This window comes from Leptosomus discolor, chromosome 2 (genome assembly GCF_034619465.1).
Source record: "Leptosomus discolor isolate bLepDis1 chromosome 2, bLepDis1.hap2, whole genome shotgun sequence".
Taxonomy (NCBI): Eukaryota; Metazoa; Chordata; class Aves; order Leptosomiformes; family Leptosomidae; genus Leptosomus; species Leptosomus discolor.
In genome coordinates this window covers 9,026,667-9,315,024 of record NC_141392.1, presented here as the reverse complement: position 1 = coordinate 9,315,024, position 288,358 = coordinate 9,026,667, and the positions used below count along the sequence as shown (strand labels likewise).

The window sequence follows — 288,358 nt, the reverse complement described above, 5'->3', positions numbered from 1 at the left end:
TAGGAGGTAGTTAAATTTTTGATCAAACACACATTAGGGCATGGAGAATTCCCAGCCAAATGCCTTACACTGCTAAAAATAGGAGAAGTACTGCCGTATCCATACAGTGCTGTCTGGAATAATGTGTGGAGAGAGAGGGTGTCTGCAGAAAGTGAAAGAGCATCTGCGTTTTCCACCAGTGAAAGACTTCAGATTTTGGTTCCCATACAGCAAGGATCAAGAAATGGTTGGACTTGGCTCATACTTGCAGTTTGACCCTAGTTGCATTCTTTGGCTCATTAGCCATGGGGACGAATGTAGGATGTGATGACTGCAATGTTTTACAATTATCTGGGTATCAGGTAGATAATGTTATAAGTCCTTATCAGAGGGTCTGCCTATATGGAGATTACTGCTATGCCATCTTTACTTAACACAGCTCATGTGGATTTGGCAGTGTTGTTTACAGTTAGCTAGCTCCAGTGTATGCTGTAGTCCAGCCACGTAGAATGGAACCTTGCATAGGATAGTTAGATGCCTTGAAAGTTAGTTATTTTAGGCAATTATCCTATGAAGAGCACTCTATATTGCTGCAAGTAGACTGCTAGTGCTACCACAGTTAGCTATTTTAAGTTGAAATCAGGCCTATGTGTCCTAAAAGAGTATATTTATGCCATAATAAATTTTGGAAGGAGAAAGTATGAAGCAGCAAGGGAAGATATAAGAAGCTGGGCTGAAGGGAAGAGGCTCAGCAATGGGAAAAAGAAGTAAGTGGAAGGATACTAGATATGCTGCTAAAAAGGAACATGTGTAAAGACTCTTGGCCCAAGGTAGGAAAGGTCCAACTAGCAGAAGGGGAAAAATGTGAGGTTCCTTGAGTTGGGGAAGAAGCAAGTGGAGGATGATCACCCAAGTGTAGAGAGTCTCGCTTAAGCGGCGGGAAGGACTAGTGGAGGTGGTGGCCCCCTGCTTAACACAGAAGAACTAAAGGCAAGATCCTGTTGCAGTCGAGGGTACAAGGTCTGATGAAAGATTTACAGAGATACTGCGAGAAGTGTGTGTCTGCCCACAGCAGGTGTCAAGGAAGCTTCTGATATTTACCTTTCAAGGAACCTGTGTTCTGATTAGTGTGTGGATCAATGTGTTCTTGCGACTCTTTTCCTGAGCTAGTTACTCATCAGAAAACTTGTATCACTACCTAAGCCAATGCTAGGAAGTCAGCATATTTCTGCTTTTTTTTTTTTTTTTTTTTTTAAAGAAACATAAGAAATACGGAATGACTGTTATTTGACTTGTAATCCCAAATTCCAGATACAGTAGGAAGTCTTTACTTATCTGGAAGTTTTAATGGTCTTCGTCATAACAGATTGCAATGGATGACTTGCTGATCTTCAAAAATCATAACTCTGACTTGCTACCTTCTAAATCATAGAATTAAAATGAAGAAACAATATAGTTTTTCTTAAAAGGCTGTTTTCTCAGCCTTTGTGATCATTATTGTGGCCTTTCAGTACTTAAAGGGGAACCTATAAGAAAGATGGAGGCAATCTTTTTAGCAGGGCCTGATGCAATAGGACAAGGAGTAATGGTTTTAAACTAAGAGGGTAGATTCAGGCTAGATATAAGGAAGAATTTTTTTACAATGGGGGTGGTGAAACACTGGAACAGGTTGCCCAGAGAGGTGGTAGATGCCCCATCCCTGGAAACAGTCAAGGTCAGGTTGGACGAGGCTCAGAGCAACCTGATCTAGTTAAAGAGGTCCCTGCTTACTGCAGGGGGGTTGGACCAGGTGACCCTTAAGGTCCCTTCCAACCCAAACTATTCTATGATTCTATGATCATGCTTTTATGAAGATATGAGCACTAGAATTTCTCTTGCTCTGAAATAAAATCTGAGAATTTTGGATATATTGGACCTTTACAGATTGCACTAGCTATTGTAAGACTCATGATAGTCATGGAAGTTTAAGGCACAAAAGTTAGATTCCACAACTCAAAAGGCTTAAGAACCTAAAAAATTTTTCTGGCAGTGCCTTAGTCGACCTGGCTTAAAGTCAACTTGATTCTCCAGCGGTGCAAATTCCTTGTATATATGTCTCTACATGCTGGTCTGAAAGGAAACTGGTTTGAGTACTGTTTTATGTGCACTGCTACATGTTTGTGAGTCCACAAGCTGGGAAGTGCTGACCAGAGATCTACTTAGTTTGGGGGCTAAAGTGAGACTGTGATTATGCTGAGTCCAGCTACCCAGAATACCAGAAATAAGCCATGATTTTGTCTCCAGAGATTCAGAAGCTTTAGTATCTGTTCTCTTTTTCCACTGTAAAATATTACACTACAATTTTTAGTATCAAATGCAACAGTTTGCCTCAACAGTATGGCTAGGTATCACTAACTACTCTGTAAAGTGTCCTCCCAGCAGTCCTGTGTAAGTGAGACAAAAATCCTAAGAAAAACATGAATGACCATTAGAATTGCATCTCAGCCATTTTTCTAACGTGCCCTAACGAGCATAAGCCTGATGCTTTCTTACTGGTTCACTGGGCATCAAGTGCAGAGGTTTTAAATACAGATTTATTTACAAGTAGAAAATCTGATTTACTTATGAAGTCTGTTCTAACTTTTAGATAAAGTACCCGCTGTCATTGAAGCAACTCTAGAAAACAAACTCTTCTGAAGATACAGAGATGCAAGCTTCAGACACAGGCATTTTGAATACCTGAAGCCATCGACACAGTAAGTTTGCACCAGCACAGAAAGATTTCTATGCTCAATGCAGAGCCGGCTGTAAGGATAAGGCCAGGATAACTCCATGACTCTGCAAAATGTCCCGTCAGGCTCATCAAGGAGCCATGCGCTTTGGGGAGTGGGAAAGCCTATTCAGGCTGGTCATCCTTTTCCTGTTCCAGGTGCTGTTTCAGAGGAATTTATTTTCTAGGTTAAGCTATGTTTGCTCCAGGGCAGTTCTTCAGAGACATTGCTTTCCATGTGGATTTTCTTTTCTTTTTCTTCTCTTAGTTTTTGAAATTGTGGATGGAAGGGAAATTGAATGGATTGTGACCCTTCCTTAGTCTTTTGCAGCTGTATATATAACATGCTGACAGGAAATTACTTTGTAAAGTTCAGAAAAAGAACATTTGCCTTAAATGCAAGACATTGTGATCCCCCAAGAATATGTGTTATTACTGTTAGTAGCTGTTAGGGGACACTGAGCAAACCTTTACCACAGTCTGAAAGGAATAAGGCAGGACTTAAGGTAAACAAATGCCATTTAAGAGGAAGAAATACTTCAGTAATTGAAAGACTCAGTCTTAAGCAATGTGTCATATTGCTGATAAACTGGAAAGGCACCACGGGAAGGACAGGAAAAGTCCTGAAAAAATAGGACGAAGGCAAAAGATCAGTTTTACCATCTTCCTTGCTCTTTCTGAAAATAGGGTGGAGAAGAAAAAGAGTTTTCTAAGTATGTAAGAGAAAAGCAGCATATGGACTTACTGACTGCAAAGGGGAGAAACATTGCTTTGTAAAGGGTACCAGTGCTAAAAGTTCCCAGCCTGAGGTTGGGGATGAGGAGCCCCAATCCTGTGGGGTTTCACGCCACACTGCAGCCCGTGGAGCGGGGACCTGCAGAGGTCATGTAGAAGGACTTCAGATAAATATATTGGCTGTCAGGAAGGAGTCTCTCTACTTCCCTTAAAGCTTTTTTGAGTGCATTGATGGGTATGTGAACTAACTAAATAAGACTGAGCTTCCCCAGGTGCTTTTCCATTTTCCAAAAGATGTCTGATTTTGGTCATAGCTTGCACATTTGATTGATAAATTAGAAGCACCAGATCACTGTCAAATACTCATAAATCATTTGATTTGGTGCTGTGCAATGCATGACAGGTACAGTTTCAGTGATGTTTTGCTGCAAAAGAAAGTGTTTGAAACCAGAAGAGATCACTTATCCAGCACATGCATTTTTTGGGTGAAGAGCAAAATGTAAATAGTTCCAGTGAGAACCTGAAGCTGAAAGAGACCTATACCCGCAGAGTATAGAATCGCCTTATTTTTCATATTTAATTACCCATGAGCACCTACAGCAGGCTTTGAATTTTTGATTACATTCTATAGCTCACTTACAAAACCCTATTGCTAATCATTTTTCGTTCTTTTCTATGCAACTTATGACAATAAAAGGATGAAAAGGGTAGATTTTTTTACTTACTGTTATTTGCCTAGAACAAAAGCATGAATCTTTCCTAAAAATGGTTTCTGTTGTAAAAGGTACATTAACTGCTGAAAACTTAGATTATTTTTTTTTTCTTTACATTTCTGTTATCTGCAGGAATTGTTACCTTCCACGACAGTAAATCTGAACAGTGATAATTTTGTAAAATAGTCAGAGGATAATTCTTTAGTCTATAGTGTTAAAGAATTTGTTTAGCTAAGAGGAGGAAAAATGCTGAAGGGAGTACTTGCTGCATTAAATGTATGTGGTGCACTTAATAGAAATTTCTGCCTTTGATGACACACTTCTTGATCTAAGAGTCCCCTGATATATTTCAAAAATTTAATAAATGTCCATACTAGCTACTGCTAGGTATGAATACACTGAACAATTTCCTCCAATCATGTAAAAATCTAAGGATTAAGCAAGTCAGAGGGGGGAAATAAATTTCATATTACAACCTAATAAAATACCTTTTTGTGAAACCTGTTTAGCCCAGTTGCTTTCAATTCAGCAATGAGCACTAGGTAATAAGCCTAATTTCTGTTTTGGAGTTACCCAAATCATAAGAATCACTCGAACAAAACAGCAAATTTTTATTTTTATCATCCACAGCTGACTTTAATATTCCGATAGTGGTTGAAAAAGGAGTTTCTGCACATAATTCCTTGGAGTTTGACATCAGGAACACTAACTGAGTAACAGAATAGGCAGAGTAGGCAGCAGAAAAGCATGTAACAGGGAGGCGTTAAAGAGGTCTCTAGTCACGTTGCCTGGACAATTTAGTCTGGATTTTACCTATTTCCTGAAACACTTTTACGCGGGATTTCTCTTCTGCAGACTAGATTTCACCTGTGGTGAAGAGTTTTTAAGATTAGTAACGTACTGTTAATCAAAACCATGGTTCTGACTACCTGGGAATATTGGAATTTGTGTTTGTGAAGACCTGCTTCTTAGGCTCATAACTATAATTTCTAGTGTTTTATTACTGGTGGAAGGGAGAAAACTTCTCTAAAATATAACCTACAGAGACACTTAAAAAACCTTTCTATATATAAGCAGATATTTGTGTAATGGAGCCTACCTGGAAGGTCTCCTTAAGAGAAAGACCTAGTTTTCAGAGTGCTGACTCATGTCAGGTGCTTCTCAAAGTCTCCACGGAAGGTCTGCTCCCCTTCATGGTTATCCTGCAGAACAGCACAGGACAACCTAGAAGTTCTCCTGATGGAATAGACCAAGCTTGGTTAAATAAGAGGAGACATTGGAGGCTGCAAGAAAACAATTTTTAAGAAATTGGTGGCTTCCTACAAGTGGCAATTGATTGTAATAGGTATCTTTAAAAGTCCTCTTTTCATAGAAATCAAACAAGTTACTTGTCTGGTGCCAATTTACTACTGAGTGGGAAGAGCAAGCCTCGCAATGAACATTTTATTGAATACCAAAAAATTAGAGTACCCTGATGATCCACAGTCGTTGTAACATCTGTCTAGATAAAGTATTATTTTCTTCTGTTTGCACTAGTTCAGTCTCTCTAGAGAGTGACCAGATGTCACTGTGCAATTGCAGAAAACCTTTGCCTCCATAAAAGTACTGCAGAGGCTATTTAAGTTTTCCTGGTTTTGGAGGGAAGATATATAATGCTCCTATAGTTTAACTTAAACCTTTCTCCTGGTTGTTGGAAATCCAGCAGTGAATAATTGGATACAATCTTACTGAGCTGCAAGACAGAGCTGTCAACATACAGTGAGATTATAAAATATTAATCTTCTTCAGAGAGGGAAAGGACATGTGACTGTGCATGAGGTTACCTGCCAACCTGGCAGATCCCTCTGGCAGGGAAAGAGAAAGGAGGAATATTAGGGTGAGAACAATCCTCTTTCCACGGCTGTTTGGTCATTGTTTCTTGAAAAAGGTGCTGGCTGCTCAACCGAACAGAGACAAGTTGACAAAAAAGGAAATGAAGAAAGGATGATTTGGGGTCTTTCAGTTGAGGTTGTATTAGAAATTGTATGCTCATCCACCAAGTTGACCAGTTCCTCTGCTGCCATTCTTATGAGTCTGTGTTCCTCTCCCAAGTGTCCGAGTCTGCAGGGTGATTTTGGGCGACAGCCTTTCTGAAACACAAATGTTTCCTCTGGCCCTAACTGCGTAGGAGTTATGTCTGCTGGACAACAAACTAAACGGTAACATGCCAAAACTCTTTCCCATTAGGAAGTGTTTGAAGATAACCAAGCCCAAAGGATGATAGAGGAAAGAGGGGAGTAAAGCAAAGAGAGAGGACAACAGAAATTGCAAAGGGAAGAACAGTCTGAAGAGCTGAAATCTAGGAGGCCCAAAGAATCACCTCTAAAGACAGCTAGTTTCACTCAGTCTTAAGCAGTAAAATTGAGGTGGAAAAATAAGAAGAAATTCAGGAAAGGGAGGAGGGGATATGCATGGAAAATTAAAAGCAGCTACATGGCAACTTAAACAAAATTTGCAGGGAATAAACTAGTAAGGAAAACAGACTAGAAATAAGAAAGAGGATAGAGCATATGGGAGCTGGGTAGGCAGAGAGCTGGGAAGGGACAAGTGGCAGATGGGTGGTTTTGCTGAGAAAACATGTGCACATTCACACTAGTCTGCCTCCTTGGAAGTGAATTGAAGGTCTTCATCAGAATTCTCTGAGATTTGCAAATCATGGGTCTTGCTGAAGCTGGCAGATGTCTCTCAGAGATATTATTGATGTACTAGGTCTTTTGAAGTTCTGCTTCCCTGGAGTTTGGTCCAAAAAAGAGCCATTTGACTTTTTTTGTGATCACCTTAGTGTCCTTATCTCTGGCTTCACATAAAAATGTTATAATTTTAAGTATCTGATGACAGATCAGTATAGATTATTATACAAAGATTTTATTGTTGTGGGTTAGGAATATTCACATTATTCATAAGTAGCAAGGACATAACTGTGTTGGGCAAAGAATTTTAAATAAGAGTTGATAAAGTGATATATCCTCATGAATTTTGCTATACCATATTTCAGAGACATTTGTACAACCTTGGGGAGTTCTAGTTCTACCAGTAATGTGACAAGTAATTGCTCTTCTCTATCTAAACAATATATTTTTTCATTTTTTAGTCTTAGGATTTCCTTAAGAGAATTTAAAATGTGTTTGGACAATCTTTTCTGAACTTGAGGTCAAATAATTAAACCATCATGTATCTCTGGACACTCATATTCTGAAGACATCAGACAGATATTTTTGACCCAGGAAAATGCAGGATGACTTCATACTGAAGCTGTAACTATGTTTTTATTAGTTTGTCTTCTTTAAAACAGACTTTAAAAAAAAAAAATTAATCTTGGCAAAAGGAAGTAATCTGTAAGTGTGATAGTTTCTACTACTTAAAAAAAAAAAAACCCACAAACAAAAAACAAACACAAAAACCCTGCCAAGATACATCTAATTGTTCTACATGTGCAGTATTTTTTCCTACAATAGCTTTGTAAAGCATGCTTAACACATTAATGCTGGCTCTGATTTTGATCTCAGCATGGAAATTGGCCAATTCTACAAGAAGCGTCTTTCTAAATAATTAGATTCTTTCTTTAGGATATTTTTCATACTTCATATGCATCCTATCTATGGTAGAAATTAATTCATTGTCCCTTGGTTTTCAGTGGTGAATGATTAGAAAATCAGCTCTTATTTAAATCATGGATAGTAGAAACTGGTCTCTAGCATGGGAAGGACTAATTCTTTCAGCCAGCATAGCGTTAACTTCAGCATCACTATGTGACAGTTCAACTGGCCAGGATCCAGCCCTAGATGATAGCTCACATTTTATAGGATTAGAATATTTACCTTGTATTCATTTCCTAATGAAGGCAGGAAATGGGATTTCTTAAATAAGTGATGTTTTAAGATGAAATGTTCTAAACGTACTCAACACGTACACAACTGAATATAGCACTTTTGAGATCAGTCAACTACTTGTTAGGTTACAAGTCTCAACTAAGCCACGGTATTCAATAATTTGAAATGTGAATAAGATAGCTTAGATACAGTTTAAATTCATAACACAAAATATGACCTAGATCTCTAAAATATAAGAATGTGGGATTAATAAAATAGTCACAATTTAAAAAGCTGTAGGAATATTCTGTGAATTTTCCCTTAGGTGCATAAAGCTTTGGTATGTACCCCAAGCTCTAGGTTCAAATTCAGAAGAACACAACAACAGAAACTGGACATTAGACCAAATTTTTGTGTGCTTTTACAATTGAACACTATTAACTAAAAAATGTTTTAATGTTTTTAGTGTCATAGCGAAAATATTGTGAATGATTCATTATGTGACGCTTTATAAAGGGTTAAAATCTTGGCTTTAAACCCTGTATTGTGATTCAGAGGCTTAGTCAGTCACCTTTTTTCTCCAAGATAAGAGCTGTGATCAGCAAATAACTACTTCCACTATACTTATTAAAGTACCCACACATTTCAGACTGCGTTATTCCTCTTATCAAAGTGGACATGTCCCTGAGGAGGTAAGAATGAGATAACAGACGTCTGCATCCTTCAGTGTAGAATATCACTTCAGGCTTCATCTTGTTTTGTGCAAAGGCAAAGGATGCAATATCTTCATTTCTGGGAAAGAGAAAATATTGCTGTTGTGTACTGAGAAGCTTAGAGAGCAAAGGTATCACTCAAGTGCCATGGTGTTTACTGGGATTCATGGCCTCTTAAAATGAGATAATATGATGAAATATTTTGCAAGTCATTAAATGTGTTCCCAAGGATGTGAAGCTGCTTCCCGTTATTCTCAATGTTAGTCATCTGCAGTAAATATTTTACTGATGACTATCTAAACCAAGCATGAGAACCAGTCTCTGAGAGAGGAGAATCGTTACTGGCACAGCATCGGGCAGTGCTATTGACTTTCCCCTGTGCAGGTCAATGCAGGAAGGTAAGTTTTGGTGGGAACTGCTCTGCCACAACACAGGAGTGTTTGGCCAGGTGTAGGGGTCTGGATGGCAGTGATGAAGTGGCTGCCCTGGCATGTAGCTTCTCTTCACCCTATGCAGGTTGGCAGACAGACGTGAGGAGGGCTGCCCGATTTTCGCCTGAGCTATGCACATGATTAACTTATTGCTTTCACAAAGACTCAATTACAGCAGAGATTGCTTTCAAATAATTACCACCAAATTTCCTCCTTGTAATAACAGAAATTTAATTTAAGCAAGAGCCAGAAGCCTCTCTCCTGAAAGTCACTGCTGGGCTCAGATAAGATGCTTTTCTCCTCAAATGCTTACTGAAACTGGAAGTTCTGCTGCTGTGCTCCATGAGCAATGCTGAACATTGTCTCCTCCATGGAGGCTTTTGTCTCACCAAACTCAAGATGAAGATTGCAGGTTTTCTATCTTGTTGTCAGCCCCTATATAAAGCTCATTGAAGTAATCCCTGAGTGTGTGGTGGTTTCTTTCAGTCCACTTGCTTGAAGGTCACTGGATTTTGAATAGTATAAGTGGGTACTGACCTCTGCTCCGCTTTCAAATCTCGTGAGGTTGCAGTTCAAACGCACAGGCTTTCAGGTACAAAGATGGATCTTGACTGACATTTGGAGGATGTTCTGACTGGACCAACTTGCAACTTGCACCGGTATTTTTTCCTCTATTTGCTGTACATTGCACTGCAGGTTTTCAACTTTTCACATTTGAAAAATGAGTTACCTGATCTTATGGGAGTAGAGACAAAAAAGTGGAGGGTAAGATAAGTCCCTCATGAACACAACAGGCAGTGATGTCTGCCTGTATCTGCAGACGGCACAGAGCACTAGATATACTAGCACGGGCTAATGCTTAGGATGGGCTAGGAGTCAGAACACCAAAATGCCTTCTGTTAGCAAAGGGGAGACTGAAACTGCCCCTCTCTGTTTCCTGAGAGGACCTGCAGAGATCAGCTCCTCAGCTTGTCCTTGATGACTACATTGTGGTGTCAAAGAAGCCCCACAGGAGGACAGACTGAACATACCTTGGAGGTGACTCTGAAGCCTAGCAGGGCTGAACTAAGTAACAGCCACTTGTATTTTCCATCTGTTCTTTCTTTACACTCACAATAAGGATTTTTCCTGAATACATCTGTATAAAGTTTGGAAATTGCCTTTAAAAACTAGAAAACACTCCTTCTTTCCTTGTGTATTGGCAAAAGGAGGAAGGAGAAAATGGATTTCCTTGGCCTGAACTCTTTTATTCCACATCCTTTTTTTTTTTTTTCTGTTTTGTCATTAATGTGTGTTTACACTATCTCAAGATTAAAATTGCTTCAACTCAGCTTTTCCAACTAGCTTTAATTATGGTCTTAATCAGTGTTTGCAACACATACAGCCATCAAACTCTTATTTATATGCAAAGAAACCATCCTGATTCATTACTAAGGCAAACTTGACGTAATCATCTATTGTAGTCAAACTTTTGACACATGCTATTATTTTACTAAACAACTATTAAACAAAAGAATAGTATGATAACATGACAAATAAAGTCCCTAGAAAATTACTTTTTTCCACTTAACACAATATTAAACAAGCAAATAACTTTTAAGCAAATCTTTCATCCCAAAATCCTAAATTCAGCCCCTCATCGACAGAGACAGTCATACCACCTGTGGCATTGATACCACCATTTACACCATGTCTTACACATGATGTCTCTTGTTCGGGTAAGCAAGGATTAAAGACTATCGGACCCTGAGTACCACAATGGCCAATCAGATGTGAAGGTAAATCACGCCTGAACATACTTTATTATCACTACTGCCGAGTACAGGGTTCAGAAGTAGGATCAATAGGCAGCTAAACAGGGATTCTTATGAGTATGAGTCAGTATGTATCCTGCTACAACTATTTCCTTCTGACAGTAAGCTTTTAGATTGCTTTTACTGTGAAAATGAAAAGCTAAGAAAGGCTGGTTTTAAACAGTTGCAGTAAAGAGATCAGGTTTAAGGGAATTTTCTTGTTGGATTTTTTTTAAAGAAGCTGGTATCATCAAGCAATTTTTTTTTCTTTTAGTTTTGTTTTGAGAAGAAATACCATTAGACAGATGGATGTTTCCATGGTTTATGGCAATCTACTAAATTACTTTTAATATCTTGAACACAAACTGCAATAACATATGCTTAAAAGTGCCTCAAGGTTAACAAATGCTTAAGAGCTTGTGCCAGTTCAGACGGTTTTGTATTGGGCCTTCAGAGCAGTAAGTGATTTCTAAGAGCATGTGTCAGCTACCGAGAAATGCAAAAAAGACAATTATTTGGTCTGCCAGTATTCTTTGACAGAAACCCTGCAGCTTAGCAGTGCAAATAATTCCATGAAAAGAAAACTGTACAACAAAAGAAAATTAACTCAGTCACAAGGAAAAGTATTTAGTGTTCAGTTCAAACAAAAACTTCTGCTGCTTGTCTAAGTCTGGAATGGAGCTGATACTGTTATCATAATATATGTAAAGAAGCAATGTAACATATTCAGCGATTTCCCAGTCCTCCAGGCTCCACTAGAGCTTAAAATGGTGAAGTGTTATGATCGGTAATCTGATATAGATTTTCTGGGTTTAGCTTCTCCCGTGATAAGTAGAGTTACACTACTGAAAAAAAGTTTAAACAAACAAACAAAAGTGTCAAACTCCATATATCCTTCCATCAAGACAGAGGAGACAGATACAAACAGCTAACACCCTTTTGGTACACTACAAATTCAATGTCATGTTACAATGTACTGGGCCAAAGAAGTCTATTTAAACCATTTCAATAAAGCTGTCTTATCAGAGTAATCCCTTCATGCCACCACTCATTAAATTCAAGGTCAAGTGAAGTCCTATGGGGTAGTCTTTCATCTATTTTATGTGCTTTGGGAGAAAACCATAACACATAAAGAGCATCATAGCTTCTAACAGAGCTAAGATGTGACTGAGAGATTTTAAAATACAGTCAATAACAGATAGAAATATGTAAACAAGAAAATAAAAATTGTACAATGGCCTGGAAATATGTATCATAGCTGATGACTGCCAGCACTGCATGCTACTGTGTTGCACAAAGCACTCTGTAAGGAATGCAATGATCTATCATCTGAACTATAAAATCAGTTTATAGTTTCACTTAAGTTAATTTATAGCTGCAATCAATCCTGTTAATTGGTCAGCGTGGAATATAAAGAATAGCAACACCCCTGCACTTGAGAGTTACAATATTACAAAAGATTTAATACTAGTGTGACAGTAAGTATAAAATTATTCACTGACCATGAAGATAAACTTATAAAAATATAGGGTTCCTTATTCAAATAGATCTCCAAAGTGTGTTACCAATTTATCGTTTTGATTGTACAGACAATGAAGCATGCAGCACACTCATATAAACACAGCATAAAATTAGATTTGTCATTGTTCAAATCATGGTGTTTTTTTCAGACATAATGTTACAGTCATTTACCTAAGCACGTAATTTTGTAACCTGATGGTACTTCCATCTGTTTACGTAGAATCAATGTGTTTGAATTAAAGGGGTTGAATTACTGTAATTCAATGTAACACAAATTCTGCTGACATTTTATTTGAAATCACCTGAGGTACACAAATTATTTAGGACCCTTAACTTTAAGATATACTTGCAGAATCAGATGATCCAGAATGGATATAATGACTCTTCCAACTTATCATTTGCCTGTTACTGACAGAAATTTTATAATCCACAGATGGCTACAAGAGCAGCCCAGTTTCACACAGCCATGAGAGGGCTAAGGAAGTGTTAGCCTTCTGCTGGTGTCCTAAAATGGGCCTTTCCTCGATGATGAGGGCAGAGGAGATCTTCTGGTCCTCTGAGGCCTTTTCAGCAAGCCTCAGAGAAGTCTGGGAGACTGCCACCCTGGCAGCATATTGCTGTGGTACGGCAGGTATGAGGTGCACAGAAGTTTAGTTTTACAATTTTATTGCCACAGAGGAGCACATACAGAAAAGCTGGACTGTAGAATGCAATTTTAATAAATAAAGTTTCACACTATTTGAAGGTCAGGTACACATTCCTAATGAGAAATATAAAGCTCATGTACTGTTTCTTCTAAACTGAAAGGCAAGTTAAAGTCATACTACAGTACACCCTCCCCCCAAAACCAAAACAAAACAAAACACAAAACCAAACCTCCCACAAATTCTGGAGGTTTGGCTTTGTATCTGAATGATACTGACAGTTCTGATTCTGCACGCTGAGCACTTAACGTCAGTTTTCAGTTGACAAGAAAAGGATTATATTAAGAAAGCAGAGAATTAAAACCAAGCTGCATTAACAGTTGATTACTTTCACCATGTAAATCAGCTTGGCTTTATTCAGTAACATTTTTTACAGTCTTTCACCACTGCCATTGCATTAAAATTTTAGACATTGTTACTTTGTAGAAAGTAATTGCCTATATATACAAACAGATAAAAAATCAAAACTACTAAGAATAAATTTAGGCATCTGATGGAACAAAATTCTTAAATACTATTTTTGTATAAGAGTTTCTAGATGTTGAAGCATTCATTTATAAGTAAATAATCTGTAAATTTTTGACAGGTTTTGTGAAAAGATATTTAAGCCACAAACTGTAATTTTGAGTAGAGTGTAATTATCCCAAAGGCTGCTGTCTCTATTGTGCTTCCACAGCTATAGGTGTATACAGCTGTAGAGATATTCAGAATAAAAATCTTAATCAAGATCCACAAGCAGAAAGCAAGCTCCTTTTGCTAGAGGAGAGTAGATGGGTGAGAATGAATGGTGTGGGCTGTGGAGAGCTGCAGCTGACTCCTGTTCTGCCTCCGTTTATCCATATACCAATTCATAAATTTTGGCTTCAGGTCAGGATATCAAAAGAATATTCCAATGTCTCTAAGTTACATGCATATTTCCCAGCATTGTTGTATGTAGTTTGTGCTCTAAGACATATACACAGAAGAACAGATCGTGCCTTCTCAGATGTCCTGCCAATATGAAGTGTTTGCACATTATGAGGTGACCACTGTGCCTTCCCCACTGGAGGAAAGAAAGTGGATGGAGATGACTTCTTGTGGTACTGTGGCACAGTAAAGCATCAAACTCATTTCAGTGCTGGCAGAAAAACATATCTTTTAACTATTCATGCAGTATAATGCTAGGGTATGATGAGCAAATGCTCTTATGTTGTGGGAGACCCTTGTGGATGAGTGTATAACCAGCACAGCAACTCACTTTCTGGAAGGATGGAAGGGTGCAGGGAGGTTTTTTTACCAGTATTGCAGAGTACAAGATACATGATTACAGTAGGATGCAGAAGGGCACGGGTGGAGAGATAGCAGAATAGCAAAAAAGCCCAGGGAATGATAAAGAGTTTGACCATTGATTGCATAGTCCTTAATCACGAAGAGGAGAAACATTTCTGTTGTAGCCTGTGGATGTCTTTATGATGATAGGCTGGGGTTTCTGTCAGGTCACTCTATTCCTTGTCCATTACAGGGGCCCGAGGTTTGGCCACATGGAGAAATATAACAGACTTTCCCCTCAGGTAGTTTATAATAAGAAAAAATATTCCAAAATTTATAAAAGCATCCCTACCATGCTGCTTTGTCTCTCACAATCATCTTTAGGGTCATCATAAAAACTGTCTAAAATAAGCAGGAAAGACCTTCAAGCCCTTACTGTGGAACCAGCACTATGTACCACACACATATAAGTAAAATTCCCCTTTTCCCTTCAATTTCCTCTCTTTTTTAGAGAAAGACTCAGAAAAACCACAAATACAGCAGGTGGAGGACATCATCTTCACCACCAGCTTCTCACCTGTTTTGCTCGTCCCTTGAATAAAACCCCAAATTACAAATAGGAGTGACCTGGCCAGGAAAGTGGGAATGTAGTGGTTTTGGAAGGGGTGTCCTACCTCCTGCTGACCAGCCCTTGTTTAAATCAGCTACTGGATGTCAGCAAAAAGTGAGTAACCCTATACAGCAATACAACACCAGTACAAAACTGGGCATGGCAAGTAATGGGCTCCAGGGGTTGTTCCTGAACAGTGATTGATTGCTGGATGAGGGCTAAAAAGACTTTTTGTTAGTCTTCGTCTATGTTGTCTTTTCTGGAAACAGACGTTTTCGCTGCACCCAAAGTAGATTTCAAAGTAGGAAATTAGGTAAAAGGCAGTTGTGCATTACTATTACTTCACAACTCATAATGTGTTGTTATAAATAATGCAGTGTGGGTGTATAGAAACACAAACAGAATTATGAATAATGTTGTGGAAATTACTGAGGAAAAGAGAAGATTCAAGCTAATTTTCAAAAAAACCTGACAGGCTGTGGTTCAGGACTTCTAGGCTTTGGCCTGCCAAACTGAAGGGGTATTTTAATGGATTTTTCCAGAGAGTTCATGAACCAATAAGATATCCTTGTTCTTTCTATGTACTCTACAGGAGGAGATGTTCAGTTACTTTGGCTTACTCTCTGACACTGTTACCTTTTTACATAAATTGTTTTACAAGGAGTGGTGATGTGGGCTTGTTCTGCCTGTGCTGGTGTTTTAGCATGCTCTGCCCGATCATGGAATAAGTCTGTCTCACATGGGGGTGAATATATTCTCACCTCTGCTTAACAAAGAAGAACCTTCTGGTTAAAGTAAAAAAAAATCCATCCTGAAAGAGAACAGGACAGAGAATTCCTGTGGGCAAATGTTGCTGTTTTTGTGAGAAGTTTTAAGATGTTTACTGCAAATACTGGCAATAGTACAATTTTACAAATATTGCACTCCAATACAAGTATCTTGGACCTATCTTGCATCCATAAATTAATTCTTGAAACATACAAATGTTAGACACAATATTAGAGCAAATAGAAATAAAACTGAAACAGGTTTTAAAAACTAGAGTGCTAAATGTTACATTGATACATTGTTACTCTGAGGGAACCATTCTCTGTCTCACAATTAACATAGGAATTAATTCTACAAACAACTGTTTTAAAGAGATTTCCTAGGATATTCTTTCAGCATTCTGGAAGGACACTTTAACCTTGAAGGGTAGTTGTTCCTGATGCCTGGGGCTACACCTCCAGTAGCACTCAGCATTTACTATTTCCTCAATGTCACTGTCCCCTTTTTAAATGTTATGGTTTAAAAATAGTCAAAGACTTAAATACGTCCTAAAATTACTACAGGATTACACTTAATACTGGACACCTGCACTTCACAGACTCATAGGACAGTTTGGGTTGGAAGGGACTTCTAAAGGTCATCTAGTCCAACCCCCTGCAGTGAGCAGGGACCTCTTTAGCTAGACCAGGTTGCTCAGAGCCCCATCCAAGCTGACCTTGAATGTTTCCAGGGAGGGGGGATCCATCACCTCTCTGGGCAACCTGTTCCAGTGTTTCACCACCCTTATTGGAAAAAATATCTTCCTTATACCTAGTCTAAATCTACCCTCTTTTAGTTTAAAACAATTACTCCTTGTCCTATTGCAGTAGGCCCTGCTAAAAAGAGTGCCCCCATCTTTCCTGTAGGCCTCCTTTAAGTACTGGAAGGCCACAATGAGGTGTCCTCAGACCCTTCTCTTTTCCGGGCTCAACAACTCCAAGCTTCTCAGCCTTTCTTCGTTGGAGAGGTGCTCCAGCCCTCTGATCATTTTTATGGCCCTCCTCTGGACTTTTTGCAGCCATTTTGACTGTCAACAAGGTGTAGCAGCGAGTACTTGGTTTTTACTTCCAAGACCATGGTTCATTTCTCTGTTACTCTGTGAATATTAATGGTGATTTTGGGCATTAAAAACTGAAAAACACAGTGAGGGTTTTGCTCCTAGGCTTGCACACTATTGGTTGTAGAATGGCTTCTGCTCAAAGGTTGACTGCGAAATGTCTGTGCTTTTGTATCTCTGTGATGTTGACCATGATAAGAGGAAAATACTGCCTTCTGCCTTTTGCACTTGTAGACCATGTTTGCACACTGTTTGAAGTGGGATGGAGAGAAGGACACAGACTTTGGCTAGGTGTAAACACAGGGCAGCCACTTGTCAGATCTTGGGGTCTGAATTTCCACACCACTTTCATTGCAAGTGTGTTTGGATGCATCGTCAGATCGGTTTTATTTACATTTAGATTACATTAGGTCATGATTAAAATAATACACTTCACAAATTCAATTTTGGGCCTCTACTTTCAACTATGAAGATGATTTTCATGGCAAATATATTGTAGGAGCTTGTAATTTGTCTAAGAAATACAAACTGGTTTTGTTTCCATTAGGTATAGGCAGAACATGACCCTCCATGTCTGTCTCACAGGTTTTCAAATTTAATCCCTACTGAAAGGGGCAAAAAAAAAAATTTAAATTAGCTTTCAATTAGTTTGAAATTTTGAAATAAAAAAAATAAATAAAAGTTGTCTTTTAAAAAAAGCCCTTTGGTCATGGTAACTTTTGGACCACTTCAGATGATAACTAATGAAAACAATCCATTCACACCAGTGTTAAACTTGATCCTTTGTTTGAAAAATCTCACTATTTTCAAAGAGGTCTCTTGGCTATGTGGATTCAACCTCTTTTCAAAAGAATAAATGCTAAGCATGCAGCATCTCAACCATAGCAAGTTACTATGTGTGTAACTTCAAAGAAAATGAAATATTTTGAGATCCTGTTCTGCTGAAGGTGTTCAAAAATTTAAAACTGAGTTCCATTCAAAAATTTGAATAGACTTCTGAAAAAAGAAATACAGTTTATTATCACCAGGCCCACACATAGTTGATCAGTATCTCCATAAGCAATTGTTCTTCAATACCATTTGATTTTTACTTAGAAATAACAATAAATTACCTCACTTGCTACCTATTAAAGTCATAACCAAACATATAATAAATAGATGCTTGTTTTAAATACTTACTTCCTTGGAAAAATTTGTAATAGAAATCATCAAGAAATGCAGTGACTAATTATCACATAACTTACTATTTCTAGAAACTATAATACAGCTGTCATTTAGAAGAGATACCTCAGGATAACTGACTTTTGACTACATGGTACAGTAATTCTTATAGCCATCTTGTTATGTCACATCAAAGTGTCATATGGGTACTTGTGACCTTGAAGGCAGGAGAGTCTGGTGACCACAACATCCTTCCCAGCTCTTGGGTATTGCTCTACAGACCTGAATATATCATTTCCTTAAAGCATTCTGAATTTTTGCCAATCTTGAGAATACTGCTTTCACTTCTATAATCTTCATTAGTTCTTTTATTAAAAGTTGCAAATAATTTGTGGCATGGCAAGTTTATATAGTGTACCCATTTTGACTGTTTTCCCTGGTTTTTAAATTAAGTATTTAAACCACTAACTTTGATCACTAGATCAAAGTCTGCTGAGATCTAAAATCACACATTTGTATTGGGTGGCCAGATACATAATCAATTTAAACCCACTTACATCTTTCGCGGTAATGTAACAGAGGTCAAAGTATCTGTCATGTGTATTTAGGTGTTTTCCTAACTAACTGGTTATTTTAAAAACTTTCAACAGAGGCACTTACAATGTTTCTGAATTGCTTTTTACTGGTAGTTTTTATAGTCCTGGAAAGTAGCTACATATTTGAATATTGCTAAAATATTGTGTTAATGCAGGATTTCTGTGTACTATCCCAAGGATGTTGTCTTCCTTTTGCTGTGTGAGTTTTACACAGGGATCTAAAATTCAACATTAAAACTGCCAGTTCTAAGGCCACTGGTCATTTCTATTGTATGTGTTACATTGTACTGTGTTGCGTGTCAATATTTAGTTTACTTTAATAATTTGGTTAATAATGTCAGTGACAAAATATCTGATCTACAGCACTCTTCCTTATAAAACTTATAATTCTGTTAACCAAAAGAAGCACTTGGTTTGTACAGGAGCAAAGGAGAAATCAAAGCTTTCTTGTATCTTCTAGTCTGTTTATTAGACTGGTAACAACTCAGGGACAGTCTAATGTAATGTAAAACAAGCAGTCTTAGACTCAAGAATACAAAGATACAAATGGATTAATTTACAGATTGCTCCTCTTTCTGATGTGCAAAAACTGTACTTCTCATGCTCTTATGAAAGTAAAGCTTTAAGTGATGGTGAAATTATCCGTGAACTTCAGGTATTTTTCCTTAAGCCAGGTGACACCTCTAAGTTTTAGTCCTTGTGAGGTATCATCCATCACCATATATAATCCTGTGCCTGCCAGCCTCTGTGGCAGATACGTTTCTGTCCCTGCTACAAGCACTCAACATTCAGGGGGAGATGCCAAGTGCAAGTTGGTGTGGCAGTTGCTGCAGGAGGCATAAGGGTGTGCTGTTAGAAGTTCCTGCTTGCATGTGCATACAGCATAAATCTTGTAGTCTCCTGCTTAAATTATAATTCTCAGTTGCTCTGTAGAGAAAAGTACAACTGTGATAACATCACCATATTCAAGTGATAGGGTTATGCATGATGAGGACTTGTGAAGCAATTTGCTCTGCTTTTGCACTTTTTTTTTGAGCTTCAAAGATGAATGTCTGCCACTGAATTGACAGTATCTTCTTTCTTTGGTATGCAGATATTACTTGTTTTCTAACAGTGCATACACACTGCATCACAAATCAGGGTGTGATGTTAGAGATCTAATCAGCGTACAAACCGGGCTGCTTTGGGTCCTAAGTGTTAGAATCAAGTTGGACAGAGGAAGATTTAAGACCCTAATTTTACAGAAGGAAGACCAAGTTATGCTCATCTAAATCCACTTCTCAAAAAGAAACCAGACCTGCAGGTCCCAGATTTTGAACAGTATTTGCGTTTCTAGTGAAAACTCTACCCTTTAGATGACTTTGTCATCCTCTAACACTGGCTGTTGAACTCTACAAACGCCTGAATTCCCTGCGCACAGCACTCCTGTAAAAACTGACATTGCCTGAAGCAGGGACTTCAGTCACCCTGAAGTCCCTGCAGCACTGAAGTGGACTCAAAATAGAGATTTCCTCACTTGCCTTGCTGTCAGTGCATCTGCCTCTACGACTGTGTTTGTACGCGTGTCTCTCTTTAGGAACCCCTGTTAGGTAGTCCTATTAGGACTGTTTCACTTTAGTCCCCTTACTGTTGTGTTAGTACAGCTGGGCACTCCGTGGCAGGGGAGCTGAGTTGTCTGGGGATGGGGCTCCTCATGGGCCACGGCTGTCGCATCCTGTCCTGATCACTGAGCAGCATCCAAATCCGAATGACTGTGTGCATTACAGTACCTGGTGCCCTGGATAAGATGCAAACTCATTTTTTTTCATAGATGGGTTTTAGATATCTAACTCCAAAAGATGACTGCCAGGGTAAGATCTCAAGCTGAGGGAGACATCTGCCTGAATGGAGAGAAAGGTTTATCATTGAAGCATTACCCTGAAACATTGAATTTCCTCTTCAGCCCACTCTAGCCTTATTTGTGTCTATGAAAATTATTATTATACCACTGAAATATCACCTGGTAAGGGTAATGAATGTTACTGAGAATAGATATGTATGCCTTGCGTGTGCTGTGTCAAACTTAGCCCATCTGATCATTCAGGTTGCTTTTTATGAATGTGGTAGCCGGGCTTGCAACAGTTCAGGTGGGTGGGTGGTGTGTGGATTTATCCACAAAATGTGAATAGATTCATAAACGTGAGATCACTCAAAAGGAAAGAATCCAAAGTGACAGGTGAAGATGCTTTTATATATTCTTCGGGTCAGTGCTTGGGACTCATTTTCTCTTACTGTGACAGTCTTTCTTCCACTAAATAAGGATGTGGGTGTTTTAAAAGAGTCATTGGCTCTCCTAGCCACTTTTGTATAAAAAACAAGCAATTAGAACAAAGACCTTGAGATAGTGAGTGACTTCTAGAGCTACTATTGGAAGAGCTTAGGGTGAAATGAACTTCTGGAGATTATCTAGTCCAGTCTACTCCTCAAAGCAGGATCAATATCAAAGTTGGATCATAGGTTTACATTATATACCATTAATTAACCATTTCAAATGTTTACTATATGTGCTTGTGATATATATTATATGGCAACATATATACACCTTAATTTTATATAGCTTATTAATGACTTTCAAGTATATGGCTATGACAATAAAAGCATCCCATACTTCAGTCCATTCAAAATCCATTTTGACTCCTCTGCTGCTAGCCTTTCTTCTCTCTCTTTCAGAAAAGAGAGCCCAACCTCTGCACAGCAGCTGGAGGAGGGGTGAAAGTTTCCTGTCAATAGTGCTGCAGTCTGAGCAGTCACCTGGAGATGGGCAGTCAAGTCCCCTTCCCTTCTCCACCAGAGTCGAGGCAGTTTTGGTATCCCTCTAAATTGTTTACAGCACAGTTGCTCATCAGAGTATGAGGGAACATAAACTTGCAGTCTCGCACAAACAGTGGTTGTACTTGCAAGTCCCCCTGACCACTCAAAGGACTGGCACATTTTATTTTTTTAAAGAGTTATGGTATAAAAATATTAAGAACTGTCCTGACAGATGCTCTAAGGGAGCAGGATACAGACTGATGATTTCTGACGCATGCCTCTTCTTGGGTCATTGACTCCAGGTGTCCCCTGGAGACCATCATCACTTTGTCACAAGACTGGTTGCGTGCCTCCTCTGAGCATCTCACAGGGGCAGACTAGCTAGCCGAGGACTTGAGAGCAAGCTGTTAATGGATGTGCAGCATGTGTGCTGCCCTTTGACTGCTCCTGGTCTGCAGGAAAGGCACCAGAAACAGCCCCCTTCATTTTAGAAAGGAAATTCCCTTCTGCACAGGGAAGGTTTTCTAACTTCTAGCACCTTTTTTTTAAACGTGGATATTGCTGTGTTTTGTGACTACTTTGTAGGTGGTTGCTGTTCTCTGTGAACACTGCCTGTACTGAACGCTGTTTAACCCTTCATGACTCAGCAGAAGAGACCCAGGTTGAAAGGAGGCTCTTTTGAAACCTCTTTTGAATTTTTTTTTTTTTTCATTAACTGCAAGTCCTAGACTGCTACTCTTCAGTGAACAGTCACAGCTTCTGCGTGATGACAGGGAGGACTGGAAACTAGCAGAATGGATTTGGAGAGCTTCACTGTGGAAAGAAAGGCAGCACTGCACACTTCAGTAGCTGCAATGCCATCAGCACTGCTCCTCCAAATGGGCCATATAACTAAGCAGCCTCCTGAATACTCAGTTGTGCAAAATGATCTGGACACTGAAAAAAAGGGGGTTTCAAGAAGGTTTGCCTCCCCTGGAGACTGACCATTTTCTCTAGCCAGTGAGCAAACAATACGTGTTACTGCAGAAAAGCCCTTCTGGCCACCCTTACAGAGTTCCTCAGTTACCAACTGGGAGTTGGTCCTTGGGCTCTGCCAGCTGAGGTAGTGATTCTTGTGATGTTTAACTACAACTGTGTAGGCTCACTCCACAGTGTCATCAGTAACAGAGGGGTGCTCTTGGTTCAATTCCACTCATATTTGTTTTCTCACGAAGGAAAAGGAAAGCATGATTTATGCCTGACAGTAAAGTCAGTTTTCTAAGGAAATTGCTTCACCTTGGTTCTTTCATGACAGACACTACCATTTTTTGAAGGATGAGATCACTTCCTTCACAGCTGCATCTCAGCTTTGTTACATGTACTTATAATACTTGAATTAAGCAGATAACTCCATCAATCCTAACCTTATTTAGTAGTGCCCAAACATTACAATGCTTGTAAAAAGGAACAGCAACAATGAATTGTTGGTTTGGTTTTATTCTAGATGCTGTACATACCCAACAGGATGTGGAATTACCACTTAATTTTTTTGATGAAGACAAAACCTAATTTTGGTAAATACTCGCCACGAACTATAATGTATTTGCAGAGTGATAAGAGTACATTAGTGTCTGCTAAATCAGCCTCACCAGACACTTTGGCTGGTTACTCAGCTGGCACAAATTACTGTATTGGAGCCAGGCAAGTTGTGTCAGCAGCAGTGATGGTGTAGCTCAGTATATGTAAATATATCTACAAATGCTTCATTTGAAGGGACTGGGGGAAAGGTGCACCAATTATTCTTGCTTGCTCATCGTGCTAGCAAGGTATGAGCAATATTGTGCTCCTGTGTTTCTCATCCAGGGTACGAATCTGATGATCGTAGTAGTGTAAACTGTAAATTACTATTTCTACATGAAGATCCCATTTAGTCTTTACTCTGAGTATATGAAGTGACTGCACAGATGCCAGGCCATAAAGAAACATCTGACGTTTTTTCATGGTTGTCTGTGGAGTGCCTAATGTGCTGTTAGTTACACAAATAATACGGAAAAATAAAGACCAGAAGGTAAGTGAACCTGAGGCTGAACTGCAAGCACTGCAGATAACTCATCCAAAAGGCAGTGAAACTGGATCGTAGAGGGATAAATAGGGCTTCAAGATGCAATTCAAATAACTTTTTTTCTGAGAGTCACAGGAAAGACACTAACTTCTAAAGGATTTTATGGTCACTATAGATCAGAAAATGATGATCTCTTTATAGTGACAACAGGCTGGAAAAATGGCTTTTAGTACAGGCATGCATCTTTTGGGTTATCTGCTGGTAAGCAGAAGTTGTAGTGAGATTGCAAATATTATAAAACATAAAGGTAATGAATGCTTCATAAAAACCCCAACCAACCAAAAAAAACCAACCCGAAACTCTGCTGCCCATTATGAAACTAGAGAACAGAGCTCATTTTAAACTCCCTCTGTATTGCCTGGCCTTCCAGGGAGCTGGTGGTTTAATGTAACAGTTTTACTGCACGCCTTTTGTTAGGAGAGGAGGAACACACCCCAGTATATGTTTAGAGGAATGTTTTTCACATCTCAGCATAACTGTTTCTCTTAAGTTATCTTTCTGTAGGAATGGGGAGGATTGCAGTAGTGGCGGTGTCTGAAGGTGCAAACGGGAACATCAGGATCAGGTCAGAGCAAAGTTTCACCTAGATAAATGTCCCCTCTTTGGGCCTCTCCCTCTTGCTCCTTTAGCCTGCCACACTGTGCAGCCTCTCAGACAGGCTCTCCTGTGTCCTGGGGAAGGTGCACCCTCTTCCAGCACAGCCCACCTGGCCACACTGCACTGCTTAAATTCTTTTTAGCGCAATAAAGACTAAAGAACATGCGTGGTATGAAGGTATATTGCAAAACGGAAAATAATAGAAGAGTGTCTGGAAAGTCATAATTCTTGTGGGACCCCACAAATTGCCTTTCTCCACCAATAAAGCTAACAGAAAATTAGTACCTCAGGTTGCGTAACTTTTAGTCAGTTATTTAGTCAAGTGATGACCTTCTGCTTCTCCCAGCTTCATTTTCTGAGCCTGTGAATGAGGGACCAATGCCTTTTGAAAAATAAGATGAGATCACAACAACTTAATCTCCTTTGTCTACATATCTACTGACATCTTCAGAAACCTCAGAGGTGTATGTCATGACTTTTCATTCAAAAAGCTATGTTGACTGTTCTTCAATATACCATTTTTCATATGTCCACAAACTCTGTTCTTACACTTCAAACCACTTAACACAGTACAAAGGACCAGAGTGTGTTGTTGGTTAGCTTTTTGGTTTTTAATTCCATCCCACTTACCATCTGATTTTGTACCTGGGCATTTTTAAGTAAGGAATCATACACCACACTTGCTACTTAAGCTATTTCATACTTCAGTTCCTTCTGAGCTCTTGAGTAAACATCCTCTGGTCCTGATGAACCTGTTTTATAGCCTCTTCTGAACTTCAGTTGAATGCAGAACCATTGGGGTATCACCCATTAAAACAAACAAAAAAAAAAAGAGTGTGTTTGTGTGGCAGTAGGAAGCCCACTTCTGCTGAGAGATTTTTTTTTAAATTCTTCTGCATTCACTATGTATAAAAATTCATTTAATTTATCTGCTCTGGCCTTATCTTCTATGAATGCTTCTTTTGTGCCTTGACCATTTATTGTTGTAGTCTTTCTAGCAGGCTTTTGACAGTTTTGTAAAAGCATTTATTATTACTTTTTTATGCTTTTTGTAAGTCATTCCTTAAACTCTTTGGCCTGCCTTGTTGCGTTTTTACATTTAACCTGCCAGAGTTCATTCTTCTCTATCTTCCTCATTTGAACATGATGTCAGCTTTTTAAAGGTCACCCTCTCCCTTCTGAAACCTCATCTAAAACACATGTTACTGATCAAAGCAATGATGCAGCAAGTTAAAAGTGAGTCCACTGACGGTCAGTGACGGTTGTGGTATTAATGAGAGATCCAGCCAGGAGGGGAGAGCTGTGGGGTGGTCAGTTATGGAGCCTCAGCAGAACCTAGAAAACAGTCCAAAAACTCTTATTTGCTTCTGTGTCAGCTTCTGCCTGGAAATGTGAACAAGCTGTTGTTGCTTGTTGCTGCCCTGAACACAGAGGGGTAAAAAATTTCTAAAATTTCTAAATTTATAAATGAGCAGAATTGCATCAAAGAGTCACCTTTTCTTCAGTTTTTCCTCCTAAAGGACCCAAGGCCCTTAAAACTCAACTATCCATTTGGATCAAAAAGGCAAATATTAAAACTGTTGAGTGACATTAGTACCATGTTTAGAGAGATGCCATACACTGCAACTGTAACGCAATAGAGTGAAGGAATGCTGATTTTGCAATACAATAATATTGTATTAAGGACAAAATCTGAATAAAACAGTGCCATGCTGTATTATTAATCATGTTAAGACTATTGTTGCTCAGCATGCTGAAAAGTTTTAAAGCAAAACATGCACATTAAAAAAAGTAGCACAAATAAGTTCAGCTCCAATTGAAGAGAAAAATTCCATTTTTTTAAATTCAAAAATCTAGCTAGAAGATTTAAAATAAAGTAAGGTTTATTTCATGGAACAAAGCTTGGCTCATCTGCATAAAAGAAATTGTTTTCTCTCTGGACAAAACACTTGATGTGAAATGTCACCTGTACCTACAACATCTATACAGACTTGACTTCACTTAGGAACACGTAGATTAACATCAAGACTTTAATTTCAAGTATTTTGAAAACTTGGAAACACATACTTGGACATACTTAGTGCAGGTGGGACATTGCATCATTAAAAAAAACAATCAGAGTAACCGGTAATACCTCTCTACAAGCAGGGCTTGGTCTGTTACAGCCAAGTAATTCAGCAAGTTGTTTTCTCTGTGAACACCAGTTGGCACAGAATGTTCCATAGCTGTGCTCCATACAGGAGATTTATTTCCCACTTTTAATTCCCTTCTCTGTTGCAACTTCAGTCTGGCCTATAAAATTTGCTTCTGTGTATTGTTAGGTGTGATGGGATTTATACAGATTTGAAAATCTCCTTTCAATAGCGCTTGGGTGGTAATTAAGTTAGGCGACTTTTTCTCCAATTGCCTTCATTTACTGTTTGAGAACTAGCACAGGTTTTTATGGATCACAACTGAAAGCAGATAAAACTTTCTGGAATTGCAGCAGTGGCATAAAGTGGTAGCTCACTGTCATATAAAATGTTGTGCAGTTACGTTAATTGTGCTGTCTTCCACTACTGTGAAGCCATTCCTTTTACAGCACTGCTCCTCACAGTTCCTTGTAGCATCATAGACATGGTACTCTGAGTTATGTTGTTTTTAACACTTTAGAAAAGAATTCGCTGTTCATTGGTTTGGATGTGAGAGGAACAAAACCATGAAAAGTGCCATTTGGCAGCTGGTGATGTAAAATTATTCTCCTCTTCTTGGTATAGATATTGTCAGGACCTAGTTCTCTAAATATGTGGTGCCAACTCCCCCATGCACAGAGGAGAAGGTGTATCAGTCATTAAGGAGCTGCAGATGCTTATAGTGTGGGATGGTACCTCTGCTCTGCAAACCCCATGGTGTATACCAATGTTGTGGTTGATATTGTAAGGAATTAGCACAACAAGATTCGGTGTGAGACACAATGGAAGGAGAATGTGATGATTACTTTAAACAAAAACTAATATCACTCCTTTGCACTCACAGGTTTCATTCATTGCCAAGACATATACCATGTGGTCTGGCCAGGACAAGGGTGTCCTTATCTCTTGTTTCTTTTGTGATTTTGAATATATGCTTTATGCCTCCTAGGTGTGGATGGTGTTTGGATTTCTTTCATCTCATTATTTTGCTTCAGCCCGTGTAAGTCTTGGGCAAAATTTTTGCTTCATGGTTCTTCTTTACCTACCTATTCTTCATCATCATAGAATGGTTTGTGTTGGAAGGGACCTTAAAGATCATCTCGTTCCAACCCCCTGCCATGGGCAGCGACACCTTCCACTAGACCAGGTTGCTCCAAGCCCCGTCCAACCTGGCCTTGAACACTGCCAGGGAGGGGGCACCCACAGCTTCTCTGGGCATCCTCTTCCAGTGCCTCACCACCCTCATAGAAAGGAACTTGTTCCTAAAATCTAACCTAAATCTCCCCTCTTTCAGTTTGAAACCATTACCCCTCATCCTATCACCACACTCCCTGATCAAGAGTCCCTCCCCACCTTTCCTGTAGGCCTCCTTCTGGTACTGGAAGGTCGCTGTAAGGTCTCCCTGGAGCCTTCTCTTCTCCAGGCTGAACAACCCCAACTCTCGCAGCCTGTCCTCATCGGGGAGGGGCTCCAGACCCCTGATCATCTTCACGGCCCTGCTCTGGACACACTTGAGCAGATCCATCTCTTTTTTGTGCTGGGGACCCCAGAGCTGGATGTACTACTTCAGGTGGGGTCTCACTAGAGTGGAGCAGAGGGGCAGAATCCCCTCCCTCAACCTGCTGGCCATGCTTATTTTGATGCAGCCCAGGAAGCAGTTGGCTTCCTGGGCTGTGAGTGCACATTGCTGGCTCATATTCAAGCTTTTCATCCACCATCACACCTTTTAAATCAGCTTGTCCCCTAATCACCAAATTGGCTTATTATTCCTGTCTGGTCATTTGCTCTGTAGCAATTAATGCATATCACTGTCTTTCACACTCACATTTCCATTCATGCTTTTTTCATACTCTTGGCTTTTCTGTCACAAATCCCTACGATCTAGTGTTAGGCATCAGCTATTTCTCAGAAAATAGGCAGAAGTGAAGAAATATGGGACTGCTCCAGCGTTTCCCAGGAAGGGATACAGAAGAACTAGGGGTTAAAAAAAAAAAGAATCTAAGTCAATTGAGGATTTCTACACACTTAAGCAGGAATTACTTGGAGGGTTACCGCTCTGAACTTGTCTTCTCTATGTCAGTACTAATGGTTTAGCTTTTCTATCAGAAACATGTTCATGTTTCTACATGCTTCTTTTTCTCTTTTTCCATTTACAGCCATTCAGATCAGGGCTGGGATCATTTCCCTGTCACACCGATACCTTAGCTCCACATCTCCCCCACAACTTCACTGTCTCTCCAGCCTGTTGTAAAAATACTGCCTCTTCCAAAACACTGCTGTTCGATTACATTCCTTTGAACTCTGGACATCCTGTCTCTTAAAACGTCTCTCCTGCCTAGACCCTTGTCTCTCCTAATACAATTTGTAAAGTAACATCTTGTAGAAGCACAAGGAAATAATGTTTTTTAAATACAATTAAATGGCACTTTTAAATATATTTTAAACCACATAGAACCAAAATCTCCACTCGGACTAAACTTCAGAGCTTACGGGCTCCAGTTCAATTTACTTCTATTTCATAGCCCTTACTAGAGAATTTCAGAAGCTTCGGCTTGAAGCCCCAGTTTGACCTCTTTGCTGAACTTGCTGGCTGGGTTCCCCTAAGAGCAATGGGTAAAGAATTAATCAAAAATTTGCAGAGGAAAAAAACTCAAGCAATCCAGAATGAAAATGAGTAAACCATTGTACAAAAAATTCCCTATGTAGTCCCTGAGGAATAGAATCTGAATAGAAGCATTCAGATCCCATCATGAGGTATTTAATCTCCAAATGAGGTTTAAATATTTTAAAAAATCAAATAATACTTCTATCATGCATTCTTCCTTAGCTAAACAATTCTTGTTTTGAGAAAGTAATTGCAAGACACTAAAGTCTGTTTATCATATATTCCCAAGGCAGAGAACTAAAATCATAGCAGTTATACAGGGCAATATTTCCTAAGATCCAATGTAAGAAATAGTTTGATTTTTTAAATTTTTTTAAAAGGATAAATTCATGACATCAGCATGTGTGTGACCACAGGCATGGTTTTGGTATGTCCTGACCAGAAAACAGCCCTGCAAATAGAAGCTTGGACCTGGGAATCTTAACCTGGAACTTTCTGTCTCTTAACTTGAGGTTTTTACAATATTTTTTTTTGCTCCCAACCTGTGACAAGAGAACACACTTGGAACAGAAGGTATCTGCAATTTCATTTACTTTATTATACATTAGGTTTATTTGAAAGAATGATTTATACTTCTATCACTCTTCTTTAAACCTGAAACACAATTGACTTCACGCTTACTCTGCATGCAATTCTTTAAATAGCATTTTACACTCTATTGCCAAACAGTCACGGAAGGTATGAATTACGTCGATAAATGCATAGTATATAGATACTGTCATTTGTAGTTACATAGCTCAGCTGAGGCACTAACATATGTAGCTTTACATCGTCAGCCACATCTTCTCCGTAGTTTCGTAAGGTAGGAAAACTGCTGACTGTAGAGTTAGTAAAGCTTAACAAAAGTACTCCTTTCAGGACAAGAGTAATCCACTGTCTCCATAATAAACACACTGCCTCCTGCACTGGTTGTTGGCCATGTGCACAGTCATACTGTTTCTTAGCACAGTTACCATGTGGTGATTTGACCCCAGGAAATGTTTCAGCTCTCATCTGTGTCAGACTTAGGCACGGCTGCATAAGAGATCTTTTGAAACCACGTGGGCCCGATGCTCTAGGCTTCTCCAAGCAAAGCATCCTAAACATTTCTACTACTAGGGCGTCAAAACTTTCTGAAAATCACCCGTCAAGCCTGCAGGGGAGTGCAGGCAGAATTGCCGAATTCCTGTACTCCAAAAGCTGCTGGGTTATGTTGTTCTGGGTTTACAAAACTGCATAAGTCTGACAGAAGTTCATACAGCAACCCATGAGGGGACTCTGCTCATGTCCCTCTTTATACATCACCAGAAGACACTTGCCCACCAAGTTTCTTGTGCAGCAGAAATCATGTTACAGTCAGATGGTTCTTTTCCCAAACCCAAATAAAAACTAAGGCCACAAAAGCCATGTTTCAGCCGGTTCAGCTACCTGAGCAGCTGAGTAGATAGTGTATAAAAGCTACCCTAGCATGAAGAAGAGCAGGGATGGGCACTTGTGGGTTGCATAGGCTGAGGTATGGGGAGTCAGCTCGTTCACTAGGAAAACAAGCTTATTTTGGACAAGAGGATCGTAGCCTTAGGAGTGGTGGTGTTAATGTCCCAGTGTGGCAGCGCTGTTCCAGTATTCTTTGCTCTTCTGTGTATTCTTTCTGAATAACTTGAAAACCAAACATATGTATAATTGTTGATGTGCATTCAGAAGGTATGGTAATGTTTCAGTTAGTTCTACTGGCCATCTGTAAGTGAGCACTTAGGACTTCGGCATAAAAACACAGGCAGACATCTGCAGTTTTTCAGTTGGCAGGATTTTGCTTGGTGCCCTTCATGTCTTTGTTCCTTGGGTCCCTATGAGCAAAGCAGACATGCTGTAGAGAGTGTCAGCTGCAGGTCAGGAGGAATTTGTACATCACGACCCATGAAACAAAAGGAAAACAACTAATTGGTGTCAACAGTTTGTTAATGCTCCGAGCAGTAAGGAGGTGAAACTTGCCAAGTTGCTACAGGCTTAGCTGTGATGCCTTCAGTCAGGAACTAGCAACTAGGAAACCAAATATATGGTGGAGAGCCTCAGGAAACTCCAGCTGAGAAAAGCACTTAAACATGTTGAAATCTCAAACAGGGAAGAGAGCTGCTTTGTGATCAAGACAATAGTAGTCTTGTCTCTTATTCTATGCTATTCCTCCATGCATGACATATCTCCATATTTGGTCCTTGATTGTCTTCCCACACAAGGCAGTAAACAAAATAATAAGGGGAAAACAAACCCTCTCAGACCTGTGACACAACCCGTCAAGTAATAACACATCCTCTGCAACACAGCAATGATGGCAGGAAAAAATAGTAAGAACTGTAAAAAAAATTTGATAGCAGAACTGTATCTAAATTGTGTTTAATATATTTAAATGGCCAATACATGCAAAGGAGATTATACAACAATGTAAACTTAAGCCTTAGTTTATTAGTAGAATTGCTGAATCTTAACGCTTCTTGGTTATGAGGAACCTGGGAACCTTGGGGTTAAATCTGATTTAAAGCCACTTTTCTGAAGGAGTTCAGCAAGAAGATTTTCTGCTTCCAAAATACTTGACATTCTCAGGATAATTTGGAGTCAGAAGATCATATTTCTCCTCAACTATAAAGAAATATCCAAACTCTTCTTAGTAAACTGCTTTTTAAAAACAAGAATCCAAATTCTTTTAAAATCTGGAAACCTAAGACGCTTAGTTTCTTAGTATTAACAGACTTTCTCATCACTGAATATTTTTGGGTTATTCTGTAAGATGAGAAACAATAGTTTGAAAGAGTTCTGACTGATTCTGCTTCCCATTTGCAACCCAGTAGTCTCCAAATGGGAGAGGCTGATCTGTGAGCCCTGAGATTGCTTTTTCTCTCAGCCTTGTCCCTAGCATTCTGTTCCCCAGGGAAGTTATTAGTTAATCATCCTGAGGTCTCCTTTTTTATGAGCGAAGAATCCTTTGGGTGGAAACCTGTACTTGGTTATTCGCTTGAATGCTGGAGGAGGGAGAACCCATTCACCTGTTAGTTTTTCTGTATCCTAGACGAATCTTCCTCGTGTGATGTGTTCTCTCTGACAGATGTGACCATCGAAAAGGTTGATTTGACTAAGCTGACTTGTCTTCATCCCAGAGTTTTCAATCCACAACTAAAGCTCCAACTTGGCTCATCCAAGGCTGTAATACTGAATACTTTTATCTATTGCCCTAGAAATTTTATTAGTCTTCATTAAAGAATATTCCTTCCCTTATCCTTGCTGGTGTTACTGCCTGTAACTTTGAAAAATCTATTCTGCTAGCAAAACTACAGCCAGTTAACTCCTGGTACACATAAGGGATCCAAGCAGTATATAGCAAATACAGATATTTTTAAAAATACTGTGATGGAGCACACTTAAATATATTAGTCCCGACAGTCTATAACTCAGTGACTGAATGCTGCGGCAATATTTCACTGTGGGTCTCAAAAGTTCTCATGAAAACCTATCTAACGTTCTCCTATCAAATTAACTTGGCTCCTGCAGAACGGTGGCTGCATGGCCTGCTTCCCCCAGGAGGCTCTTGGAAGCACTTGCCAGATGAGATGGCAAGCCTCAGCTCTGACCTACTCTGGCAGTTTTCTGAAAGAATGGCTTTTACAATGCTGGATTGTCTTATTTTTTACTTCTAGTGCAAATTCAGGGGTTTTTTTTGCTCTGTTTAAAATGCTGATGTTCAAAATAAAAGTTGAGGCAGCATAGATGAAGATGGGAGACTGCAGTGCTGGAATGCTGTATTTATACTTGAAGATATCCACCACTGGTGCCCCACGCATTAGCGAGCTTTGAAATGCAACACTGAGATGGGAGCTGTTTTCATGCTTGGAGAGCCAAGGGGCACAAACGCCTCTGGTGGAAAATGTTGCCATGTTCAATCTCGTCTAAGAAGCACTTTTGTAGATACTGTTTTGCCGTTCTTGTCACTTTCTGTCCCCGCTTCTGGGAGGGGTGAAGTAAAAGCTGTCTTGTTCTAGATGATTTCTCTGCTCTGTGGGGAGGGAAGAAATTTCCTTGATTTATTTAAAGAAAACCACCCGGCATGCCCATGTGCTTGAGTTTCCGTCTCACTGTGGAGGCAAATTACCAGTCATCAATCCGGGTGACTGATGGAAGTGAGTTTTCTGCTTATGCTTGCATGCTATGCTCTCTTTCCCAGTCCCAAAGCAGTTTAACTGCCCAGTAGAGACATGGGTTGATTTAGGGGCACTCCTCCAAAAGTAAGAGGGAATTAGGTTTCCACAGAGAGGCTCTAAACTGCGATGTTATAGTGCTGAAAACATCCTCCTTAACAAATGCCAGTGAAATAGCTCGAGCTCCTCTGCGTAGGGGAGGAAAATAACTTATAGCCAACAACTAACAACTGTGATTCCTTTGCTTCTCAGAACTTCGATTATCCAAATTTACTTGCCAAATAACTGCTGTGAGTAATGCTTGGTCTGTAGATTTTCCAATAATTTCCAGTAATAGAAACACTCAAATTTTGAACACTTATTAAATACAGAAGTTGCACAGCATTCACATTCTCCAGTTACACATAACTTTTGGAAATAGGCTGCCAGTTCAAGGGTTTCTGATTACAAAATTTATCTTGCCCAGCTCTTCTACTTTAAAGTAAATGTGTAACATTTGCTCCCTCTCTAGTTTGTAGTTAGGAATGTTCCCTTTGTGGGACATTTCAGATAAACTACCGTTGTGGGCTTTCTAAGGAGTATCAACATTGCTGAGCAAAAAGCTTTAAACATTCTGAAAGATTATTCTTAAAATGTCTTTAGCTACATTTGATCATCTCACTTCCAATGAAAGATGCTATCAGTAGATGTAAGCTGGTAGATAATTAAGCAGGAGGAAAAGGATGCTGAAGCGGTGATTAGGTATTTCTCCTGGAGTTGAAAATCAAAATCTATGTTAAGCAAAATTAGAGACTTTCTGATTCATGCTGATCAAGCACATTGATGCAAACACCCTTTCTTTGGCCCTTTGACTGTCCTCAAATATTTCCAAGTTCTCCTACATAACTGCAGCTACTGCTAAAGTGGGAGCTAAAGGCAGGGCTGCTCTGCCTTGCAGCTGCACCTGAATGGCTGCTGCTCTGCAGCTGCAGGGGCTGCAGCCTCTGTCCAGCCAGAAACACAGGTCTGCCTGAGCACCTCTGGGGTGCCTCTTCTCCCAGCACCTGCCTTTCCTTAGAGTCTTTAAGCAAAAGGCCTCCTCCTCATGCAAAGGTGCATAATATTGAAGTAATTTAAATTACTTTAGGCCTCTTGAGGGTCAAAACCCCCTAAATGTTAAAGAAGTATTTCAAGCACAAAAATGTAAGTCAATATAAAACCTCAGTTACATGTCAAACAGAGAACACATATTGGCTGAAGTCTGTAGCTTTAAAATAAAATTAAAACAGGTCTATTTCTACATGGATGAACTGTGCGATAAGATAGCGAGGTTTTTTTCAGTGTACAGCAAAATCTCCAGTCTGTGTACACTAGCGATTAAAATATCTACAGTATGATGAGATGTGATCTCATATCCTATTTAAGTGGCCAAGTTAAATTAGAGGCAATTAGTCCTAATTTGGCTTCTCCTGGCATCATAAATGTGCAGATGAAAGCTCTGATTAGGGAGCAGAGAGTGTAGCTTCATTTGATTTTTGGCTTTGAATGGCTAATGTGCTCTTACCTTTGAAGAGCTGAATTACTAAAATGACAGCAAAATAATAAAAACATCAAAGTTAAATTGATTTTAAAGATTAAATGGATGAATTAAAGTGAAGAGGTACAGCAACTTGCAAGAACTATCAATATTTCAAAACGCCTGAGTAACAAACATTTTGTAATTATGGTCTGTGGCATAAAATACATGAAACAGAAGGTGGTGCCTAAATTTTCAGGTCTTGCTTTTGTAACCTGAGGAAACAAACTAACTTTCCATTTCTAACAGGGATCCCTATAAACCAAAGGGAAATTCCTTCTAATCCTGTGCCCCTGAGGTGAATCGTATTTTATCTCAAAGAGCGTTTTCTGTCTCGTTTTTTCACCTTGAGACTTTCAAGCATTTGTTCAACAAACCAAATAATGACATAACCTTCAGTCTCATTTTAGATAAAATTTTACACTTCGGGATGGCCTATTAAAATCATTGTTGCTCTTCTAAGGAAAATTATTCACACATTCCCAAATATACGGTATATGTGTGTGTATGCATATGTATGCGACTGTGCTTGAGCTCTGTAACCAGAACACAATGAGAACTCGTACATGTCTAACTGGAGACCAGAAAAAAAATGTGATATTTATAAATAATTCTGGCTCTTCAGTGTGGAAAAAGCTTGTCACAGAGAAAAAAACCAAACCAAAACAAAAAAACCAAAAAAAAACAACCCAGAACCAAAAAACCCACTTCAAATCATGTCATAGTGCAATATCTGAGTTAAAAGGCAACCTTCACCTTTCTGCCAATTGAGGGGGTTTGTTGCATAAGGTGAAGGCATTTTTCTATAGTCTTTTTTTAAGAGCATATTTACTAAAATGGGCCAACCCTTAGGTCTCCAGGCACTCAGACGAGTTGCTGAATTTTCTCAAATAGGTTTGACTTGTGTCTTGCTAATTTTAAACCTGTCACCTCTGTCCAAGTGAACTGATGAAGAGACAGAATAAAAAAATGGGTAGATGGCATCTAGGTAAAGAATGTGTCTTTGTCTAGAGAAACTAAGAAGTAAATATAATTTATTTTTGAAAAGAAAAATTGTTTAATAGCCCAAGCATTGATTTAACAGACAGGTCATTAGGAGGCCATATCAGTGCACTGCATGGAGTGGTGCCACGTCTTTAGGCAGTTTGGTCTGTATGTTCCCTTATTATTAGGACAGGGCTGAAGGTGGTCAGACTGGTGCCAGTACTTCTAGAGACATTCTTATTCATTGCTTGGAGAGCTATCTCAGTCTAAGTAGGCTCAAACCACTTATTAAACTTTTAATTTGTGTATTATTATCTTGTCTGGGTTGAGAACAGTCTCCACTTTATGCTGTTGAAATCAGGTCATTGTGAAGAAAAGAATGCAAGGTTAGGACTGAAAGATGGGTATCTAAATCAGTTATTTTACTTCTAGGCAAATCCTAAAATTTGATGTTAAACACAACTGGCCTAGGTCCTGCTTTAGAAGGCAATCTAGGGTCATAATCCCAGTCCTCCTAGCTTTGGGAAAACTCCTATCTTCTGAAAACACAGGTTATGTCTTCATATGTTTTTATCATCTTAGTTTGATCAGCCTTTCATGGTGCTTTATCTGAGCTGGTTCAGAGAGTTTCTGTACATGAAGAGTCTAGATCTGTTGTTTCAAGGGTGTGTTTTTATTTAAGAGTAAAATTCGTGTTAACTGTAATTCAGACACACAGAGCCAGTGGGTTGTGCTTCTATATTGTTATTGATTGCTACTAGACTGTACCTTGATCAGGAGATTCCCCAAAGTATTCAGACTTCAGTTGTAACATTTTCTGGAATGTTATTACCGACTGATTGGACAGCTAGGAACACCAAAACCTGTATTACTGGCTGCTATTTTGGCAAGTTGCTTTTCTCAGTTGCAACATATTTATGTGAGAAATAATTCACGTGCAGAAAAAGACAAATGCAGTAACCAAATGTAAATATTTATTTTCCACCCTAATCTTTCTCAAGATCCAGTATCTCTCATCTACTGGGCCAGTAACATCTGCCCTGCAGCACTTGTTCAGGCTAGTTTAAAAAGCAGTAATGAGGAAGGGAATAAAAACCACCACTGAACAGATATGGAGGAAGAGACGAGTGGAATGTGTGCATTACAGACGGAGCAGAAAAAAGGTGCCTTTGAGAGGCTTGAGGAATTTTTCCTTTGAGGTGCAATTTAATGTGTCATGTTACCTGCATAATAATGAGTCTTCCTAAGGGTTAAACACAGGGTCAAGAGAACACATAAGAAAAAATTCTCTCGATGTCTGTACAAGACTTAGATTAATTTATCCCTGAATTGGATAGTAAGTAGAAATAAGGGAACATTAGAGCTCAGTTAATTCCCTTTTTTGACCTCGAACTTATCCATTTGACACCAAAAGCATATAAGGCATGAGTCATTCTTTTTCTTAAAAATGGACCCCAGATGGTCTGACTGTCTTATCTTTGCAGTGCCTTTGACAAGCTCATACAGAACCCGGGGGTTACTTAAGATGCTTGTTGGCTTCATTTAGTTCTGGAGAGAGACCTAAAGCAAAAGTAATGTGAACGTTCCCACTGGTTTGTCACCTGTTGTCTTCTGGAGAAGTAAGAAGCTGTGTGCTTGTACATACAGCAGACATGTAGCCTACTAGTTTTGAACTGTGTGTGTGAATTGCAAATATGTCTTCTGAGAGTGAGGGAACTTGGAAAGAATGAGGTCATTGTGCATAATAAATCCCCCATATGCTTCCCTTCTACCCTACAGCCCACAAGAGAAACATTTCAGAGAGGGTTACTTTATAATTTACATTCCTATTGTCAAAGCCGGGAAATGAAGCACAGATATGGTATGAGGAATGGCTTGTTCATTTCAAGTGGAAGAAAAAAAAATTGAGATATAACTGCCTGGGAAAAAAAATTGAGGTTCACTGTATTTAAGGGGGGTGAGACCAGAGGTAAGGATAAAAGAAAACTTACATACAGGTTTTTTTTTTTACTGTCATACATAGCATCTGTGCGATATCACAGGTGTTAAATTAGCCACAGGAGGGCTCTCCTGTTCTTCACTTGAAGAAATATATTAGTAGAAACTGTGAAAACTTCAGGAGAAAAAAACAAATTTATATTCCTGTAACTAGAATATTGGGCATACTGCCATGGTTCACAGGGCATACTCTGCTTGAAAGTAAATACCATTTAAAACGTGGCATTAGCACAGTAACTGCATGCTTCGTTTCTTCATACGAAGATAGTCATTAAAATACTGTCACAAGATCAACTAGTTCTTGATCAAGCAGGAAGGGGGGAGGACTTCAAGCTGTAAAGAATTTCTCGTATAGCTGGGCATTGAGCATGGGCTGATGTTTAGTCATGAGAGAATGGTAATTACATATGGACATTTGTACCTCTGGCCCCTTGCCCACACAAGAACTAACCACATGTTGACATCTGGAGTTATATAGCCTCCCAGGGCTGTGTTGTGGCTAAGCAACAGCCTGTTATAGGAAGTCTGAGGAAGAGCTCTGTGTGTTGGCAGCTCCTGCAGGATTTCTACTTACGAGAGGCAGAAGATCCCCAGGGGTGCCGATAGCAACTTACTGAAGTATCTGATTGCCTCACAGTCCTGCAGTTAGTCTCACAACAGCCTTAAGAAGAAATAATAACCTCACTTAACCAGTGGACAACTGAGCAGCCAGATTCAAACAGAGGTTAATGCACCCAAGTCCAGAGTTGTGATCCAAATCTTTTGCCTCTTCCCTCCCAGCAGTATCCTGGTCCTTACACAACCTGAATTCACTGGAGGTCTCCACCTTCTGTCTGCGATTCCAGAAATGCTGTAGGCTGTGCAAACATCCCTAGTGGCCTCCGCCTGAAAAGCTAGGCTCCATAAGCTAAACAGAGTGGCATCCCTGACTTCCCGAAGGGATTTTTCAGATCCAGGATCATTCATCCTGCTCAACTGTTAGCATTTTCCCTGTCTCGGTTTTGGCCTCTGATAGTCTGCTGCTTCTCAAAGAAGACACAGAAAGGGTATGGGGGATAACATGTGTCAGAAACTTTTCTAATAAGCATCCTGGAGGCTCCTAGTTTTGCACTGGAGAGAATTTAGTGAATACAAACCAAGTTGTGCACTTCACCTTAGGGCAAGACAAAGGTTTCGGAGCTTATCTGTTTAGATGTATAGGAATAGATATTTGGATCCTCACAAAGAGCAATTGCATGTTTTCTGCTCAAGGTTTGTACTGGAGCAGTTGTTGACTTCAATTTTAATATTTCATGGTAGCCCAGTGGCTACTAAGAACAATTCCCTGGGCAAATGGGAGAATTGAGTTCACTTCCATCAGTCTCTCAGCTTTCTCTTCCTACAGAAATCCCCTAACACCAGGGTAAGTTTTTTCTTTCTTGATATAGCATTTATTCTTGAAACTGTCACCATGTGGGCAAGAACCCAAAATTCAAGACTTAAAGATAAGCAAGATGCAATTTGTTTCTGTAGGCAGAGGTTATTGCTGTCCTTTGGGGTTTGGCTTAACAAAGCAGAGACAAACGGGACTTTAAAGGCTGTAAAAAAAAAAAAAAAAAAAAAAAAAAAAAAATTAATTGTATTTCTGCCTCAGCTGAGTTTGAATAGGAATGATGATCACTTTTCCTAAAGAGTTCTCCTAAGGTTTCCCTCGTTAGAAGCCTTGCTCTTCACTAGGGAAAGGAGTGTTTGGTTGGGTATGAAACCTCTGGAGAGTGGAGAAGCTCATATGCAGTCCTGTGTTTCATTATGTTGGCTGTTGGTTAGCTTCAGAGAGTTTCCTGCTCAGTGGCTTTCTTGTATCCCTGTCTTTTGGAGAGTTCTGGTTTCTCTTGTCTTATACAGGAATTCTAGGTTCACAGCTAGGGATTTAGATTTCACTTTGAGGCTCTACTCAACGCAGTTGAGCTTTGAAGCTTTTAGGTCTTTTACTGGTTCAAATCCTTAACATATGGGTATAGCATTGATATAGTAAGGCATTGCATATGGTTTCTAACCATTTACCTAAGCCCTGGCTTGTCCTTCCCACCCTTGGTATTCTCCTTCTTCCATGTCTTTGCTCTGTTAACCAGAATGAGAATTCTCCTTCCTGTAAGTCCCTTATGTTACGGTACACTTCAACAATTTAATTCCCTAAAGATCAGAAACTGCAACATTGTCATCTCTTTTAAATGCCTTTTCCCAGAACAGGAACTAATTTATTCTTAAGAGGCTAGTGTGTTAAATGCAGATCACTTCGATGGTTTCCAGATATTGCTAAAGGACTTTTCTCCTGGTAATCCTGCCATCAAAAAATATCTGGATCAAAAAGATGTGGACTCTAGATCTCTTCATTCACTCTCCTTGTCAGGTAGCATAATTTTCACTTGTCAGTCGAAGTTAGTTTAGTGATTCTTTCCCTCTTTCCTTGTCAGTGCTTATATGCTTGATGTGTCAGCACTTTGAAGACTTTGCTTTCCATAACTGTTTTCTTTGTATTCACCAAAGCTTTAAACCTAGTTGTTCAGTTGAGGTTCACCTGCTTTAGCATTAGTATTAATTTTCCAAAGTAATCAGGCTTGGGAAATGTCAGATTAAAGGAAGGGGACGCAGGGAATAGAAATGCTCCCTGTCTTATAGGAAAGGAGTAGGAATATATGTTTCCTTTGCTACTGCTATTCTAACTTCATGACCTAAGAATATCCTTTGCTCCTAAGTATACCTCTGGTGCGGTTTCAGGCTGCTGCATCAAAATGCTCATTGCCACTGGCATACTCTTGTCTGTCAATTTACACATTTAGAGTTTCTGGCCATAGTCTTCTCTAGAATGGCGTGACTAAATGTTTTAATAATGTGAGGAGGTTTGTGGATCTCAGTGACGAGAAATGGTTGTTTTCTAACATTCCATTCACTGGAGCCTAATTTTAACGTTTAAGCTAGTGTGTGAATTATGATTTTTTAGAGAACTGCAATAAAAGTACCTGAAATTCTTGCTTAGTTTAACATAGTCTGCTCTTTTTGTTTGTAGTGCTATGTGATGTTCTAGTCACCAGGATAAACCCAAGTGCCATGAACTGCAAGCCATTTGGTGCTTGGATCACCTGCTGTTTGTGGTATGCCACACAAGCATTTATTTCCTTCTGCATCAGCCGCTTACGCACAAAACTGTAGGAAAATAAAGCTGAAAAAAATCTTGGCAAGTAATTGAATCTATTCCTCTCCCACAACATTCCTGACTGTCTCTTAAAGATTCCCTGTGATGGAGATCCTGATCCTGTCAAAGCCATTTATTCCAGTTCTTTAGGATTCTTAGCTTTAAAAGTCTTTCGGAAGATCAATTAGCTCTTTTTTCACCTCAGGTCAATAATTTCTTGTCCTCACTGCTACAAATATGGAGAATAGGCTGCTCCATTCCCTTTTGAAGGCTGTTAGCATAGTCCTCCTCAGTCTTTTCTTTAGAAGCAATGATCCCACTTCTTTTTTAGGCCATGCTTTCTCATTGTCCTTGGGATATTTATCCCATGCACACACTCTACCCTTGACTGCAAAAGGCATTAGTGTTCCTGAAACGGGACACAGCAGTCAGACGGTTCTCTTAGGTTAATACTCTCAGGCTTTTTCCTTGAAAATTTGACCATGTTGACCTGAATGTGGACTCATGTTCAGCTTGTGATCCAGTGTCATCTGCAGGAGACCTTGCCTGGCTAGCTGTTTTGCAACAAATTAAATCCATTTAAGTGCAAAAGCCTGAATTCATCCCAGCTTTTCACGGTTTTTTTGAATTACGATTTTGTCTTTTGCCATCCTCCTAGTCCTTCCTGGCTTTGTCATCTACAGATTTGTTATCCATGTTGTATCAATTTCTTCCTTTTGACTATATGGGGAACCCAGCTCAGCAGTAGCTGTCCAAATTGGAGATTCTTAAAATAAGGTAAAGTAATTCTCATTTAAAAGATGGACAGTTCAATTTAACCCATATCAGAAGTATCTGAGAGTATAGCTATTACTGAACAAGTCAATGTAATAAATACATGCCTAACCATCCCTTCCAAAAAAATAATCAGGAAAAAAAGCAACATATCAAAGTTGATTGATTTTCTGTATTCTGTCAAGTGAAGGCAAACACTTGGATAGATCTGAGGAGATATGCTTTCTCTCTTTACATAAAAGCCAGCAGCCTTGCAAAGGCCTGGGACGAGGGGGAAGGACTGAGAAGACATTACAAACCATTATGCAGACAGCGCCGATTGCCAAGGGGAGACTACCGGGTCCCGCAGCAATGGCAGTGCCACAAGCACTACTCCTGGGTTCTTGTAGGTGCACTGGTAGTACCGCATCAGATACTTCAGCCTGCACTGCTTCGGTGAAAAAGTAACCTCTCCTCCCTGTGTTTAATTTTTCCAAACATGACATGAAGTTTCAGATTTCCAGCATAAATATTATATGGACCTCAGAAATTATTTATAACTAGTGCATTTGAATTCAGAACCAGCTGTGGAAATAAATGTCCAGTACTTCAGAGGCAGTTTTACTTGTAGTAAATACAGATTAAATATGCATTTTACCAGTTTATCACCTCTCAAAAAACGTAAGGGGAAAAAGTGATAAATGCAATTAAGATCCAAGCATGATATCAAAGTGTCTGAAGTTTGATTACTTATAACTGTGTATAAGTAATCAAAAGGATGGGTACCAAAATAAAGACTCTCACTACGCCTCCATTTATAAATAGTGATTTTATTTAATCTTATCTTGATATGGGAATTTGTAAAGATGATACGTTGAGTAATTTGGAAGGAAATAAGTAACCTGCAAACTTCCCATCCTCAAGCTAAGCCTGACATTCTTTTGACTATACCAGTCCCTTGAAAGGGGTGAGAATTAAGCTTAAGAAAAATACTTAAATATATTTGTCTGTCTATTTAAATTCACTACATTTTTGCCAAGATCAACAAGTATGTGTCAGACTGGGAACAAGCAAGCCATGGTGCTCCAGAAACTTTACATTGTCCTAAAATCATCAAGGGCATGAAGATAGGTGCTGGGGAAAACTCCTTGCATAAGAGAACGTATTTTATCTTTTCTTCTTTCTTTCTTTCAGACTGTGGCAAAGTGGAAATGTTAGTGAGGAGAGCACGGGGAGAAAGAAACAATAGGGACTGTGAGGTATTATTTCGGGCTTTGAGGCTGTATAGGGCTATAAGAAGCAGACTGCTCAAATAGTTTTAGACAGTGCCTGGAAAATACTGTATATGTTCTGTTTTTTTCCTTGGGAGGGTGACAGAGCCCTGGAACAGGCTGCCCAGAGAGGCTGTGGAGTCTCCTTCTCTGGAGACATTCAAAACCTCCTGGACACGTTCCTGTGTGACCTACTCCAGGTGGTCCTGCTCTGGCAGGGGGTTGGACTAGATGATCTTTCGAGGTCCCTTCCAACCCCTAACGTTCTGTGATTCTGTGGTTACTATTGTTCAAATGTAGCTTTATGTTTTTTCTGAGTCTTCAGAGAAAAAGATTCAGGAACAAAATTGACAGTTTGGCTCTTTGGTTCACATAAACAACTGCAAGGCACTGTTTGCTCCATATTTTCTTAAAAAGGACTTATTGCAGGACATTTTTTAATTCTATGGGGATATGGTTGTTTACAAAAATTAAAAATAAAAAATACTGCTGTCAAAGCACTATCCATTATTTAAAGCTGCAAAGCCATTTCTGTTCTGTTCAGGAGTCAGATTCGTAGTTCATTCATCTTTGGGCATAACATTAACGGTTGGTACCAACCTGAATATTTCTAGGGAAAAATGGTGTATTTGAAATTACCCTGGAAAAGAGCAGAAATACTCTAAATGAGAAAAATGATCTCACTGTTCAGAGAAAGAGATACATGAAAAGATGAGTTTCAGGGTAGCTCTAGTCTTTAACTATAAAGCCTTGCATGGCTGAGGAAGTATATGTGCACTTTTAGTAGCTTCAAACTGTTTGCTTACAGAATATACATTCCAAAATATCGTGCTGTTCTATGCTGTGTGTTGACTTTTAAGCAGCCATCTCAAATGAAGGTTCAGCACTTACGTAGCAACTGAGAATCTCTGTTCTGCCACCTGGTGATATGTCTGTCCTCAGTCTGGAAAAGCAATCTCATCACATCAACCCAGAGGTTCAGTGCCTGTCAGGAGATGTGGGAGAAACCCAGGGACAGTCCAGAGGGGAGAAATAACAATAGCCAGGTTTGTGGAAAACACAGCTTCTGAAGGGAGGCTGAATACATTGCTATTATTTAATCTAGATAAAAGTAAAAGCAGATTAATTGTAAGAATCTTCTGTAAAGAGAGAGAGAATTAGAGTCACAGAATAATTCAGGTTAGGAGGGCCTTCAGGAGATCTCTAGTCCAACCTCTCCCTCAAAGCAAGGTCAATGCTGAATTCAGTCCAGGTTGCTCAGGATTTTGAACAGTCAGGTCTTGAAAAACTCCAAGGAGGGGAAGTCTGAAACCTCTTCCAGTCTGTAATAATCCTCACAGTGAACCTTTTATCCTGATGTCCAGCCAGAACCTCCCCTGTTCCAATTTATGACCACTGTCTCTCTTTGATTTATGACCACTGCCTCCTGCCATGCACCTCAGTAAAGAGCCCGGCTCCATCTTCTCCGTAATTTCCCCACAGATATTCAAAGGCTGCAATTAAATTCCTTTTAAGAGTCAACTAGCTATTCTCCCCATCCAAGATACAGAAGAAGGGGGGGGGGGGGGGGGGAGGGGGAAGGAAAAAAACTGTTACCAGTGGAAGGCTTAGGTTCAACAGAAGAAGTCCCGGTAGCGAGCACAGGAAGCCTGAGAATGGGGATGACAGCAACCTCCCCTGCCATTGGAGGTTGTTAAGAATAAATTATCCATCCTTGGGGTGGAAATGCCAGGGGGTGCTTGATGAGTCCTTAAGGTGCCTTCCAGCCCTGTTTTCCGCTGCTTTGATTCTGTGCTAGAAGAGCATGTGAATACAAGCTCTAGTGCGAGCTTAGGGCCACAGAGCTACATATATTGCAACACTGAGCCTTAGGTGCATAATAAATCTCAGCACTTATTAATATTTCAGGAAATTATGAATGCCTGAAAATCGCCAGGGAAGGATACTTATAGTGGAAATGTTGTAGCCTGAATTATTGCAGTGTTAGCAGATGTCCATTCTGCTTATGTCTAGTCATCTGAGATAAAGTGAGTATGGTGCCTTTTTTTTTTTTTTAAAGGTCAAGGAACAGATCTACCAATTACAGATGTTTAAAAAAAAAAATAAAACATCTGTCACCTCTACTACCAGTCAATGCTAACTCTTTGTATTTAATAATTTTAATTTAAAATTATTTGTCCATATGTCTAAAGACCTGTGTGGAAGAGATTGCTGATGATATTACTACTATAGATACAGTGTTACTATAGATACTATAGGCGTGGAAACCAGGACTTAGAAAGGTTGTCAAACATGATGTTATTAAAAGAAGAAAGAGAAGTTAGATTTGTTTGATGTCATGCTCTTCCAAAGTATGCAGAGATGCAAAGTCTCCCTCGGAAACCAGTGAACCAAATTGCTCGGACCTCTCTCTTTACCAGTTAGGTTTTCCAGGTGTATGCACAAAAGCCCTTGAAGGACTCTGAATTAGTGGCCACTCCTGGAAATTTTACCTTTCAGTTACTCTGCAGGAGGATACTTGACAAGACAGAGAAGGATTAAGGGCTAAATTGACAAAGACAGACAAGGATTAAGAGCTAAGACAGCCCTGAGCAGTCTAACACATCACCTATCCCACTCCACACTGGGTAACCTGCATGTATGTCTGAAGCAGTATGAAAGAATTGTGCAGCAAAAAATAAACTAGGCATAGCTTTGTGTGTCTTTCTGACCTATTCTGTATGAAACATTGTTCTTGTACTCTATTTTTTAAATCCTTCATCATTCTTTTCACCATCTCCATTGTATTTTTACAAAGAAATGTGTTTCGTTCAACAAGGTTTTGATACCCAGCGAAGGAACACCCACCTATTCTCTGTGTTCATTTCTGCTTTGCTGCCACAACCTGCTGATTGCAGAGGGAGCATTTCATTGCCACTATAGTTTAAATAAAATGACAGGCTGGCTACATTGGGAATCCATTAGCCCTAAGCAGTTTACTCACTGTTAATTACAGTTTTTAGGCTTTGGAAAGCTGGGTCAATATTCTCATTTTTTTTTCACTGGAAAGCTATGTCATTTAAACGCTATCTTCTGTGCACCATTCATTCACAATTCTGCTGCTCAAAACTCAGCAGCGACTCTTCTGTGGTAAGTGATTATCTTCTTTTTCAGTCTGTGCCTAGAACAGAAACTAAAGCAAAAACCTTGTTAAACAGAGTTAACTCTGCAGGTAAGTCATTTGTTTAGCAGTTTGCTGGTGTGAAGTGGAAAACACCTTGTAAAGTTGAAGCTTGTATTGTATCTAAGAGATGGAGTTATGAAGGAGAAAGCGAGGTGGCAAAGGCAGTTTGAAAATTTATTTCAACGTTTGAAGGTTTCGTCAGAGCAAACTTGAGTTGGGGGGGGGAGCCTGTAAGGGATGTTTATTGAAAATGTAAGCCTTTCAAATGAAAATGGAAATTTTATGTAAAACTGTTTAGTCAACTGTCATTTTGTGTTAAGCTTAAAAAGAAATAATCACAGACATAATGTTTTGCTTTTTTTTAGTCACTTCTACCACGCAGTTCAAGTAAATAATATGTAAAAACCTCAATACTGCAGGTTTACCTTTTCATGACCTTTTTTAAACATGCCAGCTAAGGCCCCAGTGCTCCCATTTGCACACAGGGGGTTCTAACCCCCCAGAAGAGGGAGGGAGTCACAGAGTTCATGGACTCTCCCACCCATCCTTCTAGAGCTGCTTTGACCGGGGCCTGTGTTTGTAGAAAGGACGTATCCTGTCGGCTCGATGGGTTTGGGCAGTGAAAGTCCTTCTGACTGCTGCCCCGGTCAGAGCAGCTCCCAGGGCAGCCTTGGTGGGGGCAGCTTGGGAAGCTCTGTCAGGAACCAGTGCTGTCAGGAGGCTCCTGCTTCCCAAGGGACAATAATGCAGTGCAGACAGGGGCACATGTGGACTGCTGACTGCCTCTTATCCTGGTTCCTTCGGGAGTACGAGGCAATTGCAAGGGGAGAACAAGATTACGAAGCACAGGGCAAATACAACCCTGTTTTCTCCTTTGGAAACCTAAAGGGAGAATTGCTAGGACAATCTGGAAGCTTGGGGTTTTTTTCCATTTTGCTGGTAATTCCCACATAGCAGTATCCTAAGTGACAAATGATTCAACGTGGCAAAATAAGAGAAGTTGTCCTTTCATGACAGTGTATTAAAGTGTTTTAGCTGATAGGAGTAAAAAGTAGAAAGATTTGCTGAATGGCATGAAGAGTTCAAATTAAATCCAGAGTACTGAAGCCATGAGAATTTTGGTGGGCTGATTCTGTGTGAAACACAGACTGCAGAGCTGTGCCAGAGGAGAAGAGTCACTGTCATGGCACCTTGTCACCTGTTTCTGACTTATTTAATTTTCTCCCTTTATACTGAACCAATAATTTTGTTATATAATAAAATGAAAATTCCTTCACTCAGGAGACAGTTAAGTGACTACGTTAAGGTATTTGGGTCCGAAATCTGCAACATTGTCTAAACACAGGTTGTTATCTCCACGTTATAGTTGGTTTCCCATTAAATTCCTCTTAGACTGTTACTTGATCATCAAAATTCAAAATAGCGGTAAAGGAGAATTTCAGCAAAGTAGGAGCTCAAAACTTGTTCAGCTTGACTAAAGAGCCATTGCACAAGTGTTTAATATCTGAAATCTTATAAGCTGCTAATTCTATTGGAGGATTTTAATGATCTGTCTTTGCAGATATTTTAGTACTATTTTTGTTGATGCATTTCTAAAATGTCTTAAAAATGGTAGGATCTCCATCAGAGTTTAGTAAGAAAAAAAAAATAAAATTAGAGTGTGATGTGGTCATACTGTGTCCATATATGACCTAGTCCTCTCATACTTAAGTTCCTAAACTTTCTGGCAAATAAAGTGTTCAGGTTCTTGCACAGTGAGTGTTTAGCTGTGAGCATATTCTGTTCAAATTTATGAAATAACTGATGTGCTTAAATGTTGCAGTAGATTTGTACCTCTACCTTTACCAGTTTTTCTTTGATAGTACCATATAAATAGCAGAAGAATGAAAAAGGATGGGTTTACATGTGTCAGTGCAGAGATAAATATAACATTATTCAGGTGACTTCTCTTTATGACTCATCTTTAGAGTGACAATTATTTGAAAGTAATTTAACATCATTTCATGAAAGGTTAATGGTATTTCTACTTTAAGGGAGTTGAATACAATACAGATTTTGCTAGAAATACAAATCTAACCTTCATTTTCTTTAATTGTTCTTCTAGAGCAATTTCCTGTGAATCTATTAAGCCATAAGCAAGCTTTTACTGAACAGAGAAGTCTACATTAAGGTAAGCCTAACAATTCAATTTAAAAGGTTATGTACTATCTAATGTGTCAATGTCCTTAAAAAAAAAAAAAAAAAAGTGGTTGTTCATTTGTTCATTTAATTATTACTACTAAAGTTCAAAATGAGCGTTAACTCACAATTTAGAAACGCAAAAGATTATTTTCCTTGATCTGTATGGTCATGCATCAAATCCTAATTACGGAGGTACTTCCCTCTAGTGGACAAGACGATATTTCGATTGCAGTATTTTTCAGTCCCAAATTTGATTAGGATTTAGGGAAGAGCATGCCTTTAAAAAGGCAGGGAGCAGGAGTGGGGATGAGTGGTCACTTTTCATGGGGCAGAGCAGGATGAGGAGGGAGATGCCTGAGAGATGGCTCAGGACTGGTGCTGCCGGGCGTAGCCAGCACATGGGCTTCAAAAGCAGGAGATCGCAGGGTGCCACCACTTGCAATTGCTACAGGAATAGTCAGGATAGTCAAAACAAAGCTGCCTGAGAAACTGCAGCAGACTCTCCTGATGCTATGAAACTGAATGATAAAAAAATAGGTAGGTTTCAATGTTGATAAAGAAGTGTACCTTAGTTAAAATAAATGGATGTAGTACTAGCTCCTACTGGTCAGGGGAAGATGCTGGAGTCACTGGGATTTTGGTGTTTCCTCTCCAAAAATATCAGTGGTAGAAAAGGTAAACTAAATCTTAGAAACAATTAGAAAAAGAATGGAGTTAAAAAGAAATATCATTCCCATGTATGCAACACTTTTGACGTTATAGTCTCCCTGTTTTAAAGATTTAGAAGAAAGATAGAAATATGGAACAGCTTCTGCACAAGAAGAGACTAAATCAGAGAGTCAAAACCAGAAATAGAAATGCAGGAGAACCCTCCAGCCTGAAAAAGAGGCAGCTAGAAGAAGGTATACTGGAAGTATATCATATCATGAAAGGTAGGAAGAAGGTGAATAGGGATTATTATTCCCATTTCTCATATCAAAAGGAGTAAGAGATGTTCTAATACCCTCATTATCACAAAAGGTTGAAAGTATAAATAGCCTCCAAAAAGAATTAAATGGAATTGACGGAATACAGTTCTGTTGACAGCTACTAAATTCAAAGCCTCCTTGAAGCCTCTGTCTCAGAAAGCCCCTGAGCTGCTGACTTTCAGATGCCAGTTGGGTTGGCCATGGAGAAAAGCACTGTATGCCTGCTCTGGTTCCATATACTCCTTTTATAAATATCCAACACTGTCTGGGGTGGGAGACAGGCTGGAAATTTAAATCTGTAAGTGAAACATGGACAACTTCAGTCATCCTTAGTGTACTGCATATACCCATAGGGATTTTTATATCCTATTCAAACATTTATACATCATTTATATTTTGAATGGATACATTTGCCATGTTACCAATTCTTGAGACTTTTTCACAAGTCTTTGTTGCATTAGTTGGTTGAGGTTTTTCTGATAGTTCTAACCAAAGATGATCTTCCAGTTGAAAGTATATTTAAAAAAAAACAAAATTAGAGATTAAAAAAAAAAAATCTAATGGCAGTTTGTGTAGAAGAGTTTCATTATGTGTATCCATATCTTTGAAAAAGAAGTAAACAATAAGGGGAAAGCAGCATCGGTCGATTCCATTTTAAAAAATGTCAATAATTTTATAAACCTTCCCTATTAATGTATGGATTTACCAGCATACCTTTATATAAAAGGAATGGTAGTGAAATGTATTAACCATATGCTGTGTAAATCAGCATTAAACTCTCAGGGCCTTGTATGTCTTCCACAAATATGGTCTAAATTAGGTCTAGAAAGATAATTGGTTTCTAGGCAGTTTCTCTTAAGTATAATGTGCATGTTTAAAACTCATTGGAGTAATATAGTTCTTTCTATACCATGAGAATCTTATAATAGTGGTAATAAATTCAACATTAGCATTTACCTTTCTCTCTTGCTGGCTTAATCACCGAGGCCCAGGAGCTGCTTAATGTCCCCTTGATGAATCTTTAGAAGAAATGAGGAGTCAGTAGGCATAAGAGCAGTGTACGTACATATGTATTGCATGTCACTCAGACAACTTGTACGCAAGAAAATGTTACAACACATTAGAAGAAAAAAAGGAAGCATGGCTGGAGAGCAGGGCTGTTTGTGGCTGCCAAAGCACGGTAGTAAAAAGACTGAGGGTAGCTGGATGTAAGAAAGAGTCCATGCAAAAATATAATCAGAAATAGAAGCAAAAAGCCGAACAAACTGCAGAATCATTCACAGATCATTTATTTCTCCCTTTTGGGGGTTTCACCAAATTTTATGTTTGAATACTTTAGGCTGAAATTTTAAGGTTCCACTGTAAATAATAATGATTAGTCAAACACGTTCTTTTCCAATATTTTCTCTGTTCAAAATACCAAGCAGGACATTTAACTGACAAGCTATTTCAAGGTTCAACCAGTGTTTTTTAAAGCTGTGTTTATTTTGTCAGCTCAGCCTCTCCTGTAATGAAAGCAGAAGGAAATTCATTATAAGATCTTTTCCTCTCTGTCTGTTCTTTCCTCTGCCAACCATTCCCATCCTGGAGGAAAAGGGGGAAATACTTGTGATATTCAATCTGCAGATACGGTGATAAATTAAAAAAAATGTTTAAACTCCCATACATAAGGAGTAGGTAACCCTATGTTGCTCAGATTAGGACTAGGAAAGTTTCAATGTTTGTTCTTTTATCCTTCCCTACACTAGAGATTTTAACTTATAGAAAAAGCCCCCTTACGTTTGCTGGCAAAAGTAGCTAAAGACATTGACCATCACATAGCCATGTTATGGATGTTCTTGAAGCCTTCCTAAAATCAAGATGAGTTCCATGGGATTTTCAGAGACATACTGACATTTTTTACAATCTGCCATAGTAGCAAGCAGATCCACTTTTTTCAAAAGTGGGAAAAGTTATAAAGAGTGTTTGACAACTCTGAATCCCCACACCTGAACTTTCCACTGAGTCATACCTTCTTTGTTATAGCTTGTACACATTGCCAAATGAGGATGTCAAAACATATTATCTTTTACATGGAAAAACCTAAACCATATAATATTTCATTAAAATAATCCTCTGCTGTCATCAGGTAATGGCCCATAAAAGAATCAGCTCCCCAGTAAGAACAGTGTTGCGGGATCCTTAGGGCTTTTATATATTCCCCACTTTTTGCTGCATGCCAGAAAGCTTTCCTGGCTAATGCTGTTCACTGGAAGACAGTTTGCCTCTTAGACTTGGTCCTCAGATCAGCTGCAAAGTGTTTTATTTCATGGTGAAATGTACAGGAGGACCTAGAGCCCTGATCAGATTTCTCCATGCCCAGGCATATTGAATGCTGCTGTTAACCAGCTCCCTCAGAATCGTTCTTCATTCAAGCCAAGTTAAGACATAAGTAAAAATACTTATTTCTAAAACAACCAACACAGATACAGAATGTTATGAAGACACAGGAGGCAGAAATTAAAGATCTGTTTTCAATCTATTTGTGTGGAAATCAAATCTGAGCTACCTCCCTGTGTTACTGGCAATCTGTCCCTGACCCACATTGTTGTGACTCAGTTCTTGCATAGTCTGCACACTCAGTAAATGTGCTGTCAAAACACAGGGTCTTTTATCTTAAACCCCTTACTTGGAGTTCCATTCACTTCAGCTCTTCTTCTTCTCAAAGACTAATAATCTTTAATGTCTCTGGAAGCAATTTCCCCCCTCCGCCTTCCACCTTCTGAAAATGCTCATATGCCTTCAGGAGAATAGTTGTGATATCTTGTACATGACTTAATTATTAAGAAATTGTTAAATTATGAATGAGAAAATGTGAAAATCTCATTGAGATTTTTTTCCGTATGAAGCTTATATTTTGTATTCATATGTAAACCACCAACTGCTCTGATAAAAAAATGTAAACACAGTTGATTCATGTAGCTCGTTACTGGCTCTGGCTCTCATTCAAAAGCGGAAACCTGGGTGACTCACTATTTTGAGGTGAGAGTGAGCTTGGGGCAACTGAATTCAAACAATGAATTATTTGCTTTTTTCCTTAACAAAAATTGTTATCTCTGTGTCTGATGCATAGAGCCCACGCCATCTTGGAATCAGCAAATACACCAGAAATTAAAGAAGTGTTGCATAACGTACCATCAGCATAAGGAACAGTATGCGTGTTGGATGTAAAAATCACAATTAAAAATATTTCAAGAAATAACACAATTTGTGCTCTGGAAATGTCAGCATAACCATCAGAGCTAGGAGCAATAAAAGCACAGCAGGATGATTTCTGCTGTCTGGATTAGTTAACTAATGAAGGAAGAACTAAGACTTTGCTCTTTAGTATCAGTAAAGGGGAGGAGGACTTTAATATGTCAGCACAATGGACCTCAAAAGGAAGACAGGCCAGGGCGCTTTTTCCATTGTTGTGCTTAAATCCAAGCAATAAAATCTGCTAAGGCACAAAATGTCCTTTGCTTGGAACATCATCATGTTCTATGACAAGTCTAAGACAAGTTGGAAGAGAGAAGTTGAAGATGAGGTGTCAGTATGTTACTAATACTGTTCAGATCTATGAATCATTACCAACAGATGTAGAGTAAGTGAAAAGTTTTCTGTAAACTACAACAGTGAAATTCAAGAGCCACTCTAGTGGTTTTACTTTGGATTTCTATTCACGTAGCTGATAGAGAAGCATGGCGCAAAGATGCTAAGCTTTTAAAAAGCAATGCTTCCAAAAGAAAAATAAATAAATGAAAACCAATAGTGATGTAAACTTAACTAAAGCTAACTCAATCACTTGGAGGTGGTGGAGTCACCATCCCTGGAGGTATTCGAAAGACGTATAATGTACTGCTTAGGGACGTGGTTTAGTGGTGGGCTTGGTTGTGTTAGATTAATGGTTGGACTCAATGATCTTAAAGGTCTTTTCCAGCCTAAATAATTCTATGATTCTATGTTCTCAGAGAAAACATAAGTTTAGTTTTGGTAGGGATTTACTGGTTAATCTTTGTTGAAGACACTTGTAGGGCTCAAAACACCTATCAGTACTTGTGATCTAAACCAGTTCAAAGCAACAATAATCAGCAGCGTTGTGCCAAACAGTTTGCCTTAACAGAAACCAGTGATGCACAGGAAGCAAAGAGTAAAGCACAAAGGGAAAGCATGAGAATTGCCTGCTTATCTTAGTCTACTGTATTGAAAATGCCTGAAATGCATTTGAAACAAGAATTCAAAATGCATGGTTTTCTTGACCATTATAGTTTTCTTCCACATAATTTATTACATACACGTTACTTTTTTACTACTGCATAGTGGTGTGTGCTTCCCAGAATATATCTGAAATGAAACTGCATGAATAGGCCTTATACTGGAGAGAACTTCTCTTGAAGAACTGAGTTGCATATGACTGGTGGCATTGTTGTTGGGCTGGCAGAAAACATGCCCTCCACCTTCTCAGACGAACACACAGCAGTGCCCTTTTAGGAATATATTGAAAACAAACTATTTGAAGTCTGTTTAAAAAAAAAAAAAAAGTAAAAAATGCACCTTTTAAAAACTCTGCACTATATTTCATCCGTTTAATGTGAAGACTCTGTAAAGTACAAAGGAGTCATCCCCCCATGGGTGTTGGAACTGATTCTTTTTCCTTATTTTTTTATCTGCCACTTTTCTGGATCATCTGAACTTTCTAGTTCCTGTGAAGCTACAGGGCAAATTCTTCCCCTTCCAGTAAATGGAAGCCTTTGATAATTCAATCATTAACCTCTTTCTTTGAGTGCTCTATTCTTCCTCCAAGTTCTGCTGTGTAATACCACCTTTGCCGTAAAGCCTTTCCCATTGAAATTTCTGGGTGAGATGAAGGAAAAAAACCCGTCAAGTAAGAGCAGAAAGTAGGTTCCCGGACAAGTCCTCTCAAGTGACCTGACAGTTTAAGGAAACATTGCCACTGTAAGATCTGAGATGTGAAGAGGCATAGCACAAATATATATCTAAGCTAGATAGGGACTTCCTAGCTGGGATATGGGTGACAGTCTAGTTCCAGCAGTTCAGCTGGATCTCTTGCCATGACTTCAGGCAGCTTCACAGTTCTGTAAGCTACCTGAGCTTTTTAAAATATACCCTCTGTGTGCATCCTTACACGTGTGCCTTTTCCGTAATTGCTGTATTTCTAGGTACAAAGAAGTAGTCAAATTCAGCAAAATACAAGGAATAAATCCTGGTTGGTCACTAAAGCCAGCAGCATTCCCAGCTCTGGAGCTAACGGGTTGAATTACTGACAGAGATGTCTAGCCTAGGCTCCATTGCATTTGGTACTGTGTATAGTGATGGGCGAAGTGCCAGGGTATCGGCATAGGTGGTAGTACCTTCAGGCTTCAGGTGGCTGCTTTTCCTCGACTGGAGCTAACAACCATGGGGTCTGGCCTGACCAGTGGGTCCTTTGCTTTCAGCCATCAGAAAGTTCCAAAGTCTGAGAATACAAAGAATTTTCCACCTGGGAAACACAAAGCAGAAAAAGCAAAGTGTAGTCATTGCTCCAAGACCTCATCTGAAAGAATGGTTCTGAGTCAGCCCTTTGTATGGATTTTTAACAGAGCTTGCGATGTTGGTGAACTTTCAGGGCAAAAAAAAAAAAAAAATTATTTTGATCTTTCTTCTCTTCTGGAAGTATTTTCTTGCCTGTTTTGAGTTCTTAGCCATTTTATAGACTTCCTGAGAAAATAGTGTTTAATCTAAATGTTGTACATGTTTTTCTATATGTATGTTTTTGGAGATTTGATTTTCTTGCCTTGAATCTTTAAATTTGACACGGTTTTATGTTACTGCTTTTTTAACTTTTATTGTTAATTAGACTCAGATGTTAAGCTCTACCATTGTATTTGAAAATGGCAATTCTACTTACTATCCTTTCTAAATATTAGTTTGGATAAATTTAGGAAAAGGGAGGGAAATTCTTTAATGTACTTCATAAAAACATCCAAAAGTAGCAAAGAGACTTAAAAGTACAAGCCCCTTGTCTTGAAGTAGATTTTTCTGCAGCTTTCTTCCTCTGGGGTGTGGCTTGGTGGTTTGTTTTTTTTTTTTTAAATCTTCTGCTATGTGTTTGTTTAATACATATTAAACAAAAATGGTTGGAAAACAGCATTAGACACTTTAATGAGGACTTTAATAATTTACATGCCTGTGATGTTGAAAAGATACTAGATACCTATCTGGGTACCTTTGTTAATTCATTCTGCATTAAAATGCTGAAACTCACTTTGAGTCTTACTTGGCTGTTTGGTGGTTTTCTTCTTTTACAAGTTCTACTCATTTCAAGTTTTAATAGGTTTTCCAATTTAGATTAAATAAGAACAAAGCCAAGGACTAAATAGAGACAGCATTCTGGGTAGAATTTTCAAAGCCCATAACCGTAGTTCTACATGCAGTTGCTCAAATAACTACAGTGTATGATGCTAGTATCTAGGCTACCTATATAATCATTCACATACAATGTTGCTTCGGCAATGCAGAAATAAATAACAATTAAAAAAAATTAAAAAGAGTTACAGTGGATAGGGACCTATCCATATAAGACAGGATCTGTTAAAACTTGTCCCAGTCTGTCCTGAGCTGGTAGTACATCAAGAACAAACTTGCCCTAGCAGTCAAATGTTTTAATTGCACAAAAACGGGGGCTGCAGCCACTTAACCTAGCCAGAAGTTAATATACTTGGGCAAATAGCACTGATTTCCTTGGGCTTTGAATTGGATTCATATTATAATTGTTTCCCCAGGAAGGAAGGAAGGCATTAAGATTAAATGTTAATGCTTGGAGCAAAACACCAGATCTGTTAGAGTTTTTCCCCTAATGTGCAGGATTCATAATTCCCTTGTACGCATGCAGATGCATTCTTCATATACCTCATCAATTTCCTATGAATAAGTTTCAGAACCACTGCCAGCCCCAAAACTGTCCTATTAGCTATGGAACGTGCTTAAATACCATGGTGATACCACAGAATAAGAAACCTTGTTAGGTTTTCTCTCATATTCCCAACATGCTCTCCTCAAACTATCAGAGCGCTGTTATCCACAAAACTAACTTATATATCTTTGTGCAAGTGTTTTAGCATCTTTCAGCAAGGGAAAGTCTGTCCTACATATTGCTCTTTATACAATAGGTTTATTGAATATTCTACACTTGTGCCTTTGAAGGCAAGAACGAAACAAAGCTCGAGTCCATGAAAGAAATGTGCACAAGGTCAGAGACATAAATTCGTTTTGCAATATATTGCCCTCAGCCCAATGCACAACTGGCAATTACTATCAATGCATATTGCGCTCAGAAATCTGAATTTATTTCTTTCTGCATTTTACATTCTGCTTGATTTCCCCTCCTCCCTCCTCCACTGAAAACTGCTACCTTTCCCTTTGAATTCTAGTATTCTTTGAATTCCCTGGTATTCTTTTAGCTAGAACAAATCCTTCTGTGATGACTGCTGCCTTGTAAACTTCAGGAGATAAAAAAAGGTTGTTTCTCTGGCTACCTCAGAGCTGGATCCTAGGAAATAGTTGTGCCCTCCATGATCTGCAGTAAGAAAGGACAGTGCAGCATACAATGGAGCATCAACATGCAGAGACATCCTCCCAGCCTTAATCTCATCTTGGTGCAATCTCATGACACAGTGCGGCAGCATGCGCTGAAACTGAGGTCATGCTGGAAGCAGAAAGACTAGATAAGCATGGTATTACAGCCGCTGCTAGAGAAACCTTTGTCTACGTTATTCCCAGTGTCCTCAGTGATGAATCAACTCTGAGTTGTGTTTCTGCCCCGATCCCCATTGTGCATTGTTGACTTGCCACTAAAATAATGTTCTCAATAGTACAGTGCCTATTCTTCTAAAGACGGCTATGTCTGTATTAGCAAGTAGTACAGTGCAATAGGAGCAGATCTACAGAACAAAACAGTTGGTGCTGCGGATGCAGCACCCACACTACATGTATTCGTGGAGGTGGGGGCGGGGGGTGGGAAGGGCAGCTCAGACCAGCTCTTGCCTGGTGCTGTGGGCTGGCTGCTTCTAAGCAGTTGAATCACAGTAGACGTGCTCCTTGGGCACGTCATCGAGCTGAGCACAGATCTGGAAGGAGACAGGTTTGTGAGCTCTGAGACAGCTTCACAAGGTGAGCAACAGCACAAGAAATGAGCATGAATCGGAGATTTACTGCAAAAGCACTCTGCTGGTATGATCCAAATATTAATATATGTGCACCTGCTGTCAGCTCCCACTTCAGCACCAACATAGGAGGTAGATTTTCAAAAAAACCTTGACATATGGAATGCTAAAATCATCTGAAGGTATGATCAGTAGCTTACTAGTGCCAGCAGATGAGTGTTGTTAGAAATCTGGGTCTCACCTGGTAGCTTAGATGGTCAGGAAAACTTAACCCTAATTGCAGCATTGGCCATCTGAATACTGAAATCTTAAGAATCTGGTCTGCAAATGTTCTGGTTCAGCTGCTTATTTGTGAAATGGGGTGATGTGATTTACTGATGCCGGATCTTAGACTTTCATGGCAAATCTTGTGGTTTCAGCATCTTCCATAAACTCCAGGTCCAAGAGTCACAGGACAAGCGGAACATCTTCCTCACTTACAAATCAACTTTCAAAGCATACAGTTTTAAGGATGCTTGTAAGTGAATCCCATGAATTGAAAGATATGAATTGTAATTTTGAACACTTTATCAATAGTCTTGAGTATTCTTCTACCTATCATTTGTCTTTTTTGCTCTTTTGTGCAATGGCTTACTCTCAATCTGATAAAGAGCTTATTAAAGAGGGCTAAAATAAGAATACTCTTAGTAAAGGGTTGAATAACGTTGCATTTCTGCACCGTTAAACAAGAAACATTCATTTTGTTCTTTTTAGGAGGCGAACCTGATGAAAGCAGAGCTCTCTTTGATAAAATCATATTTTTTTGAAAAGAATGTACAAGGTTTTGTTTCCCTGTATGCAGCTGAATAGGTCAGCAGCAGATCTGTTTCTTTGACCACTGCTTGCAGCCTGTCTGATTGTGTACTGGGTCCATAAGCTCTCTATAAATTCATCTTGAATCTTTCAGAGTGCTCGTCTGGTTTGCCTCTGTAGTTTTCTGTCTTCAATGTGAAATTTTCAACAGTAAGTAGAGAATGCCAACATCTATCCACACATCTACGTACCTACACTACTAGTACACAATGCCATCCAAATTCCTGAGTGGCCTGGCACGTGTGTTTATATTTAATTGCTACTGAATTTGGATGTAAAAGGTTGAGTTGTTTCACGAAGGATCTTATCTCTTTCTGTTCTTTTAAATATATATATTAAAAAAAAAAAAACTGTTGTGCTCACTTGCTTCGATGTATTTTTCCCAGTTCACAGTAAACAAAGAGAAACTCAAAACTGGAAGGTGTCTCTTCAGGTGTCTGAAAGGTAACCACCTTGTTTTGAAGGAGGTTTGTAATATGAAACAAATTTAAACAACAAGTACCAAGGCTGTAAAAATATCAAAATGAAGTAGTTTTGGCAGAAAGTGAAAGTTGAACAGCTTTCATTTAGCACAAAAAGTCCCTAACCAATACTTTTAAATGGTTTGCTAGATAGCACGTCTGCTTTACTCAGCAGAGAAGACAGATTTTTCTTGAATAACACAACCCCTCAAATATATATATTTTTTTTTTACATGCTTAAGCTTTCTCCATGCTGTGTTCCAACAAAAGCAGGGTGTCCGACGTCTTTTACTTTTTTATCTGTAACTTGCAAAAATGACATAGCAGCTCAGACTACAAGGGAAACAATAGATGGTACATGAATTCTGTAAACTTCTACCTATCAAAAGCCCAGCCTAGTATATTGTAATATGTACACACCTTGCAAGTGCATGTCTAGTTTTCTGTGCCAGAGGAACACTTTAATTATTTCATTTGCTAAAATGCTGTTACCCTGCTTAGCAAATTAGCATCCTGACTCTAGGCTTGACCTACAAAATTATTTATCTTTTTACATACATGTTAATATCTTTCATAATACATCAGTTCAGCTGTCTTCTCTGCACAGCCACCTTCCTCCTCGTCGAGTTTGTGCCAAAACACAAACCTAATTTTAAAAACTGAAACCTTCATTTTAAAATGCAATGTCAGAAATCTCCTGAGAATTCGTGTATCAAGTAAGAAGAGCATTTAAAACAAGGGTCTAAAGTGTGGCAGGCTGAGGATGTGCCCTTTAGCACAGTGTTTGCAATTTGTAATTAAAAATGGTTCAATATAAAACAAGCAGCTCTTATACTATGCCGCAGATTGCACAGTACAAGGGACGGTGCATGTGAAGTCAAACGACTTGATGTCTGAGGAGGATTTGAGGATAGAGATGGATGTGGAATGTAATAATTTACAGGACAATGTCCTACTTATAGAAAGGTTTGGTAAATTTATATTTCTCAAACCCTTCTGCGGATTATCCAAAATGGAGGTTAAATCACATCTAATGTTGTATGGCAAGTGATCCAGAAAAGGAGAGTCAGATTCCATAGCAGGGAAAGCTAAATCCAAATGGAGAGATTAGTAGATGAGTTCCTCTGCTTGCGTTGCAACCTGCCAGTCATAAGCATTGAGGTGTAACACATCTGTGCCATTTACAAACTGGAAATACCAAGTAAAATTATGTCAGCTCAAAGCAAGGGCTCAAGGTCTGGGGTTTTCTGCACTCATCCTTGAAGACACACCCTTTAATTTTGGTAGAAACCAGTAATGAGCCTGGTGGCAGCTCTCAGGCAAATTATATCCTCATTAAAAATTCTGTCTTCTACATTATTTATTGCTAAGACATTTAATGACCTTCCAACCTTTAGAAGCTTGTAGCTGCTTAGGTGGAGCAAAGGGTACAAGTCGTTTCTGTCCTGACTTCATAGTTGTTGGATGAAGGCGTGGCAGCACTACAGTTAATGCTGAATTTTGCCCCCCTAGGGAGGGGATGGCTGAGAAGAGGTCAGGGACAGCTGAAGCCTGGAAAGTCATTTATGTTTTTACCATTTGCCACTCTAGCAGTAGCCATCACCTCGCACGACCAACCATCTCTTTGCACAGCAGCAGCAGCCAGCCTGGCTTTCCAGGTGCTAGCAAAGGCAGCATGGCCGTGCCACTCTCTAGGGAATGCCATTGCATTTTTTGTGGATGGCAACAAAAGAAGTGCAAATTCTGTTTGTATACATCATATTTTGCTTTCAGTAGAATAAAAGGACTGCCCTTAAAAATCCGTAATAGCCATCTGAGACTCTAATGCCAAAAGTCTTGTTATCCACTGGTAAAGAAATACAAGTGGCATTCATCCAGTTCCTGGATACTACCTTCAATGGCGTGACTGTGGATGATGAGTGACTTGTCTTTTATCCTAAGAGCTTTAAGCACTACATATCATTAATACCCCTGTATGTACAGTTAATCTTTCTCTATTACTCTTCAATCCTCTTCTTAGGTTGTGACACTAAATATTTTTGATCTGATAGAGAGAAAAGTAATCTGTTTGGTTTTTTAAATTAGGTGACAAATGTTCAAAATTAAGCCCTATAAATCTTGAAAGATAAACTCTTATGTAACAGTTTTCAGTAAGGTACAAAGACTGTGTAAAGCTACTTCGGAATGCTCATGACTGATGGTATGGACCAACCACACCTCCACTGCGGTACAGGCGAGTACCATGGGATGGAAACACATGGGGCACACTGAGGTTGCATTGTAAGCATTATTGATGCAAAATTCTTAGTAGTAGAACAGTGAGGATGAAATCCTGGTTGCGAGCAACACCATGCAATGGTGTTTTCACTAAATTGATCTTTCCTCTGTCCTTCCCTCAGTGAATTTTCTCATATCCCACTTTTCTGAAGGGCTACGGTGATGGGCTAAAGATTTTGTTCACTAGCAGGGCTGTGCATCTCTTTATGCCTAATATTCCAAGTCCTAACGGGGTTTGCAGCTCCAGGTTTGACCCTGAAGCTCCCATGCACACAGACCAGCTCCGAGTGGAGCTCGCCATCAGCCTCTGCCTAGGAAAAGCTTTCATGTGCCTCCTGCCACTTGCACAGAGACGCTCAGGTGCTGACGCCAAATCCTTAGCGAAACATCCTTGCTCATCAAGGTTCATGCCCAAAAATCTCCTTGTCAGGATGCAGAGGGGACCAGCAGCTCCCTGGGACCAGGAGTCCAGTAGCACTAGGGGGTCCCCAGGGTGGCAGGGCAGGGCCTGGCAGCCAGGGCCTCTCCTGTGTCCCACCACCCCAGCCAAGAGCAGGGCAGCCGAGGGCACTGAGGCAGCCCTGGTTGTTGGACACCTCCCTGGGGATGTGGACAGGCCAAGGCTGGGCTGGGTCATGGTCCAACATGTCGGGGCCCGTGGCCAAGCAGGGCAGGGCTGCGGGGAGCTGGAGACTGCAGCGTCGCTGGGGCAGGGATTGGCATGGGGTCCTGGGCCATGGGATAATTGTCACAGGAGATGACAAAGCCAAAATAAGGGCAGGACAGAAGGGACTCTTAACAGCTTCCATTGACTGTGCTGCTGGTGCAGCAATGGCTGGGCCAGAGAAGGAAGAGGATTGAGAGGGAGGCATGGACTGCCGGCAGCTGTGGAGCATGTAAAGAGCAGGGACCAGCGGGGAGAAGGGGCAGCAAGGCTGAGTTTGTCTCACACTCCTTGATGTGTCTCTCCTACAAGCTTGTGATCAAGCTCGCAAGTCAGGCAACTGTTCTTACACAGAGATTTCAAGTCAAAAACCATTGCCAAGAGAACGCTTTCGAAGTGCCGTGGGATTTAACTTCCTTAATCACATGGGCACTTTTGAAAAATGGAACCCTAAAGATCTTTTTGTATATAATGGAGTCCAATCAAAATTTTAAAGTATACATTTTTCCATTGACTTCAAAGAGCTATGAATCACACAGAAAAATTTTTGTTGAAATGTTTCTGTCAATAAATCAAGAACCTTAAAATGGTCATATGTTTCCAGTTATTCTTTCAGAGGTGATTTTCCCCCTTCTTCAGATAATTTTTCTGTGGCTCTGTTAGGTTTGCAATGACTTAGGAAATCACTAACGATCAAAATCAACAGAAAGTGAAGTTCTATTCTGTGTTACAATTGCCCATTTAAAAACTCATAAAAGTAAAAGGTTATCTAGCTGTGTATTCTTTTCATTAAATATTTCATGACCACATCAGTGGCTGAAGATTATAGTAAATGAACATTTGATCTTTTAAAGTTGTTAGACAAATCCTGCTAAAATTACAAGGAATTCTTTCTTTTTCTTCATCCCAGGTGGCTTGATCAAGGCAATCCACTGAGCACTTTATTCTGCACAAAGTCATATTCAAAACACAGCTATTTTTAGACTGTATTTGCCTGAAACAACAACACGACAATCTAACCACTGAATTGAAAGAGCAAAGTAGTACAATGTTGGTTTTGTTTTTACTAGAGAGGTTCCCAGGACCCAACTGAGAAGATGAGGAAAATTAACCCTGGTAGCTGATGAGAGACACCCTCAGGCAAATTTAAATTTAGTGAGTAGTATGTGCTATGCAGAGACTGAGCAGACGTCATTCAGGTTTCTTTGCTTCCTAGGCTACAGACCAGCCCCAGTACTTGCAGGGGTTAAAGTAAGGGCTTATCCAGTGTGCATAACAGAGACTGCAGAGATTCCCAAGCTAGTTCCAGATGGCTGTGTCTGTGCAATACACCGTTGGATAGATAATTCGGGGTTTAAAGTGGCTTTGCTATGTCTGCCTGTGCCAGAGTTCATACACCTCCCCCTAGTCTTTGCTAGCTCAGTTGCTTTGCCCCACACTCCAGTGCACAGCCTATCTGTGCCTTTTGCAAAATACAGAAAGGAGGGGAAGAGGTGCAGGTTTTGTTGCTTTTGCTCTGATTTGACTTGATAAGGCATGGTCTCTTTTCCTCAAAAGATGCTGAGAGATGTTGTCCTTCTGTTAGGAGCTGTGCCACAACCTGGGCAGGTATGAAAGCAATGAGATCCTTGTTGCTGTACCTTACGTAGCAGTATGGACTCTCATCCACTCCAGCAGTATCTCATGCTGCCTCTAATTCTTGTCCTGTCCTGAAGTCTGCATCAGTGTTCTGTAGGGTGATGCATACCGTATATTATGTGGTATAGGCTTCTTGCATAAATGATGTTCACTGAAATGTGGTATATACACCTGTTCTATGGCTTTTGGCACAAATATTTGTTGGCCTGTGCAAACTACGTCACTGTGATCTGCTGACGACCATCCTGAATATATAAGCCGTATGTATTGTTGTTGCAAATGTGTGGTTTAAACCGCTGAAAAGACCACTGTCAAAGGGATCAGCAAAAATGGTTTTAATATGATGTTGCAAAAGCGCGACTTAACAAAGTTCAATGCCAAGGTTCACTCTATTACTGTACGGCGCAATCGTTTGAACAATGATTCAAAACTACCAGGGCACAAATCAAAGTTACCATGCTACAAGGTTACGTGCAATATTGGTTGCTTACCAAAGATCTGTCATCTTTGGTTTCTCTGCCTTGAGGAGCAAACTTGAGAGGTGTCCCAGCTCAAGGGGAGATCACTGCCATGCAGCCACGCAGCCTAGCGGGAAGAGGTCAAAGAAGGCTCACTTAGGCTGTCGTATTTATGGAATAAAGTTGTTGGCTTGTGGTCAAATTGCATACAATGGGAAAGGTATGCATGAGACTCCTTGTACCCACAACTGACTTTGTTCCTTGATAAATGAGTCTTGGAAAAGCCACCCACTTTTCATGCATTACTTGCATCATCACTGTTCCAATCTTATATGCATCGATGCTCACTGAGTCACTCTGCTCCTTTGTGGGTTTTCTAGGGCAACTCTTAGCCTGGCTACAGCTCAGGCCTTTACCTCCTTTGGAGCCTGTACCAAACTACCACTAGTCTGGTTAAAGGGTCGAGTGCATCTGTCACTCTCCATCCCATGACTATAGTCAATCCATTTTATCAACTCATAGAGTAGTAGTACATTTAGCTATTGCCTCTGTGTCATAAAAATGTGGCATATTGCAGATCAGTGGTAACAGGCCAATTATTTGATGAGCTGTTTAGTTTAAGTGCCAAAGTTAATGTTAATTATATGCTATGTTGGCATGCTTGCAGATCCATGGTAAGCAAACAGCTTTTAGCATAAAACGTTACTATTCTTATGTAAGAGGTACGTGTTTCCTCCAGTTTCTTCCAATGTAAGATTCATTCCAATGGAGGTAGGTAGTAAATCTTGATATGATGTATGGTTAGATTGCAGCAACTGGTGGGTTGTGCCAGGAGCCAAAAAAAGTCACATGGCATCATTTGGTCAAATTACAAATACAGATATTTGAGTGATCACTGGTGTTATCTATAAATATAGAATTACAAAGGGTTCTCATACAAATACATCCATCTCCAACAAATACAAGTATAGTCTCAGGGGTTTTATCAGGATGTATTTCAATATGACAAACGTTTTGTTCCGTGTCAAGACAGATGTTTTGGGCCTTAATGGTATTACTTTCACAAATAAATCCTTGCTGTTTGTGTACAACATATGCATCAACATCAATAGTTTGTCATTTGTTCCCGTTTTGTTGGGCCCATACTCTGTGTTCTAACGGATAAAGGACAGTTTCATGGTGATTTAATCCTAGCGCAATGGCTGGGTACATGGTGTATACCAATGCATCGCCTATCACCAAAATAAGAGCTGAGGCTTTACCGTCGGTGGGGTTATAAGTGAAATTAACTGGGTATCACCAAGATTGGAAATCATTTTTGAATTGAGACACATTATCCCAAATTATCTTTCGAATCGCAGTGGGCAAGGTGCCCTACTTTGCCTTCCCTTAGAATTACTGTTACAACAGATTGAACCCACAACGGAGAAACACGTGTGCTATAGTTACTGTCTTGATAAAAAAAAGAAGTGAGGGTTTCCACCCTGTGGGTTGAGCTTGTTGACGCACAAACCGAATTTGGTTCATGAATCATGATGATTCCTCCTGCAAGAAGGATAAGCAATCCTTTGATGGTTAACACAGTCTCCAGGGGAGATGTGCTGGTGTCATTCCTGGAAAGGGAAAACAATACAAGTCTCAGCGGGGTTTTTCTGGTCAGGTTACCAGTTAGCAGCTCAACTTGTTTAACTGCTCGGACTACAGACAAAAGTCCTTTTTCCCACTTGCAGTATCTCTGTTCTGTCTCTTTAAAGGCAGTCAAGTTAAACATTAAAGACCTCTTTTTCCTACTCTGCCTGGACTGGAATAGATTGCAGTACCGTGTTCTGCAAAACCCCATTCTGCTGTAATAAGGTGGCAGGGGTGTACTGGCCCCAGTGACTGATATGTCTTTAATTCCTGTATTAGAGTTTTGATTGCCTCTTCATGTTCTGACTTCCATTTCCATGGTTGTCCCTTTTGTAAAAGTGAGTACGGTGGGTGAGCAACGATAGAAAATCCAGGTACATGTTTTCTCCAGTATGCTAAAGCACCCATAAGCTGTTGTAATTGTTTCGTAGATTGGGGCATACACAATTGTTCTATTTTATTTAGGGTGTCTGGTGGAATTGCTGCATGACCTGCAGTCCACCAACTACCCAAAAATTTTACTTCTCTGCTTGGTCCCTGACATTTTTCAGGTGCAACTTCAACTTCTGTTTTATATAGTGCCTGCCACACTGCTGCTGCCACTTGTCCTGCATTTTCAGGGGAGTTCCCTCCAATTAGAATATTATCTACATATGGTATAGTTTCACATCTTGAGGGAGTGAGACTGTAAAACTTCAGCAAGCACAGCATGAGCAATTGTGGGTGAATGTTTACACCCCTGTGAGAGTTTGTTAAAGGTACATCATATACCTTCCCAATTAAAACAAATTTCTCTTCATCTTCCTTCTGCAAGGTGACCATAAAGAATGTACCTCTGACATCTAGCACTGCCATCCATGGATGTGCGGCTGCTTGTAGTGTGGCTGTTAAAGTTGCAATATTGGGTACTGCAGCTGTTAGCGGGGCTGTGTTGGAATTTAGGTGCCAATAATCCACTGTCAGGTGCTGTCCCCCATCTGACTTTCAGACTGGCCAGACAGGTGAATTGTATGAGGAGTGGATTCTGGAAATAATGTGCCATTTTTCCAAGTCTGCTATTACATCAGAAATTCCATTTTGTTCAACAGCAGGAATTGGATAGTGCAGTACATTTTTGAATCAGGGAGCGCAGGGGCTGCATGGAGTACACACACTGTAGCCTACCAATTTCTGCCGGGGTTGGGGTTGGTACTTGTAATGAAGAACCACACTCTGCCACCTGGCAAGTGCCAGTTTTGTCTGGTCAAGACATCAAAACCCAAAATATTTTCATTGTGCTTTTAATTGCAAAGGGATCAGATGACATGCGCTTCTTACCCTGGGGCCATAAATTAACTTTTGCGGTTTGGCAAAAAACACTTGCTCCATTTACTCCGTTGACTTTAACTCTCCGCCATCCGGGTTGCACACTCGGGTTCTTGGGATCCTGTTGTGTTGGTATTGAACTCTGTGCTCCCTCATCTATGAGAAATTTCACCAGTTGTCATTGAGGGCCAACTGGAATCAGAATGTATTTTGCTTTAACGATGCGTTTAGTCTTATATTCAGAGGAGTCCGAAAGGGGCAGGGTGCTAACATTTCCCTCTTCACACTCATCAGAATCACCCCAAATATCAGCTTCCCAATCCTCTGGGGACACTGTTAGTTTCCTAATTTGCACGGGGTTAGGGGGATGTGGGGTCTGCATAAGTATCATCTCAATCTTTTCTTCCAACTTTCATTTTTTTTCTCCTTTTCTTCCTTTAACTGCTTCTGTAGGTGTTCAATTTGCAGGCACATTAGTAACTCTGCTGCCTTCCTGTCTTCTATCTCCTCTCTTAGATCTTGTCTCTCTCTCTCTGTTATGGTTTTTCCTATCCTGACAGGCAGCTTCTAGGCAGGTGCCTCACATCTTTTAAATAATTCCTTTTCCTTTACCATCTTTAATTTTTCCTCTTGCTAGTTTTAATTGGTCTTCAATAACAGCCCGGTCATGCCAGTGGTCATGAGCCCATTATTCTGAGAGTTTGGGACTCGGCCATATTCCATGTTTCCATAAGTAATCAGTGATACTACCTGCCATCCTTCTGACTATGCCAATTTGGCTCATATACATCGATGCTCACTGGGTCACTCTGCCCCTCTGTGGGTTTTCTAGGGCAGCTCTTAGCCCAGCTAGAGCTCGGGCCTTTGCCTCCTTTAGAGACTGTACCAAACGACTGCTAGTTTAGTTAGAGGGTTGAGTGCATCCATCACAATTATTAACATGGATCTAAAGATTTAATGCAAACACAGTTAAACGTGTCAATGTTTTCACCTTGACAGGAATTGCCCTTTTCTTCTGAAAGCTTCGGAGACAGGTCCTATGTATGACTTTCACCGAGACAAACAAGCAGCATACATTTAGACTTTGATAGATGCTTTGCTCAAAAGGTGAAGAAGCAAAAAAAGCAAGAGATCAAAGCAGCACACCAAATCTTATAAGTTTTAATTAAGCATAAGCAGCTGCATCCTGTCTTCTCAGAGAAGTCCCATCATTTGTGCTATGTAACATTAATGCTTGCTGAATTGCAAAGCTCGAGGGAACTCCAGGCACAATTTGGAAGAGACAAACATTTGTTTCTCAGAAACAGATTCATTATTGTTTGAAGTACTGGTTTAATCTAACCAGGGATCTTGTGGGAATATCTTTGAAGAGTTCTGTCTCTGAAAATCAATTTAATTTGTAAGAAAAGGAAATAAAATGACCAAAAAGGACCAGATTAATATTGCAAAGAGAACATCAATAATATTTCTTCAAGGAAACCATGACATTTTACCCTTCAGAAAATCATCAGGAAAAAAAAAAATACCCTAAAAAGAATTTTAAAAAATTGATTATTTTCTACCTCACAGAGTGCTGAAAAACATGACAATGGAGATGGTTTTGGCTACAGTCTCCCAGAAGGGAATTTGAACTTCTGCCTTTTCAACAAAACAATCTCAAAATGGCTCAGAGCAGTGCTAATAGCAGTAAGATATTTCTCTAGAGATTCTGGCAACTGAAGAAGCACAGCCTCGGTACAGCTTTAGTAATTCAAGCGTGGCTTTGGAGTACGTGCTCACAACCAGTCTATGCTTGCTCTCGCAAGAGCTTTTTTGATGGAGTCTGTGGCACCAGATATGTTGTAAAGAGATTTTCTTTACACAAAATTAATCATATAGTCTGAATGAGCCAAACGTTTATCAGACTGCTTGGGTCTGATTTATTTCTGAATTGTACTGGGTACCAGAAATAAAACTGTTTAAGAAGATGCCTTCATATAAAATACTTGTACCACTGGAAAGCCTCACCAGGGCTGAAACTTTCTAGAAATACAAAGTAAAGCCAGCTCACTGGCTTCAGTCAGTAAGCACTAGCAAAAAACCTATAATCAAGGGTAGATTTATTGCCAAATATAGCTGTTCCTGTAGCACTTTCGTTTTTCATTTTTATTGTATTCATTTAATCGTTTTCAGTTTATTCAAAGGATATTGCAAGATATTCATGTTTGTTAGCACCTGCCTACACAGCATCAACACTTCAGGAGAGCAATGTGGCCAGGCAGCAGCCGAGGGTAGCAAACACATCTTGCTAGCTGAGTCAGTCAGTTATTGCTTGTATTTGAAATGTCATATGATGTTATTATTGATTGTTAATTCTTGTTAATATTTTTGGATGAGAAAAGGAAGATGGGGAGTATAGCACCTCAAAGAGGATACAGCCTGACCTATCTGGAACTGTTCAGTGTGTTACTCAGAGGTTTGTATTAATACATGCTGACTGGTTAGCACTCAGCCAAATCCCTATTAGACTTCTCAGCTGACAGTGGTTATTGGAGAGTACCAAACAAATTCAGTTCCTATGACCAGCAATTAAACTGTCTATACTGTTCCCGGAAGTTGTTAGCTTGTGCCCAAAGATACTTCTCACACCACAGTACAATAGCTCGAAGAACTTTCATTTCTTCCTAAAATTGTTCTAATGATCCCTGTAAACAAGAAGAGTAAGATGTTTCTTCTAATCTAATGAAAATATTAGTGTGACTGGTGAACAAACCTTTGACCTGATATTATCCCTTTTTCAATGTCAATTTAACTGACAAAGCTGTGAGTATGTCCACAGCTAATTGACAAACTAATTGCTGTCACTAGGCAGAATTGGCTGAAGGCAAAAATCCACCCACCTGTATAGGCACAGAAAGGCAGAAAGAGCAGCTGAAATTGGCTGTCAAACCTTGAGGAGACCTTCTTTGTGAATTGTCTTTGAATGAGGAATTCAAAGTGTGCGGCATTTCTGTAAATATGACTTTGAAATGGCAAACAAATGCAAAAGATGAAGGAATAAGAAAATCCTTGAATGGATGGACCATGAATATGGGGATTTTTAATGTTATAAAAAGATAATGGTTTGGAAAAGGTGTTGGAGTTTGGGGTTTTTTTTAAAACTTTAACAATTGCTCTCCCTAAGAGAATTATAAGAATACCTAAGGAGGTCAAACATTTTCTGCAAAAATCTTCATTTGGACTAATAGTTAGTTTTTTAGCTAGAAGAAAAGATGTAAAATTTTTCAACCATAACAGCTGATTTTCTCTGCAGACCTCTAAGCAAAAAGAAATTCTTCTGCAAGAAAATGCAGAAAAACCTGTTTGAAATAAACCTAAAACTCAAACTATGGAATGCGTGTGGGTCAGCTGCAGACCTGGCTGCTTGTTTGTTTCTAATTTTATATAAAAATTAAATTTGTGATTTTTCTTTGGGTTTTGTTTGTTTTCTCACTTGAAAAGATAAAGATCTATTATTTCTCTTTGATCTATTCATCTAACATGTGTTCTTTCCTTTTTCATAACAAAACATTTTAATAGTTTTTTTTTATAAGGGAAGATAGTTCAGTGAGCACAAATTATTGTCTCAGCCCTCAAAAGGAAAACTAGGTTTACTTAACTTGCAAACACAGGTGTGTTGCATCCCAGGTTATCTTCCAGACTGCTCTGAACAGCACTGACAATCCTCATATCCAAAACCAAACTGCAAAGGCCAGATTTTCACAGCTTGTCTGATGGGGAAGAAAATCAGTCTCTAAAACAGCTTTCAACTTAAGTCAACAGTTTTTGTTTCCTAATATTCAGGCTTCTGTCTAATTGTTATTTTTGTAATATTTCTGAATGTTCAGCTTTTATCATTATATTGATGAAATTAAGGATCTGACAGGAATGAAGTCCAGGTATGCCAAAAATTTTTCAAATACAGAGCAACCAGAAATTCTGATTCTTCCAAAGAGTGAATACTTGAAAGGGGAAGGATAGAAAATCATACATAAGGTGTAGGTAAAGCAATCAGTGGGACTGCAGCCATGGAAAGATTGTTCTTCTGATGAGCATTTCTCTTTTCCCTTGGAAAAGGAGGATTTCACTGGCTTTCAGGGGTATTTTCTGAGTTCTTAGGGTAAGACACTGAGGATTTTCTATCAGAGATGAAGAAGGGTGGAAGGGCAGGTACAGTAATACTGGCATGAGGGGATTATACCAGAAGGAGCCAGACAGCAAGGCAATAAATGCCCAATCAGCAGGTGGTGGAGAGTATCAGCTGGGTGTTGCCCTCATTAGTTGTGTGGGGATTGTTGCTGCTGTTGCTTCTCTCCTTGCTCCTGTGTGAAATTTTGCCTGGTTTGTTTCCCTGATGTAGTTGCTCCTTGGCCCAGGAATGGCAGTGCTAGAGGAGCTTGACTGCTCCTAGAGGTAAGTGAAGACCTTCTGAGTTGAGTTTGGTAGTTTCTATGGTGTGATGGTGGTGACCAGCTATACCTCAGAGCCTGAAAGCACAAGAAAAGGCCCTCTTATGGACATGACTGCAAGGTGGTGTCACAGGGCCTGGACCTGCCAGTGCTCACTCATGAAGGAGAGTTTAAAACTACATGTAATCCTGTTAAGGCCTGATATGGCCTGATAAGGGCATGATATGTCTGTAGGATCAGATCAAATCAATTCTGAAAGTGTCACAGCAGAGGATATGATGTTTGTTAGTTACCTAAAACTAGACTTGGAGAACTGAGAAGCTGTATTTTGTCTGGAGACTGAGCATAGGGAGGCACATTTGGATGAGCCAAAGTGAGTTTTTTATCTCTGTGAATAAAGGTATTAAAATTGCATTAGATTTAAGATATTCCTGCTGTGTGACGTAGTGCTGCTAGAAAAAGAAGTTAATCACTGACAGTTGCTCAGTGTGTGAATTAACTAAAATTACAGTAAATTGGGGTGCTTCTTGAATTTAGTATATATTTTCATTAGAAGCAAAAGGCTGTTGAGCTCATTCTGAAAGAAAGTGTTATGGTGTATTTTAATATTGCTTATATAATACCAAAAAGCTCATGAAAACTCTGGATGCTTAATTTCAATAGGGCAGGAGTCTGGTAATCATGTGCTCTTCAAGTGTATGGTATTTTCTTTAATAAAACACATGGTGATGTAGGGCTTCCGTTACCGTAATTGTCAGTCACTGCAATTAAGGTTAGTGTAATTGTCTCTTGAGTAACATTTATACCTTTGGATAGAGAGATTGTTAAGGTACATCAGGTTTCTCCCCAGCAGAAGAGAATTCACTTTCTTTAACATCTCTATATAATTTATGGAAAGGAAGCAAGGGAGGAAGGAATGGAAATACTTTTGCTCATATCTCCTTGATGTTACACAAGATTTTCCCCTTCATCTAGCTTCTAGATTTAAATTTTCTGTAATAGACTCTGCTTAGTTGTTGATTTATTTTGTTGCATATATCAAGGGCAAGAATAAAACTCAATATTCTACTAAGAAAATATTTTGGGGTACCTCAAAATTACCCCATAATACGTGATCTGAATTTCCTGGCTTAGAGGAGAAAGAGTGGACACTGCTAAATAGTTCTTGGATCATCTTCATGAAGTAATGATTCCTGCAGTGTGAGGCTTTGGCAGGGTGGGGTGGGCTGTTTTCTTGCTTGTTCTTTGTTGTTTTCTTATTGTGGTGGTGATGGGTTTTATTGTTATTATTATTATGTTGGTTATCTAGAACATGAAGGCTTTTCCTTCAGTGCTGCAAACTTACAGAAACATCCATATCAAGACTTCTCTTTCCAAGCTGTAATTGATCTTGTCTCAGTGCCTCATTGAATAATTACTCATCTCTTCTGGCATTTCATGAAGCTATTTAATCTCTTTTTCCTTCAAACAGTAAAAGTTCTATAGTTGGCAGGTATCATTTTTAGCTTCTTTCATAGTGCAGAGATAACATTCACTTTGGGGCATGGTAATACCACCCTGCTCACTCATTAGCTTCCCACTTACATTCTTGCACACTCTTTCAAAGTCTTCATCTGCTTGTTTGTACTGAAGAAATTAATCTACCAAAAAAAAAAAAAAGTATTTAATACTTATTTCAGATATTTCTATGCAGCTTTTAGGCTGTAGCTGTGGTTCACACCATGATCTCAGCTGTCAGCTATTTCTTTGGCAGTAGTGTCCTAAGGCTGCAACAGAGACCGTTGTCCTGCACCCTTATACCTGCACATTGGGTGAGACAGACCTTCTTCTGAAGAACATGGGTGGGATCTACTGAGGTGGAGGGAGGTGATTCTTGCCCTCTTATGAGCTCCTCTTGGACAAGTGAAAGCTTTGAATTATGTGATGCAGCAGAAGCCACAAGCTTGCAGGATCCCCTTCATTGCCCCACACGTACTGTTGTTCATACTCAGCCTAATAAGCAGTTCAGAAACATGTAAGTCTGTGACCTTCTGTCTCTCTCTAGAAGTGGCCCTGAGGAAGCATTTGAGTACAAGCAATTGCTATTCCTATGTGCCATTTTCTCATAGATGTAAAAATGGTGGCACCTCTGCATTAGCCACAGCTTTTTCTGTTTGACTGGATACAGAATTAAGCTATTATTTATAACTAGTTTCTAAGTGGCAAATAATCCAAGTGTTATTCTTTGTGCCATCAAAGAAGTTTAAAAGCAGTTACCAGTGTTGTTTCACTGGTGTGGAAGCAAGCAAGAAAAATGATCCGTGCATACTCTGCTGGGGCTGTGAAAACAAGATCTGGCTTAATCTGAACAACTAGGGGGAAGACAAGGAAGGGAAGGAGCTGTTGTCCTCGACTTCTTTTTTCCCTTTAAACAGACACAGGAGTGTATGTGTGTCCACAATTCAAACCCAATAATTATGGTAACTCATCATTAAAAAAAAAAAGGAAAGATGACAGCACAATCTCTTCCCTTCCACTCTATTATATACCACAGTAAGTAGTTGAGTGTTCATCTAGAAGATGAGGAAAAGCAAACCAGAGAGCGAGAACATGATGCACATTTTGGTAGTGAGAGCGCTCACCTGGGAGAAGGTAGACCTTGGTCTTGGCTCCTGCTGTGTAGTCTGTGCAAAGTGAAAGTGCACTGAGAAATCGAAAGCAAGCCACCAAGTAGCCCGAGGCAGATTAATTAAAGCATTTCTCTGGAACATTAGAGAATGGGGTGAGTAGGCAGGGAAGATTTGAACCTGAATTGCTGTATTGTGAGTGTAGCCCTTGATGAATGTGTGGGTACATACTCCTATAGAGGACTTGGTATTGCCATGGCAAAACAAAGACTCTGTGCAAAGGCAGAAGAAGGATCCAAGGAAGAAGTAAACTGGACAGAACTGAGCGGGGGAAGATTGGAATTAGAGTCATAGAAAATTGTAAGTTGGAAGGGACTTCTGAAGATCACACAGTCTAGCTACGTTCTCCAAGTAGGGGTCACTTCAATGTCAGATGAGGTTGCTTGATGTAAATGTCCCATCTGGTATCATCAGGACTCCCTCTAATCTTCTCTCATTTACAAAACAAAAGAAAAAATCTTAGGAAGTGTTGGAAAATGCATGTTCTGCATTCACATTACATTGGTCTAATTCAATAAAGCATCTCATGCCAGTTGTAAATGTGACGCTGAGGGAAGGCGTTGCAAGCTGTGCCAAGGAGTAATCAAGAACTATAAAACTAATCTGGGAATTGAGGAAACAAGTGACGCGTAATGAAGCAACAGAGGAAGGTTAATAGAGGGAGTGTAACTAAAAGAAAACATAAAATAGAGCGGAAAAGCTCAGCTGCTTAATTTTGCAAAGTGACTTAGGAACTGCTAACATGAAACAGGAGGCAGAGAACGGCTTTGCAAACCCCCCCCTTTTTCTTTTTTTTTTTTTTTTGATTAAAGATCAGGAGATTATGGTGTTAGACAGAGAGGGATTAGGATATCCACAGATTGCTCCTGAAGTGGTTAGTGTGAAGATGAAAGCTATAACAGATTATATGGTTCAGAGTGTAGGAGTTAGAAAACTTTAGTATGAAAACTGGAAGAATCATTTTAAGGCGGTTAAAATAATAGTATTTCACTGCAAACATGAACAAGTGTTCAATTTGAAGTCTACAAAGATTGAACGAAATGGTATTTAAAATTGTCAGCTTGGAGAAACCTGAGTGTTACATTGTCTGTTCTCAGTGTTATTTAGCTTTCAGAAAGGAAAATTATACCTTCATAAAGGGGTTTTGGTGCCTTTGAGAATGGACAAAGAGTGTTTTCCTGCTGCTTGCTCTTGTCATCTTCTGCAAAGTTGAGATTAAATTATTTCAGCCTGAAAGGGCTGTTTGATTTCCTTTTGCAGGCGGCCAGATGCTCTAGTCCAGGGGGTAGCTGGGCAAGGAACACAGCAGGAACCCATGCTCTGTTTCGTGGGGTGACTTTCTGAGAAATCTGCAGATGATAGGGCTGTGCTGAACAATAGATCTGGATAAAAAATTCAGATCTTAAACTAGGTAGGATGGTGAGAAAAATGCTTGGTGAGGTAAGGTGAAGCCACAATTTGGTGTTAACTGAAAGAATCACTGGGGTAGCTGTGCAGCTCATGCTGCATTTCATCACCGCATTTGGATTTTTGTACATCAAACATATGGGAAAAAAATGGAAATGCCACAAGGGAAAGATGAGTCTGAAAACAAGGTAGTTGCTGGGCATGACAGGTCTGGCTATGCCCATGTGCCTCTGCTCATGTAGGGCTCTGGTGCAGAAACACAAGTGGAGGGGCCAGGAGGGGAGTCGCAAACTGTTCATGAAGGGGGTGCAGAAGGTGTGTCAAAGCAGAAAGAAAAGTAGGCTAAGTAAGAGCAAGCTGCCGATCTCAGATATACGTGTTGCTTATGTTTTGGGGTAGAGTTTCTTTAATTTCACAATTACAACTCATTTTCATCACATAGTGAAGAGGTTTACTACACTGGGTTTCTCTGTCTCTCTTCAGATTTCAAACCATATATCATATTTCATATTGGAATATTTTTGGACTTTGGTGTTTTTTTGTCATTTTAATATTCTTCTCTTAAGAAAAGGTGTATTTTCTTCCTTTGTCTTTAGTTCTTGTATTAATCATGTAGTGCTCATGTTTCTTAAATGCAGACTCAGATAGAAAATTGTCATTTTCCAGCTGGAAAAATAAGGATGAAAAAGTAGTCAAAAACTTAAATTAGACTGGAAATGTTTGTACAATCCTCTCTGCAGTTGTTCTTACATAGTGGTACAGAATACTTTTATGAACAGGACTCTGCTTTACAAACAGGTGTGAACATAAGTGTGCCTATGTTACTGATATTAAAGACTAGACATACGGGGGTTGAGTTGTTTAGCTGAAGATGTCTGTGTCGTTAGTCAGCAAGAACCCAGTACTGTGAAACTGGAATAACGACACTAGGGAAGAAAATTAATGAGCAGTAATGTAATCAGATGAGGAAGGATTTAGAGCATGCTAGTACCTGGCCTGATTACAGATGGAAAGAGGGCTGTTCAATTTGCAGATTAATTTAGAATAATGAGTCTTAGAGTGTGGACTACAGTGAAAGAATAGCTGCTAATTGGAAAGTTGCTGCTGCATGCTGAATAGGAGGACAACTGGCAAGCTAATTTAGAAATATCCCCAGAAGATTTCTGCTTAAGACTCAATGACAGGAAGGAAGGGACAGGAGGATGAGACCAGTGCTGAGGGTGAGCCAGAACCTTCTTTTTCAGATGCCTTGCAAACAGAGGATTAGGCTGAATTGCACTGAGGCCACCTCCTTGTCCTGGCCATAGGAACTCCCCTGGTCCCAATGGACAGCCATCCTCCATTTGCAGGGGAATTTATAATCCTGGGTTTTGTGTTTAGGGATTGACAGTGAACAACAGCCTGTGGGCTCTGTGAATTTGAAACTCTGAGAGAAAAGCTGCAAAACCAAAGGCATCTCTGCTCAGTGAATACTTTTGCTACCTCACGAAGGCAAAATGCAAGTGTTAAATGTCAGGAGTGGAGAGGAAGGCTCGGTGGTGAGAAATGCTATGGTTCGGGCTGATAAGATTCAGAACGTCTCTATATGCAAACAAATACCATCGGTACCATTTGGTGAGATTGTATGGGCAGGGAGGGATCTGGCAGTACGATGATGTGGTATTTCAGCTACTTGATTTATGCCAACAAGTGGGAGTTTGTGTGAATTTACCAGCCTGGCCATAAACCAGTCTGCCAGCTATTATCCTACCTTGTCACTGGAACAGGACCATGTCCAGGGGGTGGGATGGTGAGACTGAAACTCATCGTGCACTCGCTGATAACCTCAAGGCAAAACAGTTCCCAAATAATCCGAGTCGAGCTTAACTCCTCTGCCTGCCTGACCTGAGACTTGGAGGCACCCTTATTTCCTCAAGGTACTGTTCAGAGTTTCGGGAGGAAGCCATGGTGCTTCTTTTTGAAGGCTGACCGACAGCAGGGCGAGCGCCACACGGCCTTTGCAGTCTCAGTTCCCATTCCTTCCACATTCACCGAAAAAGAGAAATACTCGGTAGGATTTGCAATGCTGTGATTAGACGGAATGAACTGGGAACTGTGTATATCCATAACTGGATTCAGGAGAAGGTCAGATTGCAGGCTTGCCTTCTCCTTCATGGTGAGTGTTCCCTTGAAAATAGTCCAGGCTCTATTTAGTAGCAGTTGTCTTGCATATTAAAGAGGAGTGCTAACTGCACGGCTTCTGAACCTTGGCATCCTTGCTGTTAGGGAGCCTCCCTTGTCCTGACTTGTTTTGTTACTTTTTGTTTAGAAAGTGACTCTGTGCTTCCTGTTGAGATGCAAGTTAGCAGCCCTGTGGTGGGGGACAGGACATCTAATCGGCACCACGGTTGGGAGCAATGCTGCACAAGTAGAGCTGTGGCACTCAATGGCTTGAAAGGAGAAATTTCGGCCATCCTGTGTGTCTGAATTTGCAGCTTGAACAGACAAGGCCTCCTTGCTTCATCCCTTGCTGTGTGCAGCAGCCATATCTGCCAGGAGAGGGCAAGTCTTGCAGGGCAGGAAAGGTAATTTCTCAGCAAAACTAGTTCGTCACAAACCTGAGCCCCTGTAAATTGATTCAGAAGTACTTTGCATAAGAGCAGAAACAGGCTAATAAGGAGGGTGAAGAACAAAACAAGACGAAGCAGAAGTTTCATCTAGGAGGAGGGACATGGCTTGTAGCTGACCCAGCAAAATGTAGAGTACAACGATGCTGAAGGTCTTCTCTTACCCTAATTTACTCGTGGAGCAGATGGGTGCAGTTCTCAGCTGTGTTTCCAGGGACTGGAGGATTTTATTCTACAGCAATGCTTTTACTTAATACAGTTCATGAACTTCTAAAAACTTCCTAGTTGATATGTGGGTCCCTTGTAGCAAATACCAACCCAACAATCATTCTGAGAGAGAATAAATCTGAGGCACCACTGTGCTGGGGGAAAAACGCCTCGCTGCTGGGAGTTGAGAACCTGGTGATTGAAACTAAAACTTAGGCAATCTGCCTGCCTTCCACCTGCAACTACACAAAGCCAGTTTCAGCAGACAGCCAACTTTAATTGCTTAGACCTTTGTTTTCGCAGGCTTTGTTTCTACCTTAGCAGGAAAACCCTAGTGTGTACGGCTCTTCTTTTCTACACTTTCCTCAGAAAAGGCTTTAACATAAACCTGAAAGCACTCTGGGACACTATATGGGGCTGACTTTTTTTTTTTTAAGGCAATGTGCAACAGTCTTTGCAGATTCTAATCATATACACAACTAATGTAATGATTCTTAATGAGACAACATATTATGATTTAAACACCAGCTGGTGAATGAGAGCAATAAAAGTATTAGAGGTTTTTATCTTCTGAGGATTGTGAGTTCATAGCTCACTAATAACCTTGGGACTTAAGTTGCTAATAATAATGCTTCATGTTGCTAGGGAATGGTGCTGCATGATACATAGTACACGCTGTGTGGGGAGGATATGCCTAAGGCATGATGGCAACTCGCTAATTCTTTTTATTATTTTATTGAGCACAAATACTGTTTGATGACCCATAAAGTTGGACGCGGTTTACAGTGTTTGTTAATGTCGCTTGTCCTGATTAAATGATTAGTTAAATAGCATTTTATTGCAGCATGGGCATTTTCAATATTGGTTGAGGATGATGGTACTCTAGATGTAATACCATACAGTGAGTAGGGTTCTCCAATGCTCTGGCTGTTGTCTGCCACTAAACTGCTACATGCCTCAGTGAATGTACCTCCTTGTGCCTTTGTCTACAAAGATTAGGCTCACCAGAAAGTATTTTATGTCAAAGCCCATTTCTTGCTCACTTCTTATACTCCTTAGTATCTGGGATTCCCATGTTTACCTGGGGCAAATACTAATTTTTATGCTTGTGTGATTTTTCTTCCAGATAAGACATTTTAATCAGAAATGCACATTTACACTGCAGTATAGAATTGCAGATTGACTACAGTGCCTCGTTTTTAAAAAAATGTAGACCTCTAGTACTACTGTGCCTGGCAGAAGACACAGTTGAGTTACAGTACTCTGACAGATGAGGATAGTGATGCCATACCTCTGACATAATGCAGTTGGAGCACCCCGGAGAGGACAGTCAGGCTCACAAACCAACTCATCTGCCTTGTTCGGGTCCTGTGGGCCATCACAAGTTATACTAGCTAGCACTCTCGTTCCTCCAGCTTATTAATGTCTTGATGCGCTGCCGTGTCTCCTCTTTGCTTTGGCCAAAGGGCTCATTTGCATCTCTGTCTTGCAAAATCAAGGATAAGGTTTATTTCAACACAGTGAGTCAATTATGCAATATGTGGTGTAGTCTACTGTCCGTCTATCAGCCCTCCACCGATAATGATTTAAAACTGTTTGTTGATCTCCTTCAAATTAAAAGAAATTAAATCCCTGGAAACTTCTTAAAATCGATGCCTTTACACAGTAAAAAGCTGAGAGATTTGTGCTCCCAGAATTCAACTGCTGCTTGTGATTTGTTGGAGATAACTTGCCAGCTCTACTCTTGTTTGTCAGACTGTCAGTAGCTCCAGATTATCTGTATGGTGTCTATTACCTGATTAAAATATTAAAGGAGACCTAGGATAAGTATTACCGGGAAGGGAGCAAGTTTGAGCGACAAAGCATGGCTACGGTAGAAGAGCAGGCGTTAATAGTTCTGCTGCAGACAGAGCAGCTTGTCTTTAGTCTTACCTGCATCCCTCCATGCTGCCCTGTGAATGTGGCGTGCCCTTTCATCTTTCGCTGTTAATACGCTCTCTTAGTTAATAGAGATTTATTCAAACTTGTTTTTTTCGGGGTTGTTCTTCTGTTAAAACCAAATCCATGTGACATATTTGAATGGATGGATTTGGTTTTAACAGAAGAACAACCCTGAAAAAACGAAACACTGGGCACAGTGAGGTCATAAGGCAGATAGGCACTATCCGTACAACTGTGCTGAAACAAACCAGTTCTTACAGTTTGAAGATCAAAGCCTTGTTGTTCACAAGACTGTCTCCCACAGATGGCCCCTAACTCTTGTATTCTGCCTGTGCAAAACAGGTACTGAGCGTATTTCCCAGCCCGCCCTCCCGCCATGTTTTACAAACAAGATAAATTCCCAAGGCCATTCTTGGGCAAAGTAATCATAATGGCCACCATGCTGTAATCCTGTCAAGTGCTGAGTGCTCACTGTTCCCTTTGCAAAGCTGAAGTGCAAGTGTTCAATAATCTAACAGAGACCATAGTCCTTCACTGGGACAAAAAACTAAGAGTTGGTTAGAGACATTGGTGGGGTCACGGTAAAAATAAAATCTTGCAGATTTTCTGCAAAGCTCCTATTACAACAATGAGAATGTTTGAATGGAAGAAAGCCAAGGATAATATTTCATCTCACCAGTCTTTTGTGTTTCCCTTTCATACAGCTCTGTATAAAACAGACTTTTATTATTGTTTGTTCTTAATGCCTCCTGTCCCCTTTTGGTGCTCAGACATGTTTTTCTGAAGCCATGTGTTCCTTTCAAAGTGGTGGTCAGTCTTGGCATAATCTTATGTTACATTAATATTGGGTATTTATGCAATTCAAATGAAAATATTCTGAAGATATTATTATCTTAAGTTTTTCATATTTTTGGAATGGAGAAGGACAGGTCATCAACAACGAGAAGAAAAATACATTTACATGAAACATTGCAACATTGAAATTCAATAGCTAGGGTAAAACCCAGAGGTCAATGAATCAGAAATTATTTTCAGATCATTCTAGCTAGAGGCAGCAGTATAGTCACTTTAATTAATAATTGAGTCTTAAGCACCAAACAGAAAACACTGCTTTATGTTGTGTTATTGAACTCTTGAGTGTTCTGCGTCATCAAAGTTCCACTAAACAGTAGAAATCAAATCATTTTAAAGTGTTCATCCACAGGCCTCTTCATCTTGAGGTCTATGGTCTCAGCACATGTTCGTCTGAGAAACACTTATAAGCAAATAACCCTCTTCACCAAGATGTCTGAATACCCTTGTTGCCTTCTGAGAGAAATAACCTCCTGCTCACCCAGAACTCTTAATGGGCTGTAATGGAAGGTCTGCCTTCTGGCATCCACTTGTAGCCCAATGTCTCCATTGTAAATGTAATTATTTGTATTAGCTGTAATAGAACACTGAGAAGTAAAACTGTCTGGATGATGACTTTGCGTAACGGTCTGGACATTCTAGGGAACCATTGCAGCGAAATTCAGTGCCATCATTTATATAACTTCTGTTCTTTGGATGATGCTTTCAGTTTTGCCTTTATGAAGCAGAGTCTAGGTTTCAGCTCATGTATACTAGTCTAGTTTTATTAAAATCTATAATAGTTCAGTGTAAAACCTCGCTCATTTTTTTTTCCTCCATACTTTCTTTCTTCCTGTCTTCATTATGCTGAAGCCTTAAAATTAGTCTCTGTCCTGATTGCCTATTTTCTTCTGATTCATACACTCTATTCTAGTGCGGGTACTCTCATAATGTAGCCCTGTGAAGGGTAAATGCACTTGTTAGAACACCATCAAGCCATTTACACTAGGGCCAGATGTTTTATTCTGTGTTCTTAAAAACTTTCTGTTAAGGGAGTCAGATTCTGTGGAAGTTAAATGTTATTCAAGCTTGGCTTAAATTCGTTGAATAGTTTTGTCTGTACAAGGAGGAAAAAACAGTACAAAACAGTGTATGTGTTTGTGTGATGGTTTTATTCCAGAAATTCTAGTGTCTTGAGATTGGCTTTGTTTTTTTTTTTTTTTTTTTGCCATTTAAAACTTCAGAAATAGTATGTACTTTCTTTTATTTTAAAGTTAACTTCTGAAAGTTAGAATACCTGAGATCAGTACATTTTTTTTCAAATTGAATGGACTGCTCCAAAATCAAGTTGATATAGAAATGCCCCAGAATTTTTCTTACCCCAAGCTAGACATTGAGTTAAAATGTCATTACCCTAAGTTTACTTTGAACAGATATAATAATTGCAGCAGATAAAATAAGTGAGAACCAGGCCTCTTCCCCCCCCCGGCCCCCAAAATTCCTCTTGTGCAAACCATAAAAGAAATTTCAAGCCTTTTATTACTGTATTGAAATGAATATTCTGCATAGTTCACTCCTAACAAAATGCTGTTAATGAAGGATTAATAGAGTCAATCACATTGGATTTGTAACCAAAATGATACAAATGGCTAGAAACAGAGGGTCATTTTGCACTTGGCTCTTCTAAAAATGGAGCTACTGAAGCTTGTCTTAAATTCCACAACAATAACATTATAGAATTTATAGTGACAAGATGATGCTGCACGGCCACTCGGGCTGCCAGATCTGATGGTCTCTTCTGGCTCACAGAATCCAACTGCTCACCACAAACACAACTGTTGCCTATAATTGTTAGTGCCACAGCTATTTCAAAATGTTGCTGTATCTTAAAATGGATAACTGACTTTGTATGAGATAAAGGTGGTTTCAGAGTAAACCTAAGAAAGTTAATACACTGCAGATTTATTCCAGTGTATCCGAGCACATTCTTAGTTGCAAAACTTACAACAAATGTGCAGTTGCTTCTGTGTCAGATTCTGCAACTCTTTCATATATCACTCATGTGAAACTCCAGCCAAAATTCACGTGGACTGTAATATTTGGCTTCAGTGACACAGTTGGGTGTATTGTAATGAGCACTATCAGTAAATCAAAAGGACTTTCATAAAAATCAAAAAATGTAAATGGTATTATATACAAAATGTAATGCAAAGCTTCAAGGAGCTTTGTATCTATAGACATACATTATTAAATAACTGTGAGGAACTTTCAGTCATAATTGTATGAGACTAGCTCTTGCTTCTTCTGCATATTTAAGCAATGATCGATTTTTTTTCATACCACTCTTGCACTATTTTTATTCCAGCAGGGAAAATCAAGTCTGAAAAATAAAACAAATGAGAGCAAAGTGGTAGCACCAAGATCAATCAAAGCATGTTTGTCCTTGTAGGGGGAGTGAAATCGGCATCCTAGTGCTCAGTGAAAAAACCTGTAACTTTATTTATATATTAGAAAAAAAAGAGATACTTTTGGTAATTGCTTAGGGACGTGGTTTAGCGCTGGATTTGACAGTATTAGGTTTACAGTTGGACTCGATGATCTTAAAGGTCTTTTCTGACCTGAATGAACGGTTCTGTGATGCTGTATGCAAACAGTGCTTTTATTAAATGCTCTGTTTTCACCACAGCAAACAAGGGGGAGATCTAAAACCCAGCCATATTACCCATCTTGCAGCCTCTAGGTTATATTGTCCCTGCAGACAGGACAATCAGAACTGCATTTGTTTCACCAGGCAGGCATGACAACACAGATTTATGTGGGATACCTCAGGTTGGCAAAAGGACCATTTTAGTATAATTGATCTATACTCTGTGTCCCGTTAACTTTATAGTCCCAGAAGAGCATCAAACTGGGTCACACATACCATCACAAATTCACAGTTAGCACTTCCATTGACATCAGCAGGAGTCCTGTGTCTGGGGCTGCAGAGACGAGGCCTATTACAAACTGCTTCGTAAGAACGAAATTGCTTTCTGCTGCTTGATCTTTCTGATCAGGAGAGATGAAACACGAAAAGAATCCTGACAGGGGGAAAATCTGTAGGGAATTTCTGTCGTAATCTGTAAAAATAGACAGAAACTCTGCCAGACCTTTTGGTGGTTTTTTGTTTGTTTTTATTTTCCTAACGCTCTTCACCCTAGCTTTGAATGTTTGTGTAACAGATCATTGTAACAGAAACATAAAGGACTTTCTTCCTTCACATGTACCACTTCCACTTTGGCCTGGATTTTGCCAGTAGGAATTAAGCCTGGGGAGGCTGCTATGCATCTGGCACACAGTCACAAGTGGTGTTCCTAGTAGACCTGCTGGCCCTTGATGGTGCTCGTTACAGATGATCTCTTCAGGTAGTCCTGATGGCTTTGCTTCCAGAGACAGCAAGTATCACTTTCCCTTTTCTCCCTGTACCTAAGTGGCAGCTGGGCCTGCTGTTAACCAGCCAGAGGATTCACAAAGATCCTCCCTTTTTTAGGCCAGGCAGGCAAGGCACTACGGTTTCGGAGAAAACTGCAGAGTCTAGCTGTTTGGTTGCACCCACAAGGAAAGGGAAGGGCGTCAAGGAAACAAGTTGGTGACTCTATGGCCACCCAATCTCCCTTGTTCTAGAAGCAAGAAAAATCATGCTGTGAATAGGTGCGTGATTGCTTGTTGCTTCCCGCTCCCAGGGGAAGTGGCAGGAAAAGCACAGGCACTGACATCTGCTCCTGCGCAGGAGGGGCAGCAAACCAGGGAGAAGGGATGACTAGTTAATACTGCTATTGACGGATTTTTTTTATTTTTACTCTGGCAGTTTATCCCATACAACTTAAATAAAGAACATGGGATTTGAGTCTGTAATCCAGGAAATCTGTATTACGTAGGCTTTTCACGCAGCGTGTTGGTCAGTGGAAGCAAAAAATACGCCACACAGAGATGAGAAATTTCTTGAAGGGTATTTGCCTCCCTGAATTATTCAAACATTTTAATATTGTCACACTTGAGATTGTATCATGATCACAATTTCTACATATTGCAGTACAGAGGGATCAAATACACAGATTCTCTGCAGGCAGACCTGATGGGCGTTATCCGTCAGGCTTTGCATAGCTCGGAACAAGTTTAAAGAAAAGTGCAGACCTTTGCCTAGCAAGCCATTCTTCAGTGGCCATGGAAAGCTGTTACAGAGCTTTAGAAAGGCCTCCAGGTGAACTTCTGGGGAAACAGCAAAGTCTCCAAGATTGCCAGAAATAATTTTTTGAGTCTGTTTTCAAAATACGCTTTTCTGAAGAGAGAGTGTAAGAAGGGCACAGTGCTAGAAGTGGTTCGGTTTCTCCACGTCTTGGTGAACCTATGCAGACTCCAGCCTGCTTTATTGCAGCATACGGTTTTGCTGCTGCTGCTTTTATGAGAGCCCGATGTCTCGACTCCTGTTAATTCTGCAGGGTCACTGCTAACAATCAGTCTGCTGAAGTGTGTGTTTTGTTTTGCATATGAGTAGAGCTGCTTAATCAGTTCCAATTAGAAGACTAATACATTTTCCTCAGGCTTATGCAAGAATGAGCTTTAACAAGTAGAACTTGCTCTTTGTGCCAGAAAAGCTGCATTTCATTAGTTTTGCTCTTTTGCCTACATGTCAGGATCAAGTTGGTGGAATTGACAGCTATGATGTCTCTGCTCCTCCAAACATGTTCTCTCTGCCTCCTTCCGAATTGCTGTTGCAGTTTTAGTTTAAGGGAAGATGCAATGTGCACTCCTGCACTACTGTAGGTTAGACAATGCTCAGTCTTCTCTTGCAAGTAGATGACTAAAAATTACACAGACGATCTTCCTTACGTGTAAGGAGAACTGTGTGAAATGCTAAGGATGGTTTTGCGTGGCTGGAAGAACACTTGCTTTATGGTGTCAGGCTGTACTGAACACTGCTATGGATGCTGTTAGCTGTCTCTGCTCTATGCCTCAAGTGAAAGTTCCGTAATGGACATGCATTGTAATTAATGCCTACATTTCTAATTTTGGGTGCTCAAAATTAGGGCTCAGTAATGAAATCAGAAAGGGAATCCAAGATGTCTGAGGTACCAGCACACCACAAACAGACAGACAATTCATAGCAAGATCAGTGTGTGTGACTGAATTGCAAGGAAGATACAAAAATGGGCACAATAGACATCTGAGGGAACGTGGCTCAAAGTGTAAGAATGTGGCGGGGAGAAGTATTTCCTTGAAATATAGTTTGGTGCTTGGAAGCAGCAAGTCATTTGATGGCCCTACATTTGTATCCCTGTAGAACAGCTTCTTCAAAGACTTGCCACTGTAGCAGGGGGTTCACCTCTGTACCTGGAGCAGGTGGGAGTTGCTGGGTTGACAGGATCATGTACTTCACAAAGACGATTTCCAGGGCTTGTTCCAGCTTGCAGAGAAAAAAATACATGTGAGAATGTATGCCTTCTGATATGAGTATTTCAGAAGTTCTCTTGAAGCACTTAGAAACCATTTAATTCCTTTCGTGGCACAGACTATTTTAAAAATGCCGTGAAAAATGAAGTAAACTAGAAAACTTTTCATTGTCTTTAAGAATAAAAATGTGGGAGTGAGGAAGGGAGAAAGGTGATGGCGGCATGCAGCTGATGTGAAGCGAGGCAAAGTACTTCGCCCCCCCTCCCACCCCCCCTAGTTTTGCAGCACTGGATCCACTGGGCAGAGTCATTTAGAAAAATGTTTTAGCATGGAGTTATCATCTCTCTTTGGGGGCAGAGGATGATGAATGCCTTCTTGTAGGCCAGACACAGGCTGCCTGCAACAGACTGGGGGGCGGAAGAAGACCCTTGAATTTAACTTTCTTGTATTTTGAGATAATTAATGTACAAATAAAATGGTTCCCTCTGTCTACTGCCATACCTGAAAGCAGTCTGGGATCACATAAGAAGCACCAGGCGATACGCTCTGGTACTAGTGAGATGCCACACTGACACCTGACAGCGTATTTCCTGATCCACGGGCACGCTGGCACTCCCTTTCACAGCAAAGACGCTTCTACTTCTTAGCAATCTGTGCACCACTTGCACTGCAGCTCACTGGAATTAATTCAAATTAATAATCTTTAATAAACTAAGATGCAATTAGTACTGAATATGCAAAATACTTAAAGGTTGTTTCTCATGCCTATTGCTAAAATTAATACTTAGATTACAGGCAAGCTCTTCCCACTTTTCATTTTAAAACAGAGATCAAACTTTGGCTTCCTGTGAAACTTTTCACTGAGGTTAAGGGCTGGAGAAGGAAAAAAGTTGGTATGCTACATCATAAACTGCAGGTAGCTTGTATCTGGTTTTAGAACAGTTTTTACAGATAACTTATCCAATACATGTACTTTTTGTGTAAAAGATTTGGATTTTTTTAAATGTTAAGATCTGCAGGGGTAATGGTTTGTGACAGGAGTGGAAAAAACTGATCTGTCACTCTTCAGAAGCCTCTTGGAAAGGCTTGAACTTGGAGGAAGGAGGGTAAAGAGAGAGAAAGTACTGTGTATAAATGTGAGGAAACATCTCTTCAGCACTCTCTTCAGCCTTTTGATGTCTGTAAGATTAGATTCCCATTTTCCTAGTTTCCCTTGCTTTTATTCTTTACAGTGCCTTTCAATTAGACAAGCTTTACTTTAAGGCAAGATCAATCAATTAATGTCTTAGTATTGAAATAATCAGTCTATTGAGAATTTAAAACATGAAGGCAAAAGCCTGTTGAGACAGTATGGTCATACTGAAATACTGTGGAGGAATCCTCTCCTCAACACGCTTTTATTTTTACAGCAGCTGAAAGACACACGTGCATACTATCAACATCTTCTCAAGGGCATTTGCTCTACTACTTCCACATAAAAAGTAGGGAGCAAGATCTGATTTAAAAACCATTACAAAGATGTAACTATTGAATTCAAGTTGCCAGCGGGATCATCTCTCAACAATAAGATAATGCCACGGGGGATGGATCATTATCCATGAGATAATTTTGTTCCCGAGTATTGCAAGTCTCGGCTCCTTTCCCTCCCAAAGCCAGCACCTTGGGGTATGAGACCTTCTTATAATTTATTCTGTACTGTACATTCAAGCCAAAACACTAGAGCACAAGCTATCACTTAAATGCATCTTATTTTCTCAGTTCTCTGTACTAGTAGGATGCATAATTTCTAAAAAAAAAAAAAAAAAAAATCCCTAAACTGAGAGGGTCTTTAAAAAAAAAAAGGGGGGGGGGGCAGAACACAACACACATACAGTGAAGCTGTAGTACCCAAATCAGATTCTTACTTTTGGGGACAACTCAAAACACTGAAGTAGCCTTCTTGATGCTGCAATTCATTCCTGGTTCTCCTTACCCAAGACACTATCTAACATCAGGCCAGTGACAGACTACTCCTGCTACCTTACTGAAGGGTAAGGGTGTTCTCTAGGTCTATCACAAACAGTAATTCAAAACCTTCTTGAATCCTCACAAAAGTCCACCATCAGGAGTATTTAAAATGCATATTTAGCAGAGCTGCTTTTCCAGGAAGAAAAAGGCTTTACCGTGTTGTGATCTCCTTACGATGATCTCAAAACTAACTGAGAAAAGGACTAAGATTTTGCTGCCGCAGCCTAATCTTCTGGTTACAGCTTGCAAGCTTTCCTCTTCTTCAGAGCACTCTGCTGTGGGAATACAGACATGCGGTCTCTTCTTTTTCTCACGACTGGAGCCCTGCCCAACGGCTCCAGACAAGCAATACCTCTTTGTGCTTTAACCTCCAACTGAACCAGGGCTGCGAATCTCACAGGCTGAACCAGCGCTCTCATCCTGTTTCAACTGGGTCAGCTTTTTTGAGGAGGGCAAAGTGAAAACAGTTTTTCAAAATCCAAACACTGGGGTGTACACATACCCTCAAAAAAAAAATGGATTATCTAGTATCTCTTTTCCCAAAATTTGATGTTTTCTTTTCACTTTAGCACACATGTTTTTAGCTGCTGACAAAGAGCTGGGAAAAGCTAGTCCTAGGGCAATAGGAAGATAATCATGGTATCCATAGCTCCAACCATGACCTCTATCACAATACATGAACTCAGTCTCCTAGTTGGATTCCTCTTAAGAAAGCTGGACCTGAGCAACAAGTCTCTGTTGTCATTCTTTCCACAAGTATTTCCGCTGGTTATTGAGCTATGGGATAACAGTTTAATTACTCTATCCACACCTGCCTTAGCAAAAAGCAGAAAGCTGTTATCCTCTATGTGAACTCTAAAAATAGTCGTTTTTCAAAACAAGAAACAAATAAAAAACCTCAAAAAACTAAAAGCACATAAATTCTCTGAGCAAAATTCACCCTCATGAAAATCTACCTGTTGAGTTCATGTGCGAAGTATCCTTTATGAAAATATTCTTGTAGGCAGTGCTTATTTAACAGCCTCCAGCACAAGGTTCTTAGTGCTGTGGAAGCACGGGCTATAGAGCATAAAATATTTTATCAGCAGAGGCAACACAGCTGTCAGTTCCTGGAGAACTTAATTATTCTCTGCTATTCTTTGAGACTCGCTGTCCTTACAAATTTCTTCTTTCAGTGACTTAATTTCTCCCATCTTGAAATACTGCAACCTGAAATCCCAGTACAAGCAGGTATTTTCTTTCCTACAGAACAGTAATAAGGCTTTGATAGAACTTGACTGGAAAAAAATCAGAATGCTTTTAGTAAAAGAATGAAGAAACGGGAATTTTAGGTTCCTTTATCAACTGTTTTCCTTATTTACATGGAAGGCGGTTTCTGCACAGTTCTGGGAGAGATTACAGAGGACAGGGAATCCCTGCTCATCCAGAGCCTGGGTGACCCAAGTGTGAATACTCGATGTTCACAGACAGAGGAGGATCTATCAAATTAGAGGATGCTTTTTGTAGACTTGCGTGAAACTTGCAGTTCAAGGTTATGATATTACAAGGGAAAGAGAATGAATAAAGGGGTTTATTGGCTCTTCTCTCTTCCACACACATAGTGAAGGAAATGTGTGTGTACATAAATACTTATGTGGGTGCACTGAAAATAATATGCAGCTGAGCCATGACAGCGACCTGTTTCACCAAAGATTATACTTAAACACCCAATGAGTTCTGACAGAGGGTTTTAAGGGGATTACAGATCTCAAAAAAGATTACAGTAAGGTAGCTGAATCAATAGTCTGTTTTGAGATCTACAAGTTGAACTTAAAGTGTACTAGTATGTTTATTTTGCTAGCAGGCCAGCTGAAGTGGTCTGAAACTTTCAAGACTTGCCTGTTTTATTGTTCATGTAGTTATCTTTATTGCACAGTAAGATAGCTTGACAAGTGGAAGTCCAAAATCTGGTATAACTGATGGTACAATACTGGTGCGCTTTGCTGCATACAGTGATGCTAACACTGTGGAATAAATCCACTCTAAATGCTCCAAGGAGACGAGCCCTTTATCCTACCACCAGAGGTACAAATATTTAATAATATACCAGCATTTGGAAAAGTTCTGCTGCCACCTGCTTATGTAACATGAGCTGTGTATGACAGAAACAGGTTCCCAGTATGTTATAATAATTAAGTTATTTGCTTTTACTGTTTTGGAAACCAGCAGCATCCTCCCACTAAGGAATGTGGAGCATAGCCCACAATGTATTTGTCCTATCCTATCTCTAACATTGTTTAAATTGGGGGAGGGAAGGAAGGAAAAGCTTAGCTTTCTCCAACTGTTCGTACACTCCTGCAAGACAACAAATGCAAAGCTACAGCCATATGTTAAAATAATGTCTTCAAGTCTGTTTATATTGATTTCTGGAACACATAAGGCAACCAAGTTAAAAACACTTTCTCCAAGAAATTTGATCTCAATAATGAACCCTATATGATCACAGGATTAAAGCCAGTGCAAAGAGACACATGCAGTAGGTCCTTCAGAGAAGTGCCACGAGTCCCATGAGCTGCGGTTCATTTTTGGTTTCTTGGTTGTGAGGCCATGTACAGTGCTACTAGACAGTAGATAGTCCCGCCTATTGTCAGAGCCATAGTGGTCCGGTAGAGCAGCTTGTCTGGAACTCCTCGTTTCAGATGCACTGGCAGTCCATCTGCTTTCTGTGGGAAGAGTTTAAAAAGAAAACAACAACAACAAAAATGAACACCCATACCAAGGCCAGAAGGAACAAGCTACCTCATGTAAATTAGGAGACTTCCGTGAGAGAAACATCCTGGCAAATAGGCTATCTACAATCAAGTGTATGGCGTGTTTTTCATGTAGCAAGACAAATGCAAAGGCAAGTTAATTTTATTAGCCAAAGCTGTTAAGTGCAGGCAAAAATAATGTAATTAATAATTGAAATTTTTCTAAAGAGGACCTGGATGGGAAAAGTGTCACTAACAAAAGAATGTGGAGAGATGTATAAAAATTTATTCACCAAGTCAGACTGACACATTCCAAATGCAAGTGGCATGTAAGAGAGAAAAGGGAACATTATATAAAGCACATCCTTAACGTTTTTTAAAACAGTGCTTAACTGATTTGTTTTATGAAAAGTCCTAGTATGCTTAGAAACTGCATAGCTATCAAACTGACTTTGAAAACTTTACTGTGTTTTCCTGAGACTGCATTATAAACAGCTTCAGTAACATTCAAATTATTATACACAAAACATTAATGATCTGCTTTGCTGATCCTGATCTGCTCTAAGGCATATGCTTGGATTCCCAGACAGAAAGTGCTTCCAATAGTCAAATAATACAATAAGCATCTTTTGAAGCCAGCAAAAACACAGACAATGTGTTTCCACAGACTTTCCACTTTCTGTATTAATCTCCTATACAAGACATATATACCTTGTAGTATAGTACAAATATAAAGGTTATACTGTACTTGACACTTTCTTAACTAGACTTTACATAATTTTGGTATTGTAGAATGACAAAAGTAGTTAACCACATTAAAATAAGGAAATATGTGTCCCACACTCCAGTTTTCTTTAAGTTACTCTCAAAGTTGTTGTTACCTGAAAAAGTTTCTGTAGGTCTGGCACCTTGTTTTTACCCAAGAAAGAATCAGTTGCTGGTAAATCTGAAGCAAGTTTAGTTGTTGTCCCAAAAATCAGAGCTGGGGATTCAGTGGAAACTATTGGTTTGAGTCCCTGCATAAATAAAGATTAAAATATCAAGGTATATAACACTTGCAAATGTACCAATTGTCACGCTAGGCAGCACACTGCCCGCCATTACAAGGATACATTACAAAGAATATTTATCTGGTACCTGTGACAAGGAGCTAAAGACACACTGTTGGCCCACATACTTCTCAGCTACAACTCTGGGTTGGGGCTTAGCAAGGAGAATAGAAGCCTCCTTTCTGATGTCTTCATAACAAATTTATAGCTATCCTAAGTTTTTCTGTGCTGGTACTTAGTCCAAATTGCTGCTTTTTTTTTTTTTTTTGCACACATAGTCAGACTATCTAGGGCTCCACCCTAGTAGAAGCAGGGAATCCCTGACGCTTGGCTCAAACAGGGTGAGGAGACTTCTACGAACTCTTCTTCCTGAATGATGCAAGCAGTAGCCATAAATAACTGGGCCTTCAATAATTTTCATGTATAATTTGAGAAAGGAAAAAAAAAAAAAGGGGTGGGAGAGGGGTTAGGACCATTAGTTTCATACAATAGTAGTAAATGGTGCTCAAGGACACTCCAGAAGCCGTGACATGGTGGATATTTTATGCAGGTTTAACTACACCCTGTAATTCACACGCTGCTGCAACCTTCCACACCTCAACGTACTCCCCATAGCAGCATAACTTAAATTCCTTTCAGTTCAGATGGCTGTGCTCTACTTTTGCCATAATTTTAAAAGCTACTCAATCCAGTTCTATGGACAAGGTTAAGTGCACGAAGTCACAGCCAGCATGAGGTGGCCTCCTTGCCTTTATTATTATAGTTCAATTCAACAGTTACGCCTGGACACATGGCAGTGATGTTTTACATTATGGCTCCACTCCTGAAACAGCTGTATTTTTTTTTTCTAACTTGCCCCAGAAATGAAAAGCATTGTACACGTAGGTTAATGCAACAGGCTTTCATTACAAACAGAAACAGCAATTGAGCTCCATGGGTCAAGTTAAGGTTGCACTGCAATTCTAGTTTCTGTTGAAAGGACTAGTTGATGCATTTTATATTTAAGAGAATTGCCTGAAGATGATTTGGAGCTGAAAGCACACTGACACTCTTTCTCTTATGCCTGTCGTAGAACAGACGTGTTTTTTCCATATGTAAATGCTCTGCTACAACAGGCATCTTTGACAGAAAGACCAGATTTCTCAACATCCTAAAATAGCCTATGGAAGACATCCTGAAGATATGGGTCCAGCTTTCCACTTTTCCAGTGCCTGAATAAATACTAGAATCCCTTTGTGACCTTCTTGGTTATGTTTTGAAAGCAGCCAGAAACGGATTCTCTGACACATTTGGTACCTGGTGCCTTCCTATTGAACAGGCTTGTGCAAAGGCAAGTACTAAATTATTTAAGACTACACAGTTCTGCTCACACCAGTAAGAAAGAAGCATCTAAGAAACTACTAGTAGCCAGGGCAAGTTCCTGGCTATATATTGAAGGCTAAGTACCAGCTATATGAAAATACTTGAAGAAAGCAATTTTGGGCCAGTATTTTTGTCTACAAGAACGTGAAGTACTTTATTAATTTGTCTTTAAAAGGTTGGTGATAGAAAGAACTACAGAACAGATCTTTACATCAAATGTGCAGGTGACTTTTTCTCCAAAGCCTTTCTGGCCTTCTTGATTGTTAGTATCGCAGTAATACACATCTTTCATCTTTATTTAAGTTTCCACTTCTGAATCTCTCTCTTGTGTTGCTGAGGACCCAACTTTTTCAGGAGCAGTCTTTGATATCACTTCAACAGTTACTAAATCATTGCAATTCCTGCTTGTTGTGATCATGTCTCTTATTTTGTGTGCTACCTGTAGAGTTAAAAACTGTAAGTACTGAGAATTAGAGTAAGCCTGCAAACTACTTCAAACAGTTCCATGATAAGATACTTCTTTCATCATTCCTAAACTCACAGACAGGGGGCTTAAAAATGTGATTAGCAACCTCTACAATTTGTTATTAGGGCTAAACCTCCTGCCTCTACAGGATACCACCTGGATGCAAGACACTCTATGGATTACTAAGAGAATGGCTAAATCAGTTGTATTAAAAACTGTTAAGTTATTGCATACTTTTTCAGGATTTAGAAATATATTCCTGTTCTGATAGTTTTAAGATCCCCTTTTGTTGGAGCAACAGACTCAAACCTGACTCATGTGACTAACTTCATCATGAAGCCATTTCAGAAACCTCATACAATCATCAGTGTACTGTTGTAAATGACTTCCAAAGCAGCACAGCACCAGTTAAGAACATCACATAGCATTTTAAATAAAAATTGTTGATACGGTTCACTGGCTTCAAGGAACAAAACACATGCTGCAGAAGACAGATAGCTCAGTTTGCCTAACACAGACACTGCATTTATCAGGGTCTCTCACCCCAACATAAAATTCCACTTGAATTCTATCCATGAATTGTGAAAGTCGTGGTCAGCTCCAACCAAGCTCAGCTAAATTAGTCTAGCGGCGTGGCTAGTCTAACTGGTGCTTGTAGGTACTTAGGAGAGAAAGCGGCAAGTGCTTTACCTCACACCCAGCTGCCTGCCAAGCTTAGCATGGCTGAAAAGAAATCCTCAGTATTACACATGAGAATTTCAGTACTGATCATTTTTTAAAGCAAGTCACTAAGACACCTTAATGACAGTTAACTGTCGCTTGTACTTAACATGACGAAAACTGCAGGATTATTTAACAACATCAGTGTCTCACTACACTCAAGATAGTACTGAGGAATGAATGCCTCTACACATTTGACCTATGCTTCATAAGAAAACGTTTCACATTGGTAATTCCTCTTCTGATATTAAGGTGTTAATCTTTTATTTCTAATCACATTAACAGGAATTTGTTCCAATTCTTGGACAAAGTAAAGCAGATGTACTTGTGCAGAAGAGTCAACAGCAGCTGATTTCATCAGCATGCTACAGCAATGACTTTGTCAAATGCTGAAGTCCTTAATGAAAGGTCAGGACATGTAGCTAATCCAAAATAGCAAACAAAATTCTCTGCCTACCCCTCTGTAAAGCGTGTTTGTTCTCCTGTCAAAGGTCTGATGGTCTTAGGACCCAACCTATCTATCGGTTGGACAACATGCTCAAAGTTAAATCAAACTTATGCCTCCCTAGCATGAATTCCCAAGCTAGATTTACATTTTTGTGACAGCACAAAACAGTTAAGGATTTGGCGTGCAATTTAATGGAGATAGCACCACAAGTTTTTAAATATTAGCGGAATTGCTCAAACAGATGACAGAATAAGAAAGTAGAGAAAACTGAGGTAAGGACTCAAATGAAAAGGGGAAACAGGAAAAAAAATTAAGCTGAGAATTATTATTTCAGAACATGCACTGAAGTAACTTTCATGAACTTGCTAAACCTAGACACTTCTAAGCCAAATAGCAGGTAACAGCTGAAATCAAGAGGTCTGTGGTTTGTGGAGGTTTTAAACAGCTACCAGCAAAATAAGTTGTATCAGGTAAAGGCATGGTAGTATGACTAAACTTCTGCTAGGATTGTGGTCAGCCTTGAAGAACTGGGGAAAAGTTCATATAGTTGTCCTCACCTGACAGCAATTGAAACTGGTCCCACTATTTGTATTTTAAACATAAGCCAACTCCTTGAACGAACAGTTTTTACTGTATTTGTAATGGTTATGGCAGTCGCTATCACCCTAAATACGAGTGGTAGTTTTTAACCTATTAGACTCCTCACCGGCACTAGCTGAGAAAGTTCCCATTTAGTCAGACAGACTTCAGTCATCCTACTTCACATAACTTTGTTAAATGCAAAATTAAGTGTTCTAAGAACGCTGAGATGGAAAGAACAACACAGTTTTCAAACTAAGAGATTTTTTTTTTTGTTAGTATAAGCTGTTAGTTATGTTACTATCAGCAAAAGAATTTCTGCAATCCATTTTGACCGATATTTTGCAAGCCCACAATAAGCTTAAACCTGCACCAGAACAATACTCCATTGGGAAGCATCAGAGTGTAACAGTACAGAATAGAGTGAATTTTTATACTGCATATTTGAGCAAGCAGAATTCGAACAGCAGGATGGCTTCATTTTTCCAGAAACATCAAGATAAATAGAAGCACAAAAAGCAAACCATTTTACATGCTGAGCTATGGTTTTATTAAATACAGCAATGAAATCAATAGGAAAAAAATTACCTCATTTTAGACTTAACATCTACTTACTCATATGATTCCTTTCATGTTTTAATCTGTATTTATTGCAAAAAATTTTATCAGACTGATGTGTCTGTATGTGTCACCTGGTAGTAGAGTCAAACTAAAAAAAAAAAAAAAACAACAAAAACAAACAAACAAAAAAAACCCCAAAATCTCTACCAAAAAGCTGGCCTAAGAACATTGTAAAAAGGGACTAAAGGTAACCTTTTTAAATGTAGCTATTCTACTGCATAGCACGTTTGTGTGCCACAGCTGAGGACTAAGCCATGAGAGTGGGGAGCCAGATACAAAAGACGGTGTTTCTTTCATTAATAGGAAAAAAAACCACATTCATAAAGCAAGACGATATTCATAAGACTTATGTGAAATGCTCCTGTTTGGATGCAGTCTCATCTTCTCAACTATATTCTCTCAAAAATTAAGTTTCCACATTTCAGTGATTACACTGAAATGAAATACAATGCCTGATGATGACCTAAAAAGAAATCACTACAACTCTAAAAGAGTAGTATTTCTATTCCTTGGACATTCTCTTTCCTGCCTTGCAGAGCACAGAAGGGAGATCTGTCTAGACTTTTTTCTCCTATTTGCAATGATACCTATATGTGAAGTTAGTTTTGCATAGACCCTTTATGATCCAATTTTGATAAATGATGCTATAGCACTTTAGAAGATGTCAAGAATTCAGAATTTACTGTGTCTTTCTGTGTCTAGTGCAATGATATTCATACATGCCTAAAATTCCTTAACAGAATGAGAGATAATAGAGAATTCTGTATTCCTCTCTCGCCTTGCTTCTGCCGTTTTAATCCCTAAAAAATGAAGACTTGTTTAAAGTGGGATGATTGTTACAATGTAATGGAGCCTGCTGGACGGAAAGGAAAGCAACAGTCCACAACCTGGGCTCCAGAAGCCAAGAGTGTTGTCTTTAGGACAACTTTACTCCAGGTGGTTATTGGAGCTTTCTGTATTTCTGTGTTGGGGCTTTTCTCTTGGGAACCTAAAAAGGATGCATTATTTGCAAAAAAACAGTCACAATGACCTAGAGGCATTGTGTATTAGTGTTCTAAACCAGACTCTTCTAGAAAGGAGGACCTTTACTGCTTGGGCTTGAAGCCCTTTCCCCACCCCCCAACGGTAACCCTAGCCTTTGATTTCCTCTACACAAATAAAGTGTCAATTAAGGTTTATTCTTTGAATATAACTTTGTCTAGAAGAGGTAAGAAGTCCAAACACTGCAGTAGTAGCAAGGGTGTTTTCTAGCACGGATGCCTGTTGGACATACTCTTAATGAACAGACATATTATTTATTCTGCTGTCTTACCTGTGCCCTGCCCCCCTGCACCCCAGGAAGCCTTCCAAAGAGTGATGGGGAAAGAGGAGGGCAAAAATCTTCTGGGGATAGAAACTGCCATAACAGAAAGTCACTGGTACCTCAATGTTTACTTAAGATCACAGGTTAATTCAGGATGGAAGGGCTCTCTAGTGCTCTTTAGCCCAAACTGAGGTGAGACCAGGTTGCTGTGGGCTTTGTCTGGTCTGGCCTTGAAAGCCTCTAAGGATGGAGGCTGCACAACCGCCCTGGGCACCCGCTTTGCTGCCTGACTGTTCTCAGCATGAAAATGTCTGTCCTTATATCCAGGCTGAACGTCTCTTGCAGCAGCTTAAGCCTGTTGTCTCTTGCCTTCCCACCATGCACCACTGTGCAGAGCCTGGCTCCACCGTTTTGATAACCTCCCTGTAGGTGCTGGCTGGTCTTAGGTCTGCACCTGCCCCCTCCCCCCTACACCTTCTCTTCACCAGGTAGAACAAGCCCCACTTCCTCATAGTCCCCTCACAGGGCAAGCGCTCTGCCCCCCAACCATCTTGGTGACTTCTGCTGAACTTCCTCCAGTTGATCACAAACCCTCCCGTACCGGGGCCCCACAACTGGATGCGGTACCTAGATGTGATCCAGTGAGTGCTGAGTAGAGGGAGATCATCACTTTTCTTAATCCACTGGCTCTGCATACGGTGATACATCCCAGGGTGCTGTTGGCCTCTTTCAGGGCTAGGGCACACTGCCGGCTCACACCCAGCTTGCCGTCTGCCAGCACCTCCGGGTCTCTACCACAGAACTGCTCCCACCAGCCTGTTAGTTCCCAGCTTGTAGCCCTGCCAGTGGCTCTTCACAACTTCGCCTTTTTTCCTCATGGAAATTCAGGGTGTTCCTGTCAGCTCATCCCTGCACTCTAGGTAGGTCCCTCTGAACTGCAGCTCTACTCCAAACACTTTGGAGCCACTGCCTTGATGTCTTCTGCAAACTTTACCAGAGGGCACTCTGTTGCCTGCGGCAGGTAACTGACAGAGTCCTGCAGTAACCTGCAGGGTTCCACTTGCTGTGAGCACCCTGGCAGAGTATGACCCACTGACCACTACGCTAAGCCTGATCATCCAGTTTTCTTAACCTTTCTAATCGTCTATCCATCTAACCTGTAACATCTTAACTTCAAAAACAATTACAAAATTAAAAGCTTTGTAGTTGGTCTGGTCCCCCTGAAACAATTTGAGATTTTTACAGAAGTTTAACACAATACTATTGCTCGCAGGAGATGACTGGATTTTGCAAGTAAAACTTGCATAGTCAAGGATATCCAGAAAGCAGAACTATAAAGTAGTTGCTAACAGAATTAGGCCAAGAAAGAACAAAATACAAAGAGTTACTTGTGCATCACAACAATACACACTAGTCTAGAAGAATGTAGTGTCTTTCTGTTACCTTTAATTAATGAGCCTATCAGGAAAGGGACAAACCATAACTTTGATTTCAGTTCTGTGTGTACACACGTAGCTACTTTTTTTTTTCCCCTCCCTCTTAAAAACCTCAAGTCATATCTAATACATTTGCTCTCTAGAGGCAGTTCCTCAGGTTGACTTCTAAAAATCATTCTTCCAGTCCTTAACCTCAAGCTTGTTTGTTTGGTTGGTTTTTTAATCACTAAACTGTGAGAACTTATGTCTTTTAACATTTACGCAGAAACTTGGACATGGTATAGCAACCATGCTACATTTGTCCTGTGAGAAGTCATATTACAAATCTCCCTAGTATTATTTGGGAATCTATGTTGATGTACACAAAAGCAATGTGATTTCTCTTCGCTAATATGCAACACTAATGTCTTGAAGTGGCTGATGTAACCAGGATCCCTTCTCCCCTCCCGCAGAATTAACCATGTACTTTAACTATGAAGTATGGAAAGTATAAGCCTATTTAATGCAACCTTTAACCTGTATACGCTTAGTAAGTATGTCAGCATTGTACACAGGAAAGGCTGTTTTCCACTTTGCCTTAAAAAATCTTCTGTAGACATATGTCCTCTCTAATAACGGTTTTGATATTTTCAGTTATTAGTTCTTCTGCACGCGCAGACAAGGGGAGGGGGCGGGCTAGCTGCCCGCATTTGCCAGCTGCTATTTTAAACCACCACCAGCCACTGTGGAGGAGCAGTGTGTTAGCGAAGTGCCTTAATTTCTTGCTGCAACACCCCATCCCTCCCCAAACCGCCCCAGGAGGCGCAGGGCAGAACGAAGCGCCCCGTCTCGCCCAAGGTCACACAACAGGGCCCCTTCCCCGGGAGCACCGCGGATGCGCCCGGCGGGCGCGGCAGATCCCTCCCCGGCGAAACAAACGCCGCCAGGTCCCGAAGGCCCTGCCGGGGCGGGCGGCTTGGGCCGGCAGGCGAGGCAGGCGCCAGGGCTGCAGCCCGGCGCCCTCCGCCCGGGAGCGCGCACTCGCCCGGCCCGTCAACTCCAGCGACCCCCGCTCCGCCCGCCGCCACCGCGCGGGGCTCGGCCCGAGCCCTGCCGCCTCCACGGGCTGAGGCGCCCCGGGGACCAGAGCCGCTCAGCGCGGAGCGGGCGGGTGGCTCGGCTCCTCCGGGGAGCGAGCGGCGCCGCGCAAGGAAGAGGACGGCGAAGGTCACCGCCGCGAGGGCGCCCAGGGTGGCGGGGGCGCCGTTACCTGGGGGTTGTAGGCGGCGGAGGCCGCTGCCCCGACCAGCCTCTGCGTGAAGCCGTTGAACTTGTAATACATGGTGGGGCACACCGGGACGCGGGCTCCCACCGGCTGCGACGCCTCCCGCGGAAGGACCCCGGGCCGCTCTTTGCGGCGCCTTAACGTGCAAGGGCCCGCCGGCTCGCGGACGCCCGCCACGAACGCCTGCGAGCGCTGAGCCCGGGCGGCCGCCAGAGGAGCGGGATAAAATAAAAATCCGTCGAAATACGGTATTTATTACTAAAGCAGTGGGAGCGCCTCGAACGCCTGCCGCTCTCAAAGGGAGGCTGGCGGCACTTTTCAGTCAGGCAACAGGCTGGTCCCCTAGGCGGCCGCGCTGCACTGCGCGTGCGCACCACTGCCCGCCGAAGGACAACGGTAGGGGGATTCAGGCTGAGAGCTGCCAGGGGGGCGGGGTTGCCGCCAGCCAGTCAGCGCAAGCAGGAGGCGAGGCCCCGCCCCTCCCGCCGCCGGGAGGGGCGGAGCCGGGGCTGCGGGCGGGGCGAGGCGGGTGCTGGTCCCTCAGGGTTCCGCGGCGGCTGCGGCGGCTCCGCAGGGCGGGGGGCGCGCTCGGGGCTGGAGAGTGGGGCCGTGGTCGTGGCCGTGGTGGTCGCCCCGCGGCGGCCCCGCCAGCCCTTCCCCTCCTGAGGGCCTCAGGCCGTGGGGGGGGTCCCGGCGTGCGCCCCGCGTGCGCCCCGTCCGCTCCTTGGCTCGGGGTGCTGAGGGTTAGAGCCGGCGCCGGCGGCTCGTTGTGAAGCGTTTGTTTTCTGATAGAAATGTGGTTTTGTTCCCTGGAACTTAATCTCTGCGTCCCCACTCCTGCCGAGCGATCCCCTTCCCTCCCGCCGCCTTCCGAAAGCGACTGAAATCTGTCTTTTGTATCACAAAGGCGGGATTTCGTTAGTGAAATCCGCACCACGGACTAGGGGAACGTGATAGCGAAGCCGCTTCTGTCGTGAATTGAGTTTTCCTGAGGAGCCCAGGAGCCCTAAGGCGCGCCACGGCAGGGCTGTGCCACGCTCGGGGCGCGAGGCCCTGTTGAGCGGTCACCGGCCCTGTTGAGCGGTCACCGGGCTTCGGGCTGGGGCGTTGGCGGCTGCCAGCTGCAGCCTTGTTCGTGACCCAGAGCATCCTGCTGTGGCAGAGTCTGACAGCGCAAAGTCACCATCTGAATTCACCCCGTGAATCGCCTGCTGTCGGTTAAGATTAAACACGCTGAGGCCTTGTTAGAAAAGGATCGTTTGTGGTAATGTTTAATTATTAGGGGCCGGCACCAGAGTGTGGTGTGTTGGGAGTCCCACATACAGTTTTGCAGATATGCTTGCTATAAAAATACCTGAGGTCATGCACTGAGTGAAAAATACTAAAATATACTTTGCTTATAACCTGGGGGAAGATCTGTTCAGCGGAGATGTTTTGGAAAGTAAAATACCCATATGAAAATATGTATGATATGATTTCTTTACCCACCTGTGTAACACCTTCTACGTAGTTTTAAGAATTTGAGTTTAATAGCAGCAAGATGGAGCCTTGAGTCTTCCTGGATTTATCCCCTTCTGAACAGATGTGCCCTATAGAGGACAGCACTGCTCAGCAGCGAGGAAAGCCCCTATGAGCCCTGTGCGTCCGTTTACTCGTGAGAGCAGGGCTGTGGACCAGCAGCGCAGGTCCTTGATGCACCAGTTCTTATCTGTGCCCGTTGCCCTGGAGGCAGGTTGTCTTCTTGTTGAGGCTTCAATTCCACAGACCCTGTCTCTGCTGTCCTCTCATCGAGAGAACCAGCTGGATGCTCCATACGTGGTACCCTGAGTTGATGTTCTGACTGTGTTAGGAACATTAACAGGAGAGGATATGTTATTTGCTCAGTAAGTAGGAAATTTATGGAAATATTTTGTAAATGTTACAGAAAGAATTGTGAAATCCCTGTAGCTTTCGAGACTAGGCAGCATTAATGAACTGGAACATGTGCTGCATAATTTATGATAGAAAAGAATTTGCTGATCAGGATTCTATTTGTTTCTGAGAAAACTAAACTAGAAGTTGTATTTGATTACAAATCTGCCTGTAATGGAGCAGAAGACCCTGAAGATACGTATTCTTTTAGGGTGAAATGCTGTGAATCATGGCTAGGTTTGTGTGGTAACGGTCCTGCCCTATGGAAATCCGTGGGATCTGGCTCGTCTTGCAGCTACTCTGGAACCTTCCCTGGCCATACCTGTCTGCGGATGCACTATAGCTCCTCCTGTCCAGCTATTTCATCATTTGCCAGAGGAAATAGGTGTGCCTGGCACGCTCACTTACTCAGGCTCATTTATATCTTGCTCTTTTATCTTTTTTCCCAGTATTAATATATGCTATAATCCCAGAGGAGCACGGGTTTTGTGGCAGGTCATGCGTGGATGTAACACCGTTGTATAACTAGTTCTTGCTCCATTGATGCTTTTGAATCAAGTTCATGAGAAGTCATTCAGTATTGACTGAAAGCAGCAGTAAGGAAAGGTTCGTGCCCTAAAGCTCCAAGCAGGCTGTGAAAACCGTACAAATTTATCCCCTTTTCCAGTTAATCAATTCAAGTGATGATGCTTAAAAGTAAGCTGTGAAACTTTGTTGCTGCAAGCTGTTGAAACAAAACCCAGGTGCTGTCTCTCTCTTGTTTTAGCTCACAAAATTGAAGATGGGGAGTTGTTTACCTTGCAACAGAGATGCATGGGAGGATGACATGAATAAAATTACAGTTAAAAATGAAGCTTCTGTTGTTCTTGTAACACAGGAGCATGGGGACGTTCTGCGAAAAGGAAAGTAAAATCAGACTAGCATAAAGTCTTTCCTTTAAAGGAAGAAACTTGTTTTTGCGTTAGGCTTCTGGTCCTTCTTTTGCTTTAGTCTCTAGACTTCTGCCAAGACTGCTTTGCTTATCAGACTTTTTGACGTAATGGGTAATTAGACTGTAAAACTTACTGCCGTAGGACGTAACTGGGGCCAAATGAGGCCACTCACCCCAGCAGGGTTTAAAGAAAGACTAGGCATCTTTGTGGGCCATAAAACTATGTACAGTTCATGTAAACAAAGTGTCCCGGAAGGAGAAGACTTCCTGCATTGGACGTTAAGCTGAGCTCTGACTTCTAGACACCGAGATGAATAATTCATGGGGACTGGCAGTTCTACATCTGGTCTGTTAGGGGGTTTGTGTCTTCATCTGCGACGTGATATTGTCTGCAGCTAAAGGCAATACTATCCTACAGGCTGCACTGTAGTTTCATCTATTCCTTTTTTTCCAGATTTTTAAGGTAACTGATTTCATACATGTTAGTTGATCATGGCTGCTTCTGGAATAGCACTAAGAATATCCATCAGTTTGAGTAGATTCCTGGGAGTCAATGAAAGAAGCAGAGTACCTTGAGCTTATTCTGCTTTTCTGTTGTTGTTGTGATTTTTGTGTGTTTATTTTCTTTTTAAGGATACAATCAATAAAAACCCAAGACCTTATTCTGTTGCTTAATGAACAAAACCTTCGTATGCTGATCATTATTTCAGCACAGATGTCTGTAACTCAAATTCTGTGAATCTGCCCATGCAGCTCTGTTCTTGAATTGCTGAGAACAACTGTGTGGGTGGATTTAGAACATGAAATTGCCGTGTGCTCTTATGTTTTGTTTATGCAGTACTCGTTTTTAAGAGTACTAGATTGGATTTGCTTAATATTTGCTTTGTGTGACTCTGTGCGTGTGTATACGTAACATATACAAACCCCCAAACTAGAAGATGATCACCAAGCATAAGCTCTATTAATGTAAGAGACTGTGACACTGTAAACATCTTCCACTTGAATCACGCTATCGGCTGAAAGAAACAATACGTCTATGCACAGAATGAGGCAGTAGTTACTTCTAAAGTCTGTACCTGAATTTATGGGTGCTCTGTTGCCCACATGTACTGAATACAGCACAGATCACTCTTGGAAATCGACTTCTATTTTCAACTAAGAGATTTCTCTTTGATAGACTTAACAGTATTGAAAATTAATAAAAATAGTGTTTCATTTAAAAACTGTTCATGCAGTTACAATATTAATGTGAATTTTTTAAAAATTTTTTACTAAGTATCTTTCTCATAGCAAGATTCTTGCTTTTTTTCTGAGGGAGGTGGCATTAGAGAGACAGATGTTTATATCTTCTCTATGAATTTAGAAATAATTCCATATTTCACTTCTGTTTCATGGGCATTTCTTTGTCTTGACATAAGGCTTCTACATGTGAAATCCTTTATAGCAATAGTTACTTAATAGCAATAGCAATTCTGGCCTGGCAATAAGGGCACTGTGTCATCTGTAGTATGATTGGCATCAGGAATCTTTTTAAACGTGTTGAATTTTATTTGGGGGTATCTACCTCTTGTTACACATGTATAGCTTTCTTTCCAGGTTCTCAGACAGAATTTGTCTGAGAAAGTAAATCAAGGAATTGAAAACTTGATGATGTAATTGTTGTAAAGCCTAATGATCGAGTCATGCTTCTGGGGTGGTAAGTTATACTTTTTATAGACTCTGTCTCTGCAATCTCATGTTACCTGTATAAAAGCAGAATGGAAATTGTGAAAGCAATGGTTTATTCCAGGTTAGCAGTGAAGTATTCTCCAATCTCCAGATGCGAAAAGCATTATAGGAACCTACAGTAAATATTGCTTTCACTACCTTTCAGCTTTGTTGTCTTTGCTTTTTTCCCCCTTTATTTTCAGAATTGCAGAAACAAAGGTAAATTTTTCATCTGACTGAGACATCGATGTTGGCTGCCAGTAAAATAATAACGACCTAAAAGCGCTATTTATTCTGCTTGTGAGAAAGTAATCTTGAAATCCCCAGGCCCCATCTTTATGGGTTATACCACTTCCCAGTTTTGAAATGCTGCACTGGCAGGCTGGATGCTTTGCCTCTTGCCTTTGACTTTGACAGGGACAGCCACAGCTTGAAGTTCCTGTCTGCGCGCTTCCCGCTGTGCCTTATTTTTCCCTCTACAGCCAGAAGGGAAGTCTCACGATGGCAGTGCCTTATTCTTCCTGAACTTCTCCTGTAAACATCACACAGGTAGTGAAATAGGTTCCCAAATAAAGTGAGAAGTATCTCTGGACATCGAGAGGTAAAATGTATCTGCAAGGGTTTCTCTTTTCACACTGCTGCCAAAGTCTTCTTTGACCTCTTCCTTCTGCCTCCCTAGGTCAAACGGTCAACAGTCCACAGCAAAAGTTTATTTTTCTCAGATATGTTGTAGCTACTGGGAGGATGATGCATTGTCCTTGTACTTCATTTCTCCTTGTCAGCCTTTTCATACGCAAATCCACAGACTGGAGTCCAGAGACAAGCACATCCTTAGTGCAGTGTTGCAACAAACTGCCCTGAATAAGGCAAGATTTATAAACAAACCCCCCTTGTCTGTACGTGGGTTAGTGGAAATGTTCTGTATGTTGTATAGTGTGAAGCCGGTAGTAGGGTGTTGTGATGGGCTGAGGAAACATCCCGTGCACCGTTTCTCAGTATGAACAACTAAAATACAATTGTCTTAGAAATGCTCAGGGCAATTTATGCCAGGTGGCTTGACTTGAATCCCTAAGTCTTTCGCTTTCTTGGTCCAGCAGCCATTTGTTAGTCACTCATACTTAATTTTAGTTGTTACCAGTCACATTTCAGAACATTCTATACAGTTGTGTTTGGGCTTAATTTACCCTTTCCCAAAGGTGACACTGCCATGTATCTACTCTTAACAGTCTCTTGGAGAAGGCAATAATCAATGAACATGCAGGATTGCCAACATCAGCTGTTCAAAAATCATGATCTTGGCTTTAAAAATTCGTCAGTTTATTCACGTTTTGGCACGCGATCCTGTTTTACCACTTCTCTCTCACACCTCAGGATATAAGGAACATGAAGAGATGAAAGCCTCATTTCACATGATGAGTTTTTGTAACAGCAATCATAGGTAATAAATTTCAAAAGTTGGCAACTTTCTGGGTTGTAATTTCCTGAAGAAGATATATGCTGTTCATTAGAGCTCCACCCTCAACAGTGCAAAGTGACCTATAGGTACGTGCTGAGGCAATCCTGTTTGATAGAGTGCCTTGAATCCATGCTGTTCAGGACAAAGAAACAAGAATAACAGCAATTCTTCCACCAGAGGATCAGTGTTTGCTAATAATTCTTAAAGTGGCGCCGTCAAGTAGCAGTACTTTACACCTAAGCACCCTTGTGAGAGCACTAGACGTGTTGTAAAATCTTTTGGTTGTGTTTTAGCTAAGGGTATGTCTAGGATGCAGAGCCAAAGAGTCATCTTCCAGTTTGCTTCTGGACACAGATTTCCATGGGCAGGAAACTACTGCAGCCTTTGGCTGAGTCTCTAGCCCGAGTGAATAGGAAACCAGGACCATGCAGCGCGCCATGGCCTCTCATCCAGGATGTGGTCTAAGAAAAGCCTGGACCTGCAACTCCAATGAAATGTCCGCGGTTCTGTGGATCCACAAAGGTTGAAAACAAAAGATCTCCAGTATGTTACAGAGGAGAAACTGAAATATAAGGAGCAAAAAGAGAACTTTCCTCTAGATGTACTCAACTGGGAAGCTTTTCATCAGAAATATGCTTTTGAAGCAAACCTCCAAGTCATACCTCTGCTTGGGTTTGTATCACTGAGCAGGCTTGGAGCTCACAGATTGGGCCATCTTTTTGGATGAATCTGGGCTTCCTGGTTGACTGTGAGGTGCACTTAAGGAACACACCTAGTGTGCTCCAGTTGCTAAAGAGCGTTCAGAAGATAGGACCAGACTAGAACTAGTCTGAAGTAACCCCCCCTCAAACGTGTATGGTGTGGGTTTCAAGTCCTCAGCTGTTGCATTCTGCACATCGCTCCTCTTGTCTCCATTGCATCCCACATTAGGCACAACCTGGTAAATTGTGGAAGATGAGATGCGAGGATGGATTTTCTAGATCCTAATGCCTGCCTAGGATACCATTCACAACTATTATCTCTAAGCCTTTCTTCCAAGTGCTGCCATGGGATAAAGCCATTCAGAGCTGGCTGAACTATCGCCATACTCAGGCAGAAGGTCCAGCTTTGCCCAGATTACTTGTCAGCAGGCTGTACTCTAAGGGGTTTCTATTTGCCTACTTTTTTTTTTTTTAAAAAAAAAGAAGGCATACTTAAATTTAGCCATACTAATGTCAACTGGTTATTAGAGAAATCTTTCTCATAAAAATATTCTTGTTTTATGAATCATTTCATATCAGAAGTAACATAATAAAAATAGATTGCTGCCATGAGATCAGTGTCTCCTGTACTGAAAATAATGCATAGTTTTGACTACATTTATTTTTGAGGATTATATTCTTCCAGCAGCAGGAGCCATTACCCTGTGATACCTTTACAACTGACAGTCTCCTAATTATCTTTCCTGTAGCATCCTATAGTCTCACTGACATTCTATAAGCACATAAGTATTATGGGTTTTTTTGTCTTCATATGGTAGTGTGACTCAGATCTGTTTCAGGAAGTCTTGCAGGTTTTTTGATGCATTTCCCCTTTGTCTTGCCACATTATAAATGACTTTTTTTCCTTTTAAAATATTCTGTCAGCTGTTGTATACCGTATCTGCTTTCTTACTGCCATCAGAATAGAGACACTGTAAAACCAGGAGTACAAGCAGATGAAAGAACTATCTACCTCCTTATCACAGCTTTTCCCTGCGTAGGAGAAAGTTTAGAAGATCAGTAACAGTGTGGGAGAACACTGATAAAGTCCAGAGTGAGGGGAAGAGGGAAGCTCAGTAGCAGAAAAGAGGACTGAAGTGTGCTGGAGTGAGTGGAGTAACAGCAGGGGAAGCTGAAAGGAACTGTTCCTGAGCCAAGCCCTTGCACACATTAAAGGGTTGGATAGTTGCAGAAATAGGGAGCCCTCCAAGTAAATGCTGCCTGCAACATCTGCCACTGCATTGTGCAGGAACTTTGCTTTGGCAGAGCCTACACAGCCTTACAAATCCTGCAGTTGGATTGGGGTCCTTCGTACTGCGCTTTGCATCGCTATCTATAGTTTCCTCCCAAGCAGGAGATGACCCATGTGAGTGGAGGTATGGGGATGTGGATGGACGCAGTGCGATTCACTTGCTGACCACACTTAACACCCAAGTAAAAAATTCTGTTGAAAACACGTCTTTTGACAACACCCTCCATCCTAGAGATTTTTCACAGTAAAATTTGCTGAACTGTATCTGGCTCCCTTGTCTCGCGTGGGTTCTGTGATGCCTAACGGAGAGTTTCATTTGGCTCAATATCTAGGAGCCTGGGCTTTTTTAATGGGAAAATCTGAGTTCTGTTTTCCCAGGGAGTATGAGAGCTTGCAGTACTGTTGGTGGTGCAGGCATGTTCATTTAAGAGTGTTACATCCTATTCTGCAGCCTAAGGGAACTGAAAAGGAGTGGTGAGGAGGTGTGGAAATGGAGATTTGGCACCATGATTTTACTTGCTTTTTACTTTGTGTACGCTTGATAGTTTCCCCTCCCCAATATAGTTCTCTTTTTAGATTTTGCAGTGTGGAGCTGGTGTGATTATGGTTTCCTGAAGGATTCCCCATCTCCTGTAGGCTACAGTATTGGTTGCTCACTGCTCAAAGGCAGAATGGAAACTTGCTTCTATGCATCCTCAGCATTGCTGGAGGCAATTGACCCAATTGCTTGTCCCAGATCCAGTTGCCACCAAACAGACGGTATCAGATGGATGTAATTTGAACCTACGAACTCCAGCTTCTTAACGCTCGCTAAACACTTGCCTTATTGAGTAGAGAATACACTAAAATAACGGGAACTAAATTAGTCCCAAGTTCGTTCTTTGCTTTCACTATGTTATTGAATAATAGCATCTTCTTTGTAGTGCTTCAGGGAGAAATGAATTAGAGGTGAGATCTAGACGCTTGCCTTACAGGAAAGTTTTATGGGTAGAGACAAGGGAAACATTTCCCAAATGCTATTAAAAAGATTTTACGTACGGTCCCATATATTTTCAACCTAATCTAAGAGCTGACTTTGATTCACACATAAACCAATTTGAACTTTGGAACAATTCCTCTGCGTGTTCCCTTTTGTTCCTTTTTGGGTGATTGCAGCCTTAAAGCTTAAAAAACTTTCTTAAATCTGGTTACAGTAAAAGAAAAGGAATCATAAAATATGATTTGCATATTTGATAGATATGGAGGAAATAAAAGATGTAGAGAGTTTATGGATTATTTATGACTACTGGTAAATAACTGCAGGTTTCTACAATGGACTTACCCAATTTTCCCTCTGAACTGTACATTCAAACTGAACATCTCTTGCTTGAGGAGATCTGTATCTCTCCTTTGAGCAGTGAAAAGGCTTCACCAAGTACTGTAGTGCTTATCTTCTTGCTCTAGTCTCCCAACACAATTTATGGTGCTTTAGCTGAGCTTTTGTTTCATACTCTTTTTAAAAGCAAAGTAGTAAGTATTGTTTGTAGTATATCCTGCTTTAAAATAGTAGGAAAAAATGGATAAAGATGTGGATTTGGAGGCTGAGTTACAGACCTGAACGCAGCAGCATTTGCTGCATATGTTATTGTTAGCCTTAGAGCACAGGGAGCTGGCTGACATGGTGTTGACCACAACTTTGGCCTATGCAAGCAGCAAAAGGTTGTGTTTAGTGTACCAGCTATCATGACTGAAGGCTCGGTAAGGGACCCTCCATGCTGAGATGGCACATTTTTGTGGACGTTTCCAGTGGTCATCTCTGAAAGGAAAGGATGTGACTTGTGGGGAGGTTTTCAGTCAAAGCCTTCTGTTTGCTTTTGTGCATGTTTCGAGTTGTAGCCTGCAGTCCCTGGATCCCCTGACTGTGGATGCCTTATGCTTTTTGGTAGTCATTAGCACACGGCGGGAAGGGAAGCGACTGCTGAATGGGATCAGACGGTGCCAGATTCCGTGTTATTCTCCTGATCAGAGACACTGCGTCTGGAAGCAGACGTGTTCAGAAAACATTTAGAGGGAAATAGTAAATCACAAATGTTGGCAATACAAGTTATTGTCGCAGTGTGTAACCCAAAGAAATGAGTGAAAGAAAGCTTTTCTTTTTCTTTTTAGCAAAGCAGGCAGGTATCAATTGGGTTACACTTACAGGGGGGAGTGGACTGGGGAACTGCTCTGTAGCACCGTCCCTCAAGCGGCAGAACGCTCGGTTTATTTAAGCATGTACCTATAGAAATGACAAGTAGGACAGAAATGAATGGGCAGGACTGGATGGCAGACAGGGGGCTGGCACTGCAATTTCAGAAATATTTTGTGCCAGCGCAGAACCCTGCCAGTGTGGCTAGCAGCAGAAAGAAAATGGGGCAGCTAGGAAAAGGGTGAAAACCAAAGAGGAAAGGAGTTGGATGGAAAAAGTCTGTCAAAGGAAGAAAGCAGAGATGTGTTTTCAGGGAGGGTATAGCAGGAGAGCAGCAGTGATGGGGAAGAGGGCTAAAGAGCACAGCATCCTATTGTGTTTAGTGTCTGAGAGTTATCTGCATTGCACGTTCTTAGTTTTTGGTGAGTCACTTAGAAAGGACTTCATTACTATCTCAGAGCCTTTTGCATTGTTGGACTTAGTATTTTTAACCTCTCCCTATCCCTCTACCTCATTTCCTTTTTTCATTAATTAGTCTTCCACCTGCTCTCTGCAATGTTCTTTCAGGTTGCATGACAATCCTGGACTCTAAGTAGGGATAAATCCCAGAAGCAGGAAACATTAAAGTAGTAATAGCTCTTATGGATGTTAAACTGGGGTCTTTAATACTACAGTGAAACCTACCAGTTCCTGAGGCTGTTAGTTGCTGCTAGCATGACTCTATTATATGCTGGTGGAAGTGGACCAGCACGTGGAAATGTACTGTCCAAGCTTGGCCAGACTGCTTCACAGTTTGTTGGTAGAAACAGCAATTTAGAGTAATCAACCAAACAAGTAAAGAAGTACAAAACTGTAACTCCAACATCCCATTGGCAATTCAGCTGTCAGGTCCACTCACGTCGGCAGGAGTAGGTGGCCAAAGGCAGATAGGTGATCTTTATTGTGGAGCTGTGAGTGGATTTGAACAGGCTGCGGGATGTGAGGTGCCAAGATAAGACTGTAGGTGAAGGGTGGGATGTGGATGATTTAGGCTATTTTGTATTGCTTTGTAAAAGCTTTGCTTTGCATGACTGTTTCTTCCCATTATATATGACATATATTGTGGGGGAGGAGAGAGCTTCTTATCCTACACTGAGACAGAGAAATGTATGGATATTTATTCTTGGCTACTTAATCTGGATTTGAACTGCATTTCAAATGTCAATGGGACCGTCTGTATGAAGAGAAGGCAAAGGTAACAGCAGCCTCAGTCCATGGATGTTAGTGTTTAACCTTGATGCTCCTTGAGTGAGGATCAGGTGAAAGGAGAATGGTCTAAGAAAACAAGATAGAGATGCTGGAGTCTGCTATAAAGAGAGAAGCAGATGAGCTTTGCAGTTGCTGGTCTTGTGTTGAGGGTAACCTGGCATTTACATCCAAGACTTTGTCTTCCATAACCCAGATGACAAACAGATTTTCTAAAACAAAGCAAAATTCATCTTAGCTAGCTTTTATGAACTGCTGGTTGCCTGATTCCCTCAAAGAAGATTTTTCTCTTCAGACAGACCTATTTTTTAAGCCTCTTGAGTCAATAGAGACCAAAAAGCTGCTGTAACCTATAGGCTTAGTTTGTATCAAAGGACCGAACAGGTACAGTCTGAAGACACTGCACCCAAAGGCAGGGATACTCAAGGAATTTAATCTGATGGCTATAAGCAAGAATCTCCGGCAAGAATCCACACTTTTAGATTTGTATTTATTTTTTCTTGAAGTAATTTTGATACTGATGCTTTTCTTTTCAGTGGGCCTCTGCATGACTATGCTTACTGAATACACTGTTGGGATTGATTTTCTCTTTTATATGGCATTAACGATTCAAGATGCTATTCTAATAAATGGCCCCAATTTTACTCATTCATAGTATACCATCAAATGACATCATGTTCAAATATTAAACCCTAACAACAAAAGTCATGGTTAGAGGCTGTGCAGTCTTGGCACAGCCAGCACAGCTCACAAGGCCTTTAGCAATGTAGAAAAGATTGTCTCGTAAGTGCTGCGTTCTCTGGGAGCCTCTCTAAATTGAAGAGGAAAAAAAAATGTATTTGAACACTTAGTACTTAAAAGTATATCGGAATCAATAGATAAGCTACACTCATGCTACAGAGAAATGCCATGTTGTTTGCTTGCACTGTTGTCTGCATACAGCTTTTGATTTGTGTTTGAGTCCTGGATTATATGGGTTTTGGGAGCAGCATTGTAATTTTGATCCGTGGTTGTACAGCACTTAGCACAACAGAAGCCTGGTCCTCACTGTAGTTCCTAGTTGCTGCTTCAATAAAAGAGCAGTGGAAAAGAAATATAAAAACTGAAATGGAGGGTTTCTGGGGTACAAGGGAAAGAATTCCAAATTTGAACTTCTAGATTTCATAGATTTTAATGAACCCCTTTACGATTTTCTTTTTTAAATTCTTATGGCAAACAAACGTATAAAATGCTCCCCAAGACAGCAAGAATCAATCTGATTTTGGGGACTTCTATGTATTTACAGTTGCATCTCAGATTGCTAGGAGGTGCAAGTGCTGAGCAATCTGTAAAATAGTAACAGTGTTAAAACATTAAAAAGCCCTCTGCTTCCAAAATATCTTAGAAGTTCTTTTACAAAAACACTTCTAAAATATATGACTATGTGGACACCTGCTTCATTTCTTCACTGACATTTTATGTAAAACTTTTAAAACTAATAAATAAAATATGAGAAGTAAAAATGCTCGTGATTTCTAAACGAAAAGACTGTTCATTTTCATAATAATACAGTGGGCTGGTGCCAGAATAGTTCATAATTCAGTGATCTCTTAACATATTCAAACTTATTTTAAAAGAAAATTAGTTGTGCTTATTTTTGGAAGTGCTTTTGAAATGGCTGCATTTAAAGAATCACCACAGTGTCTCAGATCCGTTCACAATAATGCAAGCATTGCACTGGTGAAACTTGTGGTTGTTCTGGAATTCCAGAATGAACGCCATGTTGATGGGTTGGGTTTTTTTTTTAATACAAATACATTTCAGTGAACTTGAAAGCAAATTCAATCATTTTTTCCAGATTTGTTCTTATAAATAATGCCTGAGGAATAATGTATGTGTTACACGGCTGCTGTTTTATTTTGTTTTGACAGTTCTGTTGTCCATAATTATAATATTCAGTTGCTGAAAAATAACCCTACGTCAGTTTAACTTTATTTTTTGGCTCAGACTAACTTCTGGAAAAAATATTCAAATTTTCTATTGAGTAAAACTCCTTGGTTCTAAAAGGCAGACTTCTCAGTAGCCAAAAATTGTTAAAGGAAAAAAGTTTTTGCCAAGGTACAATACCAATATGAATAGCCACAAAATTCATTTGTTAAAAAGAACACGTTTTATAAACAATTTTGACCAGTTGTCCATGAAATATAGCAACAAGACCAGCAAATTTTATTACGTGATTTTATCCATCTAATTCTGTATTCACATCAAAAAAACACATTACCTTTTCAAATTATAGTATACATTTTTCTTTACAGATAAGCAAACAATATATAAAATTAATGTTCTATAAAATTATAAACCTCTGCATTTGTAAAGAATAAAGGAGTCTAAAATGTGTAGTTGCAAACATTCACGTTTTATTAATTTGACCAAAGATTTATATTCTTCTGTGGCTCTCAAAATTTCTTGTCAAGCAGATTGTCAGTCTTGGTTGCTCACTGTGCAGCCTTCTTGATGCTTAACCTACCCTGTCATCTGCAACAGATACTCCCCACTTCGTGTTGCACTTCACAGGCCATACATCGTATTAATTTTTCCCTATGAAACCAACGTTGTGTTGTTCCTTCCATATGGGCTGGGGCAGCTCCTCAGCTACTGTAAACTGTTACAGCTATAGCAAAGCTGGAAGACTTTTCTCACTAAGTCTACTTATTTTAAATGGGGATCTGTTTTATATAGCAAGTTTAACTAGCATCATGTATACTGACCGGCATATTTCCTTTTAGAAACAAATAACAGAAAATGAGAGTCAAATTCCTTTTTTAAAATCCTAGTGAAACTTTTTTTTTATAAAGCGATATCATCTCTTTTGCTATGCATAGCTTATTTAATTTTCCAGCAAATGTCTCCTTAGAAGCTCATTTGAAAGGATAATTCTAAAATTTTCAAGGTACTTCAAATGATCAAACTTTAATCATTAGTTTTACCCTGAACCTGTCGGGTGGGCGAAAATTCAGAGCACGGCAGACCTTGTTCGTTGTGCTGCTTCCCAGGAAACTGGCTGGTTTGGCAGCTGAATTTAGCTGGCTGGTGTGTGCATATGACCACTTCCTGGCAGACGTTCAGATCTGGTAAGATTTTTGTAGTCGTTACCCAGAGGGGAAGAGACAAGTGTTTTGAACCCATAAGGACTTCAGTTTTATTTTGGAAACATGAAGGTTGAATGCTACAAAAGCTGAAGACCGATTCCTTTACGGGCCCAAACTGTATACACGATATTGAAAACCCAGGTTTTTTTCCTTTAAATACATGGGTATCAAAATATGACTCCCACATTAACAGAATTTTTATCTTCCTCAAACTTGCTCCTGTGTACACCAGGATAAGCCATTGTACAGTAAGAATGAATATCACATATTTAAATGGCTGATCCCTCTGCTGATAAAACGGTTTAAAATCATCAATCGAATCTTTTTTCTTTTTTTTTTTTGGTGGGTATTCATCAAGACAGTATTGTTTCCAAGTCTTACATCAAGGGAAATGATAATCCTCCATTCTTTGTGATTTTTGGGATGGTGCTTCATGTAGAAATGTAGAAGGAAAATGTACCCTAGACAGCTTTCCATTCCAGTGATTTTATTCATGATCGAATGCTTTTAAGAGGCACGCAGTACCTTGAAGGATTGCAGCCGATAGTTCCCAATAGGTCAGTCCTAAGGATTGAACCTAGCATAGGATGTATGATTAACTTTTGTTGGCATCAAAACATACGACGGCAGTTCAAAACTCATTGGCGTTGGTTTTAGGTTTGGATGAACACAAAGGCTGGATCACAATTATATAAGCTACATTTATCCCCGGTTTTATTATATTTGTATTTTATCTAATTTGTTCCAACTGTGAATGTTTCAGGCATTGAAAGAGGCACCAGCCATAAGTTATTTTATTCTATAGGGTTCAAACTGGCAATGATTAGAAATGAGCCAGCTTGTCTTCACTTGGCTTTGAAATGATGTATTTCGAAACAGAGCACTGCACCCCATGTCTGCATAAAATATGGTCTCAAGTAAACTTTTTGTAAAACAGTTTCATCTGTTTAAAAGTATGCTTATTTTTGACTACACATATAATTCAGGGTTTTTAAAGCTCACTAAAAATACACTGGTCCTTGAAAAATAAGATGACATATATTACTAGAAGTCAGGATTTTACTTACTATTTACTTACTATAAAATTCTGGTTTAAGGCTACTGTTGAGATCACGTTACTTCAACTTGGTTTCTAAGGAAACAAAAGTCTACAGACTGATAACCATACCACAATAAAAAAGCAAAATAAAAAAAAACCCACCCCAGTATCTCTCCTTAGTGGGCTTATACAGAGCAGTTTCAAAATATTTTATTATAACTCAAATTAAAAAACACATCAGGTCATCCTGTTCACATTTTGCCATATAAAAAGCGAACGTAAGCTGTTAAAAAAAAAAAAAAAGTATGACTTAAGATAATCTCCACAGGCTTACTCCTTTGCACAACTATTTTCATTAGATAATCATTTTACACCAGGAAAGGATTCTTCAGCTGGAAAACACTTTATAAAGGATCAAACATTTTGTTTGTATACCACATATAGCCTGGATCTTTGAAAATTTCCTCTCCTTGATTGCTTTTATGAAATGATTCATGGTGCAAATTGGTATTCACAAGTTATTATGTGCATTAATTTATATTTTTTCCTTCGTACAGGCACCTAAAGATTAGATTTATAGGTAGTGCTGAAATGCATTTTATTTTGTCTTGAAATCAAGCCTGCAACATACTTTAAAGTATATTCACATTCTGTATGGATTTCAAACTATTGTCATCGTGATGATGGTTTGGGCGTTTTGTGGGAGAAGGGTTGTATCTCAGAGTACTGGTTTGGTTAAATACAAAACATGGACAAAAGACTAAGTTTTAAGGAGTTTTATGAAAAACAGTATTTTTCCCAAGCGTTAAAAACAGCATATGAAAATCTGGAGGCCTATGTTCTTATGTGGGTTTTTTTACCTATTTTTAATGGAAAAAAAAAAAAAAAAAAAAAAGATTGGAGCAGAATACAAAAAAAATAGCGATTTTCTCCTTGAAAATGGTTTTGATACTGTCAAAATAAACTTTTCATTAGAAGATGAAAATGTCATTTTCTTCAACAGCTGTGTTTGGATTATAGTCTGAAATTTCGATTTTGTCAAGGAGGAAATCTTTTGTGTGAAGAAAAAAAAAAAACATTTCGACTGACTATAATATATAATATATGCAGGATATATATAGGTAGACATGCAGGAATACAGAGCCAGCATCTCTGCTGGTGTAAAACATCTAAGTGTCTCTGAAGTCACAACTTGCCTAACTAACATCAGGTGTGAATGTCACCTAAGAAAGAAATTTTTGCTTATTTGATATTCAACTCTCTGTGGAATGCTGGAGCCGGTTTCTGAACAATGTGATTCTGATATAAAAGGCATAAATATAGTAGTACAGGGAACTACAGAGCTAACCTTCTGAACACCAGAACACGTCAGTGGCAAGAAGCAGGTATGGCTGTAACCTTACTTAATAATGTCATCTTGAAAGAGTAGTGAAGGAAAAGTCAAGCTTGTCTGTAAGAAGGCTACTAAAATTCTTTTCAGGTCTTCAGAAAAATTGTGGTTGCAATGCAATTCTTTAAGACTACTTACAACTAAGACCACTTAAAAAGATAATGAATTTTTCAGATCTCAGGGTAGAGCCTTCAATCTACTGCTTACTGACCAATGTGGTACTTTTACTGAGCAATTCCAGAGATGTGTTTTCTAGGTGGTACTCATTTTACTTCTAAAGCTTTTAACAGATACGTATATGAAAGATGCTTCTACAGCACAGTAATAGTAAATGCGGTATTTTCAGGCAAGCACACCAAATTCAACTATGCTGATGACTCTGAACTTCCACGTTAGTAAGAAAAGCTCCCTGTTGGTGTTTATCGGTACCCAAATTTGTAAAGCTGTACCTTAATGTGTTTTAGTACCTAACTCCACACTTCTATGTAGCAGCCTTTCAGCATTATACTGAACGATGCTATTAAGCAGTACTACAGAAGAAATGTAGCGAACAGTATCTCAGAACCTAACTTGATTCATTTTCATTTTCTAGTTACATTGGAGAATATACCATTTTGCCAAGCGCAACTCACAGTCTATATTTTACTTTCTTTGGTATCCTCTGGGCTTTTTACAGCTGTTTTTAAAACCTCCATTAAAGTAAAGCATGTCCTTCAGTAAGGATTGCAGATTTAAAGATGATGAAGTGCCTCATCTGATGAGGAGCAGCTACTCTTGTTTTCCAGTGCTTTCTCCAGACTGTTTCAAGTGATGGAGTCTTAGAATTTGTCTTGGAGAACTTTCACTACGATATATATGTTTAATTAAATGGGGGGAAAAAAATCTATGCTTGTGAGTATGTAACTTCAGGTGGATGGAGTTGAACTAATCGTACATAAAATTTGGACAGATCCCCCACTAAGCTACCAGAAAATATATTTATCAATGCTTGATTTTTTTATGCTGATTGCTATAAAGTACAACACTTGCTTCTACTAACGATTTGGTTCCAGAGAAGAAATTAATTGTGGCTAAGGCAGTCCTTGCTACAACATTCAGAGGTGCGCTTCTTGCACTTCTTTGAATTATCAAATTCAGAGCAATGCCACTGACTTCACTGGTTTTACAGAAGATTTGTGTGCTTCATCAAAGATCAGAATCAGGCCTTAAGATTTTTGACCTACAGACCTATATTCTTCATCTTTCCTGAGTTACAGAACAGCTCTACTCTGTTGCAAAGCTCAAAAGTAGCAGTGATTCTCCTTCAGTATCTAATTCGATTATCTGAGCTCAAAGTGCAGATACTTCAGGCAAGAAGTTATCAGTGCCTCTATGGAGCACTCATATACTGAAATCTTTGAAAAACTTCTGCTACACATTGCTTGGAATGGTAGAGGATGTAATTACGGGAATGACAGATCTCAGTGTTAAGCCCATTTTTTGTTCTGCTTTTGTGTGGGAAGGCAAACTGAAGACCAAACTGGTCTGGTTGAGGACTTCTGAATCCGCTTTTGTTAATTTTGTTCTCTCAAATTTGAAACATCACTCCCTCTCCCTGCAAGGTGCTCAAGGCAGATGGCCGTCCTTCCTGTCTGAATGGTGACGGGCTTTCTCCAGGCTGGTGAGAATGTTGTTCCATAGGACCATCCAGTCAAGGAGGACACGCAAAGGGACCTTCCACCATTCTCTTCTAAGACAAAGCTTAGCAAGTAACTACAACAGAATGCAAGTTTGGTCAATTTAAGAATTCAGCAGAGAGGCTTCTACTGTACCTAGCAGATCGGAACTTGAGCTCATGGTAACATTGCACAAAGCTGTGATAAATGAATGTGATTGGCAAGGCTAATAAAACGATACCACTAACCACACAAATTCCTCCAAGAATCCTTCCTGGTACAGTGATGGGACACATGTCACCATAACCAACCGTGGTCATTGAGATGATCACCCACCAACAAGCAGCAGGAATGCTGGCATAATCCTTATTCTTTGTTCCCAAGTCCAGCCCATTTTCAAGAAGCTGGGAAAGTGCACTGAAAATTGCCATAGCAACACAGATAAAGACAAGTAGCATCACCATCTCTCTGTAACAACGCTTCAGAGTCAGACCAAGTGTTTGAAGGCCAATGAAATGACGAGCCAGTTTAATCACCCAAAAAATCCTCATCATTCTTAAGACCCTCAAGGTGACTCCAGCCCTCTGAAGCTGCGAATTTTCCCCTGTGAAAACTGTCATTAGAACAGAGATGTAGTAAGGAGTAATTGCCAGTAAATCAATGATGTTGAGAGGTCTTCTGACAAACTCACACTTGTTTTTGGAGACGATGAACCTCACAATGCACTCTGCAGTGAACCAGCCTATGCAGATAGCTTCAATTATCCTGTCAAAAGAAACAAAGTACAGTATTTATGTCCTGTGCAAAAGCTTTAGTGGATGTTTGGTTTGTTCACAGGTATTACCAAACTGACACTCAGACCTTCACAAACGACAAACAGAAAGCCATGCTATCCTTATCCTATGCATGTAGCACCAGATTTCAGCAATTAACCTGAGAATCTAGTGAGAAGTTTAAACTGATCATTGCCAAGAACTCAATCACTGATCATGTTCTTTGAATTATAGATTGCTACTGGTCCTATTACTGGGCAAATATGCCTACAAAAACTGGAACCCTACAGGAAATGCTATGCCACCGATGCCAGCGTGTAACATTATCTAGAACCCCTGGGTTGTTCTGGGTTTTTTCGGTTGGTTGGGTTTTGGGGGATTTTGTTAACTTTTTGTTTGTTTTAAATCCATTTGGGAATGCCAAGGACTGTGGGTCATACTGGCTGGTTATGAACAGGAATGTATGGAACTGGACTGCTAAACTAAAACAGAAGCGAAAATGCAGTAGGCAGAAATCAGCTTTTGCACTGGATAATTCATGATAATTGGCTCTTGGGGAACCAACCTAAACCAGTCTGTCTGATTTGCGTCCCAAACAGGGGCTTACCTAGAACTATATTCTGAACTTTATAGGTATTGCCACTAAATACAGATAGTATTTTATTTTTCATCATTGGGTACACAAAGCAATAAGCTTGTCTTCTCCCATTTACCACTAAGCTCTGCACTACTTAGGTTTTTTCTTTTGTTTTAAATGTAGCTCCACCTAAACTGCGTTGCAGCAAAAATGTCAAAATAACCAAAGCAAAACAGGCAAGATCACCTTCTTGCCAAATACAAATAATGGCGTTAAGAAAAGAAATCCTGGAAGGTGATTTCAGTATGTTCTTAATTAGTTTCAAGTCCCATTGCAGTGAACGAGACTTGGGAATGTCTCAACTTGAAATCAGTGAAGGTAGAGACAGAAGATTATTTAATAACTGTTGTGCACGTAGCCTCAAATCTCCCATCTGAAAATAATCCTTTTCTTAAGAATTCAGACTGTGCTTACTTGTTTAATACAGGAGGGAATGGGAGCTAATCTTTCCCTCTTTCCTTTGTTTATCTTTTTTCACCAACAGTTTGAGGAAAAAAAAAAAAGCCCATCACCAAAGCCTTCTCATACCAACAGTCTGAAACCAAACCAAGGTGAAATCGAGGATTTGAAAATACTACATGCAACTAGAGGATTTTTGCTACTGCAGAGATCCTGTCAAGGTAGTGTCTGTAGAAACATAATGATTTGCAACTAATAACCCAACTGTAATTTCAAACCTAGAATTTTGCTTCCCTAACATATCTGCATAATTTTTTACCAGTTCTGAAATCTATTGTTATCATTAAGACAGTGGCCTGTTAGAAAGACAATATTCTTCTGTAACTGCTGTAATTATACTAATAAACTATAGAAACTAACTTTCATAAAAGTTTCATACACTGAAGTTTTATTTATTTTTTATTAATTTCATTTAATTCACTCATTCACTTTAGTTTTATGCTAAAAAATGGAGGAAACAGTAATGGTCAGTTGATGTGAAGTTGGAAAGTACACTGTAATTCCAGCCAAGGCAAATTTAAATGCACATAAATTAATTACATAAAGAAATAGATATTCACATAAAATCAGACCTTGTTTTTCTTGTTTCATGAATAACGATGAAAGATCTGTAAGCAGGTGGCCTTTCTTCATAAAGGGCTTATAAAACACTTGTTCATGTTAGCACCTTTTGATGGAAAGACTCGTGAATTTCAAAAATAGCTTGCTTTTAAGAATTATGTGTTCTCTTAAAAATTAAGCTTTTGAAAATACTAGGGTTTCTTTTAATGATGACAGTGAGGGATAACTATCTTGGATGCAGATTTAATTTCTTTTTAAAAATGCTCAGATCACGTGTTCTAAACAAAAGTAATGTACAGAATATATGAAAGTTATATATATATATATATGAAAGTTACTGTATGAATGTGGATTATTGTTCCTTTATGTTGAAAAAATCAAGAAAAAAATGTTAACGGGTAAGTTCTCTTAAATCCTTTTTACACACGATGAGGAAATACCTAAGACTTTTCCTTGTAAAATCCAGTCAAACAGCAAGATGATGGTAATGGACTCACTGATGAAGTCTAAATGTACTTATATGTTGGCTAGTTGAGATGTAACGATTAAAAGAAAAATCGTATCTGGGTAGAAAGTTGCAGCCAGGAATATTCAACAATTCCAACAGACACTACTTCATTACATTTTATGAGATTTCTCTGGTAGTGCTGCCTGTAACATGGAGAATTTGAAGGAAAAAAGGCAATTAATAATTATACAATTTAAAGCTTTTTCACTTGGTATGTCCTTCTGATGCCCTGATAATGTTGGAAGTGTGATTCCTCCATTTTGTCACAAATTAGGCAGGTTATTTCTGAGTTGAGCTTTAAGCAACTTAGGTCCTAATCGTGATTCAGTAGAAGTCTTCTTTATGAAACAACATTGATTCAGTGGTCTAGATAGTTGTGCAAGTAAAAATCCGTGAAATCTGATCAATCCATTATTTCATTCTGGCTGTTCCTAGCACAAGAGATACTGTAAATCAGTTACACTTCAGTAGGAAGGACTGAAGAAGCCTTTTATTGTACAATGGACTTGAAGAGAGCTAAGGAACATGACATTGATGCAAAAATAACAAAGCAAGATGAAGACAGTGGGAGATGCATTACTGCCACTCCATTATATATTGCACTTCCATTTCTCCGTTCTATGTGTATCTTTCTTTCTCATCAATTATATGCACCCTGGCTAGGGAGAAGATAATGAAGAAGGGTGTCCTTTATTTTTTTCTGTCCTCTGCTTACTTCTTAGACACCAGTGAAACATTTTCCATTCTTCCTCTCTTGTCAACCCTTTTCGCCTGTGTTGATGGTTTTTGGAAGTCCTGGTAAATCCCATAAAAGTGCTTTGGTGAGAACAACTAGAAACCTTTGGCCTGTTGGGAAATCTGGAGTGCTACGTACCACATTTCCACTTTCAGATCAAGTCTCCCTCTCCTTGTAGTGACTTATCTTTATAGCTAACCTTGTTAATGGATAAATAACATCTAATAAGGAAAGCAAATTTAACAGTTAGTCCTCAAGAGAACTTAACTGAGTATGAAGTTAAAGCCAAATAAAATGCATGCACTTGGAAGACTAAAGTTATTGTATCTTCTGTAATCAATTCTTAAAATATTTGCTGCAAATTCAGGACAGACTGCCTTTTATTGCCTATTCCTGGAACAATGCTGTATTAAAATCTAAAACTATATAATTAAATCATGAGCTTTAATTGGTAAAATGTAGTACCTATTTTTATAAACTTCCATCACAGTTTTTGGTTGGTTTTTGTTTCCCCGTCAGTTCGGTTTTAAAATAATTAGTATTCAAAAAGGAGAGGGGAAATTAAAAACAAACTCATGAAGTGTCTCCTTGAAGATTCCCCACAAAATTTAGAAATAATCAGAGAAAATACTAAGTCCTAATGTTTATTGTTACACGTTATTTCTGCTCAAACTTACTGTTCATTGTCCCAAACCTAAGTACATGAAAGAGGGGTTTTCTCCTCTTGGTACTTAACAGTCTTCCAAGATTGCTCTAACGAGTCTTTTGTCCATAAATGGAAAATCAAGCCTTTGTGAGCCTCGTTTCTGCTGTAATCCCATCACTGTTCAATTTTCTGTACCGTCTGATAACTTCCTTTCAGAATAAGCTATTTTATGTACAATGAGTTAAACCACTTCAGAAATTATTTTTTCAATCACTAACAAGACTATTTTGTTACTACTAAAAAAACCCCACATTGTGAGTGTCTCAGAATATTTCAGTTGAGCATTATTCTTTGCCCCAGCATGCCAGTTTGTATACTTTCAATATCCCCCGGTGAGTTGGTTGAAATCTAGCCAAAATATTCATTAGTGGCACTATTATCTATTAAGCTTGTAAATAAAACATACACATCAACGGGACACACAAGGAAAACAGATGATATGATTGAAGACAGTATATGACAGGATTAAAGATTAAAGTCTGTCAGCACTGATTTGTTAAATTGCTGCTAAAGCCCATTTCCATGTAAAGCACATTAAACCTGAAAAACATCCAAGCAGTAGCCAGAATGATCAAATTCCTGCTTAGGAAGACTCCTAGTCATTTCAGCAAATACCTTTTTTTTTTTTTTTTTATCCTTTTGAAATCAACAGGGTTTCTGTCTCACTACAAACTGTAGAGCAAGGGCCACAGAACAGCTGGTTTCCCTGCACCGAGAACCTCGCTGGCTTTTTTTCCATTCCATCCCTGCTTTGGTAGCAATAATACGTCTTGATGCCTTAAAGTCTGGTGCCTTATGTGGGAGGCTGTAATGACCCAGCACTCCCCAGGGAAGGGGCAAATGCCTTTCTCAGCTCCCAGGGGATACCTGGATATGAACATCTCGAGCCCTAGGGTCCTCAGCATCTTTTCCATATACTTTGAATACGAGTGGCACCTAGCCATGGTGAGTTCCTTAAGGTTCTCCTGTGGCCAGGCAGTGATACGTGCTTGTTCTTTGTCTTATCTCTATTTTTCAAAAAGACTGTAAATCCATTAGAAGAATATGCATCTGTGTTTTTAACTTAAGTCTGTGGTTCCATTCTTCACCTTCAGCCTACTGTTTTAACTGAGAAAAAAAGTGGTGTTCAGGTTGGATCTTACCCAGGAAAGAAGTTTTTGGGTTTTTTTTTTTTAACAGCTGTTGGACGTGAGCATTCGAGTGTTCTGAAACTCCACCGCCATAAAGGAATAATGATTTTTGTGTGTCTAAAATTCAAATGCAACTTTTTAAGCTGATGTTTTGCAGAGATGAAAAAAAGTCCACTGGCATCTGTTGAGAGATGCTGTTTGGAGAAGTTACTGTGTTTATTTGCTTTTGCTTAAGAACACCGCAATCATACAGGCTGGATTACAGAGTGATTCTTTCAATACAAATTTAACCATGATTAGTAACTGGAAAAGGGACAACAGTCTCTCCCTTGTGCTAACAAGCTACTCCTATGTAGCGTTAGAAAAATACTTTAAAGGCAGGTAGATAGAACTGTGCTGGCAGTAAGTCGAGCAGCTTCAGAAGACTTCCTATTACAGGCTTGAGAAGCTCTCCCCAAAAGATTACAGTCAGTGTATGGACGGGTCCCTGATCAGAGACTTGCACAGTATGCATCTGTTGGCAGAGTTCAGAGGAGAGCAAAGATGACTTGAAATTGCCAGAAGCAACAGAAGGGGAAACAGGTGTCCCTGCTGTCTGCTCCTAAACTGTGCAAATCTGATGCAAATCTTCAGCTCTGATAAGTGAAACGTGACAAGGCAGGGAAGACAGCAAAAATCTTACAATGCAAGACATTTAATAATTCATCCCTCATCCTGAGAATGAACCTGGAGAAGGCAATCCCTCTGCAAGTTAGGGAATTATATTGTCAGTGTCTCTAAGATCTGTGAAATTCAGAGGTCAGATTCCCCATCTCTCTCCTTAAACAGGCTTACTCGTGGAGTTCTCTGTTGCTTTCTAAAGGGTGTTACTGCAAAGGATCAGAAATAGCCGTAGGCTGTTCACCCTTGGGGAGTGTAGTCGCCATGAAAAGTCATAACAACGTAATGGTTCCTGAGAAAAGTTTGGTGGACTCAATTCCTCTTCTGGTGAAGAGGTGTTCACACAAGAAAAGTAAACACAGCTGGTATTAGCTGGCAGCTGCAGTAACCCTCACCGCAAACCTCATTGAAGAGGCTGATTTTGTAAATTACATAGCGACCCCCTCCCTTCTACAGATGGTGGCCAGGTAAGCTGGAGACACGCTGCTAGAGCTGTTTTCCCTACAGCTGCCCAAAGCCGTTCTGGAGACAGTTACCACAGTTCAGCCACAGAAATTTCTTATGTGGCACCTTTCTGAACTGTCACATAACATCAAGAGAAGGACAAGAGGACAAGGGGCTTGTTAGTAAGCATGTGAGAGACTAAAAATATCAAATTTGCTGAATTTCATGAGGTAGTTCTCTCCTAAGCAGTGGTTTATGCTGATCTGAATAGTCTGTTACAGCCAAAATCTACAGCCTAAGGACTTCTAGGTAAGACCATTCAATTTTCATACCTAAAACTTTTCAACATATGTTTTCAGAATAATGTAAAGCCTTCATACTAGTAATTACAGTGCCATGTGAGTTAATGCATACAGCATTAATGTCACAATTTCCCTTGACAAAAAAAAATAAATTAGTGTATTATGTTAGACAGAATTTCTTTATTTTGATGAAGAACCTTGGTTACTAACCAAGACAGAATTTGGCTTCCAACTTTTAAATGTATCAGAAACTAGCGGCCAGATTTTTAAAAGCCTTCTTCCCTAAGACGGACAGCATTGCCAGAGTACGCAATCCCAGACACTCCTGTGTGGTTTCTGTGGTGAGACTCTCAAATAAGGCACTTAGCTACGTAGGTTTGAAAACTTAGCTTATTTTACATGAAGTAACTACAAACAAAAGAAAAGAAAATACAAACAAATAAAGGGAAATCAAGTCAGATGACAACTGGGCATATTAAGTCAAATCCTATGGCATGTGTAAGTAGTTTGAACTGAACTGGATCACTCACTTAAAAGCAACTGTAGCTCATACCTTTTTTCCCACATGTAACAGGCTTTTTGGTCGTGATGCAGCCTGTGCAATAAAGGAGTGGCTGTCATAAGAGAACAAGGCCACCTCAGCAGGTGTGGACAGAAAGGAACACATTTGTATCTGTTTTCCATGTGTTTGCCATTGAATCACTATTAGTTCCTGTGCGGTGAAAGCACATGGGTTGTCACACGGGAAATGAACCAGCTTGTATTGGTGTTTATACACGACAGACTTTTGCAAGAAGATGGCTAGAAACTGTTCAGCTGCAACTTTTACAGTTACCTTTCTTTTCTTATTGCAGTTCCACAGAGTCCTACAACCAGTACTGAAGAAACTCACCCTACCATTGATAGCAGTCCTTCTGGTTTTAAAAGCAGCCTTCACTGCCCTGGGAAGCGCTTGGCTACACCATACCTTACAAGTATTTAAGACCTTATCCTTCAAACACTCGGTATACAATATGCAATTGTTCAGAAGAGTAAAATGATGTGTGTGTACAATAGACACATGTTCTTTAAGACAAAGGCACTATGAAAGAAAATTTACACATCATACGCCTTGTTCCTCTGTAAGCTGAACTCTTTCAGTAAGAGAAAAATTGTTGATGACTCCTACATCATCAGGATGCGAACAAAGATATGACCAATGTCGTTAATGCTATGGTAGTGTTGCATCTATTTTCCCCTGTCCATCAGGGGTATCTAAGCAATTTGCTGCCTTACAAAAAGATCACCCAGAGCATCCACCCTTTGAAATAACTTTGCAAAGCTTAAGTAAGGCTTTTTAACTGGAAGAACCTCTAAGAGCAACCTTTGACATATCTGAATCTAAGCAGGAATCAGCAGCTTCTCAATCTGTACCTGCTTTCTTTTTGTTCATACAATTAATTCTTTGGCTCAGCTACAATGAGAAACACAGGTGCAGTTTTCCATTAAGCTAATGGAAACTACGAAAATACTTTCCAAGGAATTAATTTGGCTACCAAGATATAATATATCACATTCCAATTAACTCTATGGTAAAAGACGATTTCATGATGACAAGGCTGCGATTTCACTGTGGGGCCCCTTTAGCAGAGCAGAAGCTGAAAACTTTTTGTTGAATATCCTGTTTTGAAAGAAGGGAGAAGCTAGCAAATACAAGAAACGTTTACTTCTTTCTTTATAAGTCAGTCTTATTTGCGGGAGAAATCCTACTAGAGTGGTTTTGATTCTGTCCTCTAGGGAATGGGGGGGGGGGGGGGGAAGAGAAAGAGAAAGAGGGAGAGAGAGCAATGATACTGAAGTCAGCAGAGTTGCATCAAAGTCACCTCAAGCTGAGGTCACAAAGAAGGTGAAAAAGGGTTTGTTCTTCCCAGGAAGGCTCAGGACTGAGCCTCATAGACCATGTCCTGTTTTTCTGCAACTGTTTTGCAATGTTTAGCGTGCTTACACACATTTTATCTAAAGGAAATTTAAACATGTTACGTTCGTACACTGGGGCTCTTGTATGATGCATTTGCAAGAGCTTAATGCGCAGTGTGATCATCTCCTGTGTTCCCCACATAAAGAACCTGAGATGGAAAGAGGAAGGGGGTAAGACTGTTCCCACATAGAAGATTTTACGAGAGCAGAACCATTAACAGGCGCTGGATCTGCTCCAGCAGAAGAACCTGTACGAATAACGGAGAGTGCATACAGGATTGTGCTTTTCCCAAAGGAAAAGAGAAGGGAATTGCTTTTTTTTTTTTCTTTTAGGGTTTTATTTCCCTTTTCTCCCCCAATCGTAAGGCCTAATACGATTTTCCGAGTGTTCGAACTTCTCCATGCGGGCAAGGAGTCCCGCGGCCGCTCCAAGGCGGGGAAGCAGAGCTCCGCGCTGCCGCACCGGCGGAGGCACCCTTACGGAGAGGGGCGCTCTCCCGGTGACAGCCGCGCCGCTCCCGCGCTCGGAGCCGCCGGGTGGGACCCGGAGCGGCAGAGCAGCGCCCGCTGCCCGCGACACCCCCACATCATTCATTCCCCCCCCCCCCGCTGCCGGGCTCCCCAACTCAGCGCCGGGGTTTCCAGGCGCGCAGGCGATCTCCGCCGGCGGCGGCTACAGCTACGGACCGTCAGGACGAGGGGCAGGACACACTGGACGGGACACACGGGGACCGGACAGCGGGAAAATAAAGGATCCTCCTACCCTGAGGGCTCCCTCACTGACTCTGCTGTGTACCTGCTCTGCTCCTCCACGCTGCGGTTCTCCGGCGCCCGCCACTCGGGCAGGGTGCTGGCGCACAGCACCACCATGGACACGATGACGAAGAGGATGGAGACGGTGGCCAGGACCTGGGCGGCCACGGAAGACGTGGGCTCCTCGAAAGTCCTCCTCATCCTCTCCAGCCACTTCCCGCCCTCGGCTCCCGGTGGCCGCCGGCCCTTGCCCTCGGGGCCGCCGGCCGGCTCCCCCGGCGGCTCCTCCGCCGTGTAGTAGGTGCACGTCTCGGACATGCGGTCGTCGAGGCGGCGCTGGCAGCAGTAGTCGAGGTGGGAGCCCTCCAGCCCCCAGTAGATCATCTCGTTGTAGAAGGAGAGCTCGCACATGTGCGGCACGAAGCGCAGGTGGCCGTGCCGCACGTAGAGCATGATGAAGCCGAAGGCCTCCGAGTGCCGGTCGAAGAAGTACTCGTTCCGCTCCCGGTCGTAGTCGTCGCACACCTCCAGCACGTCCTGCTCCGAGAGGCAGCCGTGCAGGCGGCTCACCCGCCGCAGCGGGAAATCCTTCAGCACCTCCCGGGAGAAGGAGTACCGGGTGCCCCCGACGTTCAACACCACCGAGGGGCCGCGGCCAAAGTTCATGGCTTGGGCGGGACGGAGGAGGGGAAGGGCGGGCAGGGCGGCGCGGCGCGGCGGGGGGCAGCGCGGGCGGCGGAGGCTGCCCCGGCTCCGGCTGGGTTCGCACGGCACCGCACCGCTGGCGGCTCCCGCTTGGCGACGGGGCGGGCGGGGACGGAGGGAAGGCGGGAGAGGAGCCGCCGCGGGCGCCCCAGCGGCCGCGCAGGAGACGGGGCGCGGGGCGGAGGCTGCGCGCCCGCCCCGGCGATGCCGCTCGCAGGTGCGGCCGAGGCCTCAGCGCCGGCGGGCGGGCGCCTCCGCGGGGCCCCGCCGGGGCGGGGGCGCGGCCGCGGGCATGGCGGGGCCGGGGAGCTCCGCGCCCGGCGCCGCTCCGCTCCGCCGGTGCCGGCTGGCAGGCGAGCGGGAGGCGGCGCGGCGGCGGCGGGGTGGGGACACGCCTCCTCCCCCGCCCGCGCACATGGCGGAGCGCAGCGCGGGGGGCTGCCGCGGGGCTCACCCCCCGCCCCGGGCCCAGCCCCGGCCCTTCGGGGACCCCTCCAGGCACGGGGCTTCGGCTGCAGCGGGGGGAGAGCCCGTCCTCGCCAGCCCCGCGAAGCGGCACTTGGGCGAAGCTGTCCACCAAACCCGAGAAACACTTCGGGGGCGTTCCCTCCCCCCCCACCCCCCCAAAAAAAAAAATAAAAAGCTGAAAGTGAAGCGTTTGAGCACGACACCGCTCGCTCCTCGCTGGCAGCGCCTCTCGCTCCCGTCTCACCGTGTGCCGCGGCCCTTCCCGCCGGGGCGGTCGCGGCCCCCGGCCCGGGGGGCAGTGGCGGCCGGGCTTTCCCGCGAAAGGCGCGTTTCTCTTCGGAGCCCGTCTCTCCCCCCCACCCCCGAGCAGATCTGGACAAGGACACACTTTATCTTTTTTTTTTTTTCCTCCTTACATTGCGTAGGGACACCAGGAAGAGTCGGGCGCCTTAGGCAGAGCCTTCTTCCCTGCTTCTGCCCACCTTTAGCCTCACATCTGGGCTCTTACACCTATCTGCAGCGTTAAAACGCTCAGCAGCTGGTACGACCCTGTCTGGTCTCTAAGGCTTTGGTTTCATTTGGTTGCATTATGTACAGGGAGTTCTTAATTTCCACTACTGATTTTTTTTTTTTTTTTTTTAATCCAAATATGACGGTTCATCAGGCTGAGGTATTTTTTAGGCTTATTAACATCTGGAGCATCATGGGGTAAAATCAGCCAAGGTACGGCACTCCCTTTCAATGAGGTGCTTCCAGTTGTAACTGTGCCTCCAGTTGTCAGGAGAAAGGGCAGAAATGCCAAGGGAGAAAAACCAATGCCAAAGATTTGCGGCTTAAGAGCTGTGTGTGTCAAAGGACAATCAGGTTAAACCAGTGTTTTACCATCCCCGTTCTTTGTCGCTGTAGTATGTTTTTATAATATGTACTTGTTTTTATGGTCTGGGTTTGGGGTTTTTTTGTTGTTCTTGTTGCTGCCATGTTACTTTGTCAGCTGAGATTTGTAAGGCACACTTAGGTGTACCAAAATAAATGGCTAGTCATCTAATTGTGTAGTAAAAATTGTTGTTTTAAAGGAGAATGCGATTAAACTCTACTATTTTTAGCCCTATTTGTCATCTTCTGAAAAATACTTCGAGAGAGATTCGAATAAATGTCCACGTTACCACAAAGAGAATTCTGCAAGTTCTGCTGCGGTTGTTATCCAGTACATCCACTAGAGGTCACGGTTAGTCATTTTTCGCTGTTCATTTATTGAGATGACAAGAAACCCACCAAAAGTCCAATTACAAAATGTAGTGAAGTATATGCGCCGGCGTGTTGTTGCACAGGAAGGTCATTTTTGATCTCCGTTTAGTCATGATGGTGTCTGTTTTCACATGGCTGGAAAGGTTTTTCCTTTCAGCATTCAATTACCGTATCTTGTCTGGCTGTTAATTGTATAAGCAGCAAACACTATTTTAAACAATGCTGAACGAATGAAATACAGAAGCATATACATCAACAGGAGCAATTACTAGAATATGTGTTAAAAAAATTAAATGGCAACACCTGACTAGAACTGTGACAGTGATAATGAGTTACCCAGGTGGTTCTGGCTTTGCAATTCGGCATGCTGCCTGCTCCATACCTTTTAACCCCCTTCACTCCTCTTAGGAAACTTGCAGAGGAAGAGGGGAGAGTACAAATAACACGGCCTGAAGACATGCATTTGCTAGCTGTATTGAAATGTAGACTTGCAGTGTATGTTCTGGGGATCATTTCAAAATGAACAAAGCTCCGTGTGCTGTGGTGGGAAGCTGTCCGGCAGAGCGGGTAAAGTGCTGGGCTGACCAGACTTCATCCTTAAAGTGCATCACTTGAAGTGTTGTAGGTTGATTTGATGCCTATTTTTGGTTTTCAGTTTCTTTTAAATATAGAATACAATTATTTCCTTTTTCAGAAAAACATTGTCAAGCATTCAATGTAAGCAAAGCTAACCTGACAACAGCAATGTTTTCTTTTCCTTGGTAGTCTGGCATGTTCAAGTTTAGTTATTTTAGTTATAATTACTGACTTTCAATTGAGGAGATTTGTTCTAGTGAGCTCGTGTCAATAGCTGTAAACAACACCTTCTTGCACTAGGAGCAGCAATTTACTGGGAACAAAACCTTGAATTTTTAAACGTTCCAGTAAATGTTTTGATTTTTGGCATTTTGAGTTGGTCACCCCATTGCAGTTGTGAAATAGCTGGTTTATAGTAAATTTGTGGTAATTTGCACTGTTTCATGGGTATTACTAAGAATTTACAAGTGTCGGTTCAGTGGTTGTCAAGGTATATTTGTTTTATTTTCTAGGAAACTTGAGTGAGTGTAACCTTTTTTTTGGTGGTGTTGAATTTCATGACCGAAAGTCTTAAGAGATTTGAAAAAATAGGATGGAGAGCCTGAAGAAGACAAAACACTTAGGACTTTGTGTGACCATAAGGAAAACACTTTGGTAATAGGTTAAGAAAAAGACCAAAGGCTATTGTGGAGAAAAAAAAAAAAGTGTGTTTGAAAGTTCCAGCTGTCCTGATTTAAAATATGGTACCTAATTAGTAAAAGCCAAGTGAGCCAATAAATTCATTTAAAGAAAACAACACAGAAATTAGTAAAGAGTATCCAACCTATACGTTAAATGGTAAAGTATGAGGCACAAAGTGAATCTTTCGAAGGACTGAGCTGGCTAATAATTGAAAAAATAATAAAGGCCTCTTTCAGTACTTGAGTTCAGGTGGTTGGGAGGTGGCTTCGGTTTTGGTTTGGGTTTTTATGATCTGGAGATACGTGCTGGGATGTTGAATCAAAGCAATTACTCTTTTCCTGTTGTTACAGTTGTTATCATTTGCTGCCCAGGAAGAACTTCACAATTAGCAGTCATTATGCAAAAATAGCTTTCTTTGTGTCAACATTTATTTTCATGGTGTGCACTGTGCTATTGCATCCTAGGGGTATTTAATGAACTTGAAATATTTTCTACAGTTTCCAAATCTTTCTGGCCCCGCGCTGGGACCATTGCTCTGTGTTTTGTGTGCAGTGCTATGTTTGCTTTTAGAAAAGAGAGGCCTTACTTGCATTTTGTATGTGACCAAAGTGGTGTATTTTGATGGCAGGCATTTTCTGTAACTCAGGATGAGATTCTGTTCCTACTGAGGTAGCTGCTGTGTGCTGTTGACTTCAGTGCCAGCAAAATTGGCTTTTGGTGGGGTGTCTTCTGTCAAGAATCTCAGTTATTTTTATGATCACAACACATAGGAACTCTACCTGTGGAGCAGGTTGCCATTACAGACTTGTACACACAGAACAAAAAGACTGTCTTGGCCAGGGAGTATACAGCATGTAACATGTAAAATTGTGGGGAGAAAAACCCAGTCCTTTTTGGTATTAAACATACTGCACTTGGCCGTATCTATCTTAATTACTTGAAGAGGCAATACACAAAACTAGAACAAATGCTTCAAAAGGTTCTGCATGCACAGATGGACTATGGTTTGCATTTATCTTTAGTTTGCGGGAAAATGGTTTCAAATAGATTTTTTTTTTTTCTTTAATCGAACTTCTCTGCACCAAAGCTCCTTTACTGCAATGTGATTTGTGGGCTATGTAGAAAACCTTTCAGGAGATGAGCCTATTACCACATATAATTACCAAACAAACAGTCTAATGACAGATGCAGTTTGGATTGTCAGTGGCACCTGACATAAGAGTACAAGTTCCCTTGTCACTGAGGCACTTATAAAAATCAGAATAATTTTGAATATGAATGTTTCTAAAAGTGGATGAATGACATTTAGTAGGGAGCTGGGTATTCACATGTATATACATGTGCACAGAATACAATCTGTAGTTGACATTTATAATTAGACTAACTTATTTCATGAAACATGCTAACAATTTGGGAAATTTGGCTGTGAACAATTAATTAAGATTCAATACTGGAGACTCAATGTATTTGTAGGTCAGACTGCAAGCTTTTTTTTTTTAATGTGACAGACAACTGCCTTCTCTGTTGCCCTTCACCTCCATAGTGAGAAAATCCCAGCAAAACTTCTTGTACTTGATGCTGGGCTAATTATTGAAGGCTGTTCGATATATATCAAAATTTGATTCAATGATCATTGAATCAAATGAAGCCTTCTTGGTCAGAGACGGTTACTAGCTCGGGTAAAGCAGTTTGTTACATCTGCAGTCCAGACAGACAGATACAAAGCACAGCAAGGACATTGCTTGCCTGAGGAAGGTGATTAGGAGACTTGCTGATGGGGAATTCAAAGGCACGAATGTGTTCTCACAGGAATGTGTTTTCACACCAGTGAGATCCTTTTCTAAATGCCTACCAAGAGGAAGGGAAACTGTCTGCAGAGAAGATGGAGAGACATACTGGGATTTGGAGAAGCCCTGTGTGTGGGTGAATCTGAAGTACGCTCTCAGAAGAGGAACCAGGCCAGATAAATGCATATAAACATTATTTTGTCACGATCTTAACATTTGTTTGCATTAGCTAACACAAAGAGTTACTGTTGTGCTTTTTTGTAGTTGTGTTGTGTTTTGTTTTCCCCTTGCAAGCTCCCAAAAGGCCATGAGCTCAGTTCCCTTGCCTAGCATGAGGTAGTGCCACTTGAGTTGCCCTCCATTTTCCCTGTTCTCCACCTGCTGCTCCAGTAGTGCAGACGCCTTCGGTGTCCTGTCCAGCAGCCCCCATGGGTGTCCTGGATGTTGTGCAGGGGACGCTTCATGCCTGTGTTTGGGTAACTGAATTGAGCTCTAGGCATCTGTTATGCCTCGTTGAAGAACAGGACTGGGAACTTGGAAGCTGTGTTAGCTGGGATTTGGGTCAGGTGCCCTGCTGAGTCGCACGTGGAGTTTTGGAAGGGAGTTCAGACAGCTGGGACACTGAAATCCCATTGCTGGGGACTTCCATGGAGCCATTGAAGGCCGCACATATAGCCCTGCCTGCTCGTTTAAAGAAGGTGACAAGCCTGGAGGCCTGATTAGGTGAGACTTAACCACAGTGAGTTAGTGTCCCACAAGTACAGTTTTACTGGTTTTGTGGAAACAAATACTCTAAAGAAAAGTTTCTGGAAATCTTGAGTAACTTCTTTTATTCCTTAGTGAGAAACAGTATACTTTTCCATTTTAGGTGACTAAGCTCTCGGTCAAAGGAGATGAGAGTTAGAAACTCTGTCTTGCTATTACACTGTTCAAAGCTTCACACTTCAGAGGAAATAAAATTAAATAAGGCATTTTTGAAAACCCTTTCACTTTTTCCTGTTGAACAGGGGAAATACTTCCTTCTCAAATACTGTGCTTCTCAAATGCTGTGTTATTAAATACTGACCACTCAGTTGTACTAAACTACAATAAATGATGCAGAATCAAGTCTTGTATAACACTCGAGCATACAAAATTCAGTCACTTTGATCCCTTACATGCAGATTTTTATTTCTACAAAGAATTATTCACCTTCTTAGTCTAATCCTACCTGTTCTTCCAGAAGTCTCAGGAACTCTTCCTGTTGACTATACCGGTTTATAAAAATGACCAAGCTTGCTAACTTAGATAAACATTTGCATGACTATTTAAAACTTAAGGATGATGCTGAGGTTCTTAAAATACTAAATCTGAAGTCAAATACTCATCCAGTTAAAATAAATAAACCAGTAGTATCTAGTGTTCTGTTCACAAAGAAATCTTTTGATTCTCGGTGTAAATAACATCAGACCTCTCTGTAAAAATCCTCTTTACCTGAGCCTCTCACAGCACTGGAGTGTGATGTGCTGGTATCCTTCCTTAGGGCATAGGCAGACCTGGTTCTGCAGTGCAACAAGGTGTTAAAACCTTTGTGCTATCGGATCTTCAGGAACAACTGAGTGGAGCTCTATTACCCTTACAGGGAAGCCAGTAAAGCTGCTCCAGCCTGGGTTTACCACACAGGATGTTAAATGGCAGCTTGCCTTTCGTGGCTGTGCAGAAATGAGCTAAAGATCCCTCAGTACTTTCTGTAACTTATCTGCAAGATATTGGAGAAGATTCTGGCTTCTAGCAAAAAGCTTATATTAAACTGGGTTGCCCATAAGCGATTGTACACAGGTCTCCCCAGGTGCCTATGTAATTGCTGTCAACATCTAAGCAAATTACATAGATGTTCCCCGAGCTCACTGCTGTACCACTGGCACAAATTGGTATCTGCTTCCAGGAGCAGTAACTTCTCACTCCTTATATCAAATATTCCTTCCTAAATCACACAAGAGGCTGGATTATGTCCTGGAATTGGAAGTTAAAGTGATCACACAATTATCTCCATTATGCAGCTAGAAATGTCTCAGAGCCAAAATGAGTCTGTCTTTCTCTGCTTTCATTTTATAAAGGTATAAGGTTCCTCATGACAGTATTTTTCAGCTATGACTTCAACATGTAACCGCTGATGGTCTGGATCAGGTACAAATACTTGCAACAAAATCCACCAGAATTATCTGGTAGATTGATCACCTCTTAGGCAGAAGAGAGTTAGAAAAATATCTGAGAAGCTTGATCTTGAGATGAAAACAACTGTATGAGAACATACTTTTATTTCTTTCACACTGTAAAAACCATACATTTGTGGTCAGTTTTTATGCACTGTTGTTCTCTGGTATAAGTTATTACAGGTTCATTTTATGCAAGTACTGATTTCATGGGTTTTCTTTTTAACACATTTTTTTTCCTGTTTCAACACACTTTTCTTTCTACACTGGCAACTGCAGATCCTACCTACGTGCAGACCTGCCCCCACATTTTAAGTCAAGTGTCACTAAAGTCACAGTTCCTGAATCACTTCTTGGAAAGCTGCAATATGTTCACTCATTGTCCTTTTCCCACTAATTACAGGATGGGAAGGTGAACACCCCACACGCCCCTTGGGGAGGGAGGAGTGGGATTCAGAGGAGGAGCAGTTTGCCAGTGGTATCCCTCTATAACGTGTGCCAAATCCATAATGAAATGGCACTTGAAAAACATGCGTTCCTTTGCCATCACGGGGTGCGTTAGAAAGTGCTGCCGGTGGACTTTGCAGGGCATTATGCTGAAATCAAACGGCAAGTGGGCCACCTGCATTGCTGTAATGGCCACTGCCTCTCTGACTCAGCTGTTGATGTACCTGCAGGATGGAAAGCTAATCAACTGATATTAGCAATTTAGACACCCCGATTTCCTCTCTTCCCATTGCGATAAACTGTGGAACTAACTGCTGGGGCCGGAGTGACTTTGTCACAACCTTGCCATCAAGTTAGGACTGACTCGAGTGTGGATATAGCAGAAAAGCAAAATGTCACAATATTGATGACAAACCAGATGTTTCCTGGAAATGATGGCTAAGAAACAAATTACTAATGCTGTCTGCAGAGCTATGCAAATTTATTCTGATAAAGATCTTTGGTAAATTTTCAGTACAACTAGGGTTTTGCACATTAAGCTGCTCAGGCAGGTTTACAGATGTGCCTTTCAATTGCAAAAGCCAGAATAAAATAGATCACTCATTTCGGATGCTAAATCATGTTTTCCTTTGATCCATGGGAGTTTTGTGGGTTTTTTCTTTTTTTTTTTTTTTTTTTTTTTTTTTTTTTAACTATTGCACAAACAAGGCAGGAGGCATCAGTAGTCTTGATACCATAGTAAGAAGAAATTTGTACATGCCTTTTTAGAAAAGCTTATCATCATTCAATGAGACACACTCCATTGCACGTCAATGAACGTGATATTGCCCTGGTTCTCAAAGGTATAGTAACAATCACAGAAGCTTGTTTCAGAAGGCTCCTTCCCTTAGCAGAAAATCTCTTCCCATAGACTGCAGCATTCGGCTGGAGGAGCCTCTTTCTGTTTGGGGGTTTGGATTTTTTTATTATTATTATTAATTATTCTTTTATTTTGTGTTGTGGTCTTATGCTGAAAACCACAAAACATGACCTTAAGATCACGTTGCTCATTTTCTGGAGTATTGTTATCAGATCATCAACATGTTTTTCCTGCAGCAGGTTTAAATGTGACTTTCTTTCTTCGCTGCTCTTCAGAAATTTCATCTGTTTAAACATTTGTGCTGCCAAACAGACTTCAAACTGGGAACAGACATCTCATGTTTGCAGTGTCTTGTTTGTTTGATTTCTTTTCTCCTATAGTTATGTCTTTAATTCTGAGATCTTTCTTTAATTCACCATTTTATATCACTGGTTTTGTGTCTTCTACCTAACACTTTTTGTAATTCATATAGTAAAAAATATTTTTTCTTCAAAAGAGAAGAATGGGTGGGAAAAAAGCTTTTTTTTTTTAAAAAAAAAAAAAACAAAAACCAAAAAACCACAAAATGAAACCAAAATAGCCTGAAAAATTAACCACACAAAAGCCCCCAACCCCAAATACTGATTAAAACATAGGATTGAAATCCTGTGCTTCTGTTTTCCAGGAGTCATACTGGGAACCCTACTTTTGAGTGTCCTACTCAGTAAGTCATAAATTCAGCCTCTCTCTCTTTTCTTAGCCCCAAGCATCTTGTGCGTCTCTTCTAAAAAGAGGATGGTGAGGAGTTCCCAACTCAGCCTGGGCTGTGGTCGCCCATTCAAAGATGCGTACAGTTGCCGCGGCCTGGGTCCCAGCAGAAATTAGGGATGCACCAGAGCCTGGTGCTCTCTCTTATTATTTTCAGAGATTGTTTGGAAAATATTCCTTACAACTCCTCATCTCTCAAGTTCAACATTTCAGTGGCTTTAGAGAATGTGAAAAATACTCAGCCACTGCCAAATACCTAGTTGGATTGTCTACTCATACATCTGATTCCTACAGTCCCTTATGCTTCCCTTATCCCCTGAGGAGCAGTCCTGGAAAGCATAGAGGAAGACAAGCCTATGAGGCTGTGATTCCTAACTCTGCACTTCTTGGTAGCTTTGTGGGAGCGAGCCTGTTGAGGTGTACCATTATTCCTCCTCCCATCGCACTGGGGAGGTCTGGCAGACTAGTTACCAACCTGAAATGTGTGGTTTCCCATCCTGCACTAGGAGTGGAGCACATAAATGCACAGATAGATGCTCCCTTTCATGGGGTTGGGCTTTAGAGATTCGATCTATTGCTGAACTCACGTAACCAAGTTCTCTTGCCTTCCCCAGACTGTGATTTCTGTGGATTAACTAATGGTATCAACAGAGTTATTCTGAATTTATGGCGGTGTGACTGAGAGCTAATTATGGCTCAGTATTTCTGGGTCTCTGTAGGCAAATAAAATAATACATTTTCATCACTAATAGTGGTGATCCATCTAGTATTCCAGTATTCACTGTATTTAAGGAATTTTAGATAATAAATTTCACTGAAAGCAATCTGTATTGCAGAAATTGTGACCAATTTGATCAACTGGCTCAAGAGACAGATATTCTGAGAAATTATAACAGAAAAATTATTTCTCATAGAAAAATTGCTTGGTACAACTGTTTGCAGGCATTAGTTTCTTTGCCTGTTTTGTTGACATAAAAGTAATCCTCTCTGTCTCCTACAACCGGGGAAGTAATTCCATAGTAAAAAAGAAAATAGCTTTTGGGTTCCTCAAACCTCACAGGACGAATTTCAGCCTAGCGTGAACTTTTACTGCCAAGTTATAAACCTTGGAACAGAAGCTGGTAATGGAAATAGTGATGGAGAAAATTTTACAGTTGTGAATGGTGCCATGATGGATTCTCTGTGCCTCAAAGTTTTGTGCTTGGAGAGGATTGCAAGACTGGTGTGTCTGAAATAGCAGCATTACCTTTTGCTGTTCAGAACAGCAGAGTCCAACAGGAAGTAAATACTTCAATTTAATACACAATTCCAGCAAGATCATGAATAACTGTGGTTACTTTTGTCCTCTTTGGTGGGGGAATAATTTCTACGAAAGTGTAATGGGGTCTCCCAGTGTTTGTAGGGCACAGCTTGTCCCTGAACAATGAAGTTCTTGAACTGTGCAGTGCATTCAGAAAAGTATTTGAATTTATTAAGGACTAATACAGCAGGAAATACTGCTTTCAGTCCTTGTGATACTTCCATCATAGAAATCTGTAGGTGAATAAGCAAGCTGCTCAGCAGCACAGTTTGTCCCATTAAAAAAAAAAAAAAAAAAAAGAGGCTTAAGCTACAAGCTGATACTTTCATTTTTACATTTTTATGTATGAGGAAAACTGCAAAAGGCCTTTAAAAACGACTGGTCACATTTCAGTCACAATTGCTATGAAGCACCTTTTCAAGTTTTAAAGATAGATCTAACAAAAACTTAACATATTCTATGCTTTATAGATTGTATTAGGCTTGCTAAAGAGTGAAGGTAAAACGTCAGATTAAGTAGTGTAAACTCTGTGGAGTCCAGATGTCATCCTACAGAAGGCAACGCTATGTTCCTGCCCAAACACTTTCTCCTGCTTCTCCCGTCACAACAGATCACTGTGCTATATTCAATCATTTGTTATTTTCTTTTCTTAAACAGAAAAATGTTGATAGCCAAACACACAATGACTCATGTTCAGAAGAAAATATTCATCAAACAATCGTAAATAACCTTTCTCATCCCAAAACGTTGGGTAACTACTGAAGAGGAACCTAATCAAAACATGAAATCTTCTTAAAATATTCATTAAAAATGTCATACTCTGAAAGGCTTGACAGTCACTATGGCTAGGGTATTTTTATTGCAATTTCCCTCTCCCTGTCATGATGTACTATTTTTCTACTGTTTTCATGGAGAAGTCTGTAGGGAACTGATGTTATGAATAATTATTACAATAACTTACATAGTACACTCCAGCACTGCAATGTTGGAGGGCCTGTTACCTGTATGGTACATTATGTGGCTGATGTTCATGAAAGCAGATGGCATTTGGCACCTGTTAGAACTGAGCCCTTCAGTGATGGGTTTGGACGTTGACCACTGCTTATTCATAGACCCAGCCAGTCCTCAAAAGTAATGAGTCTTCTTTTGGGAAGAAGACCAGAATTTCTGGAAGCAGATCTGAGAAACATGCATGAGCAGACCTCTTCTGTCTCAGAGTATATGTGATTTAGCAGCATGAGCTGTGTTTATTTTCTCTCTGATGTCTTCTGGGCATTTCCCATACACAGATGTTTGTACTTTGACCTGGCTGCTGGTTGTTATTTCTAGTGAAATTCAGGAATTGGCTTCAGTGAAAATAGTCCTGGATAACTTGCTGCCTTGCTGCCTTATTTTTTATATTTTTTTGTGGTTTGTTTTGTTTTGTTTTGTTTTTTTTCCTGCGGGTGTGGGGTTTGTTTTTGTTTTTTTTTCCCCCTCCCGAAGTGCTGTTGATATGCATGAGTTTAAAAATTTTTAGAGATCCCTAAAGGGAAAGCAGCTGTAACAGTATAAAAGGGGGTTATTCCAGCATAGCTTATTCTTGTGTTGAGAAGAATAGGAAAAGCAGGACACTATATGCCTGTGAGCCCAAGACTCCTTCCTTCTTTCTATCACCTGTCTCTTTTTTTTTTTTAGGAGTTTTTGAGTTCTGCCCCCAAAGCAGAACTTGCAGGATGGACCCTGAAATTTTTCAGAGTTGTATGGTAGAAACATTGGATCAAGGAATCTAGATTATTTCAATGAGCATACTGTAAAAAACACTTCTTTGGTCATATTCTTCCTGGAGAGCAATAATTTGTGTTTTCCCCTAGCAGTTCTCCTCTTTGCCAATTCCCCAGTTCAGAGTTGTTGCTTGGGTAGCTTTGAGGAAGACAGGGGAATGGAAACATTCAATTTTGACTCTGTGTGTTTGTTAGACTCAGCTGTATGCTGTACTCTTGCCTCTCAGTGGGGCTTCATAAGGAGAAAGAGGGCTGATGCACCCTCCTTTTTTGTTTATATTGAAACATAAATTATTAGAACAACTTGTTAGCAAGCGCATAAAATATTCCTTGGTATTCGAGAATATTAAAACTCAGGTACTTGCAGACTGTTAATTCAGGTGTCCAGGTTTTACAGATTTCCACCCCTAGCAGTAACCAAGACTCAAGCTGCAAAAGGGTCTAGTTGCAGAGGTTAAAGAATAGTGAGAGGCTCATCTGGTAAATGGCCCTGAAGACTGTAGAGCCAAAAATCTTCAATTTGCCAGGGAGAACATTAAAACTTGACAGACTGAGCATGGACATGACAGACCTGTCAGACAGTAGAATTGGCATCTGCCGTCCCTACAAAGAAGAGAGGTTTAATTACAATAGAAGGGAGATTGTTACTGAATATGGATGTTTCAAAGGCAGGTAATAAGTTCTTTTTTTTTTTTTTTGGTGCCTATTTGGTACAAACAGCCAAATTTGGCACAACTTTGCCTGTTGTGTCTATTTTGTCTCCAACACCCGTTATTAAAGAACTTGCAGGATGTATTAGTTCATATGACATCCAAAGTCAGGCTTCTTGCTGTAGTCTTGTTTAGGAAATATGTAAAATATCCTGTTCCTTTGCATGCAGGGGAAATACTCAGGGTATTCTGAGTGCACAAGTGTTCTTCATCAATCCTTTTTCTGCTATGGGGAAGAGGGATTTCAAACTGTTTATTTCTTCTTACCAGGCATAACACATAGCTGATTTAAAACAAACAAACAAAAAAGAATCCAAACAGCAACAAAAAACCATGCCAGCTTTGCAACTAGGGAGCCTCTCATTCTTATGATATGCCTTGCCTGGTGTGGTAACTCTAACTACCTGCAGTAATCTGGCTACCTAAAGGTACGTTACTTGTTCTTTCTGCTCATCCTGAGAAAATACTTCATGCTCGTCACTGGCTTCAGCCAGGTATGTGATTGTCTCTAGGTAAAAGACTTGCTTCAAAAGTGACTGCCAATACTTTCCAAAATAACAGTATTACTATTGTTCTGCGGAATGCTGCTGTTCTTCCCTGCTGGTATCTAGACTGATTTTGGAAGCAAGACATCTAGTCAGAAGCCTGTTAATCAGGTGGGCAGACTGACCTCCTCTGTGCTACTGCCTGTTGTTACCAATAAAGGTCACTTGAACACAAAGTTAAATTCACTGTGTGTAAGCAGGCACGATTTCCCTGATTTAAGAGGAAGGTGTGTGTATTATACCACTGATAAATGTGTCCCTGAAATTCACCCAGCCATTTCAGAAGTGAAGTTCCTCCTACCAACGGAATAATGAGCCATCATCTTTCTCACTGCACTGACCTGGAGACTTCCTACCTGCATAAAGAAATTGTTCTGATTTTCAAAACTAAAGGTAAAAAGAGTACCTGAGAATTCCAGGTCAAACATGCCTGTAATGGAAATACAAGGCAGTGTTTAGAGACATGTTAGGCACGGAGGGTACATTTGATCAATAAGTTGTGCTTCAGTGTTGCTTGCCCATAATCATTCAATCCCCAGAAAAACTGAACAGATGCTGAGTCCTTGACTTAAATTAATTCTGCTCAGATGAATGTACTGTACTCTACTTAAATATGTGTCATTAAGCACCTTTGACAGCTTTTTAGCAGGTGTTTAGCACGAAAAATAGATCAGTTGAGAGAAAAGGAGAGATAAAGCGTAAACCCAGTGTGGTGTGTTTAATGTCTATCTAGTATTATGGTGTTCAAGCCCACGGTGGCTTCATTTAGGAGCGCTGCAGATGTACACAACACTCCAGCGTGCTTCCAACTGCTATGATTCCCAACCTTGCTTATGTCAAAGATAACAAAGGTATATAATGGTCTCACCTTAGCCCCACTGGAGTCAACCACAAAACACATGTTGATTTTAACAGAAATAGAATGTGAACCTAAGTCTTCCTAAAAGTGGTAACAGAATGGGGTACCAAACCGAATCCTACAGCTGTAGGTTTTTTCTCCATTGGGATGTGAACTGCAAAATAAATTGGTAGCGGTAACAAAAGCTCTAGATAAGCAAATTTTGTTTTTTTTTTTTTTTTTTTTTGTATGACTAGAACATAAGATCTTTACTCTATTACTGAGACTATTATCAAAACCTGTAAGCTTTATGCCTGTGGAGTGGAAGAAAAGCATGTCTTGCATATCTAGTCTTTAGTAGTAGATTAACAATAAACCCTACTTTACCATCCCTCCCTCCTTCATCAGACCTATAGTATTATTTCCATTGCAATAGAATGGCTTTCGTTGAAGCAAATTCAGTCAGAACAAGAGGACAGGCACATACAGGTCCTGATCCAACTTTTTCTGTACCAAAAAAGTCCTTAATTCAATTGTATTTATGGGAAAAGAAATAATGTATGGTGTCAAAGCAGTGCCATATGGTAACCTATAGGATGATACATACTGAAAAAAAATTACCAAATAGCTCTTTTTCACTACCCACTCAGATAATAACTTATTGCCAGCCATGAGCACCATTTGTCTCCGCACACTGATTTAGTGGTATTCTTACAACTTTAAGATTTGTATTGAACATCTAAATCTGCAGACTACTGATAATTCAGCAATTAACTTTAAGCTATTGTTTAAATCATATTTAATAAGAATAGTGACATATTTAGCTAAGAGTCTCTTGAGAGATCTGACTCACAGAGTCAATAAAAAAGCCGATGTTATTTCTGATGACAAGAGAAGACGATTTTATCTTGTGAGAGGGTTGGGATTTTTTTTCTGATTTAGAAAGTTGATATGGAAGCATCTATTACAGATTCCACTTAACTTCTGTTTCAGTGGAGGCAGCTAAAATTTTCTGTTGCTCCCAATAATGAAATACTGAATTTCATATTCTTGTAAGTTAAATAAAAAAGCCTATATAGTGTCTGTTACAAAATGGAAGTTATCTAAGGTTTTAAGAAATGTAACCATGAGTATTGACATGGAAAAAAAATATTTTTCTTTGATGACTAAGTGACAGCAATATGAATTCTGTTTCTGCTACAAATTCATCAATGAGGTTTTGCAAGCTATGGTGTGTGTTTGCATTAGTAAAAAACCCCAAAACAGTGCCTGTACTTTTAGCTGCCAGTAAGCCAGTCTGATCCACGTGCAGCTGTATTAGCTGGCATGTTTGTTCACACTAGATGAAAGTGACTTTGTACAGACTACGTATTATTTTTGAGCCACAGGACAAGTCCATGAGCTACCGAAGTCCTCCGTGGTAGCGAACTACTCTCAGTGTAAGTAGGTGTTTAGGCTGATAAAAAATGATCATTTGTAAAGTCCTTTCTGGTTTTTTTTTTTTAACTCTTTGCATGGGTTACGTGAATGCAGCCTGTTTATTTGTTGCAGCAAAGTTTTACTAGCAAGGGAGCCACGTTCCCTTGGCGTGGACTCATAAACCCGAACTGCTGAATGTTTCCTGTGCTTCCACATTACCCATGCTGAAAAGAAACTCTCGGCTCAGCCACTTTGAGTTAGGCAGGTCCTGTAAGTATGGCCCAAGGATGGCAAAGTCGAAATGCCTTTTCCTTTCTGTGCATCAGCATAAGGGTGAGTCTCTCTGAAAGCTCTACAAGGAGCTGAGCATCTTTTATTAAGGTTCAAGCAACTCTCTTCTCCAATGCTTTTGTGGAGTTCAATAAGATGTTTCTACCTATAAGATCCTGAAGTATTTCATACTTAAACACACCTCTATCAATATATTTTACTGTAGACCTCTGAACTGTCAGTTTAATCCTTAAGCAAGTAATTTAGGAAGATTTGTCTTCAGTACTGGTGTCTTTTGTGAGCAAGTTTGTGCGGGTTTCGGTTTGGGGGCTTTTAGTGGTGGGGTTTTTTTGTTTGTTTGGTTGGTTTTTTTTTTTTGTTAGATTCAGACTTTTATTAGCTAGAGAATATGCTGGACTGGAACCTCTGAAATGAATTTCTCTGGACACAAAACAGGACATTGCATTACAGCTGCAAGGGAAGTTCCCTTCTTCTGCCACTTTCTGGGGTGATAAGTTTGTCAGAGCTTTTTGAAACTTTCATCTTGGCTCTGCAATAGTGGGAAAAGAGCATCAGTGGTGAGGAGTCTTTGTGTCTGATGCAAGAATCCTTGAGGATTTGTCCTAAAAGCCTCTGAATTAATGTAAACAGACAGAGTTCTACCACTGGCTGAACACAACTTTTGGTCTCTGAAAAGCTATAGGGAATTAAAAATGAAAATTCAAGAATAAAATTCTCTGATAGCAGATTCCCACTCCCTTTGTCCAACCAATTCCAGACATGAGAATGAAGCCTTAAATTGCCTATGAACAAAAAGTGAAACTTTTTGTATTATCCCTAATGAAAAACAATTATTTAATCATTGCATTTTTTAAAAAATACAGTTAAGAAAATTGTATAGCTCCAGTCAGCTTAATGGGTATTTAATTTAGATGCATGTGAGGATGCTAAAGTGGAAAAGCCAACAAAGCGTGTGCAGCCTGGACAAGTCAGTAGGCGCTGTATTGGTGATACCATGAAAGCTCCTCGGGCAGCCCTGCTCTCAGCGCCCCCGCTCCATCTCCTTCAGTACTGCTGCTCTAGCTCACCGGGGGAGCAGCTGATGAGCCTGGACCGGGGAACTGGTCTATGTTTTAAAATGATCCTTTACACTCTATTCCTTTCTTCTTGGCTAATTTTTGGAGGAATATGAGGAGGAATGATGGGCTGCCTGGCAAAAAAAAACAAAACAAAACAAAATCCAAACAAAAAAGTTGTGAAATGAAGCTCTCCGGTAATCTGTGTCTCTAACAGGAATAACCTATTTTACAGCTTTAAGTTGCTGCAGAAACATGGTTTCTTTTGAACACCACAAGTAATACCAGTCTGTAGCTGAATACAGTTCATTGACCAGGTTAAGACAAAGCTCTTATTTGATTTTTTTTTTTCTCAACAATGTTGTGGTTGAAACATGAGTTTTCCATTATATTTAATCTAGAAAAATGAAGATGTTTACATAGCTTTGATTTTTCCAATTCCATGCACTGAGATAGCACATAAAATAAACTGCATCCAGGCTTTTGTATACATAACACCAAAGTAAAATGTACTGCCAGACCTGAAGCTCGGTACCCAACCACAGCTAGCTGTGCCCACTACCTCCCTCAGCTTCCAGCAGTGACTTTAATCTACACAAATGCAGCAGCATGACATCATACAGGATAAGTTTGTGCTGTCTGTGGCTACACAAACTCTGTTAATGTGAATAATAAGGCCCAGGAATTTAGTACTAAGGTATAGAAATGTCATTATTTATCTGGTCTGTGATGCATGCCTTAGTCGGGCAGCTATAAAGGAAGGTTTTTTTTCTTACTATTTTCAGGCCGACAGCCTGGAGGGGCAGGCTGGGACCTTGGGCTTTCCTGGGCTACTCTCTCATGTTTTTGAGTGGCGAATCCTGTATGTTCGGGAGCTCCCTTCCTTTTCCATAGGCCATGCCTTCAGGTGATGGAAGCGACAGTCTGTTTCTATCAAATCCACTCCTTGCTGGCTGAGGGTACATTAGAAGCTTCGAAGTGTGGGAAATACCTCTAATGTCAAAGTGCAGACTTAAGCTGAGGAAAAGAGCTTGGAGGCATTTTGTTTAATTGATAAGGACTGTGACAGGCCAACTATTTGAATTAACTGCTCTCTTGCCTTGAAAGATTAAGCTGTTTCCTTCAGCAGTAAAAAACAAGAGTAAAAATAACACCCTGTTTAACTTCTATTTGTATTTAGGTCTCTGCTAGGGTAGTGTTATTGTGCCTCTAGAAATAACCAGCTGGATAGAGGTGCTACTTCCTAAGGACTTTCTGCAGACTTTCTTTTCAAATCCTGCAGATGTTCTTATCGGGAGACAAAATAGAGGAAGATCTCCAACTTTTCCTCTCAGTGCACAAATGTCTTGCTTTTTATTAAAAGAAGACTAAATCACTGTATCGTATGCCTGCCTCACATATTCCAGGAATTTGGTACTCAGTTGCCTGTTTGACACAAAGCAGTCACCCAGGAAATTAGAAGTGCCCTAAAAGTAGAAGAAACTTTAACCTAACAGTCCCGGATTCACTTAAAGGGGGAAAGGGAATGGAGCTTACGATCATTTGAAAGTCCAGGGAATCTCATCCTCCTTCTGATCGACACCTTTCCCTGCAGCTCAGGACGAAGTGAAATGTTAGCTTGGCAATGCTCAAGCTACACGCACAAAAAGCCAGGACATGAAACAAATAGCAAATCATCACCTTCCTTGCAAGAAAACGATAAGAAAGCATTTCTCTCCCAAGGAAGCATTCTACTGAAGGATCGATTTGTTCGTGGAGTGTATGGATTGCCTGTGATGGTGTGAACTTTTGTATAAACACGGGGAAATGGCTTCGTGTTACATCAATATTGATGTTTTTGAAGCATCCCTTTCACCAGATGATTTGTAAGCATCTTCTTCAACGCTTCCGGACTCGGAGACGAGCTGCTAGATTTATCTTTATCCTCTCGTAGGTGCTTTCTGCCGGCTGCCGCGGGCAAGCCGGCTTCTCCCAGCGGCGGGAGCTCGGGGGGCCGCCGTGCCGGAGGCGGGCTGGCGTCGCCGGGGCCGCCCGCTCTCCCCGGCTCCACCGCGCTCCCAAGGCGAACAAAGGAGCCGCCACATCGATCTCCAACAGGTGCTGCGCGCACCCAGCTGCGAGAAACTTTCTCTGGGTTGTAACTGGGAGTTTCTCAGGGGGAGAGATCCCTCGGCTGCAGGGGACAACGCGGCGCCGGGGGAAAGACAACTATAAAAAAAAAAAAAAAACCAAACCAAAAACAACCCCAAACCCCGAAGCGGCCGGAGATGGAAGGAAGTGTCACTCGCTTCTTGCAGGCAGCGCGGGGCTCCCGAGTTTCGGGACAAAGCGGCGGGAGCCCGCAAAACGTGGCGGGCTTTGGGGCACGGCGGGCAGCCCTCGCTCTGAGGTAAGGCGAGGGGACCCGAGCCGGGCCGGGCGAGCCGCGCACCCGCACCCCTCCCCCAGGAACGCCCGGCCCCGGCCCCCGCTCGAGGCCGCCCCACCTGCGGCCGGGCCGCCGCCTCGCGGCGCCGTCCCCTGCCTCCGACCCGCCCCGGGGCCGGTGCGCGGGGGAAGGGAGGGAAGCGGTGGGGGCGGTTGTTTAACCCTTTCCCCGCCGCGCGGCTCCGGAAACGGCCGAAGCGGCGGCGGCCCCGTGAGGCGCGGCGCTGTGTCCTGTGCCCGGGCGGGGAGGGGTGGCGCAGGGTGGGGGCGAGCGCGGGGCGGGGGGGCCGCGGGAGCCGCTCCCTCCTCGCCCAGCCCGGCCCGGCAGAGGCGGCGGGAGGAGGAGGGCGGAGAGCGCAGACATGGCGGCCAACATGTACCGAGTGGGAGGTATGTGGGGACGCGGTAGCGCCCGCCCGGCGCCGAGGGGCCCTGCGCCCGGTAGCGGGGACGGGGCCTGGCCGGGGGGGCGCCGCCGAGCCGCGGGTTGTGCGCGCCGCGCCGGGGCGAAGAGAGGCGCACCGGCCCCCTTCGCCTGCCGCGGGCAGCGCCATGGCCCCAGCGGGGCGGCCAGGCCCGGGCGGGCGGTGGGAGGCGGCAGCCGGTCCCGGTAAAAGGGCTACCGGGCCCTTCGCGGGGCGGAGGGGGAGGACGCAGGTTCCTCCCCCGCCGGCCCTGTGCGCCGGGTGGGAGGCCGGCCCCCACCGCCGAGGAGGAGAAGGGCAGCGCCGCCCTCCGCGGGGAAGGGGGGAGCGGTGCCGCCGGCTACCTGCCCCCTCGCCGCAGAGCGGGCCGGGCATGGCCTCCCTTCGCGCCTCACCTCCTTTACCGGCAAGCGGTGAAGCGGCCGCCCGGCGGGCCCCCGGCCAAGCCGAACCAGCGCACCGCAGCAGGCTGGCCCGCCTGCGAGGCGAGCGAGGGGCGGCCTACCGGGGCCGTGTGCCCCTGGGCCGGGGGGGCTGCCTCGGCCCAGCCCCACCGCCGCTGCGGCCTGGCGGGCCCGGGCGGCGTGGCGCGGGCAGCCGGCGCCCGTCCCGGGGGGCGCCCGGCGGCCCTTCCCTCCGTGCCATTCCCCTGCCCTCGCTCCCTCCCTTTAACAGCGGAGTTTCCGCGCGCCTTCCTCCATCGCCCCGGGGATAAGCGATAAATCTGGCTGTGTAACCGGGAGATTTCTGTCAGCTTTCCTGCTTACCAGCGTGACCCCTCGGGGGGAGTGCGCCGGTAGGGCGAAAGGGGGGGGTACTTAGGCGGCAAAAAACACGGCAAACGTTCCTCTTCCCACCACCCCCAGCCTGTGGAAATGGGCGCTGATAACTTTCCGCCGCCGTCCCTTGTGGAGCGGTCGTGGCAGTGTTCCTAGCGCTGGGGCTCAGGTGCACCGCTCAAGTGAGGTTTTCGGTATTTGGTGCTCAAAAATGGCTTGTTTCCTCCTGCTCTCCTTCACTGCCTGAGGTGAGAGGGAAGATGCAAGGAAATGAGGGGTGATAGTCGTTAGTTTGAATCTTTCTTTGCCTCTGTTCTGAGATAGGCTGATAGATCCACAGTTCGTCCATCTGCATAGCCCTTCGTTAAGGCGTTTAGATTGTAATCCCATCAGCCTTTACTCATGAAAGTAATCCTCTGAGCAGTGCTGTTGAAATCTGGGTAGGGTTTGTTGCTTAGGTCGTCAGTTCTCGATTTTTGCGTTATAATCTTAGTAAGTAATTGTGAACAATGTCCAGAGATCATGTTCCTTTTTTAGAGCTAAATGGGCTACCTGAGGCTCTGTTTCACTGTAACATAGCGTCAAAGCATTGCAGAAGTTTCATACGTCGTTACAGTGTGTCCCGTCCCCCTCAGTTTTTAAAATAAAGTTTGCAGGCTGCACGATGCAGAAGTCAAGTACCAAATGCAAAGTGTAGTTAGCATTTGATGGGTGCTTTTGATGAAAACAAGTTTTGAGAAAAGTGTTGCAAGGAAATGCACTGCATGTGAATTCTTTCTGTGTTACATGGGAGCAGCTTTTCAGGACGTGAGTAAACTTCCATATACTCTATGAAAATATTTTTACATTAATGGTGCTGTAAGAGATTTGTCCTGGAAGAACCTCGCTAACCCAATGACTGTTACTGCTTAATATAGTTTGTATGTTACTGAACAGAGATGACAACAAAAGGGAGTGTCATGAAATGCACATTACTCATTTGGACGATTGTACTACCACAGCACCTGATAATAAATGTGACATAGCATATCTTACATAAATATTTATCTACATAACATAGAAACTCAGTAAAGCGCTCAATTAATAATTCTTCCCTAATCGATTGTGAGAAACCGCCGCTTTTGGATCAAGATTTGTGAAGTGTGTGGATTACTGAATTACAATATAAGCTCCAACACCAGGAATTTAACCTGATTTCAGCATGATTGTTGAAGCATGTCTAGTGCAGTTATAACCAGAACAAATTATGTTAAAACTCAGTATACAAATACTTCACTGTCTCAACATTTACTAAGGAATCTCAGGTTTTAAGAGCTTCTAGATTTAGAAGAAATTTTTTGCGCTAATAAAGATATGCTTTTACGTTTGGGGTTTTTTTTTTTGGTGTTTCAGTATCTTTCCTTTTTTCTTTGCAGATTACGTTTATTTTGAGCATTCTTCCAGCAATCCATATCTCATTAGGAGAATTGAAGAACTTAACAAGGTACACAAGTATCTAAGATTCTTGCTGTGACAACAGTCAGTGCACTTTTCAAAACCTGCGAATGATTTCCATCCCATAAGGTTTTTATTGTGGTAGAATTTTTCTAGTTTGTTTTGGTTTTTTACTTTCTTGAGATTTTCTGTGTATTTCGTGTATATTTCAGTTAATGATATCGTGGTGTGAGATATCCTGTAATTCTGCCCAGTTATCTAAGGAAACACGCAGTTGGTTACTCCTGGTGAACAAGAGTGCTCTGCTGTAAAAATTTCCCAATGAATCGTATGAAAGCTTGAGGATATGAATGCATTTAGTTCTCTGTATGGTGATGACACTGTGAATCCATCTGGAATGATAGTGATCATGTAATGTGTCTGCTCCTGGATGTATGTGTACAGCTAGTAGGTATCAGGGAGACTTTGCAGTGATCACATAACAGAGTATGTGACTTCTGCGGCTGTTTACTGCTCTGCTTATTGGCAGCTGTGAATGAGGGACAGGCTTTTGAACAGAAGTAAAGACCGTATTCTCTGTCTTTATCCTGAGTGTATTTTTGTAAAGAATGGAGGCTTTTCAGAGCATTTTTGGGGACAAGCATGATTATTTTTCTTCGTTCTTGCACTACTAAGACTGGTGTGGGATTGTTGGGGTTTTTTTTTTACTATTCCATCAAGCAGTACTAAAACTTACTGATACATTATGTCGAAAGTTAATGATCAAAATGCCTATTGTGATATGGGTAGTGATAAAGTTGGTTTTTTTTCTGTGCTTCGAAAGTAAATCAAAAAATTTGGGACCTGCAAACCAGTTCTTCCCGATGGAACATAATGCTACTTCACAGCAGACATCAGCCACATTACCTGTTAGTGCTGTCTGACACAACGTCCACTGAACTTGTGCTTGGCAAATCGTTTTGGACTTTTATTGGATAACAATATTTTTTATTTACAGTGATTGAAGTGATTCCAATCATGTTCTGAATGTAATGTTTATTGTCTTTAAACTGCATTGCTATAATTTAATCTTGGATGGTAGAACAGAGAGTCATGTATTGATTTTGTTGTGTTTGAGAGTTTTGAGGATATAGTCCAGGTATCTTAACTGTGATTTATGTGCCTCTGTGTGTTAAAGGCATTGAACAAACATGGAGATGTTATGCAAATAGGTAATTAAATGAATTAGTTATGATTTTGCTAGAGAGAAGATGCTTTCTTTTTATTTTGTAAGAAACTTAATTAAAACATGATACTTTTCAGTGCCATATCTTGAGTTTTAAATAAGTAGCTCAAGGTAACGAACTAATTTTATATTTCTCATAACAAAAAAGAAGGTACAGCTCTTCAAATATTAGTAGATTCTTTACATTATCAGGCTAAAGAGCATGGTCCCTGTAAGGGGCCATGAAAACAATTGTGAACTAAACTTTTGTCTTACGAGCTGCAGTGAATTTTGAAATAAACCATATAATACTAAGTATGATTCTGAAAAAAAAAAAGCCACAGTACTTTGAAATGCACATTTCTGTCTAAAGCTGGGTTTCAAAGAGATGTTCACAAGCTTCTAATACTTCTTAAGGATTCTTATGTTAACATGATACTGGCATTACATCTCTATACAGCTGAATAATATATAAATTCTTATGACTAAGTAATTATAATCACTACTGTTGTCTGATCTGAAATTTATATTGGCCTGTGTCAGGAAATTTGATTAATTCTGTTGATTTCAGCCTGACTGATCATGTGAGACCTACTAATACGAGGGGGAATTGCAAGCAGAGGGCATTTAATTTGTGTTAAATCCTCAGCTGAGGAAGGATGCATTCTGACTTGATTTATCTTTCTTTTGTAGACTGCCAATGGAAATGTGGAAGCAAAAGTGGTGTGTTTTTACAGACGAAGAGATATTTCCAACAGCCTTATAATGCTTGCAGATAAGCACGCTAGTAAGTAGATTGTATAGGGGATTTTTTCTTTCTATCACAGCATGTTCAGCTTCTGCAGCTACTTAAAATTGCATTTCTTTGGCATGTGGAATATATATATTAGACATTAATTAATATCCAGTTAGATGCTTAGCGTTATCTGATCCTGGCCCTGCTCCTAGTGGTTGCTTCCGGATCTTAAGTTAAGCTGTATTAAAGTGATCGGAAGTCTCCATTTGAAAAAAAAGAATATATTTTTTTATCTGGAAGATATAGGTCTCTGTAAGTAAATCTTGGGTGTAAGTTGCTTTAAGCTTAAAAGTGTTCATGAGGATTTGATTTGACTTTTGTGAGTTAGACATAAAAGCGTATTACTGCAAAGAATGAAATGTATTATTGGAGACTGGCAGTCACTGGAGAATGTCAAATAGCTGTTACGTTCATTTATGCTAAGTAGAGACAGTAATTGGGAAAATAGTAGTAAGCATCATCTTGTTGGTTTTTCAGAAAAGCAACAAGTAGTGATAGGGAAAAAAGTCCCATTTTCATAATGATCTTAACTTTTTTTTGGCAGCTGCCATTTGGTCTACAACATGATATTTTCCCATAACTTTATAATTAAAAATATATTTCTCAACACAAAACCAGAACCTAAAAACCTGAGATGTTTGAGAAAATTATTATTTGCAAAATATTGCACTCCTGTTTGTAAATAACTGAAATGTTAAATATGTCAACATCTGGTAAATTTGTTGCCGTATACTTTAAATTATATTTTCATTATAAATGCTTGATTATAAATGATTATAAAAACTTGAGTTTTCAAAATTAATTTGTGAGTAAGTGACCTAGGGATTATAAATCTCTGTTCTCTAATTTATCGGGATGAATCTCTTTTAAGTACCTAATGCCATATTTTGCACGCAAATATGTGATGGAGTAATTAGACGCTTAAGAAAATACCTTACAATTTGTTTAGTGTGAAATTCTGATAATTTTATTCATACAAGTACCGTTAGTGAAGGGAAACAGCTAGCTTTTGGGCTTTGCTTTATTCTTTCGTTGGCCCTAGAGAAGAGGAAGTGATTTGAGTATGTAGTGTGAAGTACTAGCTTGGTTTTTGAAGAAAGAAGATACATCTCTGATATAGCTGGATACACTTTATAATTATTGGTGACCTATTTTATGGTAGTCTGCCCCCACAATCATTAGAGTCTTTTGAGTTCTTCCTTATGAAATACATAGAAACATAGAACTTCCAGTGAGCTTCACAAAGCTTTCCAGCACACTTTTTGTATTTTTTTTTTCTTTTTTATTGGGGGCAGGGAAGGATGAAAACAATAACAATTTTACTGGAAATACATATTTTTATTTCACTTGATTTTTTTAAAACATGAATCTTGTGGATTTTTTTGGTTGGCTTATTTTCTAGAAAAGGGTGTGCTGATTCTGTGGGCATCGTTTGATCTGGAAAAGTGAATAAGATTTTTCTATTTTCTTTGTGAGTTTTAGATTGCCATTTTGTCAGCACTTTAATATAAAGGACTTGCTGACAGTCGGTTGCCCTTCCATTATAGCATACTAGGGGTTTGTTGGTGTCAGTAGAAGTACCGTGGAATCTTCCATCATGTTTTCTCTATTGAGATTCTCTTGGTGTTTTCTAGAGAGAAAACAGAAATGTAATTTCTAGCTTATTCAACAAGCATCTTTAGGAGGCCTCTTTCTCACAGGTTGTAAGTCTTCTAACCCAGTGTTCTTATGGATTGGATTTCTCTGTGGATGTTTTCTCTGTACATAATGTTTTCTTTCTGACTGATCTGTGGAATTTGTAGAGCTAAGTTATCTTACGAGATCTGTGTTAACAGTTACAGGGGACAGCACGTAGTGAAGGATTGCTGCCTGAATCTTCCTACAGCTCATACAGCAGATGTAGTTAAATGTCAAATCAATTTAAGTGTTTTGATTCTGGAACACCATAGTGTTCTGTTTAAAAAGATGATGTATGTAAACAAAATATTTGTATATTTATGAATTGAATGTTTTGGAATGTTTTATATCGCTAAACATGTTGGTGCTTCAACACTTTTACCTGGTTTGTTATAAAATAAATGCTAAAAGATACAAGTTCCTTATGGAATGGAAATGGTAGTTCAGTTACTGGTTACTCCAGTGTATGTGTCTAGAGAAGTTTTGATCTTTTCTAATAACATTTTATATTGCTAGTAATTTTATTTTTTTTCTTGGTAATAGAGAAGACTGTCCCAAGTAACGCGCTTTTACAGATTTTGGCAGGTGGGGTTTGGGATTTTCTGGGTAACACTTCAATTTCTGAAGGCTGCATTTTGTGATGTAGGTATGGTCCCATTTAACAAGAGAAGAAAATAGCTTTTTAAGAAAATATTTTGGAACTCTAAGAAAAAATTTTCAGTAACTTGAAAAAGTTTCAAAACAATTCTAAGGAATGTTTGGGAAAAATGGAATGAAGTAGATCTGTGACACTGTCGCTGGTAAAGAGTCAATATACTGTTTTTCTGGGGGGTGGGTTGTTTGTTTTTTTTGTCTTCAAAAAAATTTTGGGATATAAAAAGAAATTAGGGGGTGGGAACAATTTTTCCTTAGGCCATTCTAAAATACTCAGGTACAGAGGAGTTCCCTTGATTTCAAAGCATCTGACACTAATCTGTGAGGAAATTGGATTTCCTCTGTTTTTTTTCTCTGGTGTTTCTGGTGGAAGTTAATTAACGAGCATTTTTATTTGTCTACCAGCGTCACGTATGATGACAGTCTAGATCTGGGAATAGTTCTATAAGCAGACTGAAGCCACTGAAATCCAGGGGTTTGGAATATATTATGGGCCCTTGAAGACATTACGTTTTCCCCTCTTTAATTTCTGTTACTATAAAATAGAGTTTATGATAAAGCCAACTTGAAAGTCAAAACAAAATGCTGGCCAAGATCAGCTTCTTGATCCTGTGCAGCCTCCTGAACTGAGTAGGTGAGTTCTGCTGCAGTGTTAACACCTGCCAGCTCTTAGGTTGTAGCCGTTACCACCGAGTCACTGCGAGGGGGTCGTTCTTGCTTCATGCAGCAGAGTAAGGCTTAGTTTATGGGGAAAAGAAGGAAAAGAGATGAATAGAAGACAGCAGGCAGTACAAGAGCTGTTGCAGCAGACGGGTGAAGTATGTAGGCAAAGGAACTTGGAGAGGTGGAACAAAACCAATCTGCTTGTGAAAACGGGTGAAGCAAACGTAAAGAGTTGGCCTAGGGATCTTTTATAATGAAATGGTGTGATTGAATGAGAAATGGCCAGCTGTAGCAGGATATATAAAATTTAGATGATTCTTTATCTGAAGTGGAGTTGGTGTAAATATTTTAGGCAAAGGTTTTAATAGCTGGGAAGGAGGGAGATCATACTAGCTCTGTACCAGCACTGGGTTTGGGTTACAGTGAAGGGCTCAACTTCTGAATTTCTTTCTTTTGTAATAGATTTATGCACTATTACTTTCTTGAAGCTGAGTAGGGTGGCCTGAGTGCATGATGCCATTTTTTGCAGTTCTTTAGATTTTAAATTCTTTATCTGGTTATGTGCTATCATGTAATACTATGTCTGAAGTCATTCTCTCATTGCAACTCCTCAAAGAGCTTTTGCCTAGTCAACCACCTGAGGAGGATATTAAAAAAAAAAAAAAAAAAATTCCTGTTGTCAGAGGCCTTTGTCTTTTGATTTAAGACAGCTTGCTTTGACTTAGGTGTGCTGAGCTCCTGACTAAAGGCCCAGAATTTTTCTGAGCCTGTGATAAAGCCCATGCGCTACGTGTTTTTTCTCATTAACAAAATTGATGCTCTTGTGAATGAGATGGGAGTCAGTTTAAAAATCTGAGGCATATGGATTTCAGTGACTGAGAGATCAAAGGCAGAACAGGTTTTTCTAGATTACAGAAGCTGTAGTCAAAATCTTCTTTTTTCAATCTCAATGGCTCTTTGTAGGGATCACTTACTGGCTTTACTTCTCATAGTTGCACTTTTTTTAGGACTTTTCTTAGCCTTCAGCTCTTGAACAGTCATGTTTCATGTCGCATTGTTTTGCAAAATGGTGTTTCTGCTACAGAATTTTTGTACACAATAGATTTCCAGCAAGAAAGGAAGAGTCCTGCCTAGTCATCTAGTGATTCCTGTTGAACAGATGGAGTCTGTACTCAGTTGTGATCTTGGTATGACACTGATCAGAAACAAATCCAGTATTCTTGTTGTACTTTAGTTTCTTTATCTATAAAGTAATGCCCTTATTAGAAGTTCTTATTAAGGTTGGTGAAAAAAATTTAATATACCAATACATTTTTATAGCTCCTGTTAAGAGATCTCAAAGTGCCTTCCAAATAAAAACTAGGAGTTTATCTTGTATATTAATATCAAAAATGTTCCAACAGTTCTGGAAGTGGTTTGATCTTTCACATCAGTTTTAACTGCTTTTGAGCTCTCTTACGTTTATGTAAAGGTGCTTTGTATTTGTGAAGGGAAAAAACCCACCACAATTATTTTATGTATTGTCAATCTATGTTAGCATCATAATAATTGCCAAGCACTCTAGATGCATCCAGGGGAATGACACTGTTAATATTCCATCTGGTTTTTGGGAAGCATTTTATTTCAGTAGAGCAGCAGGCTAGCAGGTAGCATGGAAGACGGCAAGAAAATGAGCTTAACTTCAGAAATAGTGTTTAATATATTTAATAGTAATGCAGATTACTCATTCCCAAAGATACACAAAACTGAAATGTCAGTTCCTTTCATACATCATCAGGTTTTTTTAAGACGTGGTTGCGCATAGTGGTGTTCTTAATACACATGAGTTTTTCCTGCCCTCTTGAACAATCAAAGAAATACAACTTAGAAAGTTTCATTTTTCAGTATTTTTCTCAAGTGTACATAGAACTAAACCAGGAATAGGGCAGTTCAGATACTCAGTCTGTAAGAAAAAAAATTATATGTGTGTGGAGACCCTGGGGGTTCAGTAAAGAGCTCCAGAGTAAAATGCCTAAAACGCTTTGTGTTGTTCAGTGTTCTTTTCTGTTAGTCACACACTTGACTCAGTGTAATTCAAAACATTTATAATCTAGTATTACTGGTGTTTTTTTTTGTCCAATCAGATGATAACATAACCAAAAACTTGGTGGTTTTCTTTTTCGTCATGGTTCTTTTTCATCAGAGTAGTTCTCGTACATCAAACTAAAAAGCTGTTACTCAGAAAGGGTATCATATTTCTTTAGGCTCAGTCCCTTTTCTGAAAAATCGCTTTAAGATGAGACACTTTTTCTGTTACTTAATTCAAATCACATAATGTCTTAGCATAGAAAGTGTCTTTTGATGGAAATTGTATTTGAAACCTTAAATTGGCTTTTTTTTTGGTGCCATTAGATCCTTGAACCTGTTGTTTTCACAGCCTATGTTTAGTTAGAAGCATCTTTGGTCAAATAAATGTGAGAGACAAATGTTAATTTTTCCATTGCATATGATCCGTTTTCTCCACCTTCATGATTTAAAATGTTGAAATAATTCATACCTTTTTTTCCTTTTTTTTTTTTTTAACACTGTGAATAATTATATTGTTGTATCCTACATACAGCTTCCAGAGAATGAATTAAAACTGTATTTGCTTTACTGGTAGTGCTAGTAGAGATTGACATCCCTCCTACAGGAAAGGAAGATCAGAGCCATAAAGAGTTCTTAGTTACTCTTCCAAGGGAGTTGAAGTTTAAAGAGGTACCTGTTCAGCAGGTGGTCATTTGAGGGAAAAGATGATCATTGTATTGCATTGGTCTTGATACGAATAAAACAAAGCCTTTTGGATCTTATTTATGGTCATGTGAATGCGAAAAAAAAAAGTCTTTAGAACTCAAGAGTTCAGTTGATTTGAGTCTCTTACAGTAGTGTGTAAGTGGCTCTTCCATGGAATTTAATGGCTTTCGGAAGGCTTTGTGTTACGTTACAGCTAGTTTTTTGATTGCACTTGGTGAGAAGGGCTCTTTCCTGCTTGCTGTTAAGAAAACAGATCTGTTGGTGTTACTGTATGATGAAGGATACCATTTTTCGGAGTGTTAGGTAAGAAGAAAAAGAGCCAAGAGTGGAAAGGCAGAGTTGAGAATCACATATAGGAGAATCTCTTGGAGCATTTACAAGGAAGAAGAAGGATTAGCTGCTAGATACGCCCGAGGAGCGGGTGCGCAGACTTGTGTAACTGGTTCAGTGAGATACTACCTTCTTAATCTCAAGGCTCCTGTAAATATAAACTAGTGTTTGTTTGCAGCTTAGTGACCCTGGCTCTGTCATCTGTGTCCACCCCTGTCCACCCCCACTCCTGGTGAGTAACCAAAAATTAGGAGAAAATTATTTTTGACCTCATGTATTTGCCCTCTTTTCTTTGAGGAAGAGAGGAGTCTTTCAGAAGTCCGTGTCTGTGAGCAAGCAGTCAGAAGACTCTTGGGTTTGCTTTGAAGATGGGGTGGTGAACAGAGACAAAACCAAATATAGTAAGCCACAAAAGTTTAGGAGACTGAGTTCCAATAGCTCTTCTGCTCAAGACTGGAATTTTGCATGTTATACTTATTTACAGTCAACCAAGAGACATGTATACTAAGCACTAGCAAATTCAAGTATGTTATGTTGCTTCTGGGGATCCTGAAATCTGTGATGTGGGTGAGACACACCCTAGGAGGACCATTTAAGGATGATACAGATAACAAATTCTTTAATCAGTGGAAGAGTAGCTTTTATGCTAAGATATTTTTATATTAGTGTAAGTTTGACTTCCACTGAAAATGAGCTTGAGGAATAGGGTTGGGGGTTTTTGTGAGGAAGACGTGACCTTTTTGATCTCCTGAGACAAGGGAACATGAAGTTTTTCTTCATTTACCCAAGAGAATGCCTTCAGTTGTAATTTATTTGGAGAAGGGGAAAAAATTCAGAACTTGTTGAAATAGAGCAAGTCTTGTCCAGAATTACATCCTTGTTGCCAAGGAGAAACTTGTCTCAAGGCTCCCAATTACCCTTTTCAAGGGCGCTTTGGGTAGTCTCATAAATTATGTGTTCTGTTCATTTGATTTTTGTGCAAGAACTGCACACTTGTGAATTTTTTTTTTCACTCGATGGTAAAAGCAATAAAGAAGCAGTAATGAGGAGCTTTTTGGTTCTGACTATCAGAGTCGTGGTTTTGTGAATGTCATTTTAGAACTAGTAGTTAACTGTAGTGTGTATTGTCTCATTAACAAGTTTACTGTCAGCTCTAAGTATCTTGTGGAATTATTAACTGCTGTGGCTGTTCAGACTCTTCCTTTGGTGGAGAATGTCTTGTTAGATTGTGAACGTTAATGATCTTCTCTTAATGGAGTGAATGGATTTCCAACTAAGTTCATAATTTTAGGAGTTCTTAGCTCTGATGGAAAACTTGCATAAATTTTTTTCATCTGAGTATGTGATCTGCATTTGAGTATGTAGGATTTTGCACGTAGAAAAATACTGTCTGCTTTATGCAATTATCTTGTGTAACCGCATCTGAATTTTTGCACGAACTGGCAAACTAGCTAGTAGCTGCTAGCTTCATCTTTTGACCTCTGAAGAATAGATTTATAATTTTGGGCAGATTTTTTTTTTAAATTCAAAATTCTTATTTTCTGAATGCATATTTTAAAAGACTTGAACATGTTGCTGCCAGTCTCTGTGAATGTAAAAACAAACTACAACCAAAATCTGGATTAACTCTGTGAGCTTGCTGTGGAGAGTGGAAAGCTGCAAAACATCCGTTCATATTTATGCTTAAAACTGTTTAATAGGTATCTGAAATTCAGCTTTTATTTTTATTACTTAATTACTGAAATTATTTGTTTAGTATGTTTCCTCAGTAGGGAGGGACTCAGTGGGGTACAAAAGGTGGCACTTTTTTCAGCTCTACTCACAAAAGAAATTCTTCATATTTGAATTTCTGGAAGGAGGCAGCGTTCACAGAAAAATACCGAAGCGTTGCGCATTCTCTGTTTCCCTGTGTTCCTTAGGATTCGTTTCCCCGTGGTCAAGTTGAAATATGTGCATCAGTATTACCGTGCTTCTTGTTCTGGGTTTGTTTTGATTGTGGGAAACATGTAACTGTCATCTCCAGCTGCTAACTTTCTTGCCTCAATGTTTGTTAATTGTGCAGGCCAATGATCCTACAGTGTTTTCTTTGACCTCCAAAATACTAGTAACATTCAAATTGATATTATTAGTCATCATTTTTTATCATCATAAATAGGGTATTTCACATCACCTAGGTTTCCATCATCTCAGATGATTCTACCTTTTTATTTTTTTCCTTGGCTCTTAATTTTAAGTGACTCTTTCCACTTTCTCCCTGGTGCACTCGTGCTGTACCAAAGCACCTCAGGCATAAATTTTAGACTACAAAAACATCGCTAGGTTATCTCTATGTGTAAAACACCGATTAGAGATGCATTTTACATCTTCAAAGAATTTTCTGATAGTCTAATTGAATCTGTAGTTTATATCATTTACAAATCTGAATGATATAAACTCACTATTAATATAGAAAGACTTGTTTCCCATCATGCAGTGGCAGTTAAATGTATGAATTGGGGATCAGGCCTGGTAGTTTAAAGGCTTACCAGCATTAACTCTTGAACGTCTGTATCATGCAGTGGAACTAAGTCTGCAGTAGTTGTCCTCAGCAATACTCAAGCATGCCTGTAACTTCACACATGATGATAGAGATGGAGCTTATTAGCTTGGGCAAAGTGCTGTGTGAGAATGAATGTAGGGCTTCCTACCCAAGAAGTGTGTGTGTGTATATGGGGTGAGGAAAAGGTAAAAGTATCAGAAAAGGTTAATCTGTAAAGTATTTGCTGTGGTTTGACTGTAAACTCTGTTAAATGCAGCCTGCACAAGTAACAGGGTATCAGCTCAAAGTTACTGTGTATGTAGTTTGATGTGCCCCGAACCACCTGGAGTATTGGAGCGGGTGGCTGGAATGGCTGTGCTACTTGGGATTTGTCCATTTGACCAGTACTTTGGTTTTCACCTCAGCTACTGTTCGTAACCCCATCTGAGCAAAGGAAGATTCGTAGTGTGAACCTGCCTTGATTCTGGTTTTGATGTGCTCCGCAAATACTTCTGTAAGGATCCTTGCAGAAAGATGTTTTATACTAACGTGGAATACATCACTCCCATGACAAAACAAGTTTGAGTGGTAAAAAGTGCAAACTTTTTTGGTAAAAGCGCGTTCCACATTATCGAATTCCAAAAGAGACTTTGTGGCGCTAAATAGTTCATTTTGACTGTCGCCCACCATCTGAATCCGTGCAGATTTATCACGGGGCATAAGATGTCTTCTCTGTGCAGATCGCGTAGTTGCTCGGCTATGCGTAGGGCTCTGTGTATGCGTACGTCCAGAGGGTGTGGAAGTACATGTGCGTTTTCTACTTGTCCAATAGGTTAAGTGTCTGTCAAAAACAAGCACAACTAAATTAGCAGTCTTCCCATTTTTGATGTGCTGAGTGATAGACTTCAGTTTTCATTTGTCTGTTCTTGTTTCTGTGAAGGATTGTGACAGTGATATGCAATGCTGAAGAGAGTCATGTTTCAGTTATCTGTATTAAAAGTGCAGCCTTGTTTTGGCTTAAACCAGTGCAGAAATTGTTAGTGTTGGCAGGGTCAGTGACCTGTAACCTAGTCCTACAGGGTACTGTGGCCCTTTACTGTGTGACAGTTGCTTTAAGGCAGATCCTTTGACTGATGCTGCTGTCAGGATTGAAATCCTGATATTATTATTCTCAGTAGGGCCTCAGGGGGCCAAGAACTCAGTTGCCAAGTACCATACAAGAAAAAGGGCTTTGATATATGGACAGCTTTGATATTTGTTTTCCTTCAGAGGGTGACTAGCTTCATATACTTTCATAATGCTCTTCCCCTTTTTTTTCTGGTTTTAATTTTCTTCTTAATAAGAGGGGAAAAAAGCCAGGATCAGAATACTGAATTTTCAAGATGCGTGAAGTGAATAAATGATGAGTTTTGATATTTTACTTGATAATATAGCAAGCATGGTATTTTAATGTGTTGTCTACAGAATAAAGTACTGAGAGTAGAAGAAAAATTATTTCCATTTATTTAAAAAAAATGACAAAAATTGCATATGTCTTAAAGATTGGACTAGTTAATACAATGTGATGTTTATTCTTATGCTGTTTTTTTTTTTTTCCCCACCAGCATCAGAATTAGTAAATTAAAATGCTTTAATAACTTAAAGTGATACATATAATCTCTTTATACTTTTCTCAGTTCATATGTGTAGTTGCTGTTAATTAGAATCTTGAGATCTCCGAATATGCATCAAGGAAATAATATCCCATGGAAGATAAATCTCTAGTGTAGCTGAAGATGGGGAAAAAATGATCTTTTAGACTACTAGAGTGAATGAACTCCTCCTCTTCCTGTTTGCCTTGTCAGGTCTATAAACAGAAAAGCTTTCTTACCATGCCGGCATTGAGCAGGCGTTGTCTTGGATAATGTTCTCCTCATTTTAAAATCCTGTGCATAGAGCTTTAATGTGTCTTGGTTAAGTTTACTCAAGAACAGGATATACAAATCCTTTTCTTTCTTTTTTTTCCCTACTTCTTCTTTCCTTCCTGGGAAAAACAAACAAACAAACCCAGCAAAATTCAGCCCTTCTGGAAGGAGATACTGTAGAAGATAAATAATTCGTGTTTTATAAGCAGAACCATATGCCATTCTGAGTAGGGCTAGGAAAGTGCTTGAACAATCTGTGCCTTTTTGTCTCTGCCAACAAATTTTTAGAAGCCGTTTACCTGCTATTGAGGATGCGAATTGTATGTTAGAAAAGCAGTTTAGATCTCTGAAGCTTGGTAGTTATCTTTGTCACACAGTGGAAGAGAATGCCAGTGTAGATATTACATGTGGAATCTGAGTTCTTACAGAAAACTGAAGAGATTTTTGGTGTTCTTAGGTCTCTACATGATACATTTATTTTTTTTTAAATATTTACACTGCATTTTGTTATGGAGAGGCAACCATACAACTTGTACACTAACTAGATCAGACATTCCTGTTGCCTATTCTAAGGAAAATGCCATCTTGTTTTAACAAGATGTTACGAGCAGGAGGTCTGTATGGAAATGGTGAAAATTCAACTGATGGGGAAAGTTAATAGCATCAGTCTCATGAAAGTGGAAGATACAGATCTCCCTTTTCTCAAAATCAGGTCTAATAATTATTCGTGTTACCTGTTCATGCAGGTTACATGGCACTGTTGCAGATAGCCTTTGTATTTCTTGAGCCAGGTGATTTTAAAAAACTATTTCTAGGGCAATGTCAGATTCCTCGTGTGCACTTTTGCTCTGTGGGTTGTCTGCCAGCCTGGAGTTGAGGGTAGAATGAAAACTGTGCACTTTCTTTCCCACCACAGCTCTAAACATGTTTACACTTTGGAAAAAATGCTGATTGGCTTCTGATTCAGCTGATGAGCTGGATACCAGGGATTGGACATTGGAAATATTCGTCATATTGCCAGTAGCTGTGTCCGTGGCACAACTTTGGGTCTGCTGCTTGCTGTTACTAACGAGCTGTTAAAAGAAGTATTTCACAGGACTGTTCCTTCACACATCCTGCAACAGGTTGCTACAGTTCGTACAGGTGTACTAATGATTAAGCGCATTTTGAGCCTTTTTACAAGATATTTTCTCATTTGGAAGAGTTTGTGATTGAATAGGTGAGACAGAAACCAGGTAAGGGGGGATAGAGGGGAAAAACCTAGTTTAGATTTATGATACAGAATTGCCAGGTCTTTCACCATTGCCTGCCTGTTGTTTTCAGGCTTCTATGGGACCCTTCTGTTCTGTAGTGTTGTCGTAAACTAGTTTGCAGTGCTGAATAATAGGGTTAAAAACCTGTAGTGCTTGCTCTTGCATTTGTTCGTGTTGCATTAATTTTATTAGGGTATTTTCATTAACGTAGCACATCGTGATTCATACTACTCATGAAGGTAATCCTTCCCCTGCCTTCCACCCACGAGCTCCTTGCTCTCAAAAGTCTCCAAAACCAGTTATCTAAAAAACTCATCCATCGAGTTTTGGAAGGTAGAGTTTTTTGGTAATGAAAACTGTGGTAGTTTTCGTTAAATATTTTTGCTGCAGGCCTATGATAAAAATGAGATAGTTACCCAGTTGCTTATAACTGACTGCCATCCTAGGGATTGTTATTATTGTAACATGCTACTTGGAAGTACTCAAAAAACCCTTTTGCATGATTTTGGAAATAATTTTTATTATTGAAGAGTAGGTGTGGCATACTAGTTCTTAGTGGTTGTGCAGTGTAATTATTTCTTTGTTTTGTGACCTCCTTTAGAAAAATAATGATGAGGTAGTGTGGGAGGATCACCTGAATAATTGTGTAAGAAAACTGTATAACCACTTAAAGGCCCTGTGTATGTCTGTGCTAACCAATAGGAATTAAAACCACTCCTGTTCCCTGTAAAAACAACTGATCGGTCTTTTTTTTTTTTTTTTTCTTTTTTTTTCCCCTACCTGCAGAAATGCTCATATTCACACTTTTGGTAGTAATATGCTATCTATGACTCATAATCTGTGCAAGTTGTGCTTTAGATTTCTAATCCTATCTGACAGTAACAGCAAATATCAAATTGATGTTGTGTATTCTAACAGCCATCTGAACACTGTACCAACAGATGTGGTGTAAGTAGAGCTAATCAATTCAGCTTTGGTAAACACTTTCTCAGTCAAATTGACACTATAACCATGCATAGTCTAGGTCACAAAGTTGATTAAACTGCTTTGCTACAGCACTAGGGGGTTAAATATCACAACTAAGTTAGTGCAACACAACATGTGGCACGAAGCCTCATGCAGATGAGCAGATTGGCCAACTGCTCACCGAAGAGAGCTCTTCGTTCACAGTCTGAATAGAGTTGTTCAGAGGTTAGACTTAATGTTTACCTTTTGTGGCATTTGGCAGCAAATAGATTTACTCCCTCTCCCCCAAAATCTATATTTATAATTCTCACTGCTGTAACATCTAAGTACTAAATGCGCACTTGATGTTTTTGCCACAGCCAGCTAAGCTTAAGAGAGACTTACAGCCGACTTTCCTTTGATGTGTGTGGTAAACTTGCTGCTGTTCAGCACTCTCAGCTTTTATCTGTAGGCTTTAAGGTAGGTTGGCGACAGCTATGATGTATATAGGTTTTTAGGCTGAGTATAGAAGAAAAAGGTATACAGGAAAGGGAGAAAGTTTAGAAACTGTTCTGAAAGTAAGGCTAAGTGGCATTCTTTGAACTGAAATTTACACTGATCTAATATAATTTTAAAGGTATTTTAACAAACTTACTGAAACTGCTGCGACTCCCCAAACTGGTAGTGATTTAAATCTCTCCATCTAAGCTTGCATAAGCTGGATGCAGTTAAGATGAGATATGGTTTCAGATTGGAAGCAATTAAGTTTAAGGGGTAGGAAGTTACTGCACCTCAGTTTTTGATTACACTGCTGATTTCATTCAGTGTTGGTCTGTGCTGCTGTTGAAAGGAGTGGTCTTGGTTTTTCCCATCATGTTTTCCCAGTTTATGTCTCTTATTCCTGCTTTTTTCTTTTCTGCCAGCACTAGCTTTTTTGGGAGGCACACCAGGCCAAGGAATTGGAATTAATCTGGGTTGAGGACAACTAGATGAATAAAAAATTAATTGCATGGTCTGAGTCAGAGGGTGGTGGTTAAGGGTTCACACTGTCTGTGGAGTCCCAGAGGGATCTGTGCAGGGATCTTTATCAGTGACTGGAGCAGGCAACATGGGGCACTCTGCTCATGTTCGCGGGTGACACCACACTGGGGGAGATGACCAGGTGATAGGCTGGAGGGAAGGGCTGGTAGTCCAGGGTTCCTAGGAAGCAGGAGGAGTGGTCTCTCAAGAACGTGAAGATATTCAGCAGGGATAAATCCCCAAGTCCTGCACCTGGGAAGGAAGAGCCCCTGGCAGGGTACAGGCTGAGAATGGAGGGGCTTGGGGGAGCAGCACTGCAGGAAAGGCCCTGGGGAGTGCTGGCACACAGCAGCTCCCTGGCAATGAATTTGACCCGTGGCATCCTGAAGTGTGTCTCTAGGAGCATAGCTAGTAGATGGAGGCAAGTGATTATCCTCCCCGATCAGTGCATGACATCTGGGTACCAAATCCAGTTTTAGCCCCTCATACAGGTAAGTTGCTGATAAATTGGAGTGACTTCAGCAGAGGACACCATGATGGGCACTTTGACCTGCTAGGAGAGGCTGCGGGAATTGGGCCTGTTCAGCTTGGAGAGGAGATGGACTTGCAGTGCCCATGGGGAGGTTATAGAGAAGATGGAGTTGGACTCTTTGCAGGACTAAATTGAAACAGGAGTGACTCAGCTAAGATACAAGAAAAAGCTTTTTCACCATGATTGGGTTGCTGGAGAGGTTATGTGGTCTCTGTCCTCAGAGGTTTTTCAAGACCCAGCTGAATAAAATACTGAGTAACCTGGGCTGACCTCACAGCTGAGCCTCCTTTGAGGAAGAGTTTGCACTAGAGACCTCCCGAGGCCCCTTCCAGCCTGAATTACTCTGTGTTTCCATGGTTCTGTGATCCAGCCAACCTCTAGCTGAAAATAATGCTGTCAGCAGTTTGGTGGCAATAGAGGGAGAACTTTCTTCTTCCTTTTAAAACTGAAGATTCAGTCCTAGTCCCTGAAGATAGCCTTCAGTGTTTAAGCTGATCTCTCTTGCTTTCTGTTGCAGTAGACAAGAGGAGCATGTGGTGGGTTATTTTGACTTAGTTAAAGAAGAGTGTTATGTTACAGGAATTTAACTTGCTTGCTAGCTGATGGTTGACTATAGAGTGGTTCGTGTCACATTTAAACCTTTTAAGTGTCTTTCAGGATTTTTTTTTCCAGTTGTTTTTAAACCATTTTATATTAAATGGGAGTATTGTGTTTCTGGAGACTTTCCCTCAGTTTATTTTGATTTTAGTTGTAAAAACAAGCAGTTCTTCCTAGTGGCAAGCTTGAGTCATCACATTACTTAACTGTAAACAAAGACACCGCATACAAAGTTCAGGTGGCATGGACAGTTATCTTCTCACACTCACTAACACCACTGTTTTCTCTCAGTAAATCCCACCAATGAAATGGAAGGGGAGGGGGAAGAGTTCATCATCTTTTAAAAAGTGGTGATGCATATGTAAAATGAGTGAGGATTACAGTTTCTTCCCAGTATCCATTGCTTGATTGATTCAGTGAAGTCTGTCTTACATCAGAGGGAAAAAGGGAAAGGGTAAGTCTGCAGCACAGCCACTGAAAGTATCAACAGATCATTGTGGTTTTCAGGATCAAAGTAAATATTTACAATTGCTGATTAGAAAACCCATGTATTGTAAATAGACCTAAAGCATTAAAAGCTCGCTGGAGATCCTTGCTTTTGCTGTCCAAGATTTTTCATATGAATAATGAAATATTTCTTGTAAACCAGGAAAAGTACTACAAAACAGCATTATCTTAAACTTTTCCCAAGGCCTAAAGGGAATTGTGACATTTTCAAAAACTGGTTGTATTCATCTTTGTAGTCACACCTAAGGCTTTCAAAATATTTTTAAACTAACCGATCTTAAATTGAATTTTGTTTTCTCTCTAATCTTGGAACAATGGGGTCTGTGTATGTCATCACAATATTGTTCCATTAAAATATTTGCTCATTCTGAGCCATTGCTTAATCTCTCTTCCTGAGTGCTGAAAATGCGCTCAGCTTAGTGCTACTTTGTGATTTCCTGTAGGCACCTGACATTTCACTCCTTTTGACAGCAATAATCTCTCCTTTGATGGCAAATTAAATTTCACATGTGCTGCCAATCAGTCAAAAAGGTGAAGAGATCTCTAAAAGTAGTGTCACCGCTTTTTTTCTAGTAGATGTTAAGGTCTGATCTGTGCAGAACCCTGGTTCGAAAGCAGCTGTATAAAGGTTTATTGAGATGCAGAATTATTTGTATTGCCATCAAGCAAAGTGGTTTTGTATTTGTATTTGCCATCAAGCAAATTTATTTTTCTCACTTCTTCACGCTATCCAGTGTTTCCTTCCCTGGTACAGGTTTGTCTTACTGGTGGGGCAAACTGTTACTTGCTTTACTACATGCTAATCCTACTGTTAGCATTGTTTTTATATTAGAATACTGAAGACATTTATAAAAGTATCCTAGTGATAAATTATATTGTGTTAGGAGTGGAACTGGTCTGTGTCTGGCCATGGTTTGTTGTGCTTACTACTGAGCTTGTCTGATCATCGTGAGTAAAACATGTATGTCTCATTTCTAAAAATACAGCAGAAAAAGTTACGTTTTTTTCCATGTTTAGGTTTGGAATGTTTTAAGAGATGTGTGTAAGAGATTTAATTTCAATATGTGTAAGAGATTTAATTTCAGCTTCAGGTTCTTGGATCCACACTTTCTTGGCTTATGAAAGATTAGTACAATAAATATATAATTAAAGGTGGGTTTTTTTAATTATTTTTCCATTTAAATTCTTAGTCTGAGGGAGCTATTAAGATACTTGAGCGCAGGTGTCTAAAGCCGTTTTAATCTCTGGAGTATCATCTCTGGCTCCCTGCAGCCACTTTAAAATGGCACATATTCTCCTGTGTTTTGTGCCATATCTGCAGTCAGATGTTTTGAATATGTCAATCTAAAATGGTCCCAGACACCTGTGTTTGGATACCTAAATTGCTTTCTAATGGACTGCTTTTTGTCAGCTGTTTTCAGATGATTATAACACAAGATTACCTTGCTTTGATATTTTTCAGGAAATAGAGAGGAAATAAATAGCCAGCTGAGAACTTTGGACGTATAGAGTACTCCAAGCAGTACATTTATTTAAAAAAACCCGAACCAAAACCAAACCAATACAGCAGTGACTGGCATGTCTTGGTATTTTAAGAAGAAATACTAATTCTTGAACTTTGAAATACAAATTGGTCACTTACTCTAATAAACAGTTGTAGCTACTAATTGTTTGAAACTTAAACCTTTTAACATTAATTCCTATTTTTTATTACCTGCTTAATTAAAAAAAAACTTTGCCTTTGCACAGATTTTTTTTTTTTATAAAGCTTTATTTATTGTTAGCATTATAGATGCCACAATAATTCTGAATTGAGTTGTGGTCTGATTTGAACCTGTATATGTGTTAGGTGAGGCTGTGGGGTGTCAGGTGAGGCTGGGAGGAGTCTTGTTTTCATTTTTGTTTTTCTTATTCTATCTTCCCACAAAACATGCCAAAATGAGGAAGTTGACTGGGAGGGGATTTACAGCAAGATAGACTTAAAGTGGATGGAATTGGATTTGAAGAAGTTGGTTATATCAGAGTGTATTTTTTTTACCCCTTTTGCAGAAAGAACTATATGAAATGAATGAGCTACACACAGGCATCATTAAAAAAATGAAATAACGGAGTGTTGCATTTGGAGAGAACTGTGGTTGCTATGAGGATGCAGGCAGGCTTCATTTTGAGATAGTGTCTGTAGGTTGTTTGTAAAAAGTGGTTATTGTTGGAAGCGTGGATGAGGTGATCTGCTGTAGGTAGTCGTGTGAAATACTACCTAATGCAGAGGTTTCATTGTTTAATTTCTGAGACGTAAAGTACACTTTTATTTGCAGCTGATGGATAATTAGCAGGCAGAAAATTGCCAAGTGTTAGAGAAGTTACTTAAGTGCCTGTATTTGCATACAGCATTCACAGAGACTTTTTGTCCTTTCTGGGAAGCTAGAACAAGTATAGATTCAAGTTCTATGTGTCCCAAGAATCCACTAGGAAGGCCGATTTCAGCCGTGAAGGTCCCACGGTAGCCTTTTTGGAGAGCCTGTCATTATATGACATGTTAGTAACCACTGTGAATGTTGCTTTTTAACTCTGTATGTGATGCTTTCTAGTATCTGCTTTTATTTCTTCCTTTATGTGCCCGGTTTATAGTTGGCTTAAGTCTTCAAAAGGGAATGATTTTCCTTGGTTTTATCATATGTGAGGTAGTACTAGAGAGTTTTGGATTAGACTAACTATAAAATATAGTTTTCAACTGAATATATCCTTCAAAAATAACGATATAATTTATGATTTGCTATTATAGATTCTATCTCCTAGATGAAATAGTGCTATCTTGCTTAAAATAGAAATAATTTTAAATCTAATTCAGAGCTGGTCAGCAAGCAAGAGGCCCCCTCAGAGGAAAAAGCAGGTGAAAGAGGATGAAAAAAAGAATGAGTAATGTTGTCAGGATTGTTCTTACATCTGTGTGAAAGACATCAATGCGTAGTACAGTAGGAGAGGAGCATAATTTTTTGAAGAGTTTAAGTAGAAGTTACAGAATTCAAAATACTTAATATTCGGTCAAGTTACATAAACTGTAGTCTCATTAAACTCATCTTTTCTTTGAAATACTAAGGGAGGTTGCTAAAGGGTGGGGGGGATGTCAAGTGAAATGGCTTCAATAGTGTTATGCAACAGAGTTAATTTCGACCTACGCTCTGCTTCTCTGCAGAAGAAGTTGAAGAAGAGTCTGAAACTACAATTGAGGTTGATTTGACTGATAAACAGAAACATCAGTTGAAGCACAGAGAGCTCTTCCTTTCTCGGCAGTATGAGTCCCTTCCGGCAACGCATATCAGGTAAGAAAAAGTAAATATAATTTATCTTTGTGTTCTGTTGAGGTGGTTTGCCTGCCAGTAGCCCACCTGCTTGAACACTTAAGCATTTGTCTTGCAAAAGGGTGCGATTGACCACAGCTAAGTTGTGGCAGGTTGTTCCATGAACTGCTTTGGCACTGCCTTTGTGTTTTCCTTCTGTTACGTGTGTTTGAGCCTTGGGAGGGACAAGAGTCTCAGAGCTCTGGCTCGTCAATTAGAGCATCAACTGATAATGTGGTGTAAAGCCGCTCTGTTCCTAATTTGCAAGAGTTAGGGGTTTTTTAAATTATCCATCTGCTGGCCAGGGGATCTTTGACCATTTTGTCTGCCCAGGGAAACCACAGATGATTTTGGAAAGGAGACAGTGACTTAGTGGTCAGATCTGCAATTTAGGGCTGCATGCATTTAAAAATAAAATTAGCCCAACTTACTTCAGTAAATGTGCAGAAGTCACAACTGAATTTGGCTAAATGTTGCAAAAGCATTTCAAGTATTGTTTTAAATTGCCCTAATGTAGGAAGAGGCTTGCTAAAGCTCAAAAAGGCTTTGTTGATTTCTTTCTGTAAATGATGCCAATGCTCATGTAATCTCCTATTTAGCAGTCCAGCAAGTTCTTTTTGTGTTGGAGGAGGTATGATGTACCTAGAAATGGAAAAGAAAGAGCACAGTGATGGGGAGACTGTAGTAAGTGTAAAACAAGGGCTCTTACATTGCATTCTGAAGGAATTTTCATTTTCTTACTACATCTAGCTCTCCTCAGCCGTTTCAGACCATAAAGTACTAGAAGCTACCAAAAAAAAAAAGTGTATATGCCCCAACTGGAGAAACACTTTCATAGAATCATAGAATGTATTGGGTTGGAAGGGACCTCTAAAGGTCATCTAGTCCAACCCCCCCTACAATAAGCAGGGGCATCTCTAGGTCAAGTTACTGGGGGCCCCATCAAGCCTGACCTTGAATGTCTCCAGGGATGGGGCTTCCCCTACCTCTCTGGGCAACCCGTTCCAGTGATTCACCACCCTTGTATTAAAGAACTTTTTCCTGATGTCCAACCTAAATCGACCCTTTTCTAGCTTAAAACCATTACCCCTCGTCCTATTGCTACAAACTCTTGTGAACAGCTCTTCCCCTGCCTTCTTATAGGCCCCCTTCAGGTACTGGAAGGTCGCTATAAGGTCTCCTCGCAGTCTCCCCTTCTCCAGGCTGAACAACCCCAACTCTCTCAGCCTGTCCTCGTAGGGGAGGTGCTCCAGCGCCTGATCGTTTTCGTGGCCCTCCTCTGGACATGCTCCAACAGGTCCATGTCCTCCTTATGTTGGGGGCTCCAGAGCTGGATGCAGTGCTCTGGGGGGTCTCACCAGGGCAGAGTAGAGGGGCAGAATCGCCTCACTCAACCTGCTGGCCACACTTCTTGTGATGCAGCCCAGGATGCGGTTGGCCTTCTGGGCTGCAATTGCGCACTGGTGGCTCATGTGCAGTTTTTCATCCACCAGTACGCCCAAGTCTTTTTCCACAGGGCTGCTCTCTAGCATGTCTTCTCCCAGCCTGTATTGATACTGAAGATTGCCCCAGCCCAGGTGCAGGACCCTGCACTTGGCCTTGTTGAACCTCATGAGGTTCACCTGGGCCCACCTCTCCAGCTTGTCCAGGTCCTTCTGGATGGCATCCTGTCCCTCTGGCATATCAACTGCTCTGCCCAGCTTGGTGTCATTACCAAACTTGCTGAGGGTGCACTCAATGCCACTGTCAATATCATTAATGAAGATATTAAACAACACTGGTCCCATCCCTGAGGGACTTTGTACATGCATATGTATCTTCTCTCTCATTGGCAAATGTGCAGCTTACCTTTCTCACTGCCAACACAAAAACTGGAAGTTGGAAATTTTTGTATTAATTTCCTGTGTTTGACTCAGCTACTTGTTCTCTGACTTTGAGAAAGTCATTTAACTGTCAAATCTCTGCTTCTGTAACTGCAGCACAGAGATAATAATCCTGCACAGTTTCTTTTACTTACTTTGACATTTAGTTATCGAAAAAAGGTATTCTCTTCGTAGAGAGAAGATTACATAGAAGAAGTATTGTAAATGTCTTCTCACCTCACAACTTGGGGAGCAAATACACTAGAGGCTCTCCAGTACATGCTTCACAAAGAAGCCAGAAAAACACAAGAATTCATAGTGCATGCAGCACTGCACAGCAGGCAAATGCAGAGTGATGACTTGCACCTGCTTTTCAGACCAGGTGAATGCTGTAGGGCTGTGCTGTCACGTGCTACTGGGACCTTCACCAGATGAATGCTGGAACAAGCTTTATGCAGTCTAATGATGTTTTAACAATCTTTAACTATTTTAAAAAGAAACAAGAAGGAAAATACACTGCAAAATTTTCCTTGTTTAGCTTTTTAGCTTATTAATGTTCAGATTCTGTGATTCTTGGTAGTTTTCTTGTATTAATTAGCTTGTCCGGTAAAAGAGGATAGAGATGTGAAGGCAGTACTGCTCCAGCTTTGTCCTGTCACTACTCCAGAATATCCAGGGGTGGAGATTTCACAGCCTCTCTGGATGTCTGTTTCAGTGTTTGACCGCCATCGTAGTAAATTTTTTTTTTCCCCATCATCTAGTTGGGATTTCCCTTGTTGAAACTTACTGTCCAGTGCCTCTTGTCCTATCACTGTGCTTCTCTGAAAGGAGCATGGCCTCTGTCTTATTTATATATCTTTTCATTAGGTAACTGAAGACAGCGGTAGGATTTCTCCCCTTAGTAGTCATACCTTGAGAGTGAACAAATCCCGTTTAGTATCATCTGCAGACTTGCTTAAAGCGTATTTGGGTAACTTGTTCAGATTGTTAATAAAGATGTTAAACTCTTGGCCCCAGTATCAGCACTTGGGGGTGACCCCACTAACCAGCTTCCAGCTGGACTTAGTACCACTCACTACAACCGTTTCAGCCTGCTGGTCCAGCTAGGTTTTTTTCAAGCTTATTGTCTACTTACCTAGTCTATATGTTACCAGTCTGGTTAAAAGACGCTGGGGAACACAGTGCAGGCCTTGCTAAAGTCAGGGTAGATGACATTCACTGCTGACGCTGGTGTACCAAGCCGGTCGTCTCCGTATAGAAAGCAAGCAGGTACTCATGCAATAAAAGTCTGAGTAGCTCCGTTGTGTGGGCCTTTGCTCTTACCACCTGCAGTTTTAGCCCCTAGATACGAACAAGTGGATTTACAGGAAAACATAAATGATGGAGTGGAATAGAGTGGAGAATGGAGATCAGCTCTCTCAAGAGTAAGAACACAAAAGCTCAGTCCCTTTGGAAGAAGAGAAAGCTAAAAGTGATTTTAAGAGAATGGAGGAGGCTGAACTATCTATAGTTGCTTTTGGCAGCTACAGATCTTGAACTTTTACTCATATCTTCAGCCAAGAAAAGAAACTGAGTTTGGTTGCCTTTCTGTTTGTGATTTAAGGGAATAGAAGAACTTCACTGGGGTGGTATGTTTTGATTTGTTTTTTACTAATATACTTTTACTGCTAATGTTTTGTCTTTCTTTTCTGAACTTTGTGATTTTTAAACTGAATGGCTGTGAAAATTACAGCTGCCCCCCACCCCCAAACCCCTCTGTGACTGAGATTACTTTTATTCTAATTCAGTTACAAATACAGTAATGTCTCATATATACAGCCGGTGCCACTACTTTAGAGTTGAGAAGCCTTGCAGTTATTTTATCAGGTTAGATTTCTTTGATGTACAAGTCTAATTCTGAAGCTCTTTGGTCTGTAATGTTGAGTTTTGAATAATTTGTTTGCTTTTGAATTACTGAAATACAGTTTCATTCTTTATTCTCATACTTTTTATTTTGCTATATATGTATATACATATATTTTGCTATATACACATATGTGTAACTCTCTTGAGATATAATTTGGTTTTTATAAATATTGAGATTTTTTAGACTTCATCTTGTTCCCCCTTTACATTAAATGTTGCTATGCCATTTTATTAGCGTTGGGAGGTGGTATAAGTTTTGGCACCAAAAAAAAAAAAAAGCCAGATTTAGAAAAGAATTAGAAGTGGGTAGTGTAGTAATAATTAAACATGGTAGCGCTGCCTTGTGGACACAATGTTCCTGCAACGCATTGTATTTAAGAAGGTACAATTGCCTAGCTCAGTGTAGTGCCATTCTGGAGTGATGGCATGTGGTACAGTACAAGCTGATGTGCTCGTTTGCGTCTCAAAGACAAGGCTGGTTACCTTAGTGTCTACTTGTCAAGTTACAAGTGAAACTATTTGAGACCATCTAAGGAACCTGAAGGTGCCCAAGTCCATGGGACCTGATGAGATGCATCTGCGGGTCCTCAGGGAACTGACGGATGAAGTGACTAAGCCATTGTCCATCCTGTTTGAGAAGTTGTGGCAGTCCAGTGAAGTTCCCACTGACTGGAAAAGGGGAAACATAACCCCCATTTTTAAAAAGGGAAAAAAGGAAAACCAGGGTAGCTACAGGCCAGTCGGTCTCACCTCTGTGCCTGGCAAGGTCATGGAGTGGATCCTCCTGGAAACTATGCTATGGCACATGAAAAATAAGGAAGTGACTGGTGACAGCCAGCATGGCTTCATAAAGGCCAATCATGCCTGATAAATCTGGTGGCCTTCTACAATGGAGTTACAGCGTTGGTGGATAAGGGAAGAGCAGTTGACATCATCTACCTGGACTTGTGCAAAGCGTTTGACACTGACCCCCACAGCACCCTTGTCTCTGAGAGAGATACTGATTTGACGGATGGACCACTCGGTGGATAAGGAATTGGCTGGATGGTCAACACCTTGATGTCTGAGTGGAGATCGGTGCCAAGTGGTGTTCCTCAAGGGTCAGTATTGGGACCAGTGCTGTTTGACCTCTTTGTTGGCAACATGGACAGTGGGATTGAGTGCACCCTCAGCAAATTTGCCAACGACACCAAGCTATGTGGTGCGGTCGACATGCTGGAGGGAAGGGAAGCCATCCAGAGGGACCTGGACAGGCTGGAGCAAACATTGTGAAGTTCAACAAGGCCAAGTGCAAGGTCCTGCACCTGGGTTGGGGCAATCCCGAGCACAAATATGGACTGGGTGATGAGTGGATAGAGAGCAGCCCTGAGGAGAAGGTCTTGGGGGTGCTGGTGGATGAAAAACTGTGTATGAGCCAGCAATATGTGCTCGCAGCCCAGAAAGCCAATGGCATCCTGGGCTGCATCAGAAGAACTGTGGCCAGCAGGTTGAGGGAGGGGATTCTGACCCTCTGCTCTGCCCTCGTGAGACCCCACCTGCAGTGCTGCGTCCAGCTCTGGGGCCCCCAGAGTAAGACAGACATGTACCTGCTTGAGTGGGTCCAGAGGAGGGCCATGAAGATGATCAAGGGGCTGGAGCACCTCCCCTATGAGGACAGGCTGAGAGAGTTGGGGTTGCTCAGCCTGGAGAAGAGAAGACTCTTATAGTGGCCTTTTAGTACTTCAAGGGGACCTACAGGAAAGGTGGGGAGGGACTCTTGATCAGAGAGTGTAGTGATAGGATTGAGGGGAAATGGTTTCAGACTGAAAGGGGGTAGATATTAGGTTAGATATTAGAAAGAAATTCTTCACTGTGAGGGTGGTGAGGCACTGGAAGAGGTTGCCCAGAGAAGCTGTGGCTGCCCCCTCCCTGGCAGTGTTCAAGGCCAGGCTGGATGGGGCTTGGAGCAACCTGGTGTAGTGGAGGGTGTCCCTGCCAATGGTGGGGGGGTTGGAAGTAGATAATCTTTAAAGTCCGTTCCAACCCAAACCATTCTGTGATATATTCTTTTCTGTATCTGCTCAAATGTGTAAGTAGCACCCCTTCAGTGAATTATCTCCTTCCTTCTAATCCCTGCATGTTACACATGCAGATTCACCAGGCACTGTAATCCCCAGATTTCCTTGTAACAGCATTATACTGCCAGCCAGGCTCACTGAACACTCTCCTTCATTAATGTCACACAGTGAATGCACCCAGAATTCATGCTGATGGCTCCTGTAAGCAGTGCCAGTCCCAGAGAGGGGCTGCACTGAGCTAAAGTGCTGTGTACTTTAACTTGTGTTTTCAGACATTTGAGTATTACCAAATACATGAGAAGGTACAGGGGGGGAAAAAATGTTGAAAATTGTCATAAAGGTGAAATTGTTGTCCAGCATTGTAAAATTCACAGTAAAACTTACCATTTGGTGAAATAGGTCCCTTTATATAAAAATCTGCAAGTGGTTATCTTATTGGAGAGACGCACTGGGTTATCTGACTTGGGCTTTAAATTTATTTCTCATTCTGAAGCTCTCAAGTGTTGATAGGTGATAAACATGTTTAGATTGCTGTAAAAGATTGCATTAACTTCTAAGATCATTTGTAATTGCTTTTAAATTTCATATTTCATAGGAGTTGTGCAGAAGAATTTATTTATCCGTCGGGGTTCATCTTGCCGTTTCATTATCTTTGCTTAGTTCTTGTTTGCAAATAGCTGTGTTTCAGTCTTGGGGCTGTGGGGTTTTGTTTCTTCTTGTTATTTTAAGTGTTTGGAAAGCAGACATAAGCCAAGCATTCTCAGATGTAGTAAAATCAGGTATGAATCTTTTGGGCTGCTCTATACTGCAATACCACTACCACCCCTGCCCCCCGCCCTGCCCCCCCCCCCCCTCCCCAATTAAAAAACAAACGAAAACAAAACTCATTTATACAAAGTAAAAAGAGGCTTGTATACAGGCTATTTGACAAAAGTAAAAACAGCTTGAGAATGGAGAAGAGTTTGAGTGGTGGCCATTTATGAAGGGGAAAGAGGATTTTGAATATGTAATTATATTTGGTTGCTATCATGTTGGTGATTTAGTTGGTTGGTACAATTGCAGGGGTTTTTGTTAGGGTTAAAGAATAAACTGCTACTTTGTCAAAATTATTAGTTACAGCAGCGTGACAAATATTTATCTTGAGTAAATAGAAATTAAATTTACTAAATTATCTCTGTTCAGCAATCTTTCTAGTAGGTTAGAGTTTGAATAGAAGTCTTCAAGTGTCCTTCCCTGGGACCAAAAAAGAGTGGTGTGGGATTGTCATGACCTCTTCAGTTGCTCTTTCACTTGACTCAGGCCACACAATTTTGTGCAGTGACTGTTGACATGATCCCAACTGTTTATGCTTGTATTAAATTGTGTATTTCAGTGATACAGCCACAAAAAATTTCCAAGTGATGCATAATTTACCACATTGTTGATAGTTTTATCAGTTGCTAATTACGTGTGTTTGTACCACTCTACTTTTTGTATAAATGCAGGGATTCTGGTCACATAATTTTTTTATTTTTATTTTTTCTTCTGGAGACTGTTTTCACTGAGTAATTTTTCCTTTTCTTGGACACAATTTCAAGGTGCTCAGATTCATGCTGAGCTTCGTTTCTGGACTCAACATGGCTGTGTATGATACCTGTGCATTATGTGCATGTTTGTCTTTATGGAGATTGTTCAAATAACTGTAATAAATCTACACCCTAATCTTTCATGGGGAGTGTTTATTTAATCTGTCATTGGATGAACTAAGTGTTTCTTATATTTCTGAATGGATTATATTTGTTGCTTGGCATAAGCAGCAAGTTCAAGCTTTCTGTATACCGATGGCCTTAATTGAGGAAAAACTTCCTGAACTCAGATTCCTGATTCTTCAGTTCTTTACAACTTGTGAATCCTTCTCATCCATACTCTTTATTTAAAATAAAAAAAGGAAAAGAAAACAACAAAAAACACCCCTAAAAAACCCGAACAACAAAACACTACCACAAACAAAAAACCCTGCCCAAAACTATCTTAAGATGCTCTTGGCTTGGCTTATTGCTTCTGTTCCCACACAGGAAGGACTTCATGAACCTTTTAAAGATTGTGATTGCATAAGATCGTTTTATTAAAAGCTGGTTAATATGATTGGGGAGAAGGTGCATATTTTTGCAGAATGTGTGTGTGACATTTAAGGGCTTCCAAATAGTCTGATCATGAGAAGAATTCTTTAATTTTTATCAAGAAATTTGGAGCCTCTGCATATTTTTACATGTAAGCATACAGAAAAGTATACTTAAACTTCTAAAGTAGCAGGCTGTAAGAATCTTTGTTACTGTCGGTTCTGAAATTGTTCCCTGTATGTTTAATATGTTTCTATTCTCTTCCTCCTCCCTGCATCTTTTGCCACTGTTCTGATCGGTAATGCAGTCCAGAACACAGTGACTTGTTTTTTTTAGAGCTTGATGCTTTTAGGCTTTAATTGATTGATGGTTCGTTTTGCAGTTTGGGGTTGGCTTTTTTTGGTTAAATTATCTCCTAGCCTAGCTCTTGGATTAAAGTAACTTTTATTGGTACTACTTTGTAGACATACCAGCAAAAGCAGCGTAAGTACACGTAGTTTGCAAAAACACACTCTGCTTACAAACTGCCTATAGGTGTGTGATGCTTTTTAGATGCATAATAAATGACTCGATTTTATCGTACAGCTTTCTTTATGCTGTGCTTTTTTCTTCATGGTCTCATTAGGACTCACTATTACTGCTACTTCAAAGAACTAAGGTGTAGAGAGGTACTTTTTTCTGAATGTGGTATTCCTTCATTTAAAACACAATAAATGGTCTGAAGCTAAAGACAGGAGAAAAATTGTGGCTTTTAAAGGTACAACACCTTAGGATTTAGTGGTAGTACTTCAGGGTTTTAGTTTTGGCATTCTTGGCAAACTGGAAGTTTCTGGCATAGGGGCAGTGTGTGTGTATGTATTTATATACGTCGTGTGTGTGTGTGTGTGTGTCCATATGATACAAATTTTAGTTACTTCTAAAAACCTTACTCTGCGCCTTATAAGCCTGATTTGTTTTCTGGCATAAATCAGACTGGGTAAGGAGTGAATCTGCTTTGCATAGGCGTGTGCTTACTTGATGATTTGGATTGCTAAGAAAATAGTTCTTCCTTTCTGATTGAGTTTATTTAGAGTAAAGGGACTTTTGAAGCATGTCTGATTTTTTCTTTTTCTTTTTTTTTTTTTTTAACTTTTTTAAATTTTCCGATAGAATTTGGAGAATTCTTATACGAATTAGGATGAAAATTCAATCTAGGCCGGAATCCTGTTTTTGGATGTGGTCAATAGCCAGTACAAGTAACAGTATAAGAAAAAGTGTATTTATTGGTGGAAGGCTGTCACTTAAATACCTGAAAATAAGTCCATGTTTCCTTGTAGCAACATAATTACAAAGGAGTCTTTCACATGGTGCCAAACTCTAAGTTCAGTTACATGGAGTGATGGTGTGCATTGCTTCTGAGCTGGGTGAACTTATAATGGACTCCATGATCTTAAAGGTCTTTTCCAACATAAAGGATTCTATGAAAAATCATTCCTAACCAGCCTCCTGTGATTTTGTTCAATACTTGTGGATTGCTGCTGCTGTGCTAAAAGGTAACTTTTTTTTTTACTTTTTAGCATTAATTAATCCTTAGAGGAAAAATATTAATGACTTGAGTTTCCTACAGTAGTTTATAGAAAGTATATATACAGTTATTTTGAGATATTGAAATATGTAGTTTTACTGTGCCCAGACCAAGAAGACATTTACACCTCTCCGTGGCACTCAGTGCATTGTTCTTTCTACTCAGTGTTTTCTTGCACACCCTTCTCGGCTACAGAACAGGAGATTCGGTCAGTGATGTAGACTGGAACAATATTAGTGTAAATGCAGTTTTAAGTGATAATGTGTTAAAGCCTGTTTCAAATCTGTGTATGTTCATAGATCTGTACTTTTACCTCTTACCTTAATAGCTGTAGAAAATGTTAAGATCTTCGGGTAGAGTTGCTGAACGCTTTGCCTCTTCAGGTAACAGCATAGTAGTTTACACATATAAACCGTGTAAATTGATACAGAATGCAAGTCTCCTTTAATTTTGTCTTTTGTAAATTTGTTTAATATTGGGAATGCTTCGCCCCGTTCAGATTGTGACTAAACAACGATGGTGAGAACAATATAAAAGCTGGAACCTTAAGAATATGTGAAAAAAAAGGTGAACATTATCTACGGATTACCTTTAAATCCATGTCAGTTGTGCGTGATTGCTCCAAGAGACTGCCTTTAAATGTTACATTTTGGAGTGCTCAAAATCAGCATTCCAGCTTTAATTAAGACTAAAACTCTGAATTTTTCGGCCAAAAGCCATATGCAGCATGAAAAGCCTGGGCCATCCATATGATCTAGGCATGTGTTTAGATGCCAGGCATTTACTGGTTCGTTTAGATGTGCATAAATCAATTTGCTGTGCATTCTGTTTTTAATTTTATTTGATTAAGTGTGTTAATCAGGTAATGCCAAATTTATTGATCTATCTTTTGGCCACAGATAACACAATCTTGTACTGTTTGGGGAGGCTGGTATTTTGTTGGAGACACAGATCCCAGTAGTATTTGCCTATCAAATGATTTTTAATTTTTTTTTTAATTGGGTTTGAAACAGCTCTGTAAAATAGCAGAGCCAAACTTGAGCCAATTAAGTATGAATCAATACAATGCAGATCTTTCTTTTGTCAGTTCTAGATAATGATTGAATGTTTTTAAAGTCGAACTCTAGTAAAGGGTCTGTTGCAGATTTAAATCACTGTGATGATGCTTTTATTTTCTTGCTTTCAATGTTGTGCAATAGCTTACTCTCCAGTTGTAAATTATCTTTGCAACCTGAAGAAATTTGCTATAAAGTCTTTGGTATGTGTCTGTCGGCATCATTCTGTGCCCCTTAAACTGCGCTTAAAAGTAAAATACCCCACTACTCTTTGTATTGGTTTCCCATAACTGGGGAATCAATTTCATATAATTAGCAGAAGCTCTTTGGACTCCACAGTTCCTAGTCTGTGGTTTGGTCATCATCATTGCAATTTAGACTGCTTGTAAGGGATCAAGACTTGCCTCAAAGTGGTTGCTTGGAAATACTCAAAACACCTTCCTATTTAAGACAGTTCAGGAAAAACCTTTTTTATTTAAGGTAGCATGCTCTACTCAATAGCTGTACCTTTTCTGCCCTCTTCTTTCCCTTTGTGCTACATATGAGAAAGATTACTCCAGAGTTCTACGCCTGCACAAAACCTTTCTACCCCTCTTTGTTATGCACCATTTTTAGTTTAATCTCTGGTTGTCGTTGAAGTAACAGCGTATGTTAAAATCAAATCAGATTTCCCTCACAAGCGTAATATTTCCTAATATTCTCTCCTCTTTCTCTCAGGCGGTCTAGCTAGTGACTCACATTTCAGTGTTCCAAATCTCTACTGAGACCAACATTTCTTGATGAAGATCAGCAAGAGCAATTGGTATATCTGTACAGAATTACCCAACACAATTCTGTCATTTTCAGGAGGGAAACTAATAATTGTTAGTAGCAGAATTTCAAAGATTGTGGGCTCATGCCTGTATATATTATTTTCTTTCTTCAACTTGTATCTGAATGACCAATGCATGTCAAGTTTCATTGACTTGAGGGGAACCCAGAGCAATGAGTTCTGACAGTTCTTGTACTGTACCAGTCTCACCCAGACTGCATTTACATTCCAGTAGGAAATGTAGATGACATGGTACCATACCCATGAGGTTGCCTTTTTTCGCTCCATGGTTCCTGGTTAACAAGCACAAAGTGTTTTGTTTCTTTTATAATTTCTTTCTGTAGTTTTTGTTTGCATACCTCTGGTCCCAAAAAGTCCTTATTGAAATAAGATTTGTAACTCATGGGCTGTCTTACTCATCTGGGGAAAACATTAAGAAATAGTCTGCAAGAATAGCAGAACAGGAATTATAGAGATTTCCACTGGTTTAAAAGTAGGGGCTGTGTTGAAAGAAACAAGGACTTCAAAAGATCAAAACAGTTGTTGTCGATTTTGATTCATTTTGGTAGTTTTAAAAGGTCAATGTTTGCATCATTTTTTAAAATTTTGGTAAAGATTTGAAGCGATGTATTTGACTGCTTTCAGAAAATCTTATTAAAGAATGATTGCCAGACAGTGGAAACAAGAAGTCTGATTTTCATTTTTTTTTTTCCCTCCAGATATGCATTAAGTGTATCTTCTGGACAATGTGGTGTTTTATTCTAGGTTGTTTAATCAGGCTGTATTGAAAGCTTTTCATAACACTGTCATGTGTAATAGCCTTGGTACGACCTTTTTTGTACGGCTTAAATTCTTGAGCTGGTTATCATTGTTTTGTGTCTTCGTTGGAACAGGTTTGTAAGGGCAGTCCTATTGTACTTCTCTGTTCTAAATATTGATTGTTGTCATGGTCTTGTCTGAATTACGTTCCCACATGTTTTTCATTCCTCCATTGGGTCTCACTCAAATGTGGCACTTTTTTATCTTGAGTTTTCAAGGCCTCCTAGGTCCTATCTCTGCTTACTCTCTTTGAAATTGCTCCTTCAGGACTCAGCATACTTACTGACATCTCATGGAATGTTAATTTTCATTAGGTCCTTATTGAGTTGTCCAAGGCAGTCTTACTTATGAGTGTTTCACAAAGCCACCGTTTATTTTCTAATTCTTTCTTTTTGTTCTCCTTTTCTTTGTTCCATGGTAAGAAAACCCTAACATAACAAACAAAAAAAAACCAAACCCAAACAAACCAACCCAATCTTGTCTCTTAACGAAATAAAATGAAAATTTTTAAATTACGAGCAGTAAGATATAAGGTCAGTCAATAAAATACTCTTGCAGTTGCAATGACAGTGAAGGAATGCCTCTGCAATAATTGGAGTTAAATAAGGGTAGGCCGTTGTGGAGAGAGAGCATACTAGAGGTATATGCAATAGAAGCAAACTGGAAAGGTAAACTCCTGTTTAACCTTTAACACTAAAAAAAAAAAAAAGTTCCTTTGAAGTTGACAAACTGACTTCAGGGTACAGCACAGAACTAATTTTTAGAAGTGAATGTTCTGGAATTATCAAGGCCAAAAGCTGCAGACAACATTCAAAGGCATGGTTGGGTATCAACAAGGTTTCCTGCTTCTCCACTGCAGGAGTCTGTTCCTCTGCTGTGGCGTATGGTGCTCAGATTTTTCTCGCTCACCTTCCCACCATTTCTCTTTGGTGGTGTGGTTCTCCTGAAAAATACGTAGATGAAGAGAAGTTCAGGAGGTTATACACCGCTGACTTAATGCGTGGTTTGACCCCGTCTCCTACGATGCGCAGTGGTAATGAATAAGACATTAGCTGGGTGCGGTCGCTTAATGATCAGCCATTAACAGTTGGCATCTGATGCTTATGGTTGAGCTTAACAGTCAACAGTCACTGAAACGATCGATGCTTTTTATAATGACTTCTTTGGTGTGGTCTTAAAATCAAGAAGGTCTCTGCAAACAATTATCTTTTCTGTATTTGTGTGCTGGTCTGTTCCACAGAAGGAGATGGGAGAAGGGTGTTCTGGGCAGGGGTGCTACAAACATGTATAAAGCCACTGAAACCTCCTGCTAAATACCAACTAAACTGATAGAAACTGAATAAAACTTAAGTGCATGAAATACAAGGTGATGTATGTAAGGGACTAATAAATACATATGATAAAAGGGTAGTTCAGTTGAAAATGATAGTGTAAAAATGCCAGTTGCTAGCAAGATGATTCAGCACACTTAACATTTTTCATCCACATCTATGCGTGTTTCTTTAAAATACCATTTGTTAAAAATAATTCTGCAGATTATATGCAGAGAAGTCAGAGGCAGAGGAATTTGAGGCCAAAGCAATGTTGTGGGAGAAAGGGGTGAAAAAGGGGTGGGGTAGTGGGGTCAAACTCCCATTGCGTTATCTACATGGGTTATACATTGGCAGATCTGTACTACTGCTGGATAACGGGAAGCTTTCTACTGGCAGCCTGCACAAAAATGTGGTAGTTAGCATTTTAATGTGGCCATAGAAGAAATGAGTAGATTTCCATGACTAATTATTAGAAATAATTCCATTCAAAAAAGGAAAGTATTTTTATAGTCCATTGGTAAAACCTTATATTGTTTTCTGGTATGGGTTGTTTGTTCTCAAATTAGACACTGAACTTCCTGGAGGTAAGTCACTTGGAGGTGACGTTTCATTCATCCAGGGCCTTCTTATTGATTGTATGTATATTTATTTTTTGCCATAGTACCTCTTGTTCCTTCATTGCTTCTCTGTTTCTGAAGCAATTTCCCAGTTCAGCAGAATTCCTGTGGATTTGAGGGCTTGGGTCAGTACAGCCATTCATTCTGTTGCTTTTGTTAATTTTGGTACCTTAAAAGTATGTCAATGTGCATTTTACTATATTTTTAAATGTAAAAATTTAAAGTATGTCTAGATTGTTTTCTTGCAAATAACTTTTTGACTTAAAAATGTGAACTTTTGTACAAAGTAACAGTTCTTTCTTATGTTCGTGTAGGGGAAAATGCAGTGTTGCACTTCTGAATGAGACAGAATCTGTGCTGTCATATCTGGAGAAAGAGGTAATATGTGACTTCTGTTTGGGTGAATACTGGGATGGGTTTATGGTGGTTTTTTATGGCTGTATTTTTGATAAACGAGCAAACAGTACTTGGAAAATCTTTTCATGGATGGTGTTAGAAAAATTATGTTGTTGAAAACACTGATTTTAAAAATGTTGTCGGATAAAAACTTAATTGACACTCCTAAATGATGCTTTTATTGCAAATATGCTTGTATTCAGAAAATAAATAATTTGAAGTAATTCATATGGTATCTTACAAAAGAAAAGTATACAGACTTTTTCCTGTAGCGGATTCTCAAGGGGGAATTTGCATGGCTGCTTTTTTTTCCCTTATTTTCTCCTTTTTTTTTTCTTTTCTCTTTTTTATTTTTATTTTTTTCCTAGAGGAGTTCTAGAAAGAAGACTGGTCCATAATGAATGGACAGAGAGAGCTCCTGTAGAGGGCAATTTAGCATAGGAGTTTAATTTTAAGGGCTCTGAATTACTGTGTGGAAAATACCTCCTCACCTTTCATTTCCTGTGGAAGGAACTTTGGATGCTTTACCAGAGGGGAAGAAATTCCCCAAGAATTTGAAAGATACTGGTATTGCAAAATACCTTCAAAATAAACTTTTTTTTTTTTTTTTGGAGTGTCTTTATACAATTTCAGGCAGATAGTTGTTTTTAGCTGAAATTAGCGTGTCTTTATTTTTAATTTTCTGTACCAAACCCACTGATAATTGGTAAAAATGTTTCTGAAAACAGGACTTGCCCTATACTTCAGGTACACAAAAATAGTATTGGCATGTCCAGTACAGTAAGCCCTTTTCAGACACTGTCAGTGTTTTACGCTTTTTTGAGACTGACTTATAATGCAAAGTCAGTATGGTAGAGATATTTAGGAGAGGAAACATTAAATTCACAAAGCAGTTAACATAATTCTTTTCAAATCCATTGGTGTATTTTTTTGTGTATGAATCTTTTCATTATTGCTGTGTTCTGAAATAATTCCTAGCCATGAGAGAAGCTTCAATTAGCCATTTAAAAGCACTCATGAAACATCTGCATTATTTAAAATAAGGATTAACGTACCAAACCTGTGCTCTGTAAAAATGTGCAAGGGTGATTACTTCAGTAATTTCCAAATGGAAGGTGATACAGATTTACAAACCTAATTTTAAAAAACTTCATGCTGTTGTGTCTTCTTTTTTAGGATACTTTTTTTTATTCATTGGTGTATGATCCATCACTGAAAACGCTTTTAGCAGACAAGGGAGAAATCAGAGTGGGGCCTAGATATCAAGCAGATGTGCCAGACATGCTTGCAGAAGGTAAATATATGATCTCTGATTAGTCAAAAAAAAAAAAAAAATCCTCATCTTGCATTATTAGTTATGCTGACTTTCTGAGCTAAAATAATCAGCATAGAGGCAGAGAAAGTAAAATAGTAGGTCTTAGAAAATTGACGAATACCAGTACACGTTATGAAGAAGGAAACGAAGGATACTTGAATAGCTGTTGAAAAGATACCCTGCATTTCCAGTTTGTGCGTAACACAGTTGAGGCATTCAATGTTTGTATTATTTAATTGTACAGCCAGGTTAGTTCTTTGATACAGGCCTCGTGGAAGAGGGATGTTGAGGACCAACCCATTTTGTAGAATAAAAACACAATAACAAAACAAGTGAAAAATGTGTTTGTTCTTTCCCTTTTAAAACAGGCTCTGCATAGAGAATGTGTGTCTTTGCGTCTCCTTATTTTAAAATACTGGCTTCTGTCAAAGCATCTTGTCTGTTTTATAGCAGGACTGAAACAAATGTTTCGAGCTCTGGCATATCTTTAAAATCATTGGTATTTTTTAAATTGTATTTTATTTATTCATAGTCTGGCACAACTACCTGTGCCTTAGTCTTTTGCTACATAGGAACTTTATTCTTTTAAACAAAATTTCAAGAACAGTATTTATTTAGTGTTTGGATGTTATTTAAGAAACATGAGCAGCTGTGTCTTGTTAGGTTTGCAATAATATTTACTTAGTAAATTTTAAAATGAGCTGGTTTTGTCAGCGAAATGTGCACTCTACATTGAGTACTAACAAAAGAAAAAGTTTCCTGAGAAGTATCTAAACATAGATACTATTTTCAAGACTCTTGGTATTTATTCCATAATAAGAAAAGATTATGTGACAGGAATATCACTTGCAGCAAGTCAGAGGAGTTCTGAATGCCTCAAGTATGTGTATTTATAACATTAAATGGTGTATTTTTTATTTGTCATGGACTGCTTTTTTTTTTCTGCTATACTTTTGCTTCATTCAAAACAAGCGTTATTTCTACAAAGCTTATTTATTAAACTATATACAACAAGAATGATTTGATTTCTGGCAAGTGGCAGATTATTTTGCGATGGATGCCGTTTAGTAGCTCACCTGTATTAATATTCTGACTTTTCTTTTAATAACCAGAAATAAACTATAGGAGGTCTTTCCCAGATTTGTTTATAAGGCGTACAGACTTGTTTGAGAACACATTTATGACTGGAATATGATACACTGCTATTCTTGCTGTAAAATGTGCCTGTCATAGGGAAACAAATAATTATGTAGACATTCATAATTTCAAGAGGAAAGCTTCCCAGAGGACTAAGAGGAAATGACTGTCTCAATGTGTGTGTGAAGTAGACAGGAAGAATTTATGCGCTTCCAAAGTAGCTGGTTGAATTGTTGGGTTTTCAGGATGAGCTGAGGTTGTCTGCCAGGCAGGAAGTCTTTTCCTACTGAATTCTGCTGCTTAAATTACTAAAGACAGAGCCTAATTATCAAATAGTGAGTACTACATATAAAGTAAATGTTTTTCCCGTGGAAATTTTACCTATTTAATTTTTTTCTAAAAGTAAATTCTATATTTATTAGATGTTAAATTACTAAGTTCTTCTGGAGCTTAACTTGCTGAGTTAAATCCTTGATTCATTCAAATGAAGATCTTTCTCTTACGTCAGGAAGACAGGACTTCGCTGTGTGTTACTGTCTTGTTTTTCTCACACCCCGTTAATCCCCAGAGTGCAATAACTGATGCAGTCTTCTTGCTGGCCATAATAGTCCATCAGTTACTAAGGTTCAGAAACACCAAGTTGCCCACAAACCAAAGATCTGGTGGTATGTAGAGCACTTCTTTGGCAATTTAGTGGAATTAATCTTCCCTTATTTCCAGTGGCTGGTGGAAAAAAAGAGTCTGGTTTTAGGAGGATAAAAATACCTGAATTATTGTAGTTTTGACTGATTGTTGTCTAAATCTTTCTGTAGCCTTCTGACCCCCAAGGAGAAGAAAAAGATGATTCAGCTGTTACTGTGTGTTTATGTAAGCTGATAGCCTGAAGGTTAATCCATTCACTGTCAAGCTTTTCATTCATGAAAACAAATCTAAACTATGTTTAAATTTAATAGAATAAAATAGATATGTTTGGAAAATACGGGATTCTGTGAAGATTTCTGAATCTCGAAATAAATTTTTCAGCCTGTATTTTAAAAGTGGCTAGTGATCTGTATGTACAAATTACTATGCCATAATGTATGACTCTTTAAAAAAGCCTAGAGCAATGACCTTAAATAAAAAGAAAAAATCTAGCCAACTTTTAGTCAGTTAGAGATTATTTGAGAAAAAATAAGTTTTATCCCATCTAATAATAGTATTATATAATGAAATAGAAAGCATTGCTAAATTTATTCACATGTAAAATGTCACACCCATTTTAAGGTAAAGAAAGTGTACCTTTTTGAAGGTTGTTAGTAGGCATATTTTCTGTTTGCAGAAAATGCCCAGCGCCATTTAGAAAAAAAAATACTTAGAAAAATCAAAGATTCACACACATTCAATTATTTTATTTTAAAAGTTACTGGCGTATAACTGCAATTCAGATGACTAAAAACATGCCAGCTCAGATTAGCTTTCTGAAGACCTGTCACAAAATGGCTAAAACCCGAAAAAGTTCTTTGAATTGTGAAAGCCTTTCCACATCTTCCATAAACATTAAATAATTTTGATGTAAACACACTGATGTATTCTAGTAGATTAAAAATTCACGTTGCTTGCATTTTCTCTATACTGTGGTAATTTATATTCTGTCTGGACAGACTGCTGTCTTTTTTTCTTTAGTGTTTATTGGAGAACTGTATGCTACTTGTTTGTTTGTTTGAATAGGTTCCCATGCTGCTCTTGCATTGATGTTACCGTTTTTCATCATTGAATAAAACATACTCCAAAACCTGGTGCTTAGGACAAATTTTGGATAATGCAGCATATCCTCTCCCCCTATCCCACCCCATGAATGAACTGGGTATCCTTATATTTGTCTTTAATTTTTCAAATGAAAAGAATGTTTTCTTTTTAAAAGTCTAAAAGGTTTATTAAAATCAAGATACATAATAAAGTATTACAGATCCAACTGTATTTCCACTTTGATATCCTTTACACAGTTACAGTAAACAAATATAAACAAAGTTTAACTCTGAAAATGCCTAAGCCTTGTTTATCTATGCTGTTTTTGTTTGTAGTAGTTTAGGTAAATTGCTTAGATTACACATTTAGTGAAGACTATCCCTTTGGAGAAAGATCAGACCAGATTATTTTCAGTCATCTCTTATGACTTTTATTAAGAGCATCTTTGAGAGTAAAACTAAGATCAAGGTCGTCAGATTCGAATTATATTATGACTGTGTGAAACCCTTCCTTCTCCCCCCAGTGCCAAGTGCTCTGGCCTTTCTAGACTCTAGTTCGAAGACTTTGAGAGCGTTTTTAGTTGCTCTTACTACACTGGAGAAAGACTATATTCTGCGTCATTGACTCAAATTCTGGCTAGTATGGTACTAAAGAAGGTCCTTTCTCTGCTTTTAACAGCACGTTCTTGAGTGTCTTATTCTTATTCATAGCAGTTGTCTATTTTCAGATCTGTTTCCAATATGGGGTAACATTCTGCTCCTCTGTACAAAGCAAGAATAAAAGAGCCAAAGCACGCATTTGAACAAAGAGTATGTTGTTTCAAGCATCCCTACTCTATGGTCCAGGAGCAAGGTACCTGGTTCTCTGCATGTGATGGCCAGAAGCTGCTGTCTGGTGCAAATACCTACTGTATTTGATCAGCAACTTTTAAAATATGTGACTAGTCGAGTTCCAAAAAAAAACACAAAACAAAAAACCTCAAACAAACAACAAAAAACCCGTATGGTTTTGCTTTGACAAAGTCATTATTTGTTTAAAAGGCATACTTTTATAAGTTGTTCTGACTATGGTCAGATTGCTATCACCTTTAACTAACTAGATTTTTTTTTTAGTCCTCTTTTATGTGCAGAGAAGTCTAAGTGTAAGGAAGATCAGGGAAATTGCTCCAAGCTAATCAGTTTAGATACTTGCTAGACTTTCATGAAACATTGATCCTTCCCTATCTCACAACTTGATCTGTTTAAAACCAAATGCTTTTAATTTCTGGCTTTCCAACCAACATCTCTCAGCAGTGGAACAACTGATGCAGTGACAAGTTGTGTTACATGTTTGGCTAGAAAGAAGAGAATGAGAGACAAAAAAGTACCAGTGTGGCATTAGGGATATCATTCATGAAGTAGGATAATGCTTAAGAATGGGAGTAACTGGGAAAATTTCTTTTACTGTCCTATGCTCACGCTAGTCTTTCTGCCTCATGCATAGTATCGTACGTCTAATCATTGTTACACAGTAAAATGCATGACAGATTAGCTAAATAAATACAGTCAAAGTGTTACAGGTAGGCAAGCCAAGTGTTTAAAATAACCTCATTGGCCAAATCAGTAATTTCTTAAGTAATGCTTACTTTTCTTAATTCAGAGGGTTGTGAATCAGGTGGAAAGACTGGGACAAAGTCAACAAAGGTCAGTAATTGTTCCCCTGTCTGTCAAATCTCAATTAAAACTTCTGAAGCAAAGGATATTTTTTAAATAAAGCTAACAAAGATCTTTACCATGACTGTGTTCTGGTCATGATTTGTAAGTTTAGTGAAACTATTTGGAGTATTTCTTTGACTAAAAAATACCCCAACCAAACAAAAAAAAACCACTAAATTTTATTTTCAAGAAAACTGGTAAAATTTGGAATAACTGCCTCCTATGATTTTAGAAAATTAGAGAATAAGTGTAGTTTGTGTAAATAAATTTTCTGATGTTAATTTGCTTTGTCAAGTGATAAAGTATGAACCTTTGTCTACCAGAATTTGGTAGAACAAGGCTTTGTTAGGCTATGTAAAATGTTTAAAATGTTGAAGTCGGCATTTTCAAGAAGACTTAGCCCACCAGTGTAAGAACAACCATGCTAAATCAGACCATCAGCTCTTTATCCATGGAGAAGATATTGTCTCTTGTGGTTTCTTAGTCTTCTTAAAACTTGATTAAAGGCTATTAGAAACCCAGTAGGCTGTCACCTTGAGCTTCCTTGTGTATCTCTGATATCTTTGCAGAACTTACGTAAGTATGTGAGGCGCGTTTTTTCTATAAAAGGCATGCTGACCTATCTCCAGTATATCTTTGTTGCAATTTCTGCTATTTTGGCTAGTACAGCTGTGAGCCTTGACAGTGCTTAGTTGCCCACGTTTTCTCCTTAGCCCATAGACACTCCTTCACGCTCTAGGTAACACAAATGCATTTGAGTTCACATGGCACTATTGGTAGCTATTGTATCCTTGAGTTCCTGTAGAAATCTTGAGAGGATGCCTGTCCAAACTCAAATAATTTGTTAATGTTCGTGTTGTGTAATTGTTCTGTAACCTCTCCTACAGATGCTGCATTTTGAGGTAGATCTTTTAGGTTTCTCATGAAGCATGTAAACTTCTCCAGTTTTGTCCAGTCATCACAAATGCAGGGAATTAACAGTTAACTTCTCTTATTTGCTCGCTTTTTAAACAGATCACGTTGCCAAGTTCTTAGACCCATAGGTAGTTTATGGACCTTTTTTTCCTCTTGATTATCTGAGGAGGCTTCAGTCATTTGAATGCCCTCTGAAATTTGGAGAATGTTATAGCAAATAGGAAGATGGAAAAAGAGTGACAAGATAAAGACAAAAAAAAAAAAATTAACCCTACATCTGGTAGTGTGACTGAATGAAACGGACAGTTTTCTTCCTCTGTGGCTTAAGATTACTTTAATTTTGTTCTAGCAGAAGGGAAAATTATAGCATATGAAGGTACTCTTCCTCATATATTTCATAAATGTATGAAATTTATTGGGGGATGAAGGGGCTGAGGGGAGTAACTCTGTAGGAAAGGCGCTGGGGTGCTGGCAGAGAGCAAGAGGATGTAAGCCAGCAGTGTGCCCTGACAGTGAAGGTGACCAGCGTTTTGGGCTGGCACATAGCCAGTAGATCAGGGAAAGTGATCACCCCCCTTTACTGAGCACTCATTAGATCACATCTAGATACTGCCCCCAGGTTAGAGTCCCCCAATATGGGAAAGTTATTGATGAACTGAAGTTCAGTGGAGGGCATCACAGTTGTTGGGGCTAGAGCACTTGCCCTGCAAGGACAGGCTGAGGGAACTGAGCTTCCTTAACCTGGAGAAGAGGTGGCTTCAAGGGGGAGACCAATGGTAGTCCCCCAGTGACTGGGGGAAGGTTGTTGAGAAGACAGACAGGTTCCTGACAGTGGTGCATAGTGGGAGGATGAGATAAAACAGGCATAACTTGAAATGAGAGGTTTGGAATGGCTATGAGCAGAAATGTTTTTTCCATGGTCAAGTGGTGGAGAAAGTAACCATGGAGGTTGTGTCATCTCTGTCCTTAGAGGTTTTCAGGACCCAAGTGGATAAAGCTCTGGTCTGATCTCACAGCAGAGCCTGTTTGAGGAGGAGGTTGGGCTAGAGACCTCCTGAGATCCATTCCAACTTGAACTAATCCTACTGTGGTGCTCCAGCTTAACAACCTACTGATGAGATTCAGCCCACAGTCTTCTGCCTTTTACCCTGGGGAAGCGCTGCTTTATCTGTAGAGAAAGAGTTGGGACTGGAAGTTACCTCTTACTAAACAAGCTTGTGATTGGACAGTTGTTTAACCAAAACATCTATGCTTCAAAGACAGTCTTAGGCCACATCTTCTTCTGTGTTTACCTACAGTCATATTTCATTAAGAGGAGCTGCAAGAGAAACTCAAACTGCTACTTAATCATCTTCCCTCCAGTGATGATGCTGGGTAGTAGATAACTTCTTTGTATGTGTTCAGTCATTGCCATTAGCATGCTCAGTTTCAGCTGACTTTTTCATAAAGGCTTGAGACAATATGTTGAGCTTTTAGCAAATCTCAGTCTAAAAATAAAAGGAACACCCGAAGATTAGGAAGTGCAAACACTAATGTTAAGCTAACAGCATTAACACCTACCAAGAAGTCTTCAGTATAATTAGATTATAGTACTGCAATATAAGAAAAAGTATAATGTATGCATAGTACTATTCAGTTAACAGAGCAACTACTAACCTTTAAAAATGTTGTTTCTCTCTTGTAAAAATGTGGGGAAGTTTCTGAGAGTTAGCACAAAGCCACAAGCTTGAAAGCAGGTTTTAGAGGGAGTTAACCTTTGAAACTTTCTTTACCTGTTCTTAAGCTATTCAGGTGTTGAAGGGTGTCTTTGGGCACACACAAGATTCCCAACCTGTGTTTTGCTTGGCAGCATCACAGTGGCAGCCATTCACAACTGTCAGTGTGCACATGCTTACCTGAACAGTGGAAAGTGCCTGGTAAGAACATTTTTACTGGTAATTAATTGCCTGTGTATAGCAGCAGCTCCTGTCAGCTCTTCTGGCTCTGCTTATAGTGCCTGCTGTAAGGATGCTGAGAGCTGAGCAAATCCTGTGGAGCTAGAGATCGCTGGGCAAAGCAGAGGCATGCAAGATGGATGCATGAAGGGTTAGGGTTGATTGGCAGTTGGAAGGAAATGAGATTTTAGTCTCTATGCAGAGGTATATGGAAGGCCACAAGTATGAAGAGGTTGACGGGTGTGGTGGGGGAATGATTATGGTTAAAGGTTTATTTAGAGAACTGGCTGCTAGTCCTAAAGTGAGTACTGCCGCTAGCAGTGGCAAACTGTTTGCAAATCCCTGTTTTAATTAGCCTGGACGGCCAGTCTTAGAGTCACTGTTCTGGGGATCTGTGTACTGCTGCATGGAATTTTTCTCATGCTAATAGTCTCCTCCCAGCTGCAGTCCAGTTCCTAGCCTAGTGCTGCTTATCTCTTGTGTCTGGGTTTAGCAGGAGACTACTGTGTTCTTGGGAATTCTTTATGGAGCAGGGATCTGACAGAATTAGGTAGTCTTTGGCCATTTAAAGTGTTACAGGGTTTGGAGTTGGCAAAGAAGAGGACTACTCCCTTACTAAGACATACAGAGGAAGAGGAATTTGAGTCTCTGAAATGGATGAAGAAGCAGCCTGTAGGAAAGACGTTCTGTTCAAACCTTTTTTTTAAAATTTTTAATAAATAAAATTATAAACTATATTAGAAGTATCTGTATGAAAGCCCAGAGTCCCTCTTGCACATCTGAAAACATGCAGAAGGCGCCTTGAAATAGCACTTGCTGTCCAGTTTGTTCCATTTCTTGAAGGCAGGGCATTTTGGAATTCATAGAATTCAGGTAGCTGAGCACTTAATAGGAAGAAGGGGAGTGGTTGGGGAAATTTAAGCAGTAAATTAAGCAGAGAAATTGTATCCAAAGCGTCTAAAACTTTTCTCTGTTTTGAAAAAGAACAAAATAATTCCTTTGGAGGTGTTTCCTAATGTCTTACCTGTTTTTGTGCTTCTTACTGCAACTTAGTTGTAAGACCATGTTGTTCTTAATAGACCAGTCATATCAGGTGGAAACTATTAACCTCAGAGTTCAGGCCTGTTAATGTTTGGGAATATCGGAATTCAGGATTTTAAGCTTAAACATGATTACAAATAAAGAGACAGATAAGAAACTCATCTACATACTGGGTTTTAACATTATGAAAGTTCAGTGTGCTTAGACTCAGTGTATTGTATTCTCTGGTTCTTTAAGTGCTTCCCATATACACTAAATTTTTATTTTTGCTTAATAGATGAAAAAATGTGTTTTAGACTAGTGAGACCCAGCTGTAATCTCATGAGGAGGGATCTCTTCTCTTACTTCATGATACATAATACTCCCATTTATGGGAAGAACCGCTGCTGAATTTGAAAATCACTCACACCAGCCAGAGACCTGCAGGAGTTGTTTGAATGGTGCATCCGATTCTCTTTTCAAAGTCTGTGTGCTGGATTATCTCTGTTAGTGTTGATGTAGTTGTAATGATTTCATTCTGTTGCGAGAAGATGAAAATCAAGCCATTTTAAAATCAGTCAATATGAAATATTTTTAGAAGATTCTGTATTCAAATATTTAAGTTAAAAATTGGAGATCCATGCAGTTGTTAGACTCTGAAGACAGATAATGTGGAGCTACGAGAAATGTCTGACAGGAAAAACAAATACTGTGTCTTAGGGTCCTATTAATTTTCAAAAAATACGGTCTGTAATTTGTGTTAAGTGGTCAGTTTTATGACAATTGGTGGATATGAGAACTGGACGCCTTAATACAATAGACAGTTCTTTGAAAAGGTTTCTTTCGTGAGTTCAGTATTTCACACATAGTATATATTTAGTCTTTCATCTTTAACTGGCTTTCAGAAATCATGACGGCTGGTGTTTTTGAGGCCATGTTAATGCCTCCGTTTTGAGTGAACCAAATTGCAATTACAAGAATAAATGAGTGGATTTAGTGTAAACCCCGTTACTTGGGTGTACGATCATCAAAGAAAGAATTGCTTTTCCTGTGCACGCACGGAGGGTGACGACAGCAGCAGCCTTTGGCTGTTCTATGAGTGGTAGGATGGCATGTGAGGAAAGGGTTTTCGTGGAAAAAGTTGACAACTGTAAAGTGCTTTTTTGGATGGGGTGGAGGAACTCATTTGTGCAGTAGCTTGCACACCTCTCTTGTTCTGCATACAGTAATTTGCAAGTCCATGATCTGGTGTCTAAAACCAGATTTCCTATCAATTCAAGGTGACCTTACTGGGATCTAGACAGCAGAAAGCAAAGCTCAAATTCTGAAACCAAAACTACCTTCAGGAGCCGGTATAAAAGGAGATGTTTATGCCTAACTTGCATTTGCTTCAAAGATGCCCAGAAACCTTGTTGAAATCTGTTCCCCCAAGTTCAGTTTGAAATGCATTGAAGCTTCAAAGTTGTTGGAAAATCTAGTAAGTTAGCAGTGAAATAATTGCTAATTTCAACATATCAGTCAGAATATGCCAGAAGTGGGGATATCTTTGAGGGTGACTGGTTCAGCTAAAAGATGATGGCTTTCTATTTTAATCAATATTTCAGAAGGAAAGCGTAGAACAAAAGATCTAACCAGCAGATTAAGTAGTTCCTACTTACGGAAGCTGCAATAGAATACTGCACATAAAAGGTGTGTTTGGGCTAACCCAGTAAGGCTTACCTTTATGGTCAGAGTAGAGGAGTGTTGCTTAGACTTGATTCATCTCAGCTGAAGATGGATATCTAAAATAGATCAGAGGATGTTTAAGATTAGATGAGATTAGTCTTGACAAAGGTAATACATCAGAATAAAACTCCTGGTTTTGTGTACTCAGATATGTTTTGTTCTCAAATGGTTGCGTTTTTGACTTTAAGTCAACATGAAGTTTTTTCTATACTAATTTCTAAAAGAAGCAGCTGTTTCTTGAGGGTTAGCAAATTTAAATATGGTAGTCACTTGTCTGATTTGCAGATTTTTTTTTTCTTGTTATTAAGCTCAGTGGAGTAAATTTTGCATAATTAACTGTCAAATGCATGATCATCACAAATAGTAAAATACTCTTTACAATGTTGTTCATGTAAGATTTTAATAGGATTATGATATCCTTTACATCAGTCTTGCCAGTCTGTTTTCTAGGTAGCAGAGTTAGTGATTTATGTGCTGAGCAATTAAATGCGTGTTTATGGACTTCTATCAGTTTTACCAGAAATTAAACAAAGCAAGCACATATAAATTGCTTCTTTGTGCCGGTTTTTAGTAAAGACTTCATTTACTTCTGCCTAACCTTGCAGATGCAAGGAGAACCTGTAGTTTAGGATTGCAGTCACATATACTACAGAAGCTCAATTAGGTATTTGTAAGCTTTGCATTATAAAACGTAGTGGTTTATGAAATCTTTTCAGTAATGTTATTTAGAAATATTTGTTGCGTTTTGGCACAATTTGTTGAGGTATTAAGTGCATGTATAATTTTGACCAAGCAAGCAGTTACATGGATTAAGTTGATTCTTCCTTATATTGTATACTTACTATACTTACAATATACTATTCTTATATAATGGAGTAGAGGAAATTTTTGAGCTTCAGTTCTTAGATCATTCACAACTTCTAAGTTAACAGTCAAATGATAAATGAGAAGAGTTGGAAATTGTGCTGTTTAGCAGTTCGAGCTTATTAAAAACCGTTCAATGGTTGAAGTGACTGTGAATTGTTCTACTTGGGGATAGTTGGAGTAGTCTTTTTTTTTTTTTTTTCTTTCCCCTCCACCGCTGCCCCAGATTGTAAAAGCAGGTCTCCCTTTCGCAAGTTTGCTTTATGTTTGAAGAGAAGTCAGTTGAGTTTCAGTCTTCATGATGAGCCATGATTTCCTGCTGTCGTTAGCTCCTTGAGGATACTTAAGCGTCTGTTCTCATTCTTTTCTTATGATTGTTATGAACCTCCTGTGTTTCAGCAGCTTGAAGGAAATGGTTAAAGTAGCTGTCTTCTCTTTTGCCTTCTGGTTGCAGTGCAGCATGAATGGTCTCTACTGCGTTGTTGGTGTGGAACATTCTGCATGATTGCTGTTGGAAAGATTTCTTTATTAATAATAGCTGTACAGCCTTGGCTGAGGCTGCTCAAATAAGAAATGAGTTCTATCAGGTAGTCAGCCTTATGAAGGGTACAGTTATGTATTGCATGCTGTGCATATGCTTATTATCCCAAATAATGTATTGCAGTGAGCGCTCAAATCACCTTTCAAGCAGCAACATCTTAGGGTTTAATTGACTTTGCTGGTTTTTTCTACCTCAGTAACTTTGCCTAAATGGACTTATTGTAAATTCAGATTTTTGGTTCCTTTGCTATTTTACTGTGAGGCTGATTTTTCTTTTAAGCTTATTCTATAGAAGATGAAAAACAAATATCAGATGCAGATGAAATGTGTTTTTTACACTTGAATAAGTCAAAATACATTTCACCCTAAAGAAAAAGTTCTTCTCTAAATTATGTTTTGTTTAAATTTATGCAGATTAAAAGTGTGGTCACAGGGAATTTGCATATTCATAACATCAAGTTTATTTAAAAAATAATGCAGGACTAGAGATTTCTTTTTAATTTAGTGGGTTTTTTTTTTTTTTGAAGACAATGTCTATACATTGTGGTATCCCTCTTTCCAAAACAAGTATTTTAAGGATTGTTAATATTCATATGTAGTATGGTACTGTTATCATTTATATAAAGAATTATTTTCACTATGCTTTCCTGAAAACCATATTAGCTCATGTGTTGTTATTTCAGGAATTCAGAAAAACTGTTGCAATCTTTCTGTGTTCAGATTGGAGTAGGTGCTAAACCACTGCACAGTGTCTTCCAGCCAAAACATCATCTAAAATGGGGGTGACGAGTGGGGAATCTTGGTGCAAGTCACACTGCTCAGGTTTATTCACAGATATCAAAGGAGTACTAGAAGCTAATTCCAAAATAAAGCTGAATTTCGGGTATCTTTTCGTTAGTTGAATACTCACCCTTGCCTTTGAAATGAAGATCACCTTGTAGATTTATCCAATATATGATTTTAGATCATTGCCTTTAGATTAGCCATAAAAAACTAAAATAGAAGAGCTGACTTTTTATTATTTCATTTCTGTGACAATGGGGTTTCTACCTAAATGTGATTTAATGTAAGGGCTATAAAGTGAGGAATGGTGTGATTTTAGGATATTATGCCTCCATGGTCTCTGATCTGTGGAAGTTCCTTTTTGCATACTGTTCTACAGGGTTTTGGGAAAGAGACAACCTTATTTGTTCCTTTCTTCCAGCACTGGACGTTCCCATAAGCAAGCCATTCTTGATGCAGCATAATGAAGAAGTTTGTCATTACTGCTTGGTTACAGTTCAGTTTATTCTGAGCCCAATTGTAATTCTTTCTGTTTATTTCTAGGAATTTAGAATATGATGAATTGAAGCTCTTCTTGAGTGTTTTGTGAGGTCTTGTCTTTTCGTCATCAGTGGTTGATTTATAAGCACTGCGATAGCTCTTAAGGTCATTGGAGTTGGAGGCAGTTTAATTCGAAAGGGATTTTTCAAGTGAAAAATGACTGAATTTTTTAATAGGCTAGAGCTCTAGAGGATAGGAGGCAATTGGACTATGCATGTTTTATTGGCTTAGAAAATGCTCAGTAGCAGTTTAAGTTGCTGTAAACAAATGATGGGCTTACATCACCTGGTAGCTTTCATTTGCAGTCTCTGTACGTGCAGTCTTTGTGTAGTCTGTTTTTCATTTCTAGTCTTCATACATCCATTATGTCCATAAACTGAGTTTTACCATAAGATATGTGTAAATATGCAGCTCATTATCTGAATGACTAATTGAAATCTTGGATATAAATCTGTCAGGGAAGCTAAGGGGAGGGAGTTGTTCCGTAATTGAAAGGTAAACAGATTAATTTTCCTTTTGCCTACACTTTTAAAATAATCTAAGCTTTCTCATGTTACTTTAATCAGAGAAGTTGTTTGTACATAATTCAGTTATTTTTTGCAGAGTTGAGTGTAAGTTTTTGAACTTTTTTCTGGATAAGTTTTGATTATCAGTACTGGTGAGAATCACAAATCATTAAAAAAAAAAAAGTCAAAAATGAGTAACAAGAATTCTATATCTGTAAAGCTTTTATAGTGAGAAGGGTTGTAATTTCTGTTAGTTGAGACCAACAGTCAGCTAGCTGTTTGTGAATTCAGTTTATGCAGAGTTGAACTCATTAAGTGTCAGTAGGTAAAGTTTGTACATCCATCTGAAATATGTCTTTTCTCTTATACCTCATGTAAAACATTTTCCCAGTGGCAATTACTTCAACATTTTCTAACGGGCTTTCTCAGTTAAGCTGCATGTGCCCCCCCCATCAGTTGTTTGTCATAAGCTGCATGATGTTTTGTGATTGTTAACCTCTGTGTATGAATCTATAATTCATTTTATACAGAATTAATATGCTGAATGTTTTAGAGGGGAGCTAAGGAACTTTTCGTTGGGGGAGAAAGCTCATATTTTACTTTAGACGGGCCTAATTGTCTGATACTTTGTTGATAGCTAGAAAGTATGAGAAAATCCAATGTGATGCAATTTTTCTCATCTCTAAGTTAGAGAAGAAATTTGCAGACAAGCAGTGTAAGTAGCAGCATGAGAAAGGAGTTCATGAATTCAAACCTCTTTTTCAGTCATTAGTTGCGTATTTTTGCAATGTTATATAGCACATGAAGTTGTGTTCAAAAAGACATTTAGGATTACCTGCAATTAGTATCCTGCCCACAATTCTGACAAAAATCTGCTAAACGCTGTATCTACTAAATCTGATCCCCTATTTCAATAACAGACACTTCACTGTGGTGCATGCTGAACTGGACGAAGGGAGGGTAAGAACTGACAAGTGTGTCTCTTCTGCATCCTTGCAATGTAGTTAAGAGATATTCCTGTTTCACAGGTATAAAACTGAAGCACAAGGATGAAGACACCGAATTTACTTCTTAGATGTGCCAAGCTTTAAGAATATAAACATGTTTGTATTATGTTTTATATATATATATATATATATATATATATATATATAAAATATACGTTTATGTGCTTAGGTGTCTAGTGAGTCTAGGTAATTAATGCTTGAGTCAAAACTGGCTGATTTCAAGAGATTGTATCAAGCCCTGAATGAGTTTCCATAGTAGGAGGAACTCTGCAATACAAACTACTGGTCTGGTGTCCAACTGCTGTCCATAGATACGTCTGCCTTGTTACTATGACCAAAAAATTGCGATTATGGATTTTTTTGTCCCGTGTGATTAAGGATCCAGCAGCTGATATCTCTGTTTTCCATATCATGAAAGATTCACTCAGAAAGCTGAGCGCTGCAGGTGTGTAGTTTTATATGTTTGGACTGAAGTGACTGCTAAATTACTTTTTGAAAAGGAGAATAAAAAGGTGTGTTGAAAAACTGCAAATTGTGCTTAATAGAAAAATAAGACGTTGTACCTAACCAATGGAGTCTCTGAAAACTCTCTTCCTGGCTATTTTTCGGTCAGATACCTCATCAACTGTTTGTCATTGAAAGTGGAATTGGCATTGTTTATCTGAAAATCATTTTTAAAAAATCTAATTTGTATAGGTTTCATATTTCAGTTTCTTAAAAGGATACAATGTTGCAGAATTGTTAGGTATCTGTACAATTAAAAGACTTTCACTCTAAGAGTTCATACTGCAAGTTATTTTCTTTTAGTTGGATATGTTGTAAGAATAACATAGAATCATGCTGAATCTAATGTACGAATTACCTTGGGGGTGTTTATCTGCAGGCAGTGAAGTCTAAAAGACTGACTAATTAGATCTATATTTTCTTGTAGTTCTTCTTAATTGCACTCAGTGAAAAGTTGTGTTTGGTTTACTTTTGCTTTGTAAAATTTTTCTTACAATTGTTTTCGGGGGGCGGGGGCATATCATGCTTTCCTTTAGTTAAAATGACTAACTGAAATGCAGAACTTAATATTTTTTTTTTTAAGACAAAAATATCATTTTGCTTTTTGTTAGAAGAGAGCCATGAGAAGTAAAGCATTGAATGATTGATGAGGAGAAAACCAGGCAAAGTTTTGTCCGTCTACTAATGTTTTCCAGTAAAATTAAACTTCAGGATTAGATTGCCTATAATAAAATTATAAGCAGCACTCAAAACAAGTTGGATACACTGGTATGTCGTAGTGGTCATTCAAAAAAAATAGCCCAGCATCTTCTCAGAAGCTGTAATTGGTATGTTGGTGGTGGTGAGGGAAGGTGACACTTGTAAAACAGAACCTGAACCCCTTCTCAGATGCGACAATGAAAATGTTAAAAAAGTTAAACTCCTGTGTTCTGTTTGTGTCTTGGAATTTGTACTATAAGGAATTAATCCTATGGCAACTTTGCTACATGTTCATTTTTAATGTCTTATAGTTCTGTGTGAAATTCAACAATGTAAAAGATAAATGTAGAGATGTTAACAGAGAAATTGGTATAAGGTACAGGCGTGATTAACTAAGGACAAACAGCTCAAGGAAAACAGAGGGGGCTTTTATAATTAATGTTTTGAAAGACGGCCTGTTTATTTTATGTGATCCTCCTATACTGCTTCTTGCAGCACATTTGAAGGAAGTAAATAAAATTTTTATTCCTGCGATCGACTTATCAAAGATTTCTACAGCACCGCTTGACTGCCTCTGTGTTTTGATCTGTTTAGGTTACTTTTCTTCCTGTTTAAGTGATAATATCATGCCAAATTTGGAATGAAGCATTTTGTGTAAGTGCAGTTTGGCAGAGACCACATATCTTCTGGAAGTTCGTCTACCATTGTTGCAGTAATGTTTAGTATTGCAAATATTAGCTTGTATGTGTCTGGATTCTTTTGATATAAATACTCCATTGCTCGTATCCTATATGTCTACTGTCATTGTAAAATACTGTTTGGCATTATTTCAGATTTACCTTTATCAAGAGCTAGAACAACATTTTGTAGTAGCAATTGTTTATTTACCTCTAATGGAAGTAAGATGTGTAGTATTCCGATTTTTTTTTCATTTTTTTACAGACTTGGTTCAGGAGAGTGACACGTTTTGGTTGGATACTCGTTCTGTGCTTGTATGCTGTTTCCTCTTTGTGACAAGTATACGCTGCCTGAGTGTTGTTATGATCTCTAGGATATGATGTCCTGAAACAGTTAACTAACATTAAAGATGTTTAAAAACTATATATTAACAGATTGAAATGAAGTGCTGAGAGGTTATTCAGAAAATGTAGACAATCACCCACAATGTGTCTGTGCCAGATACAAAAAATGAATGTATTGACAAGTGTGTAGTCTGTCGAATAAGTTTATAGACCTAAATTCCTATCCAGGATTGCCAGAAATTAACAGTTTGTCTCCAGTACTGGAAGTGAATTAGCTTCAACAGAAGCAGAAGTCACATTCAGCAGGCAATTCTTTATTACTTGCGTAGCAGAAGTCGTTTACTGTGTTTTTCAGAGAATGTGACTGTGACATTTGTTCCTGAAGCATTGGCCAGACAGCATGGTGCAGTTGTAACTTGTGTATTTGGTAGGGATAGATAGTATGTTTTCGTTTCATTCTGGAATGAATATGCTAGAGAAACTTGCTGTATATGATCAGATTTCAGGAGAGCTAGCGCTTAGTTTGCAGTCTGCTTCCAGACTCTTAAGTGTACAGGTTATTTCATGTCTTGATGACGCTTTCTGAGTTTAGACTGGCTGTTTTCATTAAGTCATAAGAAATAGCACAGACTAAAGTGATCTTCTATGTTCTCAGAGAGGTACATACACAGCCTAGATTTTCAAAGGAAATGGAATGGCTCTATTTGAGAACAGGTTTTTATTCTTGTAGTAGGTCATAAAAGTCAGAGACAAGTACTGGAAGCCAGCTAAACATTGGAGTTTTTCACATGTTCACCAAAGGAAAAACATACTCAAAATACCAAAGAAAAACAATGATACTAACTTTGCTGTTGTCATCTGTTCTGCCCACAAATGTGTTTGCCACATCCCACAGCAAATCTTCTCATGCTAGTAGAATATGTTGTGCCTACTTAATGAGCCTCTGTAATGTTTCTCATTTTGCAGTAGAAGTTACTGGTGTAGTAGTCAAGCCAAGATTTGGGCTTCCATATGAACATGAATCATTGTAGTGTCTTCACGCTTCGCTGTTCTTCCAAGCAGTACAAACGCCATAGTCTTTTGAACAATGAATACAGGGCAAATCACATTGCAGAAACCACCACCACTGTTTCGGTCACACGCATGTACACAAACTGCTCTGTTCGGACAACTGGATTTGGGAGATGATGGTGTAGTATATAGTAACTTTCTTGTGCCTTATATATTATAAGAGAATGTAACTAGCCAACATACACAGCAATTTTAATTGTATGATTTGTGTTAACATTACAGATAATGTAGTGGCTCAGAGCAAGAGGTGAAAAAAAATTAAATTTAGTAGCAGTTTTTCATAATTATTTTTGTTTTGGGGGCATAGAATACAAATTGGGTAGAATTTAATTGCTAAAGCTGGTTAAGTGTAAAATTAATTTTAATATTGCTTAAGTGATATTTATCTAGTTGAGAAGCAATTTAAAGAAACCACTGGTTACTTAGGTTATGGTTTTGAATTTATAATTACATTTTATTAAAGTGCTTTGATACTGTACCTCCAAAGAAAGCCTCCTTAAATTGAAATGCTGATGTTAAGGGAAGATATTTATTTTACTGATGCTGCATTATGGAATTTAAATGGATAACTGATGATTGTTAAGTACTGTGTATGTGTGTTTAAGAATGTACAATGTCTCTTTTAAACATAGTACAAGAAATACACAGAGAAAAACATTGTAAGTAATAAGTGTTTTGTCCCATCTACCTTTTGACAGGAGAATTAGATGACAGAGAACAGGCAAAGCTGGAAGTAAAAGTATGGGATCCAGATAGCCCCCTTACTGACCGTCAGATTGACCAGTTTTTAGTTGTAGCACGGTAAGATTAAAATCCTCTAATAAAAAAAAATCCTTTTCCTTTTCCTACTGACTATTTATTCCCCTATATCGTGTTACTCAACTTGTTTGCCGTTTTGTGAGCCCTTCTCTTTCCCACAGTTAGCTAAAAGAGAAAATCAGACTATAACCTTCTGCGTATTTATTGAAGCTACCAATACAGAAGAGGGGAAAAAAGAGAGTGACTTTTGGACTAATGCTACACTCCCTGTATTTCAGATTTTTGTAGAATTTGATACTTTAAATGTAGAATCAGTCTGCTTTCCCCTCGGAGTAACTGGAGCAGGATTTCAGTCTTGTAGTATAGTACTTGGAATTTTGTAGTGTAAAACAAAAGTTAAGAGTAGAAATAAAGAAAATATTAACAAATTAAATGTATGAAGAACTTGCCCAGTTGCATATAAGCTAAATAATGTGGAGTGCAATTATTTTGGATGAATGTTGAAATAAAAGTTTTCAAGTGATGTATTTCATTAGTGAGAAAACTCTGGTCAGTTCAGTTTAATAAATTAACGTATGATTATGCAAATTTATGAAGGGAACATCAAAGCACTTGGAATTCATACATACCTTTAAAAATTATTTCTCTACTTTAAAAAACACTTTCAAAACTCTACAGACTTATTACTGAAGGGCAACTCTACACTCATAAGATGCAGCATGTTTCACCTGTCCTGTAATTCATACTTGCAAATATAGTACAACGTACAGTTCTAATAATAGTAGAGAACCGTAAATCACAGCTAATGTAGGGATTTTATGCTAAATCAGTCTGCATCTCATGTATTTTCTGTAACCTGGTTGCAGAGCATAGTCTCAAATCTTCTTAGGCAAATAATCCTTTTATGTTGTTTCCAGTTTTTGTTCTCTATAATCTTTCTCCCATTTGAACAAAGCATTTTAGGAAGGAAATAGAGAAGTTGCTTTATGTTTTCCAGCTTATGTGTATGGTGAAATGGGTTGCTGATTTACCATTTCACAGTTCAGATGCTGATCCACCTAGGCTTCTTCTCCCTCCCTCCCTCACTTTGTAGTGCTGTAGCCTTTCTATACAGTAGTAAAAACTGCCTGCCCGTGTTGAATTTCCAAGCAAGCCAAAGGGGTATAGGTGTTAATATGTATCTGTTCAGAAGGTCACAATGCCTGGTAGATGCTCCGTAGAACAAAACCCAGAAAACAGAACTACTTCTGTCACCAGCAATATAATACCTGGACGTGTGTGGCAGACTGTTACGGGGTGCCCTAAAAACCCATCTGCATGAAGTTTATGTGCGTTTTTGAAGAGTGTGTTCACTGCCTTCACATCCCTCCACTCCCCGTTTTGCAGCCACTCTGGGGAGCTGAAGTAGTACACTGTGAAGCTGAAAATGTTCCCAGAGGACTGTACCAGTAAGCAGTCTACTGGGATGTGACAGAGAACAAAGGGAATTGTTAGAGAAAAACGTTTTTCTATCTTCTTTCCCATATTTAAGACATCCTGTGGAGTGCTGTGCCCTGACCAAGACTGCATTTGTTTAGAAGTTGATAAATTTCTGTAAAGGAGGTGTCTGTTATGGCAGGAAGGGGTCTTGGTCCTAGCTGAACAATTGTAGCTATCCAAGATCTTGTGGCAGGCAATCAGTAATGACCACCTGTAATCAGATGTTACTCAGGTAACCACTTCATTAATGTTCTTCCGCAAACCTCCATTCATATTTGTAAGCTGCATTTGAACTGACACAAACTATTTCCAAGCTCCTACATACTTGTATTCACTGGCTGCAAGATCACATTTCTGTTGCATGAAGTGCATTAAGATTTTCACCAATTTCTGTTCGATGCGTTGTGTGCTTGCAGGGAAAAGCTTTCATTATACTGCACCATTAAAAGCTGCTTGAGTAGCAGTGAAGTTGATACTATGATCTGGTAACCTGTGCTTACAGACTCAGAAGATAGCTCTGCTGTGGCGTAATGCAGTTCACTGGGCGTTGGCCGAGCCTGCTGGGGGGTTTCCAGTGAGAATGGTATTTCTCTGGTGATGTTTAGTTCTGCAAATTGGAAATTCTGACAATAACTTTTTCCTAAATGTGATTTTGGTTAAATGTGTGTATGCTATCTGTATTTGAAATTTTAAAAGCATTTTCACGTGATCCTTTTTACATGCTCAAAGGTGTCGAGTATTTCTTAGTTTTTTCAGTCTGCTCTGGTTGAAGGCAGAGTTGCTTTTGTCCTTACAGGCTTTAGCTTTTTCAATCACACATGCACGCTTTGTTGGTTCTTTAGAAAGTGCTTAAATACTCTCTTTTTCTATTTGTGTTGCCCATTTGCAAGAACAATTATATTTGGCCTCGGGCACGTAACTTGCCCAGTCTTACAAGGTTTGTTTGCTGTTGCAGAAACGAGAGGCCTTTTTTATAGGTTTTTATGCTTGGTCAGTCTGTGTCTGTCACTAAGCCCCAGTATGCAATAATTTGCTGGATATAAAAGTAGAAGAATATGCTTTTCCTGTCCAGAAATTGCAGGTAGCAGTGCCAGAAAAATCTGTGGACGTTTTGAAAAAAGTACAAGAGTGCTCAAGAAGAAAGATCCTTAACTTTGAGCTCGCTAAGTAGTCTTGCATGAGTCTGTGGATTTACAAATCTTGAAAGTACCTTTTTGCTACTACTGAAGCATAATTTGGGCAAGGGCTCTTGCTTGAACGAGCAAAAGCATCTGTTAGACGGTTGAGGCATCAGACTAGTGTATTCTAGTTTTGAGTTGTTTTTTGGGTAACGTTGTTTATGCTCTGGCAGTAAGAATTGCAACACCATTTTGTACGCCATTGAAATAAGATACAGCATCATCAACCAATTTTTGTTTTGTCATATATATTGGCAACAGTTCTTCTCTCTCTGCTAGCTTCAGACTTGAGAAGCTGCCGCAGCAGTTTAGATCTGTCCACATTAGCAAATAGTACGATATAGTAGAAGTGGATTTGTAGAATTGAAATGATTGGTGCTGAGGACCTAGCATGCACCCTGTGCAGATTTTGAGCAGTTTTATTTTTGGGATGACTCTAATCTGGACTAAACACCTATGAGTATGTGGAACTACTGTTTAACTTAACAGAAATCCAGTTTGTATGCTGCAAGATACTCTTTTATGTTAGTTAAAGTGCAGTAGATAGACACTGGGGACAGTTGCTTTGCAACTCCATTCCTAATTTGAAGTAAAACACTGATACAGACGCATCCTCTTTTCTCTAGTTGTCAGTCTGTCATTCCTAACAATCAAGGAGTGCTTCATTTCCTTGCGAGATTTCATGTTCTCTTTCTAACTCTGTTCCAGGTTGCATGGTATTAGGAAATAGAAGCTTTCCTATTGTGCATATAACATCATAATCTTGGCTTTTTTCGTAGTTTGTCAGGGAGTCAGAAATGGTCCTGACCAGACTCAAATGTGGTAGGGGTTGTGGGCTCCAGTCTGGACAGATGCTGAGAGCTGTAGACCTGATCCTTTTGGTGTTTGGTTTTGTTTTTTTTTTTTTAATTTTCTTTCTGTCTGCTAATTTGATCTATAATTCATTACATGGTGTGTTTTTGATACATTCTAGTTCTGTTTATGTACTTTATGATGCAGTGAAACAGTTAACTTAGTTCTTTTATTCTGCTTCATCTAACTACATTATCAACATAGTCTTCTGGAAGGAATATATCTCTAAATCAAGCTGTTTTCTAGACATTTGTGGTCCCAGCTTATTAGCAACTAAACAAGAGTTTTGAAGACTGATTAAAATAGCCTTAAAGCATTGAATCTCTACCTTAAAATTTTGTTCTTTGATTTCTTTGAAATGAAAATGGTGTCACATACCTCTGGCTAACATAACATTTCTCTCCTTTGAATGCCTGATATTTTTTGATGTAAAATCACAGAAGAATGGAAAACTACTTGGTAATCATTTTGAATTAGAGCTTGATCCTGCCTGTGTTTTTCCCTCTTTTCCATTTTCTCTAAGACAGAGTTTATATTCATTTTTTGCTGATTACTGTTAATATAGTTACAAGTGCTCGTGGTGTATGGAGGTGTATTTGTTACATTAATTTATCATACAGTGAGGGACGGAACACAATGCAGCTTCAACTAGCAGTATGTCTTTCATCATATTGAGGAAAAGAATACACTCATCAAATGAGAATAATAAATAAAAACATCTAGAAGTGCTCAAACAGTAATACTCTGTTCTTGCAAGATAATTCAGTGTGGTTGGTAGCAGTAGACAAGACTCCCAGAGCTCATCAGTGAAAATAAATACTTAGAAGTCACTTGTTTGAAAGCTTCAGTATTAGTGTACTTCTGGATTCTCTTTAGGTGGTGAGAAGGGAACTGGAGTTTATTAAAGAGGTAATGAAACTTAATGGCAGAATTGCAACATAAAATTATACGATAAAGATGTGAAAAATCTTGATGCTAATGCTGCATTCACAAAACTAGATGTTTGCTAGCAAGGTGAATTACAGCATGTAATGGTAGGCAGATGGTTTGGCAATAAAAAGGAAAAATATGTTCACATCAAGTTTACTAGGAGTATCAAAAATAGTACATTTCTGCCTGTCTGTCGTGCTTGGCCGATACATTTTTATTCCTTTGTGCATTTTGTGTCAGTATATTTCTTGACCAAATTCATTTGAAAACAACTAATTCAGACTTGGAGCTGATTTTTTTTTTTTTTTTTTTAATTTACTTTATAAAGAAAAGATTTCAGCAGCAGCGTTTTCATGGACTCGCTTTTTGGGGGCTGTAAATCGCCTCCTCTGTGACTGTGAAATTGCAGGATGGGATACAGATGATGGCTTAAATCTCATCCTGTGCATTAAACTACTTGTATGTATCAGATTCTATTTCTGTTGAGGAATAAAGATTTCACATGTGTTCCATTTGTATTAATTTAGTAATGAAACTGAAGCTTAGTTGTGCATAGAGGACATTATATGTAAAGCCATCCACTACCCTAACTTTAAGCGTCTTTCAGAGAAAGAATAGTGGCAGGTGACTTTCATGTTTACCATGTCATCTCCTGTTGCGCTCTAATTATGTGAAGTGATAGTGATTTAGCATAGCGCAGTGCAGACAGTTGCTTTGAAATGGGAGGAAAATGCATCTTCTGGAACAGCATCATTTTACTGTGAATATGTTTTTCATCTCAGATTTTGCATTATCAGGTAGTAAAAATCTCAGGGGTATTTTTCAACTTTAATTAATATTGTGCTGATGACATATATCCCTGCTGAAGAAGTATTTTTTTTTTCTCCTTTCCTAGATTTTAAGTATCGTGAGACTCTCTTAAGGAGCAGTGAGATATTAATTGGCTGTTTGTAAAATGCTGTTATTGATAGCAGTCTAAGAGGTCAATCTTTCAGGACCATTTCCAACTCATAGTGAAGGGGAGCATTCATGTAATAATAAGGAAAACAAAAAGCTTTCCTAATATGTAGGAAACCACCGAAGAGCCACTTAATTATTTTCCTCAAAAATGTTAGCTCTGAGGTGAGGCATAGGTCTCATTCATTACTTTGCAAATACATGAGGAAAATTGTGAATTGTATGTATGCACAGAGGTGGTTCGCTTTAAACAGATTTGTCCAGAGTATAGACAGTACTCCTCTTGTATCAGTGAAACAGAGAAATAAGTATAAAAGTGAACATCCTCAGATCAAAAAGGATCTCTGTCTTATCTGGATTTTTGAGAATACGAGGTAGAAGAAAATAAAGTTACTGGCCTGGATCCAGAACCTTCTGGATTGGATTTGATGCTGGACTGCTGTTGCTACCAGGAAGACTAGTGACTGTTTCTATCCTGATGTATAATCACAGTGGTTCCAGATTTTCTTTAGTAAATAACGTCCCTTTTCAGAACCTAGTTACTGATGAGCAATTGAGGCTTTAGAAACGTGTTAAGACCGTCTCTTGCATTTGCTGCCTTACAACTTCATTGGCGACCGCTAATACTAATCTTACGCAAAAATTTGAACAATTACTTCCCTTAATGTTATCAACTCGAGTTATAAGAAATTTGGAGCCATGTATTTTCTGTGTTCGATAGAATCTGAAGTTCTGCCCTAGCATAGGGCGCACAGGCACAACGAAATAACGATGAGGTACTTCATCCCTAGAGAGTTCACTGTCTGGGATTTTTTGGACATAGATATTGTTGAATTTTGCTGAATTTGTGGATTTATTCTATAGTCTTGGATCCTGACACAGGATTATCTTGATTTGTATATGTTTGTACATCTGTCAGCTGCAAGCTCTAAGTCCTTGAGAGAACATTCTTGGGTTCTGGTCTTTAACGTAATTAAAACAAGGAAAACCTAATTAACGGGATCGTTTGGTCTAGCCCTTAAAATACCTGCTTGCTGATACAGCCTGTGTGAAGAGTGATCTCTCTGCTGATGTCACCAGTTGTTTATCATTCTTGTCCATCTCTCTGCCACCTGTGTTAATTCACTGTCTGTATGCCTTCTGGCTTTAGCTTATCTTGGGAGGCGTGGGGAGTGTTGGTTTCTGTTTGAAGTCTCAGTACTTTAATTACTTGTTGAATAGCTTATTTGTGACTAGCTTGCTGAGCGCATTTTTTTGGTTACATGAGTTTATTGTTGTTATTAGTGAATTAAATATACTTTCAATTAAGTATATACAGTTATTCTTTGGATTCTACCAACTTAATGGAACATTTACATTACGGAGTGTTTAAAATTAGCGTCTGACTATTCAGCCTGCATTGGCTTAATAATGAGTTACATTTTCGTAGCAGGTAGATGAAGACAATGGTGGTATCTTCTGGAAACGGGCATTGGGTAGTTTTTTGGGGTGATGGCTCTTTTTTTTTTTCCTTTTAACATTTTAAAAATAGTTCTTTGGTGGTATTAGAAATAAAATCGTGCAAGGAAAAATGACAAATGTTTTTGACCTTTGTATCAGTATGTTCCTCATACCTTTATTTTTAAATGTAAAGCATAAAAAATAAGGTATTTAATGATTTCTAAAATAAATACTGAATTTGAGGTTGGATTGCATGGCTAGATTATACAGAGCACTTTATATCACTGTTAAATTTTGAGACTAGGTACTATTTAACAGCCAAATGCTCTAGAACTCCTACACTTTTTTGAATTGTCTGAAAAATTCACTGTTTTTCAGAAGTTTCCAGGGAAAGGTGAACTGGAAGTTACATTGATTTCAACATACAGTGACAAACACACACACTCTTATCCATCCCCCCGCTCAAAATGGCACGCTGCCTGCATTTTATGGTGCTTCTTACTTGTTTTGCAATCACGTACCCCACGCTCCCACGCAGCGTTCCTCTGATGGTTGTGATCCTCTCCTACTCAGTACAGCACTGGAAGCGATGTCGACTGGTGCATCAATTCTTACCTCTTTATCACTTATTCAAAATACATCTAGCTTTATATTGTGTCTTAATTTTGACTTCACGTACTGGGCAACATAATTCACATATGCTCGGGCTCTGAAGTCAGCCTAAAAAGTTGGAAGGCAGCTTGATGTGTTAGAGGGTGACTTGTGAGGACATACTCTTCATAATTTTCATAGCATACTCTGATTTTGTTTTAGAAATGTGGTCAAAAGAAAATAGTGTTAATTATGCAAAAGGAAAATAAGAAGCTAGTAGGTAGCAGCAGAAGGGAAATACAGTGATGCCGCATGTTGCTTTACTGGTTTGAACAGTAGCGACAGAAGGATCACAGGAAAGACTGTTTAGCTACAACCCTTATCAGTGCCAACATGTTTAAAGGAGTTGACTGACTATCAGGAAATGTGTTCACAATAGAGCCTTATTCTTGGGACTGATTTGTGGACAAATACTGGTTTAGGTACTGCCATACTTTTTAGAAAAGAAAATAGAATGTGTGTGCGTGTTCTTGTCACGTATTTGCCATCTCTGCAAAGAGGGAGCGAAGGCTGTGGAACAGTGTTTGAATATAACTTATTTATTCCACAGCCTTTAGAAATTTAAGCAGTTAATATCTGGAGTGTGAATCACTGCTGTTGAATCTTGACTGTGTCTTACAAGTTTTTGGCAGCAAGTACTGAAACATGCATTCGGTATAAAATGTTTTGAGATTCAAGATAAAATTGCGGTAACAGATGTATTACCAGTTTCTCCATCATCAGTGGTACACCTTAGTGAGTTAAACTCTTGGTACACATTACATTATTTTGTTGATCTCTGTCGGGTTTATAGTACACAGTACTGTGATGCTTCCAGTGTGTTGGTCTCTGTCAATGGCATTCCATATTGGTATAATTCTGCACTTAAACCTTGTGTGGAGTGGAATTGCTGAATGAGGCTCCTGTCCTTAGTCCGGAGGCTTAGAGTGTATTAAAAATACATTGGGTCTTTGAATTTAGAAGCACTTATATCATGTCATAACTGCAGCAAACAATTTTTTTCTAGTATCATAGTGACACAATGCACCTTGAGTCATTATGCGACTCAGGGCACTGGAGCAACTTCTGTTCTATTAATTAATAATCTCTCTCATGTGTCGCTGCATCTTTGCTCGTTTGCTGTATGATATGCTGAGCCCAGTCCAATACTCTTACACATCTTTCCCTTCGCTGTGCGTGGTATATAGACCTGCTTCCAAGAAAAGTTTGTGATTTAGAACAGCCACTATCACACTAATTCTCCATTTCTATTCCTTACCTTTTATTGCCCTGGTAAGTATAGTAAGTGCCATGCACAATTCACCAACAAAAGCGAAGGAAAAAAAGGTAAAGGTTTGGAGAAGGTTTGTCCTTTTCAGTAATGCTGGAATGCTTTTCTTAAGTAGGCTGAGAGATCCATTTATTTCATTATTACTTAAAACCTGTGACAAAAATATGATTTTGGAGGTACCTTAGGCTAAGCTAATGTGATTTCTTTGCCTTACTAATGGAAGTAGTAGACATGCATTACTGAAGTGAATAAAATATTCTTAATTTCCTCACAGGACATGGGCAACCCCCTTTTCTAATTTTATTGTAATTTGTTAAACAGTTTATGCCTTTTTAATTTTAAAAATAGCTGTCACAGTTGTAAAACCCAAACTGAGTAGGAACTTTGATTTCATCATTAATAAAAAAATCGTTACATTAAAAATTTGGTACATTAGAATTCTCTGAGTATCATTTGTTTCTGTGCTGTTGTTCTTATATGTGGTTTGTTACTTTGGGGGGAGAAGGTCAGAGTTTTTACTGCAGTGTTCAGTGATCTGTCTTTATCAAATTGTCCTTTGTTAGCAAAGATCTGAAACCTTAAGCGAAACAGTATGTGATCTTTATTTTTAAAAAGACACTTTTATAGGTACAACATAGTCTGATAATAAAAAAGAGGTTACATCTTTCTGTGTATTCACTGTCTACTGTTTCTCTGTTGTAGTGCGGTTGGCACGTTTGCTCGAGCGTTGGACTGCAGTAGTTCTGTCAGGCAACCTAGTTTACACATGAGTGCAGCTGCTGCTTCCCGAGACATCACACTGGTAGGTTTCTTCTTAAAAACCCTACAACTTTTTTATATCTGTGAATTCAAGCGTATCTATTACTCCAGAGTCCCCGTCCTTCAGATACCTGCATGCAAGAGGCGTGTGTGTATGGTAGATAAGCTGGTGTGTTTTCTGTAAGCTTATTGGCGATGCCCTTGCAATCATATTGTAAATCACTTGACTTTAGCCAAAATCCATTAAATGTGATAACTTTGTATGTGATAATTTGCACAGCAGAGTGGATAATACACACTGTATAGGGATTCATTTGGTATAATTGATCAACAGTGTGATTTAAAGTATGTGGTAATAAAGCTGATTAAAAATTGTTTAGGTAATGTTTTGTACTTACTAGATGTGTGGGTCAGTAAATTTTCTAAAGGATAAGCCCTCTGCCTTTGAAAGCAACTTTTTGAAGAACATTTTACTTAGGATATGCTTAGGATGTTTCCTTAGTTTGTTAAAGTATTCACTGTAATGTAAGCACCTGCATCTTTTAGAGAAAGTTAAAAATGTGTCAGTTACAGGCCAAAGTTTTGTCTCTTCATATTCCTGTTAGCTGAGATGACAAGTTGTGCTACAGTAACAAAAGCATGCCAGGAAAAACTGGGTGAGAACAGAAGAATCTTACTGTTTTGTAGAGTCAGGTTTGACTTAAATTTCCAAACACATCAGCAGGGCAGGAGTTGTTTGTTATTGTCAGTATTTGTGTACGGAATCATGCCGATAGTAGTTAAGGCTAAAGGAGATCTGCTATTCATCACACCCTTGAGTATTTGAATGAGACACACTCGATGAAACTAACATCAGTTCAAAATAGTTACAGCACTGCCTTATGAAGTGTCTAGAGAGCCCCTGGAATTTAGTTAAACAAGATTTTGTGGGAGCAGATAATATCAGCAGGTTAAAATAAAGGGTTAGAAAAATTATGGACCGTGGGTCCATCACTGGGCACTGAGGAGAACAGCAAGAGGTGTACCATCTAGCATTCATCATTTCCAAGGTCTGTAGATGCTGTTGAATAAAATGGGAATTGACCTTCAGCTGTGGTGAAGCTTAGCTGCATATTTTCTCTAACATCTCTTGGTGCTGCTGTCAGAGACAGAATGCTTGGCTAGATGGATGACAGGTCTGATTCAGTAGGGCAGCTCTTATATTTCAGATAACATATATTCATTAGTATGATGAGAAAAATATTTAATTTCTTAGATTTTGCAGTGTACTCAGAGGCCGTTAAACAGGAAACTGATCTGGACTGTGGGAGTGTAGTAAAGGCGGTGGCAAAATACAATGTTTTCAGTAATACTCAGAATGAGTTTTCTGTTTCACACTGGCTGATACAACGTTACCAATACAATTCCATTCACATTAAATGCTTTATTTTTTCTGTCAAAATTGTTCTTGAATATTTTCCATTTTATTTAGATTTCTTTGGATTAAACATTTCTGATAAATCCAACGTGTTGTGCATCCTTCTTTCTGTATTCAGTGATGAGTAGCACAGACTCATCCTTACAGCAATTTCTTCTTGTTTGAAAGTACATGTGCAGTGCTGCTAATAAAGGGATACATTTAGTGTTTGAGTGCCATATAAATGTTTCTCCATTGCAAATGATCCATTAAATTCCATTACACTTAATGAAAGGCATATCTTATAATGAGGCACCAGAGGAGCCACCCCAGCTTTAATTATTGTCTGTGTCTCTTCTCATTTTCCTACCCCCTCAGCTTTTTAAAACCCTTCTCTTTTGCTCTTTGGCAGTGTGCTTCCTTCTAAGTTAAGAAAAGACATATTTGTCATTATAGTAGTTACTCTTTCAGACATTCCCATGTTAATTGGGAGCGTATTTTGAGCAGCAGTTAAAGTTAGCACAGACATTTGCAGAACTTGTGGAGTATCTTATTTATGCTTTGAAAGGGACGTCGGTGCGTAACGCTAAGAAAATTATACTGTCTGTATTCTTAATGCGGAGCAGATAACCCTTGCACCTGAAGGCTGCACACCACACCTGTGCCTTTCCAGTATTCCTAATTAGTTACTCCAATTGGAGATGACTGTAAGCAGACTGATACTAAAAAAAAATACAATAAGTTCATAGGTTATAAACATGATTAAATTCAAAGTGGATGTACATTAGAGAGGTCTTGCAGCTTAGCAAGTGAAGAAGCTACTTTCAGACTTCCTTATTTTGAAAACACGGGGAAGGTAATGAGACAGGGCAGGGAACTACCAGTGTTTTTAGAAAACCCTACTGAAAGACATGAAACAATGTGTATTTACTTTCTTAGATGATAGTAAATGTTCTTTTCTTACAGTGATAAAAGACTTGTGAGACAAAACCAACTGAAACTTGCATTTCTGGCCTTCACAGAGGCACTGTTTTATTTCATAAAGAAAATTGATTTCTCAGAGTAGAAAGAAACTGGGAAGGCTTCCTGGTTTGGATTGCTAAACATTGTGTAGCGTATACACTGGCGATGAGAGTCATTAAAGCAGGTTGATGGAATTGCTTGCTCCTTGTGGTAGGCTTGTTCGGAAGAGCCCATGCTACTTTACTATGGGGATGTAAATCTGGTTTTGGAAGTCTCTTCAAAATGGAAAGTATGAACAGGTTTTTCCTTTGCGTTTTGAATGATGTCTTTTTAATCTTTTTAATGATTTTTATTAGACTTCCATATATGTGGCTTCTAAGATAAACATGGTTAAAATATGATTGAATTACAGAATCCATACTCTGTTTCCAGTTCGAGTGCTTTGTTGGAGGCAGTTCGGTCTACTTGATTTAGCTGACTACTGAAATGGCAGCCGGTTTGGGAGCTCTGTGTTACAGCTTGTTTGCAGCATGCCCTGTTGTTCCCTTTCTTCCTAGCTCCATGCAGCCCTTCCTTAGCTTGTGGTGGATAGTTTCTTCCTTTACCTGCTTAAATTTGGACTTGAAGTTCCCTCTATCTGTGTGGCTAATATCTTTCCTCTGGTGGGAGCCCTTGTCTATACTGGACAGTGTGCTCTGGGCAAGAGTTCTTCCTTTGTCTTTCAAGCTCCTGTTTGGGAGAGGCAATGCCAGGTCTTCCCAGCCTCCTGCTCCTTAGGTATGAGGTACCTACTAGTTGTTTCTTGCAGTGCTCTCACATTTGGTAAAGCAGATAAAAAGGAGATATTCCAGGAGTTTTTGTCTTGGGCTCTAGCAATGTCTTCAGGCTGCTTTTGCTAGCATGGTTTACTCACTGCAGTCTGGGAATTGGATTGCAGGTGAGGGCTGGCAAACCTGCAGAAGGCAAAGAGTTGTTATCATGGGAACTTGTCAGTGGTCTTCTGTCACAGAACAGCTCAGTGAAGACAGTACTTATCTGCAGAGTTCATTATGAATCTTTCCTTTAGTAATATCAAAAAAAGCTTTATGGAATCGGATGTTCGTTAAAAATGGAAAAATGAACATAAGGCAAAAGGCAAGATCCTGATTTATTAAATTTTGTTGTAATTTTTAAAGAAAGTTGGTATCAATTCACTCAGATTTAGCAGCTGCTCAGAAAATGCCTGGTGTGTGCTGCTTTTCCACAAGTGCTGCAATCTAAACACAGATTTAAATCTTAGTAACATATATACTGTAAGGGTTCAATCTGTGCACCTGGTTTACTCATTGCCTGAACGTTAAGCAATAAACCAGTGGTTTCATTTTACATTCCTAATCTGAAGATTATGGATCTTAGACATTACGTTACGTATTTCCATATTAGAATACTTCATTTTAACAGTGGCGCTTTCTCAAGGCTGGTGAATTCAACTTGAACCATAAGGAAAATGACATGTTGTAGGATAATAGTGACATTACTTCTTGCAGACAGAACAGTTCAAGAATCTTGTGCTCGATAGCTTTCAAAGAGGTATATTGGAAGCTGGTGGAAGACTTTAGCCGCTCACATGAGGTGGCAAAAGATAAAGAGAACTCGTTATTTGCAGTACATTTGTGTGCAGAAGCTCAACTGGAATTGTGGTGTAAGTGCTATACTGACACATAATGCAAAAGGGTTCCTTCCTTGAAAAGTTTCGGGTGCCCCCTCTCGTAAGATGTGGGCTGTGTAAGCGATTGCGTGCTACAGTCACAGCGCATCGCTGTGGTCGGATGAATAGGTAGGAGACTGATGTTACGGAGTCACGTTATTGTGCTTTACACCTCTAATACCTCCTTCAGAACGACAATTTGAGATTGTGGTGATGGGGTGTTTCGGGATGCTGAGTCAGAAAGGCTTCTTGTATGTTGCTCATTTTCCCCACAGGTGGATTTGTGATGTAGTTGCTTACTTTTCCTATTCGCTATCATTGGTTGGCAATATGAGAGTTGAGTGTTACCTGTAAAGTGAAGAATGCTGAAACTTGTTCGTTTCCTATTTTCCTCTTTAAAACAGAAAGTGAATTAACCAAAGGAAACCTCATCTACCCATCTCTGACATGTTGGACAAAAATCTTCCTTGGTTTTGAGTATGATGATAATGAAAACAATAAATGGCTTCCTTCTGCAGCAATGAGAATATTGAGCACATGGATGTCTGAGCAGCTGTTGAGCTACTACTGAAAACTTCTGTTAGTTGAAAACGGCCCCTCAGTCAATAGATGCCACTGTCTCTGTTGGGTTACTTGGAAGCAGTTTTTGCCAACTAAAGATTCTTTAGAAGTGTTTGCTAGTAATTTGCAGGAACTAATGAACTAACGTCATTTTTAGTGAACATTTTATTAAGGCATTTCCCAAATTAAGTAATAATTTATTTTCCTTGTGTTCCACAGCAGCAAACCTATGATACTAGGATAGATTCTAAATTTAGCATAAGTTGAGGCTTCTTGTGGGGCGTTTAGAAATTTGCATTAACTGAAATGGACTACTGTCTATTTAAGCACTGTTTTTATTCCCTCCTCCTCCTTGCTAGTTTCATGCAATGGATACACTGCATAAACACAACTATGATTTGAGCAGTGCCATCAGTGTTCTAGTGCCACTTGGAGGGCCTGTCTTGTGTAGAGATGAAATGGAAGAGTGGTCAGCATCAGAAGCTAGTTTATTTGAAGAGGCATTGGAGAAGTATGGCAAGGACTTCAATGACATTCGACAAGACTTTGTAAGTACAAAAGTAGTACGCTTTTCTGTTACTGTGTTTTTGCATGGGTGAGCATAACTGCTTTCTGTAGGTTAGGAAGATTAGCTAAAGGAGAAATTTGTGTAGCCAATATATGTAGTTAACATACATATACATTATACCTGTCTGAAAGTCAATTCTTTGGAAAGATGTTGACAGAAGATAATCTGTTCAGTGGTTTAAAACCAGGTAGGATGTCTCATGCTGATGTGTTTTGATAAGGATTTTTACAAGGATTTTACAAGCATCTGAAAAAAATCCAGCAATTTTTCAGAACTTTTCTACAGTTTCCAGTGAAATTCATTAGCAGCTACGTGGCTGACTCCCCTGAGTGTTTTTGGAAAACTGGGTTTTCCTTCTACGGTTAGGAGAGAGATTTGTATTCAGATAGCTTTTTAAGTGCACTACAGGGAGTTATTTTGACATATTAGGTATTTTGGCACTTCTGAAAAGTAAAGGAAATGTATTCCAATATGTTTTAACAACACTGGTTTTGGTACTGAAGTGTCAGACCATAGGGCAGCAAAGCTTTAATTTGAGTTCTAATGCAGAGTAATGAAATGAAATTGATTCTAACACTGATTGCTGGAATTGCTAGTAATTGATCTGCAAATTTTTTTGCACATTTCTTGGAGAGTCTCTTTCTTTCAATCAAAAAAGATTTCCTCTGTTGTACTAAGTTCAACTGGGGCTTTGTGAAAAAGATTTGAGCCAAAGGAATTCCATTATTTGAGACTGAAGTCGATTGAAATATTTTTGCAGCAATCTCATTCTGCTTGACTTTGAGAGCTCAGATTTTTTTCTTTGCAGAAGTTAATAATAATCTTTGTGAGGGAAAATGGTCCTATATGGTAAATGTGGAAGTCCTTCCAAGATAGAATGTGGAACAGTGGGAGGAGGCTTGGCACTGAGCTAAGCTGTCTTTCCTTCGCTTTCACAGTTCTGAAATGAAACAGATAATTGAATGAAGGTGGGAAGGGAAGGCTATTGTTTTTCTGAAGAACTGACATTTTAACAGGTGTATTGTATCTGTGTGCTTAATTTTGAGATTCCTAAGGGAGAAAATGTTCGCTGCATTCATCACATGAGGTTGAAAATTGCATCATGGATGAAATAGCTCTGTTAAGTTCAAGAAAATATGATTGAAAAAAATATTTTATAGAGCTTTAGAAGTGAAATCTTCATGTAAACTACAATTCCTTATTATTTCTTATACCATTAAATGGTCCTCAGCTGTAATAGTCCAGTAGTTCAGTAGCTATGTCTCTAACTGTGTTGTCCAGTGCATGATATTTAGCTTTTCAAAACGCCTAAAGCATGTAATACAGATTTTATTGGCTGTTTACAAGTTGAGTCCTAACACACTTTGCAACCAAGTGTACCTCAGCCTTGTCTCTGGTATTTATGTAGTATTTTTATTATCTGTATAATATCTGTGTTATGTAACCTGTAGTTCTGTTGATAGGCATACATTGAAGGGATACAATGCAGTAATGTGTTGCAGGAATTGCTTATGCATTTGTAATGTTCAAATGCTAGATATTTGAGTGAGTCTGCTAGAAGCTGTTTAAAATTTTCAAATTTTATCTCGTGTAGATTCTTGCTACCCTCCCTCTTTCACTGAATCTTCCTTCCCAAAATGCAGGTATTTTCCCTTGCCCTCCTCCCAAAGGGAAAGATATGCGCAGATCTGAAGATAGGGTTGCTTAGCCTACTGAGGGCACATTAATGATGAGTCAGAGTGCGGCAGAAATGGGTGTGGGGCACTAATTAATTATAACCTCATTTAGTTAGGATAGACAACATCCTTGTTCTTAGTCACTTGGGGGTTTTTTAACCTTTGGAAAAGTAACATGTCATTTTTAAAACATCATTAGAAGAACATCCATTTTACATATCAATTTATATGGTATTGGTTAACTTAGTGCACATAGTCTTGATCTAATTCTATGTAAATTGAAATATTTCAATTATATTAATCATTGTGTAATCTTGGGATATCTTAATTTCTCTAGAGTAAAATTCATGTGTTCTTACTTGCTACGTAGCATTCTAAAAGCATAGGGATTTGAAGACAAACATTTGGTTTTGAGGGATCATTTAAAATAGTCCTTCAAGATTTAGATCATGGATATATGAAACTCTTCTGCAAGGTGAGGTAGGTATAAATATGTAGCACTTAAGCAGTGGTTTTCCATGATAGTACGTTTATCTATTATCATCCCTTTCTCCCGTGGCTGGTCATTCACAAGTACTGGTCCATGCTCTTACAACACATGTAAAAAGAAGCCGACGCGGGTAGCGTATGTGGGAACTTGTTCGAGTGTCCACACAGAATCTAATGATAAAATTAAATCCTGTGGTGCCTGAGATGAAACTCGAACCTAAACAGTCATGCGGTGGTGCCACAGCACAGGTAAGACTGTCGTGTTGCAAGGCAGGAGGTGGTGGGCAGCAGTCTCCTGAAGCAGAAGGGTGATGTAGTACCCGCTCGAGGCATGATCTGCCAGAGGAGTTGCCTCTTCTGAATTGGCTGGGATTTGCGAGGTGGGGCAGCTGCAATTGCAGCTCTTGCACGGTAGTTCTCTATAGGGCAGGTTCGTTTACTTTTCCAGCAGTTAGTGAGAACTGGCACTGTTTGACGTTCAATGGGCAGCTCAAGCATTAAGCTATAAACATTAAATATACAAGACAATTATTGTAAATTAAAAAAGGAGTTTACCTTTTTTTTAATAGACAGGAGCATTAAGCTATAAACATTAAGTAATAGTAAACAAGACAATTACTGTAAATTAAATTATGTAAAGGAGTTTACCATTTTTTTTTTTAGTAGATGGGAGACATTGTTTTTGAAATTACCACTCTAGCCTTTGAATAATCATTTTCATCAGCTGTTGAGTCATCAACTGTTATAGGAGCTCATTTGTTGAGGTTCTGCTGTCTTTAAGAACCTATGTGAATCCTAAGTTAATTGGATTCACTTGATGTACTTTAATTACTTCACATCTCAGGGTAGTAGAATGGAAGAAGACTGAATATTTTATGTTCTCCAAATATAACTATTTTCCTAATGGTAACAGACAGCTGTTATGCTTGTTAGTTCTTAGTTTTTCATTATCAATGGTTTTCACAAATTTATAGCTGTTGCATCTCAAATACGGCAGGAAAGGCCTTGGGAATCAGACTCGAACCGTTTATAGAAAACAGGAGCAACTGTTTTCCAACTTCAGAAGATTGTGGAAACATGCCCTAAAGTTAACATGTTTGCTTTAAGATGCTTTATAATCCCGAGTTTTTTCTTCTGATCTGATTTGAGAGGTCCATTTGTACCCTGAAGAAAGTAAAGAAACTGAAAATTCCCTCTCCCTGTTTTTGTACTGCTGATGCCTCTGCTAACTTTTTCGTACAAAACTGTCATGCAGATGGTCATTTTTATGTCTTTCAACTAGTGATTAATAGAATTTGGTAATGAGAGTACATTATTCTGTGGCTGTTCACAGCTCCTCTGCCAGTTCAGAGCAACCTCTGGAAAATGCACGTGCCTCTACAGTGTTTTGTCATTTAAGTGCATAGGTAAACAGAATAAAGGATATTCATACCCAGTCTGTCAAACAGGTTTTCTGAGTTGTGAATCAAAGTGTAAAAGGATTATGGTTATCCCATCCAAGCACCTTAATTATCTTTCTTTAATTGTTGATGCCTACTGAGTGAATTAACATACTGGTGTCACAATCACAGTTAAAAATATTTTCTAGAGAAATGGCAAACATAATGTGTAGCATGAATGTGTTAATAAGTGTTCAGGAAGGAAAACACATACAGAGATGCTAAAATGTACTCATTGATAATGACAGGTAGTTGGGGTAACAGTGTTTCATCTGGGTGCCAGAACGAATATGGACCTGGAGACTAAGCAGCAGCTCATCTTTCACCTCGCACTGAAAACGTTCCCTTTGCTGGCCTTTCCTTGGGCAGATTTCTCTTAAGGCATAATTTACCTGAGAAAAAAAGGATTTTAGTAAACCCAGTTGTGTTGCTGTTTATTGGAACATCAGCTTTATACATTTGTTACACTGCTGCTTTTTAATTAAATGCAAATGGACAGGGATTTGCACACTGTGGTACAATGCCTGAGAAAGAATTCACAGCTGAGTCTGGACCTGAATCCCAGCTCCTGAACGGCAGAAGGTGGGAGCCAGCCTCTTAAGTGTCTGCAAGCAGCGTGAAAAACTGGCTGTGAGCTTCTGCGTGCAGGGAGAGGCAGCTTGATAAGGCGTTCTTCTGTTGTTTTAGGAACTTAATTAAAGTTTCAGGAACCTATTATTTTGGCTTAAGACATGCAGAAAGCCCTAAAGTGGAGTGAGTAAGTTTGGAAACATAAGTTTCCACACCTGTATTTTTTGGGACTTCCTAAAAATCATATTCATTTCTGGAAAGCAGAGAATTTTAGCATTAAGGCATTCCTCTAGAAGATACCATGCACAAAATAGTAGCACGTTTCCAGGTTATGAAGAAAAATTGCATGAATTTTGTAAGAAAAGTGCTAATTTAAATTACAGAAAGAACTTAGGGAATTAGATTATTAGGTAGTAGTTAAAAATGGCTGCTGTAGGCTTAATTTTCTCCCCTAAACTTAGGTGAATACATTTTTATCAAATGAACCTGTGCACCCAAAATAATCATCATCATCTATTGCCCTGAGTTTGCATAGAGATTTTTGTGAAATATTCATTGTCAGTATCACTCTTGTTGCTCAAGGTAGAATTTGTCCTTAGTATCCTTTTGTTTCTTGTTTAATGGTCAAGAGTATGTGGAAGCTTATGAGAAACCAGTGGTATTGTATGAGCGGCTGAGTTGTTGCGGGACTTGAAAAATGAATGAACTAAGAAGTGCAGTAACCGTTGCATTTTTTTAGGACTCAAATTGTCATGAGACTCAAACACAGTCTTGTCAAGATGATTTATTTTAGTCCTGATGTTGTTCTCCATCTGATACGCTTTATAATAGAGATACTGCCTTCTGTGTTTCCTGATGGAAATCTGGGTTCTGTTTGATCATTTTGTTTAACCGTATGGCTTAAACACAACAAATTACATTTGGGTTTTGGATGTGTAATGCTGTTGTAAGTCTACGTCCTTGTTAACTGTAAGGAAAGGTTGTGTATTATTAATAGTAATGTGTAATAATTTGCATATGGATTTTACTGTAGGTGCCTAATAAATTCACATTTTAGTATTTGTGTATCGACTCTACTTGATTTTAACGTGTTTAGTAAGATGTAGACCTTACGATTTCTTGGAACCGCTTTAATTTGTAACAAATGTTTTTCAGCTCCCTTGGAAGTCGCTGACTAGCATCATTGAGTATTATTACATGTGGAAAACCACTGACAGATACGTGCAGCAGGTAATTTAATGTTTCAGTCTGCCATGTTCTTAAAAAACCCTGAACTTGTTAAAGCATAAAAATCTTAAAAATAAATATGGTGGGAGGCCTAGAGTAATATTTTAGGCTATAGACCAGTGGTTTTTGCTGTTTGCAGAGTGAATTGTCAAATCCTCTGATGCCTCCTGTACATAATATAGCTGTGAAGCTATTTGTATTTTGTGCTGGTTTGCAGCAATGTGATCCCTGGTTCTTACTGCAGTGTGGGGTAAGAAGGAAAGGGGCTGCAGAGCAAATGCTTTAGGCTGTGAAGTTGTGCATGGGACTGAAGGAAAAGGAAAAATATATTGTGTTAAAGTGACTGCTAATGTTACAAACCTTGTATTGGTACTCCATGATTAAACATTACTTTGGCATTACCAGGATTTAAAAACAAAATTGAGAGCATTCTGCACACTGTGGATGTGTTCATCTTTCTGAATGAATGTTCAATTTTTTGGGTTGTTCTGGAGCAGAAACACGATGAGACTATATTGGGTACCAACATTGGGATATTTTAAGCAGGTTTAGGCGAAAGTTCAGTGCTGGTGCTTTTTATATATTGCACTCTTTTATATATTTACTCCTTGGTTTAGGTATATAAAATATTTTTAGATACTCTATTTTAATTTGTGATCTAAGGTTTAAGTTTGTAGCTCCTTTACTTGCTGCGTGATTAGTGGTGATGCTGTGTACAGCGCAAAGAAAATAATTTTTGTGCTGTAGTGGTTACAGCTGTATTGTTAGGTGGATCTTTGGGATTCTTCCAGATTTTGTTACAGTGTGTCAGAAGGATGATTGCTTCCTGTTTTTGTGGTTTATTTGAAAGTGTTTCTACATAATCTTGTTAGGGTATGGAAAGTAAGTGAAAAGTCTTTTACTATGTACTAGAGTCTTGGACTATCACTTGGACCTTTTAGTTCTATGGATAATACAAATAGAAAATAATGTGCTGTATATAAGGGCATGTTTTTCTGGGTTTGTCACCATTCATTTCACTTTTAACACTTTTTTTTACACTGTAAATCTTTATCCTCGAAAGGTATTGCCAGCAGAGATCTGCTGTGCTGTTTGTCAGCTCTTAAGGATTGGGAATGGACGATCTTGAAGAATCAAATAAAAAGATTTTATTGATACTGAAAGCCATGGAGTTAAAGATAAATTGATGTGCAAATTGACTTTCATCAACACTCTTATGTTGCTCAGAGACTGATCTTGTTTCCTGTGAAATTTTTCTGAAGTACTTGATCCAGAGTGGTTGGCAAAAGACTAGGACTCCCTTTCTAAAGTTCTCCAAGTTCTCTAGGGCTTTATTATGATTCTTTTGCTACAACGATCAAGGCGTGTGATGGTGTGTTGAGTTTGTGTATCCTTTTGCAGGATTAGATTTTTAGCGTCACATATAATACAATCACATGGGCTTTATGGTTATTTACGACTTGAATGTTCTTATAAATGCCCGTGTTTTACTTGTAACTAAGCAAACTTGCAACATCTGAACTCAGAACATGGCAATACACCACAGGATTGAATGCTTTAGACATGTTCTTTCGGGGTCATGCATATCATCATCAATAACAAAATCACTGTAGGCCAAATACCTTGTTTTTATCCTGGTTAACGTTTCTGCAGACCTTCCTAACAAGAGATCAAAACTTCATCCTGCCCTTGTTTATTTTGTTCTGGAATGGTAAAAATAATACAGTTCAGGAAAAATGGTATCTGTAGGGTTTTTTTACCCACAAGAGCAAGCTGTGATAATTGAGTGCATTTCAGGGAGAAAATACATTCAGTAAGACAGTGGCAATTTCAGGGTCATTCTTTAAATATCATGCTTAAGGGGTAGGGCAGCTTGGGGGAAGGGAAAGACAGAAAGGTCGATGCATATACTTGAATCTTATGTATAAAATAGTCTGAATTCTACATCAGTGTGATTTAATATGAAAATTTACTCTTTGATTATCTTTATTTCTTTGTATGAATTGGCTGCATTGTGTCAGGCATAAGAAACATTTCCTTGTCATAATTGCTACTGAATGTTATTCTTCCTTGGTAGCTAAAGGTGATTTAACGGCATGGAGATACTGCTGCCACCTTGCCTTCGGAGCATGTTCCCTTCAAGTCAAGATCAAGGGAAATAGATGTGTTAAAGTTCTCGGTCTGTGCTGAACCTGTCCAGCAAACCTAATTCAGGCCTTGGGTAATCATTCTTGGTGATACGGCACTTTTCATGACCACCACTTTATCTAGTGTTTGAGGAAGGCCAGGTGGCTGCTTCCACTGAATGAAATGTGTTCTCACTATTTGTGGTTTTCTCCTTAAAAATCTGATTCAACGCAAAAAGACTTTTACTGAGACTGCAACAGAAAAAGGGAGAACATATGTAAGGGTAAATAAATTACTGTACTACAACAATATATTACATTTCCACTGTTGAAAACAGTACTGACGTAGGGTAATGGTAATTTCTTGGGATATTTGTCAGTTGATATTCATAACAAAAGTTCTCAAAGAAGTAACATTCAGTTTCAAGGGCAGTTGATTAAAAGTATTAGAGCCTAGGTGAAAAGCTGGGTTAGTGTAGCTTGACCTCCCCTGCAATGCAATCTGTAAGACTTGTTTGAAATAGTTACTGTTTAAGGTCAGATGTAAATTTTATATTTTTTCCAGGAAAAGCATCGGGTCTCTTTGTTACGTTGCTCCAGGGATTTATTACCGTTATTGTTACAAACTGGTGCTTTGTTTCTTGTCTAAACCTTTTCAATTTCAACTTCCAGCCTTTACAGTTTACCAGTTTTCTTCCTCTAAAATTCAAGAGGCAGAGGTTTCATCTCAGGAATTGCAGCTATTTGTTGATAGCTTGCTGTCTGCATCCTTTCTTCTCTCTTGGTACTTAAAAGGTGATAGGTCAGTGTGAATTCAAGCTGTGACATATTTTGTTGATTTTTAGAGCGCAGTGTTAACCATAGTTTTAGTGCATAAAAATATAGCTTATACTGAAATGGCATTGTGTGATTATTTTGTAGAAGGCAGTATATCATTCATTTCAGTAAATAAAAGAGGAAAGCAATTGCTGAAAGTGCATTCCTTACAACCCCCTTGCCAGTACTAAAAGTATGCTAAAATTTAATTGATGCCTGTAGTCACTTCTCACTGACACTGCCATCAGGGATTAATACAGCTTCCTACAAATGCCTTTACATTTTGACAGTGCTTCAAGGCTTCTTCCCTCATTTTTTTCCCTTTGTTGTGTTTTCTTCCTTTGCTCTGATCATCTTGCTAGATGTACAGTGAGATTTATTTGTTCTTTTTGTAGAATGGGACCGGTTTGTTAAGAACATCTGTGGAACGTGTGTGTTACCTGCAGGCCTGTAGTCTCACACGCTTTTTCAGTTTGAAAAGAAGTTCTGTACTGTTGGGTGTAATGTGAAAAGGAAAAAGAGACAGTTGTGGAAAGCCTGTGGCTTGAAGCTGTTAAGCGGAAAAAGTTCACCGTGGAGAGCTGCTCTGCTGGGGCTGTGAAATGTTCTCAGATTAAAAACTCAGTTTATGAGACTTGGAGCTTGCTGCTGCTGCTGTTCTTCCTCCTCGCTCTTGTAAAAACTGCCTTAAGCAGGCAGAGCATACGGTGTTTGCGATTCTGCTGTGGGCCTGTTGAAGGCAGGGCAGTGTTGCCCAGTGCAGCTGCACTAGGTGTATCAATGGAGGTCACTTCTGTAGCTCCGAATGCAGCTAGCCATCTGAACGGCAAAAACCTGTTAAAAAAAAACAGAGCCTGTCTTGGAAATAAATGGAAAAGGGCTCTCATTGCGTGAGAATTAATTCATGGTGGCACGGAGCTGCTTGGGAGTCTGTTTGTCATAGATTGCTCCTCAAAGATGTAGTTTTTATAAATAAGAGTTACAATGATGGAGGGCACAGAGGCAACTTTCTGAAATGCAAAAGAGCAGCGGATTACACGAGGAGGGTTACTCAGGCTACGCGACCAGTAAAGCTGATTCACCCTGTAACTTGCCTCATGGCTCAGGCAAGAGGCTGTCAGAGCAGAGTCTTTTGATGATACTTTTCTGAAGGTGGGAAATACCTTCCTGGATTGTGAACCTTGCAAAGATTGGATATCAGAAAATAGGACTACAGCAGAGAAGAGAATTGGCTGTTCTAAGAGAAATGGATGACTGAATTTTAAACACCTGATAAAGGGGAAATCTTGAGATGCAGACAGGCAGTGTTGATTTATTATTGCTGGATATCAGCGTCCCTCCTGCTTTTTTTCCTACTCTGTAATAAAATTGACTTGGTTTCAACTTTCTTTCTACTTTTTTTTTTTTTTTTTCAAGTGAACAGAAGTAATACCTTGAATACAGGAAGACCAGGGAAATAATCTTTTTTCCTTCATCTCTTACGTACAGACAAATGTTTCAGATAACCAGTAGACATCTGAACTCTGTATTTCTTGTGCCATTGCTGAAAAAATTGTCATTTTAATTACACGTATAGTATATGGCAATAACTAAAACTTCTCAACGTTTTGGAAGTTAGTAATAATACCTTGAGTGTAACGTGTTTTGAGTTTTGTTGCAAGTATGAAGAAAGTAATAATTTAGTAAATTCACAGGCTATCTTGATAGTAGTGTAGCTGTCCTGCTGCTGCTGTGTTCCTGAGCTACAGTTTTAATGGCACTTAACAGTAGATGTTTAGTTATTTCTAACAGTCCAGTGGACTTTACTGTTCCACTTCCTTATACTGCTTATAAAATACTAGCTTCAGGCTTGACAGAGCACACAAGAAGTGTTGAGTTACGTGACTGATGAGGAACACATCACGTGCAATTTCACTCCTGTTTTCTGCTTATTCTGCATTGAGAGTTAGCCACAATGTTGTACGTGTTCATGTCGATGTAATTTATATAAATCGTAATTGTAGTTTTTACGGTTTTGTTGTCATATGTGAGGCCTGTGAGTTTTACTGGGGAGGACAGTATACTATAATTTCAAACTAATAATAAAACTAGAGAACTAGTTTTTCATGGTGTTCATCTTGAAGATTTCTACACTTGTTGTGGAGGCGTTTGTAGAATCACAAAATAGAAATGAAATATGGATTGTGTGCAGTTTTATGAAATCTTGTACTTGAATATAATACTTTATTGTGTTAATTTTTCAACTAGAAACGTCTGAAAGCAGCTGAAGCAGAAAGTAAATTGAAACAAGTATACATCCCCACCTAGTGAGTATAACAATAAAGTCACTTTTCAAAATAATGTTGGGGTGAAATCAAAACAGTAACATGCAGTTACATGCAGTAACGTGCATGATATTTTCTTAGTTATCCTTTTAATAGTTACTTTCTTGGTATTTGTTATATACAAACAGACTATACAGAGACAGAATCAGAAAATGCCATAAACTCTTGTCATAAGCGAAACCTCCGTACTTAACTGAGCCCTTTGTCTTTGACCTGCAAACTGCCTGTTTTGGAACGGTGAGAAGTTTTACAAAAGGTGATCAAGTGCTATGTAGACTCCTCAAGAAGGGCCTTATTGTTTAAAAAGAAGTTTTTCCAAAATAATTACTTGCAAATCCAAAGTAGCATAACACTTCCGATTTGTGTAAATGCAATATTTCAAAATAGAAGCCGTTTCTAATGTAGTTCCATGAAATCAGCTATTTTCCCATTACAGTTTTCTCTTGTTGACATAGTCTGTTCTTCAGCTACAGACAAGAGATGTTCTGGCTGTAAATGAAAGGTAGCACACGGCCCAAAATCTTTTATCTTTGAACAAGTCTTGTTAATGAAATCTGTTTTCATCCGAGGGGTTTTTAATCTTTTTTTTTTATTATTTATTTAAACTCGATGCTATATCTGCTTTTGTTAACATGTAGTTTACAGAAACCAGATATCATCTGTCTCTTTCATATTCATAATTTCCTCAAGATTATGAGAAGAGAAAGGATTACAGATTATGTTCTTTTAAGCTTTCTGTGGGTATATTCAGTTTATTACATACACGTGAATTTCCCATTGTTATGAGTGTTTGTATAACAGAAGACTATAAAACCAAATGAAATACTTTGAAAATCCATTGTTATCTTTTTGATGACTTGCATGAATTGCATACAATAGAGCTTCATTTCCATATTTCATACAGACTTTTCTCTCTTAAACAGATTTAATAATACAAGCAGCAGACTCTTAAACTCAGACTTTTAATCTCATCTCTGAAGAAATGTTGAGAGTTTTGAAGCTCAAGTCTCTAATAAATGACGCCTTTTAAAAAAGCTGAAAACTCTAGTATGAGTGTTCTCTAACCCTCTCAGGGAAGTGGCTGCTTTAGGAAAACTGTAAGATGCTCAGTCTTTACGTAATGCTTTTTCAATTTAACTTCCTTGGTCCGTGTGGGCAATTCAGGACTTTTGCCAATAAGTTCACAGCAGGGAGTAGTTGACAAAACCTGTTTTGAAATGTAGGATTTTTACCTTTTTTTATCTTCCTTAATTTCTGTCTTTTGGCTCCATGTCAAGATAAAATCCATAGTCAATGGTAAGAAGGTAGGACCTCTGAACTCTTTGAGGACCGTGCAATCTGGGGCACTCGTGGGCAGATGGATTGCTTAACACTCTGTTTCAAGCCTGATTTGTTGTATCTAAAGTCTGCGTAGAATTGATTCTCAAAGCTGAATACCTTTTTGAGCTTGATCGTAAGGTATTTCCTGTAAATGCAAGGTTCTGTTCTCAATAACCAGAGTCCCTTTCAATTCATGGTTTCTCTAGAAGGTATCCAAGCAACAGATCATAATGTGGGAGACCATAATCTTTTGATAACTTTCTCTTGTACCTTCAGCCCAAGGTACTTCTCTTGAAAACGCTTGATAAAGAGGATCTGGAAATTGTTAAAGAGTCGTTCACTGGATGCAGTGAAAAAGGAGAAGGCAGCAGACTTGCTGGCATTTGGAGTAGAGACTTGATAGAGCAAAGGTTTCTTCAATTAGTCATTTTAAGTAATCTTGGATGTGTTTTATGCTACCTAAAGTAACGAATAATCGTCTTAGGAATCAAGGTATCCAGCCTTTCATTATATTGTGAGTGTAACTTGTCAAAGGGGTAATTAACACCCACAAAGCTGGAGCTTTGGAAATACTGTCCTTAACCTAGTGAAGAGGTTATTAATTCTCTCTGAATTAACTGACCTGCAAAGTCCTACTTCACTGAGGTATTAATAGGTAAAATAATCACATAATAATATAATATAATAATATAACAAAAAAAGAATAATCCAAAAGCAGATCTTCAGCCTTCTCAAAGAGAAAGTAGTTTAGGGCAGAACCCAGACAGAGCAGCCTGATACCATATGGTCGAGCTTTGCCAGGTTTATAGGACATTCCCATTTACTGCAGTTGGTGGGAAGGTATGTACTTCTGGGGCAGCAGGCCCTCTTACAGGGCGGACAGCCTTGTAGTATTACAGGCACTGTTACTACTCTTACTTGTTATACCTCACCCCAAAGTCCAGCCTCACCTTGTAAAGCCTTATCTGCTGACTGGATTCTCCTTCTTAAATTCTGTGCTGTGTCAGGCTTTTGTTAATGCTTGACCCTGAGACCTGGTCTTTTACTAGCTTGCCAGGTAGCTTAGACCGTGTGAGAGCATTTTACAAAGATCTGTTTCTAAATGAGTATCAAACCAGCTCTTTACATAGCGAGACTCTTGCAGTGGTGAAATTACTAGAGGAGTATAAAAGTTAGTCTAGTTTAGAGCAGTTTTACAGATGTTGTCATCACACATCAGAATTCCAGAATTAGAGTGTTTGTTTTCATGTTGACTAACTGGTTGGTAAAACTTTTTTTTTTTTTTTTTTTTTCCCCTTAAATGTAAAGCAATAAACCAAATCCCAATCAAATATCCAGCAACAATGGGAAACCTGCTGCAGTCAATGGAGCAATGGGAGCCTCTTACCAGGCACAGGCCTCACTAATAGGTCGGGCTTGTGAAAGTTGCTACAGTAAGTAAATTTTTTTAAAATGAATAATAATAATATGTTTAATATTACTTTTAAATTTTAATATGCACTTTTAAAAAACAAATGTATGTCCTTTAGGTTGCATTATGTAAATAGAGGGTAATTTTCAATGAACTGTTTGGCAGAAATAAATTAAAACTAACTTCAACATGTTGATTGAGCATCAATATTCAAATTCACTTTATGATTTTTTAAAATTCAGCAAGTACAGAAAGGTAAAGTAGTATAATATGATGGCGCTGATATGTTTTTCCTTTACCTTCAGAATACTAGATTCAAATTTATTTTTGGTTCTCCTGTAAGCAGGGCTTTTTGAGTTGTTTGGGGTCCTGCCCCAACTTCTGTTGTTGTAGTTGTTGTGAGGGTGTTGTTTTCTAGTATTTTGTGTGTTTCTGATGGTCCCTGGTGGATGACTTCAAGTAGCATCCTTCACCATAGGTTATATGAGGGAAGATGTAATAAAATCCAGAACTGAAAAGAACTGAAAAGGCCTACTGTATGAGAGTTCTTTACTTATCATTGCTATGGCTCCCTCTGTCTTAAACATCAATTAAATTAAAATTATATTCTCTATGTAGAAAGTTCCAGTTATATACTTTGTTGTTTTTCAAATCACATTTTTAAAAGAGTAATTTTCTTGCTAAAGATTACAAAAAGAAAAGAAAAAAGGTTAAATTAGTGTTTCCTGCTGAGTCTCCACATGCACAAGATAAAGGTACATGTGCATCTCCAGGGGCAGAAGTGCTTGTCCTTTTTTTATATGGATCTTGACTTACAAGTACTCACTTTGCATCACTTGGTCAAAACCCTCAGATCTTTAGTAATTCTAATAGGTAGCAAGCAACTTAATAAGCCTGTCTTCCAGGGTAAGATTAGAAATAGTGGAGGGTTTATAGGGTTTGATTTTTTTGTTGTTTTTTTTTTTTTTTTTTTCCCCTCTTTCTCTTTGTGGTTTTTTTTGGTTGGTTGCTGTTGGTTTTTTTTGTAGTCCCCTGGAAGAAGCTCTTTACGAAGTCCTTAATTTGAAAGTAACTAAGGAAGTATTTTGATATTTCCATTTGGAGTTGACTTTTGGGGTGCTTTTTTAAAAAATAAACTAAAAATCCAAGTTCTTGTTTTCTCCACATGAAATGTATTAAAATACTTATACATATAATGCTCTTAGGGAATGCCATCTATTTGCATTTGGATTTATTATCTTGAATTTAGCATGCACCACTTTAGCTGTGCTGGTTTTTTCTCCTTAGCTCCACAGTCTCATCAGTGGTATTCTTGGGGTCCTCCAAATATGCAGTGTAGATTGTGTGCATCTTGCTGGATTTATTGGAAGAAATATGGTGGCCTGAAAATGCCCACACAGACAGATGAAGATAAACTGTCTTCCAGCCAGCCTACAGAGGTAGGATTGCATAGTTAAAATTTCTTAAAATGGGGTGTGTTGCTTTCCCAAGACTGCTGTGATTTTAATATTTAATGAATGGTTTATTATGTATGTGTTCAACTTTAGTGTTACAAAACTTAATTTATTAGTCCTTTTGCTGTGTTAAGTAGAGCTGAACAGCATGCAGGTCCTGCCGTGTCTTTGTATGACCAAGTCTTAGATAAACAAACATCCATTTAGTACATTTTTAGTGGACAGATGTCATCTTGTAAAAATCAAATAGTGTGTTATCTATAAAATTTTAATGTGGCTATAGTGTATCTCGTACAGAATGGCATTATACAGCCACTCACAATAGAGCTTTCTACTGTGTTATTCCACTTCGTGCATAAGCCCTAGTTGTTTTGTATAGTGCTTATACATATCATTTGATTAAACTTGTGAATTTACCCAAATTGTGGATTTTTTTTTTAATGCTGTAATTCAGCTGTACATATTATGATTTTTTTTGTTTTGTTTTTGTAGGAATCCCATGTTAGAACTCACATGTCCCGGCAGGCCACACAGGGAACTCCAGTTCGTAACACTGGAAGTCCAAAGTCGGCAGTGAAAACACGTCAAGCTTTCTTTCTTCACACAACGTGTTGGACAAAACTGGCCCGTCAGGTCTGCAAAAATACCCTCCGGCTGCGGCAGGCAGCAAGACGTCCCTTTGTCCCTATTAACTGTGCTGCCATTAAGGCAGAATGTAAGATGTTTTTTTAATTCTTAGTTCAGTGTGCTGTGCTTCCCACCCATTTTTGTCTTTTAATTTTATTTTCTTTTTCAATAAACATTTCTTGTCTATACGCTTTTGCTTTTCATTTTTTCATTTGTCCAGCATATCACCAACACACTGGATAAAGTCTGGCTGCCTTGAACAGATTTCAGGCTGGGGAAACATTTCAAATTAATTAAAAAGGGGGTAACTATTACCTCATTCACTTAGAAAAAATGTTCATTGAAAAAAAAATCTGGAGTAGGGAGGGGGAATCAATGCCATGACATAACAAACTCTAGGCAATGTGAAAGAAGTTCGCTTTTGCATTGCTCATTTATTTGTTCACTGAGCAGAAAGTATAGATCTGTACACGTTTTACTTTTTCTTAGTGGGGTTGGTCAAGGAATAAGGATCTGAAGATACAGAAGAGTTTAAATCTGGCCTGTAATACAGCCCTTTGCTCCCGTGGTGATCAGATGGTGGTGATAGCAGTGTTTATTATTTCATCATAGTTGCATCTTTTTTTTTTTTTGTATCAGTTTTGAATTTTAGTTTTAAATAAAATTCTATATTATGCTTGTTCTTTTTACAGCCAAAATAGAAAGAACAGATAAATTCACTGGTAGTATGACAAAAGGTTATGAGTTGTTGTAGATAGCAACAGTAAATCTCTTTATGAGCATTTATGTGTAAGTTCTGCTGCAAAGTCACTCAGTATTTCAGCAGGCTTTGTACCTGCGCTGGGCGTGTTGTTTTACTGCTCACGCTGTTTGGTTGTGGTTCCCAGTTGTCCATGGATGCGGTTCTCGGAGCAGACGCTTGCTGTTCCAAGAGGAGCTGTGCTGGCTCGTCGTGCTGTCAACTGTATTAGAATTGAAGAGACCTTTTTAGAATATTAGATGTCGGGTTAGAACCATGTTTACTAGATTAACGCAAAATGTTTCCCAGCATATTTAACTGGGATGCCAGTGATGTCGGTATTGATTATAAGAAATTTACTCCATGGAGGCTTAAAATCTGGTTTCAAGTAATTATTTTGCCCTTATGTACTTTAACACCAGCCGTTCTTCACAAGCAAACTCTTCACCTGCTTCTGTAGTTGTATAGAACTTGGTGAATATTTCTGTTCATTGTCCTTGTCTATTTATTTAGTTGTCCTTTTTGGCCATTTTCTTTCCTCTTTCAAAGCTGTGCAAGTCAGGAGCAGCCTTCAGATTTAAGGAAACCGTATGTCCACTGTGTGAATAAAATGGGTTGGACTTTATGGAAGAAGTGTGCCTAAAGCAGGACTAGGATTATGTTTTTAATCCTTAATACAAAATAAGAGTAGTATTATACCTTTTAATTTATGTAATTGGCACTGATTTCTGCTGAATCATGGAGGAAAATTAGTTTTAGAAGTTCACTTGAACCTTGAATCTTTTTTACCCATATCCCTATTTCTTCTCAGTCACTGCAGTAACTCAGTTTGAAAGAAGATGAAGCTTTTGTTTAAGGAAGAGAAAAAAATAAAGAAAATAAATGTTTCATTTAAATCTACTCGAACTGTTAATCATCATACTAGGACAAGTGTTACATACACAGTTCGACTTTAAAACAAAGGAGTGAAAAGCTGAGCTTTTCAGCATGAAATAGTCATTCTTGTATTAGACTGGCAGTGCTGCGAGTGCTTCCTCTTTGTTCCTTTGAATGAAAAAGTGCCACATCAGATTAACATCAAGAGCTGAAAGATTCCCCCCGCACCCCCTGTAATCTCTGTCTTTCATTATTCTTTTTGCTTAAAGCAAGATTTGGACCTTGCAATTTTGTCTTTTTGAATGTTGATGCTTCCTGATTAGACCTAACATAGACTGAGAAATAAAAAAAGCCACAGTTGTCAACGTTTTTTGAACACAACATTCAAGTTATTTTATGATAGTGGAAACTAGATTATCCCTCAATTAATTTAACTCATGTTTCTCTGTGTGTACACACACATGCACCTATTCTGTTTCTGGCAATATCTCTCTGAAATCGTACAATGCTCTTACCTGCATTGTCATTGTCATATTCTTACTCTAGTAAAGCCTGGTAAGTAAATAAAAAACCTGTTTTCTAGTTTTGTGCCTGTACTTATATCTGGTGACCTGTGTTCAGTGCACTCTGAGATTTTAATGTTACAACTAAACAGGCTCTCTTTTTCTGAGAATGCCTCTTTTAAGGATGCCTTGATGCAAGTAATTTTTAGATTTTTCAATTTTTAAATGAGATATTGCATTAACAGTAATGATTTCCTATGTTGAATATCACGGAGTAATTACAATATTGAATGAATGTCTGTATTGGTGTTACAAAAGTTATCTAAGCATGCTTAGATAATAACCTGGCCAGAGTAGCAGGTCACCCATGATGTGATACAACATGAGATGGTTAAGATGTCCAAGAACTGATTTGGAATTCATTTTCCATGTTGGTGTGTGGAAACTTGAATCTAATGACTGCTTAGATGCTTTGTCAGGCTCACCTGACTCTCTGTGTGCCAAGCCAGTGCTTGAAAACATACCTGCATTTCACAACTATACAGCAGTAGGCACCATACCAACACTCAGAAACCATAAAATCTAAACACAGAAGGCTGGTAGGGCACTTGCCCCAGCAGCCTATCAGGTTTTATGCCTCCTTAGCCATACACGGTTGGTTGAAGTGCCAGGTTGTAAATGAAACCAATTCCCAGTTCTGAGGGAAAAAAAGAAAGCCTGAAAAAGCCAGTTAGAGCTTGCTCATAGAGTAAATTGATTTTTTGCAGTCCACCTGAACTCATCTGCAGGTACTTCTTTTGTTTGGGAGGGACATGGAAGCCTCTGAGAATGAGGTCTCAGGCCCAACCATCTTTTAGGTGAAACCAGATTTCAGACAGTGCATTTTTTTATTACTGTAGTTCCACCCCCATCGTCTCCCTTGGCCCATTACATCCACTGGCAGAAAACAAGGTCCTATTCTATGTTCTTTATTCCTTCAGTTAGTGCAGAGAGTTAGATTTTTCTCATTAGTGAACCATATAGCATGACCCCTGCTCAGATGCCAGCAGGAGGTATTGGAGACGATGCGTTTACATCCCAGCTCAGTCGAGGGATGGTCACCCGGAGGTTGAGAAGGCATGGCACCTCCTGCTACGAGCACAACCCGTCGTGGGAATCTCAGACTTTGTTCTGCCTGAAGATAATAGACTCGCTGTAGTTGTTGACAATGAACTTGTCTGATGGATTTTCAGCAATAATTAGAATTGGTGAACTGTTTGGTAAGAGGAAATTCCCATGCTCTAAATTAGGCAAAATACCCTCTTTTTAGTTTGAATATATGGCACATTTTTTAGAAAGTTAAGCAAAACTGTCCTGTCTATGGAAGTTCTCTTAATTAGAGGAAACTGAAGTGGGCATTCTTGTCCAGGCAGTCAATGACAAGATTGGATCAGTTTGTGGCTTACAAGCGTGTTGGTACATGCATGGCAGTGAGCCGTGTGTCTGTGAGCCTTAGTACTTCAGCACAGGAGGATTTTTGAGGGATTTATTTATTTTTTTTTCACCTGCTTGGATATAGTTTCGTCAATACAACTGTATGTACTATATAGTAATTTAAATTTGGGTAACTACACTTCATCTATGTGGGCAAGATTGTCAAAATGTTTTCAGTGGATGGTAATGTATTATCTGTATTACATATATATAGTTACCTGGAAATGGGTGTACTGTTCATGATCGAAACTTAACATCCCTTTAAATCTGCAGATTTAATACCAAGTTTGATACACTCTGCTTGCTTGTTACAACGTGGTTTGATAAAACAAAGACAGGTGAAAATTAGGTAGAGTATGCAAAATGTTACTGAATGTCTTTGTAAGCCTATGTTTTATTGACATAAAACTACCCATTCATCTGAAGTGAGTAACATTTGTGGGTATTGGTTTACAGTGTTTTATCTCCTTGATTTCAATAGTTTCAAAAGATCTTTTGGGCTGCATCTAGGATGAAGATATTTTTTCTACTGTTATTTATGAGTACAAATTGCGCTGGATTTTAGTAGCCAGTAAAATAATTAAAAGAACACACTTTTTTCCCTCTGAGTTTATAAGAAGAATACATGGAGCACAGTACATTCATTAGATAATCTGAATTTTGATAGAGCTATGATGGAATGTCAAAGAGAAATATCTCCCCAGTGAGAGTCTCTCTAAGCTTGAGACAGACAAATCTGGTTTAAAAAAAGAAATCATTAAAACACCCTTTCAAATCTAAAAGAGCAAACCTCATTCACTATCATCTTCTCCACAGCATTCCTGATTTTGTTGACCTCTGTGGTACCCATGACAGTCATCACTCTTCTAGGTTGAGAAAATTCTATTTAAAACCTCATGAAGAGTCCATTTCAAACTGTGGTTCATAATGTGGTTCCTTGGAGTTTTTCTAATTGTACTCTACCCTCTTTAGGGTTGTGGTGCCCCAAATTACATGCACTTCAAGTTGCAGGTTTCTCATCATTTTAGTGTCACATGTTTCCTATTTTTCTATCATCATAATTTCTAATGTTCTGATTTTAATTTCTTTTTAAGCGACCACTCTTTGGTATTGTCTAGATATTTTTAAAAAGCTGTTGACACTGACTCCATGAATTCTTTTCTGCATGGTGGTAGTGTAGAACCCATCGTCATATCTGTATGTTACAATCATTTTACCCCTTAAGAATTAATTTGCATTTATTGCTTGATGCTGCTGTTATCCTATGCAATCTGTTTTAACGTTGATTATGCTCAGTGATTTCTTATCAGGAAACTTTCCACTCTCTAATCATCTCTTTTACTGATCTTTTTGTGTGTTGAACACCACAGATCCTTTGGGGATTATAGACAATTGATTTTAATCAGATGCTAATCCCTGAAAAAAATTCTGTTACTTTATAACAGCTGGACAGCAGTGGTCTTTGGTGACACACTATTAAAAGCTACTTGAAATGCCAAGTTGGATGCCAGATCAGCTGCATGGGTACATGTCACAACTCCTTCAGAGGATCCTGGCAGACCTGTGACACTTGCAATGACTGGTTTACAGGACATGTAGGTAGGAAGGGACCTCTGGATGTCTCTAATCCCACCTACTGCATAAAATTCTTGTGCCCATGGGCCTTTTGTCCAGATGAGATTTGTGTATCTCCAGGGACAGCTGCTCTGGACTCCTGTTCCAGTGTTTGATCAGCCTTACGGTAAACAATCTTCTCCTTACGTCTAACCAGAATTGCCCTTCTCCCAGCTTGTGTGTGTCGCCACAGACAGCAAGAGCGTGTTGTCCTGTCCCTGCGGACCTCTGAGAAGGGCCTGGCTTGCTCTTCTGCAGGCCCTGCCGCTAGGTAGTTGCAGGTGGCAGTCAGGTCTCCCCTTGGCCTTCTCATCTCAAGGCTGACCAGACCCAGTTCTCTCGGACTCTCTGTGTACGTCCTGTACGCCAGCCCCCAACCAGCTTGGTGACTTTCCAGTAGCTGGACTTGCTCCGGTATGTCTGTGTGTCTCTTGTAGGGGGGATCCCAGAACTCGGCACAGGGTCTGGACGTGGTGTCACAAGGGTGGCAGGGAAGGGTTACCTCCCTCGCTCTGCTGGCTGCACTGGTGCCAGTAAGGCCCCGTATAGTCGTCCTTCTCGTGTGCAGTCATCCTTCTCGTTGCAAGGACGCACCGCTGAATAATGTGAACACATTAAGCCTGTTTTCCCTTCCCAAGGTCTTTGTTGGCTCCCTTGGTGTTTCCATGTTTAGCTGTATGACTCTATTAATAGTTCAACCCTTTTGCCAGTCTGCAGACCTGCTTACTGAAGAATGTTACCACGTTGGCCGTGGGTTTTGTTCTCTTGAACCGAGACCAGTTTAAGCATTAGTTAAAACACCAGTACTGTACGTGCTCAGCAGTTTCTGTTTGGATGCGTTCCACCTGGTCCTGGTAACTTGTTTTTATTCATTAACCACTTTGTTTTGAAGTATTTCCTATGGACACTTTGATGTGACCCAGTTCTCCTACCTTTCTCATAAAATGATTCTTTAAGTTCTTCTGCAGTGAACACTGATGCAAAGACTGTATTCATCTTTTTTTTTATATATATTTTTCTCAGACCTTGATCATCTCCTGTTGCTACAGGCACTAGACACTTTCTGCTTTTGATATGTTTGAAAAAATACACTATCAAGTATAATACTCCTTTTTTAATTTTTTTTTTTTTTTCCTCATAGCTTCCACTGTTTCACTGATCTTGCTAGGGTTTTTATTGTTCATGTGGAAGCCCATATTTGATTTTAGGACTGGTTTTAATTTTGTTTTTGACAACTTCCTACCTAAATTTTATTCTGTGGTTTTACACTTGAGAGTGGTGCACAGTCTAACCTTTGTGTTTTACACATTCTTTGTGTAGTGCATAAAGATCATAAAACTTATTATATTTTTATGGGAGTATTTTTTTTATTGTGGATTAAAATTTGCTGCTGTTAAACATATTCAGCTATTTTAATAGATAGATGTGCTTTGGAATACCCACCTGGTACCTTTGGTGAAGACGCTTTCTCTCAAGCTTGGAAATAGTGCTCTCTTTGCAGTCTGTATTCTCAGTCAGCATATTAATATTTCACCATGATTCAATGTCTTTTTTTACAGTGAAGACACGTAGATGGAAAATTTTCTTGCTAATTACTTCTTAGGCGATGCTTCACTGTTCCCAAAGTAACTATAAAATACTTACTGTATAGTCTGTGCTTATTTTACTAAGGGAGACGGTGGAGACACATCATTTTACTCTGTCACTTAAAATATTTCAAGTGTTGTGGAATATTAAAAATATTTCAGGCGCCAGATTCAGTGCATTTTTTCCCCCCACTGGTAACAGTGTATTTTGTTATTAAGATAAAAAATACTTCGTGTACGCAGCATTTGGGCTCTGGAACCTTTGGGATGCCCAGATACCAGCTAGCATTGCCCTAATTTCAAGTAGATTCCTTAATATATTGAAATAAGTTGTGCATCGTCTGCTGCGTTGAAAACATATGTGAACATACCAAAGTACTTATTTCAGTCATTGCTGTGGTTTCATGATCTACACAGTTCTTGCACGGAGCTAGACAGACTATATAAAGAGATTGTAAATTGCTCTATGTGATGTCTTACCCTCTTACTGTGACCGTGTACTCCATCTCGTGTGCTGGAATGAAGCGAACAGGAACATTGTGGTAAAACACAAGGTGAAATTACAATAAGCTTGTTAGAAAATGGAGACCTGCATGTATGTACGTGAAACCTATACAAAGAAAGGTGTACGTGTAGGTACGTACATGTGGGAAGTAATTCCATGTGAGAGAATTCTAGATCTGCACAGTCAACACAGGAATGCAGTTTTGTACAAAACAGAATACCTGTGTTCGAGGGATACTGGCAGCCCTATATGGGGATTACTTATGTGCTGTTGTAAGACAGATAACCCAATCATTCTGAGCAGTTTAAAAGAATGATGATGTAGTTCCAGTAGTTTTGAAACTATGTGCTGAAACCTAGTCTCTTCTGAATTTTTGCCTTAGGCTGACTGACTCCGTTGGCTAAGCGTGAACCTCTTCATAGTAACACTTCTGTGTTTGGGGTATTTAGACAGATTCTCTGCTTGTCTGTTTGCAGTGCCGTTAAGGGTGTGAGCTCATAGTTTTAGCATCAAATTTTGGATAGTTTCTGAAGTGTTTATTTTAACTTACTTTGCAGGAAGTTATGATCTTTGAGACCTTTGAGCCCTGTCATACTTGGTTACGACTGACCACTTTGTTCAAAAGTTTATAGTAAAGGGGGTTTTTTTGGTTCTTTCTTTTTTTTTTTTTTTTTTTCCCTTCATCTTGCCATGATAGCCTCCATGTTCTGTTTTACTTGTTAAGAATTATATGAATCACCATACCGTGCAAGTAACACATGACAGAAATCAGTAGTCCCAACTTTAAATCTTTCTTGACCCTCTGTATTACCCCATTTAGAGCCAGACAAGCTTGTAGAAAACAATGAAGAATTCAATGTAAATTATTTTTGATAGCCAGAGCCGCTTTTATTTTAGTACTCACATTTTCATCTGTGTTTCATTTGCCTGACTGACTATCTCCAGAAAGACTTTGTAAGCGAAGAAACGCAATCAAAGTTGCATTAGAACTTACATTAGCTTTGAAAAAAAAAATAATAAAAAGAAAATCATAGCATCACATGCATGAATAAGGACATGGTTTGCCTTTAAATATCCATTATTATTACCGTTGATGAAAAAAAGAAGAACATGTGCTAAAAGGAAAAAAAAATGTGGTAAAAAGACAAGTCAAAAACTGGTTGGTGTTTCCTAATTATATTTGTAATGGTAAAATAATTAAACTGAGTTTTATTCTTTAAAATTCTCAGATGCAGATCGACATTGTGAACTTGCTGGAAATCCTCTGAAGATAAAAAGCACCAGAAAACCACTGTCATGTATCATTGGGTATTTAGGTGCGTATCTGCCTCCAGAGAATAATGAACCAAATGAGCATTCACTGTGTACTGATACTTAGAAATCCTATAGGCATAGAATGAGAGATTTACACTTTTAGTAACAAGAAAACTATAAAGTTAATAAATTAATAAAATTTCTGATCTGCTTTCAGTTGCAAAACTGCATGATTTGAACCTGCAGGATGTAGGCAGAAGGCCTTCTGATACTGGTTTAAAATGGCAGAGTGAAACCTGATGTGAACAGAATGTGAAAAATGGTCTGGTAGTCTAAATAAGTGCTCAAAGGGGAGATATTCGGTGTGCTCAGTGCTGCTCTACTGTGCCCCTTGAATCCACCTGTAATATTCAAAAGGAGGAGACCTCAGCCACACTAAGACACTGGTGCTTTAATTTGATGACATACTTTTAAAAGATGCGATGAAATCTGTACTAAGATGTCAGCTGAGAGGAACAATGAACTCACAGAAGATAACGGGGAGAGAAGTTCTGATCATTGTGATTTCTTACTAAAAAAATGAAAATAGTCCTCTTTGCAAGGAATCACCACTGACTATTAAGTATTTACACAGTCATACAATAGTTGAGATACCCAGAGGGTTTCTATTAATCCCCAGATGAACATAGAAATCAATCCATTGATCAGAGAAGCAGTGAATAATTCTGCAGTGTATTAATCCAATTCTACAGAAGTGAAGCTGAGGGTAGAGCTCATTCTAGATGTTTTTCTCAAAATTTTCAATCAACAGGAGGTTTTTTTGTACTCGAACAAAGTAAACAATAACAGTCTCTTGACTTACAGAAATAGAAACCAGCTATTAATGTAGTTAGAATTATTCTTTCAGAACATCAATTTTAACAAAATCCAGACTTCAGAAAACTGGATAATGAAGAATTAATGCCCACTCTCACTGAATTTTGATTCCACCTGCCCTGGAGTTTAAGAAAAAAGTTAGTGATAATTTCCTACAGGCATGTTACGTGTGTTGTCATTAGAGTGGATGGGGAAAGGACTGCTTCGGTTGACTTGGTGGAGCTGTGGTTCTAAGGGGGGCAATCAGACAGGAGATGGTTCATCCGGCTGACCCGTCTGTGCAGTCAAAAGGAGACATGGCACCATGTGTAATCTTAGAAGATACTGCGTGGTTTTAGTGCCATGTTAATTAGTCAGCGAGGGGTCATCTTCATACCTCTGGGAGCAAAAATCTGTAGGTTTAATGGGAGTACCTGGATAAACAGTGTCAGACAGCATTATGTGTACTTAGGTGAAAGGTTTTGTAGAAGATTAACAGTGCTAAAATATACCAGGTATCTGCCTTAGCATTCGACTATGGGAAGTGAAGGTATCCCACTGCAGTTGAAGGCGAATAATAGGTGTTACAGGGATATGAAGTGTACCAGTGTAGTTAAATACATGCATCTGAATTAGCTGTACAAAGATGGCTAGAAAGTGGCTTTTTCTTTGCCATTTGGCTTGATGGGGTTTTTGTTTTTTTTTTTTTAGTTTAGTTTGTTTGTGGAGTTTTTTGTTTATTGGGGATTTTTGCATGTTCTAGTGAATAAGTAATGCTTGCCTTATTTTTCTCATAAAGTTTAGTTTTACATGTTATGTCATAGCTTATACAGGAAGCATTTGTTTTCTTCTTAAAATTCCTTCCATGCCATTCCCACAGATATTTATTGGCATACAGTTAACTGTAGGTCTCAGGTCATTACTGTTTTCAGCCCTACTGGTAAGGCAGAGAGGATTTCAGTGCCCTGCACATCCTGGTTCATCGCTTTCCTTTATCCCTGTTCTACTTCTTGGCTGCCGGTTCCACAGGTGGGGTAGGTTAAGCATGAAAAGTAGGCCCTGCCCTCTAGAGAGCTGGGGCTAATCCCCTGTAATCTCTCCAGTCATCGCTGTGCTTAGTAAACAAACCGCTGGTGAGCCCCTGGCTAATTAAATGTCCTATATTACCTCCTAGTTGTGAGGAAACCAGGCTAACGTTTCCAGCTGGGATGCATGTTGAGGAAATGAGATGAGAGAGAGGTGCAGCTCTGGAATCTGGGATGCTTATTTAAGCGACTCAGTAGGAGGCTTCAACTTTGTGTGCTTTTTTTTAACCCTAGTGACATTAGTGGAAACAGGAGAAATTCTTAAGAGTTTTTATTGCTGTTTACTTGTTTGAGGCTGCAACCTGGTCTTAGGAAAACAGTTCCTAATAATGTCCTTCAAGTATTGTTTCTTACTTCTGTCTTATTTTTATTTCGGAAATGGTGATGCAGTCTGAATCTGGCCAACTGGTTAGTTGTTGTGTGGGTAAAGGGATAATTTGGTTTATTTGGATATTGTAGTTAGCAGAAGGTGCAGGGAGATAGGAGGTTTTCGGTGAAGTACTATGCAATAGAACAAGGATAAGAGCAGCAGGAATTAAAAGATCCCTAATTACTATTACTCTATAATACAATAATAAGATGGGATAATATAATTTAGGCATGAACTCTGAAATGCCTCATTACCCCTCTCAGGTGTGATGAAGCAGCTAGTTAGAAAGTGCTGATCTAAAGCACGGAAATATTTGAAGCAAGAGGATGAGGGAATGTAAGGTGTAAAGACCCCACAGGAAGGCTCAGTCCTTTGGGAAGTGGTCCTGGCTGTTTAATTAGGTTCATTTCTAGAACTTAAAGAGAGAGCTTGGTCTTGCTACCTTCCTCTGCTGCGGAAAGAGAAAGGACAGCCTTTGTGGTGAACTGATGGAAGATTAGTGACCTCCAAACTGAAGAAAAGCCAAAGGAAGGAAATGCCTCCTCCTTCAGCTGTTCCCTTACCCTGAAAATATATAATTACATCTCCTATATGCTGTAGACAGGAGTTAATGTGTTCTCATATGTTGATGCAGCTGCTGGGATTATTGTGGTTGCTGCTGGAGCTCTTTGACAAATAAGAGAATATTTTAGTGGCATTGGCTCTGAAAATTAACCATTTCCTTCAGAAAACTGGAAAAGATTGCCAAATGAGCATTTTAGAATCCAAATTCCAATCATCTTCAGGAACAGTGTAAACCTTTCTATTTCAGTTTAAAGTTTTGCTTTAGCAATCAATAGTGTTCATAACATTAAACACACCTCTGTTCCCGTTTTAGTAAAAAGGCAAGATAGACGCTTGTTCTCTACAGCATAAAAAATGGGACATGCCATGAAATCTGCTGGGTGCTTGGTGTTCCTAAACTCTTTTATATGAAAAGCAGATGAGTGCTGCAGTGAATGGCAGTGAAAAGCGCTCACCTAAGTGGTGAGATCAGCGACATCAAACTAGCCTTTACATGCACACCCAAATCTGTAGGACTGCCCTGAAGCAATTACCTGTACCCTAGCTCTGCTCTAACACCTGCCCCTGCGTTACCCTCTTCTACTCTCTTACCTAACCCTCTAGAAGCATCTTGGATGAGGGTGTTCACGCTTTAAGAGTGTGACTGCAAGCTCTGACCAAACCAGTGATTAACAATTAAGCAAAGTCTTTTCAAATGTGAAAATTGTTGACGTTGTCTCCTCCTGGCATGCAGTTCCCAGTACAGCCTGGCCAAGTCACTGTGGCCATCCTACTCCTTTCCACCTGTTTGGATACTGAGGAAACTGTGGGGCTGTCCCACCTTTGTGCATCTGCCTTTTAAAGGTCATCATGACTTCTCGCAGCGCACCCCCGACCTCCCCGGCAGCCATGGCCGGTTGCTAGTCAGGGTGGGCGGGCTGGGTACCCGCCGGCCGCGTGTGAAGGCGAGCCGTGGGGGCGAGAGCGCGAGGCCGGGCAGGCGAGCGCTTGGGTATCGCTTCCTTGGCATTTCTGAAGGAGGAAAGATCTGCTGTCGCAGCGGGCTTTGACTTTGTGCAACGGTTTCTGTTTCTCCTGCGTGATAGCTGTGAATGGCAGAGGCTGGAGGGCCTCCTCCTTGGACACCTGGCCTCACTTTATACATTTTGCATATTCCCCGCTTCTATGCTGTCTTTTGTAAACAGAAAAGCAGAAAGGAGCATTCTTCAGGAGGTGCAAACCTGGGCTACAAATGAGAATGTACTTAATTTTTGTCTTCTGATCTTACACCCCTTGGGCAGTCGACTCTCCTGATCTGTGTCCCAGCCCCTCTGCCCTCACGTTCTCAGCCCAGAGGTCTCTTCTGCTCCATGTGAAGATCAAGTGGCCAGCTGTGATCGTTGCGAGCGCCCCACAACCCCACTAGTGCCCTGTGGCTGTGTCAGAGGGTCGGGGTCCTGCCCTCCAGAGTTCGTGGACCTGCCCTCCAGTGGTTGGGCTTTGCAAATTTGAGTCTTTCTGAGGATGTACACAGTGGTGGCATTTTGAACCCAAATGTATGGTGGGAATAATTTAATTAGTTCAGCAAATTCCTGGTGAAGGACAAGCAAACTCTACTGAGGCTTCCTTTTGCCACTTTTATCAGGGAGATAACTGAGAAATTTCAATACAGCTGTATCAGCTTTTGGGAAAGGCAGCAGCTGCCACCCTGAACTGTGCTGGCCAGCTGAGTTTCACTGCCTTTTACCCACCTTTCTTCCTCCTTCTCAAAAATAATGAACCGTACTAGATACTCTGGGATGTTTGAAGCTCCCCAGGGATGACTCTGTAGGGGGGTCTGGCTGTACCTGGGGAACCCACTGCAGTCTTAACAATTTTTGTGTTCCTGCTGCAGTTTTGGGGTAGTTTTAGCTTCAGAGTCCTGCTGTGGCTGGCCCCATGACACTTGAATCGGGTGACTTGTGTTTGGGAAGATCCCTTAAAGCTTGTTATTGTGACAGAAAATACTGAACAGGTTGAGGTACTGAGGTGATTTCACTGTAGTAAAGTGCTTTTATTTGCTTGCTAAAAATCTGTAGGCGTGTAGCTCCAATACAAACCTCAAAAGGGTAGGAAAATATAAACACAGACTTGCTTCAGATTGGTTTGCATTATCTCCTCTGAAATCCCTACGCATCTACACCATAGTATTAAACTTGGGCAAACTGAAGTGAAATGGATTTTTTTTATTTGGAGGAACTGTAGGTACGAAGAGTTGTGTTTGAATTGTTATTCAAGGTCCTGTAAACATACTCATGCAGAAGAAACTTACTTTCCTTTCACTGGAAATTTAAATTTAATATGTTGAATAGGCTATTTTTATTTCCTTTTTTTGGATCAAGCATGTGTAATTTCTCTCTTTCTCTTGTCTCAAACAGAGATTCACCCTGCAGTGAAACCCAATGTAATCAGGTCAACACCAAGCCTTCAGAGTCCAAGTACAAAACGACTGCTTGCACCCTCCAATCACTCTTCATTAAGTATTTTGGGGAAAAGAAACTACAGCCATCATAATGGTCTTGATGGTATGTGATGGAATATAAAAGAAATATTCTTTTAGTCTGTGAATTGCAAAACTTTCTGTGGACCTGAGATGACGTTAAATGAGGGCGTACAGAATGACAGAAATGTAAGATATGGAATAGCATGTGTATGGCATCGATTCTTAATGCAGTGAAGCATTGCGTTTATTAGTTGAACATGGATATATTAATGCCATCTCTTACAAAAACTACTTTAACCATTTTTCTTACTAATCTTGACATAAAAGGAAAGAAAATAATAAAATTTGGGGAAGGCAGAGGTGCAACATGTTTTATTTTGGCTTATTGCATTGCGTTTTTATTTGAAGAAATATTTTGCAGAGATATGCAAGACCTTTTAATGTACTTTGTGCAAATTTACTTGACACGTACCAGACCTACGAGTTTACAGCCGATCTTTTTGCTAGTATGTGAATTCTAAACACAGCTTAGTCTGCATTCTCAACAGTGTGATTGGTAATAGAGGGAAAATAGCTTCTGGCGTGTTGCACCCCAAGACCAGTGTCACAGAGTCAGTTAAAACAAGAAGTAGTCCTGGCAGTAAGCACTGGTGGAAGGTAGGAGCTTCTTAGCAAGCGACTGTTGCTGCATTTATACTGCTTGCAGAGGAGGAAGCAAAAGATGTGTAGCAGAGGTACATGAGAGGCTTTTGCCATACACTGTGCAGTGCCAGAGGTGATGTTTAAGCCTGCTGCATCCAGCCACTTCATTACAGTGTGGTGCAAATGGAGAGTGGATATGAAGCTGTGCAAAAAAAGGTGGAAATTTGTCAGTAAGGCTAACTTTTCTCAAATAATCTTTATTTTTTATTCTGAAAAGTGACCATGTATTAATCATTTATTTAAAAAAAAAAAACATTACCAAAAAGAAACATTTTCAACTGGAACTGTGGACATGTTTACCTCATGTCCAAATAAGAGGAGAATCCAGAAGGATATAATTTGTTCACACTGAAAAGAAATGCATGCGTTCCTGAGCTCTCTTTTTGTGAGATGTAACCTCTGTAAGCCGTTGGCTTATTTGTTCTGTAATTGCATAAGGTTGTTGAGATTAGAAATCTGAAAGAAGTTAGGCTCTGAAATAGACTGTTCAGGACATGATCTGCACAAAAGAGGTGACTGTTTTCATGCTTCGCAGAATAGGTCGAGGTAGAAATGAGAGGGACTCGCCTTTTAGGCATGCTAATAGAAATAGCACTCCAAATACAGGAAGAAAAACTTGATCCATTATCCATAATCTTCCTATAATGATCGTGTTTTTCTGTCATTGCCAACGCTATTTGTGTCTTGCAGTGAAAATACCTACTAGACATTTAATAATACCTAGGTAAATCACTACGTGCTTTGACAAAAAGTGGTTATTTAGTATACACAGAAGAGAGGATTGCTTGGACCTCTGCTCCGTGCACAAACAGCCATTACACAGTAGGCAAATAACATGCATGGCAACACAAGCTATTCAGTGGACCAAGATGACAACCACGTGACTTGGAAGAAAAGATGATCACATGGATAGGCATAGCCATAAATGCTGCATTTCCACTGCAGTCTTTGAGTGTGAAGTTCTGCAGGACAGTCTGGTAGTTGCTGCATGGGAACGAAGGCTGCTTCCCCCTTCCACCAGTGCTGGCCACTAACCTGGGCTCTCCATATGAGCTTTGAGTGATGAATGGCTTTCACCCGGGAGTAAAGCTGGTGTTGCATTTCTGCTGCAGAGAAGGCTGTAGCAAAAAGTTCAAGGTAAACATGATGATGATGTCCCTCCTTATGCCCTTATAAGGAGGCAGGCTTGGAAGTCTTTGAAGTTTTTCTTCTACTTAGTACAGATGCGCTCTTCAAAGTAAAGGATGGATAAAACCAGTCATTAGCCACACTGATTAGTTTGTATCAAAGTCAGCTAACTGTGTTAGGCAATGTGCACAAAATAACATCTAATTTGAAAAATTAGTATTGAAAACTGTAATTTATCTCCAATGCTTTAGCAGGTAACTATTTCTGCTTATCTATTTTCTGTGAAAACATAACTTACTGAAAGCATATATCCAAAATAACTGAAATCTGTGTTTTGTTAGCGTGAAAATAGCTATTTCAGTATTTAAAAAATCACCATTTTTGTTCTTGTCCTAGTCCCTCTCTTTAATTAAAAGTCTGCAAAGTGTGAATAAAAGGCAAAGAAAAAGCAACAAACCAGTAGTAATGATACGCAGCAACACAGGTCCTCTGTTCCTTTTGACTTAGGAATTATTACCTTTAATATTTACTATTTAACTCCTCCTCTGGCTATTGGTAAATATAAAATACATTTTTTTTGGCTACAATTTATCCAGCTTCTCTTCAGTACACAGCAAAAACTCTGTGACCAGATCAACTTGGGAAATGGTGATTTCTATGTAATTGCACTGACCACCGTGTCCTATTTGTGCAGTGAAAGGTTTTGCCAACCTTCAGAGGTTTTGTGTGACTATAAATATACTAAAAAGCTTTTTTGGTTCCGAAATACTCCAAAAAATTGATTGTTGGAGGGTTTATTGCGTTGCATCAATTAACAGTATGCAGAAGGCCTGCTATGGAGCTGCTGCTATATTCAGTCTTTCAGTGCATGCTTTGATTAAATGAGCAAACGAAAAGAAGCACAGTGGGCTTATATTAAGTCTTATCTCTTGCTGTTGTTAATGTTATTGACATAGAAATGTCTGCATGTTCAGGTTTGCTGTTTTCCAACAGTATTAGAAATCTGTTGTAAAGAAGCCATATAAATATGTTTGCTTAAGATACACAATAATTTACAACATTGAAGTAAATGTCACATAGGCTTGTGCAAATATATATTTAAATTGGCATATTTAAAGTCAGGCTTCCTGCATAGGTGAGTGCCATATTTTGAAAGAATTTGTTATTAAAAAATAATAATTATTGGCTAAGAAATAAACCGATGATACTTCTTTATGCCTGTATGGGGGGGTAGGGGAAGATTATAAGAAACTTCATTAATATTTGGTTTAATGTGTTTAAGGGTGATAAACATGAACAAGATTAGCGTTTCTTAGAGAAATCTTATGTTGGCTTGAGTCTTGATTTTGGCCAATGCAGCACAAGTTTTGCTTTCATTTTTTTTCGTGGATGCACCTCCAGCAAGAGTCTGATGCAACTGCTAGGGGTGAGGGAGTCTGTCATTTCTGACTATTATTGCTCTGTCTTTGTCAAGAATGATGATGGAGCTCACTTATCTCTTCATAAATGGTGGGGCTTGTGCCCTGACGTCTTGCCATTAACTGATCTGAGTGTCAGTCACTGGTGTCTGAGAGATGTAGTTTTATGCACGAACCCACGTATAAGGCATAGACATAAATAAAATCACGCTGCTTAAGCATTGTGTATTGTAACTAGATAGACAGAAGCTCTTGTAGCTGTTTGTGTCCTTTATTGTAGGAGGAGGGCTTTTCCTGGATGATCTTAGGAAAGTGTTTTTCCTTTTATTTTCAAACAACAATAAATCTTGCATTCGTAGGACGGAATGAAAAATGCCAGAAAGCTTTTTTCCATTTTGGAAAAAAATCACAGTACTTTGGAGAGTTTTTGTGTAATATGTATGGTGGTGCTTTTAACTACTCTGAGATGCAGTATTTCCATTGCTGCTGAGAATAAAGCCAACACAAGATATTGAAGTTGTTCTCAGCAGTGACAGTCTCTTTCAAATGGGAAAATTCCATCTTCAGAAAATCACAACGTTGCAGAATGTTACGTGTATCCAATTTTATGACTGGAGTTGATGATGGGAAGATTTAGGTGTGACTGTAAAGTGCTTTGTAGATATTTTGCATCTGATCTTTAAATTACAGTGTCTGAAATTATTCCGAGCAATTACTTTCACCCACAAGCTGCTTAACTGTGAGCAACAGTACATCCAAGTAGTCAAGTTTCACATCAGGCTATTGTTTTGGCAGGGTGAGTAATGATAATTTTCCTTATAATATTTGGAAAGATCAGTAGAGGTATGTTACGTGAGTAAAATCTGTCAGCTGGCAGCCATTTCCTTACTTGTACATGCATCAGAACCAGAATATCCCCAGGATGTCCAGGATATTAACGTCACTAATGAGGTACAGAAATCACTCTGTGCCTGTTGATACCGTTTCATGACTTGTGGGCAGAAACAAGACAACCGGTTGTTAAAAGCTGAAGAGACTTTAATCAACAGGCCTGATCCTCCTTCTCTCTTCTCCTGCCCAGACCTTTAATGCTGTATTTCAGGCTGAGATGTCCTGATGCTTTCAGGAGGGTTCTTTCAACAGTCTCATTTCTGTTCCTGAATGTACTGAAGTGTGCAGCTATAGCTAAGAATGAGACAGCAATTTTTGGGTCCCTTTTCCTAGGAACCCGCACATCTCTGGCACAGCAAGATGAGAAAGTGGCACGAGCAATTGGCAAAGGGAGAAAGACCGCAAAAATAATGTACCTTCTCTCTTAGATGCTATTTTGGTCGATGCTTCTCTCTCTGATTATGACTAATAGTATTAGCTATTGAGGAGATAAGCAAGGAACAAAGGCTTATATTTCATTCCTATTTTCCCATGAGGATTTTGAGACTCTCCTTGGGCAAACATGAAAATATAAGCAGCATAACTGATGAGCAGGTAGAGAAAACAATTCTAATATGTCCTTCATCATAATTAACTTCACATAACCCTATGTGAAAGTACATTAGAAGGAAGGAGTTTTCACTGTAGGACGGAATTTCTCAGCAGAGGGAGTTGTTTTTTTTCTCAGATGTCTCTGATTGTTGTTATCCCATTAGTATTTTTCGGTAGAGATGTAGGTGTTCTGCTGTGATGGCGGTCTAGCAGAATGAAATACATACCAAAAACTACCTGGCACTCCATTACTTTAAAAAATAAAACCTTAAATTTTCCCTGACATATTAATAAACTCTAAACCCACCTAAATTGTTATAAGCCTCATTTTACATACCAGTGATTTCCAAGTGAAAGAGATGATGAGATGTGGTAAACAAACTACTATGTGAATCCACTTTTGCCATTTCTTCCATGCTGAAACACAAAATGCGATTAATGTTGAATTGTGTTATTCACTTCCCAAAAGTGAGAAACAAAAGTTGTATACTGTTCCACAGTCAGTTTTTCTTCTGAAATTTACTTTGTGCGTTCCTTGGTATAGCCAGCAAATGTTTAGAAATATTTGGCTACAGATCTCTTACTGAAATGTGTTCACTGATACCGATGGAACTGTGAGCATGGAAAGTAGATCTCTGGAAAAATGAATGCTGTGTTACTGTCATTTACTCCTCCAGCAGAGGACTATGAGAAGGGTGTTTATGACTGTCGGTTATTTCCCAGCATATATTACTCAGAGGATTTATGTCATGATAAGAAATGCTTTATGGTAAGAGCCTTGTCGTGCCTTTCTATACAAAGTCATTAAAGCCATCTCTGACCCTCAATAGATTTAGCTAACAACCTTTTTACCTTTGATTTTTTGCAATTTGCACAGGAGTAGCCGATATCTGTCTATTTTCACTATCCAATTGGAAGCAATTAAATATTTAGTAGAAAACTAAAATGCTGTAAAGCTTGCATTTCTGTGGTCAGTATATTCACTTGTTTTTGCAGAGGTACAAATGATGATACTGGAAATGATGAACTAGTGACAACTTCCAGAGCCCAAATTCTGTACCTGGAAAATGACATAGGCCTTCCTTAATTACCCAGGGTGTTTTCCCTTCAGGTCACTTACAACTAATTGATGATCCCCCCTCCCCACTTTGGTCTTCCTTCCTCCAGCCCCAGTGACATTGTGACTTAACACAAAAAATAATGAACTAGGAGGGAAATATTTTTGTCTGAAAAATAGAAAACAAATATCCACGCCCCCTTCCCAGTAGTTCTTAAAGTTGACAAAACAATTTGTTGTCCTGCAATGATAAATGTGCGGTCATGATTTGCCTACACTGAATTCACAATACAATTATCTTCCACGTGTTCAAGGTTCTTTGATTACACATAAAAGAACAGTCTTCCATTCTGTGTCTGAAGACTGCTCAAACTGCAGGCTTTTTTCAGTGGGTGAAGGTAAGCAGTGTGACTTCTCTATGATGAATTCGGTCACAGGAGGACTTGGGCGGAGCAAAACCATTTGCGCAAACCCCCGTTTCCTTGGATTTCCTCTGAGAGAGAACTGTTTCTAAGTGTTTGTATAGCATAGCACTGTGCTGTGGGCTTTTAAATATAGACAGCGATTGCTTTTGTTTTGCCCAAGTCGTAACACAATTTCCATTCAACTGTAGTTCTCAGGCTTACTGTGTCTTGTGAAATGTGTTATTTCCAAGGGTGCAAGTTCAGTAGAAATTGAGAACTGAGTGGGGGATCCTTTTTTTTTTTTTTCTGCTTTTATTTCCTTTCTTTCAAAAATGTATCTTTGGATTTGTAAGGCTTCTTTGCCTGCATTTGATTCACAAAAAGTACAAAACTAGAATCACATTCATGCTTTGATGCACCACTTTGAGTGTGCCATAAATCACTAACCTTTTGTTGTACTAAGGAAATAAATGCTTATGAAAAGATTATAGCATTGTATCTCTGTACTCACCAGTGTAACTCGTGCTTCTGATAACAGCAGGGGTTAGAAAGAGCAAGCTGTGTGGGGTCACAGATGGAGGAAAGTGCACTTCATGATGAACTGCCCCGTTTCTGAATCAGTGTTTCTTTTTTTATATACAGGTAATGTGTAGGCATGAAATTGCAGTAACGCTGGCTTTTCTGATTGGCAGAATAAATCAGCTTTTAAAACAGCAAAGAATAACACTATAATTAAGTTAGCATTTAAAACACAGTGCAGGTAGCTAGAACCTAATTCCTGGAATCACTACTTTCCCCTGGTGTTATTTTAAAGAATTAAAGTTGCAGAAGGAGAATCCTGTCTGTTGGATAACAGGATTAGCAGCGTATTACCTCATGAATTATGTGTTCTGGATTTGAGATCTGGCATTCACTTAAAGTGCTTCTGTGTATGATTACTGTCAAGTAGGTTGATTATTTTGTGTAAGCTATGATTGCAGAGCAATAGTTCTTAACAATTTGAGTACATAATGCAATAGGGGAGGCACCTTCAGAAAGTGCTTAGGCAGTGTAACTGGAAAGATCCTGTGTCTGGGGAAAATACTTTGTGATAATTTTGTACGTTTTCCTTCTTTTTGTTTTTCTCTTCTGTGTTATTTTTTCTCCAGTGTTTCAAATTTCTGTCTTGGGAGACTAAGGGTCTTCCTCAAGTTAAGTCAACCTCACTCTTAATAGGATTAGAAGGTGTATATATATTACTTTTTTTGACGTAAAACTTAATGTCACTTGTTCCATTGCTACAAACCGGTAGGAAATAACCATTTACGTTTAGTTACTTAAAAAATTTGTGATTCAAGTGGAGAAGAAATAATGAAAGAGTCTTCCTTTCTCAGTGTATTTTGTAAGTTGATATATCCTGGGTGAAAATGTTCTTTATAGTCTTACACACCGTGATAAGCCGAGAGTGTTACAAGGATTAAACACCTCTGCTATTGCCTGCCTGCCTTTATTTTCCACCTGTCTAAATGACATTATCTTCAAGCATATTTATTCTGGAAGGTTTAGAAAAAGGGCACCTTTCACCCACTAGTATTGCTGATGAAGCCATTAATATAAAAGAGAAAGATGAATATCAGATAACTAAGTTTCCTATCAGCAGAACTAAAGAATAGCACATATAACACATGAACAACTGGGAAAGGACTTGGAGTGTAACTAAGGATGTGGTTTCTGTTCTGCCTTGAAGAACTCTTAAGGGAACAAAAAAAAAATGTTGCCGGGGAATAATATGTACACTTGAAATAATTCTGTAGCTGGCATCATCCCTTAGCAGTGGACTTTTTCTGATTTAGCCTTAAATGGTTTTACAGTGGGAAATTTTATAGTTTCCTAGTGCCCATAAACAGGGAGAAACACTTGGTTGGTCAGTATGGTTGGAAAAACAACCTCTAATGTGAGGAAATTTCTTTTTACAACTTACTCGTTTCTATTTGAGTTCAAATAAATATGTTGTAGGAAGAGCATATGAGCATCTTAGGAAGTTTCTGCTGTTGGTGCATCAATTTCTCCACAATGATAAACTTCTAAACGTCTTGTCATTACTGAAGTTGCATTTACTGTAAAAACCCCCTTGTTAGTGATGTTGTCTGTCCATTTGTGTTTGAAGTAGAGTAATCCTCTTCACTAGCACTTCGTCAGCCTTAAGGGGAGAATCATTCTGTATCCTGGAGTTCCCTTTCTGCTGAAGAAGTGCAAGTACAGATTATTGCCTTGCACAAAATCATTTGCTATTAGAACTCAGTTATAAACCAAGTGTCCACTGGTGCCAGGTTTCACTGGAATTCGAGCCTGATTATTTAAATTCTCTAAGGCATTCTAAAACTTGGCAGATAAAACTGAAAATCGGAGGTTTTGTTTTCTGTTCTGTTGAACACCAAGACATCTGTGGTTTTTAAATAAGCTCTGTTGCTCTCAGACTGCATTGGAGGTTGCATTGGTGTGCAGGCCTCTTGTAACACATGCTGTTTTGAATGCTCCGTGACTGCCCTTTTAATTGGAAGCAAGGGCTTTCTTCCTAATTTCTGCCCTAATTAACAGCAAAGTTTTCCACAGAATTGGCTGGTGTATGCTTGTGCATAAATGTTGGTCAGAATCCTGCCAAATCAGGGTGTAATTACTTTCTGGAAGAAACCAGTGTCTCCTCAGTTCTAAAATCTGAATATTTGGGTGTCAGAGTATGTAAGAGTTTAAACTGTGTAACAACAACACCGTAATTAGTAGTCTCTGCTAGATCCTAGAATCTTTTGACTATGTCTACTTATTAAACAGTTCTTTCTCTGGCTTTTTATTTATGGATACACTCAGGTCTTTCTAAAAGGTGTTTGGCAACCTAGATGATATTTCACTATCTACAGCAATAAAAGCTAAGAAAAAAGATATGCAAAAAAATGGAGAATGTTTTTATTGTATGATATATCACAGGGATATTACTCTGCAATTATAACAGATCTTTCTTCACTTCTTTGCTCAGTTTTATTAATAGGTTATCAGTATGGTAGTATCCTGAAGTTAACAGCTGTTGGCATTGCATTAAGGGCGTCAGTAAAGTATTCTTCAAAAATACGCTGTTTAACAGCCTCCAGGTACATTTGTCTGTTCCTCAGTTCCCTTTAGGAAGATATTCTGTCTTTCACTCGGTTGTCCGTGGAACTGAGAGGGTGACTGAGTATTTTGGGACAGTCACGGCTAAGTGTAGTTTTTATAGATTTGGCATATAAAGCTGTGCCAAAAGCAGAGCGCCTCTGAGTAAGAGTGAAGTTTTTATTACTGTACTATCTAAAAAGTATGGATTTTTGTTTGTTCACTTTGATCGTTTTTGGGGGTGACTGGAAGTGCTGTGTAATGGATCTTCTCTGTATTTCCAGGTCCTGAAATGTTATTTCACTGGAATGTTATACAAAACAAAATTGTAATAACAAAAATAACTGTACTGTGAAGATAAAAATTGAACAGATTATAGAGTTCTTCACTCTACTGTGATCTTCTCTTTATAACAGTGCCAAATGTATTCAGGTATCCGGAAACAGTAGACTGTCAGTCTTCAATTTTTATACTACCAGTTTAAAACTTGCCTTGAGGACTGGTGACCTAAATGTAATTTTATATATGATAGCTTTTGTGTGAAAAAAGAGGAAAAGGGGGCTGGGAGACAAGCTCACAACTAAAATATCCATGGCTTTAGGTAGGTTTTCACACTACAGAACTTTTATCAATGGGAAGTTATTGATACCTATATTGATATATATTTATTTTTTTAATTAGATTTGATTAAAGATGAAGACTTGCACAAATGTAAACGTAAACTAGATATAGGAATTACTGCTGATTATCGGATTGAAGTTTCTAAATAGTTTGAGAGGTTTAAAATGGCTTGTCTGTGTTTCTATCAGTGATTGAACTACACCTTCAGACTGGTTAAGATGACTCCTCAAAATGAAAAAGAAACACCAGTTTGAGAGTATAATTACCATTTTTTTCAGGAAGAGATGTGCATCTGTTCTTACTCATGTCCTTTTGATCTCTTTGATACCATTTTAAACAATAACAAAACCCCTGGAGAATTCTTTGTGTAAGTGTTGCCAGTTGGGACCCCCATAAGAATCGCAGCTTGGAACCAGGGCAAGAATAACTAACCCATTGTACTTGTCATACATTTATCTCTTTTGCAGAATTGAGACTCTGCTCATTCAATTGATGCAGAATTGTGTACATTTTATCCAGAACTCCATGTGATGTTGCTCAATGTCTCTTCCTTAAGCTGATATGATGTCTTACACAAATTTTTGAGCAAGTCTATGAGATTTCTAGTAGCATCATCTTACATCTTATAGACCAGCAGCGAATTTTATTGCCATTTTTTTAACTGGTGAGGAGGATGTTTAGTTACTGAAGTTATGCTGTTTTGAAAAAGAACACAGCTGTAATAAGAGAACTGTAGCATTTTAAAGCGAAAGAGGGTAAGATTTTTGTCCTTGAGGCGGAAAAAAAAAGCAAACATAATTTAATTTAAACAGCAGGGTGAAATCTATGTTACCTCTTGGCCTAGTAGTGATTTCTCGGCAATTTTATGTAAGTATAACCATAAGTTCAGTTGACTGACTCCTGATTTATCATATAGGAGAGAATAATTAAGATTTCTCGATGTTGCACTTCTCAATATACTTTGTCAATTTCAAACTAAGAATCCATCTCAAAATTCTCAGGAAAAGGATTGTCTAGTTTTATAAAGCTTTTTCAAATGGGAATAGTAATGGAATTATGCTGATACTATTTGTATATTTTTCTGCAGAGCTAATCCTCCATGTTAAATGATGCCATATGTTAAAAGCAAAATGAAAAAAACCACTTCTTGAAACATGAATTATGAATTAGTTCCATTTTTATATTTTCTTGCAGAAGAGGATAATTAAGCAAAGAGAATGAGAGCAGTTAACAGCATACTATAGTGTGCCGTATATTTTCAGGGCAAATGATGATTCTCGTGCTCATTTCATGAGAAATCTTTCCAGTCTCTGCATTTCTGATATGTTCTTTGTTGTAGCTGAACAGTAGCATCTTAGCCTTCAGGGTGATCATCAGAAAATAGGGCTTTTATGGATAAAGACAATACTCTAACACACTGGGGTTCTTTTTTTTTTTTTTTTTTTTTTCCAGAATCATCCAGCCATACAACAAGAACAATAATGGTAAGTATAAAGGAAATTACAGGTATTGATCTATAGATATGATTTTTCCTTTGAAAGCAAAGTGGATGTAGTAGTATCCTAAGCTATTGGCATGGTTTTTTATAAAGTCCAGTAACACTGTAGAGATAATGTGAGTCTGTCTGCCACCACATGGGAAATTTTGGAAAAAATGTGAGGTTGAATAGCTTAAGAAGTAGTGGTGCTGTCAGTTTGAATAGGTGAAAAATCCAGTTACAGTTCTGTGTGTTATGTATTTAAGTGATTTTCAATTATGTCAAATTACTGTGGCTAACATCTCTTGCATTCTATATGTATCGCATGCGTCAGAGCACATTTAAAGTTCGAAACATACGCTGAGGGATTTCTTGCATCACATTCCTGTGAGGCTGGTTTCTGTCTTTGAGTTTGATAGTTGGGGTTCCAGAAACAGAGAAGTATTTAAATGGACAGCTACATCTTTGAAAATTAGATTAAAAAGTTCTATGCATAAGAATGTAACAGATTTAGTATCTATCTTGGGGTTTTATAGCATGAAAAATTTTATCAGTCTCTTTCTGTTTCAGACTCCTAATAGAAGTTAGATAAGGATGGAACAAAAATTCACATAAAGAAAACCTTTCTCTGACAGGGAATAATTCATGCCTATCCTGTAGGTATTTGGGGGGAGGACTATCCACTTTTGGAAGACTGATTTTTGAGCCAAGTTTTGAAATGTTAGAATAAAACTCAACAAAACATGATGTGAGCTTGTTTGTTTTCATTCCTATAGTTGCCAGGGTGTCCCTTCAAGTTTATTACCGCTTCTGTATGTACAGCACTTGGGGGACATGTAAATTCCCACACAGATACTTGATTCAACAGGACAAAGGGTAAATATAGGTCATTGCCTCTGTCATCAATAGTCATTAATAGTCCAGTGCAAGTGGATAATAAATAGGTAAGGACAGATCAGGACTTTTCAAAATAGTAGAGATGTGTCTGGAAGAAGTGATGTTTCTCCTTTCTATAGGATGTGATGTAATCCTTGTTTGTCGTGAATTTGGTTTAAATAGACCCATTTCAAAATAAGATGCTTAGTTACTGAAGTGTATTCCTCTGCTATAGAATTTTGAAAGGGATTGAAACATTTTTCAGTATTTTTCCATTTCTACATTGGTGTCAGGAAAAGAGCTAGAGGTTAATGCTGAAGCTGGTGAAAACTTCAGTCGTCATTCCCCTTTATTTTTTTCCCTATTAATTTTACTCTGAAGATGACACACTCTTTCAGTCTCTCTTTTCCATTAATGTATCAAAACAGCTCTAAAAACTGACCCCCAAAAATGGGAGGTTTGCCTATATAAATGTGTCTTCACACCGAAAGATGGCCAAAATTTAAAGGTTTTTAAATAACTTGAGTTCTTGAAATTCCTGTGTTGCAAACCTTTCCAGACCTCTCTGCTGATAACTCAGACCGTACAGACTAATGTTTTGCAGTCAGTGTGCAGTAGTTGTCCATTGCACTTAAATTAGTGAAAGTACCATTAAAAATAAGTATTCTGTTTAGTGTGAAAAGGTTGTAACAGTATGTCCACTCTTCTCTGCAATTAAAGCATAACTGAATGTGTAATGGAAAATTTCTTACTCCCCAAAGAGTAGGCAGAATATGTCAGTAAAGCCAGCAAATATACTGTTCCTCGCATTAGAAGTAGTATGAGATTATACATTCAATACAGATATAGTAAAGCAATACTGCTGAGATCCATTTTTGAATGACTACTGTAATAAATCATGACACTGAAATAAAGTCCCCTTTTCCTGTCTGATTATGGTTAATACTGCAACAGAAAAAAAATTAAACCATGATCTTTAATGAATCAGAATGTGAGAGCTACAGCAGCAAATCTGTGTCCTGCCTCAGATGCTTTGATGTGAAAAAGCTTCTGTCTTACCGAGGCCAAGTATTTGAACTCCTTTTAAGTTGCAATTATAGGTGGTGAAATAACATAAATAAGGCATTAAATCTGATTGTGTCTCTGAAGATTCAGATTTATGTTAAAACCAGATTCAATGAGGACTAGAGTGTACTTCGCTAAAGAAAAAGTACAGTTTTTCTCAGAGCATTACAGGAGTTCTATATTTTAATACAATGGAGTCTTTTTTTTTTTCAGATTCTTGTTCATAAAAATAAAAAACTAGAAAAAAATTTAAGGGTCTGTGTGAAGGGGAAGAGGAGGGAGGGGATCTTCTATGTTTTAACTATAAAATGCTTTTCCTCTTATTCTGTGGATAGGTGACAAGGTTAGTCTTTCATTACTAATTTACTGATTTATATAAATAAATATTTACATCAAAATGCTGCTTTTAAAGACACAGTTTACTCAGAGGTTATAAAGCTTTTCTGTAGCTTCCATGAAATACAGAGCCTATAAACATTGTAGTATTTTAGCCCAGATGCTTTGGAAAGTCAACTGCCGTCTTTTTCTTTGTGGGTTTTTTTTTTCCTTCTCCTTGCACAGAAAAGTCATTGACTTGGATTTTCACCATTACATCTGTTCTAGCTGTTTTGTGAAAGGTTTGATAGCAAATCAGGAGGTTCGGGGTTCGGAAGTAATAGTTGTGTTGACTGTTTAGTTAATTTCTTGTATGTGATCTGTTGTTTGAAAGTTTTTTTTTTTTTAATAGCCTTCGGGTTTCATAAATGAAATTCTGTACTCAAATTGCGTGTGTACCTGCATGTAGTATCAATGTTTGCAACTCCGTGCTGTGTGAAGACTGTCTTTTGCCATTTTTGCATTCATCTCAAATCTCTTATGAACAACTAAACTAAACCAACCCCCAACCTTGGTGCTTATTAGAGGTATAATACTAATGCCTTTGCAAATAACACTTCAGGTGTGGCAAAATAGAATCAATACCTGATTTAAACTTTACATGATTTTACGCTTGTTTTACACTATATCCCATATGATTAGGTCAATGCAAAATATATCGAACAAATTAATGTGGATTATTAGCAATCATCTGAGCATGCCCGATTCCTTCTAGTGATGTTTTTTCTCTGGGTAGTGAGCTGCTTTTGCTGGGCTTGATTTGATTTGATTTTTTTGTTTAAAGAGGTAACAACAATTAAAAAAATTCTAATTTAAGGCAATGGGATTTTTTTTTTCTTTTTTGAAAGGATGGAGAAAAACCTAAGAGAACATAAATTTAAGTCCACTTAAGAGTTTATGATAATCCAGGTAGATATCCTTTCAGCCACAGCATAAACATTGACCATTACTTTTTACACTTATAATGCCTGTTGGTGTTATGTATTTATTTCAAAACTGGACATCTTTTCAGAATCTTCAGTGGCTTTCAATAAATAAATACTTGGCCACTTATATGCCAGTACAAGTTGAGAAACTTATTGACCTCGACTGTAATTTGGGATCTGAGTCCCATTTCTAAATTTGTACAGTATTCCTCTCAACTTTCCAACATACATCTTAATATCTTTGTGCTTGCACTTCCTCTGGGAGCTAGTGAGGACAGGAGATTTACCCTCCATAATAAAGATGCTACATTAAGTTGCCACTTTAATGTGTTTATGGAATATCTTTGGAATAGTATCCAAACTTTGTTGGACCAGTAGCTGCCACTACAGCACATACCATGTATGTAGTGATGCTGTACAGCTAATTCCTCTGTTTCCCAGACACAGCGAAGCCTTATGCCTAGTGCACCTTGTATTGAAAGACCTGGATTTACAGTTAAGCAACTGATTGAATTAGTAACTCTGTGCTGCTGCTTCCAGAAGATTTGACAAAGAGAAACACATGCTTATGTAGCTTCTTCATGAAAGGGACTATTGCATTCATTGAACATTGGAAGTGTCTCTGTTGCCTACTGGGAAGTGAATGTTTGTATATGCAAGTGGAAAATCCATGCCCCTGCCGGGTAAGTTTTGATGAGCAGCACTTGCAGGCAGCTCTCAAAAACTGAGCTGTGCACCAGCCTGGGAGTGAAGTACCTGAGAAAGGTGCTCCCAGATAGAAGTTTTAGCAGGGGACAGATGAAGCTGCGAAGACATTATAACAAACGGTCTTCCCATAAACTCTTCCTTGTTGAACACCTTGGAAAGATTGTGTTTGATCTCAGAGGTCTCTGAGGGTGCAGCATGGAGACCTTCTGCTCGGCAGGAGATAACTGTGCTGACTCAAATATTTGTGTTCTTTATTGGATGTAACATTGCCTGAAAGAGAGCTCCCTTAGCCTTGCAAGGTTTTTCTTTCACGTGCACTCAAAGATAGGTTTTCTCGTTATGTCTTTTGGGCGTGGAACAAGTTTGTCCTAAAGGTACAAGGGATATCAGTGAACGTACCCAGACTGAGATGAGAAAAAACTTGGGTGAGAGGAGTCACTCCGCACGGGGGAGGCTTTGTCCAACATGCAGTTAGCAAACTCTGGGTAAAGCTCCTGCTGCTGAGTTGCTGCTCTGTGATCTGCCACAGGTATGCGACCTCCTAATACCAGTGGTTTTGTTGCAGAATCACAGCGCAGCTTATTAAGGATGCGCACAGTCAAAATCAAAATGCCAGCTGCTAATTGCACACGACAGTGTTAGGATGAAATTATTGGAGCTTTCTGCAGGCAGGGTTTTTGAATGACTAGGGCTTCTGTGGTAGTACAGGTAGTATTCCTGAGGATTTTGTAACCTTTCTAGTGTAACTGTGTGCCAGAGGGGGAAAATTAAAAGTCATCATCACAAAAAATCCCAAAAAGGCATTTAGCAAGTACTTTGGATGAAAGTTCATTTTGCCCTTGGTGTTGATATAGTATGACAGTGGCATTGAATGCCTATTTTTATACACAGTGGTAAATATATTTTTTGAGAGAAACTGATTTTCTACTCAAGAACTTCAATTGTTTTGATTAACTAGCAATTAAAGATAATCTGGTCCCTAGCACAGTCTGGAGAACAATGATCTTATTTTCTCTTGCCCTTTAGTGAAATGTAATTAATTTCTTCAAATTGCTGGAAAGGACTGGTTGAGAAGGAAAATAAAAGAGAAATTTGTAACCAATATGATGCAACAGAAATGAGATTATATTGTAACCCTTGTAACTATTTTCTCTAATGTTATCTCTCGCCTGGAATAAGAGTTAGGGTCTAATAAAAGTAGACAAAACAGAAGTTCAGAACTAGTAATGACATCTGTCTCTGGCAGGAGAAAAAGGATTATGAAAAAATACATACTTTTTGATCAGGATTAACTGTTCTTAAGATTTGATGCCATAGGAAATACAGTCTTTGTACATTTATTTTTCCTGAACATTTTTTGCTTGTGCATGTTGTCTTGAGTGAAGGAAATGTTCAGTGTTATATTAGAAAGGAGCCTGGGAAGAGACATAAAGCATTATATTTGATAACTTAAAACCATTTCTGACTGGGGAAGCACAACAAAAAATGTCCATTTGAGCCCTTGAGTGTTCCTCTGTAATGTATGGCACTGCCAATTGCCAGATAAAAATAATTAGTGTGAAATCTGTTGTATGGCAGTGTTCTCCATGCATGAATTCGTACTCACTTTTTGAGCACAATCCACTTTCTATGCTTAGAGATCACCAGTTAAATACCTTTATGAATTTCTAATTTCCTTCAATGTTTTGTACCCTGAATTTATTCTAAATAACAGCTGAATTACTTCTAGTAGCATGATTCTATATCCTTTAGTTCTCCCCCCCCCCATGCCAATACCAAAAAGTATGTGAAAACCAACCTGCAATCTAGACAATTAATGAAAAAATGGAAAAAGTTAGGCAAACATTTAGAGGGACTACAAAGATAAATTTACAGGCCTATGTGCAACAACTAGATTCACCATAAACCTTGTTTATCTATAAGACAAAGGAAAATAGTTTAGCTCTAAGAAAGTGTTATATATGATTTACACAAATTTGATGTCTTGTGGCTCTTTTCATGGTTATTTGATTTTGGTGCATCAGATCTGAGGAATCATAGAGGAGATTGTTCAGTTACTTGCACTAAAATAATGAACACTGGAGTTTTTTGTCAAATGCATAAAATTTGTCCTACCGGAGGGAGCAAATGATGTGGATCCAAGTGTGTTGGAAGTTGTGGCATAATGTCAATATAATGTATTGAATATGAATGTAAGAACTGTGCAGAAGAAATGAGGCCCTTGTTTATTATTTTTGGCTGTTAGGTTTCCATGACATGATTTAAGAGAGAGTTTTGCATTCTGTTCCGCTAGTCTTTGCGGATGCTACCAGCCCCTTCCTTACTCAGGGACTGTGGAATTGGTCCCCCAGTTAGAGGGTACTCCCATGAACGTGCAGCATTCTGTGCATTTTAGGAATATTACAAAAATGCTATCAGTAATGTGAAATACCAGTATTATTTCACTAAGGTAGTAAGTACTGCTAAGAAAACATGATGTTGAATCCATCTGAGAGAAAGTAAGCAAACTCTTGTCTTTGTATAATGTCTTCTATCATATCTGTTTTAATCAACTAGTGTTATTAGTTAGTCCTGCTGATAATCAATTATGTGAGAAACAATATTCGAATTTCCAAGATTAATATATTTGTCATGGGATATTCTTCCAAAATATTACCTATAGATGATACAGAAAACATTGTTTTCACCCTCCTTTTCATACATCAGAAGGCAGCTTCTCTCATTAGATCGGAGTACTTGCTGTCATTGCACGGTTATTTCAGGTAAAGGTTTAATAGAAAATTAATGCATCATTTTATGTTTAATGTTATCTGTATTAAATTGAATGCAGACATATTGCAGTCAGCTCTAATATATGATTACTGGTGAGTAAACCTAAGAACCATGGCACTAGCAAGGTGATATAAACCTTTGTTATCCTGCTTCTATTTAGGTTGGCAGCAGGATCAAACCACTTATCTTATTCAGTGACTTTTGTTTTAAAAGACAGACAGGCAGAGTAAGGACCTATGAAGTGAGAAGTAAGGATTTTTTAAAATTAGATTAATGTCATACTTGGATGAAAAAACAAGTCTCATCTCATTGGTCGGAATGTTGGGTTTTTGCTCAGGAGATGTGAATTGTCTCCTAAAAATCAGCAGGTTTCTGTTGTGGAACTGCTTATTCATGGCATTGATTCATGCCTCAATTTCTTTCTGTATAAAATGGCATTAGCAGTAGTTAATTTAGTTTTTAAAGAGCTTTAAGACCTGTGAATAAAACATGTCTGTGCACAGGGTGTTATCTGGCCCCCAGGTAGCTGGTTTTTGAGAAGGGTGCTGTGTGTAGGCTGCCCTTTGCAGCAGACTTATGCTTATTCTCAGGCAAATATCTTTCCCTTTTATTATGATTTCAGCATGCTGCTCCCCATGTTCATATGACTAATGGTAAGGCCTTGCAAGCCAGTGCAAGTGCCATTAAGACAAGCACCATTCCAGTGATCAAGAGACAGAGGCAAAATTGGCTTGATGCTTCAGATGATGGTTTCTTTATAGCTACAGAAGAGACCAGGTAAGAGAAATGAAATCTAAGCAGGGAATGAAGTTTCACTCCATACATGTTATTGATCCACTATGTGAATAACAGTTTTTTACATTATTGTTTGAGGTTGCGTTACAGTGAGGAGCAATGTTACATCAAAAAATGCACACAACTTTGCATTTCTTGCATGCTAATATTATCAGTATTTCACTAATAAGACTTAGTCAGGACTATTTCTCTGTGGCAAAGATTAGAACTTTTTAATTGTTGCTAACTGTAGTTCATATACAATGAAGTTTCAGGCACCTCGGATCGTTCAGCAAAATATAAATGCATCCACAATGTAAGTTAAAATTTTCAGAACTTGAAAAATATGTAGCACACAAGAGAGAAATATACAGCAGATAGCATCTCTTCCAGGCTAGAAATTGTTTTCCTTTAAAAGCAACTAAGATAATGATCTTTTTCAGTCTTTCATTTAGAAATTAATTGGTAAAATTTAATGAGCTTTTGCTTTTCCCAGTAGAGCTTGATATCACGGAAAAGTCACTAGTTTTTTGGAGGCTTCTCTGTTCTTTTCCTCCCCTGTTAAGATCTGGCCATTCCCTAATTTAATTCAGACTAAGACAAGAAGTTATAGTCTATTTTTGTAAGCTGTGGTTGCTGGGCCTGTTATTTAGAAACCTTTAAAAAAAGCAAGGGGATTATTATGGCAAGTAACATCAGACTGCTCCTCACTTCTGTGATTATTTCACAAGCCTAGAAAAGCTGGTAGTTGAACAAAAAGGTAAATAATAAAATGAGGGAAGAGAAGGAACATCTGTAAATTCAGAGCTAACCAAGGAAAATGTGCATATTTAGTTCCATTTATGGAACATTCAGCTAGGGAAGTCAAAATACTAGTACGTGGCAATGTGGTGGTTATTTCAAGATCACATTAAATATGGCACTTCATTTTTCTTTTGTGTGAGGAATGCGACAATTCAGAGAGTGGTGGGAGGATGATGAGCTCTTAGGCTTCTGATATCTAGCCCAGATTGATAGCATTCATTATTTTGAGAGTTTCTTGATGCAAAGAGCTTAGTAGTATCAGACTAATCCCTAATGATTATACCCTCAAAGTGAGACTGGTAACCTTTCGAAGTTTTAGAATTTTCAGGGTTTTTGTTTCAATTATTATAGAGAAGTGCCTGTCAAAGAGTGAGATGAGTCCTGCACTGACAGTGTTTGTCTCTCCCCACTGATGTCAGAGGTAGGCCAGGCGTTTAAATTCTAGGTGATCAAAGTATAGTGAGATAAGTCCTGCTTCTGCAGATCACTCATGTATGATAGCCCCTCCCCACTCCCACGGCTGGGACACCATACCAGGGCCAAGCAGCAAGACAGAACTTACACTGTCTCCCCCTCCGCACCCACGGTGGTGGGTAAACAAGGGGCTTGGTCCTCAGGATTCTGCATCTGCTGCTGCTCCTCTCCAAATCATTAAAAGTGTAAACAGTTACATTTGCGGTCGCCTGATACTGGGAACATAGGGCAGTTAGACCTCGCTGATATTCCTTCAAACAAGGAGGTGCTGTGTCACTCTGACCAGCGCTGAAGAAGCACGGCAGGGAGTGCTCAAGGACTGGTGTGGGTTGAGCCCCCTCAGCACAGCTGTTCCCAGTCTGACAAGAGCTATCCCAGTAAGTTCGATGCCAGTGCAGATGCATGAACCTTCCTTCTGTGTTAGCAACGCACAAGGAGTATTAGTGCTTCATTCACATTTATCTTCAAAACTATTCCTAATGGGGACAGCAACTTTTTATCCTTTGAAACTTTAAAACCTCATTTCACATGAGATCTGTTCCTTCTCTCTCACAGGGCTTTTCCTTTTTTTTTTTTTTTTTTTTTTTTTCCCTGTTCCCATCCCCATTGGTTCTTTCTCTACCATAGGCATGCTTTCTCCTTCCTAACTTTTTCCTTTGAGCCTTTAATTCCCTTCACCTTTACTCCAAGATTATTTAGAAGAGATGGTGTAGCTTGTTCTCCTCTCGGTTCTCACTTGCCTCTGGCCTTTACAGCTCGAAGCACTGCCTGGTGCTGCTGCTAGGAGTGCACCGATGCCCAAGATGACAATTAAATGCTCTGCTTTTTGGGGCAAGAATGAGGAACAGGGCACAGACACTAGTCCCTGATAGCCAGCCTGCCCTGTGATAGTTCACATAGCTGAGCATGACCGTGACAGAGCTGAATGCAATATAATTGCAATGAAAAGAAATATCTAGTGAGGAGACCTTTGTGAAAAAGCAGCACACAATTTATCCAGTCCTGCCATAGAATGAAAAAAGAAAGAAAAACAGTTGCCAGTTAGCAGCCATTAGGTGTTTAAGTATGTTCTGAACACTCAGCTCAGAAATAATCGTCCATTTGAGTCAAGGTAACAACAACTCGTCCTTAGGGCACTTGTTTCATTCTGCCTCAGGATTCGGTCTGTTTTATCATGTATATTTGTTCATTAAAATTACAAGACAGACAGACACATGCTAATTACAGCAAAAGGAAAAATATTTTTCAGTATAATTACAGCCTGCAAAAGGGAAAGTATTTTTCAGGATAATGTTTTGTTTGCAACAATCCATAACACTTTACATTTCTCTGTCCTAAAACCTTTTTGTTTGTGCAGTGAATTAAGGTTTGAGATGCATATTTCTATAAAACATCAAGTAGGAAGTCTAGAGGGTAAATTTTCTCAGACATTTAGCTACAAAAATTGTTGATATTATCTGAGAAAACAATTTAATATTATTGCTGCTAAACTAAATGAGGTGCCAGTCTGTTTCATGCTAACCAAGCCAAAGATGCACATGAGCATTCTAAATTTTATTATATGTCAATAGATAAGTTGAATATATGTATTTATGCCTATAGCTCCATTTCAGAAGCTATTTTTAAAGAAATTATCATCATCCTTTTGCCCTCAGAACTTAAGCATCAATCATATTTCTGTAAAGTTAACTATTGTATATCTAATTGCTCACAGATTTGAGATACTTGTAGCCATGGGTGAGTAGGGAGCTAAATATTCAGAGCAGTGAAAATGTGGAAATTATATATCATCAAAGCTTTGCAGGGTAACTTTTGGAGTTACCCTAAAATTTTAGGTCAGTGCCCTTCACTCTTCACTGAGGCCACGGTTCAACAGTGCCTGCAGGGATGCTTAAAATTTAGTGTGAGCATATGTATCATTGAAACAAAAAGACTGAAGTTTACGTCTGAAGTTACAACATATTTAGGTACCGATCTGCTCTTCAGAGTAGAACAGGAACGTGCTTTATATCGGTTGTGATGTGCATCCTCATACATTTCGGCTTTTTTTGAAGTTGTAGCTGTTTGAATGCAGCTTCCTCTGCTGTGTGTATCAGTATCTGCACATCTGGGGAAAAATACCAGCGTAATTCCCATTTGTATTCCACTCTCTCCAAGCCCAGAGGCCTCTGCAAAGCTGGGCTGCACGTTAGCACAGTGCTGAGCCCCGGTCATTACAACCCCTGGCCAGTCTGGGGAAGGGACAGTGTGAGTTGCATCTGCCTGCATGTTGGTGCCACCAACGAGTCACCCGTATGAATTTCTCAATTGATCCGTATCTCAGTATCTATCTGTAAATCCCCTTCCTGACTACCCATCAGCATGCTTAGTGAATTTTGCCAATAAATATAGAGGTCCCTGGTTTTGCTGTTTCATCTGTAGTGACAAGCTGCACTCTCCATTCACACACCTTCCTGATGCCTGTGTGAGTCCAACTCACTTGGGATTTCCACATCTCTGTTCAGTCACAGGCTCACAGCAGAGATTAGTCTAGACAGAAAGTTCAAGAACATTTACCTTGACATTACGTCATAATTTTCTTTTAACCTTTGCTGGATTTGATTTTTGTATTTTTCTTTATTCCTACCCTTTTTTGAATGAAAAAGGAATTCTCATTCCCTACTGTGAAATAACTTGCTCAAGATTTTATTCTGAAGTGCAAATCTGTCCACACAGTTCATTGAAAAATCAGTCTTTAAAGAGCCTTACATTTAGCACTGCTTACTGAGGGAGTCTCCTTATTTCTTTTTAACATACTTAGGTATTAGCTGCTAAGATTCTTCTAGCACTAAGTACATGCTTTAGGATCAACCAAGATACAACTTAGAACTATAAAAAAAAATTATTCAGAACATTGTGCTAAATCTCCTTCACTATAAAGAAACTTTTTGGGTTTTATTTCCCTTTTGTTGACTAGCTGTGATGTGGTTTCTGTTGTAGGCCCTGTTAGAGGTTAATACAGAAAATGACTATATTGTGTCAGGTTAAATTCTTTATACCTCATCACCATTATGGGAGTTAAATAGTAATTGAAAAAATGCGACAGTTCATACTATGGTCTCCAGAAGTTTAATAAAAATGTAATGTAGCAGCTTATTATCTGTTGAGTTATATAAGTCATAATCATAATTTATGAGTAAAATTAGAAATATAGCTGTTGGATGTCCAGGGAAATGTATCTGTTGATTAAAACTTTTCTTACCAATTCTAGGTATGCAGTGTGCATGCAGTTCCTATACACATGCTCTGTCCATGACAGAACGCACGTGCATGCTAATGATCATACTTGTATAGGGACAGCTAAAACACTGTGTGGAAAATGAAATATTTTTCTTTCAGCATTGGCATTATAAGAAATGTGTGGAAATGTTTGGCTGAATGCGTTGTAGCAGCAGATTCCATATGCTTTCCCTTCATGGGCCGAAAAGCATATTTGCATCTAGAACTGCAGTTGAATGACTCGATGCTTGTTTCCTTTCAGTGCTGAAGCAGTTAGAAACCTTCTCACGGTAAGTGCAACTCCATTGGGAATGAGTTAACTGCAACTGCTAAAATTAGAACATGATCTTTAGCTGTTACCAGCAGACATTGCTTCCTTTTTGCTGATAAAATGATTTGAGAGGCGTCCCTGTGGCAGCATTATAGAGGCAATTTTCATATTCTTCACTTTATGTTTTGTCTGTAGAAGGAAAAGCTTCCCTTGATTTGTTGATGTACTATGTAAGGATATCACAATTGCTGTGATAATTACCTGATACCACTCATTTTTATTTATGCATGTCTCATAGCACACATAAAAAGCTTAAAAACTAAAGGTGCATGTTGAAAAAGAAGAGAATGTGAGGCTGACAACCAACTTCAGCAAAACGTTGAGTCTTGCCTTGCCATCGGTGGTCTGGTTCTCTTGCAGAGGTGGGGGACAGTCATGCTGGTACTCAAAGCCCTTTGTGCTCCTGCCTATACTGCTAGCACTCTGCATTGTAGCTTTATCAGTGTAAACCCTAACCTGTAACTTTCAAAGCAAACTGAAAACGCGAGTGAACCGAACCCAATATTAAGAGTTGTGAATGACCTGCCCTTGACACTTCTCCTTCCCTCATGTGTTTTAGCCAATGCTTAGACAATGTCAGGCACAGTGTTTGAGCCACTGCTTGTAGCACATTGCTCGGAGAAGAGGGAAAAGTGGAGGAGCCCGTCTCCAGTGCCCAGGGTCTGATAGACAGTGCATAGGTGCAGGTCTAGGTCAAAGTCAGAGTTCTAGTGCTAGCAGCTCTGCTCCTTCTTCCTCTTCACACGTGCAATTTGTATCACAGGAATGTTCATAGGTATGTTTATTCTTTCTTTTTCAGTTGCCCCCAACCATTGAAAAAAAATTTGTGCGCCCAAAAAAGTATTTTTAATATACACTCAGGGATGACCTCTGTTTTTTATAAAGATGAGGCAATTTGATTTGATTTCGGGTCCTGGTCTTGAACTTCACCATACTTGGATCCCAGGGCATAGTGCATTTTTATTTCTTACCTGCATGGCACTGTGGCCGTTAGACCCCGACCCTGTAACCAACTGCATGAAGACGCCTGGCTGCACCCTTGGAGCATCAGCTGCAAGCCTGAGAATGTGATGCACCAGCTACTACCCTCTAACCAAAAAATCAGCCTCTAAGGATTGTAATTTTCTGGTTCCTTTACTTCTGCTGTATTATAAAGATGTCATACATCTGGAAAAGCAGGGATTACAGAATATATCCCTTACAATTACGTCTAATCCTCGCTGATAGGATTGCAAATATGTTATTGATTGGCTGCAGCTGAGTACAGGTGAGCTGACAACCGTATCCAGTGACAATACTGCATATGGGGAATTTGAGGAGGAACTGTCCTTGCTACAGTTTAGGAGTGGTTCTGCTTGGCTAGCTACTGTTCCAAGTTGTTGTATACTCATGAGAGTGAATAATAGTTTCTGTGAGCTGTTATTTTGACCTTATTTAGTGTGGACTATTAATGAATGCTGCGCACTGTTCACACCTTATAAATCATACTTCTCTGAGCTCTAGCTGAGGTGCTGTGATGCAGAATCACAATGAGAGGTACAGAAACTAGATGATAATCTCTTGCCATTTGTTTCTCATTGAGCGACTTTCATGGGTCTACAGATACTTTCACTATTTATCTACATGAGTTTTTCCTCTGGCTCCTTTTACAGAACCTACTAAGTCAAAGTGACACAACTGTGATCATGTAAAAGTTTGTTTTTAAAAGCTGGATCATTCAATGAAGTTAAAATCAACTCATTTGAAGAACGTGAATATTTTTCTTAGCTTAAAAAAGAAATAATAGATATATACATGGAAAACATGTATGTAACAAACCCCAAATTTCAGTACAAGTTGTGCCATTAGTTAGAGCTGATAGGTTTGAAGAGCATATGGTATTAGGAGTTTTGCTTTATTAGTCTTCAGAAGAAATTAAATACAACTATTCTGGTTTGGAGATGTGTATTAATCTTCTCACAGTTGAAGGTGAAGTTTCAGTGACATCGTAGTAAGCTACTGACTCTATTTAAAGCTGCATGGTAGGGGAATGATGTTGCAGTTGTTGAAGTGCTTAGCTAGGACTTGTGATTCACTAGGAAAATGTGATTCAGTTCCCGGTTCCCTCACAGACTTCCCGTGAGACCTCAAGCAGGTCTTTCAGGTCTGTGTCTCCAAGCATTTAGATGCCTAACTCCTTGTATCAAAATTAACAAGGTGCCTAAATACTTGTTGAAGATTTGGAGGCAATTGTCAATGTACCCTCCGTTCTTTGCGTGAAGAATTAGGTGTCGAGTACTTTATTCTTTTGCAGGGCTGTTGTATGCAGAGCAAGTCAGAAGCCTTATAGGGGAACTTCTTTTCAGAGAAAACTTTTTACCTTTATTGGTAATAAAATCTCGTGGAAATGCCACCCCCAGGAATCCAGAAGCTGTTGACTGAAACTGGGTGATTTGTTAGTTTCAGAGGTGTCTCCACTGATTAGCAGGTGAAAATTAATTAGCACACAGCTTCAGTGATGACCTCAGGGAGACTGAGGCTAAGAACAGATGGTTGTAAGTGACCTAGTTACTGCTGCCTGAAGAGTCACACCGTTGGATCTTGTCAAATGGTCTTGTCTGATCCTACCTTGTTGTGAGCAGAAATTCAAATATGCTGCCTCTCTGTGGTGGCTTAGATCCTCAAGTATACTTTGCAATTGCATCTTAGGTTGGAGCTTGAATGTGGTTAATTCACATGACTCAGCTAAAAAGCAGTGACACATTTAGGGGTGCTGCTCAACCCCTTGCGATCTTCTCAGCTCTCTTTGACAAAAGTTATTTCACATTCAGACAGTAGCTGCAGAAGTAGCCAGAGCATTTTATATTTAGGAAGAGAAATAGGATTTCTGAAATGAGACTTTGCAGAGTTTTATTGACTTGGGAAACTTGGGGGGGGGGAAGAACTGAAGTGAAAGATAACAAGAATGATAGTAAGTGCATTAAGGATTGTCTTAAACACAGATGTTGGTGGAGAAGCTCCTGTATCAGTACTTAACTTTTCCATAAACCTCATTCACTTTGTTAGACCTTCCAGACCCAATTCAGCAAAGTTCTTAAATGCATGCCTGACTCCCACTGAGTCCGTCAGCTAGAGTGCACCGCGTAGTCAGTGATACACCTTATATGTTAGATGTTAAATTGGGATGTCATGCAATTCTTTTAACCTGCTTTCTTACAATTCTTGACAAATTCTGAATTTCCTGCAGTTCGCCATTTCAAAAGGTTTTCCTTCAGAAGCTGTCTTTTATGTTTGGGCAGAGGATTTGATGTAGCTGAACTGAATCCTCTTTATAGGATGTTTTAACTGAAGGTCTTAGGGCTTAGCTTTTTGTTAGCTTGCTGTTCAGCTTTTCCCTAAATCTACATCCCCAGTGGGAATGTGTCATCTTGTAATATTTGGTCATCTTCTGTTGTGGGAGTTAAAACCAATTTGGTTTTGAACAAGAAGAAGTTTTTCTATAAAGAAGCATTTTTGTAGGGGAAGCCAATTTCTCTTTCAAAGCCTTGAGAAATGTACAAAATAACAATAAAAATTCTAACTTGTCAGACCAGCAGTCTTCTGCATTTTTAAGAATCAAAGAAAAAATAAAGACAAGATTAATTGTTCAGTTGTTACCTGTAGCAAGGCTAGAGTAACACGAGTTTAGGACTAAAATTAGACAGCTCTCACCATTCCTATGCCTAAACCACAGAGGTTTATCACATTAAATCTTAGCTGTTGATGATTGTAAACCTCAAACACTGCACAGCATCAGCTTTAAGAGATCTTTTGCCCTTTTTACAATTTCTGTGTCACGTGAGCAAGAAGAACTAGCAGAAGCTGGACACAGGGTTAAAAATTATTACCTCTGAAGGTGGAGAAATACACAGCAATAATGTGCATGTAGATACAGAAACTAGGTAAGCCCTGTGGTGAATACACTGGCTACAGTTAAATTGCAAAGAAGATGATAAAACTGTACTGTGGTGAATATGTTCAAAAATACAGTGTCGGTGATCCTCACAGTCTTAAAATTCACACAGAACTGCCCACTAACTTTCATTTATAAGTTGTCCTGTATTGGATTCTTCATTTCAAATTACAGATAGAGGACTTAATTCTGAGCTAGTCTATATTTCATTGTATGTATTTAATAATTTATTCTTATTATTTTCCTCTAATAGTTTGTTTGTTGGTGTTTTTTTAACTCGTTAGAATCTTTTAATGTAAGTAAGGCTGTGGAAAAACAAGTGTTAGTCAGTCTGTTTTTGTGAAAAAGCTTGCATAAGTAACTACATAGGCATTTTAACTGTAAAATACCAAAGAGAACGTAATGACTGCGACTGTGAAAGCCAATCACAGAGATAACTATCAGTTCTTGTCAAACATCTCAGGACAGTGTCTGGCTGTTTTCCTTAGTGTGCTATGGATAGAGGCTAAAATATTTACCTGGCAAAATACAATAGAAGTGTTCTCGTGGAAGAAGCACAGATCTGCACTTTAAAATTCCTATGTTGCCTCTGTTGCTTAGTGTGAGACACCAGACAAGTAATTTAACCTCTGAGTAGCTCCACCTTTTTGTCTGTAAACTTGAATAATATTGATGTATACCTACTCTTAAAGATGCTGTGCAGTTTTAATTAGGCAGTCTAGCAAGCAGTATGAGATACTGACATGAAAAGTGCTGGCCATAAGTGTGGCGAGCAGGATGAGTGGCAGAAAATGAACTCGAATAGAGCTTTGATAACATGAATGTTAAAAAAAATTAAAATCCAATCTTTGAAATGAAGCTGACCTTAGAAATTAGCATCAAATCATTCTGTGGCAAAGCTTTCCTCTGTTGATGCCACAGTACACAGTTCTAATCCATATTCTGCATCAGAGCTTCTGTGCATAGAGTAAGTGCTGATTATGCAAGAGATTGATGGTGTGGAGCAGAGCCCCAGGGAACGGATTTGAGAGGGAGCTTTTGTATTCCAACTGTTTCTGGTAAGACTGATTAATTTTGATTTTCAGCCCTTGCTCAATAAGCAAGTAGCCAGAATGCCAAGAAGCTCCTCCACATATACTCTGTTGGTACATATAGTATTCCAGGAAAAGTATATGCATAATTGATGAAGAGGTAAAATATTGGCAATTTTTTTGAGCCTCAGGTAATATTACAAGCTGTAATACTGTAAACAGAGTGTCCAGGCCAAAAACCTCAGATGAAACCTACCCTGAAGTAATCAAACAAGGTAAGGAAGAAAGAAACAAACATACTAATATAAAAAGCCATATAAAAAGTTTTGTGTTGAAAAGGTTCTCCTAAAAAATAAAATACTAAAGCAGCTGGGGTGTTTAAAGTGTGTCAAAGTTGGAAACAGCAACAGAAGTAAATGATTTTTTTTTTTTCCCCCATATGGAGTGTATAATAGGAAGTTTTCTATTGTCTTGGACTTAAATAAGCATGTGTAGTTAATGCAATATTTTTAAAAATTTTCAACACAGTATTTAATGTTATGGGGAAATGGCACATAATGCTTGCAGCCCAAGGCCAGAAACAGAAGTTGTATATTCTGAACATTTTTGTCATCTTAAAGTCTGTGATAATGCTGGAATTGTGATTTAATATGCAGGATGTTTGGGGAGCAGCTGAAAGCAGCATTGCATTCCACTCTTAGCCAGCTCTGATGCATCTTCTCTCCAATTTCTTGCCTGTCTCAGGAAAAGATTTATGCTGCCATGTGGGTAATATCCAGAGTGGCCATCCTTCTGTAGAATAACTAGATGGTAATGAAAATTCCTCTTGGTGGAGTATAAAGTTATGTAGTGTAGGAATTCACCCACATCCTGCTGATGTAGTTAGGAAGAATAAAGTTGTTGCTTTGAGATCTTCTGGTGTTTGTGCCTGTGGGCTGTAGAAGGCTTTCTGGCTCCTTGGATTCCCAAGGTGCCTATGTACTGACAAATCTGCAGTCATCTTGTGTGTGCGTTCATGGGGAGGAGAGGTTAAGCAACTCTTTCTTTAGTAGGGCAGGCTTCTTGCCTTACAGCCTCTGAAGTCGATGGTAACTAAGGACAGGCTAATGAATTTCGGATAAGGTACAGAGCAGCTGTCCTATAGCTCAGGTTACAAGTCTGTTGAAGCCTAAGCCATTGTTTTGTTTTAAGGAGTATGAATAATTTACTTTTTACCCATTCCACTGAGCTACCTTTGCTAGGACTTACCAGTTCTAATCCAGCTGTGAAGCTGGATGCTGTGGTGAAATACCATGAACCCAAAGACAAGCCTTTCTCCCTTCTTCAAGGGGAAAACCATCTGAGGAATATGGCTCTCTGCATCCCTCTGCCATAGCCACTGCTGCGTGGTGTCTAACGTGAGATACTGCCCCTGCTGAGCTAACAAAGCTCCACACGAGACGCAGGGCGAGTCCTGAGCTACTTAACCCATGTTGAGCTCTGTGGTGTCCATCATTCCTACCAACTAGATCAAGGGGTTTTTTAAAACTGTGCCTACCGCAAATCAGTCTGGTAGAACCTCCGCGCTTCTGGCTTCTGCAAGAAGTCAGCGTTGCACCGAAGGTGCTGTGTAGTTGTTTTTGTCCTAGCCATCTGCAGTAGGTAACTTTAGTGTCTCGGTGTAAGTACCACCAAGCTCAGGGATGAACTGGGAGGATAATTTCATTGCTGATTGTTAAGATTTAGATTTAGTCATCATGTGATGACCGCTGCATGGCAGCATCTATTTAAAATGTTTCTTAGGGGTTAAAAGTTTTTCTCAGTTCCAGCATTCAACTGAAAAATGAATAGTAATGCTGAGAATAAGACTTTGCACTTCTTTAATTTCTTCTCTCCTAGCATCCTAAGCCACTTTAAAATATTAATGAAATATGCCATTTTCAGGGGAAATGGAAGCATGGAAAAATCTGTTGAACGAGGTGATTTTTCCAAAAGCTATGCCAGTTGTTTGCAGTAAAACTGGATATAAATAATTTCAATTATGGATATGGTTCCTGTTGTCCTAGGTACTCTAAAAATGCACACAAAGAGATGGTTTCTGCTCTGAGGAGATTTTGATCTGAGTAGATTTTAAATCAGCGCCAGGTAGAAAGAGACAAGAGAGGTGGCTTGTGCCATGCAACAGGTCAGGCGTGACACAGTCTTAGAAGTCTGTGCTTCAAACACTTGACAGGGATTTTTCCTCCCAGCAGAGAAGACGCTCAAAAACCATTATTTCTTGCTTTATATATAGGGAGAGTAGGTATGAGCTGTTGCTGTGAAACACAAAACATCAGAGAAGCCCTTAAGGTGGTGCAAAGCTTAAAAATGCTATATTAAGCTGCTTAGGAAGGTCTGACACCGTAATTTGTAACTGGTGTGTCTATAAATTATTTTTCATAGGGAACAGTTTTGCTCTGTAAATATTGATGCCAAATTGGAAAATAAACACCAACGAAGGAAAACATTTCCTTGCTGGGAGGAGAAAAGTAAGACAAGCTCTTAAAACATTTAAATGATGTTGGCATGTCTACAGCACCACGTCTTTAATCTTGTAAAGGCTGTACCACTCTATCTGCCATCTGTATGAGTTTTATAATGCAACTAAGTGGCTCATGGCAACTACTTTCCGGTAGCCCGATGCTTATTAAAATGCTTCTGATTTGTTTTATAAATGAACATTTCAATAAGGAGCTTGTTTTTAAAAGTGCATCAGTGTCAACCCAATTCTGCCTTCCAACTATATTTCTCCTAGTTTCTGTCATTTTGAGGTTAGATTAAAAAGCAAGCCAAATAGTGAAATAAAATACTTCTCATTTCCACCCAGGTAGAAAGGTAGGAAGTGCTGCGAGTCATTCAGTCTCTCTATAACCTGTCGGGTTTTTAAGGATCTGTGCCGACAGTTCATCCCAGTTAAATCCTCTTTGAGCAGACAGCCTTGCACACATTTTGACCTTTCATTTTGTTTAAAAGCCTGTTAAAATTAATAGAAAGCCTATCAGACTCCTAAAATAGTGCCCCCTCTTGTAATTTAATCCACGGAATAGTTCTAGTGTACCTCGGGATACAAGAAGCCCTCAGAGAAATGAGTGATAATTGGATCTAATAACCCCCAAGGAATGATGGTTATTTTTTAAATAGTTGTTTTTGCTAACTGCCCTTGAGCTTGCACCGAAAATTTGCATTGCACAAAATTTACATTGCCCTGGAGCAGCAGCAACTTCACAAATCTTTGTCTAGAAGACTTCTTTTTTTAGTTTTGTTTTTCTCTCTGAGTGCCTCAATGGTTAGACTGATTGCAAGTTTTACATAAAAGTGGACCAGAATGCAAAATCCTGCCTTGCTGCCATTAATGTCTAAAACTCCTTCCAGGGTTGGCAGTATTTTTTGCACCTGGCATGTTTAAGTTGCTGTTTACAATAAGCAAGTCATACCAGAATCTAGAGATCAGGTGGAATTTCAGCTATGATTGTCCAGGGAATCAGTTCTCTTACACCTACTGCCGACCTGTGCATATTCCTTGTGCTACCAGCAGCAATTGGGTAATATACATTTCCACAGCACTAGGCCTTTGTATAGAAGGATATTGCTCAAATGGCGTCAGTCTAATAAAGACTCATGCAAAAATATCAAACTAATTTAGGTACAGCATGAAAGATAATACTATGCCCTTCAGCTTAAAACTCTGTAGCCAGGTTTGTATTAGGTCCTTAATATATTTTTAGTGGAAAAAAATATATTCTGGACCTTGGTATTTAAGAATTATGCACACCTCAAAAGTTTGTGCGTGTTGGGGGCAACTCCCTTTCATAGGAAAATGTTTGTTTCTTTCCATTCACTTTCAAAACAAGGTTTGTTATCTGCTAAAATTTCAGCGGGCCTTTATGTGTAATTAATTTCTGTCAGAGTAAAGATTTGTGCCATAACTTGAGTTTATTTAGTATTACTTAAGCACTGTTGGTATAGCTGAACAGAGCACAGTCACCCTAGTCATCATAACTCTGAGTCTAACGCAGAGGAGGCAAGACTGATGCACAACAGTTTATATATAGAAGCAGTAACAGACAAATATGCCTGATATCAACGGCGCTAATGCAAGTAATACCTTTAACTCCCATTAGAACAGGCTTGAAAAACACAGTCTTGATGAACATCAACTGAAGGTCACATTTCTTTATTTTATCCAAGTTTGAAAATTGCTGCAGTTTTATTGTGTGGCATAATTAGAGCAGGGATCTTTGCGCCAGCTTTTACAAATGAGAAATTTTGTTACCAGCTATCCTATTCCTGAGAAATCTGGACAGATTATATAGGATTGTGCTTAACTTCACCAGATGGTTAGTTACATGGAATTCACTTAGATCCTGAGAAAGGGTTGGTTCATTAAAATGGTTTGTCTGGTTAAATTTAAGCATGGCTTAAATGCCCTATACGGCCAAACTATTATTTGCACCTAGTAGGTTCCAGTCTGTGCAGGAAACTTGCAAAGAGAAGACAGGTCTTAATAGTGTGTGGTACTTACGTACATTTCCATATTTCCCTGAATAGGTGCCAGGGGTCTTAAGTATCCTTATCTGCAGTTGCTAATTGAAGTATCATGCAGACGTAAAGAATTTGTCTTATTCCTACGTTAGCAGCAGTGCATCACATTTGACATAAAAATGAGCACGGTGGGCTTTATATACCAATCACCTATTAAAAATTTGATTCATTCCCATACCTTTGGTCTCAGGAGGACTAGAAATACAATGCAAAGACTTTCAAATATTTTTTAATTCGCATTTCAAATGAAGTCTCTAACACATCATGCTTCGAGCACTAGTACAGAAATCAAAGGAAAAAAGCAGAGGGAAATGGCAATTACTCTTTCATAACAACTGCAAGGGATGTTATCAACACTACAGATATTAAAGCCATTTACTTGCCATCACCAAATAAAAGCTTCATGTAATTAAAACATATGGCTGGTATTAACTGAAAAAGGGACAGGAAATTGAACATTAAAGGTGACTGCCCTTAATTCACTGTATTGTTGGGGGAGGGAGGAGAGTGTGTTAGTGCTTCGAGTGAAAGGGTGACTTTGAATTTCCTACCTTTCATTAGCTACTGTTACAACGTGCATGTTTAAGTGTTAAACAAAAAAAAAAGTGAAGCATTATAAAACCTGATCAGTAACTCTGAAAAAGCTTGACTGTATTTAGATGCTAAATTCTTCAGGGTAAAGCAACAGTTCCCACCACCCTCTGCATTTTTTGCAGTAAAAAGAACAGTTTGGGATTTTAGTGAAATGGCTGTTTAAATATTATGTTTAATGAAGTCAGTGGAAACTTCCATTCTCCCAATTTTATTTCTGAAAGGCTATATCCCAGAAAACTAATTTCTGGAAGCCTTTTCACAATCCTATTTAAACAGAAGTGCTGGATTGTCCTTTTAGAGTGCATACCAGATTAGTTCCTCTGACAGTCTATATAGAGCTACTTTCATGTATACTAAGTGAGGAGCTGACTTTTTGTGGTTTGCTTGTTGAGGTAATGCGATGACTCCCCCTTTTTTGTTCTGCCTTTCTTCATGCTGGTTTTGAACCAGTATTTAATGAGAATAACTACGTCTTTTGACTTTTCTGTCCTTACAAAATAATCACAATTGTAATCACAACTACTTTATTGTCGTTACATTTAGTGTCAGCTGCAAATTGTTTTCGTTGTAGGAACTTCTTGGCAGTTTATGAAGTTGCCATATAAAAAATTCAGAAGGGCAAACTATTATCTAACATTTTTGTAAACCGTGGGCTTCTCAAATGATTAATGACCACATTCATTCTGTAAGTAAATACAGTTTTGCAAACAAATATATCAAAAGGGAACCATTTCTGTAAGCTTTTGCTGGAATGATCACCATTAATAATCAGCGTGGGTAACAGATGTTGTCTGTTCTCATGAATTTATGAAACCTAGCTGTCTTATTATTTTATAAATATGTGTTTCTACCAGTCTTAGATTACGCTTTTATGATTTTACCATTCTGGAAGGTATGCAATATCTTGTCAATCAGTTGAATATCTTTTTAGGCCTAATTTAAGATGACCGTGTAAAGTAAGTGCTCAAACAGTAAGTCTGTGTCTCTGTGGGATTGTGTAAAAAGCCTGAACTTAACTTTCTGGTGATTCCTTTCCTTTTCTTTTGCTGTGCTTATTACTGAATGATGCTAAATCCTAATTTGGTGTTCCAGGCCATGAGATGCTGATGACATCCTGCTTTCGGGCAGATAAAATGAATACTTCTCTCCACCTCTTAAATATATTAACCAAAACAGATGTGTTTTTCAGGCTCCCTTTAACCTGTAAGAGCACAGTATATTCTCCTGATTTTTACCTTTTTGTTTTGTCTTTGATTATGTTCTCTTCTGTGGTCCAGTTACTCAACTGAAAGTTTACATTCCTGGGGAATACTCAACCAGTATCTAAATACGTGTTTGAAATTTAATGGGCAAATTTTCATTTTAGTAGTCAATACAATTTATTTTAAGCTGATCCTGTATTTTCAATACCATGTGCTACCTTTTTTTCAGTTTCAGAATTAACAGCCCATTAAGATGAAAGAGACAAATCACTTCTTGAGTAACCGTGCGAGTAGACGCCTCATCACCCTGTAGTTTGTAGTCAGGCCACATTTTCAGCTTGGAGAGTTTGTCTTGGAAAGACTGGTCTCAGTTAGTATTAGAAGCCCCAGTTTCCTTTAATTCATTTCCATAAGCCCAAAATCTTTGTAATTTATAAAACTGCCTAAACAAAGCTGGGGTTTTTGACTTGAGTGAATGCAGAAAATAGTTCATTTTCCAGTAACATCTAATATTCAGGACTCTGCCAATGAAGGTGGTTCTTGACACACTCTGCATGTGTCATTTCTGGTTTTTTTCCGATCTCTACCCTGGATACACTCAGCATTCTGGTTGTGGATTTATAATAGCAGAGAGACAGAGCAGTTGGAATGTAACAAAGCTTTTTGCTTCAGAATTAACTGTCCTTGGATGTATAAGATTACAGTACAAACAACATGGCTGTCTGTAGTTAATATGTTTTGATTTATCGTCTAAAAGTCTAAAATTAAAGTGAATTTACTGCACCTGAAAGGCACTAGTACAAAAAGCCCAGAGATTCAGGTCATGCGTTACCTCCAGAATTGACACAGTGCAAACAATTGCTCCCAGTTCATCACTTTTACAGAGGTAACACTTCCCTTGGGTGCTAATGAGGTTTTTTTTTCTTCTGTGGTCCTTCATTTCTGTATTGATATCACATGTGAGGATTCACCATTTGAGCATTCTGGCCCAAGATTTCATATAACTAAATGTTGTTGTCCAAATATTGTTTAACACCAACTCACTTTTCACTAAGAAATTATCAATTAATAGTTGGAGACAACTGTGAATCATCAGTTGATGGACAGGGCTCACTCTTGTTGACTGCAAGTCTCTTTTCCATGAACTAGCCTTCCTGCTCCGGTAAGAGTATTTGTTATGTTTGTTATTGGCTCTTGAGCAGTCTTCTGCTAAAGACTGAGATTTATCACTTCTGTTATCTCTCTGTTCTTTCCCTCCTTTCCTCCTTCCCTCCTTACAGAAAAATCCGTAAGAAGTTCACCAGATCACAGCTGAAAAGAGCTTCCAGAACACCTTGTTCTCCGATCATTGCAAAGACAAAGTCGCTCATGAACAATAGGCAGGCACGAACAGAGCCAGGAACCATCATGCACTGAAGATATAACAGCATCAGCACCATAATCATGTCAGAATCATGTTTAATTGTGAATGCAGATACAACAGGACCTTCCGCATCTTCGAGACAGAAACACTCTACGGACAAATTGTGGCTGGGTTCTGTGTTCTGGGCAGGGTCCAACAGCAGCCTTTGTTTTCCCTCATCTCTGCAAGGGCTACTTCTGGTTCGCTGTGCAGGCTTATCCCAGATTGTCCTGCTATTCCCTCCATTCCCAGTCATCAGCGTTGGCTGGTCAGGGAAGGACTGTCTGCACTGACTGCACTGAAGGAGTACGGATGCAGAATCCACCCATCACATTTGTCTATGCCTTCTAGTGGCTTAATGCAAAAATATGCAGCTTTCAAAACTATTGCAGTGTCTTTAAAGCAGGATTTAGCCTTGAGGGGCTTGCATTTTCAAAAACAGCTGCAAGCTTTGGGTGTTCATATTTTTCAGTATTGGCTTGAGTCACTTGGGTTTTGATTTTCTGAACTACTGAGCATCCAGACCCTGAAATGAGGAGAAGGATTTGTTTAGCAGTTCTGAAACTTAGACTGAATTAGGAAGTGCCCTTAATTAGTGGCCAATTTTCAACATGCTGGCCATACTGGCTTTGGTTAAAATCCTGGAAAGTTATTATGTGTGGCAGTGAACATCCAACTGGACTAGTTGCATGTGTAGGAACTAGTCCAATTGTCTATGTATTTGGAAGCATCCACCTATTTCTTTGGGTATATTTTGCATTTCTTGAAGCCTGTTCTGAATAGTGAAAACCAGCAGAACACCATTCCTAGGAAAACATGAAGAAATACATTTTTTCCTGTTAGAAATCTCTCCACAAAATAATTTCTACATTTTGATATGTCTGCATAAAAAGATGTCTTGCAGAATGCTTTGAAGCTCATAATTGTAAGGCTACAGGTGGATACTTACCATGGAGAGATGATGTGCCTTTTGAAACTACTTGTGGGAACTGTCAGTCCCCCTGAAAGAGGGAATGACAATAGAGGCAGGTCTTTTTTCTACTCAGGTACTTACAGGCGAACAATCTCTGCCCTACTTTGAAATCAAGAGGCAACCAGTGTGTAGCACTGCTGTGTAAACCTAGTCGAGATATGTTGATTATCTGAGGCAAGTTGTGTCCTTCGATAGGTTTGGTTTCCGTATGGCTTTTAAGAGGTAGTCAGACCCTGAACACGTCAGAGTAAGCTGAGATGAGCTTCAAGACTTTTTTTCCTGTCTCTTTACTAGGTAGCTCTAACAGTATAATATAGATGTGAGGTTTTCATCCAGTTGTGGACATGCACTCAGCTCTGTGGTTAGAAAGACAAAGATGTGAGTGGTGTCTCATACCTCTGGGTGATTCCTCAAAAATCATTTCTCCCCACATGTGATTTCTGGTTTCATCCTGAAAGATCATCTGTGATCTTAGCCTTTAACTAGCCATACTCTCTGTGTAGGATTTTGAGCTCTTGAGACAGTAACCCAGATGATGCTTCAAAAAAGAAAGCCCCTTCACCTCCTGAAGGGACTTGCTGATGATTTTCTGGAGTGATGGATCCAGGTCTTGTCTGCTGTACTTCACCAGCAAGAAGAGGGTGAATATGAAGGAGAGATTGTGACATGAAGTGCTCCTAGTACCCTGAGCACCGTAGTGAATGTCACTGATATGGACTCAATTGGAGAAGACCTGGGATTCATCTGCTTACAGTTCATTCCAGTAGCCACTGA

General features: G+C 39.3%; 3 protein-coding genes across 5 annotated transcripts; 1 reads left to right on the top strand and 2 right to left on the bottom strand.

The window, feature by feature from the left end:
* Positions 1–90,549: 90,549 nt before the first annotated feature.
* Positions 90,550–100,248, bottom strand: COX7A2L (cytochrome c oxidase subunit 7A2 like). Its single transcript, XM_086460584.1, has 3 exons — positions 100,143–100,248; positions 91,791–91,925; positions 90,550–90,882 (listed from the first exon to the last, which is right to left on the bottom strand). The coding sequence occupies exons 1-3, from the start codon at positions 100,212–100,214 to the stop codon at positions 90,739–90,741; spliced, it is 351 nt and encodes a 116-aa protein (XP_086316710.1). The 5' UTR covers positions 100,215–100,248; the 3' UTR covers positions 90,550–90,738.
* An 18,649-nt stretch (positions 100,249–118,897) lies between these two features.
* KCNG3 (potassium voltage-gated channel modifier subfamily G member 3) lies at positions 118,898–129,069 on the bottom strand. Of its 2 annotated transcripts, none has more exons than XM_086460820.1 (2): positions 128,414–129,069; positions 118,898–119,543 (listed from the first exon to the last, which is right to left on the bottom strand). In XM_086460820.1, exons 1-2 carry the CDS (start codon positions 129,067–129,069, stop codon positions 118,898–118,900), a joined length of 1,302 nt encoding a protein of 433 aa, XP_086316946.1. The 2 variants fall into 2 exon arrangements, with proteins under 2 accessions (XP_086316946.1, XP_086316947.1); XM_086460821.1 differs by having other exon boundaries at positions 128,447–129,069.
* A 19,751-nt stretch (positions 129,070–148,820) lies between these two features.
* Positions 148,821–286,625, top strand: MTA3 (metastasis associated 1 family member 3). Of its 2 annotated transcripts, none has more exons than XM_086460582.1 (19): positions 148,821–148,848; positions 151,078–151,145; positions 152,994–153,087; positions 171,662–171,788; positions 186,223–186,286; positions 187,481–187,598; positions 206,004–206,106; positions 215,524–215,623; positions 220,547–220,735; positions 226,085–226,159; positions 231,346–231,404; positions 234,051–234,175; positions 235,441–235,592; positions 236,100–236,322; positions 244,760–244,846; positions 250,055–250,201; positions 261,504–261,535; positions 268,873–269,027; positions 286,490–286,625. In XM_086460582.1, exons 1-19 carry the CDS (start codon positions 148,821–148,823, stop codon positions 286,623–286,625), a joined length of 2,082 nt encoding a protein of 693 aa, XP_086316708.1. The 2 variants fall into 2 exon arrangements, with proteins under 2 accessions (XP_086316708.1, XP_086316709.1); XM_086460583.1 differs by lacking the exon at positions 148,821–148,848 and adding an exon at positions 149,804–149,849.
* The last annotated feature ends 1,733 nt before the right edge of the window (positions 286,626–288,358 follow it).

Coding starts and splice junctions, on each gene's coding strand:
- COX7A2L (XM_086460584.1), bottom strand. CDS start 100,214: ATGTATTACAAGTTCAACGGCTTCACGCAGAGGCTGGTCGGGGCAGCG. Junction 91,926..100,142: donor CCGCCGCCTACAACCCCCAG/GTAACGGCGCCC, acceptor TTATTTATGCAG/GGACTCAAACCAATAGTTTC. Junction 90,883..91,790: donor ACCTACAGAAACTTTTTCAG/GTAACAACAACT, acceptor CTCTTCCCACAG/AAAGCAGATGGACTGCCAGT.
- KCNG3 (XM_086460820.1), bottom strand. CDS start 129,069: ATGAACTTTGGCCGCGGCCCCTCGGTGGTGTTGAACGTCGGGGGCACC. Junction 119,544..128,413: donor TCAGTGAGGGAGCCCTCAGG/GTAGGAGGATCC, acceptor TTCTTTTGACAG/GATAATTGAAGCTATCTGCA.
- MTA3 (XM_086460582.1), top strand. CDS start 148,821: ATGGCGGCCAACATGTACCGAGTGGGAG. Junction 171,789..186,222: donor CTTCCGGCAACGCATATCAG/GTAAGAAAAAGT, acceptor ATGTTCGTGTAG/GGGAAAATGCAGTGTTGCAC. Junction 261,536..268,872: donor ATACAACAAGAACAATAATG/GTAAGTATAAAG, acceptor TTATGATTTCAG/CATGCTGCTCCCCATGTTCA.